This window comes from Leptidea sinapis, chromosome 9 (assembly GCF_905404315.1).
Source record: "Leptidea sinapis chromosome 9, ilLepSina1.1, whole genome shotgun sequence".
In the NCBI taxonomy this organism is placed as follows: domain Eukaryota; kingdom Metazoa; phylum Arthropoda; class Insecta; order Lepidoptera; family Pieridae; genus Leptidea; species Leptidea sinapis.
The window spans coordinates 7,425,834-7,682,688 of NC_066273.1; the positions used below are offsets into that span (position 1 = coordinate 7,425,834).

Sequence of the window (256,855 nt, forward strand, 5' to 3'; positions counted from 1 at the left end):
ACACGGAAGTTATTTTAAACAATAATTTCGTAAATTGTTCGATATATTTTATTTCAACTTTTTTTTAAGTTGGTACTTAAGTTTGGTCTTTTACCTATAAAAAAAAACATAATGTACAACGTTTGCAAACAGTGTGTATAGTTCACATTTTTATCAATAGGTGGCGTGAGCACAGATAACAAATAAGTATTATAATATTCTAATTATTTTGTATATGTACAGAAGTTATTTTAACCATCATAAATTGTTAAATTATTTAAGCAATGTATTTCTAAAACCAGTAATATATATTTTTAGAAGTATAATAAAAAAAAAATATGAAAAAAATTCACAATCCCGTCTCTTATCCTTAAATTCAACGCTCCTGTGATTCCTCTGGTGTTGCAAGAGAATGTGGACGGCAGTGATCACTTAACACCAGGTGACCCGTGCGCCCGTCGCTAAGCCAAAATAATAGCCAAAACTACAGCGCGATCTAATTCCCATCAAAAGTTATTGTTATAAAATCGGCCAACGGCTTCGGAAGCGATGCGCATCGCGCCGGTCAAGTAATTTTACGGCATATTTACGGCTTATTTCTATGAGTGAGGCTTCAAGGGGTCAACAGTCACTCGCAGCAGAAATAAACGCCGGAAGTCGTACGATGAATTGATAAAGATGTCTTGGGGTGTTAAGCGGAGCATAGCGATGCCGCCGTGACTTTCTTTGCATTGTTTCTCTTTACTAACGTTAACTTCAGATCTTTGCTGTTTCATTCATATTGTTTTACGAAGAGATGATCTACTTTTCCTTATTGAGAGGTGAATCATTTTGAGTATGACCTCTTGTTTATTCCTTTCTAAAGTAATAAAATTTGAAAAGCAAAATTATGAACGATGCGGGAATCGAACCCGCGACCTCTTGCGTTCCGTTCGAGCGCTCTTCCAAATGAGCCGACTGTTCGAATGACGCACCGTTCATAAATCTTGATATAACTTTGTTCAACTCTCGATTATTATTAATCAACTGTAAAGTAGATCCTGTAGATGAAGCCACAACCTGAGAGTTGAACAGAGCATACAATATTTTTTCAACGATACGTCACTCGAACGGTTGGCTTAGTCGGAAAGAGCGCTCGCACGGAGCGCGAGATATTGCGGGTTCGAGTCCCGCATCGTTCATATAATTTTGTTTTCAGTTTTATTTGTGTAATTAATGCCAGAAGTGAGGGTTATCACTTTAAAAAATAATAAATAAAAAACATTGTTATAAGCTAAATTCACGCTTATCCTTGATGTGGGTTTATGATAGAAGCCAGACATAATGACGTTGCTGCAAGTTCACTGGACGAGGGTTGATTAGTCAAAATAATTTCTAATATTCCTCGTACCCTTGAACTGTACCCGTTACTAAATATCCCAGATTTGATCGTCGACTGTATAAGCCTGAGTCTAAGTTAATTTTCACGTCTAAGATAGAGTCTGTTGCTGTTAGACAACCGATAAAAACAGGCCAGGAATATTTGTTTTGCGTGACAAGCTACGTCTTACACTTGCGATTTGTATGTTACTTTGTGTTAGTGTGCGTGAATTGCTCATTAAAACAGTAGTTAACTGTCAACCTCAATTTTTTTCGACGTTTTCACAGCTGTCAGTGTCTATCTAGACGTCTAAATGATCGACGGCCTGAGTTTAAACTTTTCAACATTTCCCTCCATATAAACTATTTATTTGTGCACACAATCTTTTGAGGTACATCCGTCCTCAACATAATGTTTTATGGTACCGTACCGTACCGGTACCGGAATAACAAATGGGATCCCTCACTAAGACTACTTTATCCGTCTGTCTGTATCTTATAGAACTCAAATTTTACGGGACCTTTGCAATGAGCTTGTGATTAACCCCCTTATTCATAATAGTCTGCTAACTTAAAGTATTGCTAATTTCTCACTCTGCGTTCTTCTATTGACCTAAGTCAGAATAAGAAAAAACACTTCTTAGCGGCTGTTTAAAGTTAGCGGACCATTATGAATAAGGGGGTTAATATTTAAAATACTAAGCTATACTGCTACTTCCAAGCGTGGCTGACTGTTTACGACTTCTTACTCATAATTTGCTACAGTGTATTGTTCCTTTGTAAAATGTTTCCTTTATAACTGTATATAAAAATAACATAGTGTTATATATATCTTGTACAATCGACGTTCGGAACCCCGCGTGTGTAAATCCGACTTGCCATTGTGGGTTTGTTTTAAATGACTTCAACAGTTGTACGAATATTTTAATTAGTGCTGAGTACACACTATAGTTAACTGTTTCGTTACGCGATTTCGTGACACAATTGACCTCGATGTGACACTTGGCGTCTCGTTAACTTCCACAGTTGCCAGAAACTTCGAAACTTTAAACTTCAGCCTACATTTGGCGGCGATTAACGTTCCCTTGCTTGTGCTGCGATGACACCTCGATAACTTTTTAAGATAATGTATTGTTTAAAGTGTAATTTATTCATTTTGTTTGGGAAACAAACAGTATTTAAAACATTTACAAAAATACCGCATTTGTCATGGGGAGTATTCCAAACAGCTGTTTCACTTGATTCCTGCCGCTGAATTCCACCTTCGCACAACACGCCACAAATTAGGATATCATCCCCACCATCTGGATGTGTGGCGGTCCTCCACAGTGCGGTTTTCAAGGAGGTTCCTTTCACCTACTAAAAAGCTTTGGAATGAGCTTCCTTGTGCGGTGTTTCCGGGACGATACGACATAGGTACCTTCAAAAAAACCGCGTTCACCTTCCTTAACGGCCGGAAACGCTCCTGTGATTCCTCTGGTGTTGCAAGAGAATATGGACGGCGGTGATCACTTAACACTAGTTGACCCTCGTTTGTCCTCCTTTTCCTTAAAAAAATAAAAATAAACCACCGAACCGATTTTTATTAAATTTTGTACAGATATAGACAAGAGCTTGAAAAAGGACATAGGCTACCTTTTATTGCAAAAAAAATAAATAGAGGGTTTGAAATAGTCGATGGCAGTTTGTATGGAAATTGATCATTATCGAAGATAAAAACCATGAAACTTTAAATAATTTATAAAAATTTGTTCGAGCATTTTCGAAATTTTGACCTACATGGGGATGGAAAAGAGATGAAATGATAATAAAGAGACTGTCCACAATGACATGGATATGCACTGTATTATAGAAGAGCGCTACCAACACCGGAAAGAGCAGTTTGTATGTGTATTATTTGAAAAGTATCCCAAAATATAAAAAAAAATTGCCCAAAGTAACTATTCAACGCGGAAGAAGTCGTAGGTAAAAGCTATCTCTGGTATTACTGGTCCGATTTGAATGAATCTTTCAGTGTTGGGTAGTCCATTTATCGGGGAAGGCTATAGGCTGTTTTTTTTTCAAAATTAGGGATCCGTAATAAAATTGCTATTTTGTAACACAAGGTGTAAAATCGAAAACCTATTTTTGCGTGCGCTGCAAAAACTATTGACAATAGAACAAAATGATGTACAGGCTATAATATAGGCAATATCGACCTGTTTTCGCACTCCTCTACTGCTGCATTTAAGACTAAGTTAAAACAACAATTACTGTCCTTACCTTAAACCTTGTATCTTTATTCATTATTATATCACTGTCTGTGTCTTTATTTATATAATACTGTGTATTCGCCTAAATATTCTATTGTTTACTTATCCTATCGTTCTGTTGTCATGTATGTAAAATTGTATTCTTTTGTGTTCTCAGTGAAATTGTTCTAGGATATATCTAATATTGTAATTTGTATATTTATTTAACTTTATTTGTACTATAGTGATGTATCTGTTTGTTTCCTTAATAAATTAATAAATAAATATTTTATTACTTATAAAACTATCGCGTGAATTATACTTTATATGGCAAAACAACGTTTGCCGAGTCAGCTAGTATAAAATAAATACCTACTGTCATTCTTTTATCTTTTCGTTGACAGTTGCTAAATATATTACGACTTAAACTGGTAACATTAAATGTTTTGCTGCAATATCTGTTAGTACGTTTCAGTAAAAGCTGGCATGACCGTCCTCGATACAAAGCTATCGATTCCTTTTACTTTCCAGAGGACATCGCCAAATTATAGAAAGACGAGATGTTCTTTCAGTTTTATAATAATATTGAACCCACTCAGTGTGAACGTGGAAGATGTACATCGTTGAAGTCTTTCGCTGTTTCTTCTTAAACTATGTGAGTTATTTACAATTTTATAAAATCCGCCATGTTTACTAGTCAAACAATATGGCGGCCACTAATAAATTTATAACATATACCGTATTTTATTTATTAAAACAAATTGATAAATATATGGTAAAATATTAATGTTACTATCTCTGTGCGTGATTTTCAGTAATAAACTTTAATTTTGAATTCGTTGTGGCGATTTGTATTCATTTTTGTTTTAACTCGGGATAATTTTGGCTTTGATTTTCAACAAGGAATCACATTCTTTTAAATTTTATTTTTATTAATATTGCTAACGATTACTGCAACCAGAGCCAATAAATTATTGCTAGTGGGACATTAACAGCGTTCTGTGCGTTCACTGCTGGACAAAAGCCTCCCCCAAAGATCTCCACGACCAACACTGCGTCTTCCGGTACGTAGTCGCCATTCGAGGACTTTACTGCCCCAACGGCCATCTGTCCGTCGAACTATATGCCTTGCGCACTGCCACTTCAGTTTCACAATCATTTCCCCTGTGCGTTTGCAGCTGGTGTTTTCTCCCAGACCTATCCAAAATGTTTGTAATTGCTTGACAGGCACTGAGACTTTGCATATGTGTGATTAATTAAAACGAAAGGTCAATACTCAATATATTTTATAGCATGCCAGCCATGCTACTACTTATATCCATCGACGAATTAAAAAGGAAGGACTCCGTGCCGTGTTTTAGCAAGTGAAGCACTTTTATGCTAGTGTGTGTGCGGTTACGGAGGATACCAGCAACACAATTTTTTCTTTTAAACTCTGTATTTTAAATTCCGATTTTTTTACACTTTTTCACAACGCACGACGGCATTTTTCGACGATAGACGTTGGCAAATATCATAATGGCGGCCGATCGGCTTGTATTGGTGTAGATGTGTGCGTGGGGCTATGTATTTACACGTTAACCGGCTTATTTTGGTGCTTCACTGTTTTGAAAGGGACACGGAGTCCTTCTTTTTTTACTCGTCAGTGCTTATATGTAACTAGCTATGCAAGTTTAACTTTTATTGATGGGTATCCATTAATAATAGTTTAGATAAGTGCAGATGTTTTTAAAATTTTCAATTACTTTCATTGTCTACTTTTTCATAGAAAATTACATTTTTACCATTTTTTAAAGAGCATTATCTTAAATATTTATTTGTCTTAATTCTAATCGAGAGAATTGTTTTATCGTTATGGAAATTCTTTTTTATGTACTCGGTACCTACATCAATATAATAATACAATACTTTTAAAAGGATTAAAACGCGTGTAATCGTAACTGTATTTTGCACACGTTCTTCTCAGGTCAGAGACATAATTTTTTGAATGGGTGATAGGTTTTGCCGTTCAATAAGTGATCGAAAAACCTATTTTCAATAAAAATATTTGAATACAATATGATTACTTCATACTGGCAGCTTACCAGTCAAATTGTTCAAAGTGTGAACGTACATTGATCTGTTATTATGTTTTGCTTCGTGGAGTTAATCGCAGTGATTGTGTCATATGCAATCATTGCGTTTCTAAAGCAATGGCCTCAGACAGACATAAGTACACTTTCTATATCTCTCTATACAAGTTACTGAGTACCTGAATTTAAACAACTTTTCGAACTATAAGCCCGTTTTTCATTTTATTCAACTTTTCTATAATGTTTGTTTTAGTTAGTTTCCATTATGTGTGTTTTAGAAGTTACTGTTGTGACACTGATACTTTTTTTCACTTTCGGGCTCTATGTGTTGGAAACTGACGGTCCATTCAAATTCAAATATTTTTATTCAAAATAGGATTCAAAATCACTTATTGAACGTCAAATACCACTCAAAACCACACCACCCATTCAAAATAGGCTGCCTCAGGCATGAGAAGAAAGGGCAAGAAACTCAGCGGGCTTCTTTTTATATAAAAATATGGATTACAATGTAATATCGTACAATAAACATTTATAATTAAAGAGCATGAGGGTGTCCGCTTCATTCCTAGTCCATCATTAAGAATATCATTTATGTTATAATAACCTTTCCCACACAAACGTTTTTTTAACAATTTGATGGATCATATTGTAAAAGCATATACAACGCCCAGTAAAAGACTTACTAACTCGACTTAACCGAGTAGTAGGCAAAACAATCAATAAAAAATCACAGCAGTGCTATTTGAACAAGTTGTTATCTTATCGTTTATTTGTAGCCTACCTTTAAAAAATATTTCTTTTCATAGAATTATTTTATTTATCGATCTGTCTAGAATTTTTTATAATTAGGTACATACCTGTCCTGACTTATTCATCTGCGCAAAGCCGAAGCCACTGGGACTGTAAACTATAAAAAATATATTTCTTGAACGTGGGCAATAAGCACTACGAAGGGGTGAAAATAAGATACTGGAATAATATTTACAAAATTGAGTAATATTTACAAAATTGAGTAATATTTACAAAATCGTATATACCTGCTTGAATTAAATTTCGGCGGTTGTCAACATTTTTCACCTAAGTGGGTAAATTATATTGAAGTTTTTATTGGGACAGTTCGTCAATTGTGAACGAATAGGCTGAAGTAAAGTATAAAAGATTATTCCTGATAATCTTTAATGAATTATAATTGAACTTAGATCATTTATAAGTCAAGATAGACTATGACAGCTGTGAAAACATCGAATAAAATTGAGTTTAAAACTAACCTCTATTCTGACCAATTCACGCACATTCATATTCAAATATTTTTATTCAAAATAGGATGTGACATCTAGAAACTATCACTTATTGAAATTCAAAAACTACCACACATTCCAAAACGAATGCCTCAGACCTGAGAAGAATGGGCGCAACAACAACACTAATATAAAGTGTCATACAAATCGAGAGTGTAAGACGTAGCTTGTCACGCACACTAAACTAATATTCCTGGCCTGTTTTTATCGGTTGTCTAACAGCAAGAGACTATCTAGACGTATTAATTATCGAAGTAATTGAATTTGTCTTTCATTCCTAAAACTCTATGAAGTGCCTCTTTTTTCGAGGGACTGATAATTTTTCTACCTGAAAATCTTTAGATTGACTAATCTAAAGATTTTCAGGTAGACAATTACATTTCAGAAAGTGGAAAAGTGGAAACTTTATAACTGATTTCCTACGATAGGTGATGATATGTAGCGCACTACATATCGCAACTCGCAAGTTTCGGCCACTCTTCGTTAAGGCGAGACTAAATGCCGGTGACCTTGAGCGATATGAGCTCACGGCTCCTATGTAACAGAGCCAATATTTTCAAAATTCTTGGGTCGAAAATGTAACATTTTAACAGGCGCAAACTGCTTAATTGCTTACAATCCTCATTATTGATTACTAATCTGAATAAATGTACCTACATAAAAAAGTAAAATCTATAAGAACAACTTATATGATAGTAGGATACTAAACAAATGCATGATGCCGAGAAAAAACTTGTTTAACTGCAAAGAAAACTGGTAGTTCATAATAGCTCTGGAGTGCTAACTTTAACTAACAGCAAGCATTAGCAACCTACAAGTAAGACTTAAGGGTATGTGTAACAGGATAAAGTAGTGTTCATAGCTCCAAATCCTATATTTTCACCACAAAACTTCTCTAAAAACACCTTGTTTGCATGTGTTCTGTTTACCCTTCGCCTTAATAAAAGGCATTTGTTTACTCAACATTGATTCATTTAGAATTATTTTTGATACCATTTCTAATACTACTATCGCTTCGGAAAAAAAAATGGCGCTCTGAGAGAGAAGAAGCGGTGCATGAAACTCTCCCGGTATTCTATTTTTGCGCTCTTTTTAATGAAATATACAACTATATTGTATATAAGTATATATGTATACAACAAATATTGTACTGTCTATGTATTGCAATAGAAATTGCTATAAAATAATCATAATCTAATCCCAAGCTGTCCGATCCCTTAGACAATCAGCTGTGGAATAGTAGGATTTTCGACGGAGCCATTTATTTATCCTTGAACAGTGGCTGCGCCTTTATTATTAAAGTGTATACATTTACCCGTAAAGCCATTATTTATCTTATGAAGCATACTAGAATTAGTTACAATTCCTTAAATCTAGTGTTATAATAATTTAAATCACTATTAATATCTGTAATGTTCCCCTAAACCGCTCGAAATTAATATTAAGTATCTCTACAGCATCATATTATCAAATGTATGAATATAAAATACCGTATATTTTAAGTAGAAATAATTAAATCACATTTCAAGTATGTGCTTGACTTATATACTCATACAGCCTAGACCCATTTTATAATTAATGACGTTTTAATTTCTCATCATTATTTGAATCCAATTATAACTCTGATCCACTAATGAATATATTTTCAAATGAAAAACCTGTGAAGTGAAGTTGAGAGCTTTGTTCATAGTTTGTTATTTATACTGTATTTATATTGTATTCCTTGCATTTAAAGTTATTTGAATATCTAATATATATAAATTACGTGACACGTTGTTTGTCCTCGATGGACTCCCTAAACTAATGAACGGATTTAAATGGGGATTACTTCATGGAGTGCAGTTTAGTCCAACTTGAGAGATAGGATTGTTTTGTATGGACATATTTTCTATGAGAAAATTTAGTGACGCACGGTTTGACAGTTGCTCTGTGAAACAATTTTATTGCAACAACAGGGAGCATTTTTTACGAAATAATTCTTGATGTTTTGGAAGTTTATCGGCAAAATCCTATAAAACAATATTTTTTTTAAAATCTACAGAACAACGTTTGTCGGGTCAGCTAGTAATTTTATAAACCAACTGTAATTACGCTTGCTGGTCGATCACAGTCATGCGGTCATTGATCTACTGGTGATCCTCTTGAAGTGATGATTGATCTTTGAGATGAAATCTATATATATATAAATGAATTGCTGTTCGTTAGTCTCGCTAAAACTCGAGAACGGCTGGACCGATTTGGCTAATTTTGGTCTTGAATTATTTGTGGAAGTCCAGAGAAGTTTTAAAAGGTAAATGAATAGGAAAATGCTGCTAAATTAAATAAAAACAACAAATCTGTTTGTCCTTTGATGTGTCCATACATAATTTCTATGAGAGAATTTATTGACGCACGGTTTGACAGTTCTGCTGTGAAACAATTTCATTACGACAGCAGGGTGCATATTTTACGAAGTAATTTTTGATGTTATGATATATTATTGACAAATTCATATAAAAACATTATTTTATTTTTTATATACAGAACAACGTCTGTCGGTCCAACTAGTGTGAAATAAACTTTAGTTAGTCAAATTTTAATTGTCAAGAGATGACAAGAAAATTGACAAGAGACTACGCTTGTCGAAGAAGCTGTGGGAGCACTATCATACCTGTGTTAGGCCCGGTATCCACCAAAGCGGAGAGGAAAGGTGACAAGAGGAGATTAGCCGCGAACCTGTCAGGTTTTCAATTGATTTTTTTTTTACTTTATTTGACAAACCAACAATATTCATGCACAAATGTAAAAATATGAACAAGGAGACTTAAAACTTAAAGACACACAATAACTGGCATGTACAAAAGATTTAAAGACACACAGACTATTTAAAGTAGTGTTACAAAAATAATAGTAATTTCTACAAATTAGCTCCCTTACGCAGGGAATCAATGACATTGTGACGAAAGCAGGTTGATGTGGAATTAAATAAATTGAGTTGCTGATTATTTTGAGAAAGTGTATTAAATTGGCGACAAATACGATTGATACAGGAGTGATATGCTAGGTTAGTAGGGCTACGATTATCTTTAAATATATTGTTTATACAAACTGTACAATTGAATTTTATTTTTGGTTTTATTTTTTGAAGTAGCATAGTGTCATTGTCATGTAGTGGCCATTCTGAGCTACTGTTTTTACTTATTACATACATGAAGTCTCTGTTCGAAGTTGATGGAAAATAAGTTAACCGGCCAATTCGATATGTGCAAGGAAAACAGATAGACATGGGTCTGTTCAGTTTTACATGCATTGGTGAACATGTTCACGAACAGATAGTATTGATTGCTTTCAAATTGTTAGTACAATAAATTGTACAGCTACCTACGTACGTACGGCTTTGTATATGTTGTAGGTTGATTGTGAAATCAGGCTGTTAATAAATTGCCTATGAATCAAATTATTTTGTTATTGAAGAGTCGCAGTGATTTTAAGTTCATTAGTTTAAACAATTTTTTATTTTTTTAAAGTGATAACCCTCACTTCTTGGAATAAATACACAAATTAAATTTGAAAATAACATTTATGAACGATGCGATACTCGAACCCGCGACCTCTCGCGTTCGTGCGAGCGCTCTTCCACTGAACCAACCGTCCGAGTGACGTAAAGTTCATAAATCGTGATATGAACAATTTATTATGATTCTAAAGTGATAACCCTCGCTTCTGGGATTAATTAGACAAATAAACCGAAAACAAAATTTTATGAACGATTCGGGACTCGAACCTCAATATTGGGGTTGAGCAGGTTATAAACTGTAAAGTAGATCCTGTAGATGAAGCCACAACCTGAGAGTTGAACAAAACATACAAGATTTAATAAACGATATTTCACTCGAACGGCTGGCTCAGTTGGAAAGAGCGCTCGCACGGAACGCGATAGGACGCGGGTTCAAGTCCCGCATCGTTCATAATATTTTGTTTTCAGTTTTATTTGTAATGTTGATATGTCCTTATTCAACTTTCAGGTTCTGGCTTCATTAGTTAACGAGATAATTTGTATTTGGCTCTGGTTAGATTAACATGAATGAGATAGATTATTAGGAATATTTTAGTTTGAATGAAGTCTTCTGATTACTTGCGGGCTGTTGATCAAATACTTCTCAAAGCATTTCTCTTTGTAACGCGATTAGTAAATAAATTATCATCTGCACCTTTGGTGGTGGTGGTGGTTCCCATTTTCCTTTTTCTCGACAGATTATTATCTTTTTTTATTCGCTAAATATTTACTAATTCTTTTTTTTTTACGTTAATTATAGATTTCTTTTCGGCCGTCCATTGCCGACTTTCGGCGTCACACTGGTTGAGTCTTGAAGGGTTCTGACTCAGGGGTAATTTTGCCAAGAAATAGCATATCCCCTTGTGCTAATATAATCTGTACTTAACTCTCTCATGATTCACACTTAATGGAAAATCGATACTAGTAGAACTAGGCGATTGATATTCTGCCGAATTCCGGGATTAGACCCTAACATCGATTCGGTCAATGGTATCCGTTTCTAACACAAAGGCCGACCTTCGATTCTAAAGCATAACATAGGTGCAATGAATTATATATTGTGCGGCTCAAACGCCCTACAGTTTCACCCGCGAGTTTGAAATATATTATTCGAGTGTTTCATCGCTACAAAATAACAAACAGTAAAGTATCTAAAACTATTTAAAAATATTTTTAATTGTTAAAAATAGCCAACCGGCACGGCATAAGAAGCGCGTGTTATTATGGTGCGCTAGATATTTATGTACTATGATATCATTCATAACATCAAACAAACAAGCAAGAGAAGAGCTAACCTCTTTGACGTTTGAAATTGACATTTGTTACGTAATATTCGCTTTGACTCTGTCTACCAAAGAGGATGTAAATACTACGTAATAAGAGGCGGAACTGCCTAGGTAAAAATTGTAATTTAGTTTAGTATGAAACATGCAGTAATTTGACATATGTTTGAAATAGTAGTAATTACAGTATGACGATTGGCCATGAAGTATAATCCGGCTAAGTTTGAAGGCGAACAGTTGCTTAAAACGTAGTGGATTTCGGCTATCACCGTTTTTTACAAGATTATAACCGCCATCTGTCAATCTATCAATGACTTCATGTTTCATACAATGGAGTGAGAGATTCGCTAGACAGCTGAAGATACATAATAGCTTTAAGGGTAAATGTATACACTTTTATATCCACTGTTCAGGCATTCTTTATAAATAAATTTAAATAAAACTAAAAAATGGCTCTGTCGTAAATCCTACTACTACACAGCTGAATATCTAAGTGATCCGACAGCCTGGTACTAGGTGATGATTATTTTATAGCAATAGCAATAACAGAACTATATTGTATATTTAGAATGCTGGGAGAGTTTCTTGCGCCGCTTCTTATCTCTCAGAGCGCCATTTGCTTCCGAAGCGGTAGTAGTATCTAGTAGGTATACTCGTATTAGAAATAAAGTCAAAAAGAATTCTAAACGAATCACTTTTGAGAAAGTAAATGCCTTTCATGCTATGGACAATAATTCAGTGGATCACAGACAGACGTATATCTATAATATTAATTTCAACTTGATTTCCAAAATTTCCAGGAATGATTCCTGAAAACAAGTCTTTTAACAGACGTATTGACAGGCGAGCAGCTGATTCTTTTCTTTCGGGTTCCGTTTAAAATTAAGGGACTTTAAGGCTGGGGACCGAGCCAATGGCCTTGAGGAATCGAGCGGAGCTAGGTTACATCTCTCGCACAAGATCGCCTTAATTTTTTTTTCATAATTAGAAGCATTTTTAATTTATTACAAACAATACAATTTTCTTAACAAAACTATGTTATTTAAAAAAATATTTGTGTACAATTAATACAAACAATAATTTTGTGCAATTTTTATCAAAATTGAATTATTACCGTGGCTCCCAACTGTAAAAGTTAGGGGCATTTTAGTGTTTTTTTTTCGCACTGTTTTTCAAAATAGAAACGTAAAGAAACAATGAATTTTCTTCTCATATTCTGTAGATATACAACATTTTTGTGTAAGAATCTATGCTTTATGTAAACCGTCAATAAATGGTTTGGATTATGAGCTATTTTGGCGATTTCTTGAGATAGCGGCCTTAAAAATATTTCGTATAAGTAGGTCACGGCTTCGACAAATTCTTGGCAAGCAATTATAAGTAGATCAGAAGCGATGCAGTGGGACTTGCACCAAAAACACCGCAAGTGTATCGTGTGCGGCGCGAGAATTATAAATCGGATTACAATGTTAAATTTAAGCTCTGTTCAAACTGAGGCTACTATCGCGCGGGAAGCGGGACGGATGTCGCTCGCGCGTATGTGTCAACTAACTTGTATGGACGTATTCAAATTGACGCGAGTAGTCGCTCAAGTTGAAGCGAAACAAGAGTGGGACGCCCGGCGGGATTGTTTAATCTCACAATTCATGATGTTTCTCCACTGAAAAACCAAAAATGACACGCGGGAAGTCGCGTCAGTTTGAGAGGCTGAGCGAGCGAGCGAATTGCTCTAAAACGCGTCCCGCGTCCCGCGCGTTAATCGCCTCAGTTTGAACAGAGCTTTATAGGTTGGCAAGCGGTGGGCTATTTAAAAAGTTGCTCTACTTCGTGTTGCTTCGAAAAAAGTTCAATCGAGTAGCGGGAAACGCTGTCGTTTTTGATTGGCAATGGCTGTTTTGTCATGATGCTTCTTGCTCGGGAATATTTGGTTCTATTGCTAACGTTATTTTATTAGAATAATTAAAGGTATACATTAAAAACACATTTAAATGTTTTAGCTTAGATAATCGACCGCGCTGTGGTTTGAAAGAGGATGTTGTGACAAGGACTGAAAAAGGAATGCTGAAATGGTTTCGACACGTGGAGCGAATGAGTGAAGAAAGAATGATGCATCAAATATATAAGGCAAGTGTGTGTGGGCAAGTCGGTCGCGGGAGACCTCGTAGAACATTCGTCGACCAAATTGGGGACGTTTTGAGAAAAGGAGAGGTCCGAAGCACCCGTAACCGGCGAGCATGTATGAAAAGAGTAATGAAGGTAGAGGAAGCGCGTGAGGTTTGTAAGGATAGAAGCAAATGGCATTCTATTGTCTTTGCCTACCCCGACGGGAACAAGGCGTGAGTATGTATGTAGATAATCCTTTTTCACCCGAATACTAGAAGTTATATCAATTAAGCAAGACCATTCAAACGTATTCCGGCTATCTTGACCAGATTAACGGTCCATCTTATGAGGGGCCTACCAGCACTGCATCTCCCGGTACGTGGTCGCCATTCTAGGAATTTGCTTCCTGGCTGTCGAACTATGTGCTCTGCCCACTGCCACTTCAGTTTCGCAACCATCTGCGCTATGTCGGTGATTTTGGTTCTCCTGCGGATCTCCTCATTTCTGATTCGATAGCCCTCTCCATTGCCCTCTCAGCGAGCATGAGCTTACTCATCAGAGCTTTCTGCATCAATTTTAGTGAAACGGTTTAATTTTTATTAAGTACTAACTATTATTTTTACCTAAGAACATTAGCTTTTTTATTACGGCAATATTAGATGCTTGTGTGCGTGGCATCTTGACACTCAATGGCATCTTTCAAATTTTGAAACATACGCTTCGTGTTATTTTACTTTGAAATCAATAAAATACAAAATACTTACTTATGATATATGATCCCAGTGTCTTTCTTATATCTTGTAGTTCGATTTATACAAAGTTTTACTACGCATCCCGGTTATAGAACTAATTATTAGCAAAGTTTAACAGAACATGTGCCACGTTAACGTCACACATTGTTCGAGACTGGCTCGAGTACGCCCCCTTGCGCGTAGTATTAGTTGCCGTACTTTACGACTACGCCTGCTGTATCTAGTAAGAGCGCAGCGGAGACCAATCGAAGGTCATATGATAACTTTCCGCCATCATAAATATTAAAATTCAGATTAGTTAAACGGAATTTAAACCTTTTTGTTTATTCAATAAGAAACAACCGACTAAAAAACCGACTATGTGATTTTTGATTGATCCTAAAACATTAATAATATCAAAAACCGGCCTAACATAATATATATTTAGGGTTTTATAGAAAGTACAAGTTTTAGCGTTATAGTTATATAGTTATTGAATTAATTATGTGTAGTTCATTAGTGGAATAATTAATGTTCTCGAAACTTCACGTTTCCTGGAATTGCCAATCAACTGTCGAATACGTTATTAGCTGAATCGAACTATCTCACATATTATTATTAGTATGTAGGTACAACTATTACTTGATCCTCACTGGGTTAACTTCAAAAATTTCAATAATATTGTTCGCATTAACATTTTAAAATCACTTCGTGATCGGTAACTCTTTGTACCTACCATTCAAAAAAATCGAGATATCTTCGAGATCTATAAGTTATCTATCTACTTATCAGAAAGACCAAGGAAAGCCTCACTATCGAAGAAATCAAATCCCATTACAATTAAGTTAATTCCCATTGTATAAGATACATAACTATGTACATACTTTTTAAAATACCTACTGCTTTTGGATAATAATTATTTTTTTTATATTTGCAAAACCACCATTTTGAAATTCGCCTGCTTGGTTTGCATTGTTCGTTATTACAACAGTCGGTAATTTCCCTCGAATTGCACTTTTTTTTAATGGTGAAATTAAAACACAATAATGTCAAGTTCCGGACTATTAAATCTGAAGACTGGTTCCTTGTCTAGGCCCTGATCTCAACCTCTTGGACTACAAATTATGGTGTGCTTTAGAAGACATGGCCTTTATAACTAGCTATGACGAAATTTCCCACGGAAACAGTGCGCAAATCCGTTGATTCGTGACCTGCCTTAAAGACAAAGGTAGTAATTACTAATAGTTTATTTTATTTATTACTGAGACGTCAATACAAAAATATATCGTCATTAAAAACTAACTGTATTTTTATTTGTAACAGAGTGCGAAGTGTGAGATTTTTTACCTATTCGATCGCGTAACAATATTTAGAAGTTTTTAGCACTGCTTTTTCTCTCTCGGAGCGCCATTTGTTTCCGGTAGTAGTATATCAAAAACGACATCAAAATGAACTCCAAAGGAATCAATTTTGAGAAAGTAAATGCCTTCTATGCCTTTAAAAGTTAACTACGATTTGAATGGCGTCGAAAGAGCGCTATGATGTTTTTCTCTACTTTCACTAGATGGCGCACTTTCGACGCCATGCAAATCGTAGTTAACTTTTACGTGATCGAGTAGGTAAATATGCACACTTGGCACTAAGAACTCATGGCCACACAACCTGTAATATTTCTCAATGTCTTTATAACTGAGCATAAAACGGACAAATTACACTTGATCACGGACTACGTATTGAAACGCCTTCTGGAATTTCAATTTTTCAATGTGACGAACGAAATGACAGAATTTAATTCTTTTAAGAATTAATTTCTCATCATCAATAGTAGGCGCATTCGATAAAACTTCGAACTTGGAACATCACCCAAGGGAACACATGCATCTCTAAAGTTAACGATCATGTCTACAATTTCGCGTTCTCTATTCAAATGGTTGATTGTTTGATCGCTTCAATTCATATCATTTCGGCACCAGAAAGTATGACGTCACTAATATAGGAGATTATGATATTCTCAGCGCTGAATCCACTTTCGAGACTCGCCGAAAGCGCATACAAGTACCTACGCGTCTTGTAAATGAAACAAACAAAAGTTAAAAGTAGATAGTGCTACTACGATTTTTCTGCTGGTTGTGAATAGCATGGGCAGCGCTGGTCTCTTTTTTTAATGAAAATAAGGGATAAGACGAGCAGTACGTTCAGTTGATTGTAATTGATACGCCCTGCCCAATACAATGCAGTGCCGCTCAGGATTCTTAAAAACACAAAAATACTGAGCGGTAATGAGACATAAGATGTTAAGTTTCATTTGCCCAGTAATTTCACTAGCTACGGCGCCCTTCAGACCGAAACACAATTATGCTTAGACATTACTGCTTCACGGCAGAAATAGGCGCCGGTCCGGCTGGTCACTTATCATCAGATATCAAAGAATCATAAGTAACTGAATAATATGCAAATAAAATTGTAATAATGACGAGTTGGCTGCGGTGCAGTAATGTTTGAGACTGCAACGCACCTGTGCTAACGACCGCCAAATGAGGTGCATGTAGTTGCATAAGTGATGCATCGCTTACGTAATCTGTGGCGTAGGGATGTGCGGCAGTGTGTTTAAATATCGATAATACTCGAAATATATCTTACAAAAAAAGTCAGCGATTAGTTGTAGATATGACTCAAAACTACTTACTTCAAAATAAATCACGAACAAAATGACTATATTAATTATTATTAAATAATAAATTACCATGCCGTAAAATGTGTAATCCAACACCTTTACTACTGTAAATTTTTGACGATCGATAGCAATTAAAAATATGATATTCGTCAAATAACTCAAGGTTACATTAGCAGTTTTATAGAATTTTGATTGTTTTATAATAATTGTTGTTCTTATATTAATAATATAAGTTAAGGAATATGCGTGTATTAAGCAAATCCATGTAGACTTCACAATAAGCTCAGGATTATTTTGAGAATTTTGATTTAAGAAGTCATTTGATAATTGAAGTCACATTAGCTGTTTTAATATTAATCTCAATACATAATCATTATTTTATTCCACACAATGTTGAGATTATTTATTGGTTGTTCAGTCGAGTGCTGTCGAATAATACTACTACGAAAACTTTATTTTGTAGTTTCTTTATTAAACCCAGAAATATAAAAATGTCGAAGATTAAGATTAAAATTATAAATAAACCAATTGAGCTCGCAGAGTTCTTGTTTTAAGTTATCTTCAGTTGTTTGTAGTGATTCGTCCCGACGAATCCCATATGTCTCCTACACATCACAAAGACAGATTTCATTCGCATCATCTAATCATTCATTCATAATGTCGGGTCTCGGTAAACACTAAAGTACTAATAATAAACATTATTTCGTTCGATTATCGATAAAACAGATGGAACATCACTAATCAACTTGATCTTGAGGATGCAAAATTGCATCGGAACCTCTCTTCGATCCAATCAACCTTTCGTATTAGATGTCGGCAGTCGGCGACGTCGTCTCGTCGTGTCGCTCATTCTATCGTTTCCTGTTATTTACTGTTACCAAGTACTCTTATTATGATTAACTGGAAATCCTAGCTATTATTTATGCTGATCATCACGCAATCCCTGTCGATCCCTAATCCGAAAACCCTAAATCTTTTGAACAAGGTTTGCATTTTCTCTAACTAGAATAAAAATATTCTTAATTATATTCTTTTTAAAAGTGAAATTTTATATATTTTACGAAAAATTATATTATATTGATATTATTCATTAAAAATAAACACTGAAATTTGTTACAGGTAATCTTAACCTTCAATTTCACATTTTAAAATTTTCACTCATTAAAAAAAATGAGAATAAGTAAAAGAAGGTTAAATTATTAATAGCACATTGTTATTGGATATTAACTAATACGGCTGTATGAGCTTGAACTCTTTGCCTGTCCTAATAATGGACGAAGATTTTTTTTTTTAAAAACCATATTTAAACCCTTAAATTAGAAGGGTAAAAAATGTTCTTATTGTTTTTTTTTCAAAATGAAGTACTGAGCGTTACTTCCGTCAGAAATAAAACCTGAGTCACCCCCAAGTCGTGCCTCATTTTTTATGGGATTGGGTTGTAGTTTTTGACTTTCAATAAGTGATCTCACATCCTATTTTGAATAAAAATATTTGAATTTGAACGATAAACAAGCCCTCAAATCACCTAATACCAGTGGCGTAGCGTACCTGGGCGGGGCTACTTATAAAAATATGTTTGGGGGCCCTTATTAAGGGTAAATATTTCTCACAAAAGAAAAAAAATATTTGCATAAAATTAAAAGAAATATTTATTCATTTCAATTATCTATCTGTAAATTTTCCAATTTTTTTACAAACAATTCAAATTCAATATTATACTCTCTCCTTGCCTTTTTCTCGGCAAACTGATTTATTAAATCATTTATAGCTGATGATTAAATTTTTCTAAACTTTCTGCCTCTATGGACAATAGTGAAAGGTCTGATAGGCGTTTTTTTTTACTTTTGTCATTACAAAAATAAATTAAAATTTTAGAGTAATTTTTATTAATTTTTGCTTACGCACGTCGGGGGCCCCCGTCGCCCGGGGCCCCGTATAATTGATACGGCGGTAGCTACACCCCTGCCTAATATTTAGTAAGTAATTACCGCTGCTTTTCAACAACCGAAGAGTATTGCCGACCTTAAACAAGAGGAACAATATAGGATGTATCAAAAAACCCTTAGTCCGTTTTAACAAAGGTTCGAAAGTTTTTGCAAAGCCACATCCTTCCTACCCGGGCTTCGAGGCTTCGGAAGCAGCTGTGGTAATCACCTGTTGCCTCTTTTATTTCGTTCCACCCCGCTTAAGACGGAGCCCTGTACATTGCCGGATATTCCCACGGGCTGCGATGTACCACGCCTGCTCACATGCTAATGTAAACGCTACTTACATTTAAATACTTTTATTTCATGTGTTTATATTATTATATTCAATATTTTTTAACCTTATAACTGTTTATTATAACTATTAAAGTAAAGCCGTATTACTAAATATCCGTAGGTCGCAAATATCCAAATAAGTAAAAGATTTTGTGAAGTCTTAACTTTCTTTATAGATTACAATCGAATACATTAATTTATATCTTATAAGAAAAGTTCTACTTCGATCAATGACGTTAGAAATATTTATGGAACGTCATTAACTTCGATTAAAATTTTAATAGGGATTCTTATTATCATCTCTTCACACAAAATCAATACATTTAACTTAATAGTTAGAATTTTTAAAACTTACCTATTTTCTAATTATCTGATACAAGAGCTGACCCGGCAAACGTTATTTTCATTTTGCCATATAAATAACCCAGGACCGCTCATTGTATGAATAGTCAACTTAGAATATCTACTTAATCGTTTACATAGACTATGACAGCTGTGAAAACGTCGAAAAAAATTGAGTTTAGACCTAACTTCTATATAGAGCAATTCATGCACACTAAGGCAAAGTGTCATACAAATCGCGAGTGTAAGACGTAGATTGTCACGCACACTAAACTAATATTCCTGGCCTGTTTTTATCGGTTTTCCAACAGCAAGAGACCCTATCTAGACATATAAACTATCTAAGATTGTCTTAAGTAATGAAATATCATTGACTAAATTATTTTTATTGCGAATATATAGGTATTTATTTCTAAGTCAAGAAATTTAGGTTTCGGGTAAGTAATTAACAACAAACATATGCTAAACCTTTTCCGAAACACGCTGCATCTTAAGATATAAGTATTATTCCAATAGGTTCAGTAGTTTCGCAGAATAACCAAAGGAAAACAACTCTTTATTTATTCAAAATCACTTATTGAACGTCAAAAACTACCACCCATTCAAAATAGACAGCCTCAGACGTGAGAAGAACAGGCGCAAGAAACTCGGCGGGCTTTTTTTATAAAAACATATTTTTATCCAATTAATAGATTACAATGTAATATCGTACAATAAACATTATAATAAAAGAGCCTGAGGGTGTTCGCTTACTCAGTCTGTGGTATCATTAAGAAAATCGTTTGATTATGCTATAGTAAAATTTCCCACACAAAAGTATTTAACAATTCTTTTAAATTTCGTAATACTTGTTTTGTACATTTTCTGTGATCATATTGTAGAAATATATACATCGCCCAATAAAAGACTTACTAACTCAAATCATCAACTATAAGTATGGATTTTTCTGTAGACGACTTCATAGCACGGTTTGCTGGACTGATGGTAGGTACGTACCACACCAGCATCTTGTTTTGCCAGACCAAAACCGACCATGTGTTTAGGCTATTAGATTTTAAACTGTAGCGGTAGTGCATTGTGCAGGGCGTATCACGTACAATCAGGTGAACGTCTTGCTCTTCTATTCACTCATTAAAAAAATATCTAAGTAATAGTTTAATAATTTACGTGCAAACAGTTTGAGCCTTATTTGAACTTGCCAATTTTATTTAGTAGTTTGTCACATTCACCAGCTGTTTTATCCGTTACGAGAGAAAGACACTTTTCCTTGTCGCACCTTAAGAATCACAGATAACGAGAAAGGGACACAACGTCTTTACGATGCCATGGAACGACTTGATTTGTGAATAGCGGCACGCGCGCGCTATTTCAATTTTCATTCGGTTTTCGAATACAGTTGCGTGCAGACGTATTTGGGATCTTGATATTTACGCGAACGAAAGTCTCGTAATAAAAAAGTATTTCGATTAACTAAAATAGATTTGTATGGCAATTAGTTGTGTGATCGTTTTATATTGTTACAAGTGTGATTATGTCAGGTAAATAAATAAATGCGAAAACATAACCTACATTTGGGGAAACGACAGTGCAAAGTGAAAGTTTAGTGGACATTTTTCGAAACTTTTGAACTTTCCTCGAAGAGTGAAAATTAAGGAAGTCGAAAATTAGCTTGTTATAAGTTAGTTATTTGGTGGTGTTATTATGGTTTATGTAGCGGTTTGGTGATGTACCGTTGAAACTTTGAACGGTATTTTTATCTTTATGAGGGAAAGACGGTCATTGCCGATAACCAGCGAAGTGGCGCTGAAGAGTGAGAAAGATGGAGGCAGGGGGTTGGTTGTGAACTCTGTGTTGTGTGGTGTCGTGGATGAACTGTCGAACGGAAGGAGCGGGCGCCGCGGGTCGTGGGTTCGACACGCGGTCATGGGCGTCCTCAGGTGGAAGGATTTGACAGGAGTGAGGACCAGTACTCCTACTGAACAGAAAGAGGTCAGTTTGAGCTCGTTACAACTGAGTGCAACCAAAAGTGATCAACTGGACTCTTACTAACCTGACACCGTCTGTCAATCTCAAACACTTGATTACAATAATCAAATCATATTTAACCTTAGTACAATAGTGTTATGCCTTAGGGTCGTATAGCATTACGCTACGCCTTCCATAATTTTGTGATGCGTTCTGATTTATCATATTGGAACTGTGATGGGCAGGTCTTAGGTTAATTTTTTTTCCAAGGTATTGTTTCGATAGTTAATTCGGCCTTTTGCATTTCATTGGCCTGGATTTTTTTATGAAAATGAGGGATGAGATGAGCAGGACGTTCAGCTGATGGTAACTGATACCCCCTGCACATTAGAATGCACTGCCGTTCAGGATTCTTGAAAAATACAAAAGTTCTGAGGGGCACTACAATTGCGTTCGTTACCTTGAGACATAAGATAATTGGTATTAAGTCTCATTTGCCCGGAAATTTCACTAGCTTGTGATACCCATAATCTAGCCGGCATCCTGTGCAAAGGAGCCTCCCACTGATATAATATAGGTATCAAAACCCAAATCAATATAAGAAAGGTATAAATTACTTAGTATTAATAAAATTTCTTAGAAACTTAAATTGACAGACCTTGACATAAAAGCTATTCTACTTTTCATCTTCATTTTCATTTTCATTCTCTCTCCTTCCCACAAGCACACAGCCGGTCTGAGGTTCGAGTCTCCTTAGGAGACGCCCCGCGACTGTTGTTGCGTAGTCTTTGCGGCCTCCACGGCCCACGTCCTACTTCGCTGTGAAAGCCAGGGCTGCTAACAGCACAGAGGAGGTTTTAGTCGGTATGGGGCGTCCGCTTACGCGGACACTCGAGTCCGACATATTACTGACTTTCTGTTCAGTAGGAGTACTGGTCCTCACTCCTGTCAAATCCTTCCACCTGAGGACGCCCATGACCGCGTGTCGAACCCACGACCCGCGGCGCCCGCTCCTTCCGTTCGACAGTTCATCCACGACACCACACAACACAGAGTTCACAACCAACCCCCTGCCTCCATCTTTCTCACTCTTCAGCGCCACTTCGCTGGTTATCGGCAATGACCGTCTTTCCCTCATAAAGATAAAAATACCGTTCAAAGTTTCAACGGTACATCACCAAACCGCCACATAAACCATAATAACACCACCAAATAACTAACTTATAACAAGCTAATTTTCGACTTCCTTAATTTTCACTCTTCGAGGAAAGTTCAAAAGTTTCGAAAAATGTCCACTAAACTTTCACTTTGCACTGTCGTTTCCCCAAATGTAGGTTATGTTTTCGCATTTATTTATTTACCTGACATAAATTCCAATGAAACAGGTTGTGTTCATACAGCCTCCGTGACGTCCAACTATTTACCATTGTAAAAACCGGAAATGGCAAAAATACAGTTTCTCTATTACTCATGTTTACATAAGAGATAAGGTGATTCATATCAGCAATATAACTTAAAAACTGGGTGTTATGACACCGCGATCATATTCTTTAGGCGCTGGTTAAAATATTTCATTATCATACACTTGTTTATGTATAAAAACTGATCAAGCGCAAGTGGGACCGACCCACAAAGGGTTCCGTCTACATACAAGCAAGATACACAAAATAAAATTTAGATTTTTTTTATGAACAATGCGGGACTCGAACCCACGACCTCTGGCGTTCCGTGCCAGTGCTCTAACCAACTGAGCTAACCGTTCGAGTGACGTATCGTCATAAAATCTTGTATGCTTAGTTCAACTCTCAGGTTGTGGCTTCATTTTCATCAGGTTTTCTTGCGAGAACGTGCTCAATTAAATAAATCTCCACTTCTTATTACAGGAAAAACAATGAATTACGAAATATCTTAAAACCCATCTGCTCTCAATTGAACACAAAGAGAGATAAGACATTATTTCATACCTTTGCGTAGATAAGAATATCATGACACTATTTTTTGTTATCTTTATTGGTTGCTTTTTCGCTTAAAGTATTAAACCAGGGGAGAATGCTAGAATTTCTCTACTAATAAAATAAGAAAAACACTTCTTTTACTCCTTTGATGACAAATATAGCCGTGGTTAGTGACCCTGCCTACTGAGCTAGAGGTCCCGGGTTCGAATCCCGTTATGTGCAAACATTTTTATGATGAATATGGATGTTTGTTTCCGAGTCATGGATTTTTATATGTATGTTTGTATGTTTAAGTAAATATATTATTGTATTCAATATAATTATCATTGTTTTGTACCCACTTTTTGGTGATAGGCATAGCCTGTACCTACTGTACAGGCTATGCCTATCACCCCATACAGGTCTAAATTTTAAAAACGCTTGAACAAATATTTATTAATTGCTTAAATACATTTTTCATGGTGTTATCCTGACGAAGTTTTATGCGCGATAAAAGGCCTATGTCCTTTCCCAAGCTCTTGTCAATCTCTGTACTCAATTTCATGCAAATCGGTTCTGTGGTTTGGGCGTTAAAGCATATCAAACAAACTAACATTCACATTTATAATATTATTAGTAGGAATATTCATTGGTTTTTCAGTAAAAAATAACACGACGCTTCGTCGTCTTTCCAGATCAATCCCTTTGAAACTACAATGTCAATGTAACTGTATGTCCGAGCAAGCAAAAGTAGAGTTAATATTAAATCATCATTATTAAGGTATCATTAAATCTTTGCGAATACATAATTATATTTATGCGTATAATTGGATCGTATAGTCTTTATTTTATTGTTATTTTTTTTTATTATAAATTAAATAGTCAAAGTTTTATTTGACTTATCAATAACTATTTTATACAGAATCGTCATACATGCAATGCTTTTTTGCACTGCCTCAATATATTCATTTCGTTTACTTTTTGTCACGTGCAACTAGCACCATGCACCATGCATGGCATCTCCTTTGTTGAATACTCTAAGTTTTTAAATATATAATGATTACTGATTACTCGAGACGTGCTGATAAGAGATCATTAGTAAATTAGTAGCTGATAATATAAATTCTAATTTCATTGCTTTTAATCAATTTGAGTAGGTACTAATTAAATTTATTTTAGTAAAGATTAAAAATTGCTTTTTTAGAATAATATTACTTCTTTTGAACATTATCGTTATGCATTTTTGAATATTGTGGAATGGTAAGGGAATAATTTCGCACGAATTGCTTTATTTATCAGTACAAAAGTACTAGAATTTATGTGGTTAAATACAGTATTCATTTATTCCGCTGTCGTACGCAAAAATGACAATTACTATTTTACATTAAAAAGTTTATCTCTCTGAAAAATCGACTTTCATCCATAATATCAACGACTGTCTTACGCATTTTCGATCAGGTCACGTGTCCTGACACGAGTTTAACATTTTATACCGATCCCAAGAAAAGTGCTCAACGCCGTTAAAGAAGGTTTTACTTCAAAAATTGTGAAGCGTTGAACGTGAAAGCGTGATTAATACTCCCCTTCGTATAAGTATAATAATATTATTTAGGAAATGTAAATACTTAAACTAAACTGGACGATCTACTGAAGATTTTCTGGCTTTGATTGAGTGAAATTTAGGAGTAAAATCCATTACTGAAATACTATCTACCCATGTCCTACTATCTATTTTATTAAAAAGAAAAGTCCACTGTGTTTTCTTGCGGCCGTTCTTCTCAGGTCTAAGGCACACTTGTTCGATTGAGTGGTAGTTTTTGACGTTCAAAAAGTGATTTTGAATTCTATTTTGAATAAAAATATTTGAAATTGTATGTTACTACAATGATGGAATGTGCGGTTGTTAAGTATTATTGATAGGGTCTTTTGAGGCCACCATCTAGGTCTAGACGGAAACTACAGCATATTGTGGGCGCCACCACTCGCGTATAGCACAGTGAGAATGTAATACAATGTTCTACGCCGCTTCTTTTCTCTCAGAGCGCCATTTGTTTCCGAAGCGGTGGTAGTGTTAGAAATGACATCAAAAGGAATTCTAAAGGAATCAAAATAAATGCCTTTTATGCCTTTCTAAAAAGATAGTAAAGAATCTTAGTAATTCTAAAGAGAAATCTAAATACATAACAGGTATTCTATGATTTAAATTTATTATTCTTACGCGGTGGAACAGCTACGGCCTTACAAATAAAATTGGCATAAAGTTAATAGACATTTTGCTTACGATTGGTTTAATCGGACGTTTAACGTTTCCCGCGTTTATTTGCAAGGCTGCTTCACATTCAGAATGATCATTGAATTGACAATCTTGTCAACGATATTGTAAACATTTTGCATTTTTTTTTTATGGAATAGGAGGACAAACGAGTGTACGGGTCACATATTGTTAAGTGATCACCGCCGCCCACAAACTCTTGCAACACCAGAGGAATCACAGGAGCGTTGCCGGCCTTTAAGGAAGGTGCACGCGCTTTTTTTTGAAGGTACCCATGTCGTATCGTCCCGGAAACACCGCACAAGGAAGCTCATTCCACAGCTTTGAAGTACGTGGAAGAAAGCTGCTTGAAAACCGCACTGTGACCGCCACACATCCAGATGGTGGGGATGATATCCTAACTTGTGGCGTGTCGTGCGAAGGTGGAATTCGGCGGCAGGAATCAGCTTAAACAGCTAATATTATACGAAGTTTATTTGTAAGGCCGCTAGTGTTCAATGATCATGTAGATGTTGTACAGTCAATTATGAGCGGAACGCTAAACTTGGCACCATGACAATATAGTTGTCAACCGGGTCGCTGGTCGCTGGTCGCTGGTCGGTGACATTTAGCTGCTTTTGTTCACAATTATTATGTAAACAGACAGAAACCATGACACACATAACAATAACATTACTCTATATTATTTATTTTTTTCCAGTTCTACTACGACTTCGTGTGTAAAACAAAACAAATACTTAATAGTTTATTTTTTTTATTTTTTTATCGATTGTTATGAACATAATCAATATCAAAGAACATATTATATGATGGGCTGGATAGTTGATATAGCAACTTATATCTTATATCTTTAAACGAGCAATTCTTGTATATATATATAATCTGAATCTCGGAAACGGCAACGATTTTCATAAAATTAAGTATGCAGGGGATTTCGGGGGTGATAAATCGATCTAGCTAGGTTTCAATTTAAAAAAAATGGTTTTATCCATGTTTGAATGAGAAACAGGTAAATTTCGCCACTATATACAAGACTATTATAGCTCAGATGGGACATTTGGTGATCCGGAAAGCAGAAGACCCCGGTTCGAAACCAGATGTCCTATTAGTTTTTTTTTTGTTCAAGTTTTGTACATTCTTAAAAATCCGAGCAAGGTCATCGGTCGTCTGCATATTTATTTCTTAAATAATCATTATATATATAATCAAAATCACTTTATTCATGTAGATCAAGAAAATGACCCTCATGAATGACCAGTTTTCTTGAAAAAAAAAACGGGTTGAGCTTTAATGAGAAGAAGAGGCAAGAAACTTATTGCCACTCTTTTAAATAAACGAGAGTATACTTAACTTCCTGTATAAAATCACGTCTCTGACAAAGATGTATATACTCATCGTCATTTGCAACAGCCATGACATACTTCCCTGGATGTAAGCTGGATGTTTCCCTCTTCTTCCACTCGCATCAACCTTTGCGTGAGCCAAGTATCGGGTACACTAGCAAGTCAATTTATAATAATTTATCCGTGAAAATGCTTCCTCGGTTCGCATCCGCTTCTCGCCGACTTTGCAAAAAGGTTAATGTACTATCTGTAATGATACAAAAACTTGAGATATCGTTGTCAGTTGGTGATTTAAAGCCGCGTTCTGATTATACATACAGTTTTATTGGATATAAATCACAGGGTTATCAGCTCCGTGTTTCATTTGTATGAGGACATTTCATTCATTCGATGCTTGTTTTTACGTTGCCAGCAAATCTTGGAAAGCAAAAAAATCAAAACCGTTTAAGCATAATAATGATACTGTTCTACTTTTTGTAACTATATTACGTTTTTTGGCTATTTAAGTTCAATAAACCACTTAATAACTGTTTTTCCACCTATCTTCTTCGCAGAGTCATTTGACGGAGCATAATTACAATTTTTGTTATATTCACTCAACAATTGAACGTTAAGCATTTGGGAGGTAGGTTACCAACTTACTAACTTATCGATTACACTCCGAAATAAGTAAGTACTTACCGGTTTTCATCATTAAGGCCGGTATCCCAAGAAGTAGCCAAAATAGCGCGATAATTGAAACTTGTTCCTTGAAAATTGATTTGTTGACGGTTTATATAAAGATTATCTTTATACAAAAATAATAGTACCTATATCTACAAAATATGAGAAGTAAATTAATTTTTTCTTTAAATTTCGATTATTTATAGACAGTGCGAAAAATTCACCAAAATACCCCTAACTTTTACAGTTGGAGCCATTCTAAGCAATAAATAAAAATAAAAATTGTACGACAATTTATTAATTGTACACCAATACTATTTAACATGACATAGTTTTGTAAAGATAATTGTATTATGTTTGTAATAAATAAAAAATGCTTCTAATTATGAATTAAAACTATGGCGATCTTGTGCGAGAGATGTAACCTAGCTCCGCTCGATTCCTCAAGGACGTTGGCTCGGTCCCCAGCCTTAATACCCATTAAATTTAAAACTGGTTCCATGCCTTGTTTGCCATTTTACGACAAAAATGCTGAAGCAATGTTACATAGTACTTACCTACATCTTAAATTTACGCTTTGAAATAATAAAAATTTTCCCTTAAATTATGCCATTATGACTTTTTATATTTAAATTCGTAGTTTTAACACAAAATTTCTAATTATGTATTTATTTGTTACGATTTTAACACATGATTTATCTGTTTACGTGAATACTTGTACAACAAATGATATAATGGAGTGTCCTATTACAAAAAGGTGCCGCTACAGAAGCCCTAAAAAAAATAGTTCGACGCACACAGAAGACCTGTTAAAATAAGGGCCCACAAAGAAGTTATTAATCCTTAATTAATTTATGGTTAAATAATCATAAAAATATTTTTGCATTTAATACTGTCTTACTTGTTTTTACTTACAAACTACGAGTGATTTCTGCTGAACGCCAATATATCCCACGTCTTGTGAGAGAAGCTATAGAAATTAAAAAGTATTCTAACAATTTTAATAGGGAGGATGTTTTTAGGCTAGCGCAAACAGGAATCCCGTGGTCTCACTATGCAGTACAAATGAAACAAAAAGATCCGAAAGTATGGACGTCGTCAGTAGTGTGTGTCGTGAATTAGGGTATCAAAGAGCAAAACGAACTAGGCGCCACGTGGAGAGATTGATGTACTATTAGTGTCAAGTGTCAATGTGTCAAGAGTTTCTCGCCGCCTCCGCAGTTCCGCCGCGATTCATGCAATTGGATCGAAATATCGGCATCAAATTAATAAAATATATATCGTGATACCCGTCATAATAATTACAATGTTTTACTTGTGTGGGCGTAGCTTGTTGTGGGTGTAGCTATGGGCTATAAGAGAAGCTTAGGCTTATATAGGAGGAAATTACACACAATTATAAATATAAGTAGTATATTAAATATTATAAATTGTTATTATGAATTTGCTTTTTTCTATATTTTATGTACACGTGACATAAGTAGAACGGTATTGTTATTCTATGTTATATTTTATTCTATGTTCTGCTCGAAAAAGATTTAAAGTGCCAAGAAGCAGATACTAAATATACATTACCCATAACAATTTCTTGCGCATGCGTAACGCGTTCTTCTTGGAAAGGAAATGGTCCGTGCTAAATCAACACTTACAATGTCACGAAATCGTGCTCTGTTTGAGTAAAGAAAGCTGGTTCCTGCTATATAGTAGTTACTAGGTCAATATAACATTGAGCTTAAAGAACTACATTAAGTCAATTGCCCCACCGCTGGCGAAAATGTACCGAAAGAAGAATTACCAGCATTGCACTAAGTACATTTACGTATTTAGGCCGTGATGACAGAGCCAATATTTCGTACTCAGATCGAAATCCAGTACCGACTAAAAACCTCATCTATGCTGGTAACCCAACAACTTTTTCAGCAAAGTTGGGCGGGGCCGTGGAGGCAAAATTGAAAGCTCACAGGCTCAGGGCTTCTCGTAAGGATCCTTGGAGATTATCTACGTGCTAAGGAGAAAAGATAATTCACGGTCTAATATTACATATAATCTAAAAGACCGTAGGACTTTTGGTTTCAAGAGAGATACACGTATCTGTGTGTGTGTGTGTATGTGTAAGTTTGTGAGTGGTGTGAAAATTATTATAGAACGAGGACTATCCCGTCGGCGTTCTAACAAGGTGCTATTGGAACTAGACTCTAGAGACGCTAACAAGTTTCTCTAGTCGCTTCTTATCATCGCTGTCAGTGGAACATGTGCCTTACGGCCATTCCCAATATTCAGTCTATCTCTTACTTGAGATAAAAATCGTAACTATCGTTGACTTTTCTGTCCCAATAAACTTATCGACGATAACTCACCTTATCCGTACACGCTGTGTATCAATGGGATGACGTATAGCTTACCAGCGATAAAAGTTTGTATGGAAATTGCAATTCACGCGTCCCAATATAAGGAGATAGGAATGACTTATCGGGTATATTGGGACAGTTTCAGTTTATTGACAGCTCATTAGATATGCTCTGTAGATAGTATATTGGGAACGGCCGTTAAAGATATTAAAGTCGGTCCTTACTAAACAGTGGCAGACATCGCGTCTCTATAGTTTGCTTTACGTGTTATTTTACGACATTGTTAATTCGAATGTAATGTTAAGTATTATTCATCGAAATACTGTGTTGTTGGATTCGGTAACGTTATTGTCCTAAGAAATAAGAAAGCTTTAAAATTTTAATTTTTATCTAAGTAATGCCGGGATCCAACAAGCAAATGCCCGGGAAGCGTTCTATTTGAGCTCCGTGCACTGCGTACAGACGAAACGGAAAAGCTGCCAATTGATTTCCTATTTGTGTTCCTACAGTCTACACCTTGATTTAAAGCCTCTGCAAAAAGGTAACTGCGAACTTTCGCAGCATACCTACATCAGAAAATCGTAAATGTACGAACTGTTTTATATATATATATATCACGGACGAGTAAAAAAGAAGGACTCCGCGCCGTGATATTAGTAAGTGAAGCACCTTTATGCTAGTGTGTGTGCGGTTACGGGGGATACTAGTTACACAATTTTTTCTCCCTTAAATAATCATATCAGTATTTGAGGCCATAATACTTATATAGTATCGTTTTTACACTTTTTCACAACGTACTACGGCATTTTTAAAATATTTTATTGAGACGCAAACTGATCTGCCACAGACGATGACAATTCTCATAATGGCCGCCTATCGGCCTGTAGTAGTGTAAGTGTGTGCGTGGGGCTATATATTTACACATAAATCGGCTTGTTTTGGTGCTACACTGTTATGTCAGGTGACACGGACTCCTTATTTTTTTACTAGTCCGTGATATATATACGGTGTTATTACAAAAAAAAAAAATTAAACATGGCTAAAACACTTGTTTTGTTATACAGTGACGTAACTATAACAAAGCCAGTGAGCTAACAATAACGACGTCTAAAATGGAGTCTTTTTATATTACAAAACAGTATTTAGCTTGTGTTTAACTAAATGTCATTAAGCACCACATAAACTGAAGTATACAGGAACAATAAAAGGAACGAAACGCAATTTTTATCAGCTGTCATCTATGTGTCATCATATAATCTAAAATTTAGATTATGTGATGTGATAGGAAAGATTCCTTAAGCATGAGGAAGATTCCTTAAGAATATGATCATTCCGTTAGACACACTATACTCAGGCTTCGAATCGTGTTTCAACATAAGCATTGTCTAAAGATTGTTGAAAGCTATACAAAAGAAAGACACAGATTTGTAATAGAACTTTTTTAAAACAAGTGTTTAAAACATGTTTAACTTTTTTGTTATGACACAAATAGTGTTGAACGTATTTATATTTGTTTTAATGTTTGAAGTGTGGCAAGCAATTAGCAGATAATATGGCCTATGGCTACAGTTGATAGTCACGAAGATTAAGTTTTTCCGGTACTAACACTAAGTATTGCTAAGCATTGTCGACCTACTTCACATTTGTGCGGATAGCCCGTAATCTTTCTGTTCAGTTGGACGTAATTCCAGAAGCACGTTCCAAACCACAATCATGTCGAAATTGATTTAAGAACACAAAACTGGTCACGTGATTCATATTAACGGACTGACAAAAAATGGCAGCCCTACTAGCACTCTTTAAATGACATCATGACTTAGTAGCCCAACCCACAAGTATGGAATACACTAATATCTATTAAACATTAAACTCAATTTCTTTAAAATCTGGCGTTTGTGGCTTGGAACGTTTTTCAGGAACTACAATTATTATAGAAAATTGGGATTCCATGTTTACCCCGATTTTGGCTGAAAATCGTAGCCAACTGATCTTATCTTAGATTGAATAAACTTAATATTATATTTGATACGTTAGGCCTTTTCTTCCAATTTCCTAAAGATAAGCATATAATACGCAAACTTCTAACAAGCAAGCCATATGTAGCCAATAACGATCAAAGTTAACAACTATAGGTAACCTTTTATGTTGTGTAATCTTTATCAAATAACAGTTTTGCTCAAAAGCGTTACATAAATGTCGTTAGCACTGTTGCATAATAGCAATGAAATTTTTACTGGCGTCCAATTAGTTTTTATTAGTAAATTGAAAATTGTAGAAAAATCAATACGTAATTTAATTTGAAGGTTTTTTATAACATAATATCAACCTTTGATAGATTTTAGTACCATTTGCTTAAAAGTGAAACCTTCAGTATATTTGACGTAGGCATCATTTATTTATTTATTAGACAAGTTAATTTTTTATAAAACTTAATCTTTAATATATTAATTATAACAAAACATATATGTATTTATGCAAGTTAAATATCAAATTTAATTATCAGTTCCATGGTAATAATAGAACTCTTTATGTGAAATGTTTTTTTTTGTAAATTCTTAACGTTCACGCACCCAAAAAGTTTGCGTGTTATAAACAAAAGAAATTTCAGTTTGTAGGTTATTCAGATAAATGTAGACTTTAATTCATCTATATAATATAATATATATAATGAAAATAGTCTTTGTTTGAGACTCAATCACGCCTAAACCACTGATCGTATCGGCATGAAACTACCACTATTCGATGCGAAATTTATCCTAGATGGTTTATGGCTATTTTTTTATTGTATTTGTAATATGACGAATACAATTCAATTTATATCCTTTTAAAATTGCCCAGCCAAGCGGGCGGGAACGGATAGTTTAATATATTTAAAAATATCCACTTAGCTCTGTCTGTTCAACTTAATTAATAAATAATTTATTAAGATTAATTTTTATCAAACTTCAACCATTTCCCGAACTAATTAATCAGAGAAGATGACACTATATACGCATTTTTTTAAGCACAAGTTTTACACTTGTTGGAAAACTTTTCCCACCATTCCACGTAGGATACACACATCTAATGCTAATTTAAATACATGCACAATAAATTGCAATCTGCAGATGTAAATGTGTATATTTTATCGTGTACTTGTGTATTACACGGTCAAATGCATTTATAATCACACTCACAGAGTACTCGTATGCAAATAGTTTTTACAATAATTACCGTTTGTTGAGGCGCTTTCGAGCGTAATATTAATGGCTTATTTAGAATTTCTCCCATCTTCGTCATGCAAAACTCATTAGTGTTTCTAAAAGCGTGTGAATGTATAACCCTGAAACAACTATTGAAATTATTCGACTATGTTTAATGTCCGTTTTAGGAGAAGCATTTAGCAAATAGCTCTATAAACAGTAATTAGTAAGTATATCACCATTATTATCACCAGTGAGAGGCTCCTTTGCACAGGATGCCGGCAAAATTATGGCAAAGGTGCCTATTTATGCCGTGCAGTAGTAATGTGTAAGAATTACTGTGTTTCGGTCTAAAGGGCGCCATAGCTAATGAAATTACTGGGCAAATGAGACTTAACATGTTATGTCTCAAGGTGACAAGCGCAGTTGTAGTGCCATTCAGAATTTTTGGGTTTTTTCAAGAATCCTGAGCGGTACTGAATTGTAATGGGCAGGGCGTATCAATAACTATCAGCTGAACGTCCTGCTCGTGTCGTCCTTTATATTCTTAAAAAAATAGCTTTTCAGTGAATTTTATTAAAACAAATACAGGCACATATTTTACCTGTTTGTATGTTGTTGGTGGCAAAAAAAGGCATTTATAGCCTCAAAATTGGTTCCTTTAGAATTCTTTTTGATGTCATTTCTAATATACTAGACACTACTACCGCTTCGGAAACAAATGGCGCTCTGGGAGAGAAGATGCGGTGCAAGAAACTCTCCCAGCATTCTTCTTTTTTTTTTGCGATTTTTTTACTTATACACAATACTATACTGTCATTGCTATTGCTATAAAATATTCATAATCTGAAGACCCAGGCTGTCCGATAACTCAGATATTCAGCTGTGGAGTATTAGGATTAAACGACAGATCAATTTTTTTTTAAAACATTTAAATTTATTTATAGATAATGCCTGAATAGTGGCTTGGACTTTATTATAAAAGTGTTAAAGTGTAGTAAAATTAACCCATAAAACTATTATGTATCTTATGAAGCCTACAAGAATAAGTTACAAGCAATCCCTTATTTCTAGTGTTATAATAATGAAGTCACTATTAATAGCAAAAAGGTGACGATTTTTATGAACTTATATTTTTTTTTATGGAATAGGAGGACAAACGAGCGTACGGGTCCACCTGGTGTTAAGTGATCACCGCCGCCCACACTCTCTTGCAACACCAGAGGAATCACAAACGCGTTGCCGGCCTTTAAGGAAGGTGAACGCGCTTTTCTTGAAGGTACCCATGTCGTATCGTCCCTGAAACACCGCACAAGGAAGCTCATTCCACAGCTTCGTGGTACGAGGAAGAAAGCTCCTTGAAAACTGCACTGTGGAGAACCGCACTTGTGGAGGACCGCCACACATCCAGATGGTGGGGATGATATCGTAACTTGTGGCGTGTCGTGCGAAGGTGAAACTTTTCATAAATGTACTGACAATGAACAGTTGTACTATTAAATTCTTTAAATTTTTCTTTGAGTGTCTGTCAGTGTTGGTGGATCTATTTCTTCTCAGAGAGATCTAACTATGGTAGGTAACAATTTTATAATCTCAAGTTTCCACTTCAACTATCTCTAAAATCATTGGTCTATGTGCCCAAGGGTTGTGCTGTGCCAAATTGACTTGTCTCCCTTCTGTTTTGTTTAGTAATCAACACTTTCAAAATAAGAACGTAAACTGTAATTTCTTAGTAAACTATAACTCCTTTACACAAATGAAATTTGAAAACACAATTTATGGACGATGCGGAACTCGAACCCGCGATTTCTCGCGTTACGTGCGAGCGCTCTTCCACAGAGCCAACCGTTCGAGTAACGTCACTTCATAAATCTAGATATGTCTTGTTCAACTCTCAGGTTGTGGCTTCATCTATAAGATCTACATTACAGTAGGATAACCTGCTCAACCCCAATATTAAAAAATATATATATAAAAGAGTGGCAATGATTTTCTTGCTACTTCTTCTCATTAGCTCAACCCCTTAACAAATTAGCGGTGGATTCAATAAGAAAAAATTTTTTTTTGACATTCATTAGTGTCATTTCCGTGACCTACATGAATAAAATTTTTGTGATTTGATTTATTTGCATACTAGGAAATTGATTGTGATTTGATTGTATTTATTTGGATAGTAGGAAATTGACTTGAGATGTCGCTCTTTCAAATCTAAACAATTTGTTATTTTTTTTAAAGTGATAACCCTCACTTCTGGGATAAACTACACATCATCTTTGGTAAATTAAATCTTAAGATCTGTTTACTTCTATGACGCACAATAATAGAAGGGTTTTCCGTTCGTTGTTCGATTACCGGAATTTCATTAAAATCATCTGCAGGAAAAAATTTCTTCATTAATGCAATGTTGAATCAAACGTGTCATGAACTCTATTGGGTTCATATTTAAAATGCAGCATCATGCGCCAAACTTGAGCGCCTTACTTATATTAAGATTAGCTGACTAAGCAAGATCTTCACACTTCACTGGGCATAATTTCATTAGTGCAAGCGGGATATATAGGCCTATTTTTGCATCTTTGATGACTTTTTTTTTTTTTTTTTTTTTTTTTTTCTTTCATAAATTTAGGGACGAGATGAGCAGGGTGTATCAAATACCATCAAATGAACGCCCTGAACAATACAGAGCCGCTCAGGATTATTGAAAAACACAAATATTTTGAGCGGCAATACAATAGCGCTCGTCACCTCGAGACATAAGATGTTAAGTCTCATTTGCCCAGTAATTTCACTAGCTATGGCGCTCTTCAGACCGAAACACAGTAATGCTTACACATTAGGTACTGCTCACGGCAGAAATAAAGCTGTTGTGGTACCCATAATCTAGCCGTCATCCTGTGCAAAGGAGCCTCCCACTGGTAGTAGCATATTACAGCCTTATATATTTTAGTTGACTCGCGCTAAAAATCTTAATTTATTTTTGTATTAAATTCAAATTTGAACATAATATTGGTTATCTTGCCTATTCAATAATTGGGACTTAATTTGTACTTAAGTTTTTATATACATACGATCACTTATAGTGGTGTTATCTGGAACACCAAAAAATTAATTGAAAAAAAATAATCTTTCTGTATTTGTTAATAAAAGAATATGTACAAAATTACTTATTATAGCAATTTACAATTAAGCCTTATATAATGTATGCTTTATTTCTACAACCCTATCTACGTGTTGAGGGATAAAACTTTATTATGCTTAAAACTGGGAAACTGGGAAAACCTGGCTATTTTCTATCAAAAGTTAATTGAAAATTTAAAATTTACAATTGGAAATTAATGTATCGACTATTGGACTTTCCAAAGAAATAATATTAGTTTGAAAAAAATACTTTTAGGAGACAAGTATCATATGGCTTAGTATCACATTGTTAAACTTGCCGGCTTGATAACGTGATAGTGAATATTGTTTGAAAAAAAAATGTATTTTTAAATATTCCCATAACTTTTGATAGGTCGGCCGATGAAAACTTTCATGGGAAGTTTTAAATTGTTTACATAGATGTGACCTAATTTATCAAGCGAACGGTTTAATATGCTTTATAGAGACAACAAAGAACTTTAGAAAGGTCAATAACTCTTTTTGTATTACTTTAACTCGTTATTTAATTGAAATCTATGAATTTGTTTGGCTACTTTTTAAGCTCAAATGATCGATACCTAATTAGTATCGATATGTCAATAAAACATTATTCAATTACCATCATTTTTCATATTTTTTACATAGAAAATTGAATGTATATATCATAGTATTTTCTTTGATTAACGGGAGTGTTACAAATTTAAATAAAACACTTTTAAAGGATTAAAACTAAATCATACTAAAAGCGCTAAACTTCATAATGACAACTATGACAATTACTATTTTGACTCATTTCATCTGCAATCCCCCTGAAAACGATTTCTGGAAAATCCTTTAAAAGTATTTTATTTAATTGTATATATTATTTACCGGAAGATGCCCCACAAGATGGACCGACGATCTGGTCAATATCGCCGGAATACGTTGGATAAGGGCAGCGCAGGACCGATCGTCGTGGAAATTTTTGGTGATGGCCTTTGTCCAGCAGTGGACGTCTTCCGGCTGATGATGAGGATTATGATGACCATGCTGATGATATCATTTAAGGATTATATTTTGTAAATTAATAAAACTTAAGTACTTCAGTTAAGTACCTTAAGTATTTCAATTTTGAAAGGGCAACCACGTTATTTCGTTAATAAGTTGGTAAATTTCTCCATAGACCACAAACAAGGGATCACAAAATCTATTTATTCATGACATTTCAAATTCTAAATTTAAACACTTTTTGTTTCAGGTACGTGCTTCTTCTAACTTCATCTCCCAACAAATAGAGCGCGACAGTTACGGTAAACACATCGGTTTCATCTGTTCCGTTTAATCGTTCATCAGAATCGACTCTGACATACATCGATTGTATCGATAATATTCGATAATATTCGATGATAAAAACGAAACACGCAATCTTACGTGTTAAACGGACGTGCTATTTCACTAAGTAGTAACTTGACTATAGAATCTAGAAATTAGTAATTTCCTTCGAAGGCACGGTTCGTAAATACTGCTTTTATGTTAAATAACAGAACAGATAGCATATTATTTATTATACGACTAGCTGACCCGACAGATATTATTCTGTACTGTTTTTTTTTATGAATTTGTCAATAATATTTCAAGACATAAAGAATTATTTCGTAAACGTGCTCCCTGTTGTTATATAATGAAATTGTTTCATAGCAGAACTGTCAAACCGTGCGTCAATAAATTCTCTCATAGAAAATATTTTAGACAAAACGAATAATGGAAATAAAAATAATTATGGGTCCAAAATCAAAATAAAAGGTATCCTATCTCTCAAGTTGGACTAAAGTGCACACCTTGAAGTAATTCCCATTAAAATCCTTTCATTCGTTTAGGAGTTCACTGGAAACTAACATTGCACACTGGATTTATATATACCTATATTATATATCTATATATATAAAAGAGAATGTATGTTTGTATGTTCCCTAATAACTTCTAAACTATTCGACCGATCTCAATGAAATCTTTTGTAGTAGATTCGTTGAAGCTCAGGAAGGTTTACATATATAATTTATATGGCAAAACAACGTTTGCCAGGTCAGCTAGTTAAGATATAAAAGCGTTTTAAGATTATATTTAAGAGTAAATTATTTTTAGATTATAATTGAATTTTTTTTTAATGTTGTTAGCCCAGTTTTTAAGGAAAATAAAAGTGTACATATGCGTGTGTTGGTTGTGTAATATTGCGTAAATTGCGGTGTAATAATTAAAAACATATATGGTGGCCACAGACTGACGTGTTAAAACCACAAAATATTTAATATTACTAACTACAATACCAATTAATATCATTCATCAAACGGCAGTCCAGTATGTTTAGACGTTATACAAACTACGAAATTATATATCTTACAATACTAGTAATAATGAGACAGAAAGACCGATTCCTCTAGTTCGTATCGTAAAGACTGTTACAATAGGTAATTTGTAAAAAAAATAAAATTTTGTTCCCACATTTTTTGGTAGAATCACGCGATAAACTTTTCTGTTAAAACAATTAGTTACGCATAATTCCTCTAAGCAAGTCACGCGATATTTGCTTTAGGTGAGGGCTAGGTTAGGCACAATTATAGGTTTTATTTAAATTTTTTTTTATGCAAAAGAAGGACAAACGATCGTAGGGGTCACCTAGTGTTAAGTGATCACTGCCGCCCACATACACTTGCAACAAAGGAGGTCACCGACATAGCCCAAATGATTGCGAAACTGAAGTTGCAGTGGGCAGGGCACATAGTTCGACGGACAGATGGCCGTTGGCGCAGTAAAGTCCTCGAATGGCCACCACGTCCCGGAAAACGCAGTGTTGGTAGGCCCCCCCACAAGATTGACAGACGATCTGGTCAAGATCGCCGAAATACGTTTTGGACGAGGATAGGTCATCGTGGATATCTTTGAGGGAGGCCTTTGTCCAGCAGCTATTGAGAATATAAACTAAAAAAAATACATGTGTGTGAGCGCCTGTATGTGTAAGGGTGTATGGAGAGTATTTGAGGGTTAATGTTTATTTATGTGTTAGTTGGTTTTTATCCAGAATGCTATAATTGAGTTGTAGTAATGAAGATAATTACCGGCCAGTGATTGCCCACTTCAGTTCACATATGTATTAAGTTGCTGTGAAGTGTAATACGGACATGTTGAAATATTGATTGATTCGTAAAATTCTATTGACCCTTTCTGTATATTTGCAATAATTTTATTTATGTTTCGTGATTTTCGATAGACTGAAGATAACAACAGCTGTATTCAAGCGTAAACACAATATTCAAATACAAAATTAAAGTGTTTATTGGCAACATTTATAATGCCTGCTACATAATTATGGCAGTCGTAGTCCACATGTTACTAAATACTTTGTTCTGACAGATGTTTTGTTACTGTTATTCCCACTCTTTACAGACGCTTTCATAAAGACTACCGGTGCCGTGTCTTTTCTCCTCAATCTTTGATAAATTGAGAAATATTGGACTATCCCTTTTTCTCTGAAGCTTCCATGAAAGCAAAGATTCTTTTGGATGCAAGTGACGTACTGCAAGTCGAGCAATTTTATTAAAGCATATTTAGATGTGCGTGCAATAGTAATTACAACTAAACAATTTATTGACAATCATTAATAAAGGTTTTGCGGTTTCGCTTCGTCTGCTTGTTTTCCAGATAATATAATATAGCTACAATCCCTTTCACTATTGCGAAGTTTCTCACGATATTTGCGGTTTGAATGTTTGTTTTCGTCATCTCTAATCGGCTAATGGACTATATACTTATAGGTTATACGTAAGTATCTACCCCTACTTTTTGGTATAAGCTTAAAAAAGTCTTTGAGAAGTATAGTATATTATATAGATGCATTCTTATCTGGTCCTGCGCAGCCCACCTAAAATTTTACAATATGCGATTTAATAGGCTAAGTTGTTACATGATTTAAAAGATTGCCTGGGAGTTTCTTGTCTATTCCTCTCCCCATGTCAAAGCCTCTTTACGAACTGATGTAGTTTCATGACATTTTCCAAGTGTTGTTGCAATATGATATGTTATTGGAAATAATATATTTCCTCTGGTAAATAAATATATTTCTACTTCGATTTCTAAAAATAACCCTTTGTTTTTTCTGTTAGCAGCTAATTAAAATAATAGCTTTCTTTTAGCTTAAATTTTTTCCTGCATCTTGCTGAAGTATTAATACTCTTGAAAGTACTTATATTATAATTGAACCATTAATGTTATTACTACTGTTAGGCATAATAACTATGGTTGTTTTCAAAGTCGTTTGTGTGTACTATAATTGTTGATAATATTGACTCTTGCACAGTTTTGCTTTCTATTCGGTTTAATGCACTTTCGCTCGGCTTAATATCAATACTGTAAAGTGTAAACCTTTCAAAGTGGCTTTTCCTCTTACGGCTTATTACACTTGTTTATTGATTAATAACTATTCAGTTTTGTGGGATTATGTTATATTACGTTTTTTTAACCGATTTCGAAAGGGTGGAGGGTCTCTATTCGAGTGGTATTTTGTGTATGTACACCGATTACGCTGAGATTAATGATCCCAGTTTCGTGATTCTTCTTTAGTTTGATGTGAAATATTTGCCATTTAGTCCCATAAAAAAACACTGAATACCTAATCTTAAACATTATCCGGGGCTTAATAGATGCCCCTGATATTCATAATGAGCTATTTTCGATAGTACACCTGCCATTTTTGTCTTCTGGCGGTATCCGGGTGTCGCACGGTAGCACGCACCGCGAGTCTTGAAATTGTTTAATCACCTCGTAGAAGCCCGCCATGATCGCGATCTATTTACTAACAGACTTGAGGTGTTGATGCAGCTACTGCTCCAACTTTGTGAGTCCTCGCATTTTAGCGTCTTGCAATAGCAATGTACTTCATAAATGTAATTGGTAAAACAAATAAATAAATAAATACATTTCTATGATGGCTCCTATATTATGTAAACGATTTACCTAATCCTGTCTCCAAAAATTGCCACAAATCATACCGATCCCAGCTATCATATTATTGCATATTATTTTTGTTTTATGTTAAGGCCCGGCGTTATTCTTCAAACCCTCATTCGTCTAGTGGTTCGCTTACGAAGTAAACCTTCCATATTTATGAGTTTTGTTGACGCTCTCATCGTGTCAACAACAAATATATTTGCTGATGTGGGAGTTCTTATCGCTTAGCTTATTCTAATAAATGTAATTTGTATGAAATGCTTTTGGATATTTCATTTATATTTCGGTGATAGAATATGTGAGATTTAACCAAATTCAAAAATAAAAAGAGGCTTTTATTATTGATGTGGTTTCTTTAGTTTTTTTGTTAACTTTGATTTTTTTTATTTATTGTTTTATTTTTGCGTTTTACTGATCAATCTAAATATCCAAATGTTTTAAGTTTCTTTGAGTGTAAATTCCGTCAATTTTCGTCTTCAAGCAATTCGACATGTATTTCGCCTCTACACGAGGCATCCTCAGGAGATGTTGACTCGCCAAACTCTGGCAGGAGACTCAAATTTTTTGAAGACGAATATTAGCGGAATTAACACTCAGGAAAACTTAAAACATTTGGATAATTATGGATTTCCGCAAAATGGCGCCTGCTTCAATAAATTTCAATAGGTTTTAAGGGCGACATACAAATTACTGGTCTACGATTTTACATCTTATATGTATGTCTACGGCTGAGATCTATCGAGCCTACTTTTTTATGGAATAGGAGGACAAACGAGCGTACGGGTCACCTGGTGTTAAGTGATCACCGCAGCCCACATTCACTTGCAACACCAGAGGAATCACAGGAGCGTTTAAGGAAGGTGTACGGGCTTTTTTTGAACGCACCTATGTCGTATCGTCCCGAAAACACCGCACAAAGAAGCTCATTCCACAGCTATGACCTTTTTTTTCAATCTTCCACTAATTAGACTTTGTTTTACTTACGTAAATCTCAGCTGAGTGTAAGCTTAGCATAATCTTAGGTTTTGTTTTTAGTCATTTGACAGCTGAAATTATACTGTGCTTATTATGCTACGAGAGCGCAATGCAAATGTCAAATTCGTGTTTTTTTAACACACAGCTTAGTTTTACGTAAGAAAAGTCTGAGCAAAATCTAAATACCGTCCTTAGATCTTAGCCCAACTGACAAACACCTTCGCACGACACGCCACAAGTTAGGATATCATCCTCACCATCTGGATGTGTGGCGGTCCTCCACAGTGCGGTTTTCAAGGAGCTATCTTCCACGTACTACAAAGATGTGGAATGAACTTTCTTGTGCGGTGTTTCTGGGACGATACGACATGGGTACCTCCAAAATAAGCGCGTACACCTTCTTTAAAGACCGGCAACGCTCCTGTGATTCCTCTGGTGTTGCAAGAGGTTTTGGGCGGCGGTGATCACTTAACAACAGGTGACCCGTACGCTCGTTTGCCCAGCTATTCCATAAAAAAAAACACAATCACAGTGCTAGTAACATTTTGGGTTCAAACAAGAATCCTTATCTAGGGCCTATCACTTACTGTCATGTAAACCTCTTGCTCGTCATGTCACTTTTATGATAAAAAAAATAGTAATTATTATCAAATTAAATGCAGTATTAACGATCGTTCACCTCTACTTCGTCCGCAAATAACTTCAGTGATAAGACCTTCGGCAATGACCGGTGAGACGCGCTCTGCTATCGACATTATCTCTCCGACACTTCCTATATACATGTACAAATCACTAAATTACCAAAAAAAAAATACATGACCTTAACATATCCTCTGCATTATATACTAGCTGATGCCTGCGACTTCGTCCGCGTAGTAATAGGGCCAACCAGTGTATAGGATTTATCAAGAGATCCTGTTCCCAATTCTCAAGTATCAAGGTTATAAAAACGTTGTATTGTACATATGTTCGTAGCATACTCGAGTATTGTACACAAATTTGGAACCCTCAGTATGATATATATATTAACAGATTAGAATCAATCCAACGCAGATTTGTTAAATACCTTGAATATAAGTGCAAGACATACGACAATGATTATGATTCAAGATGCAGGAGATATCATATATTACCACTCCACGAGAGACGCAAAATAGCTGATATTCTATTCTTAACAAAAATAGCACAATGTCACATTGACGCTTCCCATCTTCTCTCGAATATAAATTTAAATATTCCCAGAATCTCTGCAAGACATCCTAAATATTTACATATACCCCACTGTGCGTCAAATTACAAACAAAACTCATTCTTCTCAAGAGCATCTCACTGCATAAATAATCTTAAAGGCTTTCCTGATTTTGACCTGTTTAATTCATCCACAAATTCTATCAGATCAAAAATTACTAAAAACTGGTTTAATGTGTTTCCCTAACTGTTACTATAAACATAATTGAACGTAGTGTTTAAATTCTCTCTGAACATAATAAATGTAATACCTATGTAATTATTAACATATTATATATAATACTTGTATAAGAAAAAATAAATAAAAAAGATGTACCTATATTACACTATGTGTTATTAGAAACAAAATGCGAAAATTATTAAATGGTGTAAAATGTTCACACTATTATTTAGTAATTAAGTTATTGTAACACTGTAAGTTTTCCAAATAAAATAAAATAAAATAAATAAAATAGTAGATAAAGAGATTTTAATAATAATAAGCAAGTTTGGAATTGAAGATTATCTCATGTCCTATTCCATTTCCGGTTCCCGTTTTTGCTCCCGTTCCCAACATATTGAACTCAGAACTAACCTCTATTTTGAGAAATTCACGCACACTAACACAAAGTGTCATACAAATTGCGAGTGTAAGACGTAGCTTGTCACGCACACTAAATTAATATTCCTGCACTGTTATTATCGGTTGCCAGCAAGAGCCTATAGGCATAGTTTATTTATCTCCCAAATTATTTTTACAGCGAGTATGGATTGGGAAGAAGAAGTGTTGGGAGTTTTGAGTGCAAAATATATATTGTGTTCTTTGAAAGATAAAAGATTTTCATGTAATCCTGTTCATAATCCATGGAATGATCTAACTACCTCCTAATATTAAATAAAAATCAAGAAATTAAATGCATGCTCTCTGAAGCAGGAATGTTATTTACGACAATAACGATACAATGTTCGTTAAGATGGGTGCTGATATAATATTCCGGAGGTTACCTCAATCCCGATATAACTGGATAAAATGTGGTATAATCCACTGGGAACATAATTTGGGATGATATAATGAAACAGCATAAGTTACAGTCTTATGTTTTATTCAGTGCTCTTGTTGTGCTGTCTGTCAAATGAAATTCGCGAATAATTTATCATTTCGCGAGGCAATTTCGCTATGTTTTCAAGTACTTTGTGGAATTTAATGAATGCTATTGTTGCCTGAGTTAAGTCTCAATTTGAGCATCTCAGGGCATTGTCATTGACATATTTACATTTATTTCAATGTTTCATGTATATAACTTTTTATGTGATAATAATTAATGTTATTAATTTGTATGCATGATTTCTTATTCGTATATTATTTAAAAAACTTGTTTTCAACGCGTGCAACGCAGCGGGGACCCTGTGCTCTGTGAACGGCTGGATCACTTGGCGTTGCGTAGAGACGTCTCTTCATTGTGTCTTCTAAAGCATTTATCACGGGGAGTGTTCCGAAGAGCTGTTTCACCTGATTCCTACCGCCGAATTCCACCTTCGCACGACACACCACAAGTTAGGACATCATCGCCACCATCTGGATGTGTGGCGGTCCTACACAGTTCGCTTTTCAAGGAGCTTTCTTCCACGTACTACAAATCTGTGGAATGAGCTTCCTTGTGCGGTGTTTCCGGGACGCCGGGACGGGTAACTTTGAAAAAAAGCGCGTACATCTTCCTTAAAGGCCGGCAATGCTCCTGTGATTCGTCGTTCGTGTTGCAAGAGACTGTTGGTGGCGGTGATCACTTAACACCAGATGACCCGTACGCTCGTTTGTCCTCCTTTTTCCATAAAAAAAAAACGAGCGCGGGATTTACTTGATAATTAGATAATCAATTCCTTGCATTATATTTTGTGTTTCGTATCATAGTGTTACTAACCGGAACCCTATATCAAATACTCCGCTGCCCTTCGGTCCATCCGTCAGTGACAACTTGTATTGTGGTACAAAACCCTTTCGTGCGAGCTCTTTAAATTTATGACACACCGGTATCTACGTATATTTATATATTAAGTATTCTTCCTTGCTAGACTGATAGAACATACGCTGGTAGTAATTTATAATGCCTCTAAATCAGACCAACAAACTCGACACAAAGAACAGTCTCGAACCTTTTTTAACTATTTAACAGAAACCTTAAATAAATACAAATGGTATGTTCACCAAAATTTATACACGATACGCGATATTTGTACCAGCACTTCAGGAGATTCTTACTAAACAGCTGTTACCACCAAGTCAGCTGTGCGTATATTGTATATGTCTTTCAAATTATATCAATTATTTTTAAGTGGAATCTTTCGTACATACAATTTGTAACAAAATGTGTGCTCTTTGATCTGTATTTTTTTATGACAATAAGGGACAAGACGAGCAGGACGTTCAGCTAATGGTAATTGATACACCCAGCTCGCTCAGGATTCTTGAAAAATCCAAAATTCCTAATTGGCACTACAATTGCGCTCGTCCTCTTTAGACATATGTTAAGTCTAATTTGCCCAGTAATTTCACTAGCTACGTCGCCCTTCAGACCGAAACACAATAATGTTTACGCATTACTGCTTCAGGGCAGAAACAGGCGCTGTTGTGGTACCTATAATCTAGCCGGCATGCTGTGCAAAGGATACTCCCACTGGTAGTTATAAACACAATAATAACAAGTGTAGCGTTAATATTTATAAAATTAATTAGTCTAATTTGACCCATCACAAAACATACACATCACTTTAAAACCTAACTAGTGACCTTGGTCGTCGTATAATTTAACAACTTGTTTCTTCACAAACACAACATAAATATGATTATTTTTGCAATATATAGACATTCTTAACTGCGTAACATATTGTTTTTCATTGATTTCGGTTCACGTCTGTCACATACTGTTTGTATCTCATGTTTATCATTTATTTTCCCGCTTGCCACTTGCAAATGCTATCAGTATTTTGCGCATTTCGAGTTTCATGACATTTTCCTCCGTCGGTTCATATTGAACGCACGCGTTACACTAATTGTTATATTGTTTGTAATATGTGTTTTCGTGACTAGTGGCCGGGTTAGTGTTAATATAGACAATGTTCTCAACCAAGCGGAGACAGTCTTGGAACAATATTGTGTCAGATTTGTTGAAGAGGAGAGATTCAAAGGATTCAGCTTTGGGATCGCCTGTAGCTGATGATGATGTGAGTAAATTTATTTCAACCATATTCGGAACAGCGTCATCACTCAACTCAAATTTAGCAAATTGTAACTTTTTCGTCGGAAACTACATTTTAGGAGCTTTTTGCAATCAACTATTATTTAATTCTGTTATTTAACTTATAATTACAAAAATGAGTGAAGTGTTTGGTTTGTTTTTAAATGAGAATAATTATATTTGCTTTACTTTGAAATAAATCAATATTAATTTTATTCTCTATTTCAAGTGCAATTTTTTTTACGTTTGAAGGAGTGATGTAGTATTTTCTGAAGTTAAAAGTCCTTATGACATTAATTTGTAAATATTGATGTAAAATGCGACGCTGTAACGACCTTCGATATCCAATCTTATCATTGACTGATTGTGCGGACAATTTTTGCTATGAACTCAGTTACGAAATCCGAATCTACCGAGTTATTTTAGAGGTCATCGTTATATCATACAGTTGTATAAATATGTTATTTGAAAGTACAAAAAATCTGTACGTCTTTATCCGTATTATTAATAATTTTAATAACTAGTTCACTAAAATAATTTTGTCTGTTTTAATATGACGACAGTACTTCCTTGTATATCTCATTTAGTTTTCTCATCTCAGTGACTATTCAGTTATAGTAATTTTTTTATGACAATTAGGGACGAAACCAGCAGGACGTTCAGCTGATGGGAATTGATACGCCCTGGCCATTGCAATGCAGTGTCGATTCTTGAAAAACCCAAAAATTCTGAGCGGCTCTACAATTGCGCTTGTCACCTTGAGATGATGTTAAGTCTTATTTGCCCAGTAATTTCACTAGCTACGGCGCCCTTCAGACCAAAACAATAGTACTTACACATTACTGGCGCCGTTGCCCGGTACCCATGATCTAGCATTAAGTACAAAGGTGCCTCCTGTTGGTAGTATATATATAATATACTTCGACTCAACATAAAACCTCCCTACATTGGTAATCAACTAAATAACCTATGTAATTTATATCAATGTTAACACAATGTGATTGTCACGGAACTTTCTTCAGAGAACTATGAAACTTTATATCCAACATTTTATCGCGATGTTTCGTATTCGATGCTGAACAACGCTTGTGAGATTCCCATAACATATGCCCTCTTACTTCATCATAGTATACTCAAATTCTGTTCTCAATGATTTTCCTATGTCCAGTGCGTGGGCGAAAATAACTTTTGTTTTCCACAATAATATTGGCAAAATACAAAATTATACCGACATTAATAGTAGTACTAGGAGACCTCGAGCTATTTGGCAACAACAAACAATTGCCGTAATGCTGCCAAATACACAATTTGGAACGAAAGATAAGAAATGATCATTTTAAATACCTTTCTTTTGTTTACAGTCCGCTTGCCAATTGTCTTTAGATAAGAGATACGATAATCTTCATATCATTGTTATTATTGTTTTAATTTGTTTGTTTATTTTCTTAAAATTAATTGTAAACAGTTTCTCATTGTTTTTTTTTAATTATAAGTAATACTCATCTATATTGGTCTCACTCGTTAGTAGATTTAATTACCTTCGCCTATTATTACTATAATCAGTAATAACGAGTCCTAATTTATTATTGCAGACATCATTGGATAAGTATGCGCCTACTTGATCAATAATAATGTACTTTTCATTAATTTTTTAACTTGTTGGCCCTTAAATTTAGGTTTGTTACCCCGGAATTAATTAACGAAAAATTCGTATCATCAGGAATGCAAACGTAGAATATTTATTACTTAATTTTTTACTAAACTTTTTAATATTAAGTACTTTATTTTTAAATAAGCAAATCAAGTTACAAATGCGCCGTCACATCAAGTACTATGTTCTTGTATGGGGTTAATTTAAGTAATTTCATTTTATTTATGTATTTTCCTCGTATACAGTATATCAAAATATTATGTATTCTAGGAAAATATGCATAAATACGTTAAAAAGTGTGAACAGTATATCTTTGATACCAGACATAAACATAAAATTGCTATACCCAGTTTTAGAACCACTAAGGCAAATATGTCATTTTTGGAAATTTCAGTTAGATTCTATAATAAGCTCCCCACGACCATAATGGAATTGCCTGACAAAACGTTCAAGATATATATAAAAACTGTTTTAATGGCAAAAGGTTACTATAATATTATGGAATATATTGAGGATAAAAAAGTTAGGAGTACGGTACCATGCATATCGCGAGTCTCTGCGACCCTGTAGCATCCACTGACGTATTTTTAATTACTTAAGTAATTTACTTTTTGACGCTTTTGCGCACTTGTGAACATTTTATGACTATTTATAGATGCTTTTTTAGATGGATTTTTTCATTTTCATTTTCATTTATGATACCTACTCAAGGATTACTAACGTCTTCACTTTGACCTCAATTCATACAGCTATATCGCTTAAACCAGCCTGTCGTTTGAGAGACCTTATCGCATTTCCACTACACTTTTAAAGTGCTTCAAAATACTTTAAAAACCTTTCTTGAGCAGTTCGTCCAATGTTAGAAGTGCAAATGAAAATGCGTTACGCATCTATGAGTTTTAAGGTGTTGTGATAAGGTTTAGTATTCGTTAACAAAAGAAGGCCTTGAAACATGTATATAGGAATTAAAGTTTGTTATGTTTTTGTTAATTGTGGATAAGTACTATGAAGAATTCGTAATCCTTTTTTTCTGTGAATAGTGAAGTAATGACTGTCTTGGTTTTAGATGTAATAACATCAGTTTAATGTTCCATGGTTAAAAATGAACGATGGTTTTATGCACTTATTAACTTAGTTCATTTGTAATACCTCTCTAATGACTGCTATTAACATCTTTATTAATATAAATCCAGTGTCCTGATGTTTCTTTGTTTATCCAATGAACTACTTATGTAATGAACGAGAAAACTAATGAAATTACTTCATGGAGTGCAGTTTAGTCCAACTTAAGATCTAGGATAGTTTTTATTTCTATTTGGGACCCATAATTATTTTTATAACCAACTAGCTGACCCGGCAAACGTTGTTTTGCCATATAAATTATTTTGATCTTTTGCTTGCTAGTTGATAAGCGAAGGCGCTAGTTGTATTCATTAGTAACAATCACACTTCTTTTATATTTTGTATAATTCACACTATAGTTTTATAAATTATAGCCTATTTGTTATTCTGGTGTGTAAGCTATATTATTGTAAAGTATCATCAAAATCTATTCAGTAGATTTTGCGTTAAAGAAGTTCAAACATACATCCAGACATACAAACTTTCACATTTATAATATTAGTAGGATAGTAGGATATTTCATATTTTCTATGAGAGAATTTACTGACGCAAGGTTTGACAGTTCTGCATGAAACAATTTCATTATAACAAACAAGATATGTTATGAAATAATTCTTGATTTTATAAAATATTATTGAAAAATTCATAAAAAACAGTATTTGATTTATTATGTACAGAACAACGTCTGTCGAGTCAGGTAGTGGTTACCTTTTTTTTTTTAATTTACATACAAATGGCAGTATAGGTATGACTTAATGTAAAACTACTTAGAATACACACTTTTGTAGTACATACTCTGTTGTCATTGTATAGTAATACGGCTGTATGGGCTTGAACCCTTTGCCTGTTCCTGATTTTTTTGATTTCTTCGTCCATTATTAATGGAAAAAACTAACGAATGACGCAAACATCAGAAAATTATAGGAACCAACTTCACCCTGTTACTTTTGTGCAATAGTGATGGGCGCGCATCTTAAAATTTCACTCTCAACATTTTTTTATTAAAGCGCCTAAAGAAGTATAACTTCAACAATTGAGGTAAAAAAAATCTTCGACACTATTGTAATTGTATGTTGAAACATCCAAACAAATTAAGGCTAGTAGGGGCCAAGCCTTTTACGAACAGTCATAAAGTAGTAATGAACAATGATGTCACACCTGTAATATTATCAGGATTAGATACGAGTGACAGCTACATTGAAGGCCGTGTGTACGCAACCTTGCCACACAAGTAATGAACCTTAATTTGTATTGATTAATTAGTTAATGTATCAAAGTTACATGTTCTGTTATTAGGGTGGTTTTATGGAGGAAGTGTTAGTATTTCTAGAGATCCTTTGTACCTCTAATGATTTAACTACATTAAGATATTTCTACGACATCGGCCCTTCGTATGTTTTTCCAGATGATTGCAGCAGCAACTTTATTCAATTAAGTTTAAACTAAGCGCCATTCCAAAAATAACAATAATCGTAAGTAGAATTAGATTAATTAATTAGATTGTATAATAAAATACGCAATTATTTTTATACTTTTTAGTGCATATTATTATATCTATTTTTTGGAATAGTGTTTTTGAAGTCGGTTGTATTTTTTTTAATTTTGTTCAGTCAGAACTATTTCTACCAGACAAAGCTAAATAATAAACCTAAGTATGGCACGATTTGGAATAAGAACAAAACTGATTTCTTAAATTAAAAATATAATATTACTTTGGGAAAACTGAAATTTCTAGCAATTATATAACAATCATTATTGAGTTCTTCTTGTTAACCCCAAGTTCTTAATTATCATATCCTAGTAAGTTACAAATTGGAAACATTATGAAAAAATTAAAAAATATATTATTTTTCATTAAAAATAAAGCTGCACTTTCATTGCACTACATTTGCACGTCTGTTCTTCTATGAATGTCCAAGCAGTAGCCAAAGAGAAATGCCCTGAAATATGAGGTTAAGAGTTGACACAGTTTGACGAGATTCTCTGAATAGGCTGCATTTAAAATGCGTCTGCTTACTGTTCGTAGTGATATTGCTTTCAAGATAAAGTGCATGTTAGTGTAGGTATGTACCTGCTAGCTTAGAAGCAACTGAAATTTAATACGTCTTCTTACATAATATGTACGATACTTGTTAGGGCCTGTTCACACAAACCGGCTCCTATACGCTTGGAGCTGGTCGGAGCGGAGTAGCAAACTATTTCACATAGACCGGCTGAAAGTGATCTGAAAGCCGATGCGCTGCAATCAAAGAGTATGCGATCGGAGCCGGTCAGCTCTTCTTAATATTTCACACCTAGCGCGTTCAAGCATTCTTAATGACAAAAGCAGTGCACATGCAATAAAAACCTTACTACAAATACTAAAAACTTGGCCTTCAACAGACCCTTATACTCCCTTTTATTATTCCTTAGATACAAAGCAATATTGAAGCATTTATTCTGTAAATCGTAAAATTTGAAGAAATAATTAGTTGATTACCTCGAAAAAAATCCGAAGTTTTGTTTAAAAAATAAAATAAACCTGTAGTTAATACTTCAAGACCGCTTATCAAATCTTAAATAATTACCAAACAAGCTATTTTTTATAAAGGAACGCTATGCATTTTGAAATTATGCATCATTAATAGCTTTAAAGGTAAATACTTTTATAATAAGTCCCAGCCACTGTTCAGGCATTATCTATAAATAAATTTAAATGTTTCATTAAAAAATGGCTCTGTCGTAAATCCTACTACCTACTCTACAACTGAATATCTAAGTGATCGGACTGCCTGGGACTATAGATTATGATTATTTTATAGCATTAACAATGACAGTACAATATTGCATATTTTATTAAAAAGAGCGAAAAAAAGAATGCTTGGAGAGTTTCTTGCGCCGCTTCTTCTCACTCAGAGCGCCAATCGTTTCCGAAGCGGTGTGAGTAATAGAAATATGACATCAGAATGAATTCTAAAGGAATCAAATTTGAGAAAATAAATGCCTTTTTTGCCTTTCATGTATATATTATACCTATGTTTTAAATACTTTCACGGAAATGTTTCCTCCTTCCCGATTTCTTCCTTAGCTTTAGCTAACCGTTAGCGTTTGAAGCTCCCGTTTACCAGTGGGAGGCTCCTTTGCACAGGATGCTGGCTAGATTATGGGTACCACAGCGGCGCCTCTTTCTGCCGTAAAGCAGTTATAAATAAGCATTACTGTGTTTCAGTCTAAAGGGCGCCGTAGCTAGTGAAATTACTGGGCAAATGAGACTTAACATCTTGTCCCAAGGTGTCGAGCGCAATTGTAGTGCCGCTCAGAATTTTTGGGTTTTTCGAGAATTCTAAGTGGCACTGCACTGTAATGGGCAGGGCATATCAATTACCATCAGCACGTCCTGCTCGTCTCGTCCCTTATTATAATAAAAAAAACTCTTCTTAGTTTCCTAATAATGAAAAACCTTTGGATACCTTTAATATTAATATGTAGAGAAAGCTCGCAAGGCTAGCAAAAGAACCGTTATCAATTGTTTCACCCTCTTGTTTTTGCCGTACTGTTCCTTGTTGGTTGTTCATTGGTTGCCAAAGCAACGTATTCGTATATTTAACGAGGACCGATGAAAATACACTAATTTGATAAAAATTTGCGATTTGCAAAATAAGATTTTTGTTAATTTATATAATTTTCAACTATCGCCGATAAGGCAGGAATTGATGTTAATTTTAAATTTCTTTTCTATTTTTTAGTTCGGCTTTCTATAAAAGTTAGTTTTTTTAGTTTTTTTTTTAATTACTGTTTATTTAATGTAAAGTCTGCCAATAGAGAAATGTTTGTAATCTATTATGGATTTATCATTACAATAAGACATTAGTTTATTAATATAATTAAAATATATATTGAGATTTTTTTACTTACCATAAACCAGTCGGCTCAATATCGCTATAAAATGAACTAAATATATTTAAAAAATATTTTTTACGTTATAAAGTATGTTTTATATTTTTGAACTGAAAACTTTATTAAGTAGGAATAGAAGCTGTTCGATTATGTAACGGTACTTCGTAAGTCGACTAACGGCCGTTCCCAATATTCAGTCTATCTCTCGCTTGAGATAATAATCGTAACTATCGTTGACTTTTCTGTCCAATTAAACTTATGGACGGTAACAGCTCACCTTATCCGTACACGCTGTCTGTCAATGGGACGACATATAGCTTACCAGCGATAGAAGTTTATATGGAAATTGCAATTCACGCGTCCCAATATAAGGCGATAAGAATGACTTATCGGGTATATTGGGACAGCTTCAGATTATTGACAGCTAATTACTAACAGTAGAAGGTAGTAATTTATTGTAGTAGTATATTGGGAACGGCCGTAACACAGCCCGATTATTCAGAAATTATCAGAAAGAAAGAATCAGTCTAAAGACAGAAACAGAATGAATTATGAATTAATTAAACGTTGAACTGATAAAATCGTTTCGATTTATTTATACTACACATGGTAATGCGTATAGAATTTTCCTGAAACTCAACACTAATAATAATATATTAGAAATCTGTTATTAATTATAATTATCGTGTTCAGCATTACCATTATGTTGTAATAAATACGTCTATTGTTTTAAATAATGATTGTTTTATAATAATTTACTAATTATTATATGTAGTTAGGGAAATTACTGGGCAAATGATACTTAACATCTTATGTCTCAAGGTGACAACCGCAGTTATAATGCCACTCAGAATTTCGGTTTTTCAATAATCCTGAGCGGCACTGCATTGTAATGGGCAGGGCATATCAATCACCATCAGCTGAACGTCCTGTTCGTCACGTCCCTTATTTTCATAAAAATGGGCGTAGTAGCAGCACTTTGCAACTTCGCCTGCGGTATCTAGTTGCAGCGCAGCGGAGACCAATCCTTAATTTAGACTTGCAATGTTCCAATTAAATTTTGGTAGTTCAAATCGATGACATTACATTATATTATGACCTTTCAAATGTTAGACTTCTTACACATACATGCTTATATTTACACGCTAATAAGAATCGCTAACTCTCTTTGAACCTCTCTATTCACCATGAATACTTTACTTATGTCGAACCCCCTTATTCATAATAGTCTGCTAACATAAAGCATTGCTAATTCACACTCTGTCTTCTTCTATTGAGCTAAGTCAGAATGAGAAAAAACACTCCTTAGCGGCTGTTTTAAGTTAACGGACCATTATGAATAAGGGGGCAAGTGTTTAGTAAATGTATTTGTTTACTATATTGCAGGGGCGTGCATATGATATAGGCAATAAGGCAGTGCCTACCTCGTTGTAAACCTAAATAAATATAGCACTAGTGTAAGAGTTCATTTACTACCTGCGTCAGGCACTCTTAAGGTTGCATATACGAAGCAAGCAGCGCTTCATACAACTTATGTCGTACTGTCGGACTTAGGGACTACGCGCACTTATTCAGCTCTTTTCAGCTTTTGTCCATAGAAAACAACAATTTTGTATGGAGACGTGTACGCGTCGATTCAGCTTTCCGCGTCCATTCTGCTTTCGCGGCAAACCAGCATAAAATGAGGATAAATGTGTTTTTATTATGCGAATGCTATAGAGAGCGTTCGGCGCTGTTCCGCCGCGTACAGCGCTGTTCGCCGTCGAATGCGGCGGAACAGCTCTTTACAGGGATGGTTCGCGACTCCTTGTCGACAAGTATTGTTCCTGCATTGATTTGACGTAATCATTATGCACGCAAAGATTAAAGAGTGCAGACGTGATTTAAAGTTATTATTCTCATTCTTACGACGCCGTACGCGGCTGATAGAAGCTGAGCTGTATAAGTGTCACCAAAATCGTTCAGCGAAACGCGAATGAAGCTGAATAAGTGCGCGTAGTCCCTTAACCGCAACTACGACTAGTTAGATCTACAGTGCCTACCTTGCTAGAAAACCAATGCACGACCCTGCTATGTTGTACCCATGTTTTTGTTTTATCGACAAACGATTAGAAGTGCAGAAAACTTATTAAACTAATAATAACTAATTGTTAACGTTCTTTCTAACAAAGTCAAACAAAGGTCAGAGCGACAAAATCTACATTATCTAAAAAAATATTAATTATCAATAGGATTGATTGATTATCAATCCATAGGATTGATGTTTTGTTTTCTTTATATTATGTAAGCATAAATTAAAAGCTCTTTCCATCATAATTTTACTGACACTATTGCAAATGAGAATGCCATAAATTACTTTAATGCCTAATTAAATTATTATTAATAATATTTGTATGGTACTCTATTTATATTATTACCACATATTTCAGATAATGTTATGTTATTTGTGAAATAACATAGTCTGGGGAAATACTGGTATTTATGTGCGGTTTTCGTGTTTGGCTTCCTTAAGGATCATTTATAACAAATTCCCTCGTAATGAATTTCAGAATATATTTGTTTTGTTGCAAAAGTTTTAGACCAGCTGGGGTAATGTTTTAAATAATATGTCAATTTCAAGTTTTTAGGTATCTTTTGATAAAAATCCGTAGGTACTTTAGAATTCAAAAACACGTCCTACAGTTAATCTTTAATTATTATTAATTCTACTTAAAAGTGGATATGATGTTATATTACTTAACATCATGTTCATTCAGTTCCTGCCAGTGGGAGGGTTCTTTGTAGATGCCGGCTAGATAGATTATGAGTATCACAACGGCGCCTATTTCTGCCGTGAAGCAGTAATGTGTATGCGTGTTTCGGTCTGAAGGGCGCCGTAGCTAGTGAAATTACTGGGCAAATGAGACTTAACATCTTATGTGTCAAGGTGGCGAGCGTAGTTGTAGTGTCTCTCAGAATTTTTGGGTTTTTCAATAATCCTGAGCGGCAACGTTAATGGCCGTATCAATTACCATCAGCTGAACGTCCTGCTCGTCTCGTCCCTTATTGTCATAAAAAAAAATGCTGTTAAGTGATTGTATTGTTATCAAATGGTCGTGACTTTCATCATAAAAATCATATAAGGAATATTATGACACGAATTCTCTTTTTATACCAACATTAATATCCTCAGCGTAACACCATTATTACCTCGTATATGAAATTGAAAGATTACTGTGTCCCTAATATGCTAGCACGCGACATGATAGCGAATACAAATTTTGTCAGTTTTTGAAGTTATGATAAATAATGTAAGATTCTTTATTACTTTTTAACCGACTTTGAAATGGATTGTTCTCAAATTCGATTGGTATACTTTATGTATGTACACCGATTACGCTGAGATTTATGGTCAAATTTTCGTGATTCTTTAATAGTTTTAATTAGTTTGATGCAGAATGTTTGCCATTTCGTCCCATAAAAATTTGACATAGTTTGGCCCAGTAGTTTTCATTTTATGAACATTTTTATGAATATGAATATTATTGTTTACTTGGATGTTACTATAGTTTATGTACTGCCTTTTAGGGGTTTTCACTTAGTTTTATTGTAAAATATTTTTATTATTAACCCGTTTGCCGAAAAGGCTTAGGCTACCTGTCATTCATAGCTAACAAACGTTCTTCACGATATTTCAGTGTCTCACAAGTTCTTTATTGTTTAAGGCACTTAGCTACTTAATAATTACTATTTAATATATGACAATAAAAAGCAACGAAATCTTATAGTTTACCTGATTAATGATACAGGGAAAAAAAAATCAGGATAAAAGGAAAAAATAAATAAAAAAAGCTACGTTTGAAAAAACCGACTTCAAAAACTCAAAAGTATAAAATTACTTAATAGAGATTTCATTTAATACACTCTTATGTATATCTTATTCTTTTATATTAATAAAATACTATTATTTGTATGTGCTACCTATTGAAAGGGCTTAAGTCGGTGCCTGCCCGCTTGGGTTGTTTGGTTTCACACAAAGCTATCTCGCTCAAAGTCACGCGTGGCGAGTGTAGGTACCTGCTATTACATTTGGCTTGGCATTTTTTTTATATAGATCTTGTAGCAACCCTGCCAAATTCGTTCCGTGTAAATCACAATAATTGTATTATATTGTTAAACGCCTTTAAAAATTTATAACCAAAAAAACCTGGAAATTCTCCAGGGTCGTCCACACCCGAAGAAACATGAACTTTATTACAAGAATGGCAAATGTCTGGCCCTCCGTCCGCCTATGAGTAGTATAATCTATAATTATCTGAAATTTTGAATGAATTGCTGCTATAGCAACAAATAATAAAACATATTTTGATTTGAATTTACTCAATTTCAGAAGAAAGAATATACTTTACGTGCCGTGTAATAGGTTAGCTTAGGGTTAAGAATTTCTTTTATGTTATATTCAATGATACAATAAAATAGAGACAGTATACTAGGACTTACTCAGTACAGATATATTAAAGCTTCTTTGACAATGTAGGCTTACTGTTTTAGTAGTTTTTTTTCTGGTTATAGTAGTTTTTGCCTGGTTAGGTTTAATTAGGCTAAATTTTTATATGATTTAATAGATGGGCTAGGAGTTTCTTATCAGTTCTTCTCCCCATGTCAAAGCCAAAGGGGCTGATGGGACAAACTGATGAAGCTTCATGACAGATAGTTATGTTTTTGTATTTACTTATGGTAAATAAATACTTTTACAAAAATACGAGTAGATTTTTCATATGTTTTTTTTATTGCTCGAACGGTTGGCTCAGTTGGGAGAGCACTGGCACGGAACGCCAGAGGTCGTGGGTTCGAGTCCCGCATCGTTCTTAAAATTTGGTTTACAAATTTTGTTTGTGTATTTGAATACAGTTTGTAAGAATTAGAAATCCTAATGAATTTATAATGATTGTAACAACGTTATTGCTATTCACCTGTGAATTCCATCATACGAATAGAGTAAGCGCTGTTGAAAAGTTTACGTCGACAATATTTTTTATTGTTCATACAAGTTCATGCACAAATTCACACGATATGTCACTCTTTCAATACTTAATGGAACTCTGTGTAGGGTTGACACTGGTATGTTATAATATTGTTACAAAAAATATACGATTGGGGGCGAACTAGGCATGTTGGTATAAAGTGACAGATTAATGTAGCAAATAAGATTTGTTTTGGTGAATTTGAAGTAGTTAAACTAAAAAGCGTTTTAGAACCTGTGGAAATTACCTTTTACGGGAGATTATGCCCACTTTTGGATCAATAATGATGTGTAACAGGCAGAATTTTCGGGTTGGCAATTTGTTTTCTAATTTTAATGGTGCTAAAGATTGAAAAAAGTAAAAAACACGCCATAAACACTTACAATAAATTTTACTTTTTCCGACTATATTATGGAGTAGAAATAATTATTGGTTGCTTCATTTATATACATATTCATTCATTAATTTATAAACACTATTGATAAGTAGAATTTTCTTTGATTAACGCGAGTGTTACACATTTAATTAAAACACTTTTAAAGGATTAAAACGCGTGTAATTGTAACGGTTTTACATTAGAGTTTTGCGTTACAGTGTATATTTTAGTTAACCCGGGGTTACGGGGTTATAGTTTTCAGGGGGACATGTCTTCGACTGAAAACGAGATCTGGAAAGGTCTTGAAACGTCGGGTTAACTAAAATAAAAATGTAACTTTTACGCAAAAATCTAATGTAAAACCGTTAGAATTACACGCGTTTTAATACTTTAAAAGTGCTTTTTTTGACATCATAGTTCACGATATATGATTGCGTTTTGCTTAAACGCTTCAAACATATCTGTTGTCTAGGAATTAGTTCGGCTCCTAGCCAGTACCGACTTACGTAGTAGCTATGGACCCTATTATTTAACTATTGAAAAGTGCCAACCCTAAGTCGTGTCAATGAACTTCGATCGTAGACAATCGGCAATAAGTATAGTTTCACCTCTGATTCCCATGTTGTCATTATCATTGAAACTGCAGTAATTGCGGGAATGTACGATTTCAATCATCGTCTTTCGGCGAACTATATGCATCATTCAATGCTGTGAGATGAATTTATAGGCAGCTTGAGAATTTAGAGAATACACAATTGTCAATACATCTATTGTTTTATAGTTGTGAGAAGCATTCATCTTGAATTCTTTAATAAACCTGGTTATGATAAGTATAAACTAGGTTTTATACCTAATACCCTCCTAGCAAGTCGGGGGTAACGATTTTACACTTAAAATAACCAACAATTTTTTTATGTCAGTCACTAAAATACTACATTCATTGTGTTATCTATACATAAAATAAATTAGGGACCTAGGTTGACCCATTCGCTAAACAGAATCCTAAAATGTTAAAATGTTTTCTTCTATAAACTATATTTTAATATATTCTGTCCACCTCGCATTCGTTACAAAATCCGTTTAATGCAGGCTTTAATTAAATAATGTCTGTTGTAAGTGTGAGGTGAGAATTTAAGAATGCAATTAATTTAATGTTATTTTTCAGTTACCGTTTTTAAACTGAAAACAGAATATTTTAAATTCTTATTTAAACTTTTTGGCTTGGTTCTCTGGCGTTCACTGAGACATTTTAAATTATATTTTTTAGTTTCACAACATTAGCAACTAAACAGTTTCGATATCTTTATATAATAATATTTTACTATATTTTGTCATACGAGTGCAAATCTTCAATGAATAGTTCGGAAATGATGATTTCTGTTACATTTTAAATGTTTTATATATCTTATATATAAAATTCTCGTGTCACAATGTTCGTTCCCGTACTCCTCCGAAACGGCTTGACCGATTCTCATGAAATTTTGTGAGCATATTGAGTAGGTCTGAGAATCGGCCAACATCTATTTTTCATACCCCTAAATGTTAAGGGTGGTCCACACGAAATTTTTTATTTTAATTTTTTTGACATTTTTTTATAAATTTGTTTTATTATGAGTTAGCATTAAAAATACATACAACTTCAAATTTTCACCCATCTACGATGAACAGTTACTTTTGTATCGCGATTTTAATATCGGCAATACAACGTTTGCTGGGTCAGCTAGTATACATATATATGAATCCAGGGTCCTGATGTTTGTTTCCAGTGAACTCCTAAACTAATGAACGGATTTTAATGGGGTTCACTGCATGAAGTGCAGTTTAGTCCGACTTGAGAGATGGGATAGTTTTGATTTTGATTTGGGACACATAATTATTTTTATTTTCAATATTTGTTTTGTATGGAAATATTTTCTACAATGACCTATGTATAGAACGTCATTGATTTTCTATAAGAGAATTTATTGACGCCCGTGCGTAAATGAAATTGTTTCTCAGCAGAACTGTCAAACCGATAGTATTATATACATTGTTATAATTATTTATGCATCTGTTGTGTAATAAGGGGTATAAAAACACGAATGTGGGCCTATGATATGTATGATAATCTCACTATAATATCACATGAGTGTTTTAATACCTAAATATTAACAGTTGCATACAAGACTTCGTCTACACCCATAATATGCATCCTCTATAAAAGATTCTGATAGCTTACCATAATATCATCCAAAGGAGTGTTATTATGAAAACGGATGATATAATGTTATACTGAATTTCATTAAACTTTTTGGATGATGTAATGGTTATTAGGACAGTGGGTGTTTTAATGTTGGCAATAGCCAATAAGCTAACTGTTTTAGAATCTTATATAATAGAAGATTTAAAGTATGGGTGTAGATATAATGCATTTTCTTGTAGTCTTATAATTAAGTTGCATTCCTTGTAAGCACCAAATCTTTCAAATATAATATTTAATATTCAAATATTTATTCCCTCTGTTAATTTAGGTCAGAGAGACGGGATTTCATCAGTGTCCATTCCTCGTTATCTATCACATAAACGTTGTTAGTTATATAAGTTTTATTGAACGTTACTATCGAGAGAGTAACTAATTAAAATAACAGTGATTTTATAATGCTTTTATTGCATTTTGTGCACATTGTCAAGGCCTTTTTTATATTTAGGGTTTATTTTGCTTTGAAGTTTAAATAAACCTTTTATTCCAAATAATTTAGTTAAGTTGGTATTTCTTATAATAATAATAATATTGAATCACTTTTACACAAATTATCTTACCCCAAACTAGGCTATGGGCAACAAGACAATGATATATTTAACACAATATACTTACTTAAACATACATAAATATAAATTAACATCCATGACTCGGAAAAAACATCCATATTCATCATATAAATTATTGCACCTACCGGGATTCGAACCCGGGACCTCTAGCTCAGTAGTCAGGGTCACTAACCAATTGGCTATATGGGTCGTCAAATTACATTACTTATGTTTACAACTGCACCAGCATTACTTGATATGATAGAACCAGTAACCCTTAACTTGATCCATTGAATATTCGGAAGAATGAACTCAAAGTCATATCATGCATTCGTCTCTACAAGACTACAGTTTTAACACATGTGAAGGGATTTTTAGATGTATAAAGACGAACATTACATCCCGAATAGTTCCACACGTCAATTATTATGAGTGCTTTGAGATGTGGCGTCTCTTTAGTATACGTTCCATTACAGATAGTGTCACGAGGCGGGAATAATGACGTTATTCTCATACCAGCCACGACATGAGTATGTACCTCCCAAAAAATCGCGTAAACCTTTCTAAAGAGCTGGCAACGCTCCTGTAGTTCCTCCGGTGATCATTTAAGATCAAGTGACTCGTACGCTCGTTTATCCTCCGCTTTCATAAAAAAGAAACAGAGGACGCGGAGATCACTGACCATCTGGTGAGTCCAAAAGTTAAAACCATAGAAATCATAGAAAAGCAGGGAGTAGAAATTGTATGTAACGGAGGTAATCCCAGAAGCGACGGAGGACCACTCCTCCGCAAGGAATTTGCGGGGGACCACTGTCGCTCATATATATACATAAATTACATTGCTTAGTACGCTTGCAACGCCCCGGATATTAAGGGACTTGTGCAACAATGGTGTGCAGAATGACGGCAATATGAATGACATATATTTTATCAAAAGAAGTAGTTTAGTTAAAAACAGATTTACCGATAAAATGTAATATTTTAATTGTATAAGTTGCGTAAAATTGTTTAATCTTTTAAAGTGGATTGTGTGGTATTTTATAATAAACTCCCAAATGATATTAAAGTATTACCAATTCACTAAGGCCTATTATAATGTGAAAGATTATTTGAATGATTAAGATAGTTGGGATTAATGTTTTTTAACTTATTGTTAATGAATATTGTTATACTCATTTGAATGCTACTTTAAATTTTGTACTTCATCCTGACTTGCACTAAATAACTTATAAAGTTTTACAGTGAATAAAGATTTTTTTGATATTGAATTTGAATTTGATGCAACCTTCTTCCGGCACTGGTCGACGGTTTCCCGAGGGTGACTTGCATAGCCGTATTAATCGTTATAACAAGTAACATCATCGTTATGCAGAAGCTGTACATAGCACAAATTTATCCGCTTAGAAACATAGTAAACTTATCCTTAACTTAGCTTTCGATGTATGATAGATACTAATAGATAGATATACTGTGATATTCCATTGTACAATGAGTCATTGGTGACTAAGGTCTATAGAAGCACGACGTAGGTCAATCATTGCGAAACCGAATTACCAAACAACTTAGACCATTATTATCAGATTCAATAAAGATACGCTGATGTAATATTTGTTCCTCCGATTTCGAAATTTTTTCTCGTATTTACATCATCTCTTTCATAGTATTCACTTTAAAACATTGAATCAAGAGCCTTATTATTACAATATGTAAATAATTTGTTACTACCCTCACTTCTGGGATTAATTACTTGGATAAAATGAAGCCAAAAGCTGAGAGTTGAACAAGATATAATATACAATTATTAACAAAAATCGCGAAAGGTCCCGCATCGTTCATAAACTTTATTTACGTAATTAATCCCAGAAGCGACGGTAAGCACTTCAACAAATTGTTTAGATTTGCAAAAGCGACATCTCAAGTCAGTTTCTTAATATGCAAATATTGGTTTTGAGCAGGTTATCAACTGTAAAGTAGATCCTGTAGATGAAGCCACAATCTAAGAGTTGAACAAGACATATACAAGATTTATCAACGATACGTCTCTCGAACGGTTTGCTCAGTGAAAGAGCACTCGTAGAGAACGCGAGAGGTCGCGGTTTCGAATCCCACATCGTTCATAAATTTTATTTGCGTACTTAATACCAGAAGTGTGGGTTGCCACTTTAAAAAATTATAAATTGTGTAGTTTTGCAAAAGCGATTCAATTTCCTAATATGCAAATATTGGGGTTGAGTAGGTTATCTACTGTAAGGAAGATCCTGTAGAGTGTGGATGAAGCCACAATCTGAGAGTTGAACAAGACATATACAAGATTTATCGACGATATTGTATAATTACAATATATATTCTTAAAACTACTTTTTAAATTGTAATATAATCGCTTTATCAAAATACACTGTAAATTCATCTACAAATTAACTTATTACTTCTTAATTGTCGTCGTTTAGTCTCAATTTTGTTGCAATGTATCCCAAGTAGGTCTACGCGTGACTCATTAATGGCCAATCTATTTCTTAACTCACTGACTTAAGACTCATATCACGTCAGCGTATGAAGTCATAATTTGAGCGCTTTGCTGCTTGAATAAATCAAGCTGTCAGTGGAATGAGAGACAGTCTCAAACGTTTGCAAATAGAATATGCAATGATACGTGCAATACTCTTTTGTTCCCGAGTTCAACGCGGGTTAAGTGCGACAGTTTTTAAACACAAGTAGGTACTTCTCGTCCACCAAACTTTTCACAGTCGAACACAGTGTCTGGCTTAGAAAAAAATCTATGGCAGTTGTATAAGAAAAACTCGATTCAATTAAACAAAGAAAAATCAATATATTTCTGTTGCTTAATTAGCTGTGAATTTGTTATTTTTTTAACGTGATAACCCACACTTCAGGGATTAATAAAATTATACAAAATAAATTAAAAAAAAAATTATGAACGATGCAGGACTCATACTCGCGACCTCTCGCGTTCCGTGCGAGGGCTCTTCCACTGAGCCAACCATTCGATTGACTTAAACTTCATAAATCTTTATGCGTCTTTGTTCAACTCTCAGGTTGTGGCTTCATCTACAGGATTTACTTTACTGAATAATAGTTAAATTTTAAAAACAAATTTTTGTATCTGTAAAATGAAATTTCGGAAAAAATATGACATCAATGTATAAAAGTTTGACAAAACAAATTAGTTCAGTATTGAAATTACTTTAATTATGAATATTCATTCACATGATATAATCACATACTTAACATGCGATTTTTGATGAGTGTTCCTCCTGCAAGAAACTGGGAATAAGGTTCCTTACGCGGTGCATCGACTCACCTAAAAAGCCAAAGGTACAGAGTTTCCACTCTAGTTGCAAAAGAGTTTATGTAAAAAATATCAATGTACTTAATGAGAGGTCAGTCTACCCTTGTGCCTCCACGCACCAGAACAGTATTTGTAGCCAATTCCACCATCCCACGCGAAAATATAGTATAATAAGTACAGCACCATCGGTTGATATCCACATTACTTCGATTAGCAAGTTTCGAAAGCTAGGTCCAGCGAAGTCAGCCAATCATACAAGGTTTGACTGTCAGTTTAATTATTTTTTTGCTTAATATTTATTTTCTCCCAGTTTTCAATACTTAGTAATGTGTTTGGTTTTTACATAGATATAAGATATATTTCTGTATTTAATCATCATAACCAGTGAAGTTAGCCCAAATTAGTTAAAAGTGTCTACTTATTCTATGCACTGTCTGCTTTAGAATAATTTTATATCAATCTAATCCTGTGACTTATTCTTCTTTGATAAAATACATACACATAAATATCAATAATATACTCTATTAGATAATCGAATATTTTATCTGCATTCTTAGTTGTATCTACAAGAACCATTACTTACCTATCACTATGCAACGTGTCATTTCCAAGACCAACAAAGAAATATTAATGGGAACAACTTATATTATGCGCCTTTTTATCTTTACTATCTGTTACTACATTAAGATTACTTAATCTCACATCACATTTAAATATAAATGGATCAATTAATTAAATTGGTTTCATAATAGTGTATGTGTAGTGTAATTGTTAAATTAATTAACTTGTTTGCCTTTTAACATCACATTTTACGCGAGACGCTCCGCAAATAACAATTCTCTAACATTTGTAACTGGAACAAATTAATTATATGCCTTTCTTTATCCAACCTCAGCATGTACTTAATCTTATTAATTACATCGCGTTCCATTTTATTGTGCTACGGCTTAGATGGCATGTTATTTGACATAAATGTCTGAATCCAATTTAAAGAGACCTAATTTATGGTTGATTCCAGCTTCTATCAGCCTACGATTTAGGAGTTCTTTGGCTTCCGTTTCTTTTGTTTAAATGTATTTTTTCATGTTTTGCAACAAATGCAGATATATTTAGGGACTTCATTTGATAGTCAATCGTATAATCACTTCGGAGAAATCTTTTAAATACGCTGCTTTTTCTTGCTGCCTTTTTAACCAGCTTTTAAAAGTCGAGTTTTTATTGAAGTTTACGATTTCTAAGTGCTTGAAACTATTAATAAACTCGGTTAGCAGAATATTTATGCTAGGATAACTTTTCTACGCTCATAATTTGATTGTGTTTTAAGTATTTTTTTTAGTTAGTGGTTTGAAATATAAAGGGCAAAATCATTACTCGTAAAATTCGAAACACCGTTACCTATGATGATCTTTTTAATTTCCGTGTCTGTTTAAAACCTTACTTTGACACCAGTATGACACTTTTTATTTTGCTCTCAGTGAGTGCATCTAACCGAGACGATAGCTCGTAGGCGACCGCACTATAAATAAAACTGATGCATCGCGACCTACTTAGAAAAGTTTACGACGTTCTATAGATTGGATGCTGCAATAAAACTACTTTGATTTTATCTTTTTTTTGCAGTTGAGCTTAGTTGGAATGAGATGCGTAGGTACTCTTTTGTGGTGACTGACTGAATAGAGAACAATATTTGATTAGAAATTCAAAGATTAAATTTTGTTTATCTCTGTAATATGCAAGACAGTATTCAATGGGATATTCTACATCTACTTATCGTTTAACAACGTTTTTATTATGTACAATTATTATTTTACGAAAACATCAAGTTTTTAAACTCTCTCAACTAAGAATCCTATTACAAAGACTTAGCCGTCTGTCCATTTGTCTACGGGCTGTATCTCATAAATACAATAGTGAGACAGCTGAAATTTAGACAGAGTGTGCATTACAATAAACTCATCAAATAATAAAAAACAATGTCTCGTTGTTCGCTTAGGCCTTAGTGAATATAGTTGTATTACGTTTTATTGACCCATCTTGATGAAATTTTCATGTTGTCGTGTAGTCTTCACTACTCATCGTTTTTGAAGGGAAAACTAATTTAGCGGCGTTGAGCACTTTCCTTGGAATGGGTGTAAAATATTGAACTCGCGTCAGGACACGTGACCTGATCGAAAATTCGTAAGACAGTCGTGGAAATCAGGGATGAAAGTTGATTTAGAGATAAACTTTGTAATAGTTCTGAAATGTAATTTTTTTTTAATGTCAGTAAAATTATCATTTTTGTGCTCGATAGCGTAATAAATGAATATTGTATTTAACTACATAAACGCTAGTACTTTTATACTGATAAATAAAGCAATTCTAGCGAAATTGTTCCCTAACCATTCCAAAATATTCAAAAATGCACAACGTTAATGTTCAAGTTTACACTTCTGCCTGCACTCCCGGTGTACAACTCGTTATTGTTTTTTTTTTATTATGTGTAAGTACTAGGTTATATTCATGTATTTAAAATTATAAAACTACGTTCATCAAGCTTCTGCTGTAACTTGGAGGCTAAAGTGAAAACTTTATATCATCTGTTGCTAAGAGTTTCTCTTATACCGAGCCTTTGTCTGTGCGATATCTAAGTTTTTATCTTCTTGCATTAACGACTGGTTACAACTCAGAGAAATTCATTCTTCTTTTGTTTAACGTTCAAATGCATCAGTTTCTTATTGCATTGAATTTTATTTACGGCCGTTCCCAATATACTATCTACAGAAAGAGATAAATTACTACCTTCTACTGTCAGTAATTAGCTGTCGATAGTTAGAAGCTGTCCCAATATACCCGATAAGTCATTCTTATCGCCAGTTCACTGTTGCAATTTCCATATAAACTTATATCCCTGGTAAGCTATACGTCGTCCCATTGACAGACAGCGTGTACGGATGAGTTAGCGTCGTAAGTTTATTGGGACAGAAAAGTAAAGATTTTTTATCTTAAGTAGGCCACAACCGGATATAGACTGAATATTGGGAATGGCTGTTAATGGACTTAGTTTTTAAATTTCGAATTTTGAATTAGTAAAACAATGAGTTAAACGATTTTTTGGCTATTGTTTTTTTGTTTACCCTGAAGATCATATATGGGTTCGCTTTTGTGATAGATTCCGTTTCATATAAGGAAATCCTCATTTGTATGATTCACATTCTAATTAAATTCATATCGTTCTGTCGTAAGAGGACAATTATTATAAACAAATGCCTCAACAGGTGACGAGATGAGTTCATCAAATATACTATTTAATAATTCGTCTGCTAAATACTGAATAATTATGTATATATCTACTTTTATAGCGATAGAAATGACTGTACAATATTGTATATTTTTATTAAAAAGAGCGGAAAAAAAAGAATGCTGAGAGAGTTTCTTGCGCCGTTTCTTTTCTCTCAGAGCGCCATTTGTTTCCGAAACGGTAGTAGTATCTAGTATATTAGAAATGACATCAAAAAGAATTCTAAAGGAATAAATTTTGAGAAAATAGATGCCTTTTATGCCTTTTCATCTCCATAAGATTCCAAATATTATTTAAATTTATTGGTTACTAGCTGACCCGGCAAACGTTGTTTTGCCATATAAAGTATAATTCACGCGATAGTTTTATAAATAATAAATAGCCTATGTGTTATTCTGGTGTGTAAGCTATATTATTGTAAAGTTTCATCAAAATCCAATCAGTAGTTTTTGCGTTAAAGAAGTTCAAACACACATCCAGATCTACAAACTTTCACATTTATAATATTAATAGGATGTTTCCATTCTTGTTTAATACGCAGAACTCTTATAATATATTTTTTTGTGTTTAAATTGACATTCACTTGTGACTATTTAAATTTGCCGTAAAAGGATGGTTCAGCATTTTAAAAACCGGTAATGTTTATTGGTCCCATTGCTACCCATTGCAACGAAACTTCGCAAAGATATTTAATATTTTTTCCAGTATTTAGGTACTATACTTACATATATTGTCATTTGTACATGTATGATATGAGTTTAATACAATATCTGTACATAATTTGGATTATATTCTACAGTTGATTAGTTTATGGTAAACTTTCAATCGCGCTTTGCCTGTAATAGTATATGTCTTGTAGTTAATAATAGAACTTTTAAGAGTATTCATTGTTTTAAATATATTTTGAGATATGCAGAACTACTAAAGGTTTTTTTGTAACCGTTCGCAAAAATTTGTTTAATAATAATTGTCACAGTTACAAACGGATTATCTTTTCCTAAATTAGGCATATTAGACAAGTATAGTACCATATAACGATTTATTTAATTCAATATGCATATACATATTTAAACCACTGGGAGGCCTTTGCACAGGATGTCGGCTAGATTATGGGTACCACAACGGCGCCTATTTCTGCCGTGAAGCAGTAATGTGTAAGCATTACTATGTTTCGGTCTGAAGGGCGCCGTATTTAGTGAAATTACTGGGCAAATGAGACTTAACATCTTATATGATAAGATATACCAAATGTTTAGTTTTGCTAGTTTCCCTGAATAACAACTCTGCTAGTCGATGTACCTAGTTTAAAAAAAATATAATAATGACCTTTATAAATATAATGATAATTTATTCATAATATATAATATATGATAGGGGTCCCGCGTTTAAAGGCCAGTAGGTGCAAACATTTGTTCGATGAATATGGATGTTTGATTCCGAGACATGGATTTTTTTAATGATAATAAGGGATGAGACGAGCAGAACGTTCAGCTGATGGTAGTTGATACGCCCCGCCCATTACAATGCAGTGCCGCTCAGGATTCTTGAAAGACCCAAAAATTCTGTGCGGTACTACAACTGCAAGATTTTCAGTCTCATTTGCCCAGTAATTTCACTAGCTACGGTGCCCTTCAGACCGAAACACAATAATCTAGCCGACATACTGTGCAAAGGAGACTGGTGATGTACATATACATTATATATCTCGACTAACGCGCGTCTGCTAACCGGTAGCTCACATAAAAAAAAAGAAGAAATTAAAATCATCAAGGTTATTGAACAGCCGATCAGAAATGATCTCGGAACACGCGATCCGAGTGACGATATGGATTGGTACAATTATGAAACAGTAGTGCTGCCGTATCAGTTGCACTACTTATATTACATAGACAATGTTGCAAAATAAGTGGAGTTATTCTAGATTTATCAATCGTTACTTCACAATCTGAATGAAGTATTGTATTAAGGATCACCTACTTCCGGTGTCTATCTAGAAACATATTGGAAACATTATATCTCATAAAACATTCATCTGATTATAAATAAATCTTATGTTACGGCCGTTCCCAATATACTATCTACAGATAGAGATAAATTACTACCTTCTACTGTCAGTTATTTGCTGCCAGTAATCTGTAGCTGTCCCAATATTCCCGATAAGTCATTCTTATCGCCTTATATTGGGACGCGTGAATTGCAATTTCCATACAAACTTCTATCGCTGGTAAGCTATACGTCGTCCCATTGACAGAAAGCGTGTACGGATAAGGTGAGTTACCGTCGATAAGTTTAGTGGGCCAAAAAAGTCAACGATAGTGACGATTTATATCTCAAGTAAGAGATATTATACTCAATATTGGGAACGGCCGTTAGTCGACGTAAATGCTTTTTGGAGAAATCTTAACAGGGTAAATGAAATACAGTATTAAATTGATTGATTGACGCTAGTGTCACATTTACTTAAATTAAGAATTTAAACGCGAAATAAAACACAAATGCTACTTTTACTTAAACACTTACGAACCTACAAATAAACATGGTATTAAGTTATACCCGAGAACAAACTAAGAATATGTAAAATGTTGACTATATCGCTGACAACACTATCAATACAGTGATAATTCTGAAGTTTTCCGAATGTCAAGCAGCCTTGCAAAAAAATGCGGGAAACGTTATACGTCAAAATAAATCAATCATAGGCAGAATTTCTATTTGTAAACATTTTGCATACTCTTGGTTAATGCTCAGGTATAACTTTATGCCAATTTTATTTGTAACGCCGCTTATGTAGAACCCTTAGAAAATTTATACGTCTAGATAGAGTTTCTCGCTGTTAGACAACCGATAACAACAGGCCAGGCTTAATACCTTAGTGTGTGTGACGAGTGACGTCTTATACACGCGATATGTATGAGACTTTATGTTAGTGTGCGTGACTTGATGAAAATATAGGTTAGTTCAAAACTTAATTTTTTTCGACGTTTTCACAGCTGTCACAGTCTATCTAGACGTATGAATTATTTAAGGTAGTAATAGAGATACAATTACACGCGCTTTAATGTTTTAAAAAGAATGTAGTTGAAATAAAAAGCATTGTTTCTCATAATACCCTCAAATGAAATACAAACCGCAAACAATAGTGGTTGCTGTAAACTGTGTGTTTAACGTTTCTAACATTACGTTGTATCTTTGACGTAACTGTTACGGTTAAAGCTATCGTCATTTGAGGTAAAAGAGGATTCTATTATACCCTTCTAGAGTGCACAACCCCGAAAAGTGTCCATTTAAGGACAGAAAACTACCTGGCTCTTTCAAAGCCATTATTAAAATAGGCTGACCGTAGTAAAATAGTGAGCCGCCTACACGCTATGCATTTTAGACTGAAATTACTCTCATTAAGGCTAGTGCTCACAGCGGCAATGTTACGGCAAAAACGTTCCCTGTACCATTATGTACACTAATCTTTATGAAGCTATTCAACTTTGGTTACGTATATTATGTTGTTGTACGCTTTAAAAAATTTGTAATTCTAATAATTGTCGGGCAATTAAAGTTGGTGAATCTGTTATGAGAAATTATGAACGCAAGCCGCGCTTCGTTCATAATTATTGTTGTAATTGATGTGGTTTTTAGAGACACCTATTCTGTTTTTTAAGTGTCTCCTTTAGTGAGCTGTCACGCTCAGCTATGTAATGCTCGTTCAGGTTGTGAGTTCATCAGTTCAGTTAAATGAAATTTTCACTTGTATCTCGGTAATGCACACAGCTTTAAATAATCTACATCTAAATTATATTATCAGTCATGTGCAAGTTTCTTATCAAGGTTTCATTAACTAAATCAATATTTCTAAATTTAATGCGATTGTTTCTGACACTTGCGAAGTCGTAAATCGTTGGTATGCCTGTATCGGTCGGTATGTCACTAAACGCGGAGAAATACACGATTCAATCTTTTCATCTCAATTTGGCGGACACAGCAGTACATTATCGGAGCTGCAGCCTACACGGTATGCTTTAGATAGGCTTGCGTTAAGATTCAAATCATATTACATATGCGGTCAATTGGAAACGATAACGAAATTGGCTTCGAAAAGCTTGGTGTCTTAAATATAACACGGAAATACATCAAGCCGATATTATAGCTCTCTAGGTCCGGCCACATAGGGAGTATTGCTGTCATCTCTGGTCTGGCGCACCCCAGTATCAGCTCGACCGTTTGACCACGTGCATCGCAGAGCTGTTTGAATTGTCGGGACCAAGAGCTCTGTGAACGGCTGGATCACTTGGCGTTGCGTAGAGACGTCGCTTCATTGTGTGTCTTCTACCGCATTTGTATGAGTGTTCCGAAGTGAAGTGTCACCTGATTCCTACCGCCGAATTCCACCTTCGCACGATACGCCTCAAATTAGGATATCATCCCCACCATCTGGACGTGTGGCGTTCCTCCACAGTGTGGTTTTCAAGGAACTTTCTTCCACGTACAACCAAGTACACTTTTCTATAGGGCCCCCAACGTTCCTGTGATCCTCTGTTGTTGCAAGAGAATGTGGGCGGCGGTGAACACTTAACATCAGGTAACCCGTACGCTTCTTTGACCTCTTTTCCATAAAAAAAATATAATAATGTAAATTCATACCTTAACTTAGCGTAAGTTTTAAATTGGCTTAAAAGTATAAAGTCGTAGAACTTCATTATAAAAGTGTCTGTACCACACTAAGCAAATTTTAATGAATACCTTTTCATTTATCAGCATATCGTTGTACCAAAATAGAAACGTGAATAAACTTTTCATATTCCACTATTTCAATGGTTTTGACCTACATCGTTCGACGCACTGTTTTTCATAAAAATATTGCGAATTTCAATTTTGAAATGAAACTCTTCAATTTTATTCCGACAAGTCAAGAGCCATGTTAACACAAAAATAAATGTAGGCTTCATGTTACTGCAGATAAACTTAAAACTATGTTTATTATTTTCATCTGATTATAAATAGAGTTTTCGGGTGTTTGTGCTGTGGTCAGGGTATGTTAAGAGTTTATGGGTTTGTTTAATATATAGAAAAAAGTGGTGTCTTATTCAGACTTTTGAAGTGAAACTTCCTTAGAATCGTTGTGATTTGAAACTCGATGAAACGAAAAAGCGAGACGATAGAGAGACAAAGAGAGAGAATTAGACAGACACATAAATTCATACGAAAATTAATAACGTGTATAAGCGTTTAAGAACAATATATTTAAAACTTCACTAAATGAATAAACTTAAGAAGTTTTCACTTAGAAGATAAAGTTTTCACTAAAAGATGATACAAAGTACTTAAAATGATGCGCCTCACGCATGCAGTCGAAGGAAATTGCTTTCTTTCGCAAAAAAGAGAGTTAAACCTCGGCGAGAAAACTGTAAAATGCGTTTTCCCCACGATTTGCGAGAGATGAGATGAAACCAAATATTATTTCTGTGTAGTAAATTACACTAAAATCCTTGACATTTAAGAGGTAAATAATATTCATATAATTTACAAGAATCTTTATTTTATATGGGTTGAGATTGTTGTGGAGTCAAAGAAAATTCAATCATTAGTAACAGTTATTGAAAAGAAAATATTCAGATGGTCCAGTCAAGCTGAAGGAATAATTTGCTTATATTTTTCAAGAAGCAATAATATAGATGATAAATATAATAATTAAAAAGCGAGTAATTGAATAAATAAATAATTAAATAAAATCACTCAGAAATATCACATTATTTATGAGAGAGTAAAGTCGCTCGAGGCCACTCTAATTAAACTAAGGAAAATGTCCTGTAACGAATAAATAAAGAATTAAATAAATTTCGTGCATTTATTTAGTAAAGATTTGTTCTCCTAAATGCAGACGAATATAATGATTTCAAAGATCAAGCAATCTTCAGTCTTATTCGAAATAAGTTAGATTGAAAATTGTACAAAAAATATTTCACAATTTTGTAATAACTCAGGTACTTTCTCTAGCGAATGCGGAGAGCATGTGTATAATTTATCCCGCGTTATATTTATGCATGTTACGAGTTCATTTCTACGTGAAGGCCACACGTGATGAGTACTCTCATTTCATATTGTATACTTTAATGATACACCCAGCTCAACGTAGAACCACCAGCGAGATGAAATCATTAATGTAAATGATGAAACTATGTTTTACTTGGTTGTTTACAATATTTACACTAGTTTACTACATACTCTTAGACTATTGATAGTGTAAGAGTTTACTTAAATAATCGATTTGTTTGATTTTTGTATCGTTTTTTTACTGTTGACGTCGAATGCTATTTTCGTCATCATATCTCAAAGATATTATTGTAAATTTTGAATTCTATTTTGGTCATCTTTGCCCAAAAATATCATTTAAAAATTTCGTATCATGCAATTACCATAATTCCTTTTTATTATAATTTGTAGGTAAGATACAAACATTATTCAAGCGTAATGTAAATGGAAAAGGTTTTATTTTCTGAGGCTTTAGTATAGGGGCGAATTGAATAGAGTGAAATATGCATGTCTGTTTGTCACATTATAAGTACAGGTGTGTGTCCGCGCACCATTTGATTTATTAAAATTGGCACACGCAAGTAAGTTTTTTTTATTCTTCATAGAATGATCAGTAATTTCTCTAGTATGAGTTATGGGTGTAGGAAATATTACAAATGCCTTCTGTTTTTAATTGTAAATGATAATTGATTGGTTTGGAGTGCGTCACTCACTTGTCGCGATGCGAATTATTCACACGTTCTCACTATATAAGGTTTTGTCGTCATTCTGTCTACAATAATATACCGTCGCGGTGAAAAGTGCTATATCTAATTTATTTTTGTTTTATGGTTTGACACATAGAGAGAATAAATTTTATATAATGGTACAAAAGGTTGGTATGTTGTGTGAACAGGATAACGTATTGGAGTAGGTATATAACTAAAAAAGTTTATGATAATGTTAAAAATAATAGGTTTTGTAATAGTTACGAAGAATCATATGTAATCACTAATTACTATGCGTTTTAATGTACGTTTCATAGATGTTCTAAATTTTATAACTGTTGTAAATTGTAATTGGATAATATCGTAATCGTATCGTAACACACGTTTCGGCTCTTCTCCCAGTCGCCAAGAGGCTGAAGAAATGTGGCAGAAAAGACAAAATGTTTACTTGTTAAGGCCAGAATAGGACAGAATGTTTACTTGTTGCCAGGATAGCAGAAACGATTTAGATTTATTAGTATTATATTATAATTTTGATTTCATTAATCTACGTTAATTAACAACTATGATATAAGATTTTTTTAACACCCACAAGACAAACACTAACAAAAGCATATTAATATTATTACATTAAATAATAAGTTCTAAGTTGTGGTGGAATTATAGGTGTTACAGACATTTTACACTTATGTTCAATACATAGACACAAACACAAGTATTGTAGTAAATTGATTGCAAAAATGATCGGAATATATTTTTTTTTCAAATATTTACAAATTTAATTAAACAAAAGAAAAGCAATGATTCTTAATGTTCATTTAAACTGTGTATTAAAACAAGTATTAATATGTTATGTTTGTTATATTTAACTGTGTTTGTTTTGGAAGAGTACAGATTGAATCTGTGTAATTTGTAACACAGTAATTCTGATCTCGTTGATTGGTAATCGGTTGTTCGCGTTGGGGTGACGCCACCGGTAATTTTATCGGATCTTATCTTGGAGCGGTCGAAATATCTTCGTTTGGCAACTACAACTAGACACGACACGACTGAGATTAAGTTAGTTTACATTGGTTTTTCTTAGGCTTAAAAATGTATTTAATCGTTTTAGAGTTGGAAGAACGTGGATCTCATTACCTGGTAGTAAATAACCCTTTAATAAATGAAAAATGATCACTATTATTGATAAATTTTACTACTTGGTTAACTAAAATTAACAATGCTAAGGTCGAATACACAGAACATTTGTGAACAAGGTTCAACGTCATCGGAATTTAACTATTGTCTTTACACCGTTTTAAATATGCAAATATATATATAGAGTGGACTGTATGTAGATAAAAATATTTCTTATTACAACGCCTAGACATTGTCTCATTCATTTTTTCGTTTCAATTAATTACTCCCTGACTCTAGTAGTTCGTTTATTTCTATTAATAAATCAATCATCCGCTCCTTCTAGATCCCATTAAAAAACTGTGTGCGCTTACACGACAGAAGTCAAAAGTTAACTAAACGAGGTTTATAATACAACTATTTTTTTGTTCTTTACTCATAAAGTAATAACATTTACAATAGTAACAATTATAATTGTATATGAATAACTCGACTAAGCGTTACATAGCCGAACGTGGCATCTCAATGATTTTTAAAATAATTAATGTTATTTGTAATTTACTCGCGCCTGTACCTAGTTGCAATCGTATATGTCGTGTTTGGCCTTGGTCACGATCAATTGTTTTTTACTGAACAAGACGATTGAATGTCCCTTGTCTTTCGTAAATAGCTACAGTGGACGGTTATTTACCTAAATATTTACATAATATATAACGTGTTTGAAATGCAAATTGATAATTTAATTTAAATTACGAATACTTAAACAATCAATTTTATTTGATAGGTTTCTACTAATCATTTGTAATTCGAAATACAATTTCAAAAAGGATTTGATTGTCCCATCTAAGATTATCTTTTCTTCATAAGACCGGGCGCCAATAACACTATTGGAAATATAGTTTATTCCCCACCAAGCCTGCTCATCTGTTTCTTATTTAAATAAAACACTTTTAAAGGATAAAAACGTGTGCAATTTTTACTGTTTTTAAAAAAAAAGTTACATTTCTATTTTAGTTAACCCGACGTTTCAAGACCTTTCCAGATCTCGTTTTCAGGGGGACTGCAGATGAAATCAGTTAATGAAATTAATCCTTTAAAACTGTTTTATTTAAATGTGTAACTCTCGCGTTAATCAAAGAAAAAATACCACTTGTTTCTTATTATAAGCCACAAAATAACTCATGCATTTCGGTAATTTCCTATCTTTAAATTTATACATAATTATGTTATTTATGTATTATTTAGCTTTATTTTATTACTATTATGCAGTTCTTCTCTTCGGATGTTCTCTATGAGGTAACTTAAATATCTCTATTATCAAGTATTGTTATGAAAATATTCCACAGTTATTCGTTACAGTGTAATATAGTGTGCTCAATGTTATTGATATATGGTATCATTACTTAGAACGCCTATCTGATATTATATTTGTGTAACGGTGCTTAATAGTATGTACTTTGTTGATAAGAGTGTTATGGTAAGTTGTAAGTTGTAAAGTTACAATATAATGTTAAAATATATCATAAACTGTGAAGATATCAAAACAGGGATTCAAACAAACATTACCAATAGATAACACAAAATTAATCGAATTTTCGAGCGAGTGAGTTTAGTAACGCAAATTTCGTAATCAGAAAGTCAAAGCTAAATTGACTTAGAAGAAAAGTAGGGATCAAAAACAAAGCGAGAATAAGGCTTCAAGTCGACCATATTGTATATTAAGCGTCTTTTTTTTATGAAAAAACGGGACGAGATTAGCAGGACGTTAAGCTAGAGGTAATTGTTACGCCCTGCCAATTAATATGCAGTGCCGCTCCGGATTCTCGAAAAGCCAAAAAATTCTGAATGGCACTACAATTGCGCTCATCACCTTGAGACATAAGATATCAAGTCTAATTTCCCCAGTAATTCCACTAGCTACGGCGCCCTTCAGACCGAAACACAGTAATGTTTACACATTACTACTTCACGGTAGAAATAGGCGCCGTTGCCATCCATAATCTAGCCGGCATCCTGTGTTAAGGAGCCTCCCACTGGTAACTTCTGGTCTGAGCGCAGGTCCGGCTACATACATATTCAATATTGCTGTTATCTCTGGTCTGTTGCACCCCAGGGGATGAGTGAACCTTTTGACTGCGTGCCATCCAAAAAACCGACATCCCGCGCCTCCTCTGGCGTTAGACACGACGATGATCATACCATCAGGTGATCCATACGCTTGTGCGTACTCCTCTTCCATAAAAAAAGATTAGACTAGTCCGCGGACTACTAAAAAAGTATGGACTCCGTGTCACCTTACGTAATAGTGTACAAAAACAAGCCGATTAACGTGTAAATACATAGCCCCACGCACACACTTACACTACTACAGGCCGATAGGCCGCCGTTATGAGAATTGTCATCGTCTGTGACAGATCAGTTTACGTCTCAATAAAATATTTTTAAAATGCCGTCGTACGTTGTGAATAGTGTAAAAACGATACTATATCTATTTGTGGCCATATATGATTATTTAAGGGAGAAAAAATTGTGTAACTAGTCTCCCCCGTTACCGCACACACACTATCATAACGGTGCTTGCTAATATCACGGCGCGGAGTCCTTCTTTTTTGGACTAGTCTAACTCTTTGAAGTGAAAACTTCTTTAGTATCGTTCTATTTGAAGGTCGATGAAACGAAAAAGCGAGACACTAAAAAGAGACAGACACATTCAAAAACAGTAATTGGCGCAGTATTTCAAAGATTAATCATATTAAGACAAGTATTTATTTCATACTTTATTTACCATAAGCTTCTTGTATAATTTATCGAAAATGTAATCTCTGAGTCTGAATAAATCTATGTAATAAATACGAATAAAATGTAAAATAATTATCAAACTTTGCATCACTGTGATTATAATCATTACTAAAACCTACAATTATCCTCTCCCCGAAATTTTACATTCGTCTCCATAACTTGAAGTCAAAATGTTTGAAGGCTTCTACCACGTGTGAATGGCACACAATTTTTTTCTATTAATTACTACTCGTATACCCCTTACGACTACTACTCAGTCGTTTAACTTCTTAAGTAATGTTTATAGATTTGAGAGAGTATATAGGATTCGACAAATATACATTTAAGAACGTTATATAACTTAAATTGCATAATATTCCTGTTCGTGCTGGAACGAATGAGCATATATTTCGCACCAAAGATACTTTATAGCAGCGATATCTTAAGATAAGAGTACGTCGTAGGTATATCTTCGATTTATTCATGTTGCCGCATAAATTGAGCTGAACAAAAGACCGAGGACTATCGCAGTAAAGGAGCTGCTTCCTGTGTCTGAAAACGCTTAGGTTTATTTAAAGAAATACTGTTTTATACGAATATTTTGCTTTTACGTTTGAGTGCTTCGAAAAATATAGACTTGATATATTAACTGTTAATAATAAACGCGAAGTAAAGTTATTTTAAATTTAAAACTTTTTGTTTTTATCTTACCTTTGTCACTACAGAATAACATGACAGGGAGAAGTAATTTTAAGCTTGGAGTAACATTTTATTGCGTTCATTAATGAGACAGTGGGAGGCTCCTTTGCACAGGATGCCGTCTAGATCATGGGTACCACAACGGCGCCTATTTCTGCCGTGAAGCAGCAATTAGTAAATATAAGCTAAGAAACGAAGTAACGCTTACACATTACTGCTTCACGGCAGAAATAGGCGCCGTTGTGGTACCCATAATCTAGCCGGCATCCTGTTCAAACTGCCCCCCACTGGTAAAGATTAAATTGAATATTACAATTTTTCTGGTATAATCATTTATACACAAATATTTTACCAAAGTATTAATAACATGTTTAAGCTTTTCTATGTCAAGGGTCACTCCAAGTTGTAGTGTGTGACCTTATCACAGGGTCAATGAAGCGTCGCTACAATGTGATAACAATTTTAACTTTATTAACATTATTTTTATCACATTGCTATGAATAATAAATTCAATATAACATCATTTAATATTGGAATACTATCTTGATGTGCTGTAATTTACTTTGCATTTGACTGATTTTGTGGTGAAACGACGTGAAACTTCTATTCGGTCTGTGTGAATTGGACTTTATATAACGATAACGGGTAACGAAAAAGAGACAACTATACATTTATTGAGAGAGATTGAGTGATTTTTAGTGAGAGAATGAGATAAATCGTGTTTTATCCCTTGTCTCCTCTTTTTCTTATCCGTAATGTCCCCCGTGCCTTGAAGTCATACATATTATTGAGACTAGTCTACTGCACTCTCATCATACATCGAAAGAATACATTCTTTATATAGTACGTATGTTTATTGAATTTTTAAATATGTATTTTGAAGTAAAAACTTCTTAAAGCACTTTTTGCAGTTTTTGGGTATTAAATGAGACTAAGCCGTCACGCGCGGCTACGTAACGCTCGGTTGCTCAAAGGTGCTAGTCGGCTCAAAGAGTCGAGTAAGGAAGAATCGCTTGGTGAGGATAGTAATGTTTCGTTTTATTGAGCTCAACTTGGGGAAGTTTTCACTTCTGCCATTGCTTTTTGTGTACATTAACTCTAGCAGAAAAGATTTTTTTTGAAATTTAATTAGAAGCTATTACGTAATCTTCTATGAATTATTTACTTTCTATCTTTACTTCTAACTCCTCGTTATTGTGAATATCATTGTTGGTTTTAGAATATTTATTAATCTCTATTATTAATATATTTATATTTCGTAAAACTAAGTGTAAGATTGTGTCCCAAAGAAAATAGATATTCTGAAAATAAAAATACTAATCCATGTTCTTAATGACAAAGGGTTGTCAAATAAGAAAATAATTAATTAGTTAGCAGTGGGAGGCTCCTTTGCACAGGATGCCGTTTAGATTATGGATACCACAACGGCACCCATTTCTGCCGTGAAGCACTATTGTGTTTCGGTCAGAAGGGCGCCGCAGCTAGTGAAATTACTGGGCAAATGAGACGCTAAGAATTTTTGGGCTTTTCAAGAATCCTGAGCGGCACTGCGCATTATAATGGGCAGGGCGTATCAATGACCATCAGCTGAACGTCCTACTTATCTCGTCCCGTGTTTTCATAAAAAAAATAAAGTATTACGGAGATGCCGCCTCCAAAGTAAACAAAAGGTACTTGTCGCGGATCAGCGTCGCAGACACCCAACTTAAGGCGCAGACTGACTAGGATTGTAAACTCTACAACCAACCGTACAATATTTGTGTTGATCATGTGGTTCAGCTGCAAATGGGCATTTATATTACATATTTTCTTTTGTTTATTCGAAATTTACATATTAAATTGAAAAAAAGTTCGGTTTAAGTTTTATAAAAGTACTAAATCTATGAAGTTCTTTAAAAAAAGGAATGTTTTTATAGCTGAAAATACGGAGATTTTTGACTCCAAAGTTTATTTTTGGGAGGCAACTTCCAAATTTTTTATTGGAATATTTCAAATTATATATAAATATTCTATTCGTGTCAAAATTTTCTTTAAGTCCTTCTTCATGTACTGTATTTTTTGTGTCGGAAGATTTTCCATTGCGTTATGTTGTAATTGACTCTCTAAGAAACCATTTTTTGTTTATATTGAGGTATGACCGCGCCTTAAGACAAATGAGAACTTAAGCTAGACTTGCTATAATGGACTCTATGTCTATAACTGGTGACTACAGACCATTTATGATGCCACGTAAGCTGGATAGTCGAAGCTCAGACTAGATTAGAATATCGGGGAAATTAAATAAGTCAGGTATTTAGGGAATTTGGAGATTAATGTGTTTTAATGCAAATTTATAAGACCATGTATAAAGATACTTGTATTTGATATATAACTATGTTAGAATATATATATTGTGAATGCAAATAGCCAGCTTTTCCCAATTTCCTGGATTTTCGAAATATCGGGGTAATTCAATAAGTTAGGTATTTAATGGTTTTATGTATTTTAATATAAATTTATAACGCTTTTGTTTGATTTATAAATAGTTCAGAATATATATATCGTGATTGAAAATAGCCAGATTTTCCCAACAAATAAGTAGACTATAGGTAATTTTGTACATATTTTAATAGTTAACATAGAAATTTGAAATTTGATTTTTTTTATCAGTATATATTATAATGTCTTATGTTTAGTGCAAAAATATTAAATATGTGTCAACAGAAATTGTATGATGTTTATAAAAATAATAATCTTTATTTTTAATACCGCCAAAAATGTATTTGAATGAAGTATTTGTAGTATCATCGCCTTAGCACATATAAAAACGTATGAGTTTAAATTTTAATCGTGAATATTATATATGTATAATTAACTCGGGTATTATGGTCTCATATTATTTTCTATTTTCTATCTAACCAAAAATAAATTCATCCAAAATATTAAATATATAATATCAAACAATTACGACAGTCAAAATAACTAATGTTGTGATTACATTTCCGTCTATTTAATTCTCATCATAATACCCAAATGCCCAGATATACACATACCCACATATACCCCACATAACCACACATACCCCACACACACACACACACGTAAGTAAACTGAATGTTAAACGTACTCATTTTGTTTTTTTTGTTTCTGTTTATCTTTAGGAAGCTATTTAAGAATTTTGTCTTGCCTAAATAATATAAAATCTCTGTTGGCCCATGTTTTGTTATACAATACTTTAGCAAATAAGTGATGTTATGTGCTGTAGATTTTATGAAATACATAAATAAAAAATAATAAATAAAAATAAAATAAAGCCAAACTATATTCGGCTCAGTCGACAAAGGGAGCGCGATCAGTCGGCGAAAAATTAACCAGAGTAATATAACATACTTAACTATAATCATATGTATTTCTTTTTCAATATAAGGTAAACGTTAAATTAATAATTATTTTATTGTTTCAGGTATTTTGGGACAATGAGACTTCGGTAAGATTAAAATGGTCGACAATACGTGATACTGGATACACCTGTGTACGATATTATTAAGAATATTACTGAATCAACTTGTATGAAAAGATTTAGCAACTTAAATAACCGTAATCAAATAATTTATCTGCCTGTTTGTTTGTTCATCTCAACCCAGGCTCATGTAAATAAAGAACTATTATAAAATTACTTGAGCAAAATAATAATCGTGCCAGTTTTTGGCGAGATAACACGTCCTGAGGATGCCTCGTGTATAGGCGAAACACATGTCGAATTGTCTAAAGACAAATATTGGCGGAATTAACACTAAAGAAAACTCAAATCATTTATATAATTATGGATTTCCGCAAAGTAACGCCTACTTCAATAATTTTTTTTGAGCATAATTGTCAAACAATTAAAGCTAGTATCTAGATTGTCTTATATTAGAGTGTGAGTCGTTGTATTGCAGACAATCTGATAAACACACAGAGCGTTAGATTTACTCAGATAGATAGATTACGAAGTTCCATGGAGTGATCATATCTCTTTAGATAACTACAGACCTATATAATTCATTATACTCAGTTTCAGCGTTTTTGAGGGTTTTGATGAAACATGCATACACCACTAGTTTTATAATACCACAGAAAATGCTAGGCTTAAAAGGATAGCTAAGAAGTAAGATCCTGCTAACAATAATGTACGTAATACATATTATAAAGGAACCTTGCCGAAGTAGGGGAAGAGTAGTAGGGGGCGAGGAACGAAGAAATTATTAAATAAAAGAAATTTTTATAAATGCTATTTTCATGAGATAAAATGTCATCTTCTTTTTATATGGTTTTTTTTGATAATTCTAATATTAACTGTGTATGTACTACATACATATTTAAAAAAAGTGTCTGTTTAAGTGTACGTTTCTTATAGAGTACAGAACAGCTGGACTGAATGATGAAATTTTTAGGCAAATAAACATTTCTCAGCAACTGGTTTACGTAAATTTTAGTAATCGTTCGTATGACAAGGTTTCTGTAGCAAAAATGTAAATTAATATAAAATTAATTTATTATTTATTTAATATACATATCAAATTCAATAGCTATTGAGGATAGTATCAATCCACACACACTGCATATAAGAAAGGGTGTTATGGGAGCATTATAATAACATTATGAAAATGTATATTATTACTAGCTGACCCAGCAAACGCTGTATTGCCACATAAACGAATAAAAAAAATGGGTATGAAAAATAGATGTTGACCGATTCTCAGACCTACCCGATGTGCACACAAAATTTCATACAAATACACTCAGCGGCACAATTAACCGCCCACCTTGATTTTTTACGATTTTGGTTAAAAAAAAAATTGTGGCCTTACTTGTGAATGTTATTTTATAACGTAGGTATATGGAAGTAAAATGAAAGATAATATTGTTTTTAATTATTACGTTTATTTATAAAAAAGTCTGAAAAACACTTTGACCGTAAATTAACAAATGTGATGAAATGGCTTAAAAATAAAAAATCTGCTGAATAAATGAATTCTAATAGTGCGTATTTCCACCTCTAGCCCTCATGACTTCCATCAAACGGTTTGGCATGCTGTAGATGACATCTTTGATCTGTTGTTGTGGAATGTTCTGCCACTCTTCAATCACGGATTGTTTTAATTCATCTATGGTGGTTGGAGCTAGTATGCGGCTTCGAACATGTCTTTTTAAATTGTCCCATATATGTTCAATAGGATTTAAATCTGGGCTCCGGGATGGCCATGTTAATTTTCGAATGCCGACGGTATCCAGGTACGCGGTAACAACTCTAGCAACGTGGGGGCGAGCGTTGTCCTGCATTCATAAAAAATCTTCGCCAATAAATGGAGCAAATGGCATTACATGAGGTTCCAACACTTTTGTTACATACCTCTGAGCATTTATTCCACCTCTTTCGAAGATAACCAAGTCGGTGCGTGCTTCGTAAGTAATGCCGCCCCATATCATGATAGAGCCACCTTGGTAACCTACTGTTTCCACAACAGTACATGGTGCAAACTCTTGCATCTGTATACACGCTGGCGACCGTCAGGACCGTGCAAGCATATTCTTGTCTCGTCAGTAAACATAACATTCTTCCATTGTTCCATATTCCATTCGGCGTGCTCTCGGGAAAAACGAAGTCTTTCTCTCCGGTGGCCTACGAGCAATTGTGGCACTCGAGATGGTCGAAAAGCTCCAAAGGCATTCTCTCCTAGTCTTCGTCTCCCTGTTCTTTCACTCACTTGAACATTGCGAACCTCACGTAGTTGGTTTCGTGCGTCAACAGCTGTAGTGAACCGATTTCTAGGAACATTGGTCACAAGAAATCGGTCGTCACGAGCGGAGGTGCATCTTTTTCGGCCCTGTCCTGGTCTTCGCTCATAAGAGCCAGTTTCCCGAAACCGTTTCATTGCATCCCTTAAGGTGGTACGTGCGACACCAAGCTTCCGCGCCACGTAACGCTGACTAAACCCTTCGTCGATAAGAGCGACGGCTCTCGCCACTGAATTAGCATCAAATGGCATGTTTGTGATGTCCAAACACTAACTTTAAGTTACGAACCAAAGAAAACAAACTCAAATTGTTTACTTTTAATGCCACTGAAGCAATGTAAGCAGTATGGCAACGATAACGATAATGAGACGAAGTTCGATATTTATCCTATTCACAACTTATGCGTAAAAAAACAAAGTTAAGTGGGTAGTTTGTAATTTTTTCGTCACTACATTTCTTTCACACTTGACTTATTTATGCCCAATAACTTACAACTGCGATAACATCAAAATTTGCCACTTTAAAAGGGTGGGCGGTTAATTGTGCCGCTGAGTGTATACAAATTTTTAAATTTACAACATGAAGCAGTGTTCCTTATGAAACAATCATTCAGTCATCAAAAGTATCGCCCGTTCTCGAGCAGGAGTGGACCAGCCCTAGACTATATTGTAGGAAAGCAAACACCGTACGAGCATGATGAAGCACACTACAAAAACTCGCCTCTACTACATAAAATTAAATATTTAAAAGTCTGTTTTAGGTCTAAAATCATACAAAACGCTCGCTAGACTTTTCACCGGATGTCCGCGAGACAAACGATTTGACGAGATTACAATTTTGATCTCACAAAATGTAATAATAAAGTCTTCGCTTTATGAAATGCGCCATTCTCGTTGGTCGACATAAACGCTGTGTTGTCGGCGCGACTGTAATTTTTCTTCTTTTCCAGCAGACGGACCCACCGCGTCTCTCATTCATAGACTCCGCCACGCGCTGCATTTTTCATTCGAAAGCGTTATTCATGCCAGAATATTATCTCGCTTCAATACTCTAAAGTCTTCACAATACGCTTTATTCAGTTCTTTCAGAGAGCTGGCAAACATCATTAATTTACGTCTTAATTAGGTTATCTTTGAGCTTTATATAAAAATTTCTTTTGTAAGATTGTTTTGTTATACTTTCTGTTTAATTAGGTTACCTTTTTAGGGTTCCCTAGCCAAATGGCAAAAAACGAAACTCTTATAGACCTGTCTCTCTGTCACAGCCACTTTTTTCCAAAACTATACTGTGGAAACTTGGTAAGTAGATGTAATCTGCGAACCGCATTAACATTTTCATACAAAAATAGAAAAAACGTAATAAATTTTAAACGTTATTAGAACTGAAACTTAAAAAAATTATTTTCATCAAACCCATCCATAGCTATGGATAGGTCTTTAAAAATGATATTGAGGTTTATAATATCATTTTTTCTAAACTGTATACTTTGCTTGAGAGACACTTCCAAAGTGGTAAAATGTCCTTTCTATATAAGTTTTATATTATGTTACTTGCTGCTACGGAACCCTTCATGGGCGACTCCGACTCGCACTTGGCCTTTTTTTACATAAATGGTTGATATTTAACATAATTATATTTTTTTTAAACTGAAAGTGCATATTGAGGCTTGCTGTAAGTGGACTTAAATTAGATATCTTTGGCTCCCATAAGTGTCAATATTCGACTATTCAGCCATTTCGTGCATTGATTATCGGCATATGCATATAAAAGACACCAGAATTTGCATATTTCGTGAGTATCGCACATTTAGCACACTCTGGAATGAGCAACGCGTCAAATGGAATATGAAATAAAATTGTATATTGAAATTTTACATTCCATCGCTTCCAATATATCACGTTTGATTTTTGTCTACTGCTCCACTGGCCAAAGCGAATTGAGAACTATTTATACTTATATTTTTTAACAATTTTCTACTTTTAATGATACGAGTTAGACGTGTCAAGAATGATCTATTAAGTATTAAACAATTCAGTAGTTATACAAGATTATAATTATTAATAATTTCAAATTTGCCCAATATTTTAACAAATGCGTAACGATTCTTTCATAGGAAACTGTGCGTTTCTACAACAAATTCCCATCAAAAGTGACAGAGCTGTCAATCCATCAAATCCGTCCATCACTTCAAATCTTATTTTCAAAAAAAAATATACAAGAAGCCTATATATATTACACATTACTGCTTCACGGTAGAAATAGGAGCCGTTGTTGTTACCCATAACCTAGCCGGCATCCTGTGCAAAGGAGCCTCCCAATGGTAGCCCAGATGTCGCCTCATCTCGGAATGACAGCTTGAATATACCTTAATAAATAAATATTTATTCTAGTGTTTTAGAAATTTCGACATGTGTTGGGATGAAAGTTCGTATGGAAGTCCAAAACAAAGTCACGCTTTCACTCCGAATTCGATATTTGGTTCAAGAATAGACACATCAGCTACCATTTTAGTTGTTAAAAAAGTCGTCATTTTCGGAGATAAACCATGAAACTTTAGATACTTGATAAGATGCAAACAATCATCTATTTAGACATTAAATAAAAGATGAAAGTCCACGCGGACGAGGTCGCGGGTAAAAGCTAGTTATGTATAACACAATAACTTTTAATGTGCTGTCAAAATTTTGAAGTGCTTTGAGTAATTAGAGACAGCGTTCCACTTCAAACTGTGTACGGGTATTAGGCACAGTTAGGCAAAACTTAGTGCCACGGTAAGTACTTACAAGTTGCTCGCTGCAATATTATTATTGTAAAACTTTGCACAAGTTTAAAATTGAAATTTGAGAGGGCCGTGAGTGCTTAATGCCAGCGATGAGAGTTGTTCTACCGTCTACCGAAACGTGCTTCTTGAAACCGAATATCAAATGTTCTTTACGCCAGAAGTATCTCACAAGATCTCTAGTTTTTTCTCTTCTTGTAATTAGAAATGTCGCTTCATAATCTTTAATATGTATTTCTTTTGTGCGCCTGTTGTAACTGAACTCCTCCTAAACGGCTGGACCGATTTTAATGAAACTTTCTGTGTGTCTTCAGGTTGATTCGAGAATGGTTTAGATTCACAATTGAACTACCTCTTAAACGGCTCGACCGATTTTGATGTGTTTTTTGGGTGTTCCAGTGAATTTGAGATTGTTTTAGATTTTCATTTCTGTCCATATAATATAATTCTCCTGCTCATGTGTATGTTAGTAAACTCCTCCTAACGGCTGGACCGATTTTTCAATTTTAAGACGTGTGTACACTGTACAGGACAACGTCTGTCGGGTCCACTTGTAGTTATATAATCCTTAATGATGACGTATTGGCAGTGAGAAAATATCAATGGAAAAATACAAGAAGAGAACTAAATAAAAACCGTTAAAGTAAGAGAATAACACGTAGGGTTCCGCACCTTAGTACCTGCTATATCAGGAGAAATGCACTTTTAAATACTTTTGTTAAAGAATCTTGTTTTTATTTTGTATGGCGGCCATTTTGGATTTCGCCATCTTGTTTCTTATTATTTATTTTTATACCGGGAATGTACTCAACACATTGTCGACAACCTTCTCTTAATCGCTTATATTTGGTAGCATTTGAATACCTAATTTTAAAAATGATAGATACTATTCACAAGTACTTGTCTAAAATTGAGAATTTTTGTTATTACTGTCTGACACAAGAGAATTAAAATCATTCATCTTAATTGTTTATTGTTTAACACGACGTGTAAAATTATTAATTTAAAAAATAGTTAAATACAAAATTATTTAACTCCAAATTAGTTAGTATATATTATATGCAGCGACTAAGAATCAAACTTTGGACTCTTAATAGGACTAACTTAGTAGTCAGAATTTTAACCAAGATTTTTAGCAAGGTTACTCTGTGTAAAATTATATAACCCGCCTTTGAATTAAGTTATTACACTGTGCAGTAATAAAAAAATATAAATTAGCTGTAAAGTATACGAATAGGGCAATTAAAAGTTTAGAGCTGATGAAATCGCCGATAACGTAAACAAAACGTAACTTAACACACGATAGAGGCATTAGGACTAAAAGTGAATATAACGGTGATGTTTGGGCGCTCGGAGCTCGGGCGGGCGGGCGCGGTCGTTGACCCCACTAATAACTTCCGCTCTGCAAGCGTAGGCTAGTTTATATAGACGAGAGAACGTTTCAGGTTAAGTTGCAGCTATTAAAAATATTTGCATAAAACTGTGATTCAGTTTACAGATAACATAGATTTAAGGATGTATTCCAGAAGTTATTAATACAAATATACACTATAAAGTGTATTTATATCACTGGCTCAAAAGAACAATGAATTTATCACGGGGAGTGTTCCGATGAGCACCGCACAGGGAATGTGCGGTGTTTCCGGGACGATAGCCGCGAAAACCTTCCTTAAAGGCCGGAAACGCTCCTGTGATTCCTCTGGTGTTGGAAGTGAATGTGGGCGGCGGTGATCACTTAACACCAGGTGACCCGTACGCTCGTTTGTCCTCCTTTTCCATAAAAAATAGTGTGCGCTTAGGATGGGGCGACAGATGTGAAAACTTTACCAAATCGAATAATTATACAATATTCAGCTGTGTTTTGGTCTTTAGTCACTAAGCAACCAGTGGGAGGTTCCTTTTCACAGGATGCCGGCTAGATTTTGGGTATTTGGTATTAGTATTAGTAAAGGGCTCCTGTTTCAGCAATTATACCGATTAATTGGGTCCATTTTGCGTGCAGTGTTGGCCAGTCATTCCAACCAGCCCAGCTCCTTCCAGAAGTTCGGAACACTCCTGGGGTGTTCGCAGACTTCCTGGAGCGACCTTATATTTACTAAGATTTTTGCCCGTTGGTTGGCCACCCTAGCACCTTCCACATGGGTACCACAACGGCGCCTATTTCTGCCGTAAAGTAGTAATGTGTAAACATTATTGTGTTTCGGTAAGGGCGCCGTAGCTAATGAAATTACTGGGCAAATGAGACTTAACATCTATCGTCTCAAGGTGACGAGCGCAACTGTAGTGCCGCTCAGAATTTTTGGGATTTTCAAAAATCCTGGGCGGCACTGTTTTGTAATCGGCATGGTGTATCAATTACTATCAGCTGAACGTCTGAATTATAATTGTGTTTATAAATGACTTTGGTAAATGTATCTTTGAGTGATTACGCTTCCTAAATCAACTCGAACCGATTTTTACTCAACGAGCATAGATTCATAGCCGTGCGTATTGTATATTCATATACAAATCAGTTTTATTCAATACCATCAAAATAAGCATAACATAATCAGCGCAGCTAAAGATGTTTTCACTTCAATAAATAAGCACGTAAAAAGATATTCTTTGGCGTTGCAAAACAAAGATCAAAAATAAATACGGGGTGTCCCAAAGTTATGGCACATGAAGGGAAAGTACCTTAAATATCGTATATAGGGTATTTTACTGAAAGAAGGCTTTATGTTATTTTTAAAAGTTAGTAATTCTGCATTCAAAGATTTTCTAAAAATAACTTGCCTCGTCTGAGTATTAAACCGACTTAAATGTAAAAAAACATCATGCGTGTTTTTTTACATGATCGAATCGAAAGAATGGCCATAAACTAATAACTCTTCTTAAGCAACATAGTATTTTAAAAGAACAACAACAGTTTAAGAGGAACAACGTAGGAGCAACAAAGTAGCGTTGTTTCTTTTTACATTTAAGGCGGTTCGATTCCCAGACGAGGCAAATAATTTTTAGAAAATCTTTGAATGCAGAATTACTCACTTTTAAAAATAAATAAAGTCTTATTTCAGTAAAATACTTAGATATTTAATGTACTTTCCCTTCATGTCCCATAACTTTGGGACGTCCTGTATATAAGGGACGTCAATTAACCAATAACTTTCCGATTTTTGAAAATATTCAATCGGGAAGTTAAAAAATTTGAAAGTTATTTTTGAATGCGTCTTTATTTATATTGTACTGTCGATTTTATCAAGAATGTTAAAGTAAAAACATATTTGAAGTCTCTATACATGTCTCTGTCCTTGGCTTTGCCTTTGTGTTTCAGTTAAACGTCAGCCTCAAAGAACCTGTTATTATCCTTCTCTATGATAAAGATGTGGAGCACTGGCTTTAGACATCATATTGTTCGACACGCGGATCAATGTTATAAAGATATTATGAATACCCTTTGTTAAATTAAATTGGGATATAAAACTTGAAAATTTATTTATCGGGTCATGAGTTCGATATCCGCTGGCGTTGTATAATATTATTTTCAAGTCTACAGTCATTATTAAATTCCGAAGTAACTAATTGGTAGTGCTAATCTGTCCTTCGTCTCTTAAGTAAGAATAACTTACCATCCAGTGATGTTCACGCATGTTATAAATACAATGTTGAATTTATCCTAATATTTTTTTAAGACTTACTAAAAACGAAAAAAATAAAAAATGTGTGTGTTAGCTCCGACGCACCAAAAACGTTACTATCCCATTTGATGAGTAGGTTTTACTCTCCATATTTTCCTCATACCGGGCGCCTTATATGAAAATCGATTCTTAAGGAGTAAACTCCAATAAACTCCAAAAACGAAACTCGATTATAGATTAAGTTGAATTCATTCGTTAGTTTTGCCAATTTTTGCTAAAGTTTCAGTATAGTCAATTTTAATAAGTAAGTAATTCTATTTTACATATCAAATAGGTACCCATATAAAAACATCAACTTTTCAATGATAATGGTTGCTAGTAGCAAAAGCTATTATCAGTCAAACAAATGATTATGTCGGTAATTACATCATTAATGATTCGCTGAATTATTTATTACGGGTTTCAATTTAAAGTTGACAGTTAAACCTTTAAAATGATGACATTTTTATGATAGTTAATAACTGATTTAGTAAGCAAGATCGCGCGGAATCAATTTCAAGTAAGTGATTCCAAACTTTTGCTCGCGACTGTATATGTATGTCCACAATAACTATAACTTTGTTTTTACTTATTAATTTACATTTTTTTTTGACCTACGTAAGACATTTTTTAATAGACTTTTGAGTATTTTTGTTGCATCAGTTTGCAATAACTTTGCATATATTTTAAATGAATGATTTGTCAATTTAATTGAAAATAAGAACTTGCAATTCCATTATGTTTTGAAAAGAGCAACCTTAGAGTTTCTTGCTCGTTCTTCTCTGAGGTAATCTGCCTTCCGAATGAGCTGTATGAAAAAAATTACATATTTCAAGTATAATATGATTTACCTATGAAGGGTACTCCTTCGGATATATACACTGCATTTTATTATGTTTCAAATAAGGACTGATTTCCTTACAATATTGCGAATGATGAAATACTCAATCAGAGCAAATTCACATTACTTCATGGTTCTAGAAGATTCGTAATATGAGTTGTTTTTGTGGCTTTTTACGTCCCTCACGTAGAGCATATTTTGACACGCTTCTGAAAACATACGCCACATGTGGCTGAGTATCGGATTATAGTGGATCACCTTTAAGATCTTTGTGGTTTTAAACGAGTGTATTTAGTTACGGCGAGAACTGCGTTTTTGTATTGTCTTTCGTGCTTTAATAGTGTGCGTCTAAAATGTATATCTTTTTACAATGTTTATATAGTTTTTTTTTATGAAATCAAGGGACGAGACGAGCAGGTCGTTCAGCTGATGGTACCTATCCGCCCTACCCATTACAATGCAGTTCAGCTCAGGATTCTTAAAAAAACCCAAAAATTCTGAGCGGCACTACAATTCGCTCGTCACCTTGAGACATAAGATATTAAGTCTCATTTGCCCAGTAATTTCATTAGCTACAGTGCCTTTCAGACCGAAACACACTAATGTTTACACATAACTGCTTCACGGCAGTAATGTATGTGCTTGTATTACAGCTCTTTATTTAACTTTCAACAAGATGCAAATGTATTTAATATATATCGCCAGTGGGATGTTTAAAAAATTCGTTTTAAGGCTGTTACAAAAAAAAACATTTATTTGTTATGGATCAAAAGTGTTGAAATAGAAAGTATTTTGGTATAATATATATTATAAAATATTTTATATGCTTCAAAAATAAGGCTTTAATAAAAAAATCAATCAAAATTCAAAACAGTTTCTCGCAGACCCTATGCGACTGTGTTCGTCAAATCATCTTATTTAGATATAAACATATATATAACAGATGAAGTGTTGACTAACCTGTTCAAATTACTGCCAGCCCAATAGTCTATACTAATATATAAAGCTGCAGTGTTTGTTTGTTTGTTTATTTGTTTGTTTGTTTGAACGCGCTAATCTGTGGTACTACTGTTCCGATTTGAATGATTCTTTTAGTGTTGGGTAGTCCATTTATCGAGGAAGGCTATAGGCTATGTTTTTTTTTCAAAATTAGGGATCCGTAATAAAATTGCTATTTTGTAACACAAGGTGTAAAATCGAAAACCTATTGTTGCGTGCGTTGCAAAAACTATTGATAATAGAACAAAATGATGTACAGGCTATAATATAGGCAATATTTTATTACTTATAAAACTATCGCGTGAATTATACTTTATATGGCAAAACAACGTTTGCCGGGTCACCTAGTAAATTAATAAAGTGCAAAATTATTACACAAATGATTGGAATAAAAAGGTAAATTTATAGTTTTTATTATGATTAACTTCTAAACTAGAGGACTTACAGTTGGTTTCCAAAAAGCTCATCAAGGAAAAAAATAATAAACCAAATGTCCAATCACTTGTTAATATCGTTTGAGTTGGACTAGATATTAAAATGACAGGTGTTAAATCCTAACAACTAACTTAAGGGTAAATGTATACACTTTTACAATAAAGTCCCAGCCACTGTTCAGGCATTATCTATAAATAAATTTAAATGTTTTACTAAAAAATGGCTCTGTTGTAAATTCTATTACTCCACAGCTGAATATCTAAGTGATCGGACTGCCTGGGACAAGATTATGATTATTTTATAGCTATACAAATCACTGTACAATATTGTAAATTTTTTATTGAAAAGAGCGCAAAAAAAAGAATGCTGGGAGAGTTTCTTCTCTAGTATCCAGTATATTAGAAATGACATCAAAAAGTATTCTAAAGGAATCAATTTTGAGATAATAAATGCCTTTTATGCCTTGCCTTTTAAAAATTTTACTAGAGAAACTGTCTATTCAATCATTGATCAAATTTTATACTTTAGGGAACTTCGCAAATATGGTATTTGGCAAGGTTAAAGCACAGAATCAGAAACTAGCTAATAATGTTATTCATTGTTAACAGAGGCAAAAGTTTAAATTTGAAATCAAGAGGATAAAATTTGTGCTCTTTAATAAAGTTCACTTAGATTGAGCTTGTTTAGTCGTAGGCTTAAACTTAATACGACCCAGATAATATTGAGTAGGTTTTACTTCTTCTTCTACTACTAGGTTCACCATGATTTACATTTAACGGACGACATCTTATGCCTTGGAAACCGAAAATAATTCGAAGAGGCTAACGTTTAGTATTTACATTGACAAATCATCATTTAGTTTTCTTCTTATATTTGTGATAGTAATAAAGGTTTTGTTCAATAAACCGATTCTTTGTATAATGATAATAATTTTAAAATTAATGATGTTTGAAAAATAGATTAATAGTGAAATTATTGTGCGGGGCCATGAGTCATGACCTACCAAGTCATGACCAATCAAGTACCTTTCCTCGTATATACTTTTAATTCACATGATCACTACCTGTATTCTATGGTGTTCGGACTAAACACAGCAGAAGAAGAAAAGAGACTCAGAGATATATATTTATACATAGGTATTGTTAACCCGCCAGTTTTATTTATAAATGCAGAAAAGATGGAGTGCCTAGTCGCAATACTGGCGCTCGAGAACGCCTCCAGCGATCCAATGCAGATTTACAACGCTACACAAAATTAAATCGTGCTGCATAGAAATATAACCTTACTGCAGTCTTTAATTATTAATTTGTAAGGATAAAATGAACACTGTTCTTTTGCTTTCCAATAGACTCGCAAGTAACTTTCTTTCTAACTTCTGTAAGTAAGTAATACACTCTGATTTCACTTCTTCTGAGAAAAATATAACGCACAAGTCGATTGCTTTTTAAAATCAAAACTGCTTACGATTTTCCTGATGTATTAATTTTTTTTTACATAATAAAGAATAAATAAAAATGTATGTCGTAACCGTAAAGGTTAAAAAATAAGAGACGAGCAGGACGTTCAGCTGATGGTAATTGATACACCCTTTCCATTACAATTTAGTGCCGTTCTGGATTCTTACAAATCCCAAACATTCTGAGCGGCACTACAAATGCGCTCGTCTCCTTGAGACATAAGATGTTAAGTCTCGTTTGTCCAGTAATTTCACTAGCTACGGCGCACTTCTGACCGATACATAATAATGCTTACACATTACTGTTTCACGGCAGAAATAGGCCCCGTTGTCGTACCTAGCCGACAACCTGTGCAAAGAAGCCTTCCACTGGTCAAACATATCATAATGTAATGTCACGGTCCTATTTTACTTACTATTCTAGATTTTTCCACGAGCATCAATCCTTTTACACACTCTCATATATTTGTTACCATTGTCCCGGCTCCTTTCTAATAAATTCCATTAGCTTTTTGTATTAGTGTGGTCTATATGAGAATATCTCCCCAATATGTCAAGTTATTTAAAAATTTTGCAATACGTAATAATATGATACGTTTACTCTTTTTCTTGTAGACTAATATATTTATCCAACAATGAGTTTAAAACGCTTTCAAATAACAATGTGGCTCTATTTGTCCCAAACATTATGTTTCGGCCTATACTTCTGCAAAACGTGCTTCTTATGTTTGAACGAGACAAACAAGATAAAACGTGTTTAATTTCTGGTGAATCCAGGTCACATAACGGTTTTCGTCGTGGACAACCTGTTAGTGTACAAACGCGCGTAACTAACGTTTTATTTAAAATATGTAACACAAACACTTTCTCTGACACGACCTTCGGAAAGTATGCCCCAGTTTTAGACCTACTTATGAAAGCCCTTATAGGATAGGATTGCTAGCTTTTATGGAGAATTAGAGTTTATTACACTTCAGAGAGGTTTAACAAAGAGTCACCCACAGGTGAAAAAAAGTATTAGTAAAAATAAATTTTTCTCTGAAAATTTTTTTTGTATTATATTTTTCTCTCTCAGACCGTCATTTGTTTCCGAAGCGTTAGTAGTATCTAGTATATTAGAAATGACATCAAAAACAATTCTAAAGGAATCAATTTTGAGAAAATAAATGCCTTATATGCCTTTAATATCAAAGTACATTTGACTAATTAAAGCATTTTTTTGCATTTGCTTTAGTTCCTCCATCAATCATCTGAAGTGCTGAACGAATGCAAAATTAGCATCGGCGCAGTTCCATTCAGTACAATGATGCAATCTCAACTCTTTTGTACACTCCCGCACAATTATCAACTTTCAAATGCAGTTGCAACTTGTATAGACGTTCTGTTTAATGATGGTTTCTAGAATCTTCTTATTACGGTTATTGAAATGGATTTTCTTCCAATATAACTGCCGAAGATATACAGGGACGGAGGGAATTGACCTGGTAAATGCTGGTGCTCCTCTTCAACCCCCGGGGGAGACAATTGGCCTTTATATAAATCCTTTCTTCTTCGTTTAGTTCGTGTTTGGTTAGGTCACTAAGTTAGTTAGGTGGCGCGTCCGCCATTAAAATTACAAGATTACGCTGCGCAAGCGTATGAGTGCGTGATCTTCCGACGAGAGATTGTGTAGGGCGAGGCTGGAGTAGAGAGAGCGGGGTGGGGATAGAGGGGTTAGGAAGTAGCGAGTGGAAAAGAGAACTTGACAACTTTCGTAGACAATGACAGTTTCAAGTTCGTTCCGAAATGAGTAAATGAAATATAGCGCAAACAGGGACCTTCGGTGTTGAAAACGAAAAGTTTTTTATAAAATAAAATTATTTAGATTTTTTTTATTTTTTTAACAATTTTTTAGGAAAAGTTATAAATTAACACATTCTCATGTAATAAAAACACAAAAATAATAACAATGTGAAGATTAAAGCAACTGTCCACTCCAAATGTCAGGCAGGGCTGCGGGAGACCAGTGTTGTGTTGGTGTCTTTTGCACTGTACTGAGTTGGCTCCTTATAGCAAGAAATGACTCGCCGCACATTGCGTTTTCATTTTTAACAATGTACTTTTTTATTAGGTGTTTAAGATTTTTATCAGTAATGTTATAGTGCTTTTTCTTGCTAATAGAGCTATTTCTATATTAATCAAGCATGAAAAGGCTTCACTTGTAAAATTACTATATGAGTACACCAGGAAGTATCAACACCAAAATACTATATCGAATGTAATTAAAACATCAAAAAGTAAAGTTTGTTAAATGAAACGTATAATCTATGTAAATTTGGCAATTAGGTGTAATAAAATTAACTTTACAATAAACCTTGAAACAATTTGTATTCGGTTTTAAATTACGCACACATACAAATATTGCAATTAAATGATTTAAAATTTCTAGAATGATCCAGACTTTTCGAAAATTAGTAAATTATAAGTATGCAGCGCTCATACGAGATATTGAGGGTTATAAATTGCACCGAAGTACCCGCAAAAAAGATATTATGAATCGGGAACGAATGACGATAATTATGTTCGAAATTTAAATTAAAGCTTTTTGTATGGGCTGGGATGTAACTGCCTTTTTTAATTTATTAAGTTTCAGTTGCTTTAAATTGATATACATTGTCTGCGTTTTCGGTATGGTGCAATTTCTTTATTTGTTAGTAAAACAAAGGTTGCGGGAACTGTGTGAGTGTTAGGACTTTCCTAGTAGTAAGATTTCCGGTCCGGATAGAGACAATCTTGCTACCAGGTGATCACCGTTATGCTCAATTAAAAATCAGAATATACAAATATAATGAGAAAACAAAATATATGAACAATTTGAAACTCGAACCCGCGAACTCGTGCGTTCCGTGCGAGCGTTCTTCCAACCGAGCCAACTGACATATCGTTGATAAATCTTGTATGTCTTGTTCAACGTTAGTATTTATTGTAACCAGTTTCAAATTTAAAGGTTTTTTTTTATCTATTAATTTGTTTAGAGAATTAGAGAGTGTTTAACTGGTAAAAGAGTATTTAATTTATCCTCGATAACTAGTTTGTTTAATGATAGATGAAGAGAGACTAACTACCGTATCTCCCAAATGCATCCACCATTTGATACTTATATTTCGTACGCTCGTCTGGTGCGGTGAAGCGGTCCATTTTACTTTGTCAAATGGTTTTCTTAATTTCGGTTTCCAAGCCTTCGTCTTTAAAACAAGATGTAGGTACCTCATCATTTCAGCCAGAAGACGTCCACTGCTGGACGAAGGCCTCCCCGAAAGATCGCCATGACGATTGGTCCTGCGCTGCCCTCATTCAACCTATTCTGGCGATCTTCACCAGATCGTCGGTCCATCTTGAGGGGATGGACCGACCTTGGGGGGCTTACTATGCCTACGTGGTTGCCATTCGTGGACCTTACTGCCGCAACGGCCATCTGTCCGTCGAGCTATGTGCCCTGCCCACTGCCACTTCAGTTCCGCAATCATTTGGATAGTCGGTGACTTTAGTTCTACGTATGTCCTCATTTAAGATTCGTTCTCGTAAGGAAAGTCCAAGCATAGCCCTCTCCATTGTAGTAGGAACCTACCGTATCTACTTACAGTAAAATTCTAGTTGTGCTAGCCTCGACTTCCACACCTTCAAGGATGTGGAAATTAATAGGACATTCGTCTGAGCACATGCAGAGAAAATATAGAAAAAAAAATAGGCTCGGCTCGTCTCTCTGTCATAATTTTATTACTATACTAGCTGACCTGACAGACGTTGTTCTGTCAATAAACGGTTCGAGAGATATGGTAGATGCGTGGGTGAGTGCGTGGGTGGGATCGTGACACGACAAACTATATATGTAAACCTTCTTTGAGTTTCAACGAATCTATTACAAAATATTTCATTGAGATCGGTCGAATAGTTTAGGAGTTATTAGGGAACATACAAACATACATTCTCTTTTATATATATATATAGATTTACGATTCGGCATGCTAGGTAGAGCTATAACAGTCAAAATAGAACGGAATTTCACGCTGAAAACAATGGCTGATATTTGTGGCCTGCTATTAGCGTTGTTTGTAAACAATAGAATTTATAATACCGTACGTAAATATAGTGTTAGCGTCCATTATAAATATTTATGTTACGTTACAGTTAGCAATGTTAGATATATCTTGTTTGGTTTCTCAGAAATTCAATTACTAATGTTATCTGTTATTTTTCGTGCCGACTGCGTGGGATATCTAAGGAGTCGTGTTTTGGTCATTTATATGTTATAACAACCCCAGATAAACAATTCCTAAAAATTACGCTTTAAAATATCCTCAATTTTTTATGATAATAATGGACGAGAAGAACAGGACGTTCAGGATTCTTGAAAAACCCAAAAACTCTGAGCGGCACTATAATTGCGCTCCTCACCTTGAAGCATAAGATGTTTAATCTCATTTGCCCAGGAATTTCACTAGCTATGGCGCCCTTCAGACTGGAACACAATAATGCTTACACATTACTGCTTCACGGCAGAAATAGGCGCCGCCATAATCTAGCATCCTGTGCAAAGGAACCCCCCAATCAATAGTTCACATATTATGTAAATCGATATATTTACTATATCACTTGTATTTTCATGCAAATTAATTCTTAGTGCCCTTACCTAGGGTCCAATTGACTAAGCTATCTAAAAAGCAACGACACAGGATCGTTCAATTACCTACACATGTTGTTTAATATAATACGTCTCATTCAATTTGCAAGATTTTGCCTTCAACTTACATATTAAATTAATCAATCATTATCAGAAATGGATAGATATTAATTTTAATTTTTTTCTCGAAATTTCTAATGCAATCTGCAGTAAGAACTATTCCTCCTGTGCCCTAGTCTTATATCGTATATTTGCAAGTTATCTGTTAGTTACCTTTGTCATTTAAAACATGGACGACATAATCAAAGGTTTTTTATTACAAACAAAATCCAGACAAAATAAAATGGTCGGTTAACAAAGATTGTAACACTCATTAGTCGCTCCGATAAACACAATTACGGCTCGGCTTCAAGAGCACTTACCCCGTTTCTATTTTAACTGGAAAATTTCGCGCTCAAATTATGTGAGCATATTTTCCTTCGACAAATGCGAAGGATTGAAACTGGTATTTGGATGAAACGTTGGATATGCCCAAGATTGCTCGCAATTACGGTCGGATGTACAAGGCCACTTAGCCTGTTTTAATCTTACCTTATTCCATAAAGATTTTCGCGCTCAAATTTATGTCAATGACTCCGTGAGCTGAGAGATGGATGCTGTAAGACTTTTTCATTAATTCTATTAATTTTAAAATATTTGTAAGTTACTTTAAGTAATTATTATAGTAGTTATGCCTAGCATATCTTATCTAAAGGAGATTTGATTTTTTGTGGGTTTGTTTGTAATGCATAAACACAAGAACTATTTAACCAATTAAAAACTTACCTTTATGTTATATAAAGTCGCATTATCTGCGAGTAACGTGGGCTTAGTACGCTCTTCTCAATCGGTCACTCATGTCAGAGTGGTCGGGGTCACTAAGATGATGCAACATTAGTTATAACGTTGGTTTCTTTAGTATTGGATGCACTGCCATCCTCGCGAAACTCCTCCATTATTGATGGCTTATAGCATTGCGGGAGCACTCCACCACAGGTGTCTGGGTCACTCCTTTGATAAGATCCATCCATCGCGTGGGTGAGCGTCTTCTCGATCTTTTCCGCTCCACCTGGCCCTGCACTATCAACCGCTCAATCGATCCCTCATTTCTGGAGATGTGACCAAAGAACTTCAGAATTCGTAGTTGCACTGTCGACGATAGCCTTTCTTTTGTCTTCAGTTCTTTTAAGATGGAATTGTTGGTTAGGAAAGCCGTCCAAGGGATCTTCAGGAGTCGCCTCCAACACCACTTATGGGCTAAGTATATATTTATTTTAAATAGAGGTCTCTGCGAAAATTGCATAAGTTTATATTTTTTTTAGGTAAGCAAGACGTTCAGCTGTTAGTAATTGATACGCCCTGCCTATTACAATGCAGTGCCGCTCAGGATTCTTGAAAAACCCAAAAATTCTGAGTAGCAATACAACTGCGCTCGACACCTTGAGATATAACATATTAAGGCTCATTTTCCCAGTAATTTCACTAGCTACGGCGCCCTTCAGACCGAAACACAGTAATGCTTACACCTTACTGCTTCATACCCATAATCTAGCCGGAATCCTGTGCAAAGGAAACTCACACTGGTAAAAATTGGTAGTGAATAATTATACGTATAAATTAGCTTAATGTTTAAATATTTAAAGCTTATCGAAATCCGCAAAAACAAAACAAAATTAGCTGCAACAGGGAAAATAGCATTATACATAATATTTAAAAAAAATATATGTTATAATGTGAATATTTATTTAAACTATTTAAGTTTAAAATGTAGACAAAACAAAAATTCTATTAATAAACTTCATAGATTGTAAATAACATCAAAAATTTTCAGCGGAAACCATTGGTTGTTGAGAACTTGCTCTCAACTTAAACTTATCTGTAAAGCTTACATTGAAATATGATAATTATTAGGGTCGGCTTTGAGACAACAGCCGTTTGTTGGAGAAAATTTTCTCTTCAACTTTATCTTTGATAATTATTGAGATGTCGATAACTTAACAATGGTTCCACCCACAACATAGGATATAAGTAGGCGTTTCAATCTTATTAATTTCTTGCCAAAGAGAAAATGCCAAATAAAACCTACACTTTACTGAAACTTGTCGATGTTTATGTCTGTTATACATTTTCTATGTTTTTATCAAAAAGCTGCCAAGTGTGAGTCGGACTCGTCGATAAAGGGTCCCGTAGCAACTTAATATAAAATTTATATAGAAATAACAATGATACAAAATTATTTAAATGGAAAAGGCAAAAAATCGAAATTCATACAGCGCTAAGAAGCTCTCTTCATTTATACGTATTAAATTAATTTAGATTAATATCTGTAATCAGAGGGGGGGGGGACACATTTTACCACTTTGGAAGTGTCTCTCGCGCAAACTATTCAGTTTAGAAAAAGAACGATATGAGAAATCCCCAAAGTCCAAAAAGACCTCGATATCAATTTTGAAGACCTATCCATAGATACCTTACCATAGAATTCTTGAGTTTCAGTTCTAAGTATGGGGAACCCCCAAAATTTTTTGTATTGTTGTTTAAAAAGTTACATCATGTTCAAGTTGTAGGCTTTCTGTCAATATTGCAGTGTCCGGGAGGTGTTAATGGGTTTTTCTTAGCGAATTAATAAATCACCCCGAAAAGATTACTTACATAATAAATTACTTATATGTCGCGGTATGCAAAATTTTTTGCTGCGAGTGCTGACTTTAAATCACGAATTGGCGAAGTAGTCTAGAATTGAATCGCGAGTGATTCTAATATAGACTACTGAGTGATTTAAAGACACGAGACAAAAAAAATTTGCTCTCGTGTGAAACATATTACAACTTTTCACCTCGACGTTGTGTTTCGGAACGCACCGGATCGCATTGTTTATTTTTTAACGCGGAGTAATTCCCGGATGTATGGTCACGTGGGGTTCGAAATTTAAATCACACGCTCACAGCAAAAAGCGTTTTTGTTGCCAGTTTTCACGTAGCAGAAGCGCCCTTTTCGTGCTGGAGAGGTGAAAAATGTATTACTTTACTAAAAAATAAAACGCTTTCGCATCGGAAACAACGCATTCAAACGAACACATGTAAATACATTGCTTATCTTTAATCTTGTTTGAATGCTGATAGATTTGTTTGTTTTGCAATTACAACACCACTCGTTACAACACAACTCGACCGTTTTACTTCACTGTTTACTCCAGTTATTCGAAACTACCCATAAAAAATGTCAGCTAATTAAAACAATGTAGATACTCGTATATCTTCCGACGTGAAGAGTAATGAAAATAAGGGACAAGACGAGCAGGACGTTCAGCTGATGGTGATTGATACGCCCTGCTTATTACAATGCAGTGCCGCTCAGGATTCTTGAAAAACCCAAAAAATTCTGAATGGCACTACAACTGCGCTCGTCACCTTGAGACATAAGATGTTTAGTCTCATTTGCCCAGTAATTTCACTAGCTACAGCGCCCTTCAGACTGAAATTCAGTAAAGCTTATACATTACCGCGTCACGGTAATGCTCAGAAATAGGCGCCTATGTGGTACCCATAATCTAGCCGGCATCCTGTGCAAAGGAGCCTTCCACTGGTTAAATATTCTAAATAATTCAGTATTTTTTAAAGTAACAACCCTCACTACAGGGATTAATTACACAAATTAAATATATGAACGATGCGGGACTCGAACCATCAGTTTGTGGCTTCATCTACAGGATCTACTACATCCACAGGAGATTGACTTGAGACATCATGAGCCTGTAGATGAAGCCACAACCTGACAGTTGAACAAGGTCTTATCAAGATTTGTGAACTTTACGTCGATCGGACGGTTGGCTCAGTGGAAGAGCGCTCGTACGGAACGCTCTCGCGGGTTCGAGTCCCACATGGTTCATAAATTTTGTTTTTAAATTTAATTTATGTAACATCATATTTGTAGATAAAACTCATTCATATAACTTCTTACATCTGTGGACATTATCCACATAAATTATTTATTAAACGGTTTATTTATAAAAACATCAAATGTCAGGCTGCATAAAATATTCATACTATTAATGTAATTAATTAACACGTAGATTTAAAACCTACATTTTTAAAATAGGAAATATGAGGAATAAAGTCTAAAGTAAAAACTCAACGTAAAAACCAAAGAAGATTTCAAAGATTTACTTAGCTAATATAATAAAAATACTTTTCGTCAAAAACTACGAGGTTATTGAAAAAATATAATGAATATGCAATGACGTTTTAATGTTTTAATTTATTAATTTAATATATTAACAGTTTAAAATGTAATAGACTCCGTAATTCTATTTTTACATCCTTGACATTTACGGAATTCTTAAATAAAATTCCTATTTAATATTATAGTGTGAATGTAAGTTTGTTTCTTATGCTTTCACACATTAACCACTGAACCGATTTTGCTGAAATTTAATACAGAGATAGACAAGAGCTGGGAAAGCACATAGGCTATCTTTTATAGGGTATGGCATATATATATAAAAGGCTGGGCGAGATTGGAATAGGGGATAGATGTTTGTATGAAACTTCGTCAGAAAATTTGTATGTATGTAAAATTCAGACCTGTGTGGGGGGGAAAAGGGGGATGGAAGTTCTATAGTTGGTAGCTTATAAAAATGTATTAATCACAGCAATTTTTAGTGATTATTTGCAAAGTGAGTATATTAAAAAATAAAAAAATGCTGTCCAAAGTAACTACAGTCGCGAGCAAAATTTTGGAATCACTTACTTGTAATTGGTTCCGCGCGATCTTGCTTACCTACTAAATAAATTTTTAATTATCATAAAAATGACATCATTTTAAAGGTTCAACTCTTAACTTTAAACTGATACCGAATTCATTAAAATCAAGCCGGTATTTAAGAAGCTATCTCGGATTAAGTGAAGGACTGACGACGTAACTGATTCGAAACTTTTGCTCGCGACTGTATTAAGAGTTAGAAAACAGTGTTTTTCTCTTAGTTTATATATGAAGTTTTACTTCAATGGCAAATGTCTCTCAGCACATTACTGAACAATTTTCAACAAAGCGCCTTCGCTTCCGATGTTGCAACACGTCAGTATCGAAGCAATTTACTTCCCATCATATCTCAATCACTGGCGGCGGCCAGCGGACGGTATTTCCTATTGCCAACATTGTCTATTTTCTATAAAACTAAAGACTAATCTTTGATATTTATAAATCTTATATGTTTAAAGGAGCAATTCTTGTACATATATAATCTGAATCTCGGAATCGACTCCAACGATTTTCATAAAATTTAGGTGATTTCGGAAGCGATTTAAATCCATCTAGCTAGGTTCGGTCAATTTTGAAAATTGTAGTTTTATCTTTGTTTTAATGAGAATGGCTACAATAATATAAGAATACAAAGGTAAATTTCGCCACTAATACAAGACTTTATATTAGATTTTTTCAAGTCTTGTACATTCTTAAATAGGTATCGTCCGGATATTTCATATTTATACAGTAAACGCAGTTATTGGAACAATTTTTGACAAATACATTATGTTGATAAATTTTGTACGTTATATAAATACGATTTTAGGTATTGTTACGCCGCAATTTTAAGAGAGATCGTCGTAATATATCTTAAGATCGACTGCGTTTTCAATTTTATAAGTGTCGAGAAACCCGTATTCCATTTACATACATACACAAGTGACATATACAGGCATGACATCAGAATAATTGAGCAAAGTAATATTACATCAAACGAAATACCTCGCGGTTGAGTGCACAAAACAAACTGAAAACTATTTCTGTTAAGATCATCGGGTTTGTGGAAGAGTTTGGACATCGGGTATTTATATCTGGCCGAGGAATGTAACACTATATTAAAACTGTAGTTCCAGGTAACAAATATGGGTTTTAGTAACGTTTGATACCACGCACACATAATATAATTCTGCCTATTACACGAATTTAATTTGAAAAAACAAAATATGAACGATGCGGGAGTCGAACCAGCGATCTTTCGCGTTCCGTGCTAGCGCTCTTTACCTGAGCCAACAGTTCGAGTCTTAACATCAAATTTAAAAAAAAAATACAAAAAAAATGCACAGAACGCCGTTTAATTACGTACGAAATTTTGTGACATTATCTTGAAATTGGTTTCTATTCCAAGGCTTTCTTAACGATTTATTGTTTTTGATTTTTAATACTTATTCATAAGCTTCAAATTTTTGTGATGATACGAGTAAGTTTTATATTATGTAGTAATAAAATTATAAGGATTAATATCGTATTAGTGTAAACAGCTTTTACATTACCGCTTTATAATTGCCAATTTTTAAAGTATTAAAATGGATAAAGTGTGTTATCCTTATGAGATAGAGATATGCCATTGCGGACTTTTCTGTTGAGTTAAGATAATATAAGATGCCAAATACCACGAGTCATTATATTGTTATGTCTCAAAGGACTTAGCGTTTTCGTTGAAAGCTCCGAGGCGGGCTATTTTTTCCGACACAAATATCGCTAATGAATACAAAAATATATACAAAAGCTTAATAAAGTATACATTTAAACCTTTCTGGAGAACCAAGCTATCCGTTGGTGATATCAGTATGAACCTCGGTGCAGTAATTTTTGAGTGTATCGCGAACAGACGGACAGACGCGGCAGAGGAGTTTTTTTTTTATAATATGTAGTGATATTTCTATATTCATATATTTATATATTCAAAATGACATTGTCATTGAGTCGCGGCTTACCAGTAAAATCACTGATACCTTCCTTACATACCTTCACAATTTAATGCTTCCGCTGATCAAAGAAGTCTTTGAACTACTTTTTCACGACATTTCATCGTCAGGTTTCATTCAGATTATGCAAATATAGTTCCTTTATTTTAACTTTGTATGCATAGATTTGTTTATACCTACTACTAACTTGAACCGCCCTTTCCATTGAAAAGCGAGATGAATGATCTTTAGAAATAGGATTGCGAAGAACGCACAAGTTCGTTTTTGTTGTGAAAAGCGTGCAGTGCGAACTACATATTTCAAATACTTAATCTATTATATGTTTGGAAAGACGTCAGATGGAATTTATTTTTATTCCACCCTGAAACTGAAGGAAAATTGAAAATTATCCAGTTGTTTACAATAACAGGATTTACGTTGAATTCCCAGAAAATTGTTTGTTTAAATGTGCTTACAGTAATATGTTTGGATATCTGAGAACAGAGTGAACGGATGTTGTAGACATTAATTAACAAAAAACGCTATTTTTAATAAGATATTGTTCGTACGATTATATGATATATAGGAGTGAGGAAATTGCTCTATAAAACTCAACATCCTGGCAATTAAATTTTTTTTTTATTTACTTACGGCCGTTCCCAATATTCAGTCTATCTCTTACTTGAGATAAAAATCGTAATTATCGTTGACTTTTCTGTCGCAATAAACTTATCGACGGTAACTCACCTTATCCGTACACGCTGTCTGCCAATGGGAGGACGTATAGCTTACCAGGGATAGAAGTTTGTATGGAATTTCAATTCACGCATCCCAATATAAGGCGATAAGAATGACTTGTCGTGTATATTGGGACAGCTTCAGATTATTGACAACTAATTACTGACAGTAGAAGGTAGTAATTTATCTCTATCTATAGTAGTATATTGGGAACGGCCGTTAGTGCGTCACAAAATCATTCATCGAAATAGTTTCACAAACTTCCATCACCTTTGCTTCATTAGAACCCTTAATGATCAATATTGAAATAATAAAACTCTAGAATCTCCTACGCCATTGGCAACACTAACAATACCATCATCGACTAATATCGTATGCTTATCTTTTTCTATTTCTCCAGCTTCATATGTTAATATAATGACACTTTCATTCTGACTAACTTCGTGTACATCTTTAAGTATGTACATTCCTGCCTCGTTCTCTCTGCCTTGTGGCATTGAACTAAACGAGAACATCATGACGTTACATTCATTCCATCAAAGTGAAAACGTTCTAGCATTTTCCACGCCGCTTGTTACGAGTTGCTGTCAACAGTTCAACTAATGCTTCCGTTGCCATCCAATATTAAACTTTTGATGATGTTTACTGCCACGCCACTGATTTATAGCTTACGGTACACAATAGCGCTATCAATTTATCGATTTCTTGCCACACCGTGGTGACCTGAACCGAAGATTTGGGAACGTGACAATCTATGGCGAATCTAATTGTCTAACTGTTTCTTTAATTTAAACTTTCGCGCTTCTTTAATTTAAATTTTGTGTGCTTTGTATTGTAAACTTAATTTAAATAAATGATTACTATCTTGCTAGCCAAAACAATTTACAAATAAACAATTTTTTAAACAGCGACATCCCAAGTCAATATCCTAACATGCAAATATAGGGGTTGAGCAGTTTATCAATTGTAAAATAGATCCTGTAGATGGTGCCACAGCCTGAGAATTGATCAAGACATATCAAGGTTTATGAATGATACGTCATTCATACGGTTTGGTCGTCGCGAGTTCGAGTCCCGCTTCGTTTATAAATTTTGTTTACAAATTAATTAATTTGTTTAATTCACTAATACCCTCATTTATTTTTGTGACGTTATTGAGAAGTAATTGTAGGCAAATTCTAAAGAACATTTGTATGATACGCTGAACTATATTTCGAAGCTACTGTTTTAGGGGTAACTGAGACTTGAGGTTTTCTTCTGTCAAAAAGCATTAGGTCTAACCTCCCTGGTACGTTGTATAATAAAGACAGTTTCGTTGCCGCGAAAAGATTTAACTGTCCATCCTATACTAAAGCTGTTTAAATTTCCAATTTTAGGTTCACAACCTAAATAAATTCATTTTATCTCGAACTGTATTTAATGTATTCATACACATGATTGGATTATCTCTATCAGTTGGGAATTCGTTTTATCGGGTTTCATCAATATTGTTAGCGTTTTGATTTATTTCCTTCCTTTATTCACGCGTATTTATTAGTATAAATATTACGTGCTTTGGTTTTTGAATAACGACTAATTTGTTTTTTTTTTTTTACATTTTTTTACATTACTAATTCTCCATAAACGTCATCCTTACTATTTGGATGGATGACGTCACTCAACAGCTATTCAAGGAATTTTCTTGCGTAGTGTTTACAGGACGATGTAACATATTTACCTACGAAATAACTGTCGGTCCTGTAATCAATCCGTTGTTGTAAGAGAGTATGCGGTGATTATAACTTATCTGGTGACCTATACGCTTTTTTTACCTCCTTTTCCATTCACCAGTGGGACACTCCTTTGCACAGGATGCCGTCTAGATAATGGGTACCACAACGGCGCCTATTTCTGCCGTGAAGCAGTAATGTGTAAGCAGAACTGTGTTTCGGTATGAAGGGTGCCGTAGGTATTGAAATTACTGGGCAAATGAGACTTGACATCTTATGTCTCACGATGACGAGCGCTGTTGTAGTGCCGCTCAGAATTTTTGGGTATTTCAATCGAATCCTGAGCACTGAACGTCCTGCTCGTCTCGACCCTTATTAACATAAAAAAGTAGAGGTTTGTTATTTATGGGCGCTTTGTTTCCAGGTGTCAAGGCGGTCTGTGTCAGTCGGGGCTACCACCGGCTCTACAGAGAGGCACTCGTATACGGAGCCGAGGGTACCGGCGCCCCATGGGCCTCCCCCCTCTCCCGGCGCGGCCGCTGTACAACGTCGCGTCGCTGCTGCCTGCCAAGCCAGCAGAAGATTGCTGGAGGACATATTGGCTAAACCTGGTAAGTTATTTCGCAATATTTAAACATTCAATTTTTCAAATAAACTGGAAGTTGACAGGGAAAAACTTTCAGCTTATTTTAAATGAAACCCCAGTGCATTTTTTTTTTCAAAGGTTATTTATATTTCAACCGGTTACAATGGAAAAGCCTTAGGTAATGTAATGTACTTCACCGTCACCATCAACTGTCATTAAAACCATAACAATACTTGTACCGGACAAGGAAGAGTGGATAGTCCTGTACAAGTGCTCAGATCAGGGATCAAGTACCTACTCTGTTAACGAGCGACAATGACAAGTAGCTTGCGCAATAACGGCCGTTCCCAATTTACTATCTTCAGATAGAGATAAATTACTACCTTCTACTGTCAGTAATTAGTCAATAATCTGAAGCTATCCCAATATACCCTATAAGTCATTATTATCGCCTTATATTGGGACGCGTGAATTGCAATTTCCATACAAACTTCTATCGCTGGTAAGCTATACGTGCGTCGTACTATTGACAGACAGCGTGTACGGATAAGGTGCGTTACCGTCGATAAGTTTATTGGGACAGAAAAGTCAACGATAGTTACGATTTTTATCTCAAGTAAAGAGATAGACAGAATATTGAGAACGGTCGTAAGTTGTTATGTTAAAATTTTGTAAATCTAAATCTTAAATAAGAAATAAACGGTGTATGCTGCAGAACATACAACAGAAGTAAATTCAAAGCAATGTTATTAATACGAAAAATAATATTTTTTGTTCTATAATCATAAAGTCATAACATTTATAATTTAATAATTGATATAAAGCCAAGTTTACACGAACGAACGTTACACAAAAAGGTTTTTTTAGGGACGAGACGAGCATGACGTTGAGCTGATGGTAATTGGTACGATCTGCCTATTACAATACAGTGCCGCTCAGGATTCTTGAAAATCCTAAAAATTTTGAGCGGCATTACAATTGCGCTCGTCACCTTGAGACATAAGATGTTAAGTCTCATTTGCCCAGTTATTTCACTAGCTACGGCGCCCTTTAAACCGAAACACAGTAATGTTTACATATAACTGCTTCACGACAGAAATTGACGTCGTTGTGGTACCCATAATCTAGCCGGCATCCTGTGCGGTTGCGAATCAGAACTGCAAAGCCCTCCCATAAAAAGTTTCACTGCAAAACAGTTATCTATATGTAGATATTAAATTTATATCAAATAATTACTAACTTTAATACTTTTTATATTAAACTATAGTGACCCTAATTAATTACGAAGATGAAGAGACTAATGGAAATGTTATTATGACTTGTATTGTCTTAAGTAAACAATGAAACACCCTCTTATTGTTATTTACTTGTAGAGGATAAATTAGTTGGGAGTTATAATGCTGAACATAATCTGTACCTAAGTGGGTCTGAATGCCAATGTTAAAATATGCTAGTATTTCCATACCACCTCGAAAAATCTTTGAATATGAAAACACTTCATTTCAGAAGTATTAACATAAACCAACTTATACGCTGTCAAAAACAATGAACAATTAGAGTAAATGTAATTTTTTTACGATTATCGGAATCGGCTCTAAAAAATTTGGTGGAATTTCTTCTCAAGAAGAGTTTGTTGAATCCAGATTCCCAGAGTTTAACCGCAAATAGCTGAAATGTTATAGGTTAATAATTCGTTTAAATAGATTCATAATTTCTTATTATACAAAAAATGTATTTCTAATTTTTCAGTGCAAATCGGCTATTTTGTATTCAATTCAAGGCAAAAGAGCTTACTTTGAACTGTTTTTATAAGCATATTTATAATGTATACTGTATAATAGTGTTAAATATCAAAAAGATATTTGAGTACATTAATATATTGTTACTTGCTTGGATTTTGTTTCAAAAACCTTGCAAATTTTACTATAATATAGTTCCGCTGATCTTTATGTCTGAATATTTTATTATTAGTATTACCACAGAGTAGGGTATCTACTGCAAACCGTCAAGAAGAGAAAAGTTAAATATTTGAGCCACGTCTTGAGATTTCAGTGGGAGGTTCCTTTGCACAGGATGCCGGCTAGATTATGGATACGACAACGGTGCCTATTTCTGCCGTGAAGCAGTAATGTGTAAACATTATTGTGTTTCGATCTGAAGGGCGCCGTAGCTAGTGAAATTACTGGACAAATGAGTCTTAACATATGTCTCAAGGTGATGAGCGCAATTGGAGTGCCGCTCAGAACTTTTGGGTTTTTCAAGAATCCTGAGCGGCACTGCATCGTGATGGGCAAGGCATATTATTTACCATCAGTTGAACGTCCTGCTCGTCTCATCTCTTATTCTCATAAATAAAGTCACTAGGGCTACCAACTTATAATGATGGGCAAAGTAGAGGGCAATCGACACGCTGGAAGAAGAATAAGTCCTGGTTGCGTAACATCCGGAAATGGACGAAGATCGCCAGCGTAGAAAAACTATTTCGTTTAGAAAGACCGCGAAAAATTTGCCGAGCTGACGGCCAACCTCCAGTAGTGGAGAGGTACAGGAAGAAGGAGAAGGGATAACTATGAAATTTTTCAAGAGTAGCGATCCTCTTTCCGCGAGCTGGCTTTAAATACCTGCTATGGACCAGCAAGGAGAAAATTGGCAAAAAATGTTTTTCTGTTGGTTTGTGCACGCTGATGTCGGAATTTTTTTAGACGAGACGAGCAGGACGTTCAGCTTATGGTAATTGATACGCTCTGCCCATTACAATGAAGTATCGCTCAGGATTCTTGAAAAACCCAAAAATTCTGAGCGGCAACACAATTATTGCGACATAAGATGTTAATTGTTAAGTCTCATTTGCCCACTAATTTCACTCGCTACGGTGACCCTTAGACCGAAACACATTAATGCTTACACATTACTGCTTCACGGCCGTTTTGGTACCCATAATCTAGCCGGCATCCTGTGCAAATAGGCCTCCCACTGTAACTTCCGAATTGAATTGAATGCAATTGTCACTGATGTTTTGTGACAAGCTCCCTGAAATTCAGTGTTTGTTTTATTTCAGTCGGCTAAGAAACAAAAAAGTAATTTGAAATATTTCACGGAAAATACGCGGACAGTGTCGCGGGTTGAATTCGTAAGAGTGATCACCGCTCGGCAAAGTGTATTCTAAGTTAACGTCAGTAAGAAACGAGTACAATGCAAAGTGTTTGAGCATGATTTAAGCAATTTAGACAAAGAAAGTGCTTTAGAAAAGCTTTTGACTTGTAATGTCTTTGTTAACTAAGGCAAGTTTAGTTCAATTGTCAAGAGAAAGTAAGGAAGGAGGCACCGAATACTGGGGGAAAGTGAGAAAGTGATTTACTTCGGAACATTAAGTGATAATTCATTTATTTACTTGAATTTTGCTGTGCTGACACGTTGAAGATTATGTGAAACAATTTGTTATGTTTTAAAGTGATAAACCTCACTTCTGGGATTAATTACAGGAATAAAATTTTATCACTCGAACGTGTGTCACAGTTGGAAGTGTGATCGCACGGAACGCGAGAGGTCGCGGTTTCGAGTCCCGCATCGTTCTTATGATTAATGAAAATTTTACAATATCATTTTCCGCTTAAACAATAATTCTGTAGGTACTTGTGTCTTTCAATGAATACCTTTTTCATCACGGCTTAACAGATTTAGATGTAATACTGTATCATTGAAGAAATATTTTATAATTTTCGCAATAATCAGGTTTTAATTCAGGTTTTTTCGCAATAACCCGTGAAATATTTTATTTCCAAACTTAAAGTGAAGCACTGCATAGCAACACTTGGACGTTTGAAATATAGGTTCCGTTAAAGGTAGTATGGCTGCCAACAACTTGATTGATACGCTTGCAATCCTAACTAATATGTGTATATACAGGCTTGAAATCTGTTAAAACAATTGAGTTAAATTGTTTGAATGAAAGAGCAATAGAACAGGCACGAATTTCTCATAGGGCGCTAATATGGGATCGCCGAAGAGTGTTTTCTTCCTTTGCTCGAAGAACATATTATTTCCTGGGTCCTTACCTGTACAGTAAATTATACAAACAAAATAGGAGTTCTATAGATAAGACTAAACGCAGTTGTAAAAAAGTAATATTTGAATGGTTAAAAGTTTTAAACTACAATGATACAGAAAAACTTATAAATGTACTAAACCAAAAAACAATAATTGTAATTACTATACCAATGTAATCGATTGTCTTTTCTTACTAAGCCCACACACAAACATATACACACACATTCATACACACACACACACACTTCCATACACACACACACGCGAATTTCTTTTATTTTTATTTTGTACTAAGATACCCCTATCTTAAAAGACTGGACCTCACGACACAGGGAATCCTAGTGTGAGGCCAGAATACTTGTAAATTAAAGTTACTTACTTTGTACCAATGTATACTTTGTAACAGATATTTTTGTAACAACTATGTAACTAATATTGTACCCCAATAAATTATTCTATTCTATTCTATAAACCTCGCTACTGTGACACCAGGAGGCTTCTTTGAACAGGAAGCCGGGTAGGCTTAACTTTAATAAAATTGATATGGGAGTTTTTTTATGGAAAAAGGCAGACAAACGAGTGTACGGGTCACCTGGTGTTAAGTGATCACCGCCGCCCACATTCTTTTGCAACACCAGAGGAATCACAGGAGCGTTGCCGGCCTGTAAGGAAGGTGTACGCGCTTTGTTTGAAGGTATCCATGTCGTATCGTCCCGGAAACACCGCACAAGGAAGTTCTTGTAGTATTATTTTTACATAGTTTTACTACGCAACCCGGCATTTTAGTTTCAACTATTAGCAAAGTTTAACAAAACATGTGGCACGTCAACGTCACACATTGTTCGAGACTGGCTCGAGTAAGCCCACTTGGGCGTGGTATTAGTTGCCACATTTTGCGACTACTACGTTTCTAGTTGGAGCGCAGCGGAGAGCAATAGTTAATCTAAGTTTATACATACCGATGTTCAGCATTTCAATACATTTTCACCTAAAATCACAATTTTTGAACAATTCTGAACCGGGAATTCTTGTAGATGAAGCTGTATTTGGATTAAATGAAAAACCACCGTCGCTAGTTAGCTGTTGATTAAAACATTAATTAAATTAGATGTTGGAGTGTTATCTTGGGAAATCATGTCTGCAGCTGTAAGTTTGTGTGACTTTTGCATGTGAAAATAAGTTTTAAGTCGATGATTTCCCATTTTGAATTATTTTTCCTCGTTTAACTTATTTTATATTTGAAAGTACCTTAGTATTAATAGAAGAGAAAATATAAAACGGATGGTATATTTATCATCAGTACAAAATGAGTATTAGGCGAGTTGGATTTATTTTTGTTTTTTTTTTTATGAAGTACTTATTACTATTTTTTAAAGTGATAACCGTCACTTCTGGGAATAATTAAACAAATAAAATTTGAAAACAAAATTTATGAACGATGCGGGACTCGAACCCGCGACCTCTGACGTTCCGTGCGAGCGCTCTTTCCACTGAGCCAAACGTTCGAGTGACGTTTCGTTGATAAATCTTGTATTTCTTGTTCAACGCTCAGGTATTGACTGTTTTGTCTAATAAACAGCAATAAATCATTTATTTCCAGGCATTTCACCCATGAATCTACAAACAATCTTAACTTAAATTTTATTACATAGTTCAGTTTTATTTGATTTTAATTAAATTACAGATAAAAATTTAATATAGGTCATAATTACAATTAAAAAGAAAATAATTAAATTATAAAATAACTAAAATTAAAAAATAATGTTTTTGAGAAGTAATTTTATATTTAGCTAAGCACACAAAACGTGATTCCGGGACGATACGACATGGGTACCTTCAAAAAAAGCGCGTACACCTTCCATAAAGGCCGGCAACGCTCTTTTGATTCCTCTGGTGTTGCAAGAGAATGTGGTCGGCGGTGATCACTTAACACCAGGTGACCCGTACGCTGTACTTGGATTAAATGAAAAACCACCGTCGCTAGTTAGCTGTTGATTAAAACATTAAATAAATTAGTACGCTCGTTTGTCCTCCTATTCCATAAAAAAAAAAACAAATTCCTACAATACTGAGTGTGTAACATACTCATCATGTTTGATATCTAATGGGAGTTGCTTGGAGTGGTCCATGAATATGTTATTTACAATGTAATTGCATTGCGTTGGAAGTGTTAAAGTATTCCCTTCGGGAAGAAATATATTTTACAAATGCTGATGAACAATGTATGAATTTATATACAAACTAGCTGACCCGACAGACTTCGTACTGTCTCAATGGATAAATAAAAGACCTAAACAAACAAAAGGAATTCTTTTTTTAACAAAACTTAAGATTTATCAATCTACATAAAAAAATCTTATAGATAGTTACCAACTGTAGTTAATCTATAATAGTAACCTAAAATTAAGTTTATTTTTTGCCTCCTGAGAAAGTTAGAAAAATATAAAAATTCTTATTGGTTATTCATTTTAAGCCATTATTTTAATTTGATTTCTGAGCGACGACACATCAAAGGAAAAACAAATCGTAATTTTTATTTAATTCTGAGCATTTTCATATTTATTCACCTTTTAAACCTTCTCTGGACTTCCACAATTAATTTAAGATCAAAAATAGCCAAATCGGTCCAGCCGTTCTCGGGTTTTAGTGAGACTAACGAACAGCAATTCATTTTTATATATATAGATATATTGGCATGGTTTGTAATATGACTTTGTAGTATAATTTTAAATTAAATTGGTATATGGAGTTTTCCGCATTCCACATTCATGTTATGACGTATTTTCCATAGGACAGATCATCGCTTCTTTTATTCCCTTATGGGTGTCATTGTGGGAAGTCCCTTCTTTCTAGTACTGTTTTAAATAATTTAAGAAATCTTTGTACAAAATTTAATGTTCGTAGCACAGCACAGCAGTAGCAGTTTGAATTATAAGTAGTCTGGCCACAAGTATTGCCACAGCTTAAAAAATAGGTTTTGAAATTTTTATGAATATGTTGTCGGTACTAAATATAACTTTGAACTTTGGAGTATAATAGTAGGATATCATTGTCAAGTTTCATTATGCTAAATAGTGTTCTCATCAGGGAATTGAAAGCATTGTTTGAAAGTACACGGTGACCTACATTCGGTGCCGACCAAATAATTTAAATGACGCAATTTTTGTCGGATAATGTTGCCATATTTAATTTTAAGCTTACCAACCACAGAACAGAAAAGAACGCCGTGACCGAATCCAAGACCCCAGATTTGGAGTAATTTTTGACCCGCCCAGTTCTGTTTCAAATTGTTAACTTAGTGTTAAGTATCTACCGATTTATATAAGAAAAGCTCCAAACGTTCAATGCATTCAAAGACAAAGTAGACATGTCACATCTTCCAGCGGAATTCATAATTTAATTTTCTTACGGCCGTTCCCAATATACTATCGATAGAGATAAATTACTACCTTCTACTGTCAGTAATTAGCTGTCAATAATCTGAAGCTGTTCCAATATACCCGATAAGTCATTCTTATCGCCTTATATTGGGATGCGTGGATTGTAATTTCCATACAGACTTCTATAGCTGGTAAGCTATACGTGCGTCGTACCATTGACAGACAGCGTGTACGGATAAGGTGCGTTACCGTCGATAAGTTTATTGGGACAACGAAAAGTCAACGATAGTTACGATTTTTATCTCAAGTAAGAGATAGACTGAACATTGGGAACGGCCGAGTCATATTTAAATTCATATTGTCATAATCGGTCCACCCATAAATTTCAGGCACATAGAATTATTGATATTCTTAAAAGTTTAATATAACGAAAAGTAACTTAAATATGATTATTATTAATATACTATTCTTTCATAAACCATTCATTTTCTTGCTAATTACAGCGAGAACTTTTTATCACACGCTTCAGCAACTGGAGTTGATTATAAAATTATAGTTATGGAAAGTGATCTTCTTGTATCTTGATGAAGTTTAATGATCACCTTGCTAAGTCCTCGTTCTTTTGCATTTCAATTGAAGCTGGTGGTCGGTAAACACGGAATTACTAGAGTAGTAATCGTAAGTAAGAACAATTTGATAATATTTCTTTCGAATGCCTTTTCATATACACGTAAATAAATATAATTCGTGCTTTTCCAAGGCTACATAATATTATCATCAAATACAAAAGAAGTTCTATTTGACACCTACTATTTGTGTTTTAAACACAGACTGACTTTCTCAATTTTTTTAAATAAAGCTGTGAATCTAGATTTAAAAGAGTGGCAATGAGTTTCTTGCCAATTTTTCTTTATAAGCTCAACATTTTCCAAAGTGGTGGTAAATGGTAGAAAGTACAACTTTTGACATTAATTTAAGTGTCATTTCTTTGACCTGAATGAGTAAAGCAATTATTATTTGATATGTTTTAAACACCAGGTCACATAAACAAAGAATCTATAAACCATTTGTTATGGGATCTAAAGCGTTAATTATCATTCAAGTGTAGGCAATTATAGTATTTATTTAAATGAAAATAAGGGATGAGACGAGCAGGATATTCAGCTGATGGTAGGTAATTGATAGGCCCTGCCCATTACAATGCAGAGCCTTGACACGCAAGATGTTAAGTCTCATTTGCCCAGTAATTTCAATAGCAACGGGGCCCTTCATACCGAAACACAGTAATGCTTACACATTACTGCTTCACGGCAGAAATAGGCACCGTTGTGGTACAATGAAATAAATTAAAACAATTGAAGAGTTACACATTTATTTAAAACTAGAAAGGTGTATTATTATCAATGAGTCTCCCCTCTCCGTTAGAATGCTTGGGTGGTGTTGTGTGACGGGTTGCTTTGGTTGCGGGCGATGACTCATGCGTACCCTTTTATTTACCTGTAGAAGCCTTATTATAAAGTTTACAACACGCAATTTGTTTACCAACTTCAAAAAAGAGAAGGTTATTTGTCGTGTGTAATTTTGAAGTGATATCTAAGTGGCAAGTTTGGATAAAATGATGGAGTGATATTTTTTCCATCACAATTTTGCAACACCTTGAACCTAATAGATAAATCTCAACAATGTACAAAGATATTATGAATATTGCGAGTCAGTTCGATATAAGGATATCTATGGTGTGGTTATATAAAAGACTAAGTCTTAAGACAACCACTAGACGTACTTTGTCAGCAATGTGGCATAATAATCCCCATTCATCGAAGTTTTAGAAAGACATTACACTGTTGCGAGGAAATTAATTGTATATTATTATTGTATTTGATTGGTTAAAAACAAATTAATTTATACCAATTAAACTGAAAAGTACGGTGCGGATAACAGAAAATAACTTAAATACAGTCCATAATGTTGATGTTTTCTTCTAAGTGCATTTATAATATTATGTTGTAGGCTTTCATTTAAATGCAAGCAATCTCCCGCGGTTTCGTCTACTTACGATTAAAATTCATGTGTAGTACTTTATATATACAGACCCCTTATTACTTAAAATAAAATAAGCCGATATTACACCTTATAGCATGAGCTATCTGCCATTGGAGTGCCGTCTTACATGGGTCCAGCCGTTTTGGAGATTGTACGGAACATAAATACAGGAAAAATTGTAATAATTGGTATTCTGGTGTAGGTACCATGTAAATACTTCTACAATATGATCCCAGAAAATGTACTAAACAAATGTGTTACGAAATTTAAAAGAATTGTTAAAAAACGTTTGTGTGGGAAAGGTTACTATAGCATAAACGATTTTCTTAATGACACCACGGACTGGCAATAAAGCGAACACCCTCAGGCTCTTTAATTATAAATGCTTTTTGTACCATATCACATTGTAATCCATATTTTTATGTTTAAAAAAAAGCCCGCTGAGTTTCCTGCACCCATTCTTCTCAGGTCTGAGGCAGTCTCTTTTGAATGGGTGGTAGTTTGTGACGTTCAATAAGTGATTTTGAATAAAAATATTTGAATTTGAATCAGATACTAATGCGTCTATTATCTATAGGTGTCTCTCTATAACTACAGCAATCTATCACTATAGTTTGCCATAACAAAAATTACAATAAAGAGAATAGATTCGTAGATGTAACAAATTTATCTCAACAACTATTTATCCTACATGAAATACAGCACGCTGCCAAATCTACCTGATTTCATACGTATGTATGGACAATGCTCCTACAGGACAAAGCTGTGCAAACCTTTACAATGGCCGGTCTAGACTAGAACGTTACTTTTGAGATTAGATCCTTTTTATAACATTTTAAACTAGCTTGCTCAATTGCAATGTTCTTACATTTACATTACATTGCAAGATATATATTGTGTCGATGAGTTTGCTTGTTTGGTATTACCATTGTTTATTTGTATTAATCTTTTAATATATATTTCCCCCTCAAGACCTTAATATTGTATAACATATGGGCATTAAAAAAACCGATTGGTCACTGGACTGATACCTATATATATATATAAATGCCAAGTGATTAGGCAGATTGCAAGATATTAAACTAAATATTTAAAAAAATATATATTAAGTAAATTTAGTGTCTATGCATCTTCATCATCGTCTTCTGCTGGATATGGGCCTGCCCCAAAGATCTACACGACGATAGATCCTGCGGTGCCCTCATCCAATGTACTCTGGTGTTCTGACCAGATCGTCCGTCCATCTTGAGGGGGGCTACCAACACTTCATATAGACATAGCCACAGGGGCGTGCATACTATATAGGGAATTAGGCAGTGCCTACCTCGTTAAGAACCTACATAAATATATAGCTCTACTGTTAAAGTTTAATTTCGTTCCGTTATTCTATAAATAAACTTTTATTAAGCACCCACTCATTAAATTTTACATTACGCTAGATACTAAATACCTACCGTAGGCAGTCTCAAGATTGCATATTCGATATACAACTTCAATATTTAAACCTCAAAACCTAGTAAATACTGTTGATCTAAAGCTCAACTACGACTAGGTAGAAAACCACGCCCCTGAATATCCTATACATAGGTAGATCTAAATCCAACTGAAGTATTTTTTTAATGGAAAACAGCTTTTAGTTAGTTAGTACCTTTACACGGGTACATAAAACAGAAAACAAGTTTACAAATTGTTGAGTTTGTTTGTTCTGAATGAAACTTTTTAAACGATTTGTTGAGAGTTTCATTAACAAATACCTCAGTACTTAGACTACTATGTTTTAAGTAATGAATTAGAGATTAGAATTAGATGTCAGTTCGCAAAATCAATCCAATGTATATTTTTATATACGTTTTACACTATTAGGGTAGGGGTAGAATTACTATACAATAGGGTTAAAATTTTGATGCGTATAATTACAATCTTTTAACAAGTGTTTTTTAAATGTGCGATAGTCGTGTTATAAAATAATAATAATATTGACACACTCTTACACAAATTATCTTGCCCCAAACTAGGCATAGTCTGTACTATGGGTACAAGACAACAATATATTTAAAACAATATACTTAGTTAAACATACTTAAGTACAAATAAACACCCATGACTCGGAGAGAAACGTTTATATTCATCATATAAATTATTGCATCTACCGGGATTCGAACCCGGGACTCTAGCTCAGTAAGCAGGGTCAGTAACCACTTTTTACATTTTTTTATAGTTATACAATTTAAACGCTTTAAATTGTGAACATATACCGATTTAACGAAATCTCTAAAAAATATGAATAATCTTAATAAAATATTCGCAAACAAAGAAGTGGCGAAATAATAGTGTAGTTCACATACATAGTTTTTATGACAGTAACGAGGCAACCTTCGCAATTTTGCGTAAGCGACTCACGAAATGTTCGTGTCTTGAAAAACAGCTCGTGACCAAAACGCAAAACGGTTTTGGTTGCAAAAAGTTATGTTGTGAGCATGTTTCTGTTTTACAACCGTCACTAACGACTACGATGATATTGATCAACCTTCGACAAGTTTTGAATTTGAGGTAAATCATGTCATTTGACCGGTATAGCTTGTGGAAGAACTAGAGTAAGTAGTAAGGAAAGTAAGTAAAATAAAAGAAGTAAAAAATCGAATTAAAGATTTATTATTGATATATGTATTTAAATACATGATGAGTAAAAAGCTACAGCTCATAATACAAGGAATGATAAAAGGCAAACGAAGACCTGGCTGCAGATGAACATCCTAGCTTAAGAACCTTCGCCAGTGGTTCAATTTGAGTACAAAATCACTGTAAAGGGCAGCGGTGAACAAAATCCAGTTAGCCTTAATGATTGCCAACCTCCGATAGGAGATAGCACTAGAAAAAGAAGAAATGAGTAAAAGCTTGTTGCTTATTTATTTTAATTTAAAAATAGTATCCAGTCCAGTCCGTCCCAGAAATATAAGCATCCTTTTCAGACTGCTGCAGGCATCCGGGAGCGATACTGGAATTTCAGAATTCGTGCCCGTTTTTCGGCCACGCTGTTGCACTCCGTAAGCACATGAAGTGTCGTTTCGTCTGCCTCCATGCATCCCCTCCATAAAGGACTGTATGGTGTCCGGACTGGACATCTGCTTAGCCATGAAAATATCGACATTTTCATAAATCAACTGAATATTTAAAAGTGGCCAATTGATAATTTAACCTCGTTTGTTGCAGGAACTCCACCGACCTTAGTCCTTCCACCAAGCGGTGGCTACTGGGCAGACGGTCTCGACGACCATCCTGATGAAGACGGTGAACCTCGAGGCCAGCCTGGCACACCTCGCCAGTGTTCGCGACGACACAACATTGACACCGATGACACTGCCAAGTATTATAGGCGGTTCTTTCTGGGAAAGGTTAGTCATTCTAGATATTAATTGCAGTTATAAACTAATGTATTTCAAATAAGGAATCAGTAAAGTTCATTTAAGACGCATCCTAAAATGCACTCAAGACCTATTAGAATCGTTATCTAGCTCCATTCGCATATTGTAAGATAAAATTCCATGTAATCGAGTGTTTAAAAGCCATGTCATTCGGTTTAATGCTCCATTGTCTGGAGGCGATTAGATTAGGTTAGGAAAAAGAAAATAGACAGACACTTACTAGAAACGTCAGAATCGATAGAGGAAGAAAGGATACTATGGAGACAATATTGTTCTTAAGACTTTCTATGTATGTTATGTTTGAATTTTTACCGTTTATTGCCTTAGTAACTGAAAGTATAAAAATCTAATCATATACATATGTATATATCACTTGTAAAGCAAAGAAAAACAAAACGATCTCAAATATAAAATATTTACGGTTATAAAGAAAAATCAATGTTCAACTGGCGAAGATATCGAGTTATATGTAATTAAAATACCAACTGATAGGCTTATTTTTCAAAGTCGGTCATAAAGTGCTGATAATATGTCAAGTACCCCAAAACACAAAAACTCATCTAGGAAAGTTATTTTTGTGTCTCGTACAGCCAATAAACCGAAATGACAGTTTCACGAAATACCTAAGAGAAACTAATCCTTATGATTGTCTATATACTCATTGATAATAAACATAAAACATTGACAATAAGTAAGAATAAAACGGTCGATACTGCAAAAAATCTTAGACTGAACGAATTTTTTACCTGCGTGATTGGGCTAAAGATATTTATAATATTGAGCATGACATAACAAACGCACGCAGAATTAAACCTCGCCAACATGCCTAGAAGAGTAAACTGTTGCCAAGAAAAATAAAGATTGGTTCACACCAAATAGATAATAACAGTATCCACGTGGATAAATTTGGTAAGCGATGACGCGGTCGTTACGAATGCCGTCACGCTACACAACAATCGTTTTTACGTTACTTTTTGCAATTTCTCGCACCTTTCAAACGCTTAAATTAGATCGTGATTCACGTAGTTTTTTGAGGTCAAAAAAGACTTTTGAATCGGATTCGTTAAGTATTTTTTACAGGTGATATATAGGACAAAGACTACCTGGATTCCGGCTTTCATTTTGGTCCAAAACTAAATTATTATCCTACAATATATTAATTATTACTTAATGTTATACACGTTTTTAGGATACACAACTATATATAAAAAAATTTTTAACCATTATTTCTAGACTTGTTGAATATTTTTAAGTGTGTTCTAACTTGACTTTTTCTCACACTCGTAAAATATCATTTACACATTAATTTTTGAATTATTTTCATCCTCACAAATTTTAATGTTTGCCAAAACATTTAATTATAATATAAAAGATAAAAATTTTATTGTTTATATTCAAGAATATTCTACAGCTAGGTATGGATAAACTATGTATAGAAATCGCGGCGCTGTGTGTGAGTGATTTAAGATTAACATAATAAAAATTTCTGCAGACTTCGTTAACAGAACTTGAGCGGAACTCCCCTTGACATAAAATGTGAAAAGTTGAGCACTTGTGGATTCAATGTCGTTGTCCTTTTATGCCTTGACCTTTCTGTATCATGGCGACATATATCAATATCATTTTTTTCCGTATTATTAACGAGACAGCGAATAAATATTGTATAATCAATGTGGAAATGGTCACATTCAGGTACGTACAGAATTCTCTGAATGAATTTATTAGCAGGAGTTTTGTATTGATAGTTTATAAATGGTCTGTTTGGCATTGTACAATGTTTTAGTTTAGTGATAAAGTTTCGTGTTGTTTCTAGTCTGCAGAAATGTTTTGGAGGAGGAAATAATTTTTGACTAGCTTATCTCAGGTAGCATTCGTCTGTTGACAAAATTCTGAATTTTATAATGATATCTATGCTAAGAACTTTATGCCAAGTATTTAATATTAGAAGCAACAATATATATTAGATGAATAGTTGATAATTAGTTGCTTTCTGTTTAACACATAGTTGTAGAGAGATTTAGAAACCCAAACTTATTTATTTTGACTAACGCTTTTGTTCTTGGTATATAATCTTCAATAGGAGTAACTTGGAAAAAGTTTACAATCGTAACAGCTTCCTCTTAGTAGTTGGTACCCAGTTCTCCACCAACTTTCCCCATTTCTCCAGCTCTCGTGCTGTGTTGTCCAAACATTGCTGTCTACGCAGTTTCTTCTTCAACAGCGTCCTCCACTTCGTTTCTTGTAATTATGCAGTAAGAAATAAAAACATTTATTTCATCATGTTCCACAATCTCCTAGTTACAGATCTACAACTGACGCGGGGCTATTATCTGCCACGTGTGAACTTTCCCATACCCACGCCTTCTAGGCTTACTTATCCCTTTTTATATCTTCGTCATTATTATGTACTATAAACGAAATATATTGTACTCCTAATATCGTTCACACGGCTACTAAATTCAATGTCACTATAATATTTCTTCGACTTTATTGGTCTCATTTCGGTGTTCATGTATTTTGTGTATTGTCTGTTAGCTAATTTATTGAAGTAGGCGTTACTTTGCGGAAATCCATAATTATACAAATGATTTGAGTTTTCTTTAGTGTTCATTCCGCCAATATTTGTCTTTAAACAATTCGACACGTGTTTCGCCTCTACACGAGGCATCTTCAGGACGTGTTGTCTCGCCAAAATCTGGCACGAGACTCAGAGTCTCTGAGTCTCAGAGAGAAAACTCAAATCATTTGTATAATCTCGTTAGCTGTTTGATAAAACCTTCAATTACGTTTAGTCTTAACAATCTAATGAACTGAAGGAATGGTTCAGGATTGACTACCGGTGAAAGCTATTAGATATAAGTATTTTTCAATATTTTATTTCCTCTGTTGAAAGTAATTACAATCTTAAAGCTAATCGTATCGCGACTTCACTCCAAACCAATCTATTTGTATACCTTAGTTCGTTACCCGACCGGAATTTAATTATTTATACATTCCTAACATCTGGAGAAAATTTGATCTTATGACCAACGATGTCAAGAATTGATTTTAAAATTGTTTTACTAAATAAATCCATAATTATTCAAATGTTGTGAGCTTCCTTGAGTGTAAAAGACTGGAGTGACTCATGCCAGAATTTGGCGAGTCTACATGTCCTGAGGATGCCTCGGGTAGAGGCGAAACACGTGTTGAATTGATTTTAGCGGAATTTACACCCAAGAAGGCTCACAACATTTGAATAAGGTTAAATTTGCTTTACTCTATTACTTTCTGTATAATGTCGAAATTTATAAGTTCATAATGTTAATACGAATTAGTAACTCGTGCTACTTTTTCACACAATGATATAAGTAATCTTTGTTTTACTCTAAATGGGAAGCTTAAAATTTTAGTCAATTTTACTGCCAACGATTACGTAACGTCTAGGCACATTTATGTGAGTATGCATTTATTTTATTAATTGGAATATAACAAAAAACGAAATATATAGATGTTAAATAAAAATGAACCCTAACATGTATTTGCTTAAAGTTTAATTTAAATTGGCGTATTTAAAATCCCCGTGAATTCGTGCGTAAGGCGAGAGGGAGTCATTACGAAAAAGCCTCTTACGATAGTGGGAACAGCGGTGCCAGGCCACGCGGAACGGTCTGGCTTCATGGCCAGTGAACCAAGTGGCTGGCAGATCAAGGCGATTGCGGTATGAAGCAGGTTTTTGATACCAAACTACTCCGATATATGTATATAATCTAATCTGGTTTTCATTTATTTTATTCTACAAGCAGCCGTAGTGATGAAGCTTTGATTTTTGATTCAGGTAACGTTTTAGAATGCTAGAATATGAGTGAATTTAGATATTTGAATGAATTGTGGGGAACCAGTGCTCTGTGAACGGCTGGATCACTTGGCGTTGCGTAGAGACGTCGCTTCATTGTGTGTCTTCTACCGCATTTATCACGGGGAGTGTTCCGAAGAGCTGTTTCACCTGATTCCTGCCGGCTTATTCCCCTAAACCTTCGCACGACGCGCCACAACTTACGATACCTACCATACTCACCATCTGGATGTGTGTCGGTCCTTCACAGTGCGGTTTTCAAGGAGCTTTCTTCTACGTACTACAAAGCTGTGGAATGAGCTTCCTTGTGCGGTGTTTCCGGGACGATAGGTACGACATGGGTACCTTCAAAAAAACGCGTACACCTTCCTTAAAGGCCGGCAACGCTCCTGTGATTCCTCTGGTGTTGCAAGTTAATGTGGGCAGCGGTGTTCACTTACCACCAGGTGACCCGTACGCTCGTTTGTCCTCCTTTTCTATAGTTTGTTTTAGTCTTGGAAGTTGTTTTAAAATAATTACGAATTCTTAGGAAGTGTATTATCTCTAACCAATTAACCTTGCTTTTTCGCCGATAGATACAGCATTAATGGGAGTTCGAAACGATTATAAGCTGGTTTTAAAGACCCGCATTAATCTATAGAAAAGTTAAAAGTATATACGTATAGATGCAAATAATTATCGCTCCGAGTAAAAAAAAAGAAGCACCTAAACAGGCAAGTCGACTGAAGCTACATATTACTCATGATTTGATCCCGATACAGTTAATTTACTATTTAAATGAAGGGTATACATGCCGTTCACGTCAATAGGAGCATTACCAACATACTGATGAATGTCCCCGTATTAGGAGTACAGTTTTGTACATATTTTACTCAATATGGCTGACACATTTCTGAGTACAATCTTAACTTGGTAAAGATACTATATACCGATAAGTTATAAATACTTCTTTACTTGTATTGTGGATATATTATTTTATACATTCGATTGGTCCACGTTTCTTATTTTGGTGTATTAAGACTAACTACAGTACTCCATATACACTTGTGCGCTTATAACGCGTGTTCATATGTGAATTTTGTAATGAGTTGTACAGATCATTGTCAATTGATCAATTGTGTTATTACAAAATTAAATTATTTTTATTAAATTTGTGTATTAAAAACCTTAATAAAGTAGTACTAATCTAAAACTAAACTAGGCAAACAATGGGAAATACTTGTTACGAATTGTGATTAATTATTATCGTTACGAAAAAAAACGCGTTATAGAGAAACACGTCTATAAAGCGCTATAAGGCGGAAGCAATTTACCACTGTATAGGGGAGATTGCCCGTACTTAACAGCTGTCACCATCAAAAATATCCAGAAAGGATTTTAAAAACTGAACGAACGTAAGCGTTCCATCCCATTTCTCGTCACAGTTACAATTATTCCACCCGAATTTCAACAATGACAAATGTACGACAACGTTGGTTTTATAGTAGCGGCCGATATTGAAAAGGTAAGTCAGATGAATGAGAGGTGGCATGAGGCATCCACTAAGCCAGATAGCTGAGGGTTGACGCGTAAATAAGTGACGAGGATTAAAGAGATCGCGCCGAGTAATAGCACCATTAGGCTTACGAGCCGCGGCAGCCTTATGTGTTTACATTAATTTATAGAAACGCATTATTTCGCTGTACAAATTAACATGCGGTGCTGCGACAGATTCAAATTCAAATATTTCTATTCAAAATAGGATGTGACATCACTTTTTGGAAGCCTCAGACCTGAGAAAACGGGCGCAACAAACTTAGCGGGCTTATTTTTATAAAAAACTATATTTACAAAGTAATATCGTACAATTAAACTTCATTCATTTTCTCAAATCCAAGTAGCTTTTTTTATACTTTATAAAAATAGACAAATAAAAATTTAAATAAATTGTTTTTAAAGGCATCGAGTATAGAACATACAAAATAGGTATAATAATTTTTATTTTTAAAAATGCCGAAAGAAGTGTACAAACAGAAGTGACATTCATAACACATGTAAAGTCATTTAGTGCTGGGGCTGCTGCTTCGACTGCCGAAGACAGCAAGCGTCGCAAATATATTGGTCTCACTGAGTCATACATCTTTGTGCCGTTTGGTGTCGAGATACTTGGCCCGTGGGGCCCAGAGCCGCGGAGAATGTTCAAAATACTATCTTCGCGCCTCAATAAGGCTACTGGAAACCCAAGCGCTGGGATCAGCCTTGCTATTCAACGCGGTAATGCTGCCAGTATTCTTGGTAAGCTTCCACGTAATAATATTTTTAATTTTATGCAGTCGTAGTATTGCAAATATTGTATTGTTTGTTTTGTTTCAATATTAAATTTACACTTATTCATGTGATTGTTATTGATAATATCAAACAAATACATAACAACGTACTCTCCGCCATGTAACTTTAATTACAAGAGCTCTTGGAAAATTGCTGAAGTTATATGAGTTCTCGATCCGATTACAAACTCATTTGTAGGAATTTGTACATCTCGGATTTGAAGTCTCTTTGATTTATACATATACCGAAGTTAACAGTACTTGTTAACAAGTTGTTAAGTGAAATTTCTTGGAAGCGCACTTTTATGTCTGGGTTCAATATTAATATTCCGATTTGCGAGCCTTGCTTGTTTTATGAAATAAATGGAGTGTTTTAGCGTGTGCGTAGGAAAACATATATTATATCATTAAAATTGCGAAATCAGTTATGGCTAAATAATAGGCCGACGTACCTGAGATTCCGAGGCGCGATGTTCTGCAGCAGGGGGCCCTCACTAAGTTGCGTTGTGTCCTCTCGGCATGTGTAGAAAAAGGATTTTGCGTTGCGTTACACCGAGAACTTAACGATTAGATCGTTAATCACTGATTTAGTATCAATTTACTATTATATTATAATATGCGCATTGCGTTATTCGATTTGCGTGCGATCTGTGATAATTTGGTTATATTATTATGCGGCGCAAGAGACAACTGTCATTATGTTAACCTCACGGATGATACTTCATGTTGTCTATGGTATTTCTCTATCTACATGAAATCGTCGGCGCTACTAATTGCCATAACCAAATAAAAGAAATAATTGCGGCGCATCCATGGAAAAGTAAAGCCATTTAAATTCAAACACGGTAATATTTAGAATGAACATTGCGTCAGTCCATAGGGTATTCACAAACTGCCAAGCCAATGGTCGCGTTTGAGAGTGTTTTAGTTTATGGAGTGTAGCTATAATTCCTTTGCTTAAACACTGAATAGGGATTAGAAGCTATGAGGCTAGCTAATCAGGAAAAACAACCCATTATAATTTAGAATAAGTATTGGGATTTGGGAATAAGGATGAAGGGTATTTGTAAATGGATAACAAAAGTGACCCTTTTAAATAAAGCCGACTGAGGCCTTTAAAAACTGCCTTAATTATACAGCTAAAAGAAAAGAATACAAAAATAAAAAAATTGATTTTGACATTTACTAACAGAACTCAGACCATGACACTAAATGAAATAAATAGGCTTTTGGTTACAAGCGTTGCCTTCTGTGCCGATTGAACACTTGCCGATTGCACAGCATTTGCCGATCTTAATATACCTACCAGCAATTTTAGAGCCAAAACCCGTATCGATGTTACAATACTTAAAAAATTAAAAAAATATGTTTTTAATACATTCAAAGAAAAGCTAATTAAAAAAGTAAAATCATCATAATAAATAAATCAAGGAAAATAATTCTCAGTAGATTTTCATTATATTATTCCAAAATGCTACAGGTTTGATAAATGAAAACTCACTTCAATTTGCGAAGACAGATGCTGCAAATGACAAAGAACCGTAGACCCAATAAGCAAATGTCTTTCATAAAATTGGTTTGGGGACAATCGTTGAAAGAATTCTTTGCAAGAAAGCAATTGTTTGAAATTTTACCATTCGATAAAATGGAGGTCAAAATGATAGATTTTCCATTCATAAATCAGAGGCAGGTGGGGATTATCGTGTGAATTATTGATGGAAATTTTTTCAATTACTTACAATTTATTTACTTGCACCTGAAAACTTTTTTATTGGACAGGTAAAAAAGCTATTAAATTCACTTCTTTGAAAACTTTGTAACTAAATTCAGCTCTCGCTTTCTTTATGACTTGTTATTAATGCTTCGCATTGATAATGTTCATTTGTAATTTGTATGATGAAACAGTGGTTTTAACTTCTAGTGAATATTTTTAATCTAAAATGTTAACAGCAGGAACAATTAACATAAACTTATAATGCCTACTAATCGGATAAGTCCAGTTAGTAAGTCCTTTGTGGGGCGTTGTAGATGCTATTACAACAAGGTCCCAGAAAATGTTCACAACAATTGTATTACGAAATTCAAAAGAATTGTTAATAATTGTTTGTGTGGTAAAGGTTACTAAGTCAAAAAAAGTCTAAGAATGTCACTCATGTTAATCAATGACATTTACAATCATATGACTTTCAAAATGATACCACAGATTGGGAATGGAGCGACCGCCCTAAGGCTATTAAATAAAAGTGATATTATATCTTATTTTGAATAAAAAATGAAAGTCGATGCTATTAGAAAATTTCAATAAAACGTATAGTTATATATAAAGGATTAAAATGCTATTATATCCAAATTTAATGATTAATTGGTTTCTGCTGACCCCAAAAAAGTTTATTCCCCAAATTATATGAACACTCGCCTGCTCATTATTAACTACTACAAAATTTTCGAAGATTCGTTCCAGTTTATAATTCTATTATGGTAACATGCTATTTCAAGTTTCAACATATCCCATTTATAATCTTAATTCTTAACAAAATGGCTCCCATCAGTGAAAATGTTTTCTTTCGAAAAGAATCTGGAACGTTCCATCTTCAATGACGCGATCAATCAGCGTCTCCGTAAAGGAACATTAACCCCATGTCCCTGCAATTACCGTCCGATGCTTTCAATTTGTGTCTTCGCTATGAAAAAGGGCAGGCTATAAATTTGACACTTTGAAGCGGAATAAAGATTCCAAGATTTATTCGGTAATGATGTTTGGATGACTCCACTATTTTATGTTCAGGACTATTTTCCTGTTCCTGATCTTATAAAACTTTGGCATGCTTAATTGATTATTAATCGTTGTTCTAATTGAAATTATAAATTGTTTGTTGTGCTTACTTCTTTAATAATTTTTTTATATTTTACTTCTTACGACTTCTCCTAAGCAAGCGACTGCATCAGCATTATTGGGGTGCTTTTCATTGATTTATGAAGTTATTAAATTGTTGATATTACTGGCTTATAATTCATGAATGTGTTTTGACTTTTCAATAGCTACATTTTGATAATAAACACTAACAAAGATAAAAAAGCGAGGACAAGTACAGCATTCAAACATAAGTAACTTCCAACATCCAAGGAGACAGCTTTGTTTCAATAGACGATTTTCAAGTGGCCCTCAAAGAGACAGCGTTTAAAACAATTGCACAACACAATACTTTTAAAATCCTTGTAGCTTCTGTTTGAGAATAATGCACCGTTGAGTAGAGTAATCTACACCTTTTAATAAAATTCAAGAGTCTGTTTTTATTAGGAATAAAATATAAAACCTTTTTACTAAAATGCATAAAATGAATATTAACTAAATAATAGAAAACGTTATAGGGACAACACAAATAGATGCAAATTTGCCTCTTACCGGGAGATCCTGCAATATGTTTGCAACATTTGCTGGTCAGTTATTTTTGAGTAATTTTATCCCTTCTTAAGCGGCCATCTTAAGCTGCTGCCATGTAGTTCCTATATTGGGCTTCATTCATCCAGTTCGCTGCCAAATTTCCCATTTTAGAACCGTCTTGCACCAAGAGAAAACTTTACTAGCAACATATTGCTGCCACTTCTGGGTTGCTATTTTTTTGCTCTTTTGCAACTTTTGTAATAATTTATGATTAATGACATTATAAAAGAGATTATCTTATTTTCGGCTTCAATTTATCAATCTTATTTAAGTAAAACTAGTAATATAATAACAAGAAAATATAGAGGTTTTAAAGTAGAATCAGGAAAGCATGAATCACGTCGATGCTGCAAACGTATGATGTCATTGACGCATCATTTATTAAACCTTACCTACTAATGACTGAACTATCTTATTAAATTGGAATTGAAGATATCAAATTGATATTTATGTTAGAAGTATTAATTTATGATGATAAATTTATGAAAAATGCATGCAATAATCTGTCTCACACAGAAGGCAGAGGATATGAAGATGCCATCTGTGGCTTCTTCCATTCTGTCTCATTTAAGCTCATTTGATCTTTTCCGTGAATTTCTGACCTGATCGTTGAAACAACTCCTAGGTAATTCCCAATACTTCCATCTACTTTCGCTACGATCATCCATCTCTGCGTAAGCAAACCATCTAAACATTTCCTTCTAAATAACTACATCATTAGCCTTTCGGATCTAATCTAATTGTCGGAATAACATATATTTTATATTTACAAAATACAAGATATTTATTTGCAGGATTAAGGACTAGGTGTTTACATATAGATCTATAGCAGGCAAATATTTTATTGAATTTTATTAACTATATCAATGTTTTCATAATAATTAATGATGGCACGAAGAATTTTCGCGAGTCATAGAATTCGATATTTTCTTACCGGCGTAAGAGAATCTCGGCCTTATGTTTCACACATTAAGGTCGAGTATGATAGAACTTGCTGTTATACAAACAACCTGTTTGCTTGTTTATTCTTTCTTGTTGCACTGCTAGACAACAGGCAAGAATTATCCTCAGGGGATAAGCATATGTAACGCTATGTATTAATCTCCACCATAATTATTGTTTCTAAGAGAAATTTCATTACACAATAAAAAACCAGATAGCTTACATTTTATTTTTGTTATTTAAACTAAATTTGTTTGAATTTTTTATCATAACAAGGGACGACACGAGCAGGACGTTCAGTTGATGATAATTGATACGCCCTGCCCATTACAATGCAGTGCCACTCAGGTTTCTTGAAAAACTCTGAGCGGCACTACAATTGCGCTCGTCACCTTGAGTCATAATATGCTAAATCTCATTTGTCCAGTAATTTCACTAGCTACGGCGCCTTTCAGACCGAAACAAAATAATGCTCACACTTTGCTTCACGGCAGAAATAGGCGCCGTTGTGGTTTCCATAATCTAGCCGGCATCCTGTGCAAAGGAGCCTCCCACTGGTATCATATTACGTTTTCGACTAACGTTAATGCATTCTGTTTATTAACCTTTATTTACAGTTGATAGAGCGTCACAGTATATCTATTTCTATAAAATCTGTTGAATAGCTAATCGTATATAAACCACAATGTCAACAATTGCTCAAAGGGATTTGTAAATATTTTCGAATAGTCAGCTTATATAGGTTAATTAATTTTCTGCAGTTTCCTGCCTTAATCATTCTTCTGATAAAAGCGTAACTATTACAATAACTCACTAACAATGTCTAACGTGTTAGTTATATCAAACATTGTGTTTCTGTAATAACAATTTTACTTTGAGTTTATAACTATTTGAATAAATTGTTATTTATGTAAAAATAATTAATGTCCGGACGACCGAGCCATGCTCGGATTTTTAGTTATGTACAAAACTTGAACAAAAAAAAAACTATTAGGACATCTGGATTCGAACCGGAATCTTTTGCTTTCCGGATCACCCAATGTCCAACCTGAGCAAAGTGGCAAAATTTACCTTTGTATTCTAATGTTATTGTAGCTGTTTCTCATTAAAACACTGATAAAACTACATTTTTTAAAATTGAAACCCTGCTAGAGCTTGCCCTCGAAATTCCCTGTATACTAAATTTTATGAAAATTGTGGGAGCCGTTTCTGAGATTCAGATATATACAAGAATTGCTCGTTTAAAGATATAAGATTAAAATGATTTACCTTATTTGTAATCATAAATTTTATAAAATTTTATTTGTTTGAACAGCCTTGGGTTTAACGTTACATCGTCTTTGGATATGTTTTTCTGTACGAAATCGCTTTAAATAAAGGCCATTAACATATTATATATTTTATATGTAAAAATTAAAATAAATAAAAGCTTAAAGCGAAGAGTTCTGATTGCTTTCGACCTAAAACAAATAATTTATTTAATTAAGTAAATAAAATTACTACTACCAGTAAGTGACATTGATCGTACTGTTACCAGGAGCACATAAACTTGGTGGGATTCGATGCCAGCTTGGGTCCTGTGGTGATGTCATTGAAGACTGAACATATGGCTGGCCAGGAACACACGAGGATACTGCTGAGGCTACGAACGGAAACCATGCACGGACTTGTACCCATCACAAGTAAGGATTCTTTTTAACCACAAAATATTGAATTATTTTAATTATGGATTATAGATATTCTTGCACTATATAAGCACATACAAGAGCAGCAAAAACCATTTAAGTAATAGCAAAATCATATGTTATGTTTTTAAAGTGATAACCCTCAATTCTTGGATTTATAACACAAATATGGAGAGTTTCTTGCGCCGCTGCTTCTCTCTCAGAGCGCCATTTTTTTCCGAAGCGGTAGTAGTATCTTGTAAATTAGAAATGACATCAAAAATAATTCTAAAGGAATCAATTTTGAGAAAATTAATGCCTTTTAATAAAACTGAAAACAAAATTTTATGAACGATGCGGGACTTGAACCCGCGACCTCTCGCGTTCCGTGCGAGCGCTCTTTCCAACTGAGCCAACCGTTCGACTGATGTATCGTCATAAAATCTTGTATTCTTTGTTCAACTCTGAGGTTGTGGCTTCACGCCACGTATTGTCGTAGATGTCCACATTAACAGTGGGAGGCTCCACAGGATGCCGGTTAGATTATGGTTACCACAACGACGCCTATTTCTGCCGTGAAGCAGTAATGTGTTAACATTACTGTGTTTCGGTCTGAAGGGCGCTGTAGCTAGTGAAATTACTGGGCAAATGAGACTTAACATCCTATGTCTCAAGGTAACGAGCGCAATTGTAGTGCCGCTAAGAATTTTTTGGGTTTTTCAAGAATCCTGAAGAGAGGCACTGCATTACAAGGGCAGGGTGTTCTCGGCCCTTATTTTATTTAAAAAAAGTCTATTCATAATATAATCCTTCCAAATTTAGATGTAATCCTAGCACCAATTTTAATCCTTCCAGATTCAGGTGTACTACCCTCACCTCTCAGAATGGCCAAGATGCTCAACGAACAAGTGAACGTAGACTGCTTCACCGCGGTCATGTGTCTGAATGCCTCGTCTCTGATAGCGACCTACGACGAACATGTCCTTGTGAATACTTTCAAGTTTGGTGTCCTCTATCAGAAGTATGGGCAGACTACTGAAGAGGAACTGTTCGGAAACAACGAAACTTCGCCGGTTTTCGACGAGTTTCTCGACATGCTTGGACAGCGGATTAAGTTAAAAGATCATAAAGGTTAGTTGGCTGATAAAATGGTTTTAAAACGGTCTAAGTTGTTGTCTTGAGTTTGAAAGCAATCCGAGATAGCCTTATCAATTTACATTAAACTACTGAACGCATCGGGGTTATTCCGTAGATGGTTATAGGATTCCATTCTGATTCTTCTTCTCTCAAGATTCTTGATTGAAACAAAAATGTTGATTTATTGTAATTATTATGAGGGGTACTCACGATATATATTTTATTAATTTGATGCCGATATTTCGATCCAATTGCATGAATCGTGCTCGCGGCGGAACTGCGGAGGCGGCGAGAAACTCTTGAAATATAGACATTTGACAAATATAGTACATCAATCTATCCACGTGGCGCCTAGTTCGTTTTGGTCTTTGATTCCCCAATTTACGACACACACTACTGACGACGTCCATAATTTCGGATATTTTTGTTTCATTTGTACTGCAGAGTGAGACCATGTTTGTGCTAGTCTAAAACCATCCTCCCCGTCTTGATTTACTTCATATCCATTTTTCACTTCTACGATAATATTTTGCTACTATTTTTATTTATGATTTTATTTATGAATAGGTTACCGAGGTGGTTTGGATATAATGAACGGCCACACGGGCACGGAAGCGGTTTACGAGCGTTTTTACGAACGCGAGATAATGTTCCACGTTGCGCCGCTGTTACCCCACACAGCCGGAGACGCACAGCAGTTGCAGCGGAAACGACACGTGGGCAACGACATCGTGGCGATTGTGTTTCAGGTAATGTACCACCTGTATTCCTCACAATAAGACACTTTAATCATGCACTTCGTAATCTGACATCGAAAAGAATTATCTAGAATCGTTTTGAAAAAAAAAAATATTTTTAATTTTTATTAGCAGTTAAATTAACTTTTGTGTTCGTTGGGGACACTCCACTGCCTCGGTATTTGTACTACAAAATAACAATTGTACTGTTGGGTTCTTGTTTGAATGGTGTGGGTGCCGATGACACCCGATTACATATTACCCGATTGAACAACAGTGGGAGATTCCTTTGCACTGGATGCCAGCTAGATTATGGGCACCGCAACGGCGCCTATTTCTGCCGTGAAACAGTAATGTGTAAACATTATTGTGTTTCGGTCTGAAGGGCGACGTAGCTAGTGAAATTACTGGGCAAATGAGATTAATCTTATGTCTCAAGGCGACGAGCGTAATTGTAGTGCCACCCAGAATTTTTAGGGTTTTTTCAAGAATCCTGAGCAGCACTGCATTGTAATGGGCAGGGGGTATTAATTATCATCGCCGGAACGTCCTGCTCGTCCCGTCCCTTATTTTCATAAAAAAAAATACATTATATCTAGAGTCGTACGGTGACGGCTGCAGTTTAATGTAATCGGAGTCGTATCGCATTGCGCTATGGTTTAGTTTCTTTGTATTGTTATGATTGCAAGCATATGATGCTGCAAACCATAAGGTTAACAAAATAAAACATACATATAAAATTAATAATATACATAATCGAAAAAATGCAGGTACTCTTATAGACTTGTCAGGTCTGATATACCCAAATACTGGCTAATAATTATTTGCATTAAGATCGATCAAACACCATAAGTACCTCTAATAAAATTATCACAAATTTCACAGAATAACAGCCTACAGATTAATATTATAATAGTATATAGCATGGTATTCGTTTTTTAAAATTATATTTGTTGTATATTATAACAGTTAATGTGTATCTAATATACAAGGACGTCGTTTCCAGGAGAAGGCGACTCCGTTCACTCCCGATATGATCGCGTCACACTTCCTGCACACCTTCGTTGTGGTGACGCCGGTCGAGAGCTCGGAAGGGGAGACCAGGTACTTAACATTACCAGCTACGACTGGCTAAGCGGGGGTCGGACTAGCACCTGTTGGCTCCGTAATATAATTCATACTTCACCCAACCACCGTTTCTGACAAGCAAGATATTATTTGTACTCTTGTCTTTACATCTATTCAGTACATCTCCGGCCTTTTGTTATGAAAGAGAACTCTTGATAGTGAGTAGTCATCATCATCATCAGCCGGAAGACGTCCACTGCTGGACAAAGGCCGCCCACAAATATCTCCACGACAATCGGTCCTGCGCTGCCCTCATGCAACATGTTCCGGTGATCTTGACCAGATAGTCGGTCCATTTTGGGGGGCCTACCAACGTCTTCCGGTACGTGGTCGCCATTCGAAGGCCCAATTGTCTCCTACAATACCAGAGGAATCACAGAAGCGATGGCGACTTTTCAAGTGGTTTTACGCGGTTTATTTGTAAAGATGTCGTATCGTCGTGCACCTCACAAGGAATTTCATTCTACAAATTCAAATATTTTTTCAAAGCAAGATTTCAAATCACTTATTGAACGTAAAAATCGATCAACCATTCGAAAATATATACCTGATAATATAGACCAGAGAAGAACGTACGCCAGAAAATTTTGCGGGCTTCTTTTTTTTTTAATATGATTTCGTTACAATGAAATTTATAAATTTAATAGTGAGGGCGGTCGCTTCATGCTGTGCGTGTGGTGGTATCACTAAGAAAGTAATTTATATTATAGTTACCTTTAATATTATATTTAAAACTAGCTGCCACTCGCGACGTCGTCAGCGTGGACGCTGTAACCAGCAAAAATACTATACCTGCATATACCTATCGTGATTTTCACTTCGGTTTTGTATGAAGAATACACAGAAAATATTTCATAAAAAAATATATTTTGAAAGTTTTATTTATTACGAGTTTATTATAATATTAGCTGACCCGACAGACGTTGTTCTATACATAATAAATAAAATACTGTTTTTTTATGAATTTGTCAATAATATTTTATAACATCAAGAATTATAGCGTAAAATATGCTCCCTGTTGTTATAATGAAATTGTTTCACAGCAGAACTGTTAAACCGTGCGTCAATAAATTCTCTCATAGAAAATATTACCATACGAAACAAATATGGGCAATAAAAATAATTATAGGTCCCAAAACGAAATAAAAACTATTCCATCTCTTAAGTTCAACTAAACTGCACTCCATGAAATAATTCCTATTAAAATCCGTTCATTACTTTAGGAGTTCACTGGAAACAAACATCAGGACACTGGATTTATATATATTGAGGTGTATAGATATGCATATGTGGTAGATAAAATACTCGTATAATCAATATTACATTCAATTAAAAAGGCTCTAATGATAAATTCACAATTTTCTGCTTGAAATATAAGGTGTCTAAAGTAGGTTCTTAAGAGAGTTATTGTAGTGTCTCACGAAATGAACCCATGTTCACAAACTGTCTTTTCACATACTTTTCTTTTAAATAATTTTATCGCTAGCATTGCACTTATAGTTTCCTGATTAAAAGTTAAAAGAAGTTTCTAAGTATTCGCGGGGGAGACTTTAATGGAAGAAAACTTCTTTGTTCATAATAAAAATTTTATCGTAATATTATTCTTTATACAAAGACAACTAAGTTTCTTATGAATATCTTAAGACTTTAGATATCAGTAGTTATATTAGTTTTAATGAAATTGAATAAGAAAATGCTTTATTTAAAGCCATACATTATTATTTTGTTAGTATGTATACCTTTGAAGGTTTTGAACGGATTAAAAATTATTATTGAGGGGCTAATTATGAAGTGCAGAAGAACAGTAAACTGATCATGATTCAATTTAGAACTGTTTATCAATAGTTTTTCAGCGCAATAACTATTTGAACATGCACTGATGCATGAATTAAAAATGAATGAAAAAAGTTCATCTTAATGTTAAAAAAAATAAACACAGACTATATGAGATCGGCAATACTCCTGTGGTTCCTCAGGTGTTTCAAACTCTCCATCAGATGCATCCTTATTCTATAAATTAAAAACAATATGCTTCCGTGAGTAAATAAAAGTAGGTAGTGTTATTTTTTACCAAATAATCAATTAGCGAATTCAGTTATGACATTATTTAAAAACTATTTTTAACCGACTTCAAAAAAGGAGGAGGTTCTCAATTCGTCCATATGTTTTTTTTATTTGAAGGCTGGTGCTTCCCGTGTCTTCAATTTGATCTCAGATTTGATTCCAAAAACAACAATAATCGTAACTAGAATTAGTGCATATTATATCTATTGTTTTAGAGTAGTATTTTTGAAGTCGGTTGATTTTTTGTTATATTTTAACACATTCTACTGTTGTAGGTACAAAGTGGCCGTCACAGCTCGTGGGGACGTACCATTCTTCGGGCCGACTCTCCCGCATCCACCGATATTCCGTAAGGGCCGCGAATTCAAAGACTTCCTTCTCACAAAGTTGATAAATGCTGAAAACGCGTGCTACAAAGCCGAGAAGTTTGCTGAACTGGAGCAACGAACGCGGACTTCCTTACTGCAGAGCTTGGCTGAGAAACTCCGGGATAAGAGCGTGGAGTTTATGGGCACTGGTGTGTGTGAAGGGGCCGTGTCTCCACAACCTGAAGGCACTCCCAAGCAAGAGGGCCCGGGCGCAAGATTTATTGATACTGTTAAGAAAGCTCTCATATCGAAAGTCAGGTAAGGACTGGTTGACTAAAACCCTTTTTTCTGCAATTACAGTTTAGCTATAACGCGCTTCGTGATGCTCACTAAAACTAATCAACTCGTGAACGGGTGCTGCTTGTGGTGCCAGGTCGACCTATTATAGTTAAAAAAATATTAACGTTTATTTGACTTTGACTTTGAAGAACTGCATTACTCGATTCTGTTTACACCGGCAACTTCAAATCTTTTTAAATGGAAAACTACCGGGCCTTAGGACAAATAGCTATGAAGACAGTATTGCTCCGAGCGAACATAGTTCAATTGTATGTTATCCTCTATATTAATACATTTTATTAATATTATTTTCAGATCTCCAAGCGTAGATACGAACCTTTCTGGTGACAGCAATAAGAATAATTCCTTGCACAAGAAGATAAACGTTCATGAAACGCCAACGCCAAATGTAAGTATCAAACTTGATTATAACTGATCCAATGCGACTTACGAGTATGTATAGTTTATGTGGTGTTAAATGATCAACGTAACACACATCACTTGGGTGTGCAGGTGGGAAAAGATATACAGAGACGGGGGCAACTGACCCCGGGGGAGACAATTGGCTTTCTTCGTTTAGTTCGTGTTTGGTCACTTAGTCACTTGATCAGATTAATTAAATGGTGCGTCCGCCCTTAAAATTACGAGAGTTCGCGGGTCGCGGAGCGCTGCGCAAGCGTGTGAGCGCGTGATCTACCGACGAGAGAGTGGGTAGGGTGAGGCGGGGGTAGAGGGAACGGGGAGGAGGAATGAGTAAGCGGGGAGTGGAAACGAGAACTTGACAATTGACGTTGACACTGACAATTTCGTTCAGAAGTGAGCAAATCAAATATGGCGCAAAAATCGTAACATGCGTAACGAGATAATACCTCGGATGGGACGGACACTGCCTTGGTCAAAACGGGAATTGGGTGTAAAGACATACTACGTAGCGTGACCGTGACTCGGGTCTAACGTGCTAATGTTGTGAATAATCATCAAGACATCACTACTTCTCTCTGCCGAACAACGGGCCGGTATTAGCTAAACATCGTTGTTGACGATATTTTTCCCACCCCGTGAGTGCCACATTTCGTCTAGTGATTGCGTGCGTGACCCACGCATATTATAATTTTTTCCAGCATTTCCATCCTATCTCATGTTCGTATAAACACCGGTCACGTATATAAATCCTTTCTTTTTCGTTTAGTTCGTGTTTGTTTTGTTAGGTCACTTAGTAACTGATGAGATTCGTTAAATATATCCGCCCGTAGAGCGTGTGTCTACCGACGAGAGAATGTTTGGGGCGAGGTAGGGGTAGAGGGAACGGGGTGCGGAAGGAGGGATGGGGAAGCGGGGAGTGGAAACGAGAACTTTACAATTGACGTCGACATTGACAGTTACAATATATACCTTTAAGAAGCTTCAAATAACATTTGGAAATAATTCCCGTAAGAGATGTGATGGAAGCTGCACAATGCAGCGACGAGCCGTTGACAGAGTACTTAATTCCATATTTTGATTTCCTTTTTTGATATTCCCACGTTTATTTGGCTTTATTATTATTTCAGAGTGGTAGGTCCAAGTCCTCGATCGCGTCGTCGTCGGCGAGCGCGGTGTCAGTGCGGTCGGTCGCCGGCTCCGGAGAGTCCAGTCCGGACGTGACGTCACGCGCGGCCCCCCCCCGCCCGCCGCTACACGACCACAGCGACGATTCTAGTCTGAATTCTGTGGATCTTGACCCGTTAGGTAAGAATAAATCTAAGCAATTTGTTATGTTTTTAAAGTGAAATGATGACTCACTTCAATTTTAGCCTATTTACCTTTTATACCTAAACACAATTCAAGCACATTTTGCTAGGTAGGTTACCTACTGGAGTTTTATAAGTTATGTTTAGTACTCGTATAGAGTTTCAAATGATGATTTTATACATACTTTCTATAGGGTGAAAATAATAATTGTGGTATATTGTCGTGTATCCGACAAAAATTCGAGGAAAAATTGAGCGCTCGAAACTTAAAACTCAGATTGGGGCTATGTGATGTGAGAAACATGATATTATAATAATTATATGATGACGCACATGGGCTAGTTCGTTATTTCGGGCTGATTGCGTGATATTTATGGAATAGAGCCCTTTCATTCGTTAAATATAAGTAAACATTTTTTTTTTTAAATTCAATTTTATTTTACCTATTATACCATTCTTTCTCCCACATTTCATTACAAAATACATAAGTACCAATACTGCACGTGTTGTCATCATCTTACAGTTATATCGATAGATTTTTTCATCAATAACACATCATATTTTAAACCTAAAGTGTGATTTTATTACTAAAATGTACCACCAACTCTTTTCCATCTGAAAAACATATGTGAACTACGCCCTTAGATAATTTATACGTATAGATAGAGCCTTTTGCTGTTGGCAACGCATAGCAACAGGCCAAGTTTACTATTTTAGTGTGCGTGACAGCTAGAGCTTACACTCGCGATACGTAAGTTTTATACTACTTATTTAAGTGTGCGAGCGTTACTGTAGAGGTTAACACTTCGTTGCAAATTTTTTTTCGACGTGTTCACAACTGCCACAGTCTATCTACATGTATAAATTATCTAAGGCTACGCCATTGGTCACAGCGAATATGAAGTAAAAGTTTTGCGACAACTGTCAATTTTCAATCTATCTTCTCTACTGCATGTTTGTGTGCTGTGATTAACTATGACGTCACAGGTACATGCGCTCCAAGCGAACTGAAATGGCGGGTGATTAAAAAGCCCGTGTCGTTTGGATATCATTGATGATTTTTTTTCAAAATACCCTCAGGCACTTTTTACGGAACAATTTTTTATCAACTGCCTATTATTATTGGTGCGATGTAAACCATCGAATTAAATTATAAAAAGTATATGCTTATTCTCCGTAACACTTTTACTTCTGTGAGCTTCAATCATCGGTGAACATGCAAGTACTATATAGCACGCGAAATGTGTTAATAAAATAAATTGATATTGTTAGTTTTCATGGATTTAAACTGTCATTAGATTCATTATTGTAATCTTTCCCAATTAGATGACAAGGACTGGTTGACTTGTGGTAAAAACGCATTAGGTTAGTCCTGTTAACTTATAAATGGATGGTTTAATTTTCATCGCACTTTATTTTGTAGATCTAGCAATTCTTAGACGCACTCCTGTTTTAGAACTTTAGTAGTTTGTATATCAATGTATTGATTTATAACTGTTGTATTAGTGAGAATGCATCGATACTTAGACTTTAAGAATTAAGATATTGTGTATTATTTTGATTTAAAACAAAATAACTGTTAAATATAAAAAAATCTAGCTCTAATTGGTTAATTCGATGATTATTGTTTTTACTAACAAATTAATTCTTCTAATCTCAGATCACACAGTTGATGCTGTTTATTCAAACTGCTTAAGTTAGGCATAAAACATTAATAAAATTTGGCAAAGCTATTCCTAAAATTATGGACAATATACCTTATTGCTATAAGCAGCAAAACACGTCAGTCCCTAAAGCGTATGATATTTCATTATATATATACATTTCTATCTATATACTCTAAGATTGTTTTATAAATGAGCTAATAATCACCCCTTGGAGTTATGAATACATGATTGATAATTTAATTGATTTGTTGAAGTGAATACTTCTATAGCCGCGTTAGACACTTTTTGCATGGTTGAAATCTCGTGAGTTCGCGTCACTGTTATGCTTATAGCAGTATATCTGTAGCTATACAGCTGACGTATTGTGCAACATTAGTGCTGTGTATATCTTATAGGTGAAATTTAATGGCTTTAGTCAAAAGTTTAATGTGTATATACTGTGTAATATAAATTAATAATTAAATTATCTTAAACATTATTAAATATCAAATTTTAATTTTAATAAGATTTCACTTCTATCGGCAGTCTACAACTGTCAATATTTTTTTTTATATAAGTCAGCCCTTAAATTATCAATTATGTACCTATTCGTAATTCCAAAGGGTCATTGTTTACTCACTCGTAAAACAATCTAAAAAAAAACAGGACTAAGTGTACATACAATTGCATGGAAATTTTACTATTTTGTATCTTCACTTCAAAGTTAAAATGCCTACTAAGTAATAAGTATACGTCGGCCTTATAACAGACGGCTAATTAATGCCGAATTGAAGTATAAAATTTAAGATACGACACTGGGTAAATAAATCTCATTTAAATCCACAGTAACCAGTGGGAGGCTCCTTTGCACAGGATGCCGGTTACATTATGGGTGCCACAATGGCGCCTTGTTCTGTTGCAGTAATGTCTAAGCAATAAGCAATGTTTCGGTCTGATGGGCGTCGTAGCTAGTGAAATTACTGGGCAAATAAAACTTAACATCTTATGCCGCAAGGTGACGGCGCAGTTGTAGTGCCGCTCAGAATTATTCGGTTTTTCAATAATCTTGAGCGGTACTGCATTGTAATGGGCAGGACGTTCTAATTACCATCAGCTGAACGTCCTGCTCGTCTCGTTCCTTATTTTCATAAAAACAAGTACGGATGGTTCTTCTGATCTGACTAACTCCGGTTTGTTGTGACACAATTCAAATAATTGCAATTTAATTCAAGTTTACTCTGCTCTATAGTCGATGACACTACATATTAACTTTATTGTAGGTGCAGTATACGTGGATAGTGACACAGGCTTGGAGTCCATGTCTTCAGCAGAAGCGGGAGCGGCCAACAACAGGGACCAGATGGTCCAACCGAGAGACGCAGACCAGCTCCGACAAGAAGTCTGCAGACTGAAGAATGATAAACTGGATCTTTTGAAACAGAATATTGTAAGTAGCTTTTTAAGTTAACTATTTCTAGAACAGACTGCTATTGATTGGATTTAAGTATGATGAATATAATGTTCCTCTCATTGAGCGTCATGTTTTAATATGTACATTTTATAGCTGATATAATATGGGTGCACGCCTAGTTATGGGCTAGATAATTTGTCTGAAAGTATATGTTTTTTAATGAGAAAGTGACTACATAAATGTTCCTGACTTTAATATTTTGTTTTATTTTTCAATCAATATTTTTATCATACAATCCTGACAACAATTCATTACTAAGTTGTATAACAAGTGACGATCCCACTTCTGATGCCGCTCAGAATGGGTTCATTCAAGACTACTGTGTACTTACTAATCTTGTCACTTCTCATAAAAGCTATATAACAAAAATATAAATATGTTAAGTTTCTATAATTCTGTCACTGTATCAATTTGCATAGGTTATATTATATTATTTGACATATGAAACGGCGTAAATATGTTCATATTATGTATGTTAGAAACACATGTGATATTCATGACTCTTTTGAACATTCTCTTTATTTTTAAAAAATGTCTTTTTTCCTCTTATCTAAATAAATATTACTATTTCCAGACCTGGCAAAATGAAATAAAATGCCTCCGAGAGCGAGTTATGACGCTGCAGGCTGAGCTGGCTACGGCATCCAAAGACCGAAGGCTTCGAGAGTCTACCACCATCATACCTAACCCTTCCACACACGATTCAACCGCCTAAATTATTTCTTAGATTTAAAGATACGAAGGGTAAAGGAAGGGTTTCTAAATGGCGTCTCCCCTGTTTATTACTCTTTGTTCTTTGGCCGTCTATTTTCACAGCCACCGATAAAAATTGCAATAATTAATGATATTCGTATTGCATTATAGTAAAATGTGAATCGTAAATATAAAACTATAATATGCTGACGGTACAGGGTCAATGACGCCATTTTAATATCATTCTTTAACCGTTATGATATGGTTGCATATTTAACCTCTTTCATTTTCATTTATCCATTAAATTACCTGCCTATTTGGGTAATTTTGAATTATAATGAATCACAGAATGATTCTGCATAATAAAGCGATCAAAGAGTAGAAATCTCAACAGAAATAACAGTTTATTATTTAGATAATTTCTTCAACAATTAAAGTATATTAAGTTATTTGTTATATTACTATCGGCCTAATATATTATTAGTGCAATATTCTATTATATATACCTAGTAAATAATAATCATAGAACTCGCGTATATAAAGAATAATATTACATATATTTTTCGTTTTCACCTGGCTTCGTTTTATTTATCAATAGGCGATATAAAATTTAATGAAAATATATACAATATTTTATTCTCTATATATCGCGTGTACTAAATATTTATAATATTCTAAAAGAATATATATTTTCCATTACTAAAATGAAAACGTCAAGCTTACCGCTTCGACAACGGCTATGTCTAGCTTATTGTATGTATAAAGATATTTATAAGTGTTGTAGATTAATAGTTAAGTATTATTATTTAAATATTATCATCGATAGTGACAAAATATTCACTTAGAATAGTATAATTCGCTGTTACATAGTAAGAGAACCCTACATTTACAAACACAAAACTTTTATTAGCGCGATTTATCATTAGAACAAATAATATATCGTTTTTCATTAGTACTTTTGACGACTTGTTCTATTGAATGTTTAAAAATTACTAGATTTCATTTCGTAAAAATATAAGGCTTTTTGAAGTGTCTAAATTAAAATTTATCTCAAAATATTGAGAACAACGTTCTAATACGTAAATTTAATGTATAGATTTGATATGGTTTAGTAGACTTTTAGATGTGTCTTGAAAATAATTTAAATAATTATGTAAAAAATGATCGAATTGATTAAAAATTTACACGAAACCCATATAAATTATAATATGTATAATATTTGATAAAGAAATAGGAAATATGTTTAACAAGTTATATATTATACATATATTTACTGCAACTCTTTGTAGTGTGGACCCATTCAAGCCTTCACTTAAGTAGTAACTTAGAAATGGTGCAAGTCATTATACTTATTAATATATATTTGATTACCTATAGTCTATCTAATGTTAGAGCATATTCTAAATCCCAGTATGTTTATACTTTTTTATCACAATATTTAGAAGCTTGTGCAATTTCCGTGTTCATATAAATTTCATTCTATTTACTTTGTCAACATATTGAATATTTATATTTATGTTAAATAATATTTGCCTTTTATAGTCTAAATATATTACGTTGTCTCTGTTTTTCAAATTGAAAAGTCTCAGCGAGACAATATTTTAGGATGTATTTCGACTTACGAATGGCGAATCTGTGAACACAACTTACCGGCACTGTTATTGTAAATATTTTAATAGTAAGACTACTAATTAAACAGTATTTCTTTTAATTTATGCTTGATTTAAGAAACGTCTTTATGTTATGTTGTTTATAATTAATATTTTATACCAAAGTCAACATTCCCAACAAAATAGTGTTACTTGTAAGCACTCACGCATGGAGTCGAATCAGTATTCTTGAAATAGTTGAGCGCGACGTAATCTAGGTTTACATTTAGTTAAATGTATTTACTTGGATATGTTTTCGACTGTTGTTAATGATTAGTTGATTAAAAAGCTGTTGATTCTTCTCTTAGGATTAAACCAAATATCTCAAGCGCGGAGCGTACGGGAGCATAGTTGTATTGTAAGAGATACTATTGAATTATATGATTAGTTATTAAATTATTTTGGTTGTTTTATTGCTTTACTAGCGAAATATTGGATGAATACATTCCAACGAGTCTTGGATAAAAAAAAATAACCTTAAAACAACAAACAGCTAGAGAAATATGTTAATTAATTATCCTGTATTACGCAATACACAATACGTTCATGTCCGTGCTGACAGACCTCATGAAGCCAGTCTTCACTCCAAACACAAGAAATATATGTTTATCACTTAGTTTTTTCTCGTTCAAAAAAATCTAAAGAAACCGATTCCTTGGAATCTTTTGTATCCAGAAGACATTGCACTCATTGCAAATAAAAGCGATGAGTAAAGGCATGATCCGTTTGGGGAGCAAAAGTTGCGCGGGTGGCGTGCCGTTTGTTTAAAATAGTGTTTTTTTAAACGCCCCTTGCTACGTGACCGCTCACGCTCTACACTTGATCCGCTTTTAAAAAGATACGTACTAAAATGATATGGAAACAATAGTATGACTTATACTTTATATAGTAAGAAAAAAACTTACTGGGTGGGTGTTTAATGGAAGTTTGGTTATAGAATAATAGATTTAAATTAACTTTAACAGTAGTGCTATATAATTTTAAATTAGTTTTTTATTGAGGTAGGCACTGACTATTTTCCTATATGGAATGCACACCTCTATATCAAAGTTTCACTAAGTACCTAGTAGGTAAAGTAACGTGTACGCGAAGGAAGTGGATAGTTCACCATCGCCGGCGTACTTATAACCTTGTGGTCGAGCGCCGTGAATTAAATATTATCAGGGGTATGCAAGCTCATCCCTCTAGGCACCAATTTCATTTGGGTACCCCTCAGGGGCGTGTATATCATATAGGCAATTAGGCAGTGCCTACCTCGTTATGAACCTAAATAAATATAGCACTTGTGTTAAAGTTAATTTACTACCTACGGTAGGAAGTCTACAGATTGCATTTTACGAAGCAAGCAGCGTTTCATACAACTTATATCGTACGGTCGTAGTAAAGCGCTATTACTTCTAGTTGGATCTACAGTGCCTACCTTGCTAGAAAACCAATGCACGCCTCTGGTACCCCAGCATGTAGTAATAGAACTTAAGGAGTAGTCACATACCCATAGTATAAACTATTTCATCGATTTCTCAATATAATAATTGTCAAAATAAATATTTGTTTATAAAATAATAATAGTTTGTAAATTAAATAGTTTATAGTTACTACCTAAAAGTTTTATTAGGTACTATATGCCGAGACACATTGTATATAAATTGTTATGCTGCAGATGAAAGCTGGCTTTACATGCTTAGATATTATTTGATAACAGTAGTATGGTTTGTTATTAGTATGTGCATGGCCACAAAAGAAAGAGTACCTAATATACATGAGTTTCACTTAGTTATGCACCTTTTACAGAAATACTTACCTAAGAATCCCGCTATTAAAATTCATTTTAGGCTGGAGCTTCGTTTAATTTATAATGTAAGTACCTACGGAAGAAAATAATCGTAGTTAGTTTTTTTATTAGTTGATGTACTCGTACAGTCATAATTACCTATCTATTGGCTCCTAGTCAGGGCTAAGGCGCGCAGCTACTAAGCTATTTACTTGGACTACAAACCCAGGACGAATCTCACAAGGGCCAATACTTATAACTCCAATAATAAAAAACCTTATAACTCGCACGATGACAGTCTCACGATTGCATCCACAATAATTTAGGTTAGCCACTCAGGATTGTTTGGAGTGCCAACTGAGCACATAAGAGAGAGGGAGATAGATATAGACGCCGGACACTTAACATAAAAGGACACTAGTTGCTAATACAGACTTATACTGTGTTATAATATTACATTTACTCGCCAGTGTCCTAGGCAATAACTTGGTATTAAGTATATAAATTACTAGCAGACCCGGCAAACGTGGTTTTGCCATATAATTTATTTTTAGTATGCGACGGTTTTTTCTCAGACGTATTTCACAAATATAACTATGAAAAAATATTTTCATTTTTTGGGTTAATATATTCATTCATAATGGTCCGCTAACTTTAAACAGCCGCTTCGGAGTGATTTTTCTCATTCTGACTTAGGTTAATAGAAGAAGACAGAGTGAGAATTAACAATGCTTTAAGTTAGCAGACTATTATGAATAGGGGGATAGAAGATATATATTACACTCCAAAAATTTAAATTTCTACTAGTAACAGAATGTTCAAAATCTGTTTAGTAGATCCAGAGGTAAAGGCCGGCAATGCTCTTGTCATTCCTCTGGTGTTGCAAGACAATGTGGGCGGCGGTGATCATTAACACCAGTAACTTATCACGTTGCGTATAGTATTTAGTCTCGCCCGACAAATAAACATCGCGGAGCTGCAGGCCCTCGCCCGCAAGATCAGGGAAGTTCAGAGCGACGCTCAAGCCGTTCTCGAACTAATGTGTGAGAACATCGACATGTTCACAACGTTGTTCGACTTTCTGTATCGTAAATAACATGGCTAACATGCGATGCATTCGCGATGGCTAACAGCGGACGGCTTAAATCTGACACGCTCCGTATAGCGTACTTTAACGCTTACGGACTCAAACCGCAACTAGACTTGGTCAGGGATTTCGTTATCGAATATCAGTTAGACCTTTTCTTGATTCAGGAGACGCTCCTGAAACCGAACGTTCGCGATCCGCGAATCGCAAATTACAATCTAGTTAGGAATGATCGTGCCACGCAGCGCGGTGGTGGCACCCTCATATACTTCAGGAGGTCCCTTCACTGTATTCCTATTGACCCTCCAGCGCTCACCAACATTGAGGCGTCCGCCATCCGAGTCAGCATGGCCAATCACCAGCCGATCACTGTGATATCAGCTTACTTACCACCTAGTAAATTAATTCTAGAATCAGATATCAATTCTCTACTCAGCCACGGGGCTGCTGTTATTGTAGGTGGCGATCTTAACGCCAAACACGCCAGCTGGAACAGCAGATTCCCTAACAGAAACGGCAGACTGCTAGACTCACTGACAGACACACTACACTATAACGTAGATACCCACATAACGTAGAACACAGACCCGACATACTTGATGTTGCTTTATTTAAAAATGTAACACTTAATGTAAATTCAATAGAAGTAGTTCACGATCTAGACTCAGACCACCGGTCGGTCATTGTAAACCTAGGCCCGCCCGTTAACTACCAGCCACCCACTAACACAGTGATCGACTGGCAACGGTTGGAGAAGGAACTCGAGACCACAACGTCCGAGCACCTGGATTCAATACCTGACGTAATTGACTCGGTTGACGTAGCCCAGAGTGCCATCTCCTGTGTGACATCCCACATCCACAAGAAGATGGATGCCTGCACCAAGCAGGTGCCTACAATGCAACCGCATCGGCTAATACTGCCACCAGAAGTCAGAGAGCTGCTCACTGAGAAGCGCAGAGCCACTAGAGCATATGATAGGTATCCAACACTCGAGAATAGGCGTCACCTCCGCTATCTACAGCGAGTGGTAAAGGAACGGATTGCGGAACTCCGCGGCGATCGTTGGGACCGTTTGCTCAGCGACCTGAAGCCGACGCACGTGGCGTTCTGGAAGCTGCCTCGCGCGTTCAAACAGGAACCGCCTACAGTAATGCCTCCTTTGGACAGACCGGGACTGCTGCCGGCCCTCGATGACGAGGACAAGGCGGTGTGCCTTGCCGACAGTCTCGAGAGTCAGTGCACCCCGAACGCAGCTACCGACCCAGCCCATGTTAATGAAGTAAACTGTGAAGTTGAACGTTGCATCTCTCTTAGCCCATCAGGCGAGCCAATACAACCCACCTCTAGTATAGAGGTGAAAGGAATTATTAGGGAGCTTCACTCCAAAAAGGCCCCGGGGCCCGACTCTATAAATAACAGGGTTCTTAAAATCCTGCCTCCCACACTCATTAATTTATTATTATTAACCGTTTTTAATATACTGCTATTACATTGCGAGTTCCTCGAACAATGGAAGGAATCCATTGTTATCGGTATTCCCAAGCCTGGTAAACGTAAAACTTGTCCCAGTAGTTATAGACCCATTAGTTTAATTAACTCTTTAGGTAAACTATACGAACGTCTGATTCTCGCGCGCCTCAAATATTATATCGCGGATCAGAACATGATACCCGACCATCAGTTTGATTTCAGGACTGCTCACTCGTCTAACAAGCCCACCGACTCCCTGAGTATATTCTCAAACGAATCCAATACCGTACAGTTACAGCGGCCGTATTTCTCGATGTCGCGAAAGCTTTCGACAAGGTATGGCATAACGGCTTAATCTTTATGCTGTATGAACTGGGTATGCCAGACAGGCTCGTGCGCATCATACGAGCCTACCTTACTGATCGAAGCTTCCACTATCGCGTAGAAGGCACGTTATCCACATCCCGACCCATCAGGTCGGGAGTGCCTCAGGGCTCAGTTCTGTCACCGACCCTCTTCTCACTCTTCACGAGTGACCTTCCGAAGCCTCAGAAAGTGCGAATTGCACAATATGCGGACGACACGGCTCTTTATTATGGCGCCACTCGGGGGTGCCTCGCGACTCATATAAGAGTGCTTCAGGCCGCCGTTAATGAACTTGGAGACTGGTTCAGAAAATGGCGGATTGAAGTCAATTCCTCAAAGAGTGCAGCGGTACTCTTTGGTAATACTAATAAAATAAAATCTTTGGCCCCTATACCTATTGTTAAATTATATGGGACCCCTATTCCGTGGGCCCAACATTATAAATATTTAGGTGTTATGTTTAACAGTAACATGAACTTCGCAAAACATATCAGCACGGTTTGCAATAGAGCCCGGTTTGTCCTTAGCGGCCTGTATACACTTGTGTGCAAGCGAAGCAAACTACCGCTCAGACACAAGGTGACATTGTACAAGACCATCGTACGTCCAATTATGTCGTACGCAAGCATCGTGTTTGCCCACGCGCCGCCGAGCCACTTGCGGCGTTTGCAAGTGGTTCAAAATAGATTCACGCGCACGGCCACCGGAGCGCCGTGGTTCGTTCGTAACGTGATCTACGTTACGAACGAACCACGGCGCGATCGATCCATCGCGATCTTGAGCTGCCGACCATCGCTCAACATTTCAAGGAGATATCGCGACGCTACTTTGATAAGGTGGCCGAGCACCCTAATATCTTGGTGAGGCATGTGCTTACACTCCTCTAGACCACAGTCTGAACAAACAGAGGCGACCTCGACACGTACTGGTCGACCCGGACGACTATATTACGATCGCGAACGCGAACGCGACACCAACACCATCACCAACACCGACACCAAACCAACCACACCGCCCTCGAAGACGTAGGCGCGGCCGTGTACATCAAACCGCTGCCACTAGTCACTTTGACGATTTCCAGCGGCCACAACCTAATATAATACGATTCACACACTTTGATAGAAGCCCGACGAGATAGTCCTCGTCCTGTAATCGTTTAACACCACTCACACTCACATCACAAATCACACACCTACAATATCACTACACACAAATAGTCACACCCTTACATACACTCACACATACTTACATACATATATCACCGCACTCGCCGGCGAGTGCGAAGTCTCTTCAAACCTAGAGTCCACTGGACTAACAGATATATTAGATCGTTAGTGAACTTCTCTCCATCCAGCCTAGTGAGCAGGCGGTCCGAGGTTCGAGTCTCCTTCCGAGACGCCCCGCGCCTGTGAGCTACATTTTCGGCCTCCAAGGCCCCCGCCCGGCTTCGCTGTAAAACCCTTCAGGGCTATCAGCACAGAGGAGGTTTTTAGTCGGTAGCGGGTGTTTACACCCGAGCCCGACATATGGGCCCCGTTTCGGGGTCTTCAATACGTAAATGTATTTTACTCCTCTCGGAAAAAAACAAAAACCAGTAACTTATGTAGTTACTATTAAATATTCTTTGTAGTTATTCACGAGTGCAGCACGCAATAAACTAAAGATCGAGTCGGTGGTTTAATTTACAAGCTCCCAGACCCGACAACACATAAAAGATTTACATACTTTTTTCATCTAAATAGGTGTAAGTTTACGTTTGTTTTGTTTGTCTCAAACTTTTTATCAATTTTCATGTCTGGGAGGACTTTACTGGTAATAGAGAAAAGAAAAAATGTGCCAGTGACGGCATTAATAGTGGCACGGGCGTCGCGGTGAGCTATTGACAGCCAGAGAATATATTAATCAGAAAATATGATTTGGCTTGTTTGGGAGTTGATCCCACTGTTGACAACCGGCTGCATGTCTAACTCGAGGATCCTGCGCGCCCTGGTGTCTGTTTTCGTACAGGCTACAAGGCTAAGCCTGACACACTTGGCAAGATATAAAACAAAAGTTTTCCAAGTCACTATTGTTTTCGCCGAAAAGTTATGTTAAGCTACGGCAGGGGAGGAGTCGGTAGGAGGTATCCGTGTAAGCGGACACCCGAGTCCGACATATGGGCCCCGTTTCGGGGTCTTCGATACGTAAATGTATTTTCCTCCACTCGGAAAAAAGTCACTATTGTTGTAGTTAGCATCGCCTAGGAGAACAAACATAATAATTGTGTGAGAAATATAAAATAGAAAACATTTTTTTATTGCTAAGAGAGCACAGTCTGCGAGTCTCACATATCTATTGTATAAAATCATTAATATTTAATATTAAAACTCACAATTGAAATTTAGTATTTCAATAAAATTAGCATCGAATGCCATCTAGCTAACGATTGAACGCTTTTCCAGTCTTGACGAGTCTAGAGAAGTGACAAGGCCATTGCTGTTTAACCTAAAAGTTGGCAATTAATGCATAAATCAACAGATGGCGTGTTTTAATAATCTGAAGATACAGGATTAATCAATAGATGGCGCTGCCCACACGGTCTCCTTGAAATTTGATAACATCCTTAAATTCTATATAATATTAATATAAAAACTTCAAACATAAACTATAATTTTATTTAATTAAATTTTTAATTTACCTTCGTTTTTACTCATTTCTGTCACCTCCGGGAATGTCATTTATGCATTTGCGGTTGAACCCTTGGAGACATCGACGCAACAAATTTTAGTAAGGCATTTTGTTTTACTAGGTACTTGAAGCGAAAAATGAAATTTTTTATCTTGTATAAAATTCCAATTTGCGGAATAAATGATAATCAAATAGGGCCAGGTCTAGCAATTATGCATTTCTAATGTAGGTCCTGTAGAGTTTAAAAGGTTTCTTGAGCCGTGTGAGGTCTTTGGTCGAAATTGTAGTGTTGATGATCAATTGAAGATTCGCGGTTGTCTCACCGCGAGTTCTATCATTGTTCGAAGTACAGCACAATAGACATCTGTTGCTACTGCTTGACCACTTGACGTCACAGACCTCCCCCTTCTGGACACTGCAAACTCAAAGGTCACTTGGAAAAAATCCTAAACACAACCTTCTGGAATGTGTGGCCATCGCCGAAATGAGGGCAGATTGCCTTAAAGCCTTCAATATCCAGGAACAGTACCTACTACTACCTAGGATACTGCGCCTTTTAACTACTGAAACGTCCGGGCAACTAGAGCGGCTTTTTTCTTTAGACAGTCAAACGTCCAGGCAACCAGAGTGGCCCAGTCGACTTGCGTATTTATTTTGTGTTATAATCTGTAGTATGAGTGAATTAGCTTGTCAAATTTTTAAGACTCTATGGTAAGTAATTGTAATAGGCTTATCTTTAAATATCAAGTATCCGAGCAAAAATTAAAAGAAATAATTAATTGAAAATCGCTTTGCGGGGGGAATTGTCATTTGTTTATTTTTGTAGTGTCAAGTGTGTTGTTATTGTTTTGTTTATCATGTAAGTGTAATATTTTAATTACGTATTATATTTGTTTTATATATGAAATTAATCCTCATGATATCTAGTTTCCGATTTTATCTACAAATTACATATAAAATTCTTCTTACGACATTAAATCGACAAGATATAACAGTATGATCGATACTACTTTATCGATTTGGTTTAAATATCAAATTTTTATTGTAATCCAATAAATTAACAGTAAATCATTGCTTGTAATAGGGACAAAATATCATAAATATAATGTTTATAATATTCAACAATCTGGATGTATTGAGACAACCAAGTATTTCACGTTTTACTTGTGCATTCCGCAGATAAATTGTAGGTATATACTAAGAATGGGTGCTTTATTTTAGTTTAATGCAACAATCCCGTAAGTCGAAGTAATGACATATTAATATCAAAAAATAGGTTATATAGTCTATTTCAATAATAATCAAGTTTTATTAATGTGTGCGCTAATATTTTACATAAAAACTTAATATAATGAAAATGTTATCACATTTCTACCTATAATCTCGAGCTTTAACCTTTTATTTATATATAACTTGGGTTCAAAAACATAATTTATGATTTTACACGTTGATTTTCTATACTTTTAACTACTTGAATGTATTTTTTATATAGCCATAGGTGGAGTCGTTAGGTAATTATATCGCTTTTAATAATGATGAATCTCGCGCTCGCCGTCGGATAATCTTAATCGCGTCATCGGACGTTTCGCTACCTGCCTACTGTCATTAATCGGAAGTTGAGTATCAATTACGATCAGCTGAACATTCAGGTACATGACCAAACGATCTCAGCATTTGCTTTTCAATTGAGCAGGTCTCTTATACAAATACATGTAAACATTATGAAGGCGCTATAGTCCTAAAAAGTAACATTTTTGAAAATCTACTTAAAATACTTCTACAAATACTACGCTTCCAATTTTTTGACATATTTATCTTCATTTCTAAATTATTGCAGTTTGGAAAACACGATTCCGAAAAAAATCTCGATAGATTTATTTTTTGAAAAATGTCTATGCGTACCTATCGAATCTTATAGAGATATACGTTCGAGCGATTTTTGCCTAAAGTGTTGGGAATACCTCGCCTTAATTGTATTAATTCCTTTGTTTATTGAAGTTATACTTCTTTAGGCGCGTTATGAAAAAATGATGAGAGTGAAATCTTAAGATGCGCGCGCGTAACACAAAAGTAACAGGTTGAAATTGGTTGCTAAAGTTTTCGGACGTTTACGATATTCGTTATTTTTTTGGTTTCTTCGTCCACTATTAGGACAGGCAAAGTGTACAAGCCCATACAGCCGTATTCATTATATGTAATGATTAATTGTCAAAGCCATCTTTGCATGATTTTTACAAAATTGTTCTTTCTAAAAACGTAGAATAGCACGAGGAATAAATCATATTAATGATTTTTGCTTTGTTAGGTCAAAGAAGTATAAAATAATTGTAGAACTTAACAAAACTAAGAAAAAAGCAAATCGCAAGTAAGTCTAAAAAAGTGGGAGCAAAAGGTATAGCTAAAAGTAAATTATAACCTAAAATTATTAATCATTTTTTTTTATATAAACATCGTATAAACTTAAGTTTACAATTAATTTAAACTTGTACTTGTACGATGCTTCCTTAATTTTTAAATTATACGGGTCCATTCTCGCAATCCTCCTTTACTCAGATTATTTTAAACAAGATTAATTTCAAAGTTATGAAAGTATTTTCATTACAATGATATTTGACAAATACTTCAGGTTTTTAACGAGAGCAAGGCTGCTGGTAAAGCCGGATTTTTTTTTTATGGAATAGGAGGACAAACGAGCGTACGGAACACCTGGTGTTAAATGATCACCGCCGCCCACATTCTCATGCAACACCAGAGGAATCACAAGAGCGTTGCCGGCCTTTAAGGAAGCGCTTGAAGGTACCCATGTCGTATCGTCCCGGAAACACCGCACAAGGAAGCTCACTCCACAGCTTTGTAGTACGAGGGAGAAAGCTTCTTGAAAATAGCACTGTGGAGGACCGCCACACATCCAGATGGTGGGGATGATATCCTAACTTGTGGCGTGTCGTGCGAAGGTGAAATTCGGCGGCAGGAATCAGGTTAAACAGCTCTTCGGAACTCTCCCCGTGATAAATGCGGTAGAAGACACACAATGAAGCGACGTCTCTACGCAACGCCAAGTGATCCAGCCGTTCACAGAGCACTGAGTCCCCGACAATTCGAGCTGCTCTACGTTGCACGCGGTCAAATGGATCGAGCAGATACTGGGGTGCACCAGACCAGAGATGACAACAATACTCTATGTGTGGCCGGACCTGCGCTTTGTAGAGCGCTAGTATGTGGGCCGGCTTGAAGTATTGCCGTGCTCTATTGATGACGCCCAGCTTCTTCGAAGCCAATTTGGCTTTGCCCTCCAGATGGCCACGGAATTGGCAATCGCTCGAGATTTCGAGACCCAGTATTCCGATACTAGGCGCGGCTTTAAGAGAAGTGTTCTCGAAGAGCGGTGATATGACAAATAGGGTTTTTTTAGTGGTAAACGCGCAAACTTGAGTCTTCTGGGGTTTAAATTGGACATGGTTCAATTTACCCCATTCCGCGACCTTCTCGAGAGTGGACTCGATAGAAGACACAAGTTTCTCCCGGCACTGGTCGACGATTTCCCGAGAGAGACCTGCATGGCCCGTGTATACGGCATCACCAGTGCTGTCATCTGCATAGCAATGCATGTTGGAGGTGTCCAACATATCATTGATATGCAGAAGAAACAGCGTAGGAGATAGCACACAGCCTTGGGGCACTCCAGCATTCACGGGCTTCGGGTTCGAGCAATATCCGTCGACAACGACCTGTATGCTACGCCCAGTGAGGAAGCTGGAGGTCCACCTGCACAAACTCTCGGGAAGCCCAAATGATGGAAGTTTTGAGAGGAGCGCCTTGTGCCATACACGATCAAAGGCCTTCGCTATATCCAGGCTAACTGCCAGTCCTTCCCCCTTGCTTTCAATAGCCGCTGCCCATCTATGTGTTAGGTATACCAGAAGATCACCTGCCGACCGTCCATGGCGAAAGCCGTACTGTCGGTCGTTGATCAACTGGTGACCCTCTAGGTATACTAAAAGCTGGCGGCTAATTATGCTCTCCATGATTTTGGAGAGCAGGGAGGTGATGCAATAGGCCTGTAGTTCGCTGGATCCGAACTGTCTCCTTTTTTTGGATCGGAAGGACAAGGGCTGACTTCCATGAGTCAGGAACTACGCCTTTGGAATAAGAGTGCCGGAATAAACGCGTTAGCACCGGCGTCAACTCAGGGGCACACATTCTAAGCACGATTGGAGAAATGCCATCCGGCCCGCTCGACTTCCTGACGTCCAACGAAAACAGAGCTCGCCTAACAGTTTTCTGTCTGAACTGTACTTCAGGCATAGAGATCTGACACCGCCGGATGGTCGGCGGTGTTTTTCCGTTGTCGTCAAGAGTCGAGTTGGAGGCGAAAAGAGTGCACAGGAGCTCGGCTTTCTCTTTTGCCGTATGGGCCAGGGTGTCATTCCTCATGTGCAACGGTGGCATGGACGGCTGGTTGAAGTTACCAAGAGCAGCTTTCGACAACGACCAGAACTTGCGTGTTCCGGTCGGGTAACTGGAAAGCTACTCGCCGATTTTGACGACGTGCTTAGACTTCGCACGGGCGATTTGCCGCTTAAAAAATCTGGAGGCACGGTTATATTTCCTCTTAAGAACTTTGCAGTTCGGATCCTTTGTGCCCAGCGCCGCAACCCAAGTTCGATACGCCTGTTTTTTGCAGTCAGATGCTGCTTTAATTGACGCATCGAACCACAGCTGTGATCTGCCACCGATCGGTACTACAGAGCTTGGTATAAAAATATCCATGCCCTGAAGTATCACATCGGCTACTGCAATGGCGCAGGCACTAGGATCATTCGAAGGGAAACAAACCTTGCCCCAAGGGTAGGATGCAAAAAAGGAACGCATCCTATCCCAATCTGCGGACTTGTAGTGCCAAACGCGGCGGGTCGCTGGTGGTCTGCGACGTTGGCGTCGGATAGGCACTACACTCCTGACCAGGCAATGGTCGGACGTTCCGAGAGGGGTGTCGACAAAGACCTGGTAACTATCGGGATGTGTAGTCAGCAGAAGATCTAATAAGGACGGCATGTGGCTATCCACATCCGGGAGCCACGTTGGCGACTCAACCAATTGGGACAGACCATACGCCAATGCAAAATTATGCACAGATCGCCCTGCGTAGTCTGTGGTACGTGATCCAAGCCATTCGGCATTGTGCCCGTTGAAATCACCCAAGACTACGATTTCAGCGGAGGGGATCTGTGCAAGCACGTCGTCAATTGCCGCTTAAATGCAGCCCATGAGATGATCGGTTTCTGCGTTACCACTATGGGACCTGTAGACACACGCACGGACGCGGTCGTCTAAATCTACGCGGAGCCAGAGAGTAGACAGGTCCCTACCCTCAAAATTGCCGAGACGGCGACAGCAGATATCCTCCCTAACGTACACACATACCCCGGCATGAGGCAAAAAGTTGTGCTCAATTTTGCACCCGGGGTACGTTAAATATGACGTATCGCTAGGTCGAGATATCTGCGCCTCCGTAAGGAAACACAAGGCCGGCTGCGCCGTCTCAAGGTGGTGGTGGACGGCGTTTAAATTGGAGTGAATTCCCCTGATATTGCAAAAGTCCACGTTGAGCGTGGAGCGGGGTGCCGTGGTGTTACTGCCTCGTTTGTCCTCGGTCATGCGCGGTTCTGAGCCCACCCCAGAATACGAAGGGCAGCCCGAGCGAGAGTGCTCGGGGAGGGTTTCTCCGGCTCTGGTAGAGCCGGTACCCTCCTGGGGTAATATCTGTTTATGGACCGCTCTCATATTTTGTTGGGGGGGGGGGGGGGGGGGGAGGGATGGCCTCCGGTCCTCGACACTAACCTATGCGAAACATAGCGGCACTAGGCCGCTACTTCACGCCGGTATTCTGTGCGAGTGTGGTAATTAACCCGGACGAGTCTGGCCCGATTGTGCTGACGTCATAAGACAGCAGCGTGACTCTCCCACTTCTAAAAAGCCCTTAGTCGCCTCTTACGACACCCATGGGCCTGGGACTCCCCTATTCTTTTTACGCCCCGGGGAAAGTACAGGGCATAGCGGATAGTGCTGCAGAAGAGAGCTATTCGCGCTATTTATAACCGACCTAGGTAAGCTAAAGAATCATTGAGAGCAAAATTTAAAGAAATAAACATTTTGACTGTTGCTTTTCTATATTATATTCTTGATTATATATGTTCATAAGCACATTGAGGAATTTGTTAGAAACTGTGGCATTCATAATGTTAACGCGAGGAACAAATATAACATGTTATGCCTACTACTCGGTTAAGTCAAGTTACTAAGTATTTTGTTGGGCGATGTATATGCTTCTACAATATGATCCCAGAAAATGTACAAAACAAATGTGTTACGAAATTTAACGAATACAATTGGAGTGCTGGACCGGTTTCGTTCCAGATGTATAATGTATCGAGTTAAGTATAATATTTTCAAAGGAGTAAGTAAGAGTAAGTTGTCACTGTCAACAGATATTTTATGTTGATATTGATTGTCATGCTGTTATCACGGTTGTCACCGCTGTCACCGCTGTCACCGCTGTCACCGCTGTCACCGCTGTCACCGCTGTTACCGCTGTCATCGCTGTCACCGCTGACACCGCTGTCATAGTTGTCAACGCTGTCACCGCTGTCACCGCTGTTCACGCTGTCACCGCTGTCACCGCTGTCACCGCTGTCACCGCTGTCACCGCTGTTCACGCTGTCACCGCTGTCACCGCTGTCACTGCTGTCACCGCTGTCACCGCTGTCACCGCTGTCACCGCTGTCACCGCTGTCACCGCAGTCACCGCTGTCACCGCAGTCACCGCTGTCACCGCTGTCACCGCTGTCTCCGCTGTCACCACTGTCTCCGCTGTCTCTGCTGTCACCGCTGTCACCGCTGTCGCCGCTGTCGCCACTGTCGCCACTGTCGCCGCTGTCACCACTTTCACCGCTGTCACCGCTGTCATCGCTGTCACCGCTGTTACCGTTGTCACCGTTGTCACCTACACTTGCACTTACTTGCACTTGCACTTGCACGTGCATATAACGATAACAATAACAATGTTGAAGTACTTGTCAATAACAATAACAAATACGAAAAACTCGGTGAAGTGCTTGGCGAAGTACTCGGCAAAGTACTTGTCAATAACAATAACAAATACGAAGAACTCGACGAAATACTTGTAAAGTTCTTGGCGAAGAACTCGGTGAAGTACTTGGCAAAAAACTAGGCGAAGTATCTGGCGAAGTACTGGACAAAGTGCTTGGCGAAGTGAACTTGCACTTGCACTTGGACTTGCACTTGCACTCGCACTCGCACTTGCACTTGCACTCGCACTCGCACTCGCACAATACAGAAGAGATCGGTAAATTTTATAATAGACAAGAGGGTGGGGGTGTTTTAATAGCTGTACAAAATTAAAATATAGGTCGAAACGCATGCTTTGTTGGGAAAGTAACTGTGAGGATTTTAAATCCTATTTTGAATAAAAATATTTGAATTTGAATACTGCATCATTGTTTAGATAAATGGAATTCTGTATGTGAAAATAACTCTAACATTGTCATAGTGGGTGACTTCAATTTGAGTTATGCAAATTGGTTTAATAAATTAATCAGAGAATATAAAGTTTCGGTCAGCATTTGGTTGACTTTACTTATTTATATAATTCAAGTCATTTAATCAATTAAGTAGTGTTGATCCTTACCATCCCCCGTTGGAAATTGAACACATTCATAAGTGTCATTTCCGTGACTTACATGAATAAAGTGATTTTGATTTGTTTTGATTTAACAAATTATATACTAAACCTTCTTCGAGAACCATGCTATCCAAAACAGGTGAAAACAGCATAAAAATCTGTGTAGAAGTTTTTGAGTTTATCGCGAACAAACAGACAGACAGACGCGGCGGAGGACTTTGTTTTATAATATGTAGTGATACTTAGGATTTACAAACACTTCTTCATTTAATCATTTATTAGTAGGTATTCAAAAATGTGTGCCTCATCATCATCATCAGATCTGAAAGGAACGAGCGCAAGAAGCGGGCTTCTTTTTTAAATTAAATTAATTTATTTTTAGAAGATAGCCCGAGGACTGTCTTTCCATTTATAATTTAATGTCCATACATTAAGAAAGTCATTTATGTTAAAATTAAAAATATGTGGGTAGGTACTTTATCATAAATGTCTTTCGTTCAAACGTTTTTTAACAGCTCTATTACCTAATTTGTTTTGTATGCAAAAACGTGTTACATCGCCCAACAAAAGACTTACTAACTCGATTTAAGAAGTAGGCAACAAAACAAGTATTATCTTGAGCCCAGATATTTTTGGTTACAATTGCATACAATTGCAATTGCTTAGCATTTTAATGAATTTGCTAGAAACTGTCATAACCATAATGTTAACACTAGGAACAATCATACACTTATAATGCCTACTACTCGAATAAGTCGAGTTAGTAACTGCCTTATTCACAATAAAACGCGTTTCAAAAGTATAAAGCTATATTAATTAAAACGTGTTTTAAGCCTATCGCAAGTTCGATAAAATTCCTTATTCATTCCATATTCGTTAGAAAAATCTCCCCTAACTAATTCGTCTCTATAGTACGCAATGTTGCCATTTTGTACAAAGAAACATGATTTTAACTTATTTAATGAGGAACTGTCAATGGAAACAGGCATTTTTTCAATGTCAATGGTTTGTCATTTGTCAAAGATCGATGAAATATTAGTGTATAGTGAAAATAAGCACAAACTTCAAAAATCAAAGTTTTGAAGTCTGTTGGTTGTCAATCTATGACGGATATCCAACAACTTTGAGCGGGTAGCTATTCATCACATTATTTAACGTCAAATACAAGACAGCTGATCGGTGTCAGCCATGTTTTTTTGCGTTCGAGTGCTTAAAATAGGTTTATAAAAGGGTCCTAGCTGCTATAAGTTACGTTACCAGTGCACGTTCCATCTTGCATAGGAAGCCGGCTAGATTATGGGTACCACAACGGCGCCTATTTCTGCCGTGAAACAGTAATGCGTAAGCATTGCTGTTTCGGTCTGAAGGGCGCCGTAGCTAGTGAAATTACTGGGCAAATGCGGCTTAACATCTTATGTCTCAAGGTGACGAGCGCAATTGTAGTGCCGCTCAGAATTTTTGGGTTTTAATTGGCACTGCATTGTAATGGGTACGGCGTATCAATTACCGTCAGCTGAACGTCCTGCTCGTGTCGTCCCTTATTATCATAAAAAAAACGTCAGCTTTATCGAAGAGATAATGAGTGTTTTAGCTCTAATATGCGTATGAATACCATTTTTTTTAACAAGCGTATATTAGCGATGTTTTAAATCTCCGCTTAGTCATTATGAATAAGACAGTTAGATTTTTGTGGGGCGTTGTATATTATGCTTTTACAACAATATCTCAGTTAATGTTCAAGACAAACGTATTGCGAAATTCAAAAGTATTGTTAAAAAACGTATGTGTGGTAAAGGTTACTATAACGATAACATTAATGATACCATTGATTGGGAATATAGCGACCACTCACAGGTTATAACATAATAGATTTTATTGTACAATTTTACATTGTAACCATGTTTTACACTTTTTTTTTATTTTAATTTAATGACTTTCAATAAGTGATTTTATACACTATTATGAATAAAAATATTTTAATTTGAATTTGGCTTTCAGTTTTAACGTTTATTCATTTCTTGATTGCTTTGGTCGGTCTAAATATAATCATGAATTGTCGTAAACTTTATTGATTACAATAACCATCGTCTCCACAGTCTCTGTGTATAATTGAGACTGTGGAGACGATGGTTGAGAGTATCGATATTGTTTATAATAAAATCGTTCCATTCGACCCCTCGCTGAACACCTCACACAACGAATTTTAGCAAAAAAAAACATCAAACGTTAGTTACATCGTATTGATGAAAAAAGAAAAACACTGTTTTATTTAAGGTGAACGCACACTTATTCGAGCCGAACGAGTCGAATTTTAGTTGGAATTCTGTATATGAAATCTCTTGCAGATTCGACGCGGAGAAATGTGCGAGGTTTCATGAGATTTACTCAAGCTTAGAGACTGCAGAAAATCTAATTAGATAATGTAAAACGTGAACATCGAGTAATAAAGTAATACGTGAATAATTTTAAGCAGTTGTTTTATATTCAAGGTTTTACAATAAACTCTAGTTTTTTCGTTAAAATTTCGGCTTTCGGATAAGTGACCGAAGAAGAGTACCTATTACTATAAGGAAGAGATTATTAAGGAAGAAAGTACGCGTTAAGCCTATCGGCTCGGATAAGTGTGCGTTCACCTTTATGAGTAGATACTTTTTCACGTTTAGCTTTAAAGCAACAAATCTCCATTACTATCTCAACTTGTCTGGGAACTAGATTGCATCTTCTGAAACTATATTACTTTTAAATTGACTTTTATCTTAGTCCTACTGAGCTTAATGTTTCTTTTGCACTTTATCTATTTTGTTATAATTAATTCAAATTAAACTTATCTTTTAATTGGGAGTTTCAAATTCTTTTTATGCATTTAATTATACGTAGTAATTAATATAAATAACGTTTTGGCGTATTCCAGACATTTATTGATAGACCAGTTTCGATAATTTTTGAAACCAAAAAAAATAATAGTAGGATGAAACCCATTTCCGATGGGTTCCAACTGGAAGTTATGTCAATAAATTGTAAGAACAAAAGTTGTAGATCGTTTTTATTACATACAACTTTGCAATTTGACTTTTTTCCATAGGACTTGCAGTTTTGCCGGAAATCGAGATTAACCGTTTTTTAAAAGGCATTTATTTTCTCAAAATTGATTTCTTTAGAATTATTTTTGATGTCATTTCTAATAACTACTAGATACTACAAAACAAATGGCGCTCTGAGAGAGAAGAAGCGGCGCAAGAAACTCTACCAGCATTCTTTTTTTGCACTCTTTTCAATAAAAATATACAATATTGTAAAGTCATTTCTATCGCTATAAAATAATCACAATCTAGTCCCAGGCTGTCCGATCATTTAGATATTCAGCAGTGGAGTAATAGGATTTACGACAGAGCCATTTTTTTTATAAAACATTTAAATTTATTTATAGATAATGCCTGAACAGTGGCTGGGACTTTATTATAGAAGTGTATACATTTACCCTTAAAGCTATTATGTATCTTATGAAGCCTCCTAGAATTAGTTTCAAGCAATCCCTTATTTCTAGTGTTATATAACCTTTTACCTTTCATTCTTTCAATCAACCCCCCTTTTCCAAAAGAAAAGAAAAGGAAGTGGAAATTACTTATTTTTCCTTTCATTCTCTTCCGTTTCCACATCCTACTAACATTTTTTTTTGCATTTTTTATCATTTTCAAAAGCTTCAGCACTGGTCTATGAATTTTAAAGGTCGATTGACAAATCTCCATAAAATCACAGATATTTCTAAAAATTAAATTTACTAACACGAAATATGATACTGTAATAGAAGTACTTAGTTAATATTAATGAATAATAATAAATTCCAACTGGGCAAATAACCATTGTCCACAAAATATGTGGGAGCGGTTTTTTTGTTTTAATTCATATTAATATATTTTTATAAATAAGGGACGAGACGAGCAAGACGATCAGCTGAAGGTAATTGATACGCCCTGCCCATTACTATACAGTGCCACTCAGGATTCTTGAAAAACCCAGTAACTCTGAATTGCGCTCGCCAACTTGAGACATAAGATACTAAGTCACATTTGCCCAGTAATTTCACTCGCTACGGCGCCCTTCAGAACGAAACACATTGTAAGTGTAAGCATTAATGTCTTTTGTTCATTCACATTAATGCTTACACTTTAATGCTTCACGGCAGATATAGGCGCCGTTGGTGTAATCTAGCCGGCATCCTGTGCAAAGGTGCCTCCCACTGGTAATATGATTATGATAGAAAGGCGGTGATTTGCAACCAGTGAGCACATACAATCAAGTGATTTAAATTGAGTTGAAAATAACGAAATGTATTATATTAACATTTTATGCTCCTAACAACTATCTCTTACTAAAAATGATAAGTTTGTTAAACTAATGAAATGAATGGAATCTGTTTTCTTACTTACCCCGCAATGTGAAAAGCACATATTACAATGATTAAGAAATATGAACACACTATCAAATATTTTCATATAAAATGGAGGCTTCTGAGCTTATCAAGATTAATGATCGCGTCTCTATGTTCATGACGAGATATTATATCCTTAAATATTTCGATGATATATTTTCTTATTTTACTTTGTATATTTAAATAATGAAGTCATTTTATTGAACCGAAATAACATTAAAATGAAATGTTATGTCTTAGTATTAGTATTTGAATTGTCCTTTATTGCTCGCAGGTGAGCAATTTAATACTTACAGAAAAAATATGCACTTTGGCGCAACAAAGCAAAAATCCTTCAAATTATTTATTCCACATGCTATTCTACGTTTGTAGAAAGAACAATATTGTGAAAATCTTGCAAAGATGGCTTTGACAATTAATTATTAAATAGAGAATACGGCCTTATGGGCTTGAACCCTTTGCCTAATAATGGACGAAGAAACAAAAAAAAAAAACGAATATCGCAAACGTCAGAAAATTTTAGGAACCAACTTCAGCCTGTTACTTTTGTGTTACAATGATGCGCGCGCATCTTAAAATTTCACTCTCATCATTTTTTCATAACGCGCCTAAAGAAATATAACTTCAATTATGGATGTTTGCGAATATGAATAACGATGTCATTTTGTTGAAACTAAATAACATTAAAATTACATGTTATGTCTTAGTACAATATTTGAATAATCCTTTATTGCTCACAGATCAGCAATTTAATACTTACAGAAAAAAATGTTTTAAAAATATTTTAATCTTGTTGTTTGTTTTTTTTTCTGGTAGAAATAAATGTAATTATTAATTTTGAACGGTTAAACAACTATCGCTTTTATTCTATTTATTTGTTAATTAATTGTATATTTTGGTATTCTAATGCTGAGATATAAATTATGTGTTTCGTGGTATTCCATATAATATTGACACACAAATTATCTTGCCCCAAGTTAAGCATATATAACCTGTGTTATGGGTTACAAGACAATGATATATTTAATACAATATACTTACTAAAAATACATAAATACATTTAAACATCCATAACTCGGAAACAAACATCCATATTCATCATATAAATGCTTGCACCTACCGGGATTCGAACCCGGGACCTCTAGCTTAGTAGGTAGGATCGCTAACCACTCGACTATACAGGTCGTCATGATGTCGTGTTCGTTGATTTGCAAGTACATTCTTACAATTCAGCATGTATTTAAGATGGCGGCCTATTTTTTTTGTATATTATTATTAATTGGGATATCTTATGGTACTCCATGACATTGGTCGCGCTTGGTGACATAATATGTTAAGTAATCAATTTAATAATAACACTGACATATTTGTATGCACTCAAATCGATCAATATTAATGTTACTTCTCCACATATATAAGATATCAAAATAATTATTAATACCACCAAAACTTTGGCTTAACTTATACTTGTATTAATCAAACAAGCCGCAAGTTTGATTTAGCAAGATTACGTGACAGTTTTACTAATCTCATTGATATCGGTAACATTTATTAGTAATAGCTTTGCTGTTGAGATGAATGCTAGAGTAACAACACAGCTTTTTTGACTTTTTCTACAAAATAATCATAACATGTGTATGTATATGTTTTCTACAAAATAATCATAATTAAATATTAAATTGCTTGAGGACTTGAAAATACTGTCAAATAAAATGTATGTAGATACTAAGACTGTTTAAATGGCAGCTTGAAAACAATTTTTATAGTATTAATGAATATTTACGTGCTTTTAATATAAGTTGGATAGAAGACACATTGTAATATTTAAGATCTGGACATACCCTATTCCGAAGCAAAATGAATAATTTTCCCCTGGCCGGGTCTGGACTGCTCAATTCACAAGCATTGGCGTTTAGTGCTCCAGGAGACTTATAGAAAATAAATAGACCTGAATGCAGAATTGTATTTTAATTTATTTAATTTTTATATTTAATTGAATTATATTATTTTACTTTATACATATATTATTGTAAAATAACTGGAAGCATACCTCTTAATAAAGATATTATAATATATATTAATATGATAAATAAGATATTATAATTTCATTTGATTTGATAGCTATGTAACTTCTGTGACTAGGAACTTAATAACCTAATCTATAATTATTGGCACGGACTAGTAAAAAAATAAGGACTCCGTGTCACCTTACATAACAGTGTAGCACCAAAACAAGCCGATTAACGTGTAAATACTTAGCCCCACGCACACAATTACACTACTACAGGCCGATAGGCGGCCATTATGAGAATTGTCATCGTCTGTGACAGATCAGTTTGCGTCTCAATATTTTTTTTTTAAAAATGCCGTCGTTTGTTGTGAAAAGGTGCAAAAACTTTCGCGGAATCCTTCTTCTTTACTCGTCCGTGATTATTGGCAACCAAATTCAATATGCTTTGATAGTTGCTATTGTTGGTTACAGGATTTTTCACTGTCACTTTTTGAAGTGAGAAGAATGCGAACTGCTTTTATTTAGGGTAGCATTTCACTATCACTGCACATTATAACTTTACAATTTCCTTATAGTTGTTTTTGTTAATATTGATTTTTGTTCGTTAAAGTTCATTACTTTTAGTTTGAATACTAATGGATTTTTAAGACTAAACTAGATTAAGTTACAACAGAGGTAACGAAACGCGTGAACGAACGTGATCAGCTGAGTTCTGACGAAATCATTTTTTTTATTTATTTACAGCATTGTTAACAAAACCATTTAGCTCAAACCCAAAATACAAAGAAGAATATTTAAATATTTCTTCATTATACTCGATTACACGAAAATCCCCTGTGTTTTTCCACATAAACCTATTATCAGCCTAGCGAAACTCTCTAAGAAAAAAGCGATTCACTCGATTTAATGAAACGTGCAGTCATTGATAGATTGACAGATGACGGCTATAATCTTGTAAAAAACGGAGATAGCCGAAATCCGCTACGTTTTAAAAGCATCTGTTCGCTTATAAACTTAGCCGGATTACTGTAATTACTGCTATTTCAAACTTATGTCAAATGTCACTGCACGTTTCATACTAAACTAAATTTCAATTTAAACTCATGCAGTCCCGCTTCTAATTACGTAGTATTTACATCCTCTTTGCTATTATGCGCAAAAAAAAACTTTCCTGACAATATTAATTGCTTTACGTCAAACAAAATATCAAATTTGGAGCACAGACAATGATATATTGTTATGTTATGTATATGCCAAACTTATTTAAAACAATAATTAGTGTTAATAGTAATATGTCACATAATAAGTACCTTATAAATAAAATTATACTTTCTTTGTGTAATACATACGGTACTGCAGACTGCTCTGAAACATTGTAATTTATATTAATGTATGCACTACGATACATACCGTGTCGGTAATGTAAAACAGTTCTGTGACAACTCACTCTGTTTCAAAACCGTTTCAATTTGATACTTGAATCTTTACAGAAAATAGCATATTTCATCACGAGTGCGGAAAGCCTGTCATTGCTAAGAGTTACGACAAATGTCTATCCGAGCCGAGGCGCAGCCGAAGGTGAGGGTTGACAGTCGGAACAAGTTGCAATGACGGTTCCGCACATGTACTGAACAACTATTTTTAATACATTTGCGAAAAAATGAAGCAATTTAATATAATAATAATAACACAATAAACTCAACTAACTTAAATGGCGCCAACCGTAAAAGAATATAAGCAGAGATTTTTTTTGATATCTTCATCCATTTTGGGTAGGCAAAGGGAACTATGCCCATACAGCCAAGTCTTAAGTACATTTTTTTTATTGATATGAAATTAAAGTGAAATTTAATGAGATGAAATGAAATAAAACCTAACCTAACTCATTGAATCAAGTCATTAAATCTGATATTGAAAAAGAATAGTAGCTTCTATTTAGAAATATTTGCATAAATCATAAAAACTTCGTGGTTGGTTTTTCTTTTTAATAGACATTTTTTGACAGTTGGGAAAGAGAACGCACGAGTATGTAATAACCCACATCCCGAACGCTATACGTCCCTGCAATACGCCACTTTTTCAGCAACTGTATTAAAAATACAATTTTAAAAATAAACATATTATTAAGATAAGTTTGACAAGTATACATTTCATTACCGTCAGTAAGTTAATAAAACATCTTCGTGAAATATTCTATTTAATTTTGAGGAAATAACGATGTATAGATAAATAGGAATTGGCGAGCTATTTTTCGTTATCGCTAAGCCCAGTGCCTTAAACACTTTTACACAACCTTTGAATACCTTCGAAGTAGTCTGTATGTTTCCACGTGACGTTTTCTTCTATTCTTATTGTTATATAATTATGTATATAGAACATTCAAACAGTACTAAACCAAATTGTAAAAAGCGTTCCGTAGCAGCAAGTAACAGAATATTAAAGTTCTTGTACTTCGTTGTAACTTTGATCGATGTTTTAATAACAGTGTATTTTTTTTTTCAATTAAGTTTATATAATACGATTTATGACGTAGTAATGAACAGTATTTATTGTTTAGTTTTATCATTCTTTTATTTTTACAAGGGGGGGGGGGGGGGGGGGGGGCAAACATTTTACCTATTTGGAAGTGTCTCTCGCACAAACTATTCAGTTTGGAAAAAAATGATATTAGAAACGTCATCATATCATTTTTAAAGCCCTATTCATAGATACCTCACACGTATGGGTTTGATGATAAAAAAATTATGAGTTATAGTTCTAAGCATGGGGAACCCCCTAAAAATACCCCGGAAAAATATGTCCGTAAAATATGGACGTACAGACAGATAGACATGACGAATCAATAAGCGTTCCGTTTTTTGCCATTTCGCTACAGAACCCTAAAAACACATAAAAAATAGGATTTAAAATCCTTATTGAACGTCAAAGGACCGCCCAACATAAGTCGATATAAGCGAGCTTGAGTATATTTATGTTCCTTCCTAAATCCCTAGGATTATTATTATCATATTTTACTACATTTTATTTTTTGTAGACGATGATGATTGATTTCCAAATCCTTTGCACAGGAAGCGGGCTAGATCTGCCGTGAAGCAGTAATTTGTAAACATTTCTGTGTTTCGGTCTGAAGGGCGCCGTAGCTAGTGAAATAACTGGGCAAATGAGACTTAACATCTTATGTCTCAAGGTGACGAGCGTAATTGTTGTGCCACTCAGGATTTTGAATTTTTCTGAGCGGCACTGCATTGTTATGGGTAGGGCGTATCAATCACCATCAGCTGAACGTCCTGATCGTCTCGTCCCTTATTTTCATAATTAAAATTTCAAATAATAATTCCGGAAGTAGCAATTTTCATAAGCCATTACAAAGATTTGAATTTCGTTAAAATCCTTTTATTATTTAGGTCACGTCCAAAACCACAAGGACACAGATGTTTATAACAAGAGCTATGAATATTTAGCCATCGAGTGAATTTATTCCTCATAAGAATACAACTTGCTTTTTTTTGCTTTTATTTATTTATTGCATCAATAAAGTATACACTAATACATAAAAAATATTACAGACAAAAATACTATGGAGTGCTACTTCAATTATAGGCGCAGTTAACATTTATAAGTAAATCGCAATTATTTTATAAATTAACTCATAATTAAATTAATTTAAATTTAATTGGATTACATTACGTTAGATTAGATTGAATTAGTTTGGATTAGATTAGATTAAATTTAATTAAATTACAATATATACTTACGTATGGGGCACACTATTAATAGTTTCTTATAAGTTGATTATTTATAGTTTCTACGCTCTTTTCAAGCTTATGAATTTTATCTTTTGATTTTTGATGTTCTGCTAATAATGTGTCGTATTTTTCCGACAATAAGCACATGCTACTTTTTATGGAATCTATTTGTTTTATTAGGGCTGGGAGAGCCTGTACATTCCGTATATCCTTTAAAATCTTATCATAGCCTCGGTCGGCCTCGTTCTCTTCAATTTCAGAGTCATCGTCTTCGCAATTATTACAATATATACGGTTTTTGCCAGCTTTCAAATCAGCAGCAAGCCTTTTACACAGCTTCTGTGAAACATACCTTGACACTGCCCCTGACATAGAAAGCGTGATCCTTTCCTAGAGAGCACTTTTGGCATTCCATATTGTAAGGAGAACCGATTAATGCGGAGGAGTATAAACAAAAACGGCAATTAGAAGTTCACAAATTAAAGTAATAATAATGTTAAAAGTTGTAAAATATACTGTTTTGACACTTTTATTGATGCTTCATTAAATATTTTGCATTCACTCCTGTCACAATCAATAGTACGATGAAATGTCAAACAAATCTAACACCTACCTTCACTTTAACTTTACTATTTAACTAATTTAGATTTATTTTGTGTTATTGCTTTGTAAAATCACATTTATTTATAACGATTTATATGTCACTGGAACATTCATCACGAAACACGAGTATTGTACACAAATACTTGATAACTTAATCACTTTAAACAACTTAAATTCTTTACTTTTTAATCAGTACTTCGACGTTCCTTGTTTTCGATCGATACGCACGCTGAGACACTGATCTAGCTAATCGGAACTATTTGAATTTGGAATGCTATATATTTTGAAACATTGCAACCTTCTTAGTAATAAAAAAAAACAATTGGCGGGAAATAATTTGTCAATTGTTTTTTATCACACATCAAAGTTCTACGTACGCAACGAAAATTGAATTAAGTCGAAAATATTTTAATGCAATGATTTTTTATGATTTTAAAAGTTCTCTCTCTCCGCAAGACTGTGCCGCTCGTCTTCAAAATGCTTTTGGGAGAGAAGAACTTCGCTTGAGCACCGTTTCTTTACATGATGAATTTCGTGAAGGACGGCCTTCAAATGCCGCAACAGAAATAATGTGGCTACTGACATGTGGCTAATTGAAGAAAGCCCGCGTATTACCTATGAGACAATTCGAGGACTATTGGGGATTGTTATGGACCAAATTCAGATAATTTTACACGAAGAATTGAAAGTTCGAAAACATTGTTGTCGTTGGATCCCTCATGGACTGAGCGGAGCAGAAGCGGGCTCGCGTGGAATGGTGCTCACAGATACTAATGAAGTACGACCACGGACATTCTAAAGCTGTTTATCAAATTGTTACAGGAGACGAAACGTGGATTTATTGTTTTGAACCCGAAAAAAAATAGCAATCTTGTGAATGGGTGTTTGAAAATCAGAACAGGCCAACAAAAGTGAGGCAGGCGAGAAACGTTGCTAAAAAAAAGATCGCATTTTTTTTCTCAGCTACGGGTTCCATCTGCACAATTCCATTTGAAGATCAAAAGAGTGTTAATAGCAAAAACAAAAAAGCCGCGTTCTCCTACATCATGACAACGCTTCTTCACACACGGCCATCAAAATTAAGTCATTTTTAGCTTCCGAAAATCTCGTCTCCCAGCCTGCACAAAGCAACAACACAGGGGCTACTCCTGTTTACAAAAATAGTTCGATCGCATGAAAAAATGTTTAAAATGTAAAGGAGAGTATTTTGAAAAGCAATAAACATAATATTTTGTTTATAACATATTGGTTTTCTAAGTTACGCAAAACTTAAAAGTTTAAAAAATGACCTACGTATTTTACAGTTCTTAATTATAACAGTTTGAACTAAAAAATTACAAATCATAAAATAAATAGAATAAATAAAATTGATTTAATTTAATTAATGTTTAATTGCAGCAAATAATAATTCAAATTTATTTATTCAAAGAAAACAAAGCTTATAATTATATTTACAATACTATGACTACATGAAATTAAAACTATCATTACGTGGAAGCGAAAGCGAAGCAAAAAATACTGGCAGCGTTTCCGCGTTGGATAGCTAGGCTGATCCGTTAACCGAGTTCTTGCCTGTAGCAGTAACCAGTGGGAGGCTCCTTTGCACAGGAAGCCGGATGGGTACCACAACGGCGCCTATTTATGCCATGAAGCAGTAATGTGTATCGGTCTGAAAGGCACCGTAGCTAGTGAAATTACTGGGCAAATGAGACTTAACATGTTATGTTTAAGATGAGCGCAATTGTAGTGCCGCACACAATTTTTGTGTTTTTTAAGAATCCTGAACGGCACTGCATTGTAATGGGTAGGGCGTATCAATTGACATCAGTTGAACGTCCTGCTCGTCTCGTCCCTTATTTTCATAAAAAAAACAATTCTCGGGCGCTATTCTGATTATAATTTAAGTCGCTGCGGCGCCCCTTAAAGCGAATCAGAATAAATTCACTTAAAATCTTGATCACGGACTCTCCTAGAATACGGATCTAATAGTTTTGACGGTACTGGTTTTCCCAAGTTAATGTTTATTTTATCGATCTGGCGTTGATCTCATACTTATTTCCCATTTCACTTCATCTCCATCTTCATCTTCTCTCCTTTCCAGAAGCACACAGCCGAGTTTGGTCCGAGGTTTGAGTCTCCTTAGGAGACGCCCCGCGACTGTTGTTGCGTAGTCTTTGCGGCCTCCACGGCCCACGTCCTATGTCGCTGTAAAAGCCTTCAGAACTGACAGCATAGAGGAGTATTTTAGTCGGTAGGTGTTTATGGGCCCCGTTTCGAGGTCGAGAGTATTGAAATGTATTTTCTTCTCTCCAAAAAATAATCTCACATTTATTCACAGTTTTTATGTGTGTCGCCGACGTCGCCCGCGCTCGCACCAAATTGCATCGGTGACGCGTGCACTTCGTAGGTACTTTCTTACTCTCCTGTACTGATAGTGTGTCTTTTGATAAAATACCCGTGCCCGTAACTATCACCTGATCACCGCCGCCCATATTCTCTTGCGACACCAGAGGAATCACAGGAGCGTTGCTAGGCTTTAAGGAAGGTGTAGGACGCGCTTTTTTTGAAGCCTGTGCCCATGTCGTATCGTCCCGAAAACACCGCACAAGGAAGCTCACTCCACAGCTTTTTAGTACGTGGAAGAAAGTTCCTTGAAAACCGCTGTGTGGAGGGCTGCCACACATCCAGTTGGTGGGGATGATATTAGCCCAAATGATGGAAGTGTTGAGAGAAGCGCCTTGTGCCATACACGACTAAAGGATTTCGCTAGATCCACCCACCTATATATTATAATAGAAGATCGCCTGCCAACCGACCATGTCGAAAGCCGTACCGTCAGTCGTTGATCAATCTTCTAGGTATACCAAGAGTTGACGGTTAATAACCTATTGTTGACAGTGACAGGTAAACAGGGTAAAGATGTCTATAAAAGGCGATGTCACCCTAGCGTCGACACACGAGTGTGTTCTTCTCATTTTTTCATCTTCATCATTTCATTTCCTCTTTATCATCATCTTCTCTCCTTGCCACCAGCACACAGCCGGGCTAAAGTTAAGTTATGAGATGCCCCGCATGGTGTCTAAATTGATTAGAGACTGGTACCTGTAAATAAAAATAGTTTCGAAGACTACTTTCTACATTTAATTCAGTGTTATCCTCTCAAATGTAAATATTGTTGCTAAACCGTTTATTAATAAATTCATTTATTATTTATGCAGCTTTTATTATTTTCAGGATTAACACAAAGCTGTCGCCAAACTTTTGGTAACTCCATTGTTTTCAATAAAATCTGTTAAAAGCGTGATTGAATTTTCATTGGAACTTTATTAATAAATGCTTTTTAAATTTTGTAATGCTTTTAGTGAATTACTTTGTGGGTATACTTGAAATTTTTGTTGTTACCATGTGATATTTTTTGTTCAAACTCTAAGATTCTTTGTATAAAAAACTTTTGAAAAAGAATCAAATGCGTGTCACTGCAACTTTGTTTTTACATTGGATTTTGCGTAAAAGTTAAATTTTTATTATAATTTAATTGAACCGAACTGAAACGTTTTCAGATGGACAGTAAATAGCTGTAGCCATATTTTTTTTTAAATAATAAGGCTTTCTAATTAACTGTATATTTGGAAAACAACACAAAATAAATAAAATAATGGAATAAGGCGTTATACTTTATCTTAAGAAAAAGGCAAAATACGCGTCCAAGATATTTTTTCTAACCTCCTCCTTTCCTTTCAATTATTAGCTGGTTTTCTCTAGGTGCTGCCTGCCTTGGCTCTAACATCAACTCCCATCTAAATGTTCTTCTACAACTGTTGCTTTTCGTGTAACTGCGAAATAAAGCCTTTAATATTAAAGAAACGTGCAAAAGCATTAATTATCCATTCCCATATTTATTATTTTTCAATAATCTATTAATGTGTTCCCAAAATTTTGGAAACAGACATTAATTACCCCTATCTTGTTTTAGGAGTCACTTTTTTTATGTTTCTTATATTCTAATGCGAAGCTAGGGCGGGTCGCAAGTAATACTTATTAATCATGTTTTCATATTTTAACTAACTCATATAATGTACTAGCTGACTCGAAAGACATTGTTCTGTCAATAGAGAAAAAATGATGGAAATATTCGGAAATAATGTAGTCTAAAGCCATCGGAAATGTGTAATCTAAGTTAATGAGTTAAGAATAAAACAAAAACGTATTTCTGAATGATTTTATAATATGACTAGTGGACCCAACAGACGTTGTCCTGTACACACGTCTTAAATTTGAAAAATCGGTCCAGCCGTTAGGAGGAGTTCACTAACATACACATGAGCAGGAGAATTATATTATATGCCGTCCATATTGAGAATCTAAACCTATCTCAAATTCACTGAAACAAACAAAAAAATCTCCAAGCCAAGCCGTTTAGGAAGTAGTTTAATTGTGAATCTAAACCATTCTCAAATCCACCTGAAGACACACACCAATCTCAAATTCACTGGAACACACAAAAGTATCATCAAAATCGGTCCAGACGTTTAGGAGGTAGTTCAATTGTGAATCTAAACCTCGGATCCCCTTGAACTCACAAAAAAATTTCATCAAAATCGATCCAGCCGTCTAGGAGGAGTTCAGTGACATACACACGCACACAAGAAAAATATATATAAAGATATGTAAATCACACAAATACGATTTTAATCGCTTTAACATCACCGCTTTATTAATACCAATGTTTTAAAGTATAAAAATGGACATAGTATGTTATAGTTGAGAGATAGACATACGCTATCCTCATTCATTTTTCTGTAGATATTTCAGATTGCTCCAGATGTATCCAGAAATGTATACAAAAACTTAACAAATTATATACTCAAAGCTTCCTCGAGAACCACGCTATCCATTGTTGAAAACAGACAGACAGAAAGACGCGGCGGAGGATATTGTTTTATAATATGTAGTGATTAATGTTCTTTGTTTGTTTGTCACTCAGCGTGTCAATAGGGAGTCGTGTCGAGTGTCGCAACTAACTGTTATTTAACGACATTGTCCATTCAATACTTGCAAACAAGTTTAATAACGAGTTGTGATTCACAAATATTATAACAGTGAAGTATATATCAAAATATTGTTTATACGAGCGGCATTAATAATATAAATTTACCTAATAGTAATATATCAATATTTGTTTAAACAAAACAAATCTTATAACTACATTAGTGGACACGACAGACGTTGTCCTGTACACACGTCTGATAATTGAAAAATCGGTCCAGGCGTTTAGGAGGTAGTTCAATCGAATTGAAACCATTCTTGAATCCACCTGAAGACACACAGAAATTTTCATTAAAATCGGTCCAGCCGTTTAGGAGGAGTTCAGTTACAACAGACGCACAAAAGAAATATATATATTAAGATTTACAATACTATGATTACATTAAAATAAAGCTATCATTACGGGGAAGCGTACCTAGGGAACGAAATAGCTGCCAGCGCTTGGCTTACTAGTAGCCATATTGAGGTGCGTTGATAGTACTTTGTACATTCTCCACGCCGCTGAGCCCCACGCGGACCAAGTGTCTCAACACCAAACGGCACAAAGACTTAAGACTCACTGAAATAATAATACTTAATATAGTTGTATAAAATTTACATTAAATATTATATAAATTTTTATATATATCGCTACTTTATGCCTTGTGGATAGGGGTTGAAAAAGGTCAAAACAGATATAGTTAAAGATCCTATAACATTTTCTGTTTAAAAAAAATCATATTACACAGCTCATTTGAAGTATGCATTGATAGAGGTAACATCATACAGACCGAAAATTACGGGAAATAGATCGTCACGGCAACTACTAATGGTTCATTACTAATAATGCCAGTGGCTAGTAACTACTCATAAATACCGTTGAAATTGTCATGGTTTTATAGCTTTGAAAATAAAAATCATCTAACCGAGTACAGATATGTTTACAGTTGTCAACTATAAAGTAGATTCTGTAGATTAAGCGACAACCTGAGAGTTGAACATAGACATATCAAGATTTATGTACGTCACTCGAACGGCTGGCTCAGTGGAAGAGCGCTCGCACGGAATGCGAGAGGTCGAGTGTTCGAGTCCAGCATTGTTCATAAATTTAATTTGTGTAATTAATCCCAGAAGAGAGGGTTATCACTTTAAAAAAAAAAAAACAAATTTTTTACATGATGATAGCCGTATAAATAAAAAAATATTTAATCAAGGTAAGAAAGCAAAGAAAAAAGAGAAGATAAACTATTAAGGATCAATAGACAACATATTACAGATTACAAATAAACTGTAACTATCTCAATAATTATTGTTGGAGTCAGTACGTTACTGTTTTGGAAAATATTTACAGTGAATTTTCTCTCCTTTTTAATTTTCCACATTCTAAAAGTCTATTTTATTTTCTGTTGCTCATGTTTACTAAATCTAAAATGCATTCTGTTATCTTTCTAGAAATCGTTATTTTTGTTGGTCTGAAGTCGAAATAAGGTGGCCTAGTTTTCTTGTACTGTCTGAAATTAGATTTATTTTAGTAAGATAAGGTAGGTCGCTATAGTTATGTTCTAGTGAAAATGAACATTCTAGGTCATTCCTTGAATATAATTTGAATAAACTTGATACAATAAAGTTAATCTTACATTCACAAATAAAATTTGAAAAACAAAATTTTATGAACGATGCGGGACTCGAACCTACGACCTCTCCCAACTGAGCAAACCGTTCGAGTGACGTATCGTCATAAAATCTTGTATGCTTTGTCAACTCATCATCAACTCTTAGGTTGTGGCTTCAACAAATGGGTTCTCCTCAAATCCTAGAAGTGAGGGTTATCACTTTAAAAACAATAAATTGTTTAATCTTACATTACATAATCACACAATTACATTAGGTCAATATCACAACAGTAATAATTAGGTAGAGAAATAATTAATTGTAGTAAATAAGTTAATATTATTTATTATATATTATAATAATAAATATATAATATTAATATTCGTTTTCCAGGTTCTCGTGGTAGCAGAGAACGAATTTGGAATCATTTTCGCAATCCAAGATGGCGGCTGTGCAAAATTTTAATTCATCATATGGATATAATTTAAAAGGTTTCGAAAAGGCAAAGGAGGAACTTCAAGCTTTTATTCATATCGGTATAGTACAAACCTGTTACTATTTTTTTTAAGTAATGCTTACACATTACTGCCATAATCTAGCCAGCATTTGCTATTGGATATCACGTTATCATCAAGTTGTCCAAAGTTACATACCAGGTATCAAACCATCCAACGCATGATGAGTCAACTATCCAACAGGATAAATATAAAATTAAAAGCCTCAATTTGTTATAAAGATAAAGTGTTGACTTGATATCCTTAACAATTTACTTGACATTGCGAATCCAAATCTGTATAAATACGATTAGGTGGGATGTAGCGTGTTAAGGCGACAATTTATTTCACTTGTGTCAGCAATTTCAACCCTCTTTCTTACATACATTTATGGAAATGTTCGCATATTTTATACAAACGTCGTTTACAGACACTATTGAGAAAGCGGTGTTTTTATATTATACTCTGTTCAGCTGTATTTGCATATTTTTCGTCACTACTTACTAGAATTGTTGAACAATATTAAGGTTAAGGGTTTTCCAAGTGAAAACTTTTTTGTCGCACTGACCAAACTATTTTGTGGGTTTTGAATGAGACTGAGCTATCACACTCGGTTAAGAAAATTTATTGAATTAGGCGTTAATTGCGGATATCCATAATTATACAAATGATTTAAGTTTTCTTTAGTGTTAATTCCGCCAATATTTGTCTCGCCAAAATCTGGTCTGAAGCCAGACGCCAGAATCTGATCACGAGATCTCGTGCCAGATTTTGGCGAGACAAATATTGGCGGAATTAACACTAAAGAAAACCTAAATCATTTGTACACTCGGTTAAAGTTGGCTTGAGTCGATTTGGGGAGAGCAATCAGTCAGAGAAAAATCTGACCAAGTAATATTTTATACACAAATATAAAACAAAACGATTGTTGTATTTCGTAATGATAGCCCCGTAGCCTTGATAGAGTCTCACTTCTGTCTGTGGTGTTAATCACACACTGGTTTTTTCTTTTATTTCTTGATACTTCTAATATAACAAGAGTTTAGCATTAACACAGTATATTAACACAAAATAAAATAAAGATGACTTGGAATGTTATTAACTGGGAATCTGCAAGAGTGAAAGACCGGAACATTGAATACAATCTGTCAATAAACAATACACTAATCCAATCTCAGCAGGAAGTTGCTTCTGCTTATGAGATTTTTTTTCTGACATTCCAGTTTCTATCACAAACACTCTTGTCTTCTCCACCAGTGTTGCTGAGTCAATTCTTCTGGAATATGTTAGAGAATGTCAACAAATTTTCAATTTCAGTTATGTAAACCCTGGAGAAATAATTAAATCTTTTAAATTCCTAGACATGAAAAAATCTACTGATATATGGGGCTATCTGTTAAAATAATAAGTTCAATAATTGATGTCATATCACGATATCTTGAAATAATCTTTAATAATTGTCTTAACATGGCGTGTTTCCTAACCTTCTGAAACATAGTAAAATTACACCAATATTTAAGTCGAGATGCACTTCTGACCCGAATAACTATCGTTCTGTGTCGCTTTTGTCGACCCTTAGCATTTTTTTTGAAAATATAATTTTATGCCAGATGCTTACTTACTTTTAACTCTCATAAGTTTTGTTTTAATATAAAAATACGGGAAGAGATGAGCAGGATGTTCAGCTGATGGTAATTGATAAGCCCTGCCCATAATGCAGTGCCCTCCGGATTCTCAAAAAGCCCAAAAATTCTGAACGGAACTACAATTGCGCTCGTCACCTTGAGACATAAGATGTTAAGTCTCATTTGCCCAGTAATTTGACTAGCTATTGCACCCTTCAGACCCAAACACAGTAATGTTTACACATTACTGCTTTACGGAAGAAATAGGCGCCGTTTTGGTACCCATAATCCAGGCAGCATCCTGTGCAAAGGAGCCTCCCACTGGTGAAGTAACTTCATAACATGAAACAATTTTTCTTTACCAGTGGACGTTCAAAAAGGGATGCAGGTGTTGAACTAATTAAAAAATTTATGATGCCTGAGAGGAATGGCAGAATGCACTTGGTATCTACTTTGATTTTTCTAAGGCTTTGGATTTTTTAACATTCAACGATGGTCAGGAAGCTCTGTCACTATGGCATAAAAGGAACTGCGCTCGATCTTCTGATTTCAGATCTCAACAATAGAATTCTTAGGGTTGACGTGAATGGCAGAAGATCTCCTAGAACTCCTCTCAGTATGGGGGTACCACTAGGGTCTATTCTTGGACCGTTTTTCTTCCATATCTATAAAAATGAAGATCATAGATTTAGAATATAAGAGCGTAGAGACGACCTGACATATTTTACTAACCATGATATAATATTATATTTTGATATTATTATTCATCAGAATATAAACACTTACATTTGTTACATGTCAGGCTCTTAATTTTCTCTTTTATTCTTATTTATTGATGAAAGAGTAAAATGTTCCTCGGATTCCGCCATTTTATTTGACTGATATATTCTATTTATAATTTAGTTCATTGCCCATTCTCACATTTTAAAATTTCACTCATTAATAAAATAATTTATAGCCAGAAATTGAAGGTAATATTATTATTAGCACATATAAATATGACGTTGTTATTGAATATTTACCTTTTATAATACCCTTTGCCTCTCCTAATAATGGAAACGAAAAAAAAAACAAGAACAACTAACGAATGTCAGAAAATTTCTGAAAACTTATATATTATTTATTGCAATAGTAGTAATAAATAAACAATAAAACACTTGGATATTTTTAAAAAATATTACTTAGCAATTTGAAATTTTTTTAAAAGCATTAAATTATAATGGCTTAAAAAGTTCTTTCAATTGACTTTTGTACTGAGCGTTACTTACGTCAGAAAAAAATTCTGAGTTACCCCCAAGTCGCGCCTAAAGAATTTTTACTTCAATAATTACTGATGATTTTCTTTCTTCTTTCTTGTTGTATTATTTTTACAAAGTTTTCCTACGCAATCCGGCATTTTAGTCTCAATTATTAGTACAGTTTAACAGAACATGTGGCACGTCAAGCCACATATTGATCGAGACTGACTCGAAAAATTATTGGATGAATTTTTAACGTGAATTTATAATTTATCGACAATGAAAGTAGGTTATTATAAGTTCAATTTGTAAAAATTGGATATTTAGTTATCAATAAGAGTTCATTTCCACAACGATCGGTCCTGCGCTGCCCTCATCCAACGTATTCCGGCGATCTTGACCAGATCGTCGCTCCATCTTGTGGGGGACCTACCAACACTGCGTCTTCCGGTACGTGGTCGCCATTCGAGGACTTTACTGCTTACTTTTCGACCAATCGTCGGGGAAATCTTTGAAGGAGACATTTGTCCAGCAGTGAACGTCTTCCGGCTGATGATGATGAAGACGATGAAGAGTTATTTTTGTTGAAAGGATTATTATTATATATCTTCTAAATAATGTTAAATATAACAATTGATTTAACAAAACGTATCGTTACGTCGGCCAAGATGCTTCATGATCGTCAACCTTACGACAAATAAATAGATGCCTAATAAAGGACTTATGAATTTGAAGGAAAATAGATGTTATAGTAAATGAGAATTCAGTTCCCCACGCCCGCTCACCTCGGTTGATTGACTGTATTGTTTGCATATATTCATATAGTCTCAGAAGTTTGACGATATCTCTAAACCTTAAACATGATTCAGAACTATTTTAGATATATTTTATATAGTTTTAATGGCCTTATTCCATCCACGTACACAATAAAAGGTTTTTGTTATCCTTCGTTTCGTTTTAAGTACCGGTAGAAGTAAGGAAACTAGCGCCAGAGCAATAAATAAACTCCCGAGGGAATAAATAGATCTTCCTGAGTGTCCCATGGTCTTTAACAATTAGCCTCATTTCATCCTCCTCTAAGAAACCATGTTAAAACAATGTAGTTGAGAGTTCTACAGTGTGACGTTCATTATAAAATGGATTATTTTTATTACGATCACATAAATCTTGGATTTTATCTTAATGTCGTATAAAAATATTATTATGCCTATACCGTGGATCATTTTTTTTAAATTTACAGTTACGAGAAGAGCAACAATGCACTGCCGCTCAGAATTATTGAAAAACCCTAATTTCTGAGCGTTATTGTAATTGCGTTCGTCACTTTGAGACATCAGAGGATTAGTCTCATCAGCCTAGTAATTTCAGTAATCTACGACGCCCTTAATCCCGAAACAATAATTCTTGCATCTTTCTGCTGCAAGATAGAAAAGGGCGCCGATGTCGTACCGACCTATCCGGCATAATGTGCAAAACGGCATATGTGTAATGAGATCATAATATCCTCGTAACTATTTGACTAAATCAAGCATGTTGTGATTCGAGCAGAATCAATTCCTAACAGTAATTCTCTTGTTAATTTAGTTGTTTTGGCTAAAAATAAACAAAAACAAACAACCGACTTCAAAAACACTATTCCAAAACAATAGATATAATATGCACTAAAAAGTATAAAGATAATTGCGTATTTTATACAATCAAAAATTTTTTTTTAAATAATCTAATTAATTAATCTAATTCTACTTACGATTATTTTAATTTTTGGAATCGTTGTCCTTCCGCCGCGACCTGCTGTCGCCTCCTCTCGCCTCCTCGCGACTCAAGCATATCTCACCTATAACTATGTATGTAGTTACAAACCTATCTTGGATGACACCCACTCCAAAAATTACAATAATCGTAACTAGAATTAGATTAATTAATCAGATTCTATAAAAAACGCAATTATTTTTATACTTTTTAGTGCATATTATATCTATTGTTTAGAATACCTAGTGTTTTTGAAGTCAGTTGTTTTTTTTTTGTTATTTTTTTTTTTTTGGATTTTTAGTGAATTAGAAGTACACTAACTAACAATTTATCTAAATATGTGTAGATATACTAAAATTTTCAATGCAGCAATGAACGTAAGCGCTTTGCAATTTGATAACAGACAGTTAGAAATTCTGCCACAGATCGCACCCTTACAGTCGTTAAGGAGTCCCATTGATAATCATATTCGACTACGACAATTACCTGACTAAAACTTTGTTATGGTAGATGACCTTAAGTATCCGGATTGCATAAAAAAGATTCGGCCGAGTATCGTTAATTTGCTCGTAAGAATTGAAGAGTTCCGTTACTTTGTCATGGATTCCGTAATCAGAACCTAACCAAACTCTCTTCAAACTATCTTTGAAGTATATCATTTCCAATAAAAAAAGAATCATCGAAATCGATTGGCGTAATATTCAGTTATTTGTAAATTTATCATCCACTTTTTTAAGACTTTTATGGTTTTATCATGGAGGCCACTGTCAGATCTGGAACAAATTACAACGGGACTACACTGGAAGCACCAGCTTTCAAATAAAAAAAATTATGAAAATCGGTTCACCCAGTCAAAAGTTTTGAGGTAGCAAACATAAAAAAATACCGACGAATTGAGAACCTCCTCCTTTTTTGAAGTCGGTTAAAAAGAGTGCTGTTACAAAGAATAACAATTTATTCTTCAAGTGATATTATTAAAACCGTGGAAGTGACGACTTTCATGTATTATTAATTCTGCTGCTTCTACTGTACGCGCCAAAAGGAAGTTTTTGGGAGACCACGAGAGAGTTTGGCCACCCACAAGAAGGACCGACGATCTGGTCATGATTGCCGGAATACATTGGACGAGGGTAGCTCAGGATCGATCGTCGTGAAGATCTTTGGGGGAGGCCTTTGTCCAGCAGTTTACATCTTTTGGCTGATGATACTAAATATTTAAGCTACTCTCCCTAATTCAATACCGTTTTGAAAGTGTCGCACTTATATTTGAATTCTATCACGACATTCATTGTAAGCACGTAGCTAAGCGGTAACTGCCATACAATTACAAAGCCTTTGTGATATCACTAATTATCATTGCAGCTACGACACTGTAAGTTGTGATTAAAATATGAATAGCGCCGTCCACGCGCCATGTTATGAAGTCACAAAGATTATTACGAGAACGAGCTTGGTACGGATGGCTAATTATAAAATAACTGTTAACCCTGGCTAATTTTGTAGATATTAAACTTTCATATCGATAAAAATGAGAAATACATGACGTCACAGCAAGATCCATACGAAAGTGGGATATCTTTCTATAATATTTGCAAATAAACTATTCAGAAGAACCACAAACTTAACTTTATTTCTTATATTAATAGTGTAATGTACTATTATTGAATTATTAAAATTGATTTAGTTTTAAACTGATAATATATGCCCAAATTAAGAATAGGGTTCTTTCTAGGTTCTCTTGGGGTTCTAGTCATGTATATATCTTATCATCCAACGTATTCCGGCGATCTTGACCAGATCGTCGGTCCATCCTGTGGGGGGCCTACCAACACTACGACTTCCGGTACGGTTACGATTTTGAATAATTCTTTTGAATTTCGTAATACATTTGTTTTGAACATTATCTGGGACCTTCTTGTAAAAGCATATATAACGCCCCACAAAAGACTTACTAACTCGACTTAGCCGAGAAGTAGGCATGATAAGTTTATGTCTGTTCCTGGTGTTAACATAATATAAATTTAAATATTCAAAAAATAAGAAGCAATAGTGTCCCCATCTGTTCTGCATCATAGGCTCATTGAACAATCATAGTTTGATCTTAATTATGATATAACATTCACTCTGTTTGACTGCACTGTACTGTATCCGTGCACCTGACTTAAGTGTGTGCGCGTACAGAGTGATTAATAGAGTATTGGAATCAGTCAGACGAGAATTCACTAGTCAAATAATTATAAAATTTTGTTCAAGTTAAAAAAAAATGGTATAAATAACGTAAATACAACAAAAGAAATAAAGAATTGTGAAAGTTGGGAAAGAGAAAAAAAAAATTGTTGAACCGTTGACTCTTACCAAGGAGTCCTCGGTTCGATCCTTGCCCAGCACGTACCTATGTGTTTTCATTTTTCATATTTTTAAGGACGTTAATTCGACGCTTTATAAGGTCGTCGACGCTCTTGTGATTCGGCGCGTTGTGATTGGCTGTTGTGACGTATTATTCCCGCAAGAGATACGTAACAATGGTGTAGAGACCGGTTACCGGCTCATTCAATTCACTCTTGTGATTCCTCTGGTGTTACAAGACATTTATGGGATGTGATGATCATAACCCATCAGGTTGCCCGTATGCTCGTTTGTCCTCATCTTCTATAAAATAAAGAATTTAGTGCTGTAGCAATATTTAGTCTATTAGCATATTGGGGCATAGCAAAATTATTGCTTTGGATAGCTTCTCTATACATTAGTGCTGCAGATATTAACATCATCTTTGTGCTGCAGAAGAGGGCTGTACGTGCAATTTACAATATGGGTCCCAAAGAATCACTCCGTGAAAAATTTAAAGAGATAAGTATAATGACCGTCACTTGTCAATATATTTATGAAAATCTGATGTATGTGCACAGGAATATTAACTTGTTTAAGAAAAATAGCGATAGTCATCATTTTAATACTAGGAATAAAGATAAGCTTGCTGTTACCACTACCAGGCTCCATAAAGTTGATAAATCATTTAAAAGGCAATGTATACGCTTTTATAACAAGCTGCCAAGTGATATGCTTAATCTGACAATAAACAAATTTAAAAATTCAATTAAAGGGAAACTTTATAAAAAAGCTTACTATAAAATAACGGATTACTTACATGATAAAAATGCTTGGGAATGAACATGCTCTAACTCTGTCTTAATAAAACAAAATATGTATTATAATTTTTTAGAGTGTAAGTATATGTATTATTTTTACAAACTACATTATGTAGCTCTTATTATTATAAGAAACCTTAAATTGACGATTCAAAATTATCAAATATGATTTCAATGAATAAAGATATTTTGACTTTGAGTTTGACTTTGACATTAGCGATACTTTGATTGTTATAGTTATAAAATCCTTCGAACGAGCTTTAAGAGTAAACTGGATCAACTCTTGACAAAAATGGTTAAATGCGGATCACTAAAATACGTAAACGAATTGTTCGTTAAGGGCAGCCGCAATTAATTTTATATCGTTTGCTTAAATAGCAAAAATATATTCTATTATTAACTACGGACCATTGAATCGTGAATTTCCTGGAAGCTACGTTCCTACGTACGTTAGTGTAAATTAATAAACAAATTAAGGACTGTCACTACCTTTCAATCTCAAGAAAGGTCCAAAATCCAAAGATAAGATAAAGTAATGAATATAGTTGTGATCTTTAAAACAATTTGAAGAAAACAAAAACAATTGTTCCATCTTTAACTATTAAATATCTCGTTACTATTAATTACAAAATAATTTGCAGCTTTAAATTTTATTTTATTTATTTAGACCAGCATGAGAAATTCGAATACGATGCTGTAAGTAAATAAAATAATAGAAATTCTTATATCGAAATTTCCTAAAATCTCTTCTTCAATTTAAATTTATATTATATAAGAAAAAAGCAGACATTTAATAGTTCATTTGCAGTAGATCTGAATCTATCAAAACAACGAAAACGGGAACCGGAACTGGAATAGAACACGAGAAAGTATTTAATTCCAAACTTACTTAATATTTTTTAAAAACCCCTTATCTACGCGGACGAAGTGAAGGGCATCAGCTAGTAATTAATAAATGAAAATAAATATATGAGAACTCATCACGTTTGCTGGTTTGAAAACCAACGCCGGTCTTCCATTGGGCCATTTGGTGAACTCACGATAAATATTTAGATAGAAATAAGAAAAATATAAAAAGTAATATAAATATGTATATAAAGTAATAGAATATGTAAAAAATAATCAGTAATCGTTTTTGATACGACTTAGGGAAGTTCAAGAAAAGTGCATACTCTTTTTGTTCCACGTTCCTTAAAAGCCGGCAACGCATCTCTGGACACCTGTTGTTGCGGATGTCCATGAGCGGTTACCTCACCTCTCCCCATCCCGTGAGCCTCTTGCCCGCTTGCCAAATCTTGTATAAAAAAATTAGGTTTATCTATTTTAAGTGTCGCATTTTCGTTTCATGAAACCTTAAATATAACGGTGTTGAACTACTTTTCACTACAAAAAAATAATACTATTTTTAGTCTCTACTTCAGAAGCATACAGAAAAAGTATAAATCATTGATGCAAACGAAGTATCAAATTGTAATAAACTTTCTGCTATTATTGTTTCAAACTAAGATAATTTATATGTGTAGATAGAGTCTCTTGCTGTTAGACATCCGATAAAAACAAGCCAGATTTTTTTTTATGGAATAGGAGGACAAACGAGCGTCCGGGTCACCTTTTGTTAAGTGATCACCGCCGCCCACAATCTCTTGTAACACCAGAGGAATCACAGGAGCGTTGCCAGCCTTTAAGGAAGGTGTACGCGCTTTTTTTGAAGGAACCCATGTCGTATCGTCCCTGAAACACCGCACAAGGAAGCTCATTCCACAGCTTTGCAGTACCTGGAAGAAAGCTCCTTAAAAACCGCATTGTGGAGGACCGCCACACACCCAGATGGTGAGGATGATATCCTAACTTGTGCCGTGTCGTGCGAAGGTGGAATTCGGCGGCAGGAATCAGGTTAAACAGCTCTTCGGAACACTCCCCGTGATAAATGCGGTAGAAGGCACACAATGAAGCGACGTCTCTACGCAACGCCAAGTGATCCAGCCGTTCACAAAGCACTGGGTTCCCGACAATTCGAGCTGCTCTGCGTTGTATGCGGTCAAATGGATCGAGCTGATACTGGGGTGCGCCAGACCAGAGATGACAGCAATACTCCATGTGTGGCCGGACCTGCGCTTTGTAGAGCGCTAGTATCTGGGCCGGCTTTAAGTATTGCCGTGCTCTATTAATGACGCCCAGTTTCTTTAAAGCCAATTTGGCTTTGCCCTCCAGATGACCACGAAATTGGCAATCACTCGAGATTTCGAGACCCAGTATTCCGATACTAGGCGAGGCTTTAAGGGAAGTGTTGTCAAAGAGCGATGATAGACCTGCATGGCCCATGTATACGGCATCACCAGTGCTGTCGTCTGCATAGCAATGAATGTTGAAGGTGTCCAACATATCATTGATATGCAGAAGAAACAGCGTGGGAGACAGCACACAGCCTTGGGGCACTCCAGCATTAACGGGCTCCGGGTTCGAGCAATATCCGTCAACAACGATCTGTATGCTGCGCCCAGTGAGGAAGCTGGAGTTCCACTTGCACAAGCTCTCGGGAAGCCCAAATGATGGAAGTTGTGAGAGGGGCGCCTTGTGCCATACACGATCAAAGGCCTTCGCTATATCCAGGCTAACTGCCAGGCCTTCCCCCTTGCTTTCAAGAGCCGCAGCCCATCTATGTGTTAGATATACCAGAAGATCACCTGCTGACCGACCATGGCGAAACCCGTATTGTCGGTCGTCGAAAACAGAGCTCACCTAACAGTTTTCTGTTTGAACTGTACTTCAGGCATAGAGCTCTGACACCGCGGGATGGTCGGCGGTGTTTTTCCGTTGTCGTCAAGAGTCGAGTTGGAGGCAAAAAGAGCGCACAAGAGATCGGCTTTCTCTTTTGCCGTATGGGCCAAGGTGTCATTCCTCATGTGCAACGGCGGCATGGACGGCTGGCTGAAGTTACCAAGAGCAGCTTTCGACAACGACCAGAACTTGCGTGTTCCGGTCGGGTAACTGGAAAGCTGCTCGCTGATTTTGACGACGTGTTTTGACTTTGCACGGGCGATTTGCCGCTTAAAAAATCTGGAGGCACGGTTGTATTTCCTCTTAAGAACTATGCAGTTCGGATCCTTTGTGCCCAGCGCCGCAACCCAAGTTCGATACGCCTGTTTTTTGCAGTCAGATGCTGCTTTAACTGACGCATCGAACCAGGGCTGTGATCTGCCACCGATCGGTACTACAGAGTTTGGTATAAAAATATCCATACCCTGTAGTATCACATCGGCTACTGCAACGGCGCAGGCACTAGGATCATCCGAAGGGAAACAAACTCTGCCCCAAGGGTAGGATGCAAAAAAGGAACGCATCCTGTCCCAATCTGCTGACTTGTAGTGCCAATCGCAGCGGGTCGCTGGTGGTCTGCTACGTTGGCGTCGGATAGGCACTACACTCCTGACCAGGCAATGGTCGGACGTTCCGAGAGGGGCGTCGACAAAGACCTGGTACCATCGGGATGAGTAGTCAGCAGAAGATCCAATAAGGACGGCATGTGGCTATTCATATTCGGAAGCCGCGTTGGTGACTCAACCAATTGGGACAGACCATACGCCAATGCAAAATTATGCACAGATTGCCCTGCGTAGTCTGTGGTACGTGATCCAAGCCATTCGGCATTGTGCCCGTTGAAATCACCCAAGACTACGATTTCAGCGAAGGGGATCTGTGCAAGCACGTCGTCAATTGCCGCTTGAATGCAGCTCATGAGATGATCGGTTTCTGCGTTACCACTTTGGGACCTGTAGACACACGCATAGACGCGGTCCTCTAAATCAATCAGGATTCGGAGAGTGGACAAAATTCTCTACCCTCAAAATTGCCGAGACGGCGACAGCAGATATCCTCCCTAACGTACACACATACCCCGGCATGAGGCTAAAAATTGTGCTCAATTTTGTACCCGGGGTACGTTAAATATGACGTATCGCTAGGTCGAGATATCTGCGTCTCCGTAAGGAAACACAAGGCCGGCTGCGCCGTCTCAAGGTGGTAGTGGATGGCGTTTAAATTGGAGTGAATTCCCCTGATATTGTAAAAGTCCACGTTGAGTGTGGAGCGGGGTGCCGTGGTGTTACTGCCTCGTTTGTCCTTGGTCATGCGCCGTTCTGTGTCCTCCCCAGAATACGAAGGGCAGCCCGAGCTAGAGTGCTCGGGGAGGGATTCTCCGACTCTGGTAGAGCCGGTACCCTCCTGGGGTAAAATCTTTTTAAGATCCGCTGTCATATTCGGGTGGAGGGGGGAGGGGGAATGGCCACCGGTCCTCGACACTAACCTATGCGAAACATAGCGGCACTAGGCCGCTACTTCACGCCGGTATTCTCTGCGAGTGTGGTAATTAGCTCGGACAAGTCTGGCCCGATTGTGCTGACGTCAAAGGACGGCAGCGTGACTCTCCCACTTCTAATCTCTCTAGGATGCGTGACAAGCATTGTCTTACACTCGCGATTTGTATGAAACTTTGTGTTAGGGTGCGTGAATTGCTCAAAGTAGAGGTTAGTTCTAAACTTAATTTTTTAGACGCTTTCACAGCAGTCATAGTCTATCTACGCGTATAAATGATCTAAGGTTTCAAATATAGCGCTCATTAAAATCTGCGTTTTACATTGTATAACATAGTAACTTTATGTAATTGGTAACATTTGTTCGTTCATCAAACTTCCATGTTTTACGTGTGTCATAAAACGTTCACAACAGTGTCATATTGTCGCAAACAAAACGTACTAACTCGATGATAGCATAATGAAACTTTGCTTCAATGTTCTAGCTATATCACATTAGATTAAGGATTTGTCTCCGCTGCGTTGAAACTAGATACCGCACTACCTAAGGACAATAGCTTTTTATTACGGCAACGATTAGATGCTTGTGTGCGTGGCATACTCATTGGCACCTTTCAAATTTTGTAACATACGCTTCGTGTTATTTTACATTGAAATTAATAAAATACAAAATACTTACTGATGATATGTAATATCCCAGTATCTTTCTTATTTCTTGTAGTATATATATTTTTGCAAAGTTTTAGTACGCAACCCGGCATTTTAGTTTAAATTATAGCAAAGTTAAATAGAACATGTGGCACGTCAGTATTAGTTGCTGCAATTTGCGACTACGCCCACGGTATCTAATTGGAGCGCAGCGGAGACCAATCCTTAATCTTAGTATAACACATTAGTCACGCCACTATTCTGCTACGCTTCTACGGGTATATGTAGATTTAATCAAGACTTGAATTATTAACAGTGAATTGATTCTGGACTCGACCTATTGATGGATCGATGTGTGATCAGTTTCGACGAACGACGATCCATTACGACGGTGCGATACGTGTAGATAGACCGGGTTGCATTGTATTCACGGCTTTTAACCGTCTTCAAAAAAGGTGGTGGTTTTTAATTTGACTATATTTTTTTATGTTGTTATCTCAGAACTTTGATTGAGTGAACCGCTTTTGATGATACTTTTATAATAATAACAATAATTTTAATTACATTATATTGTCGTAATAATGTGATTGTCTTATATGTAGTCTAATATTTTTTATTTCGTTTCACTTAGTAGTTCTCTAATATATACGTATATATATATATATATTTATGACAATAAGGGACGAGCAGGACGTTAATTGCGCTTATAAGCAGCTGATTGTAATTGATACGTCTTACCCCCAATATTCTGAGCGGCACTACAACTGCGCTCGTTACCTTGAGACATAAGCTGTTAAGTCTCATTTGCCCAGTAATTTCACTAGCTACGAAACACAGTTATGCTTACACATTACTGCTTTACGGCACAAATAGGCGCCGTTGTGGTACCCATAATCTAGCGGGCATCCTGTGCAAAGAATCCGCCTCCCACTTATTTTGATATTTTGATCTTGTTTGTTATTTATAGGTATGTGTGTATGTTATGTATAGGTATGTGGGTAAGTACCTATGTACCTTCCTGCGTGGTAAACATTTGAATGTACCTACATATTGATAAGTAGAGAAAGTAAGTTTATTATTAAGTTTTAGAGGAATACGTAATTATTATTAACTTTTTAGTGCGTATTTTTTGGAAAAATTTTTTTTGAAGTCTGTTGTATTATTTTTAATTTTTTTCGATATCGATACCATACAGACATAAGTAGATTTCCCATTTGTTTTGATATTTAAATCGTAAAAAAAACTTATTAACACCAGTAACTCGTAGCAATACGTACCATAATTCGTAGTAATTGCTTTAGGTTTATGCTACGTAACAGCTACGAATACGACTAGCTTAGTCGTATTCGTAGCTATACAAGCTATTGGTACAATTGACAAATTTAATGTATTCGTTGAAGTATTCTACCATTCCTAATTGAAAATGTTCAAGTTAACGTAATAAAGTAGACAAAGTCTTATAAATAACATTGCATCTAAGCTCACAGAAGCCCTCACTAAGTTACTATAATTTTGTTACAGAAGTTGAAGTTACTCGTGCGAATTATCATGACTATTAAACTATTATCAGATGGCGTCTTCTACTATCTGACTACTGTTTGTACGTCATCGTCATCCCCACATATTACCGGTTGATACCTTTAAGTAGTGACGTAGTCGTGGTGTAGGACTCCACATTGCTCAAACTATCCTCTTGATCAGGGGCGTGCATATCATATAGGCAATTAGGCGGTGCCTATCTCGTTATAAACCTAAATAAATATAGCTAATTTAGTTTAATTTGATTCCAATATTATATTACAAAACTTCTATTGAACACCCACTCAGAAAATTTGTCCTTTTTCTAGATACTAAAAACCTACAATAAGCAATCTTTGCTTATTCCAAAGCTCTACTACTACTAGTTAGATCCACAGAGCCTATCTTGCCCTAGAAAACCAATGCACACTTTTGATGGAAGTTGAGGAAAGTCAATTCAATTTCAAAATATCTTTATTAATAAGTAAATTAAGTTAAGTAGAAGTACCATTGTAGATAGATCCTAGTAGTGCAGTACCTAGTAGTGCAGTACCTATCGTGTTTTTCGGAATTTTACTGTGGGTACTTAGGTCTAATAAAAACATATAAAACAATAAATTCAGTACAGGGTAAGCCAGCGTTGTTAACAGTATGGTAGGGTCATTTTCAAAAGTTGTCGTTTTAAGCTGGGATAAAAAGCCGACAATTTTTTAAAGTCGCATGTACAAAATAGAGTCAGTTACAAAGTCAAAAAAACTTTATTCAATTAGTCTTGAACTAAATATTTCTTTAAAAGTACTGAGTCTTCCATAACTTCGGAAAAAGTCGAGCTCGTGAGTAGAACATACAAGAAACTAAACTGCCAAAGTCTTAAATCAAAATATAGAGTATTTTACAATGGCTGTAATCTTAGATAATTAATACGTCTAGATAGAGTCTCTTGCTGTTATACAACCGATAAAAACAGGCGAGGAATATTAGTTAAGTATGCGTGACAAGCTACGTCTTACACTCACGATTACATGACACTTTGTGTTAGTGTGCGTGAATTGCTCAAAATAGACGTTAGTTCTAAAGTCTATTTTTTTCGACGTTTTCACAACTGTCATAGTCTATCTAGACGTATAAATGATATAAGGTATAGATTATTGATTCACAATTAAGCGACTAACGAGGTACGTGAGCGTCTGCTTAATTGGAAGATTATTACCAAAAGTATATTTCAAATTGTAGAATAATTTTATAACTCGATAAATTTTGCATATAAATGTTGAATACACATTTAGATATAAAAAACACGTATTGAAATTCACCCAGGTGTGAATTAATGCCAAAATATTAGTATTATGTCATAAATATATTTGTTAGTTGAGTAGTTGTTCCCGATGATTCCACGTTGGGTTTATTAGTACAGATTTTACACAGCACCTTGCTAGAGTTAAGGTAATGTAAATTTGAAATTTCATACTTATAAACATAGTTTTTCATTCGTTCATGTAAATTGATGACTTACAAAATTAACTTTGAACTAGTATTTTACATAATAGGTTATAGGTTATCACGGGCTAGTATCCGCAACTTGACGACTATGGCGCGCCTATTTTGCGTGTGGCGGCTAATCTTGCCATCCCAACTCCTCAAGGTAGTTAATCAAAACTCTGATGTCACCCATGACCTCGGGGAGAGTCCTCGGTGACCACAGGTGTTTGGCTGGTATATTTAACATAATTAAAAAAAAATACAAAATGTTAATTTCTTTATAAAGTATGTATTTAAATCAATATTCATGATTGGAGCCTCCTTTTAAACACTATAGCGCCTGTGTTAGAAGACTCCGCTCTTCCATAGCTTATTAATACTTATTAAATTATTTGTAGACAATCAAACATATTCTAATTACTAAGATATATATCTAAGAAGTATGTATACTAAGAAATAAGATGTATGTGTGCGTTGGTTGTGTTGTGAGTGATAAGTAAGGTGTGAATGAAGTGTGTGTTTTTTCCGACACCTGCAACAAATCGTTAATGAATATAAATATGTATACAAAAACTTAATACCGTATATACTAAAACCTTACTCGAGAACCTCGCTATCCATTGGTAACACCAGCACTAAAGTCGTGCAGTAGTTTTTGAGTTTATAATAATAATAATAATAATAATAGTAATAATAATAATAATAATAATAATAATAATAATAATAATAATAATAATAATAATAATAATAATAATAATAATAATAATAATAATAATAATAATAATAATAATAATAATAATAATAATAATAATAATAATAATAATAATAATAATAATAATAATAATAATAATAATAATAATAATAATAATAATAATAATAATAATAATAATAATAATAATAATAATAATAATAATAATAATAATAATAATAATAATAATAATAATAATAATAATAATAATAATAATAATAATAATAATAATAATAATAATAATAATAATAATAATAATAATAATAATAATAATAATAATAATAATAATAATAATAATAATAATAATAATAATAATAATAATAATAATAATAATAATAATAATAATAATAATAATAATAATAATAATAATAATAATAATAATAATAATAATAATAATAATAATAATAATAATAATAATAATAATAATAATAATAATAATAATAATAATAATAATAATAATAATAATAATAATAATAATAATAATAATAATAATAATAATAATAATAATAATAATAATAATAATAATAATAATAATAATAATAATAATAATAATAATAATAATAATAATAATAATAATAATAATAATAATAATAATAATAATAATAATAATAATAATAATAATAATAATAATAATAATAATAATAATAATAATAATAATAATAATAATAATAATTATAATAATAATAATAATAACAATAATAACAATAACAATAACAATAACAATAACAATAACAATAACAATAACAATAATAGTAATAGTAATAGTAATAGTAATAGTAATAGTAATAGTAATAGTAATAGTAATAGTAATAGTAATAGTAATAGTAATAGTAATAGTAATAGTAATAGTAATAGTAATAGTAATAGTAATAGTAATAGTAATAGTAATAGTAATAGTAATAGTAATAGTAATAGTAATAGTAATAGTAATAGTAATAGTAATAGTAATAGTAATAGTAATAGTAATAGTAATAGTAATAGTAATAGTAATAGTAATAGTAATAGTAATAGTAATAGTAATAGTAATAGTAATAGTAATAGTAATAGTAATAGTAATAGTAATAGTAATAGTAATAGTAATAGTAATAGTAATAGTAATAGTAATAGTAATAGTAATAGTAATAGTAATAGTAATAGTAATAGTAATAGTAATAATAATAATAATAAAACACTCGAAGAAACGATCCCCAAATACAAAAACTTGACAGCTGGAAGCGAAAAGTGTTACATGGCCGCCATCCTCACGACCTAGAACAATCCCACATAAACACCGCCGCCTCAAACAAATGGCTTAAAATAGGAAACCTATTCCCAGAGACCGAAGGATTTATAATAGCGATACAGGACCAAGTTGTCAACACCAAAAACTACAGAAAATTCATAATCAAAGACCCCTCAGTATCAAACGATAAATGCCGCAAATGCCACGTTCAACCAGAAACCATCCAACATATTACCGGAGGATGTACAACACTCACACAAACAGATTACACGCATAGACATAACCAAGTAGTCAATATCATTCACCAAAAGTTAGCACTCAAACACAAACTCATACAAAACACAAACACACCTTATTACAAATATAAACCACAAACAGTTTTAGAAAACGAGACATATAAACTTTATTTTGATCGCGCGATACTTACAGACAGAACCATTCACTACAATAGACCAGATATAACGCTCAAAGATAAATTAAATGAAATAACCTACCTGATAGACATTGCTGTTCCAAACACTCATAACTTACAAAAAACAATTTCTGAAAAAATCAACAAATATACTGAACTGAAGGATGAAGTGGCTAGAATCTGGAACCAAAAAAAAGTATACGTAATTCCAATAGTCCTTTCCACCACAGGTGTTATCCCAAACCATCTGTTACATAGTCTTAAACTACTAGAACTAAAGGAAACTCTTTACATAACCTTACAAAAAGTCGCCATCTTAAATACATGCCGAATCGTTAGAAAGTTCTTACAAATTGACGAACACGACATTTCACCCTACACATAAATTTAACACACCACACGCTGCATTTACTTGGTTTCGACCCGTAAATGCAGGCAAACCATCGAAAGGCTGAGAAATATTATAAAAAAAAAAAATAATAATAATAATAATAATAATAATAATAATAATAATAATAATAATAATAATAATAATAATAATAATAATAATAATAATAATAATAATAATAATAATAATAATAATAATAATAATAATAATAATAATAATAATAATAATAATAATAATAATAATAATAATAATAATAATAATAATAATAATAATAATAATAATAATAATAATAATAATAATAATAATAATAATAATAATAATAATAATAATAATAATAATAATAATAATAATAATAATAATAATAATAATAATAATAATAATAATAATAATAATAATAATAATAATAATAATAATAATAATAATAATAATAATAATAATAATAATAATAATAATAATAATAATAATAATAATATATTTATTTGCAAAAAACATAGTATACAAAGGTGTTAAGATTTTGTAATGATGAGCTTATATGTTTTGCTAGCACTATTTATAGCAAGCATAACATTTTACTTAATACAATGAATATCAGAATTTTGTATCCATGAATTCCTTAACATAATAAAAATTATAAGCATTTAAATTTACACCTTTATTTTTCTACTACAGAAATATTTTACATCTTACGTTTGAACTATATTGATATATGATTTTTAATTAATTAAATAGGTTATTAAGCTAGTTTACTTAACTGTTATTTTATTAATATTTAAAGTAGTATTCGTTTCTGTAGGGTAGGCCTCTCCTAAATCCTTCCAAACATCTCTTTCCCCTGCCATCCGCATCCAATGGGATCCACATCTGTTGTTGAAGATGTCTCTCCATCTCTTACGTGGTCCCCTTTTTTTCCTTTTTCCTCTCGTGGTACCCACTCTGTTAAGCGCTTAGTCCATCTATTATTTTCCATCCTACAAATATGTCCTGCCCTGTGCCATTTAAGGAGCCTTATTCTTTTCTGTGCATCTACTATTTTTGTATTTCTTCTTATTTTTTCATTACTAATTTTATCGGATAGCCTTAACCCAAGAATACTCCTTTTCATTTTTCGCTGACATACAGAAATTTTCTTTTCGTCCTCTTGCCGTAATGACCACTTCTGGCAGCCATATGTTAGACACGGTAGTACTGCTACTTTAAAAAGTCTCTTTTTAATATTTATATTTATTGTATTATTTTTCATTATTTCTTTTAACCCCCAATACTTTCTCCAGGCTAAACTTATCCGCCGGTGTGTTTCCTTCTCTGTATTTTTTTCAAATGACACTACTTGTACTAAGTAAACGTATTTAACATATTCTATTGTTTCATTTGCTACAATTATGTTTCGGGATACTCTGTTAGTCAAAACTTTAGTCTTCTTTGTGTTCAATGACAGGCCGACCTTTTGACTTGCTATTGCGAGTTCATTGACCATGATCTCTAGGTCTGTCGAAATTTCCGTAAATACTACGATGTCGTCCGCGAAACGCAAGTGGTTGAGTAATTCACCATCTACCTTTATTTATTTTGTTTGCCAATCCAGAGACCTGAAAACAGATTCTAATACCGCTGAAAATAATTTTGAAGATACCTTGACTCCTCTTTGAATCGGGAATTCCGTACCTTCGCGTGCGAATCTTACTTTGGCGCAACATTTCGACTATAATATGTTCTTTAATATAGTTATGTACTTCGTATTGACGCCTTGTTGTTCTAATGATGTCCAAATAGCTTCAAAATAAAGCTTTCTTATAACCTATAAAACACATACATAATGTTTTCTTATACTCTTTATTACGTAATGATAAAAATATCGAAACACAATTTAGTACTTTATTGCATAAAAAATTGTGCGCACAAATATTGTATTGAAGCCATAGCTTAACCTGAACGCAAAATTAAATTTTAACTAAAAGTTAGCAATTTAAAAAACATTTTAACCCGGTATAAACCTTTATTTAAACACGTTGAACTGGCAGTATTGTCAGAACGGCTTTTGTTAATAAAATTCCGTTCATAGCGCTTGACAATTGATGTAAATTAGATTCCATTGAAAATGAGAACACGTAGCTTGATAACCATCAAACATTAATAAATATTCATTTTTGCAAGTGGCAATTTAATACAAGGTTTTAAAGTTAAGTTTCAATTTAACTATTTATTTATTATGAATTAAAGAGTATTTAGTGAGTATTGCTTAATATATTGTAGATGAACAATCTTTTTTTGTTATTTGGTTGAGTTCTCGTGACAGTTTTTATCATGCTCGCTTAAATGTCACTGCTTGTGGCGGCGACGTGGGACGGGAAGCTAGTCAAAAAATACCAGAAACCAATAATAGAGTAACCTTTTAGTGTAAAAATAAACTTTTATTTTTTTCTAGTAAAAATATAAAAAAAAAGAAAAAACGGAAAGGGTAAAAATTTATGGAATAGATGTATTTGTATTTTCCATTTTTAGTTGGTTTTTAGCTACTTTTTCGATGACAGAAAATGTAACTTGGGCGAGTTAAGTTATAATTATTATAACATTGAGTTCTGTGACACAGACCGTGAGTGATTGATAATGCTGCGGATGAACGAACGAGTGAATTCAATTTATAGAACGAGTAAGCAAGACTCTATGTTAGGAGTTGCAATACGAACGAAGTTTTGACTAGTTTCAATTTGCGTTCTGCTTTACGTTGGAATTATATAAGAAATTAAGAATAAAATCTACAAAATTCTAAAAATCACCAAAAGTAACCTTTTGATTTGTGTAACCTAGAAGCAACCTAACGGAGTTAAAAGTCATCTAGCGCTGTTTACACTGTTAGATGAATGACTTCAGTCGAAATCCAATATGGCGGCCTAATAATTGTAAAGGCATAATAGGCATTTATTTTCACAAAATTGATTCCATTAGAATTATTCTGATGTCATTTCTAACACTACCACCGCTTCGGAAACAAATGGCGTTCTGAGAGAGAAGAAGCGACGCAAGAAACTCTCCCAGTAGTATTTTTTGGGCTCTTTTTAATAAAATACACAAAATGAAATGCTTGAAAGTTTTTGGTTATATTATTATATAATATACAAATGATTTGAGTTTTCTTTAGTGTTAATTCCGCCAAAATTAATAAAAAAACTCAAATCATTTGTATAATTATGGATTTCCGCAAAGTAACGCCTACTTCAATAAATTTTATTATATAATAGTCAACTTAAATCATTATAAATAAACAATGAGTAATAAGACATAAATTAAATTACATATAAAATATTTTCATGTCCATAGTAAATTTCTATAAATTATTGTTATCGTTTTCACTGTGTTAATATCAGTTGTTATCAAAGCGAGTCTGTTAAAAACGTCGCTTAAAACGCGTGTGAATTGTTCATCACACTCTCGGCTACCTTATCGCGCCCGCTTGTCCGCGTCTCACAAAAGAAACTGTTTGGCGATTTGATTTACAATCTATTATAAAATAAGCTAGTTTACGTTAAATAATTGTATGTTAAACTTAAATTATATCTTTTTATTGTATTTGACGAATGCTGTGTTCAATTTTAATAGGATCTCAGGATCAAATTAAGTATGTTGTACTTGTTATTAAATGTAAGTTTTATCCTGTTCTCTGTTATTGTACCTAATTGTAAATAAATAACCTACAAACTTTTGTACCTTGTGTTCTACATATATTTTATTCTATATATATACATAGTAATCAGAAATTTCACAGGAACATCTTATCAGAATACTTTATAAGATCGTATAAATTTGATTTAATAAGTTTCCTAAGGAGTATTCACTAATCTATATCTGAATGGCATTGCTTGCGGCGGCTTCGTGTGCCGGGTCGTCTCCTTTGATGGCTGGTCCATGGGTCAACTCGTGAACCGGTGCTATTTGTGGTGTCAGGCCGACCTCTTGTAGTTGATAAATCATTGTATTTGTTGAATGCAATTACTAATTGTGACAGTAATCACGACCATCATGATCACGAAGTATCCTTACACAAACAATGAATTCAAGCTCTAAAGGTTGATGCATCCAATATACAATAATTTATATTTATACAGTAAGTTCTTTATTTCTTTTTATGAAATAATTTATATTTCTTAAACTCGATTCATATATTGGATGCAGCACCCCACAAAACAATTTGTTATGTATATTACAGCCATTGTAAAATACTCTATTTGATTGAATAGAGTGGCCGTTGAGTTGCTTGTATGTTCTCACGAGCTCAACTTTTTACAAACATATGGTAAATTCAGTAATTTAGATGAGATATTTGATTCAAAATAGCTTAGTTTAAGCCTAATTCAATAAAGTTTTTTTCACTTTATAAATACTAAGCTCACTGACAACTTGAGAAGACGTTATCAGCCTTATTTATAAGCATAGGTAACATAAAAATCTAATACATAGTCAAACACATCGGACTACTAATCCTCATATGACTATAATTAATGTTATAATAATTTTATAACAACTCTTAATTATAAATATTTATTGGATATAGCTTCAAGCAAATAATTGAAAATTATTTGATTGTTTGTGAAAAATTACAATCCCGAAAAATTCTTCAATTTAAAACATATAGCTATGTGGGTATTTACAGACCCATTTCAGCTGAATATTTAGTAGCACATCAAAATTGTTTATTTCGCACGGAGACCATACAATGGGTCCAACTCGTAAACAATACGTAGGTATAATGGCTACTCATACACAATTTAACTGCTGCCTCTGAGCCAATATTTATTTAATTGTATTTTTTATCGGAACCAATGACCGAATAAGCATATAGCAAGCTGGATGTATGGTGTACTCAAGTCAGTGACAAAAATGAGTAATATGAAGTCGTATTACCTAATCAGAAGATACTTATGGCACAGAAAGTAAAAATGTGTAATGAGAACATTTTCGCTTTAAAGATCATTTATTCTCATTAAAAACATTACAAACTGTCACTTACATGAGAACGATATTTATAAATAACTAGCTGACCCAGCAAACGTTGTATTGCCGATAGTAAAATCGCGATACAAAAGTAACGGTTGATTGTAGATGGGTGAAAATTTGAAGTTGTATGTATTTTTTAATGCTGACTCAAAATATCAAAACATTAAAAAAAATTGTGAAAAAAAATTAAAAAAAAAAATGGTGTGGACCATTCTTAATATTTAGGGGGATGAAAAATAGATGTTGTCCGATTCTCAGATCTACCTAATATGCACTCAAAATTTCATGAGAATCGGTCAAGCCGTTTCGAAGGAGTTTAACTACAAACACCGCGACATGAGAATTATATATATTAGATAATCTATGAATCGTCCGTATGATAAACATAGGTATAAAACTAAATATAAGTATGTGCACTAGACAAAGGAATTATCATCTGTAATACATTTCGCTGAACGAAGCTCGAATAAATTAAAAGTGCCTGCATCTTTGATTTCCGAAGATAGTTCAATGTACAGTTTAGCACCTTCATATGTAATTGTTTACAGTCCATAATTGGTCCTTGGCTTTGGTAGTATGTAGTCGTCATTATTGTGGTTATTTTCGCGATAAATAGACGACATAAGTGGGCTGAAGCGGTGGGGTGGGGGCCGAGGACGCATTTCGGTGATCACCATGTGAGTGCCGGCTACTGGATGTGTGATGGGTAGTGTTAGTAGGGGTTGTTCTATTTAATTCGAATTCGGTTCAACCGAATACCACCAAGCATCTGCTCAGAATGTAGAATTTCACGTGCATCATGTTGATGTCTAGCCTTCCGAAATAGGCAGTGCCCCAGGGCACTAGATTTTTCAGATACACCAAAACCGGAAGTGCCGTACGGCACACTATTCCCTCACCAAGTTCTGACCCTTAATTAGTTTATAAGATGGTTTATTTTGCATGGTTTTATAGTTTGCTTCAATAGCTTTCAGATACATTCACTCACATGATCCTAATTATAATATAAGCACTCTATTCATATACGTAGAATAATACGCATTGACGCCAAAATCACGCCGATCTAAGGCATTCCGCGTACGACCAGAGTTTCCCGGAACGGAAAGGCTAGTAGATAAAACACAACCGCGGGTTTATTTTTCTCTTCTTTTTAAGAAACATTTTTCCTCATGTGGTGAGTTCGTGGAATCACTTGCCGGATGCTATTGTGTTACCTAGTTCAGAGTATTTCAACATTCTGATAACATTTTAGCTCCATTCTAAAATTTCGTAACTTAACCACGGCGAGCTAGCGCAGTAGTTGTTTGTTAGTCAGTTCTAGATATTGTAGAGAATGTTGTGTGTTTTACTTACACAACTTAAGACACTGATCCTCTCATTGTTTTATTAAAAACAAATAACACGTGACTATATGTGAATAACTAAATATCTATGTGTTTAACGCATTGGCCATGGCGACCGTTGAATAAGGATAATTCTGTTAGTGTGCGTGAATTGCTCAAAATAGAAGTTAGTTCTAAGGACTATTTTTTTTCAAAGTATTAACAGCTGTTATAGTCTATCTAGATGTATGAATGATCTAAGTACTACACATTAAACACCAATACCTTATAAATGAGTGCAAAAATAATATTTTATCAATTTTATTGCAGTAGAGTCTACCACTCAAGCGCTGGCTTACGGAGAGACTGAGCCAACGGATTTTTGGAACACTTTCTGGTAGAGATAGTATTAATATTTACAAACATTGATAAGTAACAAATCATTTTTTAAATATACGATATCCTTATATCGTATATTTAGTATAGTATATATTATATACTTTAATATATACTTTACTAAATTATATTGTATAAAATATTATCTTCAAATATTTCTAGATTTAGTCGTAATACGGTAAAAAATGTTGCGCAAGAGTAGATTGAGTTTTTTCTACTCAAAAAGAGTAACTTAAATCGTATTTTAGTTATAAATATACTTAAAAATATCATCAAAAACGTAAATATGGAAATTATAATGTTTCTTACACACGATCCCTTTAGTCCAAGCGCAATCTTCGCCAATGCATGTTTGAGCACGGCTTTTGATTGTACTGAAATTACCAACAAACTATGTTATGTTATTCCTAGAATAGTCCATACAGCACAGCACAGAGTAATGGTTAATTATTTGCATACGGGAAATATCGCACTCATGCAGGAATACTATCACCAATGCATCAATTAATTAGCTGACACTCTCAACATACAATTTGTTTGTGCTGATATTATCCATTTATCCGAGGGTCAATTCAAGTGCAGAACGAATAAAATTCTGTGCAATTTAAGATTTTTGAAGTGAAACTAATTTGGAATCATTGTAATATATCTGCCGCGAAGCAGTAATGTGTAAGCATTATTGTGTTTCGGTCTGAAGGGCGCCGTAGCTAGTGAATCACTGGGCTAATGAGACCTAACATCTTATGTCTCAAGGTGACGAGCGCAATTATAGTACCGCTCAGAATTTTTGGGGTTTTTAAAGAATCCTGAGCAGCACTGCACTGTAATGGGCTGGGCGTATCAATTACCATCAGCTGAACCTCCTGCTCGTCTCTTCCCTTATTATCATAAAAAAATGCAAAACGACTTAATTTTATTTATTGCAAGGTGATACAGAACCTTTCTTTGTGGGAAAGTGGTCGCTTCATCTTAACATTCAACTTGATCCTATTAACAAAACTCAGAAACTCATTTCATTTTAAAATTATTCACAGAAATAAAATCCTCTTAAATTTTCGTCCATTTCCCTTGAATACCTACTTTTTGTGTTACTCATTCATTTTATGAAAAGTAAACAAGTGTTGGTTTCTGATAAGGAAATCGCGTTATTTTTATACAAACCTTTTCAGAGTTACTTTTATGGTCTCGGGCTTTATATCCAGAAAGTGAAGCATCTTTGTAGATAAAAATAAAATCAACTTAAATAAAGTATAATAAAATTTTCGTTGTTTCTGGTAAAAACATTTCAACTGGTTATATTACAAAGCTTCCATCCCTGTGACGTACCAATGTGTATTCGAATATAGAATTCATATTAAGGTTTATTTGACGTTCTTACGGAGAAGGAAAGCGTCCTGAAGAAACTTACACGGAACTACGAAGATATTCAAAGGTTGTGAGTAAAACTAACTAACTTACACTGGGCTTAAAACGGCTTGAACGTAGGGTGTTCTTTCGTAAAAATTATTTTAATATTTAATTTAATATAACATATCGACACAATTTTAAATAAATAATTTTGCCCCAAACTAGGCATAGCCTGTATAATAAGCACAAGACAACGATATAATATTTAATATAAATAAAATAATATTTAAACATTCATTACTTAGAAACATCCATGTCATGGAAATTAACATCCGTATTAATCATATAAATGTTTGCACCTATCGGGATTCGTCCCTGGACCTCTAGCTCAGTAGGCAGGGTCATTAACCACTATGATATAATATATGGGTCGTCATAATAATAAGCGCTCAGTAAATATCAAGTTGCGGAAATAGCCCGTGAATACTCGTAGCTATTATAAATACTCGTAGTAATTTCTAGATCACTTAGCATTACTGGGCATTTTTCAGATGCAAACGTTCTCGACTCTTTTCCCCGGGTTTTTAAAATAATATCAATATCGTCATTATCTTTATTTTTATTTAAGTCGGGTCGAGTCAAGTCAAGTCACTTCAAGTCAAATCAAGCAAAGCCAAGCCAATCCAAGTCAAGTCAAGTAAAGTCAAGCCAAGTCAAGTCAAGTCAAGTCAAGTCAAGTCAAGTCAAGTCAAGTCAAGTCAAGTCAAGTCAAGTAAATCAAGTCAAGTCAAGTAAGTCAAGTCAAGTAAGTCAAGTCAAGTAAGTCAAGTCAAGTAAGTCAAGTCAAGTAAGTCAAGTCAAGTAAGTCAAGTCAAGTAAGTCAAGTCAAGTAAGTCAAGTCAAGTAAGTCAAGTCAAGTAAGTCAAGTCAAGTAAGTCAAGTCAAGTAAGTCAAGTCAAGTAAGTCAATTCAAGTAAGTCAAGTCAAGTAAGTCAAGTCAAGTAAGTCAAGTCAAGTAAGTCAAGTCAAGTAAGTCAAGTCAAGTCAAGTAAGTCAAGTCAAGTCAAGTAAGTCAAGTCAAGTAAGTCAAGTCAAGTAAGTCAAGTCAAGTAAGTCAAGTCAAATAAACTTTATTCAATTAGACTTTAACTAAGCGCTTTTGAATCGTCTCTATAAATACTTCTTAATTATAATAAATTTACATAACAAATTAGTTTTTAAGGTGCTGCATCTAATATATGAATCGTGCTTAAATAATACATATAAATAATTTCATAAAAATTAATAAAGAATTTACTGTATAAATATAAATTAAGATAATTTGGATGATGGATATAATGGATGCATCAACGTTAGAGCTTGAATTCATTGTTTGTGTAAGGATGCGTCGTGAACATGATAGTCGTGATTACAGTCACAATTAGTTGTCGCATTCAACAAACACAATGATTTGTTTGTCTTTAAGTATTTAAGATAATTTTTCTGCATGGCTATTTTACTATTATATTAATCAAGTCAAAATAAACGACAGCAAATTATTTCATTTGTAACAATGAATTATTCTATGAGCGACGCTGATACTAATGGACCAAAGAAATGTACTGACGTCTTATAAATGATCAGAAAGAGTGCTATTTGTTTCTGGAGAGATAGAAATGATGAGACAGATGCCAAAAACTTACCACTGCGCTCCAACTAGATACCTAAGAACAATAGCTTTTTTATTACGGCAACTATTAGATGCTTATTTTTAAAAAGTCTTACTACGCAACCCGGCATTTTAGTTACAATTATTAGCAAAGTTTAATAAAACATGTGGCACGTCAACGTAACACATTGATCGAGACTGGCTCGTGTACGCCCATTTGGGCGTAGTATTCGTTGCTGCACTTTTCGATTACGCCTGAGGTAGACTAGTCCTTATTCTAAGGTCTAAATTAACCAAATTTTATATGTTATTTAGCGACTTTACTTCCTCAGTATCTCGTTATGATCGACGCTTTTGCTAAAGCATACATGCCGAGCGTTCGCTTGTGGCTCGCAATTGAATTAAGTGTGGCCGATTGGCTATTTGTTAGCCGATATTTATTACAAATTTCAATACCGTTGAGCACACACACACCTCATCAAATAAAACAGGACCTTTAGATCTTATTTGTCTTAAGCTTGCTTCTTCATATGCATGCAAGCCATGATGGTAAAAATATTATGTTCCTAACAAGTACTAAATATGTTCAAAATTCTTTTTTTTTAAACTCCGGCTCGTCTCGTCCCTTATTTTCATAAAAAAAGCTTCTTATGCACCCTCAAGAAACGGCGGTCATCTAGGATCTCAAAAATGTTTCCGAAGTCGTTCTATTCAACGCTAAGAATCTCGGAAATGATATCCATAATGTTATAATTATAATTAATTATATAAGTGCGCGGCAGCCTTCTTGAATTTTACAAATAATCAATTCAATCAAATATGATTTAAGCCGTTCCAAGAACCTTAAAATGATTATCTTTCTTAACAATTTCTCATTTTCTAAAGTGATAACCCTCACTTATTAAATTTAATAACAAATTAAATTTATAACAAAACTAGCCGTTCTGAATATCACAAAGAATGACCACATAACGACATCAGATCGGTACATAACAGAACATAACGACTTATCTAGAACAGTAGGTACTGTGAAATGAAATTGTAAATGACTATCCCGACCTTTGATAAATCATAAATCTCATGAGACCTCCTTTGCTTAGTTTTGTTATCTTCCACACGAATGGATATATCGGAAAATCGAACGTGTAAATAATGTTTGATGTCAAATAAACAAATTGGCTTATATTATATTCGTAGCTAGACACGTACATATAGAATGATATTATATGTATAATATTATTATATGAAGATAACGCTGGGTAAAAAAATATTATAGATAGTTTAAAGAGACAATACTCGTCAAATTGCCAAACCAAATAAAATGTCTAAAAAATAATTCTAATGAAGCCTATAAAACACTCTATGACAGAGTCTAAGATACCAGGCACATAAAAGAATGAAGGCAACCGCGTCTGTAGGTACATCTGCAGCTAGGGAGATATTTATATTATTCTCCTTCAAAAAACCACCAGGAAACACTACTGCTGACAAAACAGACTTAGCAGTGACTGAAACTTTGTTGGTTTATTTCCTAACCCTATGAATGGATACTGTCAAAAATTAAAAACTGAATGATTTATGAAAAGTTGCTGAATAGTTTAAAGAAAATATTTACTAACATGTATTAGCGAAAAACACAAACACATCGATGAAACAGCTTTTTTCTTCATATTCGCCATCGAAATTTGGGCCTGCAATTCCAAACCTGACTACAAAAAACCTTGCCATCAACTATAGCTACACGTAACACGACATCTGCCTCTTAAAAATAAAATTTTGATGTCTATTTTCTACATAATGAAGTATATATAACTTTCATGACAATTTTCATTATTCTATCAATTACTATCGGTATATAATCAAATCAAATTTTATTTCATAGGTAAATTGCATTACACTTGAAATATGTCATTATTTCATATGGCTCATTCGGAAGGCAGGTTTCCTTAGAGAAGAACGAGCAAGAAACTCTAGGGTTGCTCTTTTCAAAACAGGATGGTATTACAAGTTCTTATTTTCAATAAAATGTAAATTTTAGTAACCATTTCATTAACTACTCAAATTTACCAGTGGGAGGCTGCTTTGCACAGGATGCCGCCTAGATTATGGGTACCAATGGGTACAACGGCGCCTATTTCTGCCGTGAAGCAGTAATGTGTTAGCATTACTGTGTCCGGTCTGAAGGGCGCCGAGGCTAGTGAAATTACTGGGCAAATGAGACTTAACATCTTATGTCTTAAGGTGACGAGCGCAGTTGTAGTGCCGCTCAGAATTTTTGAGATTTTTCAAGAAGCCTGAGCGGCACTGCATTGTGATGGGCAGGATGTATCAATTACCATCAGCTGGACGTCGTGCTCGCAAGTCCCTTATTTTTATAAAAAAAAAACTAAAACGTCAATTACTAAATGCCTTGCACGAGTAAGTCTTAAAAATGTAAATTATTGAATAAAAACATAATTATAGTTGTACAGACCGTGAGTAGTACAATACAGTGGATGCATCAATCGACACTATATCTACTATATAAGTAATCTATGCATGGAATATATAATATACGTATCCATTATACAGCTGTTGATACGTACACAGCGCTCAAAGAAGGTAATTTACATTAATGTGTACGCTCCACACCAGCGAATGTCACCCTTGGCTCGTCCCACGTAATGGAGAGTAGAAAATTAACTCGTTTAGGACCTGTTGCAATGTCTAGCTAGAGTGAAGCTCCCTGGGGGCTACCTTTAAGAATGAATCTGAAATTCAAAATATATTTAATTTAACATTTTTGATACTTTTAAATTTGAAATCACAAACTTAGTTATGCTACCTTAGTAACGAACTCTGTGTGAAAGTGAGATAACTATCGTTACATAAAAACCATGAAAGTGTTTTGAAACAATTTAGTGTCTATTAGTCTCCTGTCAAATTGGACCGCGTTTTAATTTTAGTCTTTTTATCGTTATTGTTCTGTGTTTTAACGGATATTAATAAAAAATATCATCGTGTCGTTTTCTATATTAGATTGTGTATACATATAGCAACAATCCATCTAAATAATCATTTCTTAGGTAAATACTGATTCTCCAATACTACTTTCGTTATGTTTATTTTCGTAGAACATAACCACTAAAATACTTCATATTACATTTTAAATACACAAATAATATGTGTTAGAAAATAAAATATTGTATACGTGAAAATGACGCCGTTTATCATTATTTATCATAAAGACTGACCAAAAGCTAAATACTACACACTTCACTAACTCTCTAACACATCTGTAAAACTAGCACATTGATGAACATTTTAAATTTAGTTTCGCCGTAATGAGGGAGTGTTTGTCTATTACGCTAGATACTAAGTTTATGATTGAAATAGTATAGTTTTTAGTCACCAAATATTGTTCTAAGGCATAGGTTCTCAACGTGGGCGAGAAAGCCCCCTTGTGGGCGTTTGAGAATTTCGGGGGAATATTAGGGGGCATTGAGATGACGCAGATGGGGCGTGGGTAGATTAAAAATATTGTATAAAAAGGCAAAAAAATACACGCAAATACTCTAGAAAAAAACATATTCTCAAAGTGGGCGGTGAGCAAAATAAGGTTGAGAAACTATGTTCTAAGATTTCTAAAAGTCAGTTTGGTGCAAGCTAGCATTTCGAATGTTATTCAAAATGAATATAACAACTAGGAGAAAATAAGAGGTAAGGAGATACTGTGTTTCTCTTTATCTTAGCTCGAAAGGGTAAAGATATCAGACAATAATATTATCTTTGGCCATGGTTTTCAAAGTGAATGCAGCAGTGACGTATCAATTTCATTGTTTGCCTTCATTTATTCCTTTATAGACGTAACATTATCCGGAGTCCTCTCACTTCCACAACAGTGAGGAAGAAATTCTTGCAGTGTCTACCATCGCCTCATCAATAATTTATCATTTTCTAATAAATATTTCGGTGTTGAAATATATTTTTATTAATTTTAAATTAATAGTTATAAATTACTTTAACGACTGCTATAACATGAGAACACAAAAGCTCGATGAAGAGAACTTTAAATGAAAAAAGATGTAAGTATTAATAATCTGCAATAACCATAATCATCATCATAATTCGCCAGAAGACGTCCACTGTGGCACAAAGACCTCCCCCAAAGATCTCCGCGACGATCGGTCCTGCGCTGCCCTCATCCAACGTATTCCAGCGATTTTGACCAGATCGTCGGTCATCTTTTGGGGGGCCTACCCTGCGTCTTCTGGTACGTGGTCGCCATTCGAGGACTTTTCTGCCCCACCAGCCATCTCTCCGTCGAACTATGTGCCCTATTCGGAATCATTTGGTATATATCGGTGACTTTGGTTCTCCTACGGATGTCTTAATTTAAGATTCGATCTCGCTGGGCAACTCCGAGCACAGCCCTCTCCATTGCCCTCTGAGCGACCATGAGCTTTCTCATCAGGCTCACAGTTAGCGACCACGTCTGTAAGTCATCACTTCAACTACGGCAACACACATTGGTAGAAAGCATTCGTCGTCAGATAATAACAATATGTAACTAGCTGATCCAGCTAAGGTTGTATTGCCATATAGTATTAGAAATAATTCAGTAATTAAAATTTTTGTGGTATAAAAAATAGATGACCGATTCTCAGACCTACCAAATAATTAAAAATAATAAATAAAATAAATATAAATAATATTTTAAAATAATAAATTGTATGTACAATACATAAAATTTATGGTACTACAATAATCATGATATTCGATTGCCATCTTGCAACTCTATTGCGTATCTGTGTATGGAAAAGAATAATATTAAAATCGCGATACAAAAATAGGTGTTGATCGTAGACGGGTGAAAATTTGAAGTTGTATGTATTTTTTAATGCTGAATCATAACAAAATAAAAACAAAATATTGACAAAAAAAAATATGTACAGGTGACCCTTATCATTTAAGGGTATGAAAAATAGATGTTGGCCGATTTTCAGACCTACCTACACACAAATTTTCAAACAAATTGGCTTAGCCGTTTCGGAGGAGTTTGGTAACAAACACCGGGACACGAGAATTCCATAAATATAGACGACCTGTATAGCCGAGTGGTTAGCGATCCTACCTACTAAGCTAGAGGTCCCGGGTTCGAATCCCGGTAGGTTCAAGCATTTATATGATGAATATGGATGTTTGTTTCCGAGCCATGGATGTTTAAATGTATTTATGTATGTTTATATGAATATATGTATGTTTAAGTAAGTATATTGTATTAAATATATCATTGTCTTGTAACCCATAACACAGGCTGTATATGCTTAACTTGGGGCAAGATAATTTGTGTGAAAAGTGTGTCAATACTATTATTATTGTTATAAATAAGAAAGACATAATGTAATAATAATAATCAAAATTATTATGGGAAGGGAGTGGTCGTCTGCCATCAATATTATAGGAGTACTAACAAGCAAGCACACCACACACCTAGAAGATGGAGAGGGTAATTAAGATTGTGGTGTATGGTTGGATTTAGCGGCTGAAATAAGGTTACAAAATTCGTTGAAATGCCCCGGGAGAGATACGAAATGCGCAGTGTGTAATCATTTCATTAGTAAATAGTCTTTTATCTTAAAGAGTAGTCGTTAGATTCAATAAAGTACCATAAAGCTTTGCAAATCCTTTTTACTTCAGTATGTTTTTTAAAATAACGAAATAATAACTTGTCTGATTTAATCTATGGCGGTGCTTAATAAGATAATAATTCTTTCCTGTAGGTGCAAATAACAATAATGAATTTTATTATTCATAGTTTATCTGTCTCCAAGAGTTTTGGTGTGTCAAATTAAATTTCGTAAACATAATCGTATATCTTTAAACGAGCAATTCTTGTGTATCTTTATATATATAATTCTTGTGTGCGTGTGTATGTCACTGAACTCCTCCTAGACGGCTGGACCGATTTTGATGATATTTTTGTGTGTTCCAGTGAATTTGAGATTGGTGTGTGTCTTCAGGTGGATTCGAAAATGGTTTAGATTCACAATTAAACTACCTCCTAAACGGCTGGACTGATTTTGATGACTTTTTTGTTTGTTTCAGTGAATTTGAGATAGGTTTAGATTCTCAATTCCGTCCACATAATATAATTCTCCTGCTCATGTGTATGTTAGTGAACTCCTCCTAACGGCTGGACCGATTTTTCAAATTTAAGACGTGTGTACAGGACAACGTCTGTTGGGTCCACTAGTATACTATATTATCTGAATCTCGGATACGGCTCCATCGATTTTCATAAAATTTAGTATACAGGGGATTTCCATAAATCGATCTAGCTAGGTTTCAATTAAAAAAAAAAATGTAGTTTTATCCGTGTTTTATTGAGAAACAGCTACAATGACTTTAAAATACAAAGACTAAGACTATAATAGCTCAGATGGGACAAGCTACTTAAACAAATTAACGAATGTTAGAAAATTTCTGAAAAATTAAATATTATTTATTGCAATAGTAGTTATAAATAAACAATAAAAACACTCGGAGATTTTTAAAAAATATTACTGAGTAATTTGAAATATTTTTTAAGACAATTAAATTATAACGGCTTAAAAAAATCATTCAATTGACCTTTGTACTGAGCGTTACTTTCGTCAGAAAAAAAAACTGAGTTACCCCCAAGTCGCGCTTACAGAAGTTTTACTTCAAAAGAAAATAAATAGTGCGCATGATTTAGCTTCACTTTGTGAGTTTCATAACACAACTGCAACTAAGCAATAATTAGTGAGCTTCAATATCAAAACATAACGCTCGGTCAACTGGTCCGAATTTAATGGCTTTCTACATGTGCATACATTGTTCGTACATTAACAACTCTTTGCAAGGGCGGTTCGTAGCTTCGTAGCTGATGATGTCACGCCTACGCATATTAAGATATATTTGGGATACGGGACGACGAAAATACAGGTACGTCATAACTCTGTTTATCGGACACCATGCTTATTTTTTTTTAATAATAAAAAGTCTATTATTTTATTTTGATAAATATATTACAACTTTGTAAATTAAATTTTATTGTATTGTATATTTTGATTAAAAAGAGCGCAAAATGAAATGCTGGAAGAGTTTCTTGCGCCGCTTATATAGTATATTAGAAGTGACATCAAAAAGAATTCTAATGGAATCAATTTTGAGAAAATGCCTTTTTATTCCTTTTAAAACGGTATTCTGATACGAATCTTGATTGAAGTTCTTATGTAAGGATAAGAACTCGTTGCTACAATATTCTCTCGGAGGCAACTATGCCGCGCCGCACAGTACACCACGGCTCTGGTGCGACATGCTCCATACAAAATGGTTGAAATAATATTATGACGCTTAGTGCCGCCCAGTGCAGCGTTGCGTAGCGCCGCGATAGTGCGTTCCGGCCTTAGGTAAATATTATGAACGGCAAACACATTGGTACGCGACGGGCGAGGACGTACCAGGGGACCGTGGCGAGACACCTTTTCTTCTTGCACTACCGGCACTTTTGTATACAATTTATTTAAATTTTGTATTCCATTGAAGTCAATGTAAGCAAATCATGATAAACTTTTTTATTCTCAAAAAGCATGATATCCTTGGATCGTAAAATTAAAAAAATTAAGGTTTATAATCTTTTAAATAAAGCCCTCAAATGTAGCGAGCTACAGGTGAGTTATTACAATCTGAATGATATTGTTTATCGTATAACAATTTGTCGTAAATTGTTCTATTATGAACACGAGTTTGTTCATCAAAATTACAGGTTTAATGTGAATCATAAAAACATCAGAGCTGTGTCACAATTTCACAAACATTATGAGCCATTTTATGTTGCAATAAAAAAAAATTACGCCTTGCTTCAATATCTTAGACATAAAATATTAACGGGGTCATAGTTCTACTACGTAGGTACGTATTATTCTTGTAATAATAATAATAATAAAATCTTTATTGCAGGCACAAAATCCCATATCACAATATTTAGTCGGACAAATAAATAAAAATAGTATATAGTACAATTATACATAAAGGAAAATCATTAGACTACGCAGGTCAAAAAAAAAGTAATTGGACATCTGGATTCGAACCGGGGTCTTCTGCTTTCCGGATCACCCAATGAGATATTATAGTGTTGTATCTAGATACAAGACTATACTACTATCTACTAGTAGCGAAATTTACCTTTGTATTGTAATGTTATTGTAGCTGTTTCTCATTAAAACACGGATAAAACTACATTTTTTAAATTGAAACCTAGCTAGATCGATTTTTCGCCCCCGAAACTACCTCTGTACTAAATTTTATTAAAATCGCTGGAGCCGTTTCCGAGATTCAGAATATATATATATATATATACAAGAATTGCTCATTTAAAGATATTAGATAATTTATGTCAATTTAATTTATTTGTTGATTTCCATGTCAGCCAAGGTATGTTTGTAACTACATAAATAGTTATAGTTTTAGGTGAGGTGTGCTTGAGTCGCACGCGCGACGTGAGGAAGCGAGAGGCAGGAACGGGGCCGCGGCGGGAGAACACACAATAACAATAACAGTAGAAACATTTTATTTTTGTAATAATTTGATTGACTTTTAGGTAGTCTAATATTTTTCATTTCATTTTACTTAAGAGAATTGTAAAAATAAGTTGGTTATTAATCTGTAGAAGAATACGCAATATTTTTTTTTACTTTTTAGTGCATTTTATATTGTTTCGGAATAGTTGTTTTTGAAGTTGTTTGTTTTTTTATTGATATATATTTAACAAAAAAACACAACCGTCACACACACATTTACACAAATAAATGATGTGAGTGAACACTTTGAAACATAACAAATTCTTTAATTTTTTATTTATTTATTAAGTTTTAACAGTGGTAATTACAATAATAATTATGCTATGTTACAAAGGTCATAACGCTAAATGCATAACCTTTTAAGGTGAGTACCGCATACAAAAATAATATGCTTAATAAAATGCTTGATGAAAATCCGCAGATTCATACCTAGTAGAAAGGGATTTTTTTTTTATGAAAATAAGGGACGAGACGATCAAGACGTTCAGCTGATGGTAACTGATACGCCCTGCCCATTACAGTGCAGTGCCGCTAAGGATTCTTGAAAAACCCAAAATTCTGAGCGGCACTACAATTGCGCTCGTCACGTTGAGATATATGATGTTAAGTCTCATTTGCCCAGTAATTTTACTAGTTACGGCGCCCTTCAGACCGAAATACAATAATGTTTACATTACTGCTTCACGACAGAAATAGGCGGCATTGTGGTACCCATAATCTAGTCGACATCCTGTGCAAAAGAGCCTTCCACTGGTGCAAAGGAGCACTTTGATTTTTTTTTTTTTTATTAAATTAAGGGACGAGACGAGCAGGACGTTCAGCTGATGGTAATTGATACGCCCTGCTCGTTAGAATGCAGTACCGCTTACACATATTCCGATTGAATAACACATAAGATCATACCTACCTGATTTCAATTAGATAAAATATGTCTTTGGAAAATGGAAAATACAAAAGTAATAATTACTTAATAATAATATAAGAGATACTAAAACATAAATAAAATTATATAGACATGAAAAAACACTTTTGGGCTAATCACATAAATAATGTGCCCGTAAAATCCCTAGCACAATGATTCGACTAAGGTATTATTTGCCAAAACATTTAGCTCAGAGAGGTAAACATCTATTTTCCCTTTATTCTACTTTATCACTGTTACCATTTGTTATTCGTACCGTAAGTCTTTTCTTGATTTGTTTTGGATGTGGATCGTCATGTACCTACTGTAATTGAATATTACTAAAAGACTTATAACCAGTTGGACGCTCCTTTGCACAGGATGCCGGCTAGATTATGGGACAACAACGGCGCCTTTTTCTGCCGTGAAGCAGTAATGTGTAAACATAATTGTTGGTAATTTAAACGTACTTAATATTGAAATATCTGTATTTTACACATTTCACTAATAACTATAATATTTTATACAATTTGGGCAGCGTTACCCCTTACAATTCACAATGTATAATGCCTCATCGAACTGAGCGCTCTTGCTTACATAGGGCACGACCGTCTACCATAATGATGCTACCAACTGTTAGTTGGCACTACTGTAGTGCCAACTAACTGACGCGAATCAAATTAACTGAAGATCTAAATATAATATGCTATTATGGTTATTACTAATTATAGTGATAATTATATTAAATAGTATTTAAATACTAGCAGTAGTTGGATGAATGTTATTATTAATTGGGATATCTTATGACAGTTCATGACGTTGGTGGCGATTGTAAACACATCAAGCTGACATAATGGTGTTTCAGTCTGAAGGGCGCCGTAGCTAGTGAAATTACCGGGCAAATGAGATTAAGCATGTTTTGTCTCAAGGCAATTTTAATTGTAGTGTTACTCAGAGTTTTTGGGTTTTTCAATAATCAGCTGAATGTCAGGCAATAAGGGACGATATTGCCTAAAAAGGCGATTTATAATACCCACCTTACCGAAATAGCTAGTAGTCCGGTTTCGAACCCCAATATGTGCAAATTTGAAATTTCAATTTAAACAATAGAAGAATATTCATTGTTTCACAAAATATCTTATGTAAGTTTCATGAGGTTGAAGATATTGTTGTTTTTGAAACGGACTGGAAATTTTACAAGTTTTGAATATTAAATTTTGTATTCAACATAATTTCTATGCTTGATAATTTAAATATTAATTTAATATTATAATGATTTTATCAACTCAATTTGCCAATGTTTTAAATGATGTAAATTTTTCCTAGAAGTAATTTTGTTGTCTCTTTCAATAGCTTTTTGTTATGAAAAGGATTTATATCAATATTTTTTATAAATTCTTATAAGTCTAGAAACACGGTTGATTTTATATATTTTTTTATAAATTCGAATATAAAGAAGCAAGAAATTAATTTAGTTTACAAATATTATTTATTGATTTCCATTTGAGCTACGATACGGTTATTTTCAAAATTAGCACTTATATGCTTTTTCTTCTACCGTAAGTTAAGAACATTTTCTAATCAACACCAAAAACATAATTATTAAGCCTACATTTTCAACACAGACTAGTAAAAAAATAAGGACTCAGTGTCACCTTATATAACAGTGTAGCACCAAAACAAGCCGATTAACGTGTAAATACATAGCCCTACGCACACATTTACACTACTACAGGCCGATAGGCGGCCATTATGAGAATTGTCATCGTCTGTGACAGATCAGTTTGCGTCTCAATAAAATATTTTAAAAATGCCGTCGGGCGTTGTGAAAAAGCGTAAAAACGATACTATATAAGTATTTGTAGCTATTTATGATTATTTAAGGGAGAAAAAATTGTGTAACTAGTATCCCCCAAACCGCACACACACTAGCATAACGGTGCTTCACTTGCTAATATCACGGCGCGGAGTCCTTCTTTTTTACTCGTCCGTGTTTTAAAAGTAATTTATTTCAAATTATTACGATTCAATTATAACTGATATCACATGTCATGCACAATAATCTCTCCTTCAAGTCTCTTTGAAACAGACATGTCACTACCCACATCTGATAGGAGTGGCAGAGGTTTTCAGGATCACTGGCCTTCATACGGCTTAATGTAAATTGCTTAGATTAAGGATTGGTCTCCGCTGCGCTACAACTAGATACCGTACTACCTAACAATAGTTTTTTTATAATGGCAACTTTATATTGTAGTGTGTATTGGCTATTTATAAAGATGCTTGTGTGCGTGGCATCTTGACACTCAAATCTTTAAATTTTTTTTTAAAAACGCTTCGCGTTATTTTGCTTTAAAATTATTAAAATACAAAATACTTACTGATGATGTGTGATAACAGTGTCTTTCGTTTTTCAAGTAGGTAGTATTATTCTTACAAAATATTACAACGTAACCCTTTTACTTTTTAGTTAGTTATTAGCAAAGTTGAACAGAAAATGTGGCACGTCAACGTCAGATATTCTTCGAGACTGGCTCGAGTACGCCCACTTGGGCGTAGTATTAGTTGCCGCAATTTGCTACTACGCTTGCGGTGTCTAGTTGGAGCGCAGCGGAGACCAATATTTAATTTAGGATAATATATTGTATGAGTGACCTAGGTAAAGTTTGTAATTCATCATAAAATTATAATATTTCATTCATAAAGGCCCAGGTATTCTGTACATTGCTTAGGTTTTTGTTTATATTATGAATAATACAAATTGCAAAATATAAACAATAAAATAAAAGATTAAGTAGTACATTGACATGAAATTACCTAAATTTCTACGAGGAAAACTTTTTCAATGTCCTTTTCACATCGGAATTGTAGCAAAAAAAATTTTTTTGCAATCCTAATTTGCGTGAATTTAAAAGGACTGAGAAAAAATATAATATATTTTGTTTCAATACTTCGCCAACAAAGAAATTTATTCAAAAAATATGTACTCAATTCATACGTTGGATTTGTATATATTTCCTTTGACTGATTCGGTCGCATTTTTCCCGCATTGTGGTTAAAAAATTTGTTATGAAAAAGTGTTTACTTTTGCACTAGATAGAAATTTAAAAAAATATACCTACATCTTTAGTTTGCAGATTTTACTGCAAAGTTTTGTCTGTATTTTCATTTTACTTTTGGATTTAATACGGCGTTAATTCATCCTTCCACAGATATATCCAATTTATAGGCTTTAATCATCATCAGCAGCCGGAAGACGCCACTGCTCGACAAAGTCCTCCCCCAAAGATCCAACATATTCTGGCCATCTTGTCTATCTACCTACCAACACTACGTCTTTCGTCGAACTATGTGTCCTGCCCACTGCCACTTCAGTTTCGCAATCATTTGGGCTATGTCGGTGGGCTTTGGTTCTCCTACGGATCTCCTCATTTCTGATTCGATTTCGCAGGGAAACCCCGAGCATAGCCCACTCCATTTCCCTCTGAGTGACCATGAGCTATCTCATCAGGCCCATTGCGACATGTTTTAGGCTTTAAACACATATTAATATCTACTAAAATTTGTTTGAAATCTCGTAATATTGTACCTCCATGTCAAATATGCTTTAGTAAGAAATTAATGTAATTGGATCATCATGTATATGAAAATCTTAAATTAAATGACATAGTCATTTGTTATTTTTCAAATTCACTTTGTAAAAATGTCGACTTTCAATTATTACAGTTGTATGTCAGACTGCCGGATAGACAATGGAGGTGTAGGGTTCCTTTGGCCTTTGGTCACAAACTCAGAAACAAAGTTAGCCTCAACCAATCATCCTTTAGCTCTTATGAAGCATCTCTGGCGTTGATCGTTATTAATTTTTTTATTACTTTAGATGGCAATTCAACGTTTGCTGGGTCAGCTAGTATATTTATATAACTTAAGTCTACGTCACATTTTCGCGGCTATGTGAGGCGCGGGTTCGGTAACTTCCGGCGGTCTGCGACGTCCGCGATATTTGCGAAACGCGACCCCCTTCGGCCACAGCTTCACGCCCAGAAAACGCGAACAAAAAAGAGTTAAAGTCTACTGTGTGACGCGTCACCAACTTTGTCCCCCAAACCCCACATACTTAGCTTGCCCGTCATTATTTCACTAACCGTTTGTCAAGAAACTTTAAACACAAAGATACCTACAGATTAAACACTATAGTGCCATAACATCTTTATACTGACAAAGAAAGCATGTACATTATAAAATATTCATAAAAACTCTCCAGACGTCTACGCGATTGCATTAAGGAAAATTCAGAGTGGGTATGTTGTGGTCCTCCTCGACTTACCCCACGAAGATTTCTTTGTAGTGCCAATCTGACTAATAAAACGAATTTTTGAATTTCTTCTCATACTCTAGAATAAAACAAATATCAAAATTATTTCTTGTCTATCTGCTAGTATTTCACATGCAGTATTAATATGGCGTAACTGTAGTGAAATAAATGATAAATAACAAAAAAAAAATTGTCAGAATTGTAGAAAATATTCATCAGAATACTCCTGTTGACCCTTTTTTTAAATACATTATTTACATTCGTACTTATATCTAACCCTACATAATAAGAAATGAAATAATGGAATTTTAAATAAATTAAAATGATCTCATACAACCATGTGACTAGAGTCAGTCCTCACCACAAAGTAATAAAAATTTATAATAGTATCCCGAATCATATTAAAAATAAAGAGAAGTTTTCCATATTGTCTGTGTCCACTTTTCTTTACTCAGTGTATTTGCTGAATGCTGTGTACAGTTTTAGTTGGATCTCAGGACCATACAAAGTATTCTGTACTTGTAATTAGTTTTTAAATCTATCCTGTTATCTGTTATTGTCCTTAATTGTAAATAAATTAAATAAATTTAAAAGATACCTTGATTTTTTTAGTTGAACAATGTTTCTGTATTTTGTGTTTATAAATGTTGCCCTTGCGTCACATACTAACTCCAAAACTTTAATATATGTCGCAGTTATATTGTCTAAGCTTTATAAATTACAATTTCACTTGTTTTAATATATATAGACTACGTGTCACGTTGTTTGTTCGCGATAGACTAAGCTAATGAACGGATTTTAATGGGGATTTCTATATGGAGTGCCGATTAGCCCAACTTGAGAGATAGGATAGTTTTTATTTCGATTTGGGACCCATAATAATTTTTATTTCGAATATTTATTTTGTATGGACATATTTTCTATGAGGTAATTTAGTGACGCACGGTTTGAGAGTTCCACTGTGAAACAATTTCATTATAACAACAGGGATTATTGGCAAATTCCTATAAAACAGTATTTTTTTATTATTATCTACAGAACAACGTCTGTCGGGTCAGTTAGTTATAATATAATTTAACGGCAGATTGTCAATCGACTTCATTTCTTACAATTTAACGGCCTGGTTTTAGTGACGGGTACATTTATAAAAAGTGTATTGGTTGGTCTAAAAATCATCAAGTTGAGTACTTGATAAACTCTGCTCACAACTGTTGACTAATGTATATGCAAATAATGGAGTACTTACGCCATTATATATTCATATCACTTCGCAGATACTCAAGATAATCTGATTTCATAATTTGTTTTCAAAATACATAAAATTTTATTCATTAGACGAAATTGTGTGTGTTTTTTGTAAATTGGTAATTAAAAATTAAAACGAATCGATATGAGACTGAGGATTAGATCATTAATAAGTCTAGATAGACTATCACATCTGTGAAAACGGCGAAAAAAAAACTGAGTTTGGCACTAATCTCTATTTGAAGCAAGTCACCCACAACAAAGTGTCATACAAATCGCGAGTGTAAGACGAAGCTTGTCACGCACACTTAAATATTATTCCGGGCCTGTTTTTTATCGGTTGTCTAACAGCAAGAGACTCTCAAGAGAATCTAGAAGTATATATTATCTTTGCTCTGAGCATTCGATGTGGAATGTTTCATAGATTGACTAACGGCCGTTCCCAATATTCAGTCTATCTCTTACTTGAGATAAAAATCGTAGCTATCGTTTTCTGTCCCAATAAACTTAACGACGGTAACTCACCTTATCCGTACACGCTGTCTGTCAATGGGACGACGTATAGCTTACCAGCGATCGAAGTTTGTATGGAATTTCGATTCACTCGTCCCAATATAAGGCGATAAGAATGACTTATCGGGTATATTGGGACCGCTTCATATTATTGACTGCTAATTAGTGACAGTAGACGGGAGTAATTTATTTCTATCCGTAGATAGTATATTGGGAACGGCCGTTAGAGGTTTATATTTTTTTTCGTGTCACTTTTAGATTTTTTGTTATACATTAATACTGATCCACAACGAAGTGTGGAAATAGCAAATCCAGTATTGTTTTAATCCGCTTCACAAGTGAAACCGCAATAGCACTTGCATACATACACAATACGCAAATCCATTTAACAATCAATAGGACATTGAGTTTGAAAACAAAATTTTATTAACGATGCGGGGCTCGAACCCCCGACCAATCGCGTTCCGTGTCAGTGATTTCCCAATTGAGCTAACCGTTCGAGTGACGCATCGTCATAAAATCTTGTATGCTTAGTTGCTTATTTGTGTATTAATCCTAGAAGTGAGGGTTATCACTTTAAAAATAGAACAATTTGTTTAGAACATTGAGTCCTTATTGCCTTTGCTGTTAACAGATTAAAAATATACTTCGAACTTGAAAAACTTGTATAACTACAATCTTCTAACGAAGATCTTATAGCTGATTTCTTTATAAACCTGTAAATATATATTTTATAACTCCATACTTATCATCTGTCTTCATATTCTTCCGTAGAAACCTAAATTATTCTTGAAAATATTTGGTCATGTATTCATATTTCATGCCTTTGTAAGCTCTGTTCATATTTTACGTCAAAACGTTAGTGAAAATATAAATTATTATTTGAGAAACCTTTTTCCCTTGTTCAAATGAATATGTATGAAATAATATTTAAGTATCTATGCCGAAGCGTCTCTATTTTCTAAAAAAAATACAGTGATCAGATATTTAGGACAAGAACTTAAATATTTTTTTTAAATTATACAGAATCTTATCTTTCTTTTGAGACAGAATAAAATATTTGTATTTGTATTTGAATTAATACCATCGCATATTTTATTTTCTTGTTTAAAGAACGAGTATTAATAATTTTTAGAATAGTAAAAATATTTTAGAAGTTTAATGCATTTGAGTTAACACTGCGATAAAATATAACATTTTAGAACAATACATTTTTATATTCAAATGTAACCTTATTAAGAAAAAGAAAATGTGATGAAATAATTTTTGTCATCAGAAATAGTTCTTGTCATAATTATGCAAACATTAGAATAATAATTGAGCGAAGCGAAGCTGAGCGGAGCTCCCACCGCTTGACTCCAATTGATTTCTGTGTTAAATTGTTTCTCGGCCATTTCTGGACCGATTTTAGAAATTTTTGAACTCATTGAAAGCATTTGAAATTTTCTTGTTCATTGTCGAGACAGAATTAAGAATTTTGACTTGATTTAATTATTATAATTATTTTTAGTTTCAATATGGCGTGTTTAAATATGGCACCAAATTCCAAAAGATTATTTTTATTGTTTTTGTTTGGATTAATTTAGTTTTGTTTTTTGTACACAGACTTAGTTTACCTTGCTTTGCTCAAATATACGCCTCAGCGAAGCGGTACGACGAGCGTCTGCGGCATCCTAGTGCAAACATAATATGTTTGACGGCGCGTATGATAAGAGTGAACAAAGTGTCAACTGTCACTAACGTCAAATGTTAGTTGACAATGTCGTTTACTCTGACACAACACACAGCGCCTGTGTGACGAGTAACAATCGCCAGTATGCTTTGATTCGGCCATCGGGTCGCATCGAAACAATGCTTGATTCGGCGATCGGGTCGCATCGAAACAATGCTTGATTCGGCGATCGGGTCGCATCGAAACAATGCTTGATTCGGCGATCGGGTCGCATCGAAACAATGCTTGATTCGGCGATCGGGTCGCATCGAAACAATGCGCTACGTGTTCGGTGGAGTGTCCATCGATTCAGTGTCTTTAAAAATACAATTATCAAGCCCAAACTAAATTATTTGTTTAGTAATCGATTGGAGAATATTCTGATTTCTCTACATGTTAATTAAATCGAATAACTTTCCAAAACATTTCAGTTATCAAATGCCTTCGATCAGATCAAAAGTTTCATTTGATGTGATCATGTGATTACATTAAACCTCAAAACTTGCCATTAAATCATCATAACAAATGAAACTATAATTTCTTCATATAATGTAATAGTTATTTAGTTATTTATATCTAAATAACTATTACATCACATTAATCATTTATAATTGATTGTATCATTCTTATATGCTAGCTGTGCAACTAAGGCGAATCAGTGATTTTAAAATTTCTTAAAAGCTGTTATGTTTTTTGTATGATACTGCATACTATGACAAAACTTTGGAGTGAAAAGGAAATGGGATACACTCCGGCAGAAGTGAAAACTTGAACATTGTCGTTGTGCATTTTTGTTTATTTTGGAATTGTTAGGGAATAATTTTGCACGAATTGCTTTATTTATCAGTATAAAAGTACTAGCATTTATGTGGTTAAATTCAATATTCATCTATTGCGCTATAGTACACAAAAAAGAAAATTTATATTTCAAAGAAAAATTAAAAAAAAATTAAATGGCGAAGTCATAACTCTTATTTAAAATAATACAATAGACAATGAGAACAAAGAAATACTTCTTAAAGAAGTCTTCGCTAATGAAAAAGCTTAAATACCAAATCATTAAACTGTAAATATATTTCATGGCTGAGATTCGGTCCCTCGACTTCGCGGCGTGTCTGCTTCGCAATCTCTATGATCCAACCACTGGGGCAGTGACCATAATATGATCATTAAGTCGAGATAGCCGAACGATTATTAGTTTGAATAAATCTTTCATCCATAATTTCAACGACTGTCTTACGAATTTTCGATCAGGCCACGTGTCCTGATGCGAGTTTAATATCTCATACCCTCCCAAGAAAAGTGCTCAACGCCGCTAAAGAAGTTTTAACTTTAATAATTGCGCCGTAAAACCACATCGTCAGGTCGTATGAGGCTTTCGACATAAAAATAACTTCGGCTTGCATTGTATTGGATCATCTAAGATTTAAATTAAAAAAAATTCAAAATTATTATTTTCTTAATTTATTATACGTCTTTATGGCTTCACAGCAATGCAACGTGGTAAACTTGGCATAAACGATATTTATATTGTTAAGTGTCAGGACTACAGGTTTGGAAAATACGAGGAATTCCGCAATTAATTTATTACATACTCGTTACACATTAATATGCGTCCAGACCAAACGAGGACGCCCTTCGTCCTGGCGAGCCAATGCCTAGCTGGTGTGAACGTGGCTCGGGTGCCTCGGGCGTACGTTGCGTTGACCGAGCTGGCCTCGGGGTCAAGTCGTCGCGGTCAGCTGTCAGTAAAAAGGGACGCGCCCAAAGGTTCTTCGGAGACCGGAGTACACTGTGCGGTCCGTTTGGACGGTGGTTTTGGCCCGCGAGCGCTATTATCATACGGTTGTGGGAATAAAATAATGTGCGTTTTAATCATATTTCAAATCCTGAAACAATTTATTTCCATAATCGATTGCAACTCTCATAAACTTTTCTTAACCCCCAGCGTTTTGGTCTTGTCTTAAATCTTGACTGTTTCCTTCTTAAATAAGCTACTAAAAAGCTGCTTCTAGGCAACTATCAACGTAAGCGCGCCAAACAATGCATACGCTTGGACAGGAGGCAACTGAGAACCCTCACGGGCCAGGCCACTGCAAGGTGAATGGTTCTCAGTAAATCAAACATGTGCATAATATTCTGCCGCGAAGCCGCTGAAGACCCCATACACATCTTTCTGGAATGCGAGGTAATTGCCAGAATCAGGCTGGGGTTTCTTAAAATACCTTCACTCAAAGTAGAGGACGTTCCCTGTCTGGACCCTCAGGAGTAGGATCCTCAGATCCTACGCCTTTTGAAGTAATAGGCCTTGAGGATATAGTTTAAATCCCGGCCCAGTAAGGGCACACGTTTCCTAGATAGTATCCTCGATCTTTTCACAGCTAATTTGTAGACAAAGGACGTCGAGGGTAGGCGCACTAGAGCAATAGATCCTAGGCCTAGTGCCTCGCGAGGCCAAGCTCGGGAGCCACTACATCGAGGCTACCACGCGAATCTATGCGCCCGATGTGGACGTGGCTATTAACTCCATTAGCAGTTGTGCCGCTTGCTATATCGCACGATATGTTAACTTTGATCGTTCCTTTTCTGACGATTGTTCTCCAACGATAACGAATAATGGTCTAAATAATTAACAGTCAACAAGAAAAAGTAAAGAAGTAAACAAGTTGTTTACGTAAGTGCAGACTATACTCAATCTGAGTATGTAAGACATAAGGTCGAGATTCCCTAGTTTGGTACTCGCGAAAATTCCAAGTGACCTACGTAACAATATTATTTAACTCGAAAAATATTATTATAATAATAATAATAAATAATAATAAATTGTTTATTTCTTTAACAAAAAGTACTTAAAAACTAGGGGCAGGTGTTTCCCGTTAAGCTTATCGCCTGTGTTGGGAGTCACCGCTCTTTAACCTTTATTTATAACAAACAAAATTACATTATACTTAAGAGTTATTCATACATGTAAAAGTTAACTAATAAAAATATAATTTTGACCTTTTTTTTTTTTTTTTTTACAATGCAAATTACACAAATGAAATAATATGTACTTTAAAACTATTTATGAAAGTTCTACCATTATACGTTACGTTACTACTATATATAAAATAGACATGATCAGAGAAAGGGGAAAGAAGGGAAATGAGTGTTTAGTCTGCAAGTGTGTGTGTGTGTGTGTGTGTGTGCGTGTGTGCGCGTGTGTGTGTGTATTTATATAAATATAATTGTAGCATACACAACTAGCTACTCAGCAACTGTTCTACCCAGTCATAGGATTTGGGTTCTAACCAGTTAGATGTAAGTTTTTTACATTCATATACGTTTTTTGAATATATCTGTAATTCTTTATTTATTAAATTATATAATTTGGCAGAGCGCTTATTGAACTGTCTATCAGCAAAAGTTGAGTTTGACTTAGGAACTACTGCCACAATGTCTTTTCTTCTTTTTTGCAGGATTTTAGGGTCATAAGCGAGGGATTTATGCTTTCTTGTAACAGTGTTTGTAATATATAGTTTTCTAATTGTTGGTATTTTAGTTTCTTTATATAAGCTATCCGTGGGAAATCTGCGTTTTTTAAAGTACATTGTTTTAATAAGATTACGTTGTGTTCGTTCAAGTTCAAGGAATTTTGTTTTAGTGGCCCCACTTCAGATCGTTAAACAATACATTAAATAACAACTTACAGATATATCTAGATTAAAAAAGTAATAGTCTCTGTTTATCAATATTTTATATAGTATTAAATAGTTACCGTATATTTTAATACATAACAATGATATTGTAACGAGTGAGCATCTGAATTCCGAGTAATTTCTGATTCAGTTTCAGTACAATATTGTTTTCTAGCATCAATATTTATACAAGAGCAACATCTGTTTGTGTGGAAATGGTCAAAAGAAAACCTTACGTGTTTATTATTACACTATATTATTCTTATACCAAGAGTAGGTATTTGAAAAGTATCGCTTTTTCACATCTGCGTTCATATTTCTTATATTATGGAAACCTGCTTCATAATGTTCAATTATAGTCACTTAATTATAGCCTTTTAAAATTATAAAAAGTGAAAAAAATGATACTAGGATGGATACCCATTGGGAAAGAAAGTTACATAGAAAAGTTGTTGGTAATAAAAAGATCTACAACTGCTTTTGTTTTCACATTTTTTTTACATAACGTCAAAATTTATGGGAAAAATTCAAATAACCTAGTTCATGATTTTTTATTTTTAACTTTAAATAAATATTTTTTTTTTCAACGAAATTTGATAAAAACTTACATTTTCATATAATATTTATATTTTCACCTTTCTTTTTACTCAAATATCGAAAAAGAATCCTAATTTTCAATAAGAAATTCTCCAATCAAAAAATCGGCTTTTTCAAAAAAGTTGGTGAGTTTTTAGTTCGATAAAATCTTTAATGTTGCGAAAAAAATTTACATTGCTATGGTTATTATATAAATGTTCGGAAAATTTAAACCCATCAAAAGGCATTTCATAGAGAATCCATACCTGTTATTTCGTAGCAGCAAAAATTTGGATTACAATTAATCAAATCTATTAATTTATAAATGTAAAAAGGATAATGTTCTTTATTTTTCATTCGCCGGAAATCGAGATAAACCGTTTTTCCCCTAAAACCCCTTTTCCACCTCCCGACCTTAGATCGCCCGTAATTTATTTTTCCTATCATATTTGTTAAATCCTCTTCCTTTTCCAATGGATTTCATCCTACTATTATTTTTTTTTTGGTTTAAAAAATTATGTTTTATTCGACATCAAGTCAGTATTTTCTTTGCGAAACGTTGAGCTCAAAAATATTATAACAATGTTTTGTTATTGTTATAATAAAATTGATTATTTTATTAATTCAGATGCTTAGATATAATTAAATGTATACTACGAAAATTATCAAAATATTGAATATAGGGATTTTTTTTAATTATTTCAACTAATATGACTAATATTTTAATTTCAATTTATTAATTAATTATAATGATTATTTTTGTTGCCATTTTATTTTTTGGCTCGCAGAAGATGTGATAAAAAGAGCATTTACATTTGAAAAAAACCTATCTTATTCTTGGATGGTTTTGAATTCGTTGTCTCACTCAGGGCTCTGCGAGGCGAGGAATGCCTCGACCTTACTCGTGAGTAAACTTTCAAGCCCTTTGCTACGCTCAAGATCGAATGTGAAGCCCATGACGTAGTTCAGTACTTTACTCCCTCGGTGTATATCACGTATAATCTACTATTATCCATCCTTACTCTGTGCTAATATACTACACCCGCTCGGACAGTGACTTTGTATTGACGTGCAAACGTAAGGACAAAATGCGTCATTTATGAAGTTCAAATATGCGGTGCAAACGTGGTTCTGTGGACAGAATAATGTATGAAAACTCATTTCTGACGCATTTTGTACTCGGTTTTTGAATATTTTGATAGAAAACGGTGCTGGTCAGTTACAATTTATAAACAAATTTGTGAGAGATTCAAATATCTATAAAGGCGTACAATAATTGATCGTACTCGGAATTTCGAAGTAATTCCCTTTTTTGTTTTCTTTTTTTTTCGTCAATGATAACTCACGATCGAATCAACTGATTTTGACCAGCTTGGTGGCGATCGTCGTGGTCTTTTGATGTTAAGAGCTGATTATTTAAGTAGTTGGAATAGATTGGTAAAGAAGTTTAAAAGTTATTCCAAAAAACCACTAATGAAAAAACTTTCATCGTAGTTTTTATGAAATTTCTTAAAATTTAGTCCGAATTGTATTTAAAATCGAAGTTTGGTCAAGCCATTTCGAATGCCAACCGTGATTAAATCGGTCGAGCCGTTCAAAAGTCTCTTAGACCTTTTTTTGTTTACATACCTCCATACATATACACCCACTCACACACACATACAGACGTACGGCTACCATCGCGGGAATAGTCAGGGATGCTTCCTAGGACCTTAAAACCTCGAGATCTGATGAGACTCGATTTTCGAAAAACGGGGTAAAACCATTAACTTTCCGAATTTTCGAAAATTTTCTTAGCGGGATGTTAAAAAAATACGATTATGATTTGAGCTTTCCATATGTATGTACATAAGTATATTCAAATTCAAATATTTTTATTAAAATTAGGATGTGACATCACTTATTGAAAGTCAATAACTACCACCCATCCCATAGAGAATGTTTCAGACCTGAGAAGAATGGGCGCAACAAACTCAGCGGCCTTTTTTCTCAACAAAAAATATGTTTACAAAGTAATATTCTACAATTAAACTTATTATTTAATAGCCTGAGGGTGGTCGTTCCATTCTCAATCTGTGGAATCGTAAAAAAAAATGAGATTAGAACTAACCTCTATTTTGAACAATTCACGCATCTTAAACTAATATCCCTGGCCTGTTTTTATCTATAATATATATAAGAGAATTATCTAAGTTATTTGCATGAAATAAATGGCAGTTGCTTCATTTATGTAGGTACGTACATATTAGTAAATATTCGCATTAAGATAAAAATTTCAAACAAAACGTAAATTATTGGGTTTGTTTATTAAAAATAAGAGTTCTGATATTCTAGTAATATTGCTGATTATCAAATAAATAATTCCACATTTGTACAAATGTTTACAGAAGTTCATCTAACATTAATAAACATGCGAACACAAGTACTCGAACAGTAGTCAATAAAGAAAAGGATTTCAGTTGTATATTTTATCTTTTAATACTAAATCTTTTTCACTATTTACAAAAGTAAAGCGATAATATAGATTAACATTGTTTGTGTACATAACTAGTCACTCGCCCCGACTTCGTCAACGTTAAATTTGTTAGTATGTATAAGAAAATAAAACACTTCTTAAGGATTAAAACACGTGTTTTTCTTTAAAGGGGGACTAAACAGTCCCCCTGAAAACGAGCTGGAAAGGTTTAGAAACGTCAGGTTAGCTAAAATAATAATAAAAAGGTAACTTTTACGCAAAATCGAATTTAAAAACACCGTTACAATTACACGCATTTTAATCCCTTAAAAGTGTTTAATATAAATGTGTACAACTCGCGTTAATCAAAGAAATACTATATGTATAAGAAGTAAAAAAAAATTAACACCTTGCTTTTGCAAGTAGTTAGGTGAAGTTTTGACTATATTAAATTACTAAATATATATGAAGATGTGTTAAAGCATACGAACGCGGGTAACTATCAGATAGAAATTAATATTAAAATCTAAAATCATGCTCTTTAACAACTACGAGTAGCTGCGGAAGTAGCTGGTATTCCAAATATCAAGAGAAAATATCCCATCACATCTTAATATATATATTTCTTTTGTGCGTCTGTTGTAACTGAACTCCTCCTAAACGGCTGGACCGATTTTAATGAAACTTTCTGTGTGTCTTCTCAAGTGGGTTCGAGAATGGTTTAGATTCACAAATGAACTACCTCCTAAACGGCTGGACCGATTTTGATGATTTTGTGTGTTACAGTGAATTTGAGATTGGTTTAGATTCGTAATTCCGTCCGTATAATATAATTCTCCTGCTCATGTGTATGTTAGTGAATTCCTATAAACGGCTGGACCGATTTTTCAAATTTAAGACGTGTGTACAGGACGTCTGTCGGGTCCACTAGTATCACTATAAAAGAATAAATAAATAAACAAAGTCCTCCGCCGCGTATGTCTGTCTGTCTGTTTGCGAGTAACACAAAAACTACTGCATCTGTTTTCACCAATGGATAGCGCGGTTCTCGAAGAAGGTTTTAGTATATCATTAGTTAAGTTTTTGTATACATATTTGTATAAATTAATGATGTTTGTTGGAGGTGTTGGAAAAAAAATGCCGTCTGGGAGATTTGAATGAAAATGCTGTCTAAACAGTTTGAGATATAACAAAATAATGTATGGTGGAATTGTGTATCTTATATAGGTCTACAGAAAAGTCCGCGATGGCACATGTCTATCTCTTAAAGATAACATACTATATCCATTTTAATACTTTTAAAATTGGCAATTATAAAGCGGTAATGTAAAAGCCGTTTGCACAAATACGATATTAATCCTTATCATTTTCAGTCAGCTAGTTAACTATAATGAAGACCATAATTTTATAGAAAGTTATGATAGGGTCAACGGTCTTTATGAAATTTTATAACATTTTCAAAAGTAAAGGAAACACATTATGTTATGAATTAAAAGTCTTAAAATCTTTATTTCTACAAATACATGCTTTAGTAACTATTTATATGAAGCCGGGGTGATATAATCAAAATCAGGTGATCAATTTTACATGCTTTTAACCGACTTCAAAGGAGGAGGTTCTCAATTCGACCGTTTTTTTAATGTTAGTCGCCTCAGAACTTTCGACTGAGTAAACCCATTTAGATGATTCTTTTTTGGTTTGAAATCTGGTGGTTTCTGTATGATCCCATTGCAATGTGGTCTAGATCTGGGAATGGCCTCGAAAAAGAAATAATATTCTAAAACTAATTAATTAAACTAATTCTAGCTACGATTATTGTTATTTTTGGAGTCGGTGTGATCCAAGGTAGGTTTGTAACTCCATGCTATGTATGGAGTTACAAACTAAGAAACAAGCTATTATAGGTGAGATGTGCTTGACTCGCACGCGAGACGTGAGGAGGCAAGTCGAGAGCGGGGCCGCGGCGGGAGGACACCGTTTCCAAAAATAACAGGAAACATAACTAGAATTAGATTATTAGAGATATATACATATTCTATACTTTTTAGTGCATATTATATCTATTGTTTTGCCATAGATTATTGAATTCGTTTTTTTTGTTTTTTTTTCTCATAAAATAATACAAAAATAATAAATTGAAATATAAGAAAAAGTTATACTTTTATGTGTAAAAATAAAGATTAATATTCAGCAATAATTTCCAAGGGGATTAATATTAAAGAAGTGCTTTCAAATGCACGAGCTGAGTGGGTGCTTATTTATTTGCATGTTCATTAGAAGCTACTTAAGCTCTAAGCAGAGTTTATCAAGTACTCGAGTTAATATTCAATAGTTTTAACATGAATTTTGATCCACCTAGAAAGGTCACATCAAGCCCCAGTATAAGTCAAATAGAATTCATATTAATTAACGTATATAATATGATGTATATTATACCTCTCGGAGATTTATTTGGATTTAAATCGGGCGTCACGGTGTTGGTATCCACCATAATATTTAAGTCGATCAGTGCGCACAACCGGCGCGGGCGCTAGCTTGAAGACGATTGCAACTTCTCAATGGACAATGAGCGCTCTACTGATGGACAATAATAACTAACTTCAATCACGTCACCGACAGTGACGTACACAGTGACAACTTCAAACACACTTTGAAAGATGTCGTTCGCCATCAGTCAGCCCAAAAGACAGAGCAGAATATAATCATACAGGCCATATTACTTTTATATTCTAATTCTCTGACAAACTTATATATTTTCCAAATAGGTAAAATAAGGACTATCTAGTTAAGAAATAAACTGAAAATAACCACCTCATGTGCATTATGTATTGTTAAATTTTTTTCTTAGATTAAGGATTGGTCTCCGCTGCGCTCGCAATAGTCGCAAAGTGCGGCGACTAAGGCTCGGTTTCCACCAAAGCGGAGAGGAGAGGAGACGAGAGGAGTGTCGACACCAGATTTCCTATCGTCGACTGGATTAAATTTAATTATATTATTATATCGAGTCATACACCTAAACTTATCAAACAATTACTCTAAAATTACTCCATGTACCTACTCTGTCAATCATACTTCATCCTTCATCTATCTGTCAAATACAACATTCATTCATTCACTCTTCTACTTAGACGACTTGCACACGACACCTCAACTACACAAGAACTATTTTATCTAATCCTGTTAAGACAGACGAAATATAAATCTTTAAGAAGATATCAATCTTTCTTTTGTTCATCACGAACAAAAAGTGGCGACCGTGACAGGATTGGCCGCGGAGCGGTCAGGTTATTTCCACCAAAGAGGAGAGGTGATGTGTAGCGGGTAGGAGATGTGAGTTCTGTATAGCGGAGATGTGAACTGTGAGAGCTCGATATCAGTCAACTGATATCTACGAAAAAAAGACGTCATGTCATTACAAAAGTTATATTTTAATTTGCTTGAGGAAGAGGAATTAGAGGTTTGAACACAATTAATAATATTCAATATTAAAACTAGATTCTCAGATTGTAGATAAGTAACCATATATTAAAATGCCAAAGCCATAGCGAGTATGCCATTTTATTTCAAAAGTTTGATGATGAAAATTTTACTAAAAACATAAAAAAAACAACCGGCTTCACAACAAACACTAAAAGTGAAGAAATATTTTAATTTATTACCGACTATTTTATGTATACAAGAGTTAGTGTACTTCTATAAGAATAGTTTTGCAGCCTCCTCCTATTTTTGAGTTAAAATACTTCGCTAAACTACTTCAGTCACTTACTAAAGTCAGTTAAAAATACGGAGGGAACGCCTTTTGCATTTAAGCGTAGTAACAATACGAAATGATGTTAAATGCGACAAGACCTTTTGGAATCCGCGTATAATCCGATCATCAAAATTCCATCCCTTGATTCCAACCTCAGATTATGTAAATACCAAATTTAATGAGAATACATAGTATAGGCATGAAAGAGAAAAAGGACATAAAGAATTACTTCCACAACAACACTTATATCTGACTTGACTGTGACTTTGTGCTCTTCAGGAATTTTAAAATTTCAGGCGTGGAACAATAACAAATAAACAAACATAGATTTGTATTACTTATTTAGTTTTTTAGCTACCAAATCAGAAGCATCCCTGACATGTTCAACTGGTTTGCTCCATTTCAGACCATTTTTAACGGACCGAGAATTTAAAGAAAGCACACAAATATGTCCTTTAATACAATGGAATAAGGTTTAAAAAAGCATTAATTGCTTGAAATTATACAGAGTATACTCGATGGTTGGATAATGTTTCCTACTATGCGTCTCGAGGGACACAGATTCTCTTCCATCTGGTAATCTGTTTTATAAATAGCAGGATATTACATTCTGTTTGCTATTAAATTATTCTATTTAATCTGTTATTTTAAATAGGTATTTAGAAATTTACTTCGATAGATTAAGTAATGTAAATTTTTTCTCTATTGCACAGGATACCGACTAGATTATGGGTACCACAAGGGCACCTATTTCTGCTGTGAAGCAATAAATGTGTAAGCATTATTGTGTTTTGATCGGAAGGGCGCCGTATCTAGGAAAATTACTGGGCAAATGAGACTTAAAATCTTATGTCTCAAGGTGACGAGCGCAATTGTAGTGCTGCTCACAATTTTTGGGGCTTTACAAGAATCCTGAGCAGCACTGCATTGTGATGGACATGGCGTATCAATTATCATCAACTGAACGTACTGCTCGTCTCATCCCTCAGTGTCATAAAAAAATCCCGAGCCATAAGTAAATATAGATGAGAGGTTCTACGACGTAAAACGACCCGCATATAATCCTTACAATTAGGTTGCCTAAAATCCATTAAGACGAACTCAGTGATCTTTTGTGTAATTTGAGTGTTCTAGCAATTAATTTGATCGGACAGCTTCTGCTCAATCTACAAATTATATTATATATCATCTCACGATTCTTCAGATGAGTGCTTATATTAACTAATGTTATTTTATGTCAAAAATATAGCTTAGGTAATGTAATGAAAACACACCTACACCATCTCATGTGTTGTTATTATTTAGATTCTAAAAAGTAATGATTTGGTATACTCAATTAAAGTGCGTCATTACAAAAAGACATTTTGTACTTCTCATTAGCATTAAATAAAATTATTTCACATTATAAGTGGGAGGCTCATTTGCACAAGATACCGGCTAGAGTATGGGTACCACAACGGAGCCTATTTTTGCCGTGAAGCAGTAATGTGTAAGCATTATTGTGTTTCGGTATGAAGGGCAACGTAGCTAGTGAAATTACTGGGCAACTGAGACTTAACATCTTATGTCTCAAGGTGACGAGCGCAAATGTAGTGCCGCTCAGAGATTTTTGATTTTTCAAGAATCCTGAGTGGTACTGCTTTATAATGCGCAGGGTATCAATTACCATCAGCTGAACATCCTGTTCGTCTCGTCCCTTACTGTCATAAAAAACCTTAGCAGTATAATATTAATTGTTCACAGGAGCTTTGCCTTTGCCGTTAATTGTACTGTTCGGGTACACTAGAATTTCACACACACACACACACACACATACTCACGCCTTGTTCCCGTCGGGGTAGGCAGAGACAATAGAATGCCATTTGCTTCTATCCTTACAAACCTCACGCGCTTCCTCTACATTCATTACTATTTTCATACATGCTCGCCTGTTGCGGGTGCTTCGGACCTCTCCTTTTCTCAAAACGTCCCCAATTTGATCGACGAATGTTCTACGAGGTCTCCCGCGACCGGCTTGCCCACACACACTTGCCTTATATATTTGATGCGTCATTCTTTCTTCACTCATTCGCTCCACGTGTCCAAACCATTTAAGCATTCCTTTTTCAGTCCTTGTCACAACATCCTCTTTCAAACCACAGCGCGCTCGTATTACCGCATTCGGAATTCTATCAGTCAGTCTTACCCCACACATACTACGCAGTGATCGCATCTCAACTGCGTTAATTCTGCTTTTATGCTTCTTCTGCCATACCCAACTCTCACTTCCATACATTAACGTGGCGACAAGCACTCCATTATGTACAGCCATTCGCGCTTCTATTGGCACAGTCTTACCGTTTATAAAGGCATGCAGCGCTCCATTCACACAATTTCCCGCAGTCACTCTCCTTTCAATATCACCTTCATATGTTCCGTCTCTTGTAAACATGCTACCCAAATATACGAATTCTGTAACTTGTTCTACCCTTTCATCTTCAATCGTGATAGTACACTCAGTCAACCTTTCATCCTTCTCAAATACCATCACTTTCGTCTTTCTTGCATTTACTTTCAAACATCTCTCTTTAAAGCTCCCGTTCAAACAGTCAATCATTTGTTGCAACTCATTTACCGATGATGAAAAAATGTCTTGATCATCGGCGTACAAGAGGCACTTAACACACAACCCTTCCATATTGATTCCACATTGCATTTCTCTCACATCATTCATGCATCTATCCATGAATAGGTTGAACAACCAAGGCGACGCTACACAACCCTGTCTGACACCTCCCCTACTGACCTTAGGAGATATCAAACCAGCCCGTATAGGCACCATTAATACGAACACAGGCTTGAGAATCCCTGTACAGAGATTTCAGAGCCCTAATCAGAAAATTGTCCACCCCATACATAGATAAGACCTTCCATAATTCCTTTCTATTCACCCTATCATATGCCTTTTCCAAGTCTATGAACGCCCAATATACTTTCTGGTTTTTTGCCAGACATTTTTCAGTGATGCAGCGTAAGGAAAAGACTTGATCCGTACATCCCATTCCCTTCCGAAATCCCGCTTGCACATCCCATACCTTGTCATTAGTCACATTCATTACTCTTTCATTCAATATTCTGGCATACACTTTTCCAACAACACTAAGAAGGCTGATTCCGCGATAATTTTGACATTCCTGCTGCGAGCCTTTGCCTTTATAAATTGGGACAATCACTGCCTTCGTCCAATCGTCTGGAACTTGGCCCTGTTTCAAACATAAATTAAAAAGGCGATGCAGCAGGCTCACTATTAGTCCATCGCCAGCCTTCAACATTTCAGTCGTCACTCGATCATACCCAGCAGACTTTCCCGACCTCATACCTCTTAACGCTTTCATAATTTCATCCAAACCTATTTCATCACTCGGGTCCACAAACATATCTATTATCTCTTCTTGCTCTTTTTCACTTACATCTTTCTCGTATAAGCTCTCAAAATAATTCTTCCAGCACTCTAGTATCATACTTTCTTCATGTATGACCTCACCTTGTTCATTCCTAATCAGTTTCATAGATGAATTTATATTTGTTCCCCGCGCTTCTTTCACGAGTTTCCAAAACAGTTTTATATTATCTCGGAAACTTGCGCCGAATTGTTCCTTATATTTCACCTTTTTCTCATTCCATTTCTTCTCTATACATTTTTTAACTTTCGCTTTCACGCATCTATATTTGTCTTTGATTTCTTTAACATTATCTTCATTCATACCGCCACTCGCTCTATACTAGAATTTCATTTCATTCATTTCATATTTGAATTGTACGTCGGAGAAAGATTCTTGAAAATATTTGGTTGATACTCTCCGTGATAAATGCGGTAGAAGACATCCATGAAGAGACCTCTCCACGCATAGATACACTCGGCAATTCCGAAATCAATTGAATGCATTTTATTATTATTATTTTATGATAATGATTATAAAATATGTATTATTTTCCTTGTATTTGCCGTATGCTACTTTCCAGAAGTTCATTCTAAGTAGTGACATTAAGTTGCTATGTAACAAAACAGGTACAAATTGTGATTTTTTTTAATCTAAATAATTTTAGTTTTCATAAAAAATAGCAACCAGTCTCCTTTGAGTATTTTGAGTGAGGTGCTGGTTTAGCCATTCACAAACAAGTCTAAAAATCACCACAGGGTGTATACACCACCTTAATAGGAACGAATAGGCTTAGTTCTGCAGCATATGCGGTTAAGAAAATCAGACGGTTAACTGACATAGATACGGCGAGATTAGTATACTTTAGTTATTTTCATAGTATTATGTCCTATGGTATATTGTTATGGGGCAGTGCGGCCGATATTAATACTATCTTTGTGCTGCAGAAGAGGGCTATTCGCGCGATTTATAACCTAGGTCCTAAAGAATCATTAAGAGAAAAATTTAAAGAAATAAACATTTTGACTGTTGCTTCTCAATACATTTTTGATAATGTTTTGTATGTTCATAAGCACATTGAGGAATTTTCTAGAAACTGTGACATTCATAATGTTAACACGAGGAACAAACATAAACTTGTTATGCCTACTACTCGGTTGGGTCGAGTTAGTAAGTCTTTTGTTGGGCGATGTATATGCTTCTACAATATGATCCCAGAAAATGTACAAAACAAATGTGTTTCGAAATTTAAAAGAATTGTTAAAAAACGTTTGTGTGGGAAAGGTTATTATAGCAAACGATTTTCCTAATGACACCACGGACTGGGATTAAAGAGAACACCCTCAGGCTCTTTAATTATTAATGTTTATTGTACGATATTACATTGTAATCCATATTTTATATAAAAAAAAAAGCCCGCTGAGTTTCTTGCGCCCATTCTTCTCAGGTCTGAGGCAGTCTCTTTTGAATGGGTGGTAGATTTTGACGTTCAATAAGTGATTATAAATCCTATTTTGAATAAAAATATTTGAATTTGTATTTGAATTTAATACCCAATAGCGTTCTACACATATAGACAAATTACGTCGTAGAAAAAGAAATCCAAAATATGCAACATGCCACAAAGTATACCATAATATAAGCTTCAAATGCAATATCTTTACATTGCCTCATTTACTGCAGCTGTTTAACATATTCTTAGTCTATAAGCAGCAATGTAAAGCACTTATTCAGTTGCGATTGCTTGTGTTCAACTTAAAACCCGATTCGGACAGTGACAGTTGACACACCACTAAGGTGAAAAGTGTGCTTACATTGTCTTTATGCACACTTTTGTCGTTCCGCTATCAGACTGCGAATGCTATGTCCATATAATATGTGTGTAAAACGTCATTCTTAATACCACATATATACTTTTACTTAAACTAACTTATACTTTGCTACTTAAACTAACTAGATAAGTTTTTTTTTAAAATGAAAATAAGGGACGAGATGAGCAGGACGTTCAGCTAATGGTAATTGATACGCCCTGCCCATTACAATGCAGTGCCGCTCATGATTCTTGAAAAACCCCAAAAACTCTGAGCGGCACTAAAACTGCGCTCATCACTTTGAGACATAAGATGTTAAGTCTCATTTGCCCAATAATTTCACTAGCTACGGCGCCCTTCAGACCGAAACACAGTAATGCTTACACATTACTGCTGCACGGCAGAAATAAGTGCCATTGTGGTACCCATAATCTAGGCGGCATCCTGTGCAAAGGAGTCTCCCACTGGTACAGTACTAGAATATAAATGTTAGTAATATTTAACTTTATCGTGAGCAATTGGTAGAAACAGTTTACATATTCTGTTTATTTCTTAACACAGTCGTGTAGACGTCTAGGGAGTTCGTATGAATATATTATAACGATTTCTTTGTCAGTATAAATGCCCGAGATTATTAAGGGACGTTTTAAGATGCCTCAAGTCAACAAATAATTACATTGTTAAAAAAATTGTAATTAACAACGATCGTCATGGGTTACCTGGAAAATGTTTGAAATATCTGTATTTTGGTTGCTTCTCTGATGGTTTTACCCTTTCACATTAAAAATTTAAATCGGTTACAAAAAGTGCACATAAATAAACGGGATGTTCCTCCTGTTTTTGAAGCCGGTTACAACAATTATAAAATTTATAACTCAATAAAGCAAATATAGTCTAGTTCAGTTTATTAAGTATTACCTCTATGTAATCACATTTGATTGTTTATTTAAATCAGGTGGATTTATTAGAAATACCAAAATTTTAAATCATCCTTAGCAATTTCGCCGTCAAAGAAAATATGTTTAAAAATTTTTTCGCTCATTTCATGCCCTGAATTTGTATACAGGTTGCTACCGATAAGGTGTTTAGAAGGTTGTTTTAGGAACAAAGTATCACACAGATAGTTATATCTTTTCATTTAACGTTTTAAAAAACATATACCTGATTTAATTTGACGTAAAGCTAACTCTTCATACAATGTGTGCCCACATGGCTACTTTCCCAGGCTGTACAAACAATACGATATCTACGCTACAATACGGTATGTTAAACCTTTTCAATCAATTATTTAATATGCTTCAATAATCATTACCGAAATCGGCAGTGCCCCCGTGCACTAGATTTTTGAGATACACCAAAATCGAAAGTGCCGTACGGCACACTATTCTCTCACCTAGTTCTGACTCCTATTTTGTTTATAAGATGGATTATTTTGCATGGTCTTATAGCATGTTTCAATAGCTTTCAGTTGAATTCACTCAAATCATCCTAATTATAAGCAATCTATTAAAACACGTAAAATAATAGGAATTGACAGTGATCAGCGAGACAGCGCGATCAGAGTTCCTTTCACATTTTATCTTATATTTTGGTCCAAGTGGGTCAAGTCTGGGCTAGACGAGGGCCTGTCTTCACTTCTTAAATGAATTGTTTTCACTGTAAGAATAAGAATTAGTAAAATATAATTTTTGGATTACCCGGCAGATTGTAAGCATCGGTAATTATAATGTAATTAATACCAATGTACACACTCAATTTATGCAAATAAATGACTTGATTTGATTTGATTCTAACTCTAACAGCACTCCACTACCAGATCCTTTATACATTTCGATAGAGGATTCCTGAAATTTTAATGTTATAACAATATTAACGGGCAGACTAGTTATATATACAAAAACCACACCAGCTAGCAAACCACTTGAGAAATAAAGAAAAATACACGGCATCTTTTTGAAGGTGTGTCCGCAACATTCTAGCTATTTTTGCCGCCTTCATATCATCCGAAAAATAATATTCAGTAATGATAATCAATAACTATTAATAATGATAATCGAGGTTGTATGATTCAAAGAGTAAACATTCTTAAAATATGGATCTACAATATAATCCCTAACTAGTAGGAATCCCTAAATAGTATAAATGTGAATGTAAGTTTTTTCACGCTTTCACGCCTAAACCACTGAACCCAATTTCATGAAATTTTGTACAGGGATAAACAAGAGCTCGGGAAAGGACATAGGCTACCTTTTATTGCGAATAAAAGAGTTGGTGGGGTTGAAATAGGGGTGGAAGTTTGTATGAAACTTTTAAATATTTGTTCCAGCGTATTTAAAATTTAGACCTGTGTGGGGATGTAAAAGGGGGATGAAAGTTCTATAGTTGTGAGCTTATAAAAATGTACTTACCACAGCAGTTTGTTGTGTATTATTTGCTATAAAGTATATTACAGTAAAAATGCTGCCCAAAGTAACTATTGCACGACCACGTCGCGGGTAAAAAAGTATCATAATTCACTTCCACCATCGATGTAATTATCGCTCTTCAGTGAATTTTGCTCATCACATGACGTTCATTTTACTTAACCTCGTCGTATTAAATAATAATTGTTCAACAGTTATAAACAGCCTAACTCTTCTCACGGACTAGTAAAAAGCCATGATATTATCAAGTGAAGCACCTTTATGCTAGTGTGTGTGTGCGGTTACGGGGTATACCAGTTACACCATTTCTTCTCCCTTAAATAATCATACAGCCACAATTATTTTTACGTTATTGTTTTTACAATTTTTAACAACGCAGGACGGCATTTTTAAAATATTTTATTGCGACGTAAACTGATCTGTCACAGACGATGACAATTCTCATAATGGCCGCCTATCGGTCTGTACTAGTGTAAGTGTGTGCGTGGGGCTATGTATTTACACGTTAATCGACTTTTTTGGTGCTACACTGTTATGTAAGGTGACAAGGAGTCCTTATTTTTTACTAGTCCGTGACTCTTCTAGGGGAATTATTATATTATCCAGTTCCTTCAAAAAAGAAAACCAAAATGTATGGAGAGTTTGAGATACGAACCTGCACCTCTATAGATGTGCCCCAGCGCTTTTACTACTTAAACGTTAACAACTGTTCGAATGACGCAATATTTTTAAATCTTGGTACGTTTATTGAACTCTTCAGTTTATTAATTTACAAATATGATTAAGTGAATCAATTTTTAAAATTGGTTAAATAGATCCAGAGCCCATTACTCCTACAACCTCACAAACTTACCTCTTCATAATATTAGTAACTATAGATGAGAGGTTCTACGACGTAAAACGACCCACATATAATCCTTGCTATTAGGTTGTCCAAAATCCATTAAGACGAACCCAGTGATCTTTTGTGTAATTTGAGTGTTCTAGCAATTAATTTGATCTCACAGCTTCTTTCTGCTCAATCTACAAATTATATTATTTTTTATTTATATATTTATTTCAGAAACAAACGGTTATATAAAACCTTATATAATTCATACTTAACATTACTTAAAAACCTATAGTTTCCCTTATTTTTAAACATAATAAACGAGATTTGCGCGACATGGTAATATTAAACAAAATTCGATATTTGACATAAAAATGGAATAAACTTAAAATATATAAATTATCTATTAATACGGTTTTACTCACGTTTTTGTCGGTGTCGGTACCGACTAGTTTCGGACCATTCGGAGGTCCTTCGTCAGGGTGAGTTTGGTGGGTTCGCGATAAGTAAGAGGTGGGACGTTATCGCATCGGTACCGGCAAAAACGTGAGTGAAGCCGTATTAATAGATAATTTAATAATGACTCACGAAAGTTTTAATAATTTGATTAAAATATATAATATATAAAGAGATAGGGAATATATTAAAGATACAAATAGATTATAGCATTAAATAAAAAAATCAAGAAAAAATCTAATAGAAACATTTTTTAAGGTCGACAATTTATCAAAGAATACATGTATGACAATTACTTTTTCGTTATACTTACTCGTAAAGAGTTTACAAGCACGCTAAATAATAGAATTTGCACCATAAAATAAAGTCTTTTACTACGTGGTATATAAATATATTATATAATATATCATCTCACGACTCTTCAGATGAGTGGTACTATTAACTAATGTTACGTCAAAAACACACCTCCACATCTCATGTTTTGTTATTACCTAAGATCTAATCATGAAAATTCTTTAACTACTTAGTCAGCCCTCTGAATGACGCCTTACCCTTAAATCTTGGTTAGGTTGTTGAACTCTCAGGCTTATTAATAAATTAACAAATATGATTATGTAGTATATTTTCTCTCTCTCGGCTACTTACTGTTGCTTCATATAAAGGTGTAAGAAGAGCGGTTCCAAATTAAATCGAGAGAAGATTTACGCTACGAATAACAGGGAAAAAGCAGTATAGAGGGAAAATTGATGTTTACCGCTCTGAGCTAAATGGTTTGGCAAATAATAGTCGAATCATTCTGTTTGGCATTTACAAGTACATCATTTTTGTTATTAGCCTTAAGTGCTTTTTCGTGTTTTTGTTATGTCAATAAATTATTTGATAGCTCTTTAGATATTTTTAAGTTGTCATCTTACTTTTCTATTTTCGTAATGAAATAGCCGGTTTAGGGCTCTTACAGAAAACACGAAACACACAGTTTGTTATTTTTATTTATTTTTTATTCCCCTCACTTCTGGGATCAAATATATTAATTAAATATGTAACCAAAAGTTATAAACGATGCGAGACTCGTACCCACGAACTCTCCGTTTTATCCGGGCGCTTTTACCAACTGAGCCAACCGATCAAGTGACACATGGTTGTGGGAGCCACAACCTGAGAGATGAACAAAACATATCAAGATATACGAACCATATGTCACTCGAACGGTTGGCTCAGTTGGTAAGAGCCCTCGGACGGAACCCGAGAGGTCGCGGTTTGGAGTCCCGCATCGTTCATAACTTAGTATACCAAATACACTTCAATTCTAAGCTGTAACTCAGAAGATATTGAAGCAAGAGGATATGATTATCTTATTGTTAATAAAATGTTTACAAAACCGTGACATTATTACGATTCACTCATTAATTACAATTCTTCCTTAAGTGCTTCTTTAGTCATGAATATTGGCCGTAAGCTTTTTGAATTAGTCCCTATCACAGATAGGACAAAACAGTTTTTCAACCTAGGTAATTCTATTCGACTCCCGTGGGTACAGTAGCCAAGATTATCTTCTTCGTCCAGCATATCTTTTTACCTATATCTTGCTCATCATGATGAGCTAAAGCAGCATATTATACATATAATGTGTATAATTCTCTTATATAAAATACCTGTAGAGTCGCTATGTTTGAGTGTCTTCTGTAAATGTTTATTAATAACGCAACGCCTCAGATGGCTCAAGAAACTATTTCTATCTGCAGGCTCTAGTTTATACATTTATAAACTTTCCGAGATCCTCTGTCTAGCTTAACCTGACTTCATGTATTTAATGCCTTCACAAAATTTGCTTAGTTCCATTCCACTTCCGCAAAGGCATAAATGACCTTCCTCCATAAAATATATAGACAAGGGTTAATACTATGATTGGATAAATAATTAAAACCTTACAATTTTTTTTAATTTTTTTCTGTACAAAATGTTAGTACATTAACCTCTAACATTTATGTAGGCGTATCTGTGACATTTGCTACACGGCTACGAACCGCCTACGCAACGAGTTGCTCTAAAACGAACAATGTAACCGATTACAAAGAGATAACATTCAGCGAATGGCAAGGCACTATTATTTGATGTTGCAACGAGAGTAATGTAAATTTAACTTTGAGCATTAGGGTGTTTACAAGTTATGACGGAGACGTGAACAGCATTTACGGTCATTACAATTTTTTTAAAGAAAATAAGAGACGAGACGAGCGGGGTGTTCAGCTGATGGTAATTGACGCCCTGCCCATTCCAATCCAGTACTGCTCAGGATTGTCACCTTGAGACATAAGATCTTATGTCTCAGTTGCCCAGTAATTTCACTAGCTACGGCGCCCGTCATACCGAAAAACAGTAATATTTAGACATTACTGCTTCACTGCACAAATAGGCGCCGTTGTGGTACCCATAATCTAGCCGAAATCCTGTGCAAAAGAGTCTCTCAATGAATATAGAAAGGAGTAACTGTTTCTGCAGTGGTCACTCATTCTTCCCCAAAACAGCATGCTGACGAGCATAACGCTAAGCTTTTGGTCATCTTGTCATGTGTTATAACTCAGATAGAACCGCTTGTGATAAGGTCGATCGAGGAAAGAGCTAATATTCATTTTTATTAGTACTAACTCTTATAAAAAACCCGTAAACAAACATATTCAAAGCGTTTTCATCACTTGAATAATGCTATGATATCAAACATTTTAACATTTTTTAAAACGACATCGGTCATTTAATAAAGTTATTGCCTCGTTTTTTTGTTACAATAATAATAAGCACAACTTTTACGCTACTTTTTGGCGATATAAGAGTTTTATCATTAATAAAAAAGTGTGTGAATACTTCTGTACGCTCGCAAGAAGATATACTTCTTTGGCATATCACAACAAAAATCCATAAAAAAAATTATTTCACCTGATATTTTACGTAAAAGAACAATATTGTAATAAAGAAAGTATTAAATTCAACCAATGAAAATATTATTATACCGTATATATTAGTGAATTATCGTTTATTTAAATATTATTAAGTTATTTTTATACAATTATAAAAAAAAAATACATTTTTATTTTTTTACAACATTCATATTGAAATTTATTTAATTCTCGTCCATTGGTTGTGGTTCAGTAGACAAAATATGAGTTACATGAGGCTTATAGTAGCTTTAGTATGCTACAAATGGTTTACCAACTAACGCCAAGGTGTCGAATACGCTATTTGACTAGTTTCTGAAAATCTCATACTTTTAGTTTTGTCTTTTTATTAACGCGAGTGTTACACATTTAAATAAAACACTTTTAAAGGATTAAAACGCGTGTAATTGTAACTGTGTTATTACATTCGATTTTTGCGTAAAAGTTACATTTTTATTTTTATTTTAGTTAACCCGACGTTTCAAGACCATTCCACATATCGTATCAGGGGGACTCAACAATCGTCGGGTAACTAAAATAAAAAAAACGTAACTTAGCTAATGTAAAAACACAGTTACAATTACACGCATTGTATACCTTTAAAGTGTAAGTTATCTTTAAAAGTTGTCTTTAAACTCATACTAGTAATTGGAACGCTTAAAAAAATATTAATTTTGTTTATTTAAGTTTTTCATTAAATTAAAATCGTTTCAAAATACACTTAATAATAAGTTTATTTTGTTGTATTCGACAGTAATATGATTATGTCAAAAATCTACTCGGACGGTAATAAATAAGTAATTAATCTGTAAGTAATCCATACTGTCAAATGGCCTATTTGGGTGTTGGTGTACACGCGAAATGTAAAATTTCACTCTGGGAACCCTAAAGTCAAAGAAGACTTACTTCAAAATTAAAACCTCTCTTGGATTGTATGGAGTCGGAAGAAATTAAGGCAGTCGTAATAGACAAAACGACGCTCAGGTATTAAAATTTATTCTTTTAGGTGCCTTACCTAATGCTCTGCCACTAGTCCTAATATTTCTGTCTAAGTTAGAATGGAATTACGGCAATTTGCAAACCTTTTCTGTACATAAAAAAAATATATCTATTCGTTTAATAATATGTGGAACCCTTTTAAAATTAATCGTATCGGCAAATTATGTAAACTTGTTATTTTCATTTCTCTTTTGTATTAAGTATGCTTTGTAGTAAGTAACCGAAGTTTATGTAAATCGGTCTAATATAATATAAGTATTTTAGTTCCTAGCTTTTTGAGCATTACACAATTTTTTTAATTTTTGTTATAAAATCTGGAACTCTAGGTCTATATTAACACTGCATGTTTCCCAAATAAAAGAAAAAATAACAAAGACCCTGGATCACATATAATCAGTAAGTATTTTGTATTTTATTAATTTCAATGTTAAATAACACGAAGCGTATGTTACAAAATTATAAAGATGCCATTGAGTGTCAAGATACCACGCACACAAGCATTTATTTGCTCCAAATTGATTCCTTTAGAATTATTTTTGATGTAATTTCTAATATAGTAGATATTACTCTACCGCTTCGGAAACAAATGGCGCTCTGAGAGAGAAAAAGCGGCGCAAGAAACTCTCCCACTATTTGCATTTGTCAAGATTCACATAAAACAAAAGAGCGTTTGTGCACTAGGGGTTGATAAATGAAATGAAAATGGGATCCTGAATAAAATGTATACTAAAATATGTTATACTTAGCCTATTCACAAGAATATTAAATATCTGAAATGATTTATAAAAGAAAATAACTTTTACTGAAATAGAGAGAAAAACCCCGTGTAAATATAACGTAGGTTTATTTCGTATGCAGTTTGGAACACAGGTAGTCGGAAAAGCACTTAAAATATGCACGTTGCTTGCAAGCTCAGCTGGTCAGGGACGACTTACAATAGTAAAATACATACGGTACGCAGTATTTATTTAGTTATTTAACCGCCGGTTTTAAGTAAAATGATAGTGCAAATTCAAATTCAAATATTTTAATTCAAAATAGTATTTAAAAATCACTTATGGAACGTCAAAGCTACAACAAACAGTATTAATAATGAGACACTGGCGATATTGTACTCGTTAGTCGATTCTCGTTCTAATCTACACTAAAATTATAAATAGAAAACATTTGTGTTTTTGTTAATATGTTTGCAATGCTTTCACACAAAAACTACTATAACGATTTCAAAAATTCTTTTACCATTAGAAAGCAGCATCTTCACTGAATTACATAGACTAGGTATATTACATTTTCAAAAAAAAGGGATCCTAAATAAAAATGCAATACTATAACCCAAGGAGTGAAAAAATCACTTATCAAAAATCTATCATCGCGTGCGCTGTGGAAACTATTGATGATGGAACAAAAAATGTTCTACAGTATTATAGAACGTCTCTATATCTACAAAAAAGTCCACGATAAGCAGCAGTTCCAGCACCAACTGACGTAACTTGGACATGAGAAGGAGCCAGAGTGTCGACGCAATACCCGACCCACACCAGCGTGCCCAAGCCACCAGCGTCATTCCAGTAGGACGTTTGCCATCGCGGTGGGCAATACCGTTTGGCTCTAAAACCGCTGGTATCTTAATATACCTTTAATTTTAGCTTTAATATTTTAATATACACACCTCGAACCCATAATGTCCTGCGTGTACAATATAACAACACTTTCAGGATGTTGTTTGGGCTGCAGTGGAACTGTAGCGCTTCTAAAATGTTTGAGGATTCCCGTACGGATGTAAGAAAAAGCAGCAAACATGTAAGGAACAGTGGCAACAGCATCCTAAAAATTGCTGCTACATAGGACTGTTCCATATAGAGGCACTGGATTAAGAGTGCCTCTGGCTTGATAAATCGACGTGTGCTTATTAAATAAGATCAAAGTATAAGTACTAATATTGGATAAGCAAAATTGTTATTAGTATACCTATAATAACTATCTATGGACTTTTTCAGGAAAGGTCCTATAATTACTATCTATGGACTTATTCAGGACAGGTCCTACAATTACTATCTATGGACTATTTCGGGATAGGTTCAATAATTACTATCTATGGACTTTTTCCGGACAGGTCTTATAATAACTATCAATGAAATTTTTTAGGACAGGTCCTATAATTACTATCTATGGACTTTTTCAAGACAGGTCCTATAATAACTATCAATGCACTTATTCAGGACAGGTCCTATAATAACTATCTATGGACTTATTCAGGACAGGTCCTATAATAAATATCTATGGACTTTTTCAGGATAGTTCCTATGATTTCTATCTATGAACTTTTTCGGGACAGGTCCTATAATAACTATATATAAATAATACATACCCCTGGTATAAAATGAACACAATTTCATTGCCTACGACGGGGTATCTGCGTGTTCACACATATACCGATCCCTATAAAATTTGCAAACATATTTAAGTTTAATCAACACCACTTAAGTTTCCACTGTTCCTTATTAAACTCTTAATAATTAAATCTTCAGCTAACTGTCTCATCTCAACAAATATTTGAATTAAACTTGTGAATATAAACACAAGTACAAAACCCTGCAAACCTCGTAACTCTTTTCAGCTAATATTAACACTACGTGATTGGCGTTCGTTGGATGTTTTCATTAATTCTGGATTCGTATTTAAACACGCTTTGTCACACAGAATTTTAGGAACATGATTACGTAAAATCACTGTGCAAATTTGTATATAGATCTTTATTTTAATTTATATCAGTGATTTATAAATATTATCAGTAAAATAAGTAATAACAGACGAAACCTAACTATACTGTACACTATGAATGTGGGTTTGATGGTTTGTATATTAGTTAGTTAGTCACAGCACGAAATAATCAAATATCGTATCATTCCCTAAAATATGGTTGAGGGAGGTGATGGGTGGTCTTGTTGTGGCTGGATATATGGTCACTGGGAACTTTACTTCACGTTGCTAAAATCTAAAGTTTTTTTATATATATCTAATCTTAAGAGTTACAAATATATAATTCGTTACATGAAGCCTGCATGATACCTTTATCTATTTATAGGTTGTGTGGGTTAATGGATCTACTGTACTTAATAACTCTCGTTTAGTTTAATAAATTAACATTAATTTCTAACTGAATCATGCAAGTTATTATAGACATTTGGGTATGTTGATCACTTATTTGCATCACTTTACATAAGATGTCATTTGTATATATTGTGACAATAAATGTTGTTGCTTAAAAGAAGTGTATAGCTAAGATAATGTTAATTCCTCCACACGTTCTTCTGTGTGCGTTCAGGTTCTTGAAAAACTGAAAGACGAACAAGCAGGCGGAAAGGTGCAATGAAATCATCAATGTGGTTTTCTTATTTTAGTTTATCTTTCGAATCCTCATAATAGCAGCAGTATTTAGATATTTATTTTAGCTTTAAAATATGTGCACTAAAAGAATGCTGGAATTATATCTAACCTAAGAGAAGCAAAACAAATACTTATTGTTAGATCTTAATTTGAATAAATGAAACTCGGAGGAATTTCAGTAAAGGACGTTTGTGTAAAGAAAATTTTAATCAAGATTAGGAATAATATTGCCTCTTGAATTCGTTATTTATGTTATTCTCAAAGTTTGTTTCTAATTAGCAAAGTTGGAGTTTGAAAAGGAAATATTAAGTTGAATCTGCTTGATACTAATTATACGAGTAGGTGTCACTTAAAAACACCAAGTAGCGTTAGGGATGTGGCTGCCCCCTTGTGGTCTCAATAAATATAATTATATTTAATTAATAGTCATCATCATCATCATCAGCCGGAACACGTCCACTGCTGGACAAAGGCCTCCCCCAAAGATCTCCACGACGGCCGACCGTCGGTATACCGGTAATCTTGAACAGATCGTCGGTCCATCCTGTAGGCGGCCAACCAACAGTGCGTCTTCCAGTACGTGGTCACAGTTCCACGACTTTTTTGCCCCGCTAGCCATCTGTCCGTTGAACTATGCACCCTACCCACTTCATTTTCGCAATTATTTGGGCTATGTCGGTTAAATTAATAGTATTCTATAAATATTGTTCGATGTCACATGCGAAGAACGAATGTTTTCTTTGTACTTACTGACATTATCATTCATCCCCATCTGTTTTTTACGCTTTGACAGACTTCAAAGACGTGGTAGTTAGTAGTTGGCTACAGGAGCAGTCTGCTGCCGGCGTGCTGAGTGGATATACATTTGAATGGATATTGGTGTTCATCAAGTCCGAATTGCATGTATCTCGGTCAGTCGAAGCGCTGGCTGTGGTTGCGATCAACCATGTGATGCGCTAATATATATTCCCAGGAGGGGCACCTCAATTTTTTACAACAATTAGAAATGTCGTGGAACGAGACTTATATGCGAAATGTTGAGTTCTAACCATTATTTCTTTGAATTCATGTAGTCTTATAGTGACTTGTACTATTACATTGCCGCCTTTTTGTATTTCCACTAATATTTACCACATATCCTGACAGACTTCCTGGAATATATAAAAGGCATAAAGGGCATTGATTTTCCAAGATTCCTTTAGAATTCTTTTTGGTATAATTTCTAATACAAGTATGATTTACAAAGTTTAATATATACATACATAAAATCACGCCTCTTTCCCGTAGGGGTAGGCAGAGACCACTTCTTTCCACTTGCTACGATCCTTACATACTTGTTTCGCTTCGTTCACTTTCATTAATGAAGGTGGACGAAGCGTAAGACACACTAAGAATGCAACAAGAATGAAAGAAAGTTTAATGAACGTACGTAAAATCAATCTGCTATCATCTATGTGAGATAACGTGTTACCATTACCACAAGGATTTTAGTTTATATTTGTATTAGATAAAAAAAGGAAAATAATTGTTGGTAAACATGTAAACATATTGCACATACATACTTAATACAATTTATATAGTCCATGTAAATCTTCTTGAAATTCGTGTCAGTTGCTAAGAGATCTTATGATTTGATCCAACTTAGTATCGTCAGCATACAAGAGGGGGTTACTATGTTTCAGGATATTACCTATATCATTTATATAAACTGAAAACAGTTAGGGTCTTACATCAGAGCCTTGTGACACGCCCGAAGGCACAGGGAGAAAGCTTGAAGAGTAACCTTCATAAAGACTGCCTGACTTCTGTTACTGATATATGATTGAATAGATCTAAGGAGGATGCCATGCACACCGGCCCTATCAAGCATCTTTATTAGAAGATCGTGATTGATTTTGTTGAATGCCTTGGAGAAATCAGTGTACACGGCGTCCACCTATAGGTTTCAATCCATAGCAAGTTTACCAGTGGGAGGCTCCGCTGCACAGGATGCCGGCTAGATTATGGGTACCACATTGGCATTTATTTCTGCCGTGAAGCAGTAATGTCTAAGCATTACTCTGTTTCGGTCCGAAGGGCACCGTAGATAGTGAAATTACTGGGCAAATGAGACTTAACATCTTATGTCTCAAGGTGACGAGCGCAGTTGTAGTGCCGTTCCGGATTTTTGGGGTGTTTCAAGAATCCTGAGCGGCACTGCATTGTAATGGGCAAGGCGTATCAATTACCATCAGCTGAACGTCCTGCTCGACTCCTCTCTTATTTTCATAAAAAAAAGAAGTGATAGGATGTCATTGAAGGTAAGTATTTTTGTGTCGATGTAACTGTGTTTGAAGAAACCATGCTGTTACTGGCAGATGTGATTGCGAAGCGAGTACGATATTTAGTGAGTGACTATTTTTGCTAAGATCTTCCCAAAGGTACAGAGTTTTGATATATATTCGTCTATACATTGTCACCTTTTAGTTTTCGGAATAGAGGTTATAAGAGACGGAGAGAGATGGAGAAATATTTTGAGGGTGCTACAAGTTCTTTGGCGCAATTTGATATGAGAAGGGGATGGATCCCATCGCCCTGCAACTGTATGAATATTAACGTGTTTCAGTTCTTCAGATCGTGCCAGATGCTAATAGAACTTATGTCGAAGGTTGAACTACCTGAATCGTAAATAGTGTGACTATAATTCTATAGCCAGAAGGAATGAAAACTGAATAGAGATAATCGTTAAAAGCTTCGCAGATAAGAAAGGATATATACGCTTTATACATCATCCTTTCAGAAACGGTACTAGCGGATTTTTATGATTTAACGAAGGACCAAAGCAGCTTTGGATGGGCTTTAATATTATGTTCAAAAGTTCTGTATGTTTTTTGTTACATTCTGCCTGCATCTTATTGAAACTATTACGAAGAAGGGAAAAGGTCTGACAGTCTCATAGGTTGCCGTTAAGTTTCCATTTCTTGTACTACTAATGCTTTTCATTTATAATTTTTTGTAATTTGACTGGTAGATCCTGAGTTTATCGAGTTCAAATAAACAACCAAAAAATTCTTCAAATTAATTAATAATATAAGTCACAATATTCGAGCATTGTTCGGAGTTTCTCACTCTGCCACACGATTGACGAGCGCAACGAATCCACGGAATGCTAAGATGTTCGTCTTAAAACTAATTACTAATTTCTAAAATTCTGTATCAGTTTTTTCACAAGACAATATAAGAGATAAGATTGTCGTTTGTCAAGTAGTTTACAAGTCTGTCTAATTCTTGAGGTTGGGAACATTAGGTACATATATTAATTATATTGTGACTTTCACGGTCCTAATTTGTCAACCTTCCTAATTATCGTACTTAAAAATTGGCCGCCCCGTTCATGTTTATGAAAAGATGAGCCCCAGGTTCATCCGTTGATAACTTTAAAACATTATTTCGGGAGCGGTCACTATAAAATACGATGCGGCTCCCACCCGCCGCACCAGTTCCTTTACACAATTTTCTAC

The 256,855-nt window shown here is 34.7% G+C and overlaps 1 protein-coding gene and 1 non-coding gene across 3 annotated transcripts; one reads left to right on the top strand and one right to left on the bottom strand.

Annotated features, from left to right (window-relative positions):
* The first annotated feature begins 21,264 nt into the window (after nt 1-21,264).
* Nucleotides 21,265-148,601, top strand: LOC126965942 (rap1 GTPase-activating protein 1-like). Of its 2 annotated transcripts, XM_050809756.1 has the most exons (14): nt 46,910-47,117; nt 83,300-83,323; nt 110,058-110,244; nt 122,900-123,081; nt 135,174-135,318; nt 136,156-136,431; nt 137,005-137,186; nt 138,181-138,278; nt 140,642-140,992; nt 141,329-141,422; nt 142,564-142,741; nt 144,070-144,108; nt 145,670-145,836; nt 146,435-148,601. In XM_050809756.1, exons 1-14 carry the CDS (start codon nt 47,010-47,012, stop codon nt 146,573-146,575), a joined length of 2,172 nt encoding a protein of 723 aa, XP_050665713.1. In that variant the 5' UTR covers nt 46,910-47,009; the 3' UTR covers nt 146,576-148,601. The 2 variants fall into 2 exon arrangements, with proteins under 2 accessions (XP_050665712.1, XP_050665713.1); XM_050809755.1 differs by lacking the exons at nt 46,910-47,117; nt 83,300-83,323 and adding an exon at nt 21,265-21,860.
* On the bottom strand, nt 115,699-115,771 carry Trnap-cgg (transfer RNA proline (anticodon CGG)). The gene has a single exon. It is a non-coding gene; the product is annotated as a tRNA-Pro (tRNA).
* Nucleotides 148,602-256,855: the final 108,254 nt, after the last annotated feature.

Excerpts from the sequence above, each read along its gene's own strand:
- LOC126965942 (XM_050809755.1), top strand. The coding sequence starts at position 21,633 with ATGAGGGAAAGACGGTCATTGCCGATAACCAGCGAAGTGGCGCTGAAG. Across the intron at positions 21,861-110,057 it reads CTCCTACTGAACAGAAAGAG|GTGTCAAGGCGGTCTGTGTC; the intron begins GTCAGTTTGAGC and ends CTTTGTTTCCAG. Across the intron at positions 141,423-142,563 it reads ATGAAACGCCAACGCCAAAT|AGTGGTAGGTCCAAGTCCTC; the intron begins GTAAGTATCAAA and ends TTATTATTTCAG.